The following is a 288,358-nucleotide window of genomic DNA, read 5'->3' as shown; positions in this document are numbered from 1 at the left end:
AAGCGTCCGACTTCAGCCAGGTCACGATCTCGCGGTCCGTGAGTTCGAGCCCCGCGTCGGGCTCTGGGCTGATGGCTCGGAGCCTGGAGCCCGTTTCCGATTCTGTGTCTCCCTCTCTCTCTGCCCCTCCCCCGTTCATGCTCTGTCTCTCTCTGTCCCAAAAATAAATAAACGTTGAAAAAAAAAATTTAAAAAAAAAAAAAGTCCTCATATGAGTGAAGTCATAGGGTATTTGTCTTTCTCTGACTAATTTCACTTAGCCTAATACCCTCCAGTTCCATCCACATAGTTGCAAATGGCAAGATTTCATTCTTTTTGATTGCCGAGTAACACTCCATTGTATATATATATACCATATTTTCTTTATCCATTCATCCATCGATGGACTTTTGGGCTCTTTCCATACTTTGGCCATTGTCGATAGTGCTGCTATAAACATGGGGGTGCATGCGTCCCTTCAAAACAGCACACCTGTATCCCGTGGATAAATGCCTAGTCGTGCAGTTGCTGGGTCGTAGGGTAGTTCTATTTTTAGTTTTTTGAGGGACCTCCATACTGTTTTCCAGAGTGGCTGCACCAGCTTGCATTCCCAACCCTGAAAAGGTATTGGTGTTCATCATAGCTGCAAAGGAAGATATAATTATGAATTAGTGATGTATTTTCAAGCATTGTAACCGGCAACTTTCTTGTAACACCTCGGTATATTATTCAGCTACTGATCCTTCTAGTAGTGTCCTACTCTTTTTTCCATTCGTGCGTTATATGCGAAAAGTAGGGGAGTTGATCAATTACTCAGTGCTTAACACACTCTGCAAGGCATGTCTCTGTTGAAGGAGGGTTGCAAGAGCTAGAACTGACTGTGTCACTCCTCGCTGTACTCAGAAACCCTGCCTTGGGTTTTGTATTGGTTTGTTTTTGCTCTACCCCTGACGGGCAGGATCTGATCAGGTTGAGCTTCCTGTAGAATAATTCACAGACAAGCTATTTATGCTTCGTAATCTTACTGATCTGAAATAGCAACTTAGGGTAAAGGAAGAGTGTGGAGGAAGTGGAGCATAGAGAAAAGAAAGAAAGAAAGAGAGAAAGAAATAAAGAGAGAAAGAAAGAAAGAAAGAAAGAGAAAGAAAGAAAGAGAAAGAAAGAAAGAAAGAAAAGAAAAGAATAAAAACCTAAGGTGATGGCCAGGCTAGATGTCCTTTATAGGAAGAAAGTGTTCAAAATCACAGGCTGAGTAGCATATTGTATTTGATGTCACATTTTATTTTTTAAATGTTTATTTATTTTGAGAGAGAGAGAGAGAGAGAGAGTGTGTGTGTGCGAGCAGGGGAGGGGCAGAAAGAGAGGGAAAGAGAGAATCCCAAGCAGGCTCCACACTGTCAGTGCAGAGCCCAAGGTGGGGCTCAGACTCACAAACCATGAGATCGTGACCCGAGCCGAAACCAAGAGTCAGACACTTAACCGACTGAGCCACCCAGCACCCCATGATGTCACACGTTTTAAAATCTAACAGAGGAAGTTAAAAAACAAAACAACACTTGGTTCTGAGATTGAAAACTTCCTCCCTCCCTTTTAAGTTTATTCGAGAAGTTTAGCAGAGCGGCCTGGAGTCTGATTGCCTAGGTCCAAATCCAACCTCTGCCCCTTCCCAGTTTACCCGTAAAGGGTTACCTGAATTAATACACGTAAAGGGCTTAGAAAAGTGCCTGGCTCTCAGTAAACACTCACAAATGTTATATAATATTATGATAAATAATAATTTGAGTGATCATTGTTTTACGGGGACACTTCTCTTCCTCACATTTCAATTCATCTAATATTGGCTTAGTTCTTTCTAGATGCCCAGCCTTGCTTTCCACTGGGTACAACTCAGTTGTGGATAACATCAGGCTACATATTGTGCTTGGGGTTGAATCTACTGGAGCCGCCATTTATTTATTTATTTATCTATTTATCTATTTACTTAATGTTTATTTTTGAGGGGGAGAGAGAGTGAGAGCTGGGGAGGGGCAGAGACAGAGGAACAGAGGATCTGAAGTGGGCTCTGTGATGACAGCAGTGAGCCCGATGTGGGGCTTGAACTCATGAACTGCGAGACCATGACCGGAGCCAAAGTCAGACGCTCAACCGACTGAGCCACTCAGGCACCCCGGAGTCGCCATTTTTATTTGAGTTGTATGTTGGGCTGCGAAAGCCAGTAGGTCTGGGGCATGAAGACTGAGCACTGAGATGAGCCTATGCTATCTAAATTTTTTTTTTTCAACGTTTTTTATTTATTTTTGGGACAGAGAGAGACAGAGCATGAACGGGGGAGGGGCAGAGAGAGAGGGAGACACAGAATCGGAAGCAGGCTCCAGGCTCCAAGCTGTCAGCCCAGAGCCCGACTCGGGGCTCGAACTCACAGACCGCAAGATCGTGACCTGGCTGAAGTCGGACGCTTAACCGACTGTGCCACCCAGGCGCCCCGAGCCTATGCTATCTAAATAGTGATGAGTCTGATCAACATGGTTCTCTTACAACGTGAGACGTGAACAGATACCAAATTTACTACTTTACTGGATTGAATAGCGTCCCTCAAAATTCATGTCTACCTGGAACCTAAGAATGTGACCTTCTCTAGAAATAGGGTGTTTGCAGACGTTAGCAAGTTAAAATGAGGTTGTACTGGATGGGGGTGGGCCCTAAGTACAACTTGTAAGAAGAGAGAAATTTGGACAGAGAGGCACAGACACACAGAGGCGAAGGTCACCCCAAGATGGAGATAGAGATTGGAGGGTTGCATCTACAAGTCAAGGAATAATAAGAACCACCAGCACCAACCAGAGGCTAGCGGTGGCCAGGAAGGATTCTTTCTTGGAGACTTCGAAGGGAGCACAGCCCCGCCGACACCGTGATTTCCGTCTTCTGGCTTCCGGAACTGTGAAAGAATACATTTCTGTTGTTTAAAACCACCAAGTTTGTGGTAACTTGTCATTGCAGTCCTACAAAACTCACATTCATAATGAGAGAAATGAAAGTTAACATTACACTGACAGGCCATTTTTAACCTGCTGCTTTGATAAGGATCAAAAAGTCTGATAGCAGGGATGGCTTGGGGAGATATATATATATATATATATATATATATATATATATATATATATATATAGTACTTTTTGAATTCTGAGCCCTGGTAAATTACCTATTTGGAAAACAAAATAAAAATTTTCATTTTTTGTATTAAATTTATTTTTTAACGTTTATCTATGTTTGAGAAAGAGACAGAGAGAGAGAGAGACAGAGTGCGAGCTGCAGAGGGGCACAGAGAGAGGGAGACACGGAATCCAAAGCAGGCTCCAGGCTCTGAGCTGTCAGCACAGAGCCCGAACCCATGAACCATGAGACCATGACCTGAGCCAAAGTCAGATGCTTAACTCACTGAGCCACCCAGGTGCCCCCCAAATTTAAATTTGAAAAGGTGAACAAGTTGAGGCACCCGGCTGGCTCAGTGGGTGGCGCCTAAGACTCTTGATCTCGGGGTTGTGAGTTCGAGCCCCACACAGGGCATAGAGTTTACTTAAAATACATAAATACAGAAGTAAGTAACTAGATAAATAAAATATTAAAAAAATTAAAAAGTGAGCAAATTGCCTTCACTAACGCATATATTCTTTGCACAACCGGTGAGCTAAGGAAAGGCTTTTATCTTTCAATGGTTGGAAAAGAAAATCAAAGAAATAATTTTTTGACACATGAAAATTCTATACAATTCATGTTTCAATGTCCACCAGCAAAGTGAATTGAAAGTCAGCCACACTCATTCCTTTGTGTTTTGGGTCTACAATGGCAGAGTTGAGACGCCGAGGAAGATCCATAGAGCCTAAAATATTCGTCTGGCCCTTTGCATAAACAGCTTTTGGATGCCTGTTCTAAAGAACCAAATAATCATTTGCATGCCGGTAGAAACAGAGGGGTTATTTAATAGCAAATGACCCTCCCATGAGGACTTTTTTTTTTTTTTTTAAGTAAACCCTACACCCAACGTGGGGCTTAAAGTCACCACCCAGAGATCAGAAGTCACATGCTCTACCAACTGAGCCAGCCAGGTGTCCCCCATAGAGGACTTTCAAAAATTAAGCAGCTCATGAAAAACTCAAAAGTAAACAGAATTTTCTTGCTTCATCTTAAAGAACATCAGAAAATCTGGGGCTTCTGTAAACTTTAGTAAGACATAACCCTTACTGGGGTCTGGGTCTCCCCCTTCTCTAAGCCAGTGAGGCCATGGGGATGGGAATGTATCCCGACCGCCTTTCCTTTATCTTACTGAAAATTCAAACTATTTGGCTAACAGACAACCAAAATGACCTGGAACTACATTTAACTTTTACTAAGTTTAAATCAAAGCTTTCTGGTTTTGTTATTTCGATAATGGGAAGAGGACTTTATCACCAATAAAACAGGTATAAAAAGATACCTGATTCCTTGAAAGTTCAGTTCTGGGTTTATGAGAGAAAAGAGACTCATGTAAAAAGTTAGGTCATAATAACACGGTCAGTAGCTGCATTTTTCAAACTTTTGGACAGCGATCCAGAGTAAAAAAGAAATGTTATATTATGACCCGGCATACATGTGTTTACACGCATACTGAAACAAAAGTATTGGTTTTAACATATGTCATTTAGTGCATTCTGGTACTTTCTATGTCATTCCATCGTTTTCTTTAAGAGGTTTTATTTATTGGGGCACCTGGGTGGCTCAGTCCATTAAGCATCGGACTTTAGCTCTGGTCATGATCTCGCGGTTCGTGAGTGTGAGCCCCGCGTAGGGCTCTCTGCTGTCAGCACGGAACCTGCTTCGGATCCTCTGTCCTGCTCTCTCTCTCTGCCCCTCCCCTGCTTGTGCTCTCTCTCTCTCAAAAATAAATACACATTAAAAAAATATTTTATCTATCTATCTACCTATTTAAAGTTTTATTTATTCAAGCAATCTCTACACCCAACATGCAGCTGCTCAGACTCACAACCCCCAGATCGGGAGTCACACGCCACAGACTGAGCCAGCCAGGCTCCCCCTACTATTTTCTATTCCATTTAGGTCTAGTCTAGTCTGCTTATAAATAAAATATTAGTCATGACCCAGAAAGTTAATTTTATAACCTACTAATGTATTGAAACCTGAGGTTTGAAAAACACTGGTCCATGTTCTTTAGAATCGTGGTCAAGGAGAATGGTCCCAGAAACTTGTTCAAATTAAATACAAGCAAACAGGATGGCTATATAATCATTAAAATAAATGTGGTAAAGGTCTATGTGCTGATGCAGAAAGTTGTCCCCAGAATATATTTGCAAGTTTATAAAACTGGGTTATAAATAGCACAGTATTAGGTGGGACCCTATAGTTGCAGGCGACCACACACACACACACACACACACACACACACACACACGCCCCTCCATCCCACCTTCCCATGGCTTCAGGAAAAAGGCGATAACTGACCATACTTGAATCACAGTTCCTTCTCCTACAGTTGGTCTGTAAGGATTGTAGGTGGGCGAAAAACACTTGACACAGGAAAATTAGGGCTAGTACTATCCAGAGAAGAGGGAAACCAATGCTACTAAAGTTCAGTAAAAAATAAGCACAATATGATCTAGCTGGTGTTTACGATGATTTTTTTTTCTTTTTAGAGACAGAGCACAAGTGGGGGAGAGGGGCAGAGGGAGAGAGAGAAAGAGAGAGAGAGAGAGAGAGAGAGAGGGAATCCCAAGCAGGCTCTGCACTGTCAGCACAGAGCCTGATGCAGGGCTCGAACCCGTGAACCATGGAATCATGACCTGAGCTGAAATCAAGAGTCAGACACTTGAAAGACTGAGCCACCCAGGTTCTTCTTGCCTTCTTTTCTTCGGATGGAAATATTGTTATTGCCTTTTAAAATATACTGGTTAAAATAAAATAAAATAAAATAAAATAAAATAAAATATTTTGGTTCTAAAAGCAAGACATTCGTGGTAAAAAGTGCAAATGATACAGAAGGGAATAAAATAAAAGGTGAGCATTCTCTTGTTAACCCCGCTCTTTCGAGGTCTACCGTTAACAAATCACTAGGTACTTATCCCTCCCAATATTTTTGCCTAAATCATCTTAAACATGGGGTGCCCGGTGGCTCAGTTGGTTGAGCATCCGACTCTTGATTTCGACTCAGGTCTGCTCCCAGGGCCGGGGGGTGGAGTCCAATGAGGGCTCCAAGCTGAGCACAGAGCCTGCTTGGGATTTCTCTCTCCCTCTTTCTCTCTGCTCCTCCCCCGCTTGAGCGCTCACTCTCTTCTTTCTCAAAAAATAAATAAATAAAAACGAAAACTATACATTTGCCCAACCCCAGTCTTCTCACCGTTCCCAATCTCCATGATTTCCCAAAGATTACTGTCAGCATTTTCTTGATCACATCTGCAAATTGTTTCAGTCCTTGGGAATGTAATTCATCAGGTTTTAAAACTTTTTGACAAGGTGAATAAGGTAACAAAGCCCCACAGTTGAATGTTTTCCCAGGGCCTTCTGAACCTCTCCCCTTCGTGTACGATTTTCCTCTGATTACTTCTCCTTTCGTCTGTGTTTACATTTTGTGATTTCTTAAAAATGAGTTCCTAGGCAACACAGAGACCGAGGGTGGTTGTGGTGTACCCTGAACCAGGACTTGGGGACCCAGGCTGCTGGGTGGCCCTGCCCAAATCTGCTCAACAGTAGTAGACGTTCATTTTTCAGTCTACCTGGCAACATTTTTCGCTCTCCGGAAACTGCACGCCAACTTTCCTGGGGGATTTCCCCTCCCCCACTTGGTCTCTCTGGTTCCAGGGGGGCTGACCCCCATCCTTGAGCTCCAAGAATAAGCAAGTGACTCAGATCTGCCCGAACATCAGCATGGCTCATCTCAGGCCCCGGTGATCAGCTCAGAGATGGGCATGTGACCCAAGGCAGTCCAGTGAGAGTCAGTTCTGGGATGTTTACTAGAAATACTGGAAAAGAAGTGCTCTTTTTTAACCAGGATGTGATGGGGAGTAGGGTTGTATCTGCTATGGGCCACTGGATGGGAAGGCCTATGAAAGAATGAAATCGTACAGTGTCGGTGGGACAGTGGTGAGCTTAGCTGCCTTCCAAGAATGAAGTCGACACATAGGAGATAAACCAGGAGATGAGGAGAGAGTTCTGACTTACTGTCCGGATCCATCCATACCTGAACCTGTTGCTACCTATGACCCTTGTAGTCAGGTGAGCCTGTGAATTCTCACAGTTTGATTTGGGTTTCTGTCACTTGCTGTCGAGAAACCTGATTAATATAATGTCCTTGGCTGAGCCATTTCATCCGTTGTCTCGGTTTCCTTATCTGTAAACAAAAGGAGGGGGGTAGCGATCAAAGGAAGAAAATTTTTTAAAATATTTGTTTATTTATTTTGAGAGAGAGAGAGAGAGAGAGAGAGAGAGAACTAGTGGGGGAGGGGCAGAGAAAGAGGGAGAGAGAATCCCAAGCAGGCTCTGTGATGTCAGCTCAGAGACTGACTTGGGGCTCGAACTCACAAATGGTGAGGTCACGACCTAAGCCGAAATCAAGAGTCGGACACTTACCCAACTGAGCCACCCAGGTGCCCCAAAGGAAGCAATTTTTTGGAAAGCAACAGGGATAGAAGGATAGAAAGGTTATACCAATTTATACTACTGCTAATAGGGTATGAGAATACCTACTCACTTCCTCACTTTTTTTTTTTGTCTTTTTTCATATTAAGAGAACTCCAGTGTCTTTAAAAATTTTTTTTGATGTTTATTTATTTTTGAGAGAGAGGCAGAGTGTGAGCAGGGAAGGGGCAGAAAGAGGGAGACACAGAATCTGAACGAGGCTCCAGGCTCTGAGCTGTGAGTAGAGTCCTACGTGGGGCTGGAACCCATGAACCATGAGATCATGACTTGAGCCGAATTCGGACTCTCAACCGACTGAGCCACCCAGGCACCCCAAGAGAACTCCAATTTCTAATCTAGTATATTGTCACTTGGAATAAAAGTTAAATTTCCCAGCTTCCCTTGCAGTTAGGTATAGTCACATGACTAGGCTCTAGCCAATGAGATATAAGTGGAAGTGAGTGGAGGAGGGGCTTCCAGAAAGGAGAGTGTGTGCTCTTCTCTTTCTCCCCCTGCATCCCACTGCCTGGGATGCAGATATGACAGATGGCGCTCCAGCCAACGTTGTGAGACGTGTGACTTTAAGAATGGAGTGCTGGATGGGGCGCCTGGGTGGCTCAGTCGGTTGAACGTCCGACTTCGGCTGAGGTCATGATCTCACGGTCCGTGAGTTCAAGCCCCGCGTCGGGCTCTGTGCTGACAGCTCAGAGCCTGGAGCCTGTTTGGATTCTGGGTCACCCTCTCTCTCTGCTCCTCCCCCGCTCATGCTCTGTCTCTCTCTGTCTCAGAAATAAATAAAAACATTAAAAAAATTTTTTTAAAAAGAATGGAGTGCTGGATAAGCAGGCACACGGACAGAAACCAGGTCCCTGAGGAAAATGGACCCACGGTACCAGCTCCGGCTGACCTACAGCCTTCTTTTACATCACAAAAGAAATACGCTTCTATCTCACTCAAGTCACCAATGTGTCACGTGTCTGTGGCTTATATTCCAAACCGGAGTCTCGCTGACAGTGCTGTTTTCCCTGCACCCTGGGCAACACACTTTTTCATTTTGAAAGTCGGATAGATAGATGCAAAAGCAATGCCACTTTATCGCTTTGAATTCATGCCTCCTGAACGTTGATCTTCTTTTCATACGTTTATGAGCCATTTGTCCCTTTTTTGCCCGTGTGCTGTCTCTTCTCATTTATTTCTTGACTCCAGGCTCAGGCTGCCCCTTCTCTGTGGTTGTAAAATGCTCGCCAGCAGCTCCTGCCTTCTATCTTGTCTTCTCGGCAGCTTCGGCAGGGTCACCACCACTTTCCAGGATGATCCCACCAAAGTGTGGGAAATGTCAAGGGAACAAGAAGACAAGCCACAGCCCGGGAGAAGACATTTGCCAAAGACATACACTAGCCTCCCCCCCCAGCCCGGCCCCCTTATCCACAAGGGATCCCTTGCAAGCCTGCCAGCGAGTGCCCAAAACCACAGATAGTACCGAACCCTACATATGCCATGTTTTTTCCCGTACGTACGTTCGTAGGAGAAATTTTCATGTATAAACTAGGCACAGCGAGGGATGAACGACAACAACTGGTAATAATACAGGGCAATTACAGCAACACACTGTACTAAAAGTCATGTGAATGTGGTCTCTCTCTCAAAATACCTTATTGTACGGGACTCACCTTTGTTCTTGCAGTGATGAGAGATGATTAAATGTCTACGTGCTGGGATGAAGCGAGGTGACTGTCATAGCTGTTGTATGTAGTGTTGCATGTATGTATGCAGTCGTATGTGCTCTTGACTTTCTGAGGCTCGATCGGGAGAGGACCATCTGCTTCCGGGCTGGGGTTGACCTGAGGTCGCTGAAGCCAGGGAAACTCAAACTGAAGATAAAGGGGGACCACTGTTCTCCCGTAAAAGACTAGTATCCAAAATATACAAAGAACTCTTACAAACCCCACAGTGAGAAAACCAACAACCGGATTTTTTTTTTTTTTAGGTTTGATTATTTTTGAGAGCGAAAGAGAGCATGAAAGAGAGAGAGGGGTACCGAGGGTCTGAAGCGGGCTTTGCACTGACAGCAGCAAGTCCGAGGTGGAACTGGAACTCACGGACTGTGAGATCATGACCTAAGTCAAGGTCGGACGCCTAACTGACTGAGTCACTCAGGCACCCCACAAACAGATTTTAAAAACATGCAAAAGGGGGCGCCTGGGTGGCTCAGTCGGTTACGCATCCAGCTTCAGCTCAGGTCATGATCTCACCGCTCATGAGTTCAAGCCCTGCATCCGGCTCTGTTCTGATAGCTCGGAGCCTGGAGCCTGCTTCCGATTCTGTCTCGTCTCTCTTTGGCCTCCCCCACTCGCACACACACTCTCTCTCTCTCTCAAATATACGTTAATAAAAAATTAATAAAAACATTAACACAAATTAAAATGTTTAATTAAAATAATAAACATTAAATAAAAAAAATTTTTAACGTTTATTTATTTTTGAGACAGAGAGAGACAGAGCATGAACGGGGGAGGGACAGAGAGAGAGGGAGACACAGAATCGGAAGCAGGCTCCAGGCTCTGAGCCATCAGCCCAGAGCCCGACGCGGGGCTCGAATTCACGGACCGCGAGATCGTGACCCGAGCTGAAGTCGGACGCTTAACCGACTGAGCCACCCAGGCGCCCCAATAAATTTTTAATTAAAATAATAAACATTAATAAAAATAAAAACAAAAACGAAAACATGCAAAAGACCTGAACACTCGCCTCTCCAAAGAAGATAAACAGATGGCAAATAAACATACGAAAAGATGCTTTTTACATCCCATGTCATCAGGGAAATACAAACTAAAACCATAAGTAAATATCACTACACAGCTCCTAGAATGGCTACAATCGAAAACACTGACAACACCAAATACTGGCAAGGGAGCAGGGCAAGAGGAACTCTCATTCACTCCTGGCAGGAATGCGAAAATGGTTTAACCACTTTGGAAGACAGATGGCAATTTCACGCAAAACTAAGCATACTTTTACCGTACGATCCGACCATTGTACTCCTTGGTTAAATCCAAATTAATTGACATTTACGTCTACGCAAAAACCTGTACACAAATGTGTAAAGCAGTTTTATTCATAACTGCCAAAACTTGGAAGCAACCAAGGTTTCCTTCAGTAGGTGAATGTGTTATATCCATACAGTGGACTAAAGTGAAATGACTCAGGGTGCCTGGGTGGCTCAGTCAGTTAAGCGTCCGACTGGCTCAGGTTCTCATGGTTTGTGAGTTCGAGCCCCACACGGAGCTCGCTGCTGTCAGCACAGAGCCTGCTTCGGATCCTCTGTCTCCCTCTCTCTGCCCTCCCTCACTTGCACTCTCCCAAAAAAACAAACAAACAAATGAAATGAAATGACTTATCAAGCCATGAAGAGACACAGAGGGATCTTAAGGGCATATTACTAAGTGAAAGAAGCCAATGAAAAGGCTACTTGCTGTCCCATTCCAACAATATGACATTCTGGAAAAGCTAAAACATTCCGGAGACAGTAAAAAGATCTGTGGTTGCCAGAGGTTGGGGGAAAGAAGGATAAATAGGTTGAGTACAGGGGATTTTTAGGGCAGTGAAACGACTGTGTATGATACTGTAATGGTAGATACGTGTCATGACATATGTGTCTAAACCTACAGAATCTACAACACCAAGAGTGAACTACTCTAGGGGCACTTAGGTGGCTCAGTTCGTTAAATGTCTGACTCTTGATTTCGGCTCAGATCATGATCTCACGGCTCGTGCACTTGAGCCCCGTGTCAGGCTCTGCCCTGACGTGGTGGAGCCTAGTTGGCATTCTCTCTCTCCTTCTCTCTCTGTCCCTCCCCTGCTCTCTCTCTCTCTCAAAAATAAATACATAAACATTTTTAAAAAACAAAAAAACTTAAATGTTAAAAAAAAAAGTGAACTCTAATGTTAACTACAGACTTTGGTTGATAAGGATGTATCAGTGTGGGTTCACTGATCATACAAATATACCATTCTGGTAAGGGATGTTGATAGCAAGGAAAATGTGTGTGTGGGAGGGGGAGGGTTAATATCGAACTCTGTACTTTCCACTCAATTTTACTGTGAATCTAAAACTGCTCTTGGGGCGCCTGGGTGGCGCAGTCGGTTAAGCGTCCGACTTCAGCCAGGTCACGATCTCGCGGTCCGTGAGTTCGAGCCCCGCGTCGGGCTCTGGGCTGATGGCTCAGAGCCTGGAGCCTGTTTCCGATTCTGTGTCTCCCTCTCTCTCTGCCCCTCCCGCGTTCATGCTCTGTCTCTCTCTGTCCCAAAAATAAATAAACGTTGAAAAAAAAAATTAAAAAAAATAAATAAATAAAACTGCTCTTAAAAAAAAAAAAGATCTATTTAAAAAAATAATAATAAAGGAATTGGCTCTGACTGGACCAGATTGGGTCACGTGTCTCTAGCTGATCAATGAGTGTAGTTGGGTCACGTGCCTCTCTCTGATCAATGGAGCATATTGATTGATTGGACCCAGGCGCCTGTCCCTCTCTGGAGCCAGTGGAATCAGCCCTCCCAAAGCGCGTGGAATGGGGGAGGGGAGGGATAGCACTTGAGAAAGAAAGTAAGAAATAAATGCTTGTTTCTCAACAAGAGGAAAATGGTTATCGAGAGGATAAATCAATAGACATTGACTATCCTAGGCAAAGAGCAGAATCAAATCTTATAATCAGGCAGAGTAGCAAGTCCAGAGGCCTGGAGGGCATAAACGATATGGAGCTTGTGGGCAGACCGAGTGACGCATTCTCTTTTAGGTGTCTAATTAACTCACATTCGAGTCAACAACTTCATTATTTACTGGGCACCAAACAGGGGCCAGATCCTATGTTCGGAGCTAAAGAGACTTTTGTGAATAATAACTCAGTGGACAAGTCCATTAATTTTCAAAGGCTTACTTAATGTTTATTCAATGAACATTTAGAAGACCATGTAAATTTCACCACTCCAAAATTAAATTATATATGGCCTAATTAGAATACCCATAATCCTTCCCAATCACTGCAATTTCAGAGAATTTAAGGATTCAGAGGAAGCCAGATCAGTCACATGACTCACCATGACCCTCCCCAGGCTCCCAGGACTCATGGCTAACTTTTGACCTTGACTAACTGTAGCCACCACTTAAAGGGAAGAAAGTGCCCACCAAGAGTTGTCCATGGTTACTCTTGAATAGCTGGACCCCAAACTATGTGCGTCAATCTGGAGATTTTGTAACTGTTCAAAAGAGTGGAACACGAACCGTAAATTGTTTTTACATAGCCTTCAGAAAAAAGTGCTTTTTACATAGCCTTTTAAAGTCAACAAAACCAACTCTTTAATATGATGCCTGAAATGAAATACAAACTTCTTTTAGTCTGAATTTTAGTCTCTGGACACTTTGAAGTGGTTTTGTTAGTTTTTTTAGATTTTTGTGCACCAATACTGAATTGCTCCACTGCTATCTGAGATAAAAAGAAGGCAACGTCAATTTGTCTGCTCCCCCCACCCCACATTGTCCCTGTTTCTATTTTAAAGAGATGCTTACCTGGGGCGCGTAGGTGGTTCAGTCAGTTAGGTGTCCGAGTTCGGCTCAGGTCATAATCTCACCGTTCGTGGGTTAGAGCCCCGCATTGGGCTCTATGCCGACCGTTCAGAGCCTGGAGCCTGCTTCGGATTCTCCGTCTCCCTCTCTCTCTGCCCCTCCCCTGCTCATGCTCTCTCTCTGTCTCTGTCTCTCCCTCAAAAATAAACATTAAAAAAAAAAAACCATTTAAAGAGATGCTTACCTGATTTAGATAAAGATGTGTCACATCATTAACTTTTTCAGTTAATTTACATTATTAAGCACTTAATATGTACTGGGCACTGTGGAAAACACGAAAGAAATGGACACTACAGGCTGTCCATTAAGGAATCAAGATTCAGTCTGTGTGATCCTTTTTTTTTTTTTTTTTTTGAAGTTTCTTTATTTTGAGAGAGAGAGCTTATGCACATGAGGGGGGGGGGGGGGGCGCACAGAGAGAGAATCCCAAACAGGTTCCACACTGTCAACACAGAACCCAGTGTGCGGCTTGAACTCACAAACCATGAGATGGTGACCTGAGCCAAAGTTGGATATTTAACCAAGTGAGGCACCAGGCGCCACCAGTCTATGTGATCTTAAGCCCATTACTTAACATCTCTCAGCCTCTGTTTCCTGAACCATCAAGTAAGGATGAAAGATCACTCTTGCAAGGGTCTTATTTACTCATTTATTCAACCAGTCCAGGGTGAGTTTCTGCTCTGTGCCCCACCCTCTTCCAGGAAGCAGGGACACAGAACAGCGCTAGGAACTGTGCAAGGTTTTCGGTGGGCAGGGAAGCTGGGCTGTAGGCAGGAAGTATTTGTATGTGAGCATTTCTGGTATATTACCTAAAGCCAGCACAGAAGAAAAGAACAGCCCATCTCCTAAGGCCAGTGTATTATTCGTTGCTTATTGCTAGGTAACAAATTGCTTCAAAAGTTAGCAGCTTGAAACAATGAATAAATCTAAGCTTTTATCTGCGGGTTCCAGTGGGTTCAGGATCCAGGAGGGTTTGGCTCGGTGGTTCTCATCAGGGTCTCTGAGCTGCTGGCAGGCAGGCTGTTGCTGGGGCTGTCTTCCCCTGAAGGCTCACTTAGGGCTGGAGGATTTTTCTGAGCTGACTCACGTGGTTGTGGGAGGAAGTTTCGACCTCTCGCTTTGTGGGCCTCCCTGGAGGGCTCTCTGAACATGGTGGCTGGCTTCCCCTCTAAGCAAGTGACTTAAAACAGAGAAAGAGAGAGAGAGCAGCTAAGACAGAAGTCTTTGATAACTTCAGAAGTGAGGGTGTATCATTCACTTCTGGGGAATTCTCCAATTCATTCAGCTCACCCTGGACAATGAGAGGGTGGGGGCCACACCAGGGTGTGATGGCCAGGAAGTAAAGACACGTTGGGTGCCATTTTCGACTCCGGCTGCCAAAACGCCCACAATTTTTTTGTGATTCCTTTTCTCATTTTATTTATTTATTTATTCATTCATTTACTTATTTATTTATAGACAATTTTTTTTAATGTTTACTTTTGAGAAACAGAGTGTGAGCAGGGGAGGAACAAAGAGAGAGGGAGACACAGAATCCCAAGCGGGTTCTGTGCTGTCAGCACAGAGCCCGACGTGGGGCTCAAACCCACCAACTGTGAGATCGAGACCTGAGCTGAAGTCACAGACACTTAACCGACTGAGCCACCCAGGCACTCCTCATTTTATTTACATATTTATTTTTAAAGTGAGCTCTACACCCAATGTGGGGCTTAAACTCACAACCCTGAGATCAAGGGTCACAGGCTCCACAGACTGAGCCAGCCAGGCGCCCCTCTTTTCTCATTTTAAATCACTACTCACCTCTATACTAATTTTGTATTTTTTTTTTAAGAAGCCTCCCCCTCCCCCCCGCCCCCCACCCGGATTGTATAAACTTCTGGTCCCGGCAAGCCTGGATGCATCTCTGGTCTGCTTTTCACGACACAGGGAGTGTTAGAGGTTTTCACACAGGGTCAGAAGTAGGACCGAGTCCAGGGACATTGTTTGCTGAGGACCAGCCCTGCCTGCTGGAAGGTGTAGATTTCAGCTCCTTCCCGCTGCCCTCCCTCAACATTCCTTTGGAAGCTTAGCTGCTGGAATTAAACCGGAGGTTTTGATGAGTGGCAAAGAGATAAAGTCTTGTTTGCACATGGTAATGGTGTATTTAAACATTTTGACAATGATCAGGTGAGCTCCTTGGCTGGTGTTGACTCCACTCTTGTGTAAAGTGATTGTACTGGGCAGGAAGGCCCCTTGGCCACAGGACCAGGGAACTCACAAGTTAAGTGATTTGCTTTTTTTTTTCCTTTCATTTTGCTTAAGCCACACAAGTGAAGAAATGCAATTTTGTTGTTGTGATTTTCGTTTTCTTAGTGCACCAAGAAAAACAAAGCCGGCTTTTTCAGTCCTATTGTATCTCTTAACTTTTTGAGGCTCTAGCTGTGAATTAGCAAAAATAAACAAACAAATCCCCCCCCCCCAAAAAAAAAAAACCCACATCAATTCTTTTGGTCCTTGCTTGAATCTCTGTGATATGAGATAAATCAAGTTCCTCCCACGCTCCAAGATAGACCCCTAATGGTGTGTTGAGATTTGCTTAATAAAAGAAATGGCCACCATTTATTGAATGTCTATTTTTGTGTCACAATGTCTGCGTGTTTTATTATCTCATTTGCCACTCATTTCACAGGGTAAGTATATAATGACCCTCATTTCGCGGGGTCTCAGAGAGGCTACATGATTTGCCTAAGATCACACCGCACATAAATGATGAAAGTGGGCTTACATGGAGGTCTGCCTGGCTTAGGAGCTCATGTTCTTTTAATGTTTTCATGTTGATGTATTTGAGAGAGAGAGAGTACACGCACGAGCACGGGGGGGGGGGGGGGGGGGGGCAGGGAGAGGGGGAGAAAGAGAGAGAATTCCAAGTAGGCTCCACACCAGAAGCAGGGAGCCTGACAAGGGGCTTGAACCGAACCCACAAACCACGAGATCATGACCTGAGCCAAAACCAAGAGTCGGATGCTTAACCGACTGAGCCCCCCCAGGCACCCCAGTACTCTTATGTGGCCTCCTCCATCGTCAGATTAAGTCAGATTTTTCCATCGTATGATTTTATAGCATCCAGTAGTTTTCTGCACAGTACTTACTAAATGTCATTATTACATTGCATCATATCATATATCCTATTGTATTATAATAGTCACCTATTTTTTTGAAACAAACTACCACAAAACAGAGTTGCTTAAAACAAGCATTTACTAGGGCACTTAGCTGGCTCAGCTGGGGGAACATGTGACCTTTGATCTTGGAGTTTTAAGTCTGAGCCCCACGTTGGGTGCAAAGATTATTTAAAAATAAAATCTTGGGGTACGTGGGTGGCTCAGTCGTTTAAGCATCTGACTTTTGATTTCGGCTCAGGTCATGATCTCACGGTTCATGGGTTGGAGCCACGTGCTGACGGCTCAGAGCCTGCTTGGGATTCTCTCTCTCCCTCTGCCTCTCTCTCTCTCTCTCTCTGCCCCTCCCCCGCTTGTGCTCTCTTGCTCTCTCTTAAAATAAATGCATAAACAAAAAAAATCTTAAACACACACAAAAACAAACAAACAAAAGCCCAATCGTTTCTTATGAGCCTTTTTTTTTTTTTTTTTTTTTCTTTAAGCAAGCTCTACCCCCAGTGTGGTTCTTGAACTTGCAAGTCTGAGATCAAACGTTGCATGTGCTCTACGGACTATACCAGTCGGGTCCCCCCATTTCCTATGATTCTTTGGGTTGGTGTGGGGGGTCCTTCCGAGAGTTACATCCGGGTTTGCTCGCGCAGCTGCGGTCAGCTGGAGGGTCAGCGAGTTTAGCCAGATGGCTGGGTCTCTTTCCTGATGTGGTCTTTCTTTCAGGGCTTTTACTGGCACGGTAGACTCAGGGCAGAGTCCCAAGGCAGCGAAAGTGAAAGCTGCAAGACCTTCCAAGGTCAGGCTCTAGAACTGGTGCCGAGTGCCTTCCACCCTGTGATATTAGTCAAACCTAGTTCCGCTAAGCTCCGTACACGTTTAAACCATGTTGGCCTTTTTACAGCTGCGTTATTGTGCCCAGAACACACCCCGGTACATAGAATATTTGCTGATATAAATGAGGTTATCACAGTGAATTTTGCTCCTAGCACAGTGTCTTATACATCAAAATTCCCTAAATGAGGGTTATTATTTTATAGCTTTCCCAGGGGAGAAAAAATAATATAAGTATTATTTTTTTAATGTTTGTTTGTTTATTTATTTATTTATTTATTTATTTATTGAGAGAGAGAGAGAGAGAGAGAGAGAGAGAGGGGCCTGATGTAGGGCCCGAGCTCTCAAACCATGAGATCATGACCTGAGCCAAAATCAAAAGTTGGATGCTTACCTGACTGAGCCACCCAGGCGCCCCTGTGGGGTTTTTTTAAGTTTATTTATTTATTATTACTATTTTTTGAACGTTTATTTATTTTTGAGAGAGAGAGAGACAGAGAGACAGAGTGTGAGTGCTGAAGGGGCAGAGAGAAGGAGACACAGAATCCAAAGCAGGCTCCAGGCTCTGAGCTGTCAGCACAGAGCCCAAAGTGGGGCTCGAACTCATGAACCATGAGATCATGACCTGAGCCGAAGTTGGATGCTTCACCAACAGAGCCACCCAGGCGCCCCTATTTATTTATTTTTTTAGGAATCTCTATACCCAATGTAGGGCTTGAACTCACAACCCCAAGATCAAGAGTCATACTCTCCACCAACCGAGCCAGCCAGGCACCCCTCGATGATCTGTTCTTTCTAGGGATACCTCAGGTTTCCACAGAATGAGCACAGAATGATCTTCATTGTTCTCTCCAACCTATCCCCATTTTTCTGGTACTCAGTAAATTGCAGGAGATGCATAAACTAATGGAGAGGCAGTAGAACATACGGACGAAACAGGTGGTCCCGGAGTTCAAGTCCTAGTGAGCCTCTCACTAGCTGTGAGAACTCAGACGAGTCATTTCAACCCTCTGCTTTTGTTTCCTCTTTCGTAAAACAAGTACAATAATAAAATAGTACACACTTTTTGAGACTGATGAATTAAATGGGTTAATACTTGTATAAAGTATTAACAAGAGGAGTTGGCATGTAGTTACTGTTACATAAAAGTGTATTATTATAAGTAACCTATGGGGCCTGACTTCAGTTTCCAGGAGCTACTTTTTTAAGATGTACAACACAGACTTTTGAGAGCTGTTCTCCGTCTCACCCAACAGCCTTCAGAGAATCAGGAAGCCATTGAGATGAACTCTGAGCAAGAGAGAAAGCAATCTTCCCCAGTGCATGGTTGGGTAGCTTTAATTCACCAATTTCTAATTTCATATATAACGTTTAGATTTTTAACGGTGGTTTTCTATTGGTATGAACCGAGGACGCCTTTGATGGGGAAGTCAACTTTATAGGCTTAAATAGAAAAATGATATTATAGCATGGAGCTTTCCTTTATTATGTTATTACTGTTTTATTATGGAAAATTTCTAACATACTCAAAAGGAGAGAAAACAGTATAATCAACCCTTGTATCCATCATCGGGTGGTTTGAGAAAACCTCGTCAAAAAATTGTGGTTGGCCTATAAAACGGCATACTGCAGACTTTAGAAAGAAAAAGGTGTATTGTTCTGGAAAAGACGTCCAAAAATATTAAGTGAAAAAAAGTAAGTTGCAAATCAGTCTACACGTTATGTTTCCATTTGGTACAAAAACAATGTAGTTCATCAGCATGGATCTGTAACATGACTGTTTATTCTTACAGAGGCTGGAAAAGCAGGAAGGGACGGCTTTTCCCAGAATGCCAAGCAAGCTTACCGCTACCCAAGTAAACACACACAGTCAGCCAAGGTGGCAAACGTGGTTTTCCTCCCCAATTCGTTCTGCAGTCCCTGCCGGGTCTGAAAGGCAGCTCCCTCCTCTCTGCTGTCTCTCCGACTCCAGCTCAGGCCTGGTGGGCCCTTGCAATCGTGGGGTTCCCCGTTCATGGTCTGAACTCACAATTCTATTGACTGCCTTTGGAACTGTCTTGGTGGGAGGCTCTAGTCTTCAGAAGTCCTCAGAGAGGAGCCTGTGCAGGACACATACCTCTTTCTCTTGCTGATGCTGAGTGCCTCCCTGGGCCCCGCGTTCAAGCTTCATCATTCGGGTGGGGAGGGAAAGAGGTGTGACTAGGTGAGTAAAATCCCTTCTTGCCTTGTGGGGGCTTGGAGATTTGGAGATCCTGGCAGTTAACATCTCCTGAGTGTTCACCTTGAGCCACTCTGCTGAGTGCTTTATGCTTAAACAACAACGGCAAACACACAGGGGTGCCTTTGTGGCTCAAGTGGTTAAGGTCCAACTCTTGGTTTCTGCTCAGGTCACGATCTCAGGGTTTGTGAGATCGACACCGCCTCCCCCCCACCCCATGTTGGGCTCTGCATTGACAACATGGAGCCTGCTTGGGATTCTCTCTCCCTCTCTCTGTGCCCCTCCCCTGTTCATGCTCTCCCTCTCTCTCTCTTTCTAAAAATAAACATTTTTTTTAAATTTTATTTTTTAACATTTATTTATTTTTGAGACAGAGAGAGACAGAGCATGAACAGGGGAGGGGCAGAGAGAGAGGGAGACACAGAATCTGAAACAGGCTCCAGGCTCTGAGCGGTCAGCACAGGGCCCGACGTGGGGCTGGAACTCACGGACTGTAAGATCATGACCTGAGCCGAAGTCGGACGCTTAACCGACCGAGCCACCCAGGCGCCCCTAAAAATAAATAAACATTTAAAAACAAAACAAAACAAAAAACAGGGGCACCTGAGTGGCTCAGTAGGTTGACCATCTGACTTTGGATCAGGTCATGTCTCACTGTTCCTCAGTTTGAGTCCCACATCTGGGCTCATTGCTGTCAGCACAGAGAGAGCCCGCTTCAAATCCTCTGTCTCCCTCTCTCTGCCCTCCTCCACGTGTGCTCTCTCTCTCAAAAACAAACATTTAAAATAAAACAAAACCAAAAACAAAACCCCAAACTCCTTTGGTGTTTACAACCACCCTGGGGGATGGTACTATGACTGTGCCCCTTTTAGGGATGTTCAGAGATGTTCAGAGATGTGCCCAAGGTCACACTGACTGTGGGATGCTTTGAACCTCAATGTCTTAACCATTAAAAACCAGCTGCCTCAACACGAAGAATGTTCTAGAAAAACAGCAGAAAAAGAGCTCATAATGGTTACCCCTGGGGACTGAGCCTGGGCTGGGTGGAAGGGGAAAGGAAAGGGCATGAGGACGCTTTTATTTCCCACCCAATACTTGGGTCAGGTAGATGATAGAAGTAGGCTGTGGCTAAGATCAGAGCCCAGACTCAAGAGCCAGACCGCACCACCCTCCAGTTCAGGGCTGTCCCTCCTCAAGTGCAGACAGTGACGGTCATAATGCCTACTTCACAGGGCTGCTGTGAGAATTAAGTGAGTTAATACATTCCTAAAACATTTCAAACAGTGCTTTGTCACATAGTAAATAGCATACACAACTTAACTATTCTTATTCTGGCCATGATTGGCATTTCCCCTAGAATGTGTATTAGTTCCAAAATAATGAAAAGAATAAATTAGTTATTTTAAAAGGCCAACTTCAGTGTCTACTAAAGTTAAACATATGCCTACTCTGTGACCCAGGAATTCCACTCTTGGGTTAAGAAAAACGAATGCACTTGGCCACAAAAAGACTTGGTCAAGAATATTCATAGCAGGGGTGCCTGGGTGGCTTGGTTGGTTGAGCGTCCAACTCTTGATTTTGGCTCAGGTCATGATCCCATGGTTGCTGGGTGTGGAGCCTGCTTGGGATTCCCTCTCTCTCTCCCTCTCCCTCTCCCTCTCCCTCTCCCTCTCCCTCTCCCTCCCTTTTTCCCTGCTTGCACACATGTGCTCTCTCTCTCTCTCTCACTCTCTCACTCTCTCTCGAAAAAAAATGTTCATAACAGCTTTTTTTCATAATAGTCCACATTGGAAACAAGCAAATGTTCATCAACAAGAGGACAGATAAATAATGGTGTCATAGTCGGAAAATGGAACACTCAACAATAAAAACAAATGAACTACCCATGCATCCAATAGCGAACATGACTGATTCTGGAAAACAGTATTTGAGTGAAAGAAAACCAGATCCAAAACAGTTCATTCTGTGTGGTTCCATTTGTACGAAGGCTGTGAGTAGGCAAAACTAATGGGGACAGAGGTCAGAATAGTGCTTAACTGGGTTTGGGAAGGGGCAGAGGGAACCTTCTGGGGAATGGAAATGTTTTGTGCCCCAGAGAGCAGGTGGCAATGTCTGGAGACATTTCTGGTGGCCACAACTGGTGGAAAGAGTGAGTACTACTGGCATCTGGTGGATAGAGACCAGAGATTCCACAGAACATTCTACAGTGCTCGGGACAACCCCCACAACAGAGAATTATCTGGCCCAAACTGCCCATAGTGCTGAAACTGAGAAATGTTGGTATATGGTTTAAATTGCTTACACATGATCAAGGAATTTCCCCCTCCTTGTGGATTCTTGCCATTATTAGAAGCCAAGTCAGAGTGCCAGCGATGGCTAGTTACCCTTAGGATAGAATTGTCACTGAAAAGCAAGCTGCCCAACCGGGGATATTTCCCACCCTCCTTTGCATCTGAGTGCAGCCATGTGATTCGTTCTTGCAAATAGAATGTGAGCAAAACCAATGTGTATTAGCTCAGGGCAAGGCAGCTGAGAAATGTGAGTGCCTTCTCCACCCTCGTGTCCCTGCCAGCCCTGGATGCAGACAACCATGGAGATCTGTCGGGCAACCGGCAACACAGCGTGGGAGAGCAGTGTGAACAGGAAATAAACTTCTGTTATGCAACCGTGAAATGCTGGGGTTTATTTGTTACGGTGGCTAGTGTTACTGTAATAGAGTATTCAATGAAAAATATAGTCTCTGAAGGGCAGGTCTTCCAAGCTGATCTACTAAGGAGTAGGTAACCTCACTTGTAAACTCTCCAAGAGCGGGGATCATATGGTACACATTTTCTTGATCCCCCAAAATACTAAGCACCATGTTCGTTCGTTCTCTTCCTTTCTTCCTTCCTCCCTCCCTCCCTCTTTCTTTCTTTCTTTCTTTCTTTTTCTTTCTTTCTTTCTTTCTTTCTTTCTTTCTTTCTTTCTTTCTTTCTTTCTTTCTTTTCTTCCTTCCTTCCTTTCCCCCAAAGTCGTATGGCTCCATGGATTGGAAGAGAACTTAAATGTCTTTTTGTAGTCTTTCTAGGCACTATGGACCACAAACATCAATTCCTACACTGTCATATCATGTGTTGGGGTAGGATATACCTTATCCAACGCTCCGGCGTTGGGTTCTGATTGGCGAAAGCCAACTGATACATTTTCTTTTCCCTAGCCTCAGTGTTTGGTTCACAGATGAGCACATAACCAAGTCAGAGCCAATGAGATCTAAAATATTAGCCGAGGTTCCTGAGGGGAAACAATTTCTTCTCTTTTAAGACAGAGCCCTAAATACAACTCTCTGTTCCCCAGATGGTGGTGTAGGTTTGTGAGGCTTCCAGTTACTATAGTCACTTAGCTACTGAGAGGACAGTGCTTGGAATTGTCAAGAAGCCACAGGTAGAGAGAGTTCCTAGGGGCTCAAGCAGTGGCAGGACCTAAGTTCTTTCTGCATTTCTTCTCTGCCTCTTTCAACATGTCAGTTTTTTTCACCTGTGGTGGCAAAATAATGCCCATGATTCCAGACATTCGGGTCACAACGTCATGTGTCTCTGTTATTGAGAAAAACCTTTCCCAGAAGCACTCAGCAGATTTTTCCTCTTACCTTGTTGCTCCAGAGGGTATCACATAACAGGGCTCAAACCAATCGCTGGAAAGTGTCTGGATCATCATGACTGGCCTGTTTCTATCTTGATTCTATTCCTCAGGCTGAGCCTGAGACTAGGACCATCCCCCTGGAAGAACATGGCCACCAGGAGAAAGGGGAAAACCTGGTCACAACCTGAATTCTGATCTAAAAAGGGAGAATTAAAAAAAATCATGATAAAATACAAAATAAAAGGAGTGAATTGTTCTGAGTTGGCCAACAACAAGGTATGCAATATATCCTTCCCTTTATTATAGATATTCCTATATATGTTTTATCAGTCAATTGCAAGAAATATAAAGCCGAGGAGAAGAAAAAAGTTAGGAAAAATTTTAATCAGCTTGCAAATCTCAGAAGTTCAGAGGCATTCAGCTTCAGGCGTGGCTGGATCCAGGCCACGATATCATTAATATTTGGTCTCTTTTTTCATCTCTTGTCTCTGCTTTCCTGAGTGCAGTCTTTATTCTCAGGCAGAGGCTTACCAAATGATGACGTCAGAAGTTAGGCAACTGTTCCAACAAAAGTTTTAAGAATTGAGCCTCAATGACCTGGCTTGGATCACAACCCCACCCTTGAACCAGTCACTATACCCAAGAGTAGTGGAAAATTCTCATTGACCAATCATAAATCTTGTTCCTGCCTCTGAACCAGAAAATGAAGTTATTACCATATCCACCTAGATTAAGAGCGGTGGTGGGGCGCCTGGGTGGCTCAGTCGGTTAAGCTTCCGACTTCGGCTCGGGTCATGATCTCGCAGTTTGTGAGTTCGAGCCCCACGTCGGGCTCTGTGCTGACAGCTTGGAGCCTGGAGCCTGCTTCAGATTCTGTGTCTCCATCTCTCTCTGCCCCTCCCCCACTTGTGCTCTGTCTCTCTCTGTCTACCAAAAATAAATAAAATGTAAAAAAAAAAAAAATAAAAAAAAAAAAAAGAGTAGTGGTGAGGGGGTACCTGGATGGCTCAGTCGGTTAAGTGCCTGACTTCAGCTCAGGTCATGATCTCACGGTTCATGAGTTCGAGCCCCACATTGGGCTCTGCACTGACAGCTCAGAGCCTGGAGCCTGCTTCTGATTCTGTGTCTCCTTCTCTCTCTCTCTGCCCTCCCTTGCTTGCACTCTCTTTCTCTCTCAAAAATAAATAAACATTAAAAAAAAAATTTTTTTTTTTTTTTATTGTGGGAAAAGAGGTGCCTGGCTGGCTCTGTTGGTAGAGCATGCAACTCTTAATCTCAGGGTCATGAGTTTGAGCCCCATGGTGCAGAGTTTCCTGAAAAAAAAAAAAAAAGAAAGAAAGTAAGAAAAGAAACCGTAATGCTACCAAATTACACTTAGAGTGACTGGATGACTCTGAGGGCACCTCCCAATCCCAGAATGCTTTGCACCAAGGCAGCAGAGTTGTAAAGTTCCTCAGTCTTTCTTTAGTTCCTTCATTGATTCCTACCTGTGGTTAAGACTTGTTCTCTGAACTTAGTCCCTGAGGCCAGGGCTTCTCAAAGACTCATGTGCCTTTGAGTTATCTGGCTGAGGGGGGGGGGGTGGATCTTTTTAAAATGCAGATTCTGGAAACCTGGGTGGCTCAGTTGATTAAGCAACCAACTCTTGATTTCAGCTCAGGTCATGATCTCGTGGTTTGGGGATCAAGCCCTGAGTTGGGCTTTGCGTCGACAGTGTGGTGCCTGCTTGGGATTCTCTGTCCCTCTCTCTCTGCCCCTCGTCTGGTCACGTGTGCTCTCTCCCTCTTTCAAAATAAACAAATAAACATTTAACATAAATACATAGGGGCGCCTGGGTAGCTCAGTTGGTTAAGCGTCTGACTTCGGCTCAGGCAACGATCTCATGGTTCATGGGTTCGAGCCCCACATCGGGCTCTGTGTTGGCAGCTTGGATCCTGGAGCCTGCTTTGGATTCTGTGTCTCCCTCTCTCTCTGTCCCTCCCCCGCTTCCACTCTGTCTCTCTCTGTCTCTGTCTCTGTCTCTCTCAAAAATTAAGTACATTTTGGGGCGCCTGGGTGGCGCAGTCGGTTAAGCGTCCGACTTCAGCCAGGTCACGATCTCACGGTCTTGAGTTCGAGCCCCGAGTCAGGCTCTGGGCTGATGGCTCAGAGCCTGGAGCCTGTTTCTGATTCTGTGTCTCCCTCTCTCTCTGCCCCTCCCCCGTTCATGCTCTGTCTCTCTCTGTCCCAAAAATAAATAAACGTTGAAAAAAAAAATTAAAAATAAAAATAAAATAAAATACATTTTTTAAATAAATAAAATTTTTAAAATTAAAATAAATGAATGAATGAATAAAATCAAATGCAGCTTCCGATTCGGCAGTTCTGAGTTAGAGCCTGAAGGTCTGCATTACTGCGGGCCACACGTTGAATAGCCTGTAGTCAAGTGCTCCCTGGATATTATCTCAGCTTTCCAGAGGAAACCACAATTGAGTTAAGGAAGAAAAGCAGATCATACACACTTTCCTTTTTAAAGAAATTTAAATTAAAAGGCGAGTCAATTTAAATAAAAAATATTAAGTAAATAATACCAAGGTGGTTTGTGGCTGTGGCAAAAATCCCAAAGGCCTTATGTGAGTGACTCAGCTTTGGGGAATTCTGGTCGAGCCAGAATCTCTTCTAGACCTTCTTTTGCCTGAACGAAGTTGAACCAAAACTCCTTGCATGAAAACTAGTGCTGAAGAAAGACATCTCTCCAAGGACGCCCGGTGGATCTTCAAAATCCAAACAGCCTTTATTCGGGGCCCCTTTAAACCTGGGGGGCTATTTGTTCAAAACGAGGCCTTCATTTTTTGGGAGAGGAGGCCTTGTATACACTAATTGCCAGTTACAAGAACCAAGGGGCCAGGGCGTCTGGCTTTTGAAGTCTTGCGAAAGGTACTCATAAAAGTTCGTAGTCCTGGTAAGACCCTTGAGTGGCATCCAGAGTCCAGGGCCTTGAAAGAGCCCGGTGTGTTTATTTACAGAAAGTTTGCCTTTACTGACCCGGCCGATCGAAACCCCGCTTAGCCCTGGAAAGACCGCGTGTGCGCGTCCCTGATCCTCCTTTCCCCCCTCACCCAGTTACAAACACCTAATCCCAAGGAACTGAGGCTCACGTCGCCTCGAACTGACTTTTCATTTACCCCTGGCACATCAGATATTCATCTCAGGGCGGTTGACAAGGCAGGGAGAGTGCCGACTGACTCTGGAGGGGAAGTTCAATCAGGTTTTTCACCACCCTTATTTGCACCAGCAGCTTCCCCCAAATCGTGTCTCATTTGCATTAATTCAGTAAAAATACTAATCAAAGATTGCGTATTTTGATTCATTAAAAACGTCTTTATCCCACAACATGGCTGCTGGATCTGGTTCACAGAGACAAGCTGCTAAATCTGAATAATGGGTGCTTTGGTTTTTTTGTTTGTTTTTAAATTTTTTTTTTCAACGTTTATTTATTTTTGGGACAGAGAGAGACAGAGCATGAACGGGGGAGGGGCAGAGAGAGAGGGAGACACAGAATCAGAAACAGGCTCCAGGCTCTGAGCCATCAGCCCAGAGCCCGACGCGGGGCTCGAACTCCCGGACCCCGAGATCGTGACCTGGCTGAAGTCGGACGCTTAACCGACTGCGCCACCCAGGCGCCCCCGTTTGTTTGTTTTAAGAAAATGGCCTTGCCGTATCTTCTGTGTTTGGAAATGAAGGATGGAGGAACCCATACTATTCTTTCTTTTTTTCTTTTTTTTTTAAGTAGGTTTCATGCCCAGCGTGGAGCCCAATGTGGGGCTTGAACTCAAGGACCTGAACTAACGTCAAGAGTGGGATGCTTAACTGACTGAGCTGCCCAGGCACCCCTAAAGGAACCCATACTAATTCTTTGGTTTGCTCTGACTGACTAAAAATCTTTGGTAGGCCGGTTTTTTTTTTCTCTCTCTCTCTCTCCGTTTCTCTCTCTCCCCTTCACCTTCTCTCCCTCCCTCCCTCCCTCCCTTTCTTTCTAAACGCTATTGAAACTCTAGGGTACTGCTATCTGTTTGGGATCAAGTCAGGCTCAGTCAGTAGAGAATGCTACTCTTAATCTCAAGATCATGAGTTCAAGTCCCACACTGGGCCTAGAGCTTACTTAAAACAAAGCAACACAACACAACAGAATAATCCCGGCTCAGACGGAGTTCAGTTTCTGGGCAGGAGTGACAAACTCAAATGCACACCAGGAGCCAGGGATACAAGGAATAGAGAGCTGGCTTGTGTAGGACAATAGGTTATAACTCACTCAGCCTCTTGGCAAGGACAGCGGTAAACTGGAGACCCCACCCCCACCCCTCATATTGGCCGTGCAGGAAGGGAGACCCTGTTTTTCCACACCCTCACCGTTTACGTTTCGGAAGAAGCCAGAAAGTGCCGGAAATTCAGATCCTTATTTAAAATCTACCAATATTCAAATACTGGCAACTAATTTAGACTTTGTAAAACATTGTATGAGTCAAATGGAACACATCTGTATTCTAGATTTGACTCGGGTAAAAAAAAGTAGCTTTCAAACATTTTTGATCTCGATTCACAGTGAGAAATACACTTTATATCATGGTGGTACGTGTGCAGACACGTATACACGCTCCTGAAATGCCAGTTTCCGGAATACTTTCCTTTGCTATGTGTGATGTAGTATTTTCTCCTCATTTCTCTTCTAGTGTATTCTATCCTAACCTACTTTGTAATAAAAAAGACTGAGGGGCGTGTGGGTGGCTCAGTCGGTCAAGCGTCCGACTTCAGCTCAGGTCATGATCTCACGGTTTGTCAGTTCGAGCCCCGCGTCGGGCTCTGGGCTGACAGCTCGGAGCCTGGAGCCTGCTTTGGATTCTATCTCTCTCTCTCTCTGCTCCTCCCCCGCTCAGTCTCTGTCTCTGTCTCTGTCTCTCTCTGTCCCTCTGTCTCTGTCTCTCTCTCAAAATAAGTAAACATTTAAAAAACTGGGGATAATAACTAATACTTAGCTTGTTGAGTTGGTCAAGGATTAAATGAGCTGTGTAAATAGCTTTGCCTACTGCACTATATCTGTGGCAGGTGCTCAATAAATAGGGGCTATTGTTATGTGTGGGAAAGAAAGATTTAAATAAATGAGTTATTCAGAGTCCCAGCCAGACCTTTTATTTAAAGACAGCAGCTTCTGTTTGCTGTTTCTACCTGCTGCCTCTGACGGCGCGGGATGTGGTGGGACCTTGCTGTTTCCACCAGGGTTAGTAAGAAAGATGCTGGCAGGGCTGAGTTCATTTACATGTTGCAGATGTGTGATTCTTGTTAAAATACTAACACTAGTAATAACAGTAACACTTAATATGTTGCGTGATCAACTATCCTCGTTTCCCAGGGACTGAAGGGTTTTCCAGAAAGTGAAGGTACATGTTCAGCTCATTCTGGTTTGCTCAAGACTTTGCAAATGTTTAGCACTGCAAGCCACAGGTCAAATCCAGCCCACTCTGTTGTTGTTGTTGTAGTCGTCGTTGTTGTTGTTTATAGAAATTTTTGTTAATTACAGATTCACATGCAGTTGTAAGAAATAATACCGAGCGGGGCACCTGGCTGGCTTGGTCAGAGGAGCACATGACTCTTGATCTCAGGGTGGTGAGTTGGAGCCCCATGTTGTGGATAAAGATTACTTAAAAACAAAAATCGTAAGGGGCGCCTGGGTGGCTCAGTCGGTGGAGCGTCTGACTCTGGCCCAGGTCATGATCTCACCGTTTGTGAGTTCGAGCCCCGCGTCAGGCTCTGTGCTGACAGCTCCGAGCCTGGAGCCTGCTTCTGATTCTGTGTGTGTGTATGTGTGTGTGTCTCTCTCTCTTGCTCTCTGCCCCTCCCCCACTCACACTCTGTCTCTCTCTCTCTCTCAAAAATAAACATTAAAAATAAACAAATAAATATCTTAAAAAAAGAGAGAGATCATACAGGGAGATGCCTTGTACACTTTGCCCATTCCGCCCCCCACCCCCACCCCCCAGTGATAACCTTCTACAACTCTGTAGTATAAATCACATTCAGGTTACTGACATTAATACAAGCCACCACCAAACAGTCTTGTTCAGATTTCCCCAGTTTGACTTGTACCCATTTGTGCCCGTGTGTCTGTCCTATACAGTGTTGTCTGTGTGTCTGTCCTATACAATGTTGTCATCTGAGGCTGTGCATCTACTGTCCTGGTCAAGATGTTGAACAGGGGTTTTTGTTTGTTTGCTTTTAAGTTTATTTGCTTTGAGAGAGAGAGGGAGAGAGCGCAAGCAGGTGAGGGGCAGAGAGAAGGAGAGAATCCCAAGCGGGCTCCACACCATCAACGCAGAGCCCGACGAGGGGCTCGAACTCACGAACTGTGAGATCATGACCTGAGCCAAAGTCGGACGCTCAATGGACTGAGACCCCCTTATTTTATTTTATTAAAAAAATTTTTTTTAACGTTTATTTTTGAGACAGAGAGAGACAGAGCATGAGCGGGGCAGGGGCAGAGAGAGAGAGAGACACAGAATCTGAAACAGGCTCCAGGCTCTGAGCTGTCAGCATAGAGCGTGATGCAGGGCGGGCTCAAACTCACGGACTGTGAGATCATGACCTGAGCCGAAGTCGGACGCTCAACCAACTGAGCCCCCCAGGCACCCCAAAGAATGATTTTTAAATTTCAGAAAAATGTTTTGAATGTTTATTTATTTTTGACAGACAGAGACAGAGCACCAGTGGGGGAGGGGCAGAGAGAGGGAGACACAGAATCCCAAGCAGGCTCCAGGCTCCGAGCTGTCATCACAGAGCCCCATGTGGGGCTCTAGCCTCCGAAACCTGAGATTGTGACCTGAGCCAAAGTCAGACACTTAATCGACTGAGCCACCCAGGTGCCCCAAGTTTTCAATTTTTAACAGGTGACAGTCCAACCTTTGGGAAGGGAAAATATTGAAATCACTGAAAGGAGAAGTACCTTGTTTTGGGTCATATCTGCTTCTTTGTTGGTGAACCCAGACTCTAATTTTGACCTCCATTTCCGTCCGCATCTAGGTAGTTCATCAGCCTTCTGTGTTTTTTTTTAATGTTTATTTATTTATTTTGAAAGAAAGTGAGAGAGAGAGAGAGAGAGAGAGAGAGAGAGAAAACACAAGTGGGAGAGGGGCAGAGAGAACCGGAGAGAGAGAGAATCCCGAGCAGGCTCTGTGCCGTCAGCACAGAGCCTGACTCTGGGCTCAATCCCACGAACCATGAGATCATGATCTGAGCCAAAATCAAGAGTGGGACACTGAACTCACTAAGTCTCCCAGGTGTCCTTAGCCTTCTGTGTTTCTAAAATGGACTCCACTCCCCCACCAATCCCATAGTATGGTTTTTTTCTTTTCCTTTTTTTTTTTTTTTTTGGTCAGAACTCTGCTTAAAAAAAGCAAAACAAAAAACAAAAGAAACCACCACTTTTTTCCTTATTATTTTTGCACACAACTCCGTTTTCTCCAACAAGGCCTGAACTGCTATTGTTTGTGACAAACTTCTTTGCATCCAATCCTTCCTCTTTTCAAGATAAGGCCTGTTTTTTCCCAGGGCTTGGGGAACCACACCTACAAGAGCTGTTCCAGGCACGTACAGCATTGTTTTCCTTTCTCTGATAAGCTTCTTTTGCTGAAAGCACTCCCTTTGTCTCCTACCTGTCTCCAGAGCACTCTGAGACTCGCTTTTATTTTCGTGTGATAGTGTGGCCATTTCTGTTAGGATGCCGGCTGATTATCCCTGTGTTGTACGTATCATTTCGCTGACCATCCCCAGAACCATGGCTTAAACCAAAGGTTCTAAAGCTTGAACATGCATGACTGCTGGGCCCTACCTGCAGAAGTTCTGATTTAGGGGCGCCTGGGTGGCTCAGTCAGTTAGGTGTCCGACTCTTGGTTTCGGCTCAGGACATGATCTCGTGATTAGTGAGTTCCAGCTCTGCATCAGGCTCCGGGCCGATAGCGTGGAGCCTGCTCGGGATTCTCTCTCTCCCTCTCTCTCTCTGTTTCTCCCCTGCTTGAGCTTTCTCTCTCTCTCTCTCTCTCCCTCTCAAAACAACTAAATAAACTTTCAAAATAAATAAATACATGGGTAAATAAAAAAACTGAAAAAAATTATTAAAAAAAAAAGAATTTCTGATTCAGTCGTTCTGGGGAGAGGTCAAGAATCTGCATTACTGGGGCGCCTGGGTGGCTCAGTCGGGTGAGCGTCTGGCTTCGGCTCAGGTCATGGTCTCACGGTTTGTGGGTTCGAGCCCCGTGTCGGGCTCTGTGCTAACAACTTGGAGCCTGGAGCCAGCATCAGATTCTGTATCTCCTCCTCTCATTCTCTCTCTCTCTCTTTCCCTTCCCCACTCATGCTCTGTCTCTGTCTCTCAAAAATAAACATTAAAAAAAAAAAAAAGGAATCTGCATTTCTAACCTGTTCTAGGTGATGCTTATGGTGCTCCTCTGTGGCCTACACTTTGAGAATCACTGGCATAAGCTGGCATTTATAGGACAGACTGATTATATTGAAGTATTTATTTAATTATTATTGTTATTATTTATTAATTTTTCAAAAAAATTTTTGACGTTTTATTGTTTGCTTTTGAGAGAGACAGAGAGATGGAGTGTGAGCAGGGGAGGGAGAGAGAGAAAGGGAGACACAGAATCTGAAGCAGGCTCCAGGCTCTAAGCTGTGAGTAGAGTCCTATGTGGGGCTGGAACCCATGAACCATGAGACCATGACCTGAGCCAAAGGACTCAGCCACCCAGGCACCCCAGTTATTATTTTTTTTTTTAATTTTTTTTTCAACGTTTATTTATTTGTGGGACAGAGAGAGACAGAGCATGAACGGGGGAGGGGCAGAGAGAGAGGGAGACACAGAATCGGAAACAGGCTCCAGGCTCTGAGCCGTCAGCCCAGAGCCCGACGCGGGGCTCGAACTCACGGACCGCGAGATCGTGACCTGGCTGAAGTCGGACACTTAACCGACTGCGCCACCCAGGCGCCCCAGTTATTATTATTTTTTAATGTTTGTTTTTATTTTTGAGAGAGAGAGAGAGAGAGAGAGAGTCAGTGGGGGAGGGGCAGAGAGAGAGAGGGAGACAAAGAATCCGAAGCAGGCTCCAGGCTCTGAGCTGTCAGCACAGATCCCAACACGGGGCTTGAACTCACGAACTACGAGATCATGACCTGAGCTGAAGTCAGATGCTCAACCAACTGAGCCACTCAGTGACTCCTATTCAACTGTTTTTTAGGTACACTCTGTGCCCAACATGGGACTCGAACATGACCCCAAGATCAAGAGTTGCTTACCCTGCTGTCTGAGCCAGCCAGGTGCCCCACATTGAAGTATTTTAAAGTCAATTACAGACATTATGACACCCACAAAACCTGACAGCCCCGTCTTCCCAGGGGCTCAAACCTCTGCTTTCCCTTGTTCCCCTCGTCTAATCCGTCTTGAAGGTTCCTCTGTTCTAGCTTCAGTCTGTACCCCCACCCGTCCTTTCCTCCTGCAACCGTCCTAGCCCACACACATGTCCCCTCTGACCTGCCACACTGCCTACCTGGTCCTCTCCCACTCCTGCCCCCGCATCACGCAAATGGTCTTTGACACACGAGTCAGATCATGTCATTCTGCCGAAAACACATCCAGTGGCTATTGCGATCACAATTAATTGCAAACTTCTCTTACGACTGGCAAGAGCCTGCATGCCCCTGCCTCCCTGCCTGCCATTAACGCTTACTTCTGCTTGACCCATCACACTCCAGCTGCACCAGAGGCTTCCAGGTTCTGCTTACACCAAGCCATTAGTGAAACAGGTAACCCTGGTTGCCTCTAGGGACAGAAACTTGGCATCTTGGGGAGCACAGGAGGAAGGAGATTTTCACCCTGTCCCTTGTAGCTTTGAATTTGGAACTTCATTAATGTATTATCTATTCAAAGTGAAAAGATAAACACAATGAAAACAAACTAAAGAGGCGTTTCTGTGGTTGCTCTCTGGCCTATCGTAATCAGCTATTTCTTTTATAGCACTGATCACGATCTGTAATTATCTTGCTTTTGTGTTTAACTTTAGTCCTCTGCCCCTTCCCCCCTCACTGGTTTACAAACTCCCCGATGGCAGAAAGTGCTGGTCTCTGAGGCTCACTGTTAACAGTCCCAGGGGTTAGCAGAGCTCCCGGTAAGTGGGAGTCACTTGATAAATATTGTTGGATGAGTGACTCTTGTACAGTGGGGACAGGAACGTGCAGTAGAATCACTCGGGGATTTGGGACTTGCATATCTGAACCCCAGACCCGCCGGAACGGAACCTCCAGGGGTTCGTGACTGTGTAACACACTTTGAAAGCCCAGGCATCCTCCGCGATCTCCTGGTGGTGGCCGCTTGAGCGAGTCAGAGCCAGCAAAATAACTCTGGAATCATTTTGGCTGTATCAGGTCTTAGCTTTCCTGCCTGTGAAATGGGCATAGTGGATTAACTTTCTCGGTCCATCTTTAGGATTTTTGCCATATTCTCGTACCACCTACATCATTTATTTAGTTAGTAGATTTCTTGAAATCAACTCACTTATTTTTGGTTGTATAAGCTTTATTTCAAAAGGAAACATTATATCAGTATGTAAGCAGAAGGGGCACCTGGGTGGCTCAGTCGGCTAAGCATCCGACTTAATCATCCAAGACTGCTGTGTCTCCCTCTCTCACTGCCCCTCCCCAATTCATGCTCTGTGTCTCTCTCTCTCAAAAATAAATAAATGTTAAAAAAAAAAAATTTACAGGCGCTCCTGGACGGCTCAGTCGGTTAAGTGTTCGACTTTGGCTTGGGTCCTGATTTCATAGTTCCTGAGTTGGAGCCCCGCGTCAGGTTCCGTGCTGTCAGCACGGAACCTGGAACCTGCTTCGGATTCTGTGTCTCCCTCTCTCTTTGCCCCTCCCCCACTCGCACTCTCTCTCTGCCTCCAAAAATGAATAAACGGTAAAACATTTTTTAAAATTTATAATAAAGTAAAATAAAATAAATTTGTAAGCAGAAAACCTGAGTCCCTTGACATTAATGGAAGGTAAGGGTCAAGACCGTGAAGTAACTTAACAAGATTACATTCTGGCTAGAAACTTTAGGATTTCTGATGGCTTGTCCTTTGTTCAAAAAGGAAATTGCACCATACTGAGACTTCCTACTAAAGGTAGAATTGGAAGATATCTGAAAAAGGGGCGATTTTCTCACAGTGCTATGTAGAGTCGTCTAAATATTTGACCAAAAATCATCTTACCCACCTGTGGGGAAAACACTGAATTCAGACAGCTCATTTTAGAAATGGGGAAATTGAGGCCCAGAATGGAGAAGATAATTTCCCCCAGGACACCAGGACAACTCATTTGGGAATTTATCAAGTCCTTTGGACCATGAGCTTTGATACTAGAAGCTACAGCCACAGGTATCTGGGGCAGGGTCTGGAACACAGTGAAACTCAAGATATGTGTCCTAACGTGATCATTGTCATTCCGCTTGTGTAGTTATCATCTGGGTGACTTGCCTGTATGGGGCAGTTAACATTTTTTTTTTCTTTATGTTTATTTATTTATTTTGAGAGAGAGAGAAAGAGAGTGTGTGAGCAGGAGAGGGGCAGAGAGAGGATACCAAGCACGCTCCACACTGTCGGTGAGGAGCCCAACACAGGGCTCAGGGTTCGCGATCTCACAAACTGTGAGGTCCTGACCTGAGCTGGGCACTTAACTAACTGAGCCACCGAGGTGTGCCAGGGCAATTGACATTTGATCATTTTTGTCCTTAACTAAACTTTCAGTTCCTTGAGGGCAGCAACTGTATCTCATGACATATGTCTTATTAATTTTATTTATGTATTTACCTTTTTTTTTTTTTTTTGGTAATCTCTATACCCAACGTGGGGCTCCAACTTATGACCCTGAGATCAAGAGGGTCACATGCTCTACAAACTAAGCCAGTCAGGTGCCCCATCAATAAAAGCTGATTTTTAAAACACATGTTAGGGGGCGCCTGGGTGGCGCAGTCGGTTAAGCGTCCGACTTCAGCCAGGTCACGATCTCGCGGTCCGTGAGTTCGAGCCCCGCGTCAGGCTCCGGGCTGATGGCTCGGAGCCTGGAGCCTGCTTCCGATTCTGTGTCTCCCTCTCACTCTGCCCCTCCCCCGTTCATGCTCTGTCTCTCTCTGTCCCAAAAATAAATAAACATTGAAAAAAAAATTAAAAAAAAACAAAAAACAAAAAAAACACATGTTAGGGGCACCTGGGTGGCTCAGTCAGTTAAGCATCTGACTCTTGATTTTGGCTTGTGGTTCATGATTTCGAGCCCCATTTGGGATCCTCTCTCCCCTGCTCTGCCTTCGGTCTTTCCCTCAAAATAAATAAATAAACTTGAAAGAAAGAAAGAAAGAAAGAAAGAAAGAAAGAAAAGGAAAGGAAGGAAGAAGGAAGGAAAGAAAGAAAGAAAGAAAGAAAGAAGGAAGGAAAGAAAGAAAAAAGAAAAAGAAAAGAAGAAAACATATGGTATAAAGGGTGCCTGGCTGGCTCAGTTGATGGAACATGTGAGTCTTGATCTCGGGGTTGTGAATTGGAGCCCCATGTTGGGTGTAGAGATTACTTAAAACTAAAATCGTAAAAAGAAAAAATCGGCTTTTATGAAGATATAGTTTCTATACCATAAATTCACCCATTTAAAGTGTACAATTCAGGGGCGCCTGGGTGGCTCAGTCGGTTGAACGTCCGACTTCGGCTCAGGTCATGATCTCACGGTCCATGGGTTCGAGCCCCGCGTCGGGCTCTGTGCTGACAGCTCAGAGCTTGGAGCCTGCTTCAGATTCTGTGTCTCCCTCTCTCTCTGACCCTCCCCCGTTCATGCTCTGTCTTTCTCTGTCTCAAAAATAAATAAACATTAAAAAAAATTAAAAAAAAAATAAAGTGTACAATTCATATAAAAATATATTAAGAAAATTAACAAGGGTACAATGGTTTTTAGTGGATTCATATCCACTACCATCACTATAATCAATGTTACAACATTTCATCACCCCCAAAGGAAACCCTATACCCATCAGCCATCAATCAGTCTTCCTGTCTTGCTCCCCCCCATCCCTCGGTAACCACGAAACTATCTTCTGTCTGTATGGTTTTGCCTGTCCGCACATTTCATGTAAATCGATTCCTACAATATGTGGCCTTTGGTGAGTCGCGTCTTTCACTCAGCCTAAAGTTTCAAGATTCACCCACGAAGCACGTATCAGTACTTGGTTCCTTCGTGGGACCAGACGATGTTCCACTAACGGATACACGACATTTTGTGTGCCCGTTCATCAGTCGACGGGCGTTTGGGGTTGTTTCTGCTTTGGGGCTCTCACGAAGGGTGCTGCTGTGGACAGTCACGTGCAAGTTTTTGTATAGACATACGTTTTCATTTCTTTTGGGGATCTACCTAGGAGTGGAGTTGCTGAGTCATGAGGTCGCTCTAGGTTTAACCTTTTTGGGAGCTAGATTGTGTTCTAAAGCACCTGCACCACATCACATCATGTCTTATAATATTTTGTGTCCTATATCAGCTTAGAGCTTTTGGTTGCAATAGATCAAGCTACTTCAGGCAAGGGTGGGCTTCCCTGGGGCATAATCTTTTTTTTTTTTCTCCATGATCCTTGCAGAAAGCCAGCAAGAGCAGATTGCTGGATCATCTCTTGTCACCCACTCGGCCATGCTGCCATCCTGCTCCTCCCGGGATGCACCCCTATGTGCCCTCTGCCAGCAATGCCCTTTCCTCAGATATTTTGAGGGCTCCTTTCTTGTCACCACGCCTGTGTCACCTCAAATGTCATCTCCTTTCAGGAGCCTGACCTGACATCCTAAGGTAGCCTCCTCAGCCCCCAATCTCTGTTCTATTACCTTGGAATTATTTCTTTCATAGCGTTGATCCCTTGATGTACCTATTTTCTTACTTTTGTGTTCACTTCGGGACTTCTTTGCTGTCTCCCCATCCCTTGGAACTCTAGCTTTGTGGGAGCAGGTCTCTGTGGCTCACCCTTCCATTTCCCATCCTGGAATAAGTGCCTGTGGGTGTGTTACCTTACATGGTCAAAGGGCACCTGGCTGGCTCAGTCGGAAGAGCATGTGACTCCCGATCTCAGGGTCCTGGGTTCGAGCCCCACGTGGGGTGTAGAGATTACGCAAACAGATAAAACTTAAAAAAAAAAAAAAAAAAAGGAAGAAAGGACTTTGCAAATGTGGTTAAGGATTTTGAAATGGAAAGATTATCTGGAGTTATCTGAGTGGGCCCAATGTAACCATAAGGGTCTTTATAAGAGGGAAGCAGGAGTGTCAGAGTCAAGAGAAGATGTGACAACAGAAGCAGAGGTGGGAGTGACGATAGAAGGGGGCCTTGAGCCAAGGAATGTGGGCAGTCTCTAGAAGTTGGAAAGGCAAGGAGACAGATTCCTCCCTAGAGCCTCCAGAAGGAATGCAGTCTCTGATTTTAGCCCTTTAAGACCCATTCCAGGTTTTTGACATCTGAAACTAGAAGATAATAAATTTGTGTTGCTTTAAGCCACTATGTGGCAATTTGCTATAGCGGCAACAGGAAATAAATACAGCACTTAATAACTATTTGGAAAGAAGAGTGAATGAAGGCCTCACAACACCCACAGAGTTCTGCTGGCCTTGGCCACATGGTCGCAGCACTCCACGATACCTCTAGCAAAGTTAGGGCTCTGTCCTTCACCGAGTTCAGTTACTTTCTCTGTGTTTGGGTCTCCACAGGCCATCTTGTTTTCCTTCCCGCCACCTACCAGCTTCTCCTTCTCTGCCCTGCTTGGTTCTTGGTCAAACTTGCTTGTCTTTACATTTATGAAATATCTTGTTCTTCTCTCCTATTTTGGTTCCTTTTTTGTGTGTCTTTATACGCCACTATGTTACATCCTATCTCTTCCATGGTTCTTATCCTCGTACCCTGTCTGCTTGGGGTCTAATCGCATCTTTGCTTGTCTGCTGATTGCTAGCTCAAGGAGGACTCTCTCTGTGTGCTGTAATTTTGGATCGTAGGAGCCCAGAGCCTCATTTCCTGTCCTTACTTTTGCATCTCAACCCAAGACCCACGACGCCTCCCTCTTCTGGCATTCACAGTGTCAGTTTGCACTTACTGGTCTAGTTTTCGGTTCCATTTTTGTTTTTTGGCACGAGGGGATTCCCCTGACTTTCTTGGGAACTCGGTTTTTCGTTTGAAAGAATATTTGTTATCTTTTACCCAGAATTGTCAGATGTCTTTGTCGGGGGCGGGCGGGGTGTTTCAACTTCTCTGAGTCTGCTGTACTGCTGGGGGTGACCTGCCTTCACTTTTCTTTTCTAGTATCTTCTCTCTGCCTCCCAGCTCTGGATATTCTGTTTCTGTTCTTTGTGTCCACTCTAGGACATGCTGTTTCTCTGTTCTTTATCCCTTCAGGCGCAAATCCTTTTATTAACTAGTTGATTCACTCCAGAGTTCCCCCCCCTTTTTTTTTAAGTGTATTTATTTAGTTATTTACTTATTTAAGCAATCTCTACACTCAACGTAGGGCTCGAACTCACGACCCCGAGATCAAGAGTCACTGAGCCAGCCAGGCGCCCCCACTCTGTAGTTGTCTGATTCAAAGTCATACAAATGGAAATCAGACAAGTCAACCTGTTTCCTGTTTGGCTCAATATATCTGTGCCCAGCCACCTCAGAAATCACTAGGCAGCCCATGTATGTGGCTGCTGTTGGGGCTGATGCCCAAATGTGATCTAGTCAGCTGTGTTGTGAGCAGAAGTGGCCAAATACAGGGTACCAAAGACAGTGACTTCTGCCCTTCCTTTAGACAGACCTGTGGGTGGGGCAGGCATCATAATTGATGTGTGTGGTGGCTTATCCTTAACAGACTCTGCAATCCAGTTGATTGATAATAGCCAGAGGGTGGTTTAAAAAAAAATTTTTTTTTTTTAACGCCAGGATCTTCACTTGGCTGACACATTTATTTACCCCTGGCATAGATACTGTTTTCATGCCTCAACACATCCATTCCTCCGATGTTTCTACTCTATAATTACTAAATAATTAGAAGAAGGTTTATCCATGAAATAAGCTCACTGTCATCACTTTAAAACCTAACTTCATTAAAAAAATAATAAAAAGAGAAGGAAACTGTAATTCCAGGGCTGGGGTCAGCCAACCTTTCAAAGCCCTAAGATTTGGGGCTCCCGGGGGGCTCGGTCGGTTGAGTGTCCGACTTTGGCTCAGGTCATGATCTCAGCGGTTCATGGGTTCGAGCCCCACATCGGGCTTGCTGCTGTCAGCATGGAGGCCGCTTGGGATCCTCTGTCTGCCTCCCCCCCTCTGCCCCTCCCCCACTTGTGGTCTCTCAAAAATAAATAAATATTAAAAAAAAAAACAAAAAAAAAACAAGCCCCGAGATTCTATGATGGATGCCATGCAGACAACAAAATAATGAAGATGCTCAACACGTCCCAATGTGAAAAGATGTTCCAGATACCTTCCGGAAGTGAAAAAAGTTACGGGCAAAGCAGGGCACATTAGTACACCATCATTCGTGTACAAAAATTTATCCGTACGTGTACGTGTGTTTCTTTGTAAACGCATCTCGTATACAACATCTAAGAGACCGGTAACGGTGGTTACCTCTGGAAGAGCACTTGGGTGGCCAAGGGCCTTGACCTGGCATCTTGTTTGTGGAATTTAGAGAGAAAGAAGGAAAGAAGGAAGGAAAAGAGGGAAGGAAACTGTAAGAAAAGCCCCACAGCCAAGGTGGGAAGAATCTGCTGGAGAGTCCTCAAATCTATCCTCCTCTGGAGGAGAGGGGTGGGGTTGAATCTGGCTCCTCAAGGCCACTGTCTCCACCACCTTCTCACGTCTCAGTTGAATTTATCCTGGGAAGGAGCGGGGGATTTGGTTCTCAGTTCTATATGCTAAGCCTGGCAAAAAGGCTGGAGGTTATGAAAGAGAATGTAGGGGCCAGAAAGTCACCCTCCCAGCTCAGTGCCTTTAAGCATTTGACGGTGAATCACAGTGACAAATATATTTCACACGGTGATTCAGCATTCACACTTCTATATATACTTGAGGTAAAAATTTTAAGAAACAATACATACTACGGGAGAGCCACTCTGATATTTCGTAAAATTCCATCACCAGTGTTTTAAAATCGTGGGCAAATCCTATGCTGTTGATTTTCAAACCCATGAATGGGTTTTGACTCACCATCTGGAAAACGTGATATTGTCTCATGAAGCCAACTCCACTATTGCCTTTTGGAGACACCGATGTGTCCATCTTCAAAGATGCCTTTTCCTATCTGAACCAAAAAGCTCCAACTTTGGTGATTCTTCCATTGCAGAACTTGGAGTTGCCTTGATTCAAAACATGACCATTGCTAGAAAACATCTCTGTCTCCTCTCATGGAGCCTTCTAGTTCCATTCCTCTGCTAGTCCTGGCAGGGTCTTAGGTTTCACATTGTCAAACTTTCTTTCTTTCTTTCTTTCTCTTTCTTTCTTTTTTAACGTTTGTTTATTTTTGAGAGACACAGGGTGTGAGTGAGGGAGGGGCAGAGAGAGAGGGAGACTCAGTTTTTTCTTTCTTTTCTTTTTCTTTCTTTCTTTCTTTCTCTTTCTTTCTTTCTTTTTTAACGTTTGTTTATTTTTGAGAGAGACAGGGTGTGAGTGAGGGAGGGGCAGAGAGAGAGGGAGACACAGAAACTGAGGCAGGCTCCAGGCTCTGAGCACATAGCATGATGCAGGGCTCGTGCTCGAGAACTACAAGATCATGACCTGAGCTGAAGTCGGAAGCTTAACCCACTGAGCCACCCAGGCGCCCCTGACATCATCAAACTTTCTAAATAGAAAGCCTTCATTAATAAGATCTCTCTTTCTTTATATTTTATGATTACTAGTACCTGTTAAAATGTTTCTTTTAAGAGAGAGGTACAAGGAAATTCATTGTAACGGTAACAGACAGGAAACAAACTGAGTGTCTACTAATAATATCCACATTCTTGGGAAAAACATGACAGCTCTCTATGTACTTTGTCATAAGGTCCTTGCAAAGACAAGGGCCAACACATTGTGGACATTATGCCCTTGTTTATATAAGAAGCAATACATATATAAGTTTGGGTACGCATAGACTATCTCTGGAAGGACAAGTAAGAAAATGGTGATGGTGGGGGTGCCTGGCTGGCTCAGTTGGAGGAGAGTGCAACTCTTTTTTTTTTTTTTTTTTTAAGTTTACTTAATTTATTTTGAGAGAGAGAGAGAGACAGAGAGAGAGAGAGAGTGCAAGGGGGAGGGGCAGAGAGACAGGGAGAGAGAGAATCCCAAGCAGGCTCCCCGTTGTCAGGGCAGAGCCCAGCTTGGGACTTGATTTCATGAATTGTGAGTTCATGACCTGAGATGAAATCAAGAGTCGGATGCTTAACTGACTGAACCACCCAGTGCCCTGTGGTGTGACTCTTGATCTCCGGGTTGTGAGTTCAAGTCCCACGTTGGGTATAGAGGTTACTTAAAAATGAAATATTAAAAAGAAAAAGAAAAAAGGAAAATGTGATGGTAGTATCCCTGGAAAGAAGAAGATCTGAGAGCACGGGTGGGTAGAGGGTTACTTTTTATTTCTTACAAACTCTTTTTACCTTCTGAATTTCTACCATTATTTAAAATTTTTTTCTTTTCAGAGGCGCCCGGGTGGCTCAGGTCATGATCTCGTGGTTTGCGAGTTCGAGCCCCACATTAGGCTTGCTGCTGTCAGTGCAAAGCCCCCGTCGGGTCCTCTGTCCCTCTCTGTGTCCCTCCCCTGCTTGTGTGCTTGCTCTCTCTCTCTCTCCTTCTCAAAAAGAAAATAAACAGTAAAAAATTTTTTTCTTTTCACATCTCTGAGCGTGATGTGAAAATTACCAATCTCACAAGTGCATTAACCACAATGGACACTTAAAAAAAAAAAACCAACAGCTTTATTGAGATGTGATTCACATGCCATAAAAGTCACCCTTCTAAAGTATATGCTTGAGTGTTTTTTAGCATATCCCTAGCGTCACACTATCATTGCCACTACCTAATTTCAAAATATTTTCATCCCTCCAGAAAGAAATGCTGCACCCCTCCTTTGCCACCATCTCCCACGCTCCCCTCCTCCTGTCCCTAGCAACCACCAACCTACTTTTTGTTTCTTTAGACTTGCTAATTCTGTACATTTCATATAAATGGAATTATGTGATATATGACTGGCCCCCTTCGCTCAGCATGATGTTTTCAAGGTGCACCCATGTTATAGCACGTATCAGTACTTCATTTCTTTTTATTGCCAAATAATATTCCATTGAGTGGGTACACATTTTGGTGGGGCCACTTATCAGTCGATGGTCATTGGGGTTCTTTCCATTCTCGATGATAATGAGTAGCCATCATTCACTTGAATAATTTGAATATAACGACTAGATCATTTGACTATAATGAATAGAGTTGCCATAAACGTTTCTGTACAGTTTTTGTTTTTGTTTTGTTAAGTAGGCTTCCTGCGCGGCACCGAGCCCAGAGCGGGGCTTGAACTCACCACCTGAGATCAAGACCTGAGCTAAGATCAAAGGACATCAAGAGTCAGATGCTTAGCCGACTGAGCCACCTGGGTGCCCCAGCTGTGTAAGTTTTTGAGCGGACTTAGGTTTTAAATTCTCTTGGGAATATACTTAGGGGTGGAATTGCTCTAGGTTTCACATTTTGATGAGCTGCCGAGCTGTTATCTAAAATGGCTGCACCTGGATGGGTCAGCCGGTTGAGTGCCCGACTTCGGCTCAGGGCATGATCTCAGGGTCCGTGAGTTCGAGCCCCGCGTCGGGCTCTGTGCTGACAGCTCAGAGCCTGGAGCCCGTTTCAAATTCTGCGTCTCCGTCTCTTTCTGCCCCTCCCCCGCTCATGCTCTGTCTCTCTCTCTCTCTCTCTCTCTGTCAAAAATAAACAAACATTAAATGGCTGCCGCATTTTACAGTCCCTACCAGCAGCATATGAAAGTTCCAGTTTTTCCTCATCCTTCCAACGCTTTTTTTTTTTTTTTTAATTTTAGCCCTCCAACGATGGGTACTTATAAAGCATTTGGTAGCAAACTAATTTTTTTTTTTCCCTAAAGCAAACACATTTAATAAGTAAGTTCCAGAGGGGGAAGAAAAAAAACAAAACAAAAAGCAAAAAGCAAAAAGTGAGCTGGGCTTGAGTCTTCCTACTGTGTGGAGTCATTTGCAGGTTACGGGGATGGGGGAAGTCTATTGCAGGCAGCCAGCTGCCAATTTCAGCTGGGTCCCGAGACAGCCCTGGAACGAAAATCACAGGTCACCCAACCCCTGTTCTAGGTTTAAAGCAAGAGGTGTGAACAAGGTTACTCTGGGTCAGAAGGCTCAGGCTGCTTTTTGCCAACGAAAGATGGGCTTTAAATGCGATTCTTCACCGAGGTGTTTTCCTCTTTTAAGCAAAACAACAAATAAAGCATGCACTGGCTGGAAATCTCTTTTGCCTGTGTGTGTGACTCCGGCTCAGCTGTGTGTCCTACCCAGGAGTGGACAGGTTCAGAGTGCACCCAGCCTAGGGGCGGAGCCTGGACCGGGGCCAACTCATTTTCAGGTTGGGTATTTCAAAACAGAGTGTCAGGCATGTGCAGGGTTTAGGTATCCACCCAAGCATTCTATTTTCACTTGCAGGGAAATTTCAGACTATAAGAAGTATGATGTGGCAAAATGGGGGGAAAGGAGGAAATTGTGACTAACCTTTGGGTATTAATTCCTGCACACCCCAAGTATAGAGCTACCGTATGTGATCGTTATTAACATTTATTGAAGGTGTGCTTTGTGCTTGATCCTGTTTTTAGGGCTTTCACTGTATTGTTTTATGTAATCCTCCCATGAAATAGGTGTTATTTTAGTTCCCATTTTAGGACATGGAGGCACAGAAAGTTCAAGCAACCAGTCATTATCACACAGGTTGATAAGTAGCAGAACCAGCTGAGCAAGTCAGGCAGTGGGTGCAAAGCCCACACTCTTAACCACTAGGCTATATTGTCACAGTAAAAGAAGGAAGAATGCAGGGGACTGTCAGGGGGACAGGGACGAGAGCTGAGCCTCTGGGTTGTCCCCAAACAACTGAGAAACATTTACTCATCCTCTCGAAGGGAATGGTTGAAATAGTAAATGCTTGGATTCCCAGATTCCCTTGCAGCCAGCGGTGACCATGTGGCTCCTCTGTCCACTATGATGAGATGTAAGGGGACATTTGCTGCAGGGGCATGGGGTCCATGAAGGGCAGTAGGGAAGTTTGGGGAAAGAGTTGTATGTCTGAAAAAAAAAAAACAAAAAACGGGGAGAGAGGCGGCATCTGTCTTGACACCTATTCACTTTTCTGCTTTCCTGCATTCTAACTGGAATTGGAATTGGTGTGATTCTTCAGCTGTGGCAGCCATCTTGTGCCCATGAGGTTATAAACTAAGGACAGAAAGCCAATATGCTGAAGATGACAGAGAAGGATTGTAACATTCTGGTTCTTGATGAGCATACTCTGGATCTGTCTACTTTTAGACATATGTGACAATTAAATGTCTTTATTGTTTGTGCATCTATGGAGAGACAATAAAGCATAACAGTTAAGATTATAGGCTTGTGAGCCTGGGTTTATACCCTGACTCTAGCATTTAGTACCTTATACCGTTGGGCAAGTTACTCACTTGTTCAACGCTCCCATTTATTCATGCATAAAATGGAGATAATGAAAGTCCCACCGCTTAGGGTTATCACAAGGGTTAAATGAATTAATATATATAATGGACTTGGAATTGTGTCTGGTAAATATGTTTTCTATGAGTGCTGTTTAGTATTATCTTTTTTTTTTTTCTGCCAGAAATTTTTATTTTGGAAAATTGCAAGTCTACAGGAAAATTTCAACAACACAATAAACACCTGCATACTCTGAATCTAGATTTACTAATCGGTAAAATTTTGCCACGTTTGCTCACATGCAGTCTCTCTCTCTGTGCATGCACGCGGGTTATATTTTTCTCCCCTTGAATTATTTGAGAGTAAGTTGAAGGCAGGCTAGTTAGCATGATTACCGGTCTAGCAGCCTGTTACTTGCATACACAGCATGTGACCCAAGCTAGACCAATTGAACAAATTTCTCTCTCTCTCTCTCTCTTTTTTTTTTTTTTATTTTAAGTAATCTCTACACCTAAGGGGGGCCTCGAACTCACAACCCTGAGATCAAGAGTTGCATGTTCTACCAACGGAGCCAGCCAGGCACTCCTTGAATTTGAATCTTGGAATAGGGTGATGAGAAGATAGAAAAAAATGATTGAGCTCTAGATTTACTGTTGGTTCTGGAGAAGATATTCGGGATCTTCTTTTTCCCTGGTTTCTGACATTTCTGGGCCTGATCTTCTAGTTTTCCCTTTGATTCTGTGAGTTCCTGTCTATCATTTTACTCCATCCCATAGTCTATTGTTGTTGCTTGCAACCCAAGAGCCCTGAAGGACACAGCTGTCCTTGAGGAAGGGAGCGCCTATCCGGAGTGTGGAGGTAGAGGCTTCGTGAAATCACAATTGTTGTAGGCAGAATCTCTTCATTTTTGGAGGGCTTTAGCTGGGTGACCTTATAACCTCATTCTCACAGCATTATGCTTCTGTGTACCCTAGGCCAAGGCAATTTGATTGGGGTAATTTCAGGATTTGAGACTACTCTTCCTACCTACTGAAAGTTTTCAGCCACAGGTCAGCAAAAGCACACACATGTAGAATGTTTCAGTTATCAATTGCTGTTAACAAACCACTGCAAAATTTAATGGTTTAAAGAACAACTATTTTATTATCCCTCATGATACTGTAGGATGATTTGGATCAGTGGGTGGTTCTTCTGTTCTCGATCTTATTGGTGGGGACTGCAGTCCCCTGAGCCTCCAGGGACTGGCATGTGAAAAAAGGCTGACTCATGGGGCTGGCAGTAACTACTGGCTGGGATCTTAGCTGGGACTGTCGACTGGAGTGCCTCCCTTTTTTTTCCATGTGGACTCTCACTCTCCATGTGGCTTGGGGTTCCCACAGCATGGAGGCTGGGTTCCAAGAGGAAAGAAATGGAAGCTGCCAATCATCTTAGGGCATGAGCTGAAAGTCTCACCATAAAACTGCCACCATTTTCATTCATCAAATAGTTCCAGAGCAGCCCCAATTCAAGAAAGAGGAAAGAAAGTTTACTCCTTGATGGAGGCGCAACTTGTGCAAACAGGACGGAATGATAGCAGACATCTTCACAGACTATTTACTAGAGCATTTCACTCATTTGGCTTAGATTTGAAGTCAAGAATAGTATATTCCAGGGGTGCCTGGTGACTCAGTCCGTTAAGCATTGGACTTTGGCTCAGGTCATGATCTCGGGGTTGGTGGGCTTGAGCCCCTCTTAGGGCTCTGTGCCAACAGCGTGGAGCCTGCTTGGGATCTTCTGTCTCCCTCTGTCTGCCCGCCCCCTGCAAATAAATAAACATTAAAGAAAAAAAAAAAAAAAGAATAGTGTTTCCCAAATGTCACATCAAAACCTTGCCAAATTCAGCACAGAAGTTGCTTCCTCCTAGAAGCTTTTTCCAATACCCCTTGAGTTAAAAGGTCTATTCTTGCGTTCCCAAACAACTTGTATATATTTTTTATTTTCATTTTTCGTATTTTTTTTACTTATTTTTTTAACATTTATTTATTTATTTTTAGAGAGAGAGAGAAAGTGTGTGCACAGGTGCAAGTGGGGTGGGGCAGAAAGAGAGAATCCCAAGTAGGCTCTGTGGCGTCAGAGCAGAGGGGCTTGATCCCTTGAACCGGGAGATCGTGACTTGGGCTGAAATTAAGAGTCAGACGGTCAACCGACTGGGCCATTCAGGAGCCCCCAGGCGCCCCCATATTTTTTAATTGTTAATATTAGTTACACCTGCTGTGAATCTATGTATTCTATATGTATATGTATCTATACATATCTATAACATATTTATATGCGTAGATATAGATATTTTGGCCACATAAAGTAACCCATTTATTATAGGCTAGCAATGTTTCAAATGGTGGAACTTCTCCCGGTCTTTCTACTCCTTTAGTCTTCTGATGGTACTGTAGAGCTGGTAGTGTAGGTCCGGGTACCACCGGCCACCGTTTTCATGCAGGAGCCACAGTGCCAGATCCCCACAGCTTTTCTTTTCATCTTGGTTTTGCCACAGAAGGAGCAAATGTACTTGGCGCGCTAGCTTATTTCAATCTTCACCATTTTCCTGTGGGAGGCACCTTAATGGGTCCCATATTTACTAATGATTCCCAACTTCTTGCTGTGTTTAGTCATGTTGCCACAAACTAGGTCTGAGACCAGAGAGCTGAATATATATGTGTATGTGTATACACACACACACACACACACACATATAAGTATGTATGTATATATATGTACATGTATATATATGCATATACATGTTTACGTATATGTATATATATAATTGATAGATTGATTTCTTTTTTACCTTCTTTCCTTTCTTCTTTTCCCCTCCCTTTCCTTCCTTCTTTCTTTCTTTCCATTTCCTTCGCAATTATTTAAGTGCCTACTCTAAGCCAGACACTAATCTGGGTGCTGGAGACGCTTGAGTGAACTGAACAAATTCCCTGCCCTCTTGGAGCGTTTGGTTTGGAAGATCTACTTGATCTTCTATGTTTTTTTCTTTTTTTTAACTTTTTTTTTAAGTTTATTTAAGTAATCTATACACCCAACTTGGGGCTCAAACTCACGACCCTGAGATTAAGAGCTGGAAGCTTCTTCACTCGCCCCTGATCTTCTTTGCTTTAGAAGATCTACCTGAATGACAATAGGTAGCAGAGACCTGAATGACAATGGGGAGCACGCCAGGAGGAATGAAAACTGCCTGAGAGCAAAGGGAACAAACAGCACGGTAAGCGACAGTCCCTGAGGCATGTTTGGGAAGTTCTCGAAACAAGAGGAATGTTAGTGTCTTGCACAGGATAAGAAATTAGAAAAGATCTATTACCTGAGATCGGAGAGGGAAGCAGAGACCAAGCCAGTTAGGGTCTGGGTTTTATCCCAAATGCAATAGGATGTCACTGGAACATGTTCAGGTTGGAAGTGACATGATTTAGTGCATGAGTTTTCAAAGATCCCTCTGGCTACTGTGTGGGGAGTGTTTTGGGGATTACTAAAGGGAAAAGCAAGGAGAGCTTCAGTCGTTCAGGTGAAAGTTCATGCAGGGTCTTAGCATTCATTTCGGGATCCTCAACATCCAACCACAGTGTTTGTTATCTGTTGTTTGATGAGGGATTGAATACAAGTAGCATATACCCTCTGAGTGAGTACTCTCGCTAAACTATGTAGTGGGTCCTGAGAATACTACGTCAGAGAATGAAAGAGACAAAAGCTCTACCTTCATGGAGTTTTCATCCTAGTGAGGAAAAGAGATAATAAGTACCGCAAGTAAACAAAAATATGTTGTTTCCAATGATAAAAAATGCTATGAAAAGAAATGAAGCAGGGAAGAGGGATAGAGAAAGCTGAGACCACAGTGGGTGGGAATTTAAAATAGAGCAATCAGGGAAAGCCTCACTGAAGAAGTGACATTTGGACAATGAGGGGTGGGGAGGGAGATGAGGGAGGGTGTTGTTTAAACTTTCCGGTGGTGGTGGTGGGGGTAGGGGTGGGGCGGGGAGCGAACCAGGCAGAAATAGCAGAGGCAGGGCCTCTGAGGTCAAGGTGTGGTAGGTATGTTGGAGGGACCCCAAGGAGTCCAAGTGGGCCTGGGATACAGCAGTGGGTTGGACAAGAAGCGGATGATGGTGACTGAAAGGGGATAGACAGGTTGTGTGGGCTCTGCAGGTTACTGTAAAGGTTTTGGAAGACAGACATAAAATGACTTGGTTTTTATCAGGACCTCTCTGGCTGCTACGTTGAGAGTAGGCTGGAATGGAAGCCGGGAGAACGGCGAGAAAGCTACTGCAGTAGTCCAGGTGGGAAAGGATGGGAGCAGAGCATAAGGTGGTTTTTTTATTCTACTCACACTCGAGACATTTAACACTGATTCAACAGTATTATCTAATATAGAGTCTATATTACACACACCCCCCTTCCTGCCGTCCGTTTTACTTTAAAGAAAAAAAAAATCTTGATCCAATCAAGGCTCACCTACTGCCATTTGGTTTTCACCTCTTCCGTGCTTTTTTAAGAGCCCAGGCAAGGTGTTTTGTAGCATGTCCCACATTCTGGATTTGCCTGGTTGTTTCTTCACAGTTAGGTTCAGGTCGGCTGTTTTTTTTTGGCAAGGATACTACTACAGAGGTGGCTTTGTGCCATCCCCATTGCATCATATCAGGAGACAAGTAATGTCAGTTTGATCCATTACTGGTGAAGCTAAGTGATAGTGTTTGGTGATTAGATCTCTCGGTTGAGATGGTGTCTGCCAGATCTGTCCACTGCAAAGCAAGCTATTCCGTGGGATACTTGGGGGCTGAATATATAGTGAATATACTATCACCCAACAACCTTTCGCCCGGTGACTTTAGCATCTAATGAAGAGCCCGGTGGCTTCGGACCGTGTGCCTCAGTTTGCTCCTCTGAACAATGAGGATAACAGTGGTCTCGAAGGGATGCTTGTTTTGAGGATCAGTACTTGGCATACAATAAACGCTAGGTAAAGGTTAGATATTACTGGACGAAGGCAAGTGTGACAAGATTGAGGGCAGGGCTGAGGCTGCACTCCAACGCTCCGGAACCCGCCGCGGCTTCCAGGCGGCGAGCCGGGGACACCGGCCTGGGGGTCCTCACCGCCACGCCCTCGCGCCGCGCGAGCGCGGCCGGGCGGGGGCACCCAGCGCCCAGGCCGCGCAAGGCCCCCTGGGACCGGTAGTGCTGGGCGTGGCCTCGGGACTACATATCCCGGAGGCCCCCGCGCCGCTGCTCCAGCCGCTGCCGCCTCAGCCTCCACACAGCGACGGCGGCGGCCGCGGCGGCTGAGTCGGTGGCGGCGGCGGTGGCGGCGGCTGCGGGCTGAGCGGCGAGTTTCCGATTTAAAGCTGAGCTGCGAGGAAAATGGCGGCGGGCGGTGAGTGGAGATAAAGGAGGAGCGGCGGCGGGCGAGGGGGTGGAGTGCGAGGCGAGGGTGAAGAGGGCGAGTCCCCGGGGTGCCGCGAGCCGGCGGCTTTGCGGCTCCGCGGCGGCGCTGAGGGGCGCGCCGAGCGGGGGGCGCGCTGAGATAGTTTTGGGGTGTCGGGGCCGCGCCGCTTCCCCGCAGCCCGGGGCGGCCCCGCGGCCGGAGGAGGGGAGCTGAGGTGGGGCGGCAGCCGGCTTGGGAGTCGGAGGGGGTCCCCGCGCGGAGGGGTCACCCCGAGGAGTTTCGGGGGGGGGGACCGCGGGGGGCCCACTTTTCCCCTCCTGTCCCTGAAGTTTTGTCTTTCCCCAGCCCTTGGGGCTGCTTTAGAAAGCTCCCCGCGTCCGCCTCCCGCTGCCTCGGCTCCTTCGCAGTTATTCGGAAGAATTAGGGGGCGGGGGCAGCGGCGCAGACCCCACGACCCCCACCCCAGCCTCCAAGTCGCACCCAGAATCGGGTTGCGTTTTGTTGCTGTGTTTCCTCCCGCACCGGGGCATTTTTAATCTTTGAACTCGAATGATCTGCGGAATTGCATTTTGGGCACGGGGAGGTTCTCCGCAGTTTTCTCGGTAAAAAGGCATTTTGCTACCTCCGGTGTGAAGGTTGGGAAATGGCAAGTGGGAAGTTGGTAGATCAAATTTGGGGTTTGGCTGTCTTCGTCAGGACTGTTTTTTCTCCCCCCCCCCCCCCCGGTCCCCATCTCGAATCTTACGTACGTTGATGGAGTTTGTAATGATTTAAATTGTCTTGCACATGCCTTAAAAAAAAAAAAATGGATGATCCATGAGTCGTTGGGAGGCTTAGTAGCTCCCAGTTTGAGGGCACTCGGGGTGGAAAAGTTAACCAAAAGGGCAGTGGTGAGAGCGAGAAAGCATCGTCTCAAAATCTCATAAAACAGGAGGAGTTTGGGATTCCAAAATGGAATGACACGAAAGGCATGAAATTGTCCCGAAGTCGAAACTCACCCCCCCCAGCCCCCCCGCCCCCCGCCCCGTCTCGAATGCGAAGACTTCCTTTTTTGCAGTTTTTGAGCAGCGCTTCAAAGCCAACCTGTTTTTGTTATTAAGCCTGTACCGTAAAGAAACCGGAAGGCGAGTACCAGCTGTCTCGCTGCAGTGGTTTTTTAAATGGAGTTGAATGAGATGAGCGAGTGGGAGCGGTGTTGAGTGAGATTGCTGGATCTCCTGATTTAAATGCCCAGCCTCGGACCCACCTAACTGGTCCCTGGCTGCAAGAAAGCTTCAGTATGTTTGTTGCAGCAGGTTGTAGAGAGGATGATGGAAAAAACAAAACAAACCAAACCAAACCCCAAACGTGGGTCTTGTGAATGCCGCATACACTGAAACGTGAAATGGAAATCTGGAAGTTCGTGAAATACTTGTTCTTGAGAAAAATTTGAATTACTGCTCTGTTTAGAATAGGTTATACCAGATACGATACCCAACTGGAAAAAGGTACACAAGCGTTGAAAAATGAGTCTCTCCTGTGAACCCTCCAATTCCGGCTCCTCGGAGGCAGTGGCTGTTGCCGGTTTCTGGAGTATCCTTGGTCTTTGGAATAATTATTTTAAGATTTTTATTTGAAACATAACCCTTGCTGGGTACCAAAGGCAGGAAGATAAGATGAACAGAAGAAAGGGAGAATGTGGCGGGAATATTGTTTTCTTTTCACTGTCTTGAACAAATGTTGATAGCTGTTAGAAAAAGCTTCTGAACTTACCTCTGATGTTGCCTTATGCACTGACACCCTTAAAGAAGTAACAATCTGTGGGGCTTGAGGATGAAGAACGGCTGCCAGGGTGCATTGTTTGTACGTAAGATGAAGCCTCTGTTTGTAACATGTAAAATGATATTGAACACTATAGCTCCTGTCACTGGAGGTTGCTTCAGGTTCTGCATTTAAATGAGCAGTAATCTAGGTTGCCTGTGATCCTAAATTACAGTGGTATTTTATATATTGATAGAAGTGACTTAATTGTCCAATCAGCGTTAAAAAAGAGGCATATGCCAGCTTCTAGTTTATAGATCTACATTTTGAACATGACTGTAGAATAAGTGGGTTGCTATGATGTTTCTAGAGCGGTTGCAGGAAATATTTCTACCATAAAATATTCCTTACCTACAGAGACTTCGAGAATGCAAACACAACCCCAGCATAATTAACAGGATTTCTATTTTTGTAAGTTCTAGAATGCTGGTTTTAAATTTACCAACACTACAGTTCATTAAAGAAATTCAGTAATACTAGAGTTTAGACGGTTAGGGATTGCATTAAATAATTTCACTATATTTTGACATTGAGTAAACTGTGCATCCCCTCCCCCCTCCCCCCCATAAGAGTTATTTTTTATATCAGGGATATATTCTTAATCCCTGTATAAGAATTGTTTCTCTAAATTGCCCCTCACTCCCTAGACAAACAAATTAGAATTCATTCAGTAAGGAGTGTACCGCAGGACCCTGGATCCTTTTTCTGGGAGATGTGAAATGAATAGTTTTTGAAATGGTTACTTACTAAAGCCTTCTTGACTGGTGTTTTGAAATAAACTTCAGGGACATATTAAAGATGAGGGTTTGTTTTTTTTTTAAATTCTTTTGTGTATTAACTGATTCTAGAATCTTTTAAAGACGAGTATGTTTTTTGAGAAGTCTTTAAACAAATAATTTAAAAATAATTCAGACAATAAGGTAAGATATAAACCCAAATTGGTGTTAAAATAAATGGCTTTAGGGTTTCTTTTTCAGTTTTTTAGAATATATAATTTCAAGCCATGGCCTGAGGATGTAGACTACTTTCAAAAACTTGATTTTTGTAAGTTTAGAATGAGTATAGCCTCCAGTGGCTGTTTGTCTACAATGGAAAGGGACCACAATTTAATGCAGTTGTTACTTTAATGTTACCTAGGACTAGAAGGAGTTGTTGATCATGTTGAAGAGTTTCTCATGTAGTTTCTCATAGGTTAAACCAGAGAGTACCTGTCCCAGTTTGGTTTGAACTTATTATATACCCTGTAGTGTAAAATATTCTGTTTTTGTTTTTTCATTATCGAGTGTTTAAAGCTCTGGGAGCAGAAAATTAGTATTGGAAATGTATCTTAACTTTTCTTCTTTCTCATAGTTCAACAGATTAAAGAAATGGGTAACTGCATGTTAGTTTAGATCCACAGGGATAGTATGGAGATTGAATGCTGCAGTAAAATGTAGGCATTTTCTTCCATTTTATTGAGTGCTTTTTGGGGGTGGGGGAGGGGATCACAAAATGAACATTTCTCAGTAAAAGTGGAGGAGGGGCTGTATTGTAATGAGGCTTATTCCTTCTTTTTGTTAGTGTTTGCTGCGTAAATTCATTTAGCCCATTGGTTTTCTGATAGAGTTTCTGGGAGATTATTTTGGGTTAAGGGTGCAGTTTATCCAGAGTCTAACCTTATTTCCACTCCTAACAAATGACGGAATTGACTTGAATTTAATCGCCGTTCCCTTTCCTACCTTCTGGTGGGGAGTTAAATGAACAGGAAAATGGCCAGAAGATACACAGCAGGAGTTGAAAGGAAGACCTGCACTGTCTAGGAGGCTGATTTATCCACAAACTGGATAATCTTCTTAGACTACATACTGCAGTTCCCAACTTTGTCAGCATTAACTCAGTTTGGTAGGTTCTGCTGGCCTAGGTCAATTTACAGGGGGGGCAGTAATAAAGGTTTATTTAACTGTAATAAATTTTGTGGCCTAGAGGCAAAGGAAAGAAGTCTGACCTATCTGGCAAATGGGCTTTACCTATTTCAAAGAATATTTTAAGAGCAAATGTACTAGTCTTTTCTGTTAGTATTTTTTCCTGTTTTTCATTATGAACGTCTGTGTCCTATTTTTTCTTTTCCATTGATATTTTTTACCGATATGTTCGTGGAAAGAATGACTTTTTTTTTTTTTTTTTTGAGTGTAAAAAAATTTTTTTTGTATGCTGTCCACCTATGAAGGTATTCTGAAATGTTTAATTTCTTTGATTAGAGGTTAAGAGGGTTCTGAAGTTTCAGTTTTTGGAAACTAGGCTGATTAGATTACTAAATTTAACTCTTTATCATCCATGTAAGGATGAAAAGGGAATATTGGCATGGGTACCACATAGTAATGGATAATCTACTGCTCCCTGGGGCTTTGCTTTTGGTAGCTATAGCAGCTGAGTGGGAGTAGTAGATGGATAGATGGGAAAAGACTGCAGAACTCAGCATAATCCTCAATTAGGATAAGCCTCATGGTTAATTGAATGTTGAGTGCACAGGTTAAATCCCATTATAACAAACTCCAGGGGACTAGCTAAATTATTTTGTTGTACTGGGATTGAACTTTTTTGAATATTGTTTGAAATAAATTAGTCTTTTTGTTTTTGTTAGAGGTGTTAGAAAAATTTTTATGTATTGTAACAATTTGAGAAGTTGTTACTCATGAACCAATGTGTCCAAGGTTTAATTTTAATGCTTTTGCCTTTAAAAAGGAAATAACTCATGTTGAACGGGGCATATACTTTATCCCCCCCGCCCCCCCATGCTCCCACATCTAGGTCTGTGTCTAGAGTAGCTCCATTGGTTTATTTCAACAACCAAATACATTTATAGGTACTGCTGCCACCATTAAAGTGTGGTCAGAGGAAATGGGAAATTCCCCATGTTTCCAGGTGACTGCTGCTGGTAATTTTTTCTTCCCTTGATAACTTTTTAAAATAAATGAATATACTTCACTCTTGTGAACTTTACTTTTTTGGTAATAATTAAGGTAGCCCTTTTCCACTGATCCCAGTGTAGTTGCTGACAGAGATCTATATGGTTTTAAAAAAAAGTGATGGTAGTATTGTAGTTATAAATGTGGAATTTTTCAGAAACAGGATTAGTATACATATGAGAAAAATTAGTATTATGCTTGGCCAGAAATACACTTTTTTTTTTTTTCCCCCGTCTTGTATTTTCAGATTGGTGTTTGAGGAACTTCAGGTGTTTATGTCCCACCTTCATATCTAAGGCTAGCGTTTTTAGTTTGCTTAGAGAGTGTTGATTGGGTGCAGCAAGACATTTTTGAAGTCATTCTTTTAAATAGATGTTCCATGAAGGAGGGAAAATCTGAAAGAGGGAATTTCAAAGCAACCCAAGCAGTGTTTTGAAAGTTCTCGAGTTAAGAATAATGACTGGCCAGTAGGCAGGAAGCCTGCAGTTGTATTGTGGTATTGTGCCTCCAGCTTACGCATTTGAGAACTTGAGTACAAAAGAGGAGAAAGCGTGGGGAGGGGAAGAAAGAGTTTTAACAACAACAAAAAGAGGGGGGTGGGGGAGGCTTTTAGAGTAAATACTCTTTGCTTTTCTGTTTAAGTGAAATCTAAAACCAAATTATTTTTACTTTGAGAGGAAATGTTTGTTTATCATAATCTAAATGGCCTAAACTGACATTTTTATACATGCGAGTTAATTGTTACTGGTGGAAAGAGCAGCATGATCATACACTCAGTTTTAAAACAACTTTAATAAAAAAAAAAAAAAATCTCAGGGACTCTGGCTGATTCAGTGGGAAGAGCATGCTTGATCTCCAGTTCATGAGTTCGAGGCCCACGTTGGGTGTGGAGATGACTAAAAAATAAATAAACCTGAAAAAAATCTACACACGAAAACTTTTGGATATTCCCCCCTTTTGTTACCTAATCAATATCATTTGTTGGCCTGTTACTTTGAAAATGATACTTGTGAAGAAGAGTTGAGAATAATTTGCAAGCTAGTATTGTAAGCTTCATGCAAATCAATCTCAAGACATTCCGTAAAATTTATAAAACAAAGGGGGTGGAATATGTGATCTCCAAAGTTCATTATATTGGAGAATTCTATAAACTTAAAGCATTGTATAGATATGTAGAATGGTCTTATATTTAAATTTTGTTGGGCAAACATTAAATGGGTTAAGCTCTTTATATCAGATAATGGTAACCTTTCAGTGCTGACTCATGAGTTGGGAGATAGGATGATTTTTGAGCTCCTGACTTCATAGTAGGGGCTACAAGCTGCAAAGTGTGTGCTGGCACATATGTGTCTGGGGAAGGGGGAGGGGGAGAGAATTTTCAACCCCCTCCTTCTCTTGTAAGAAAATGAAGTCATATTTTTCTTTACTCTCAGTAAAGCTGTCATCAGTGGAATGGATTATTGAATTTAAGTCACTCTGTAGAGTAGCTATATCAGCTTGATTTTGTTTCCAGATTGAAATTTGGCAACTTTATTTGAAAATGTTTTAAGGATTACCCAGTATTCTTTTCACCAAATTGTGTCTTTAGTCTAAACACCCTCTGCTCCATCCAAGCTCATCTCTTTTCCTCTTTTACCTGTCTGGTGGTGGTTGTGTTTTTATAAGACTTTCATCCCAGTGAACATAGTTGGCCCCATTGCTGTCAGAGCAAGCCCTTGGCTGCATCCAGGAAAATCTAACTTCGCCAGTGAGAAAAATAACTCCACACATACGTTGCATCCATTGGAGTGCCAGTTGTATATTCTTCATATAATAAGACAGGACTATCACTGTATTAAGATTTAAGAATAATCTCACCAGGCATCAATACAGTGAGTTCAGGAAGCTACTTTCAAAGCACACAGCCACATCTAGTCTCATTTAAGTAAATTTCCCAGACCACCACAACTGAAAATACAGTTCTAGAATGTGGTAGAAGCCTTAGGTGTAGGGAAACCAAGTTAGGTGAACCTGGAATTGTGAACTTGTCTAATAAACTCCACTTTTCTGTTTCTTTGTTTAAAGTATGAAATACCTCCCACATGTTAATTCTTTTTTTAAGTTTTATTAATTTTGAGGGAGAGTGTGAGTGCGTGCACGAGTGGGGGAGGGGCAGAGAGAGGAAGAGAGAATCCTCAGAGATTGGGGGGGGGGGGGATCGTGACCTGAGCCCTGAGCCAAAATCAAGAGATGCTTAACTGACTGAGCCACCCAGGCAAGCCTCCCACATGTTACTTTTTAAACTGACTTTTCATACCAGCATTCAGCATTCTCTTAGCTATGAGGCCCCAAGCTTTAATCATCTTTAATTTGCTACTGTTTGGCGGTTGCCCACTCCCCCATACACACATACTTAACCAGTGTTTATTAAGCTTGTAGTGTTGAAGGCGCTGTGAGAGTTAATAAGGTTTTGACCTCCAAGTGCACACAATCAATCAGGTATTCACATCACTTCAGTATGAGGCAATTTATTTTGCTTATAAAGATCAAGAAGAAGTTCAGAGGAGGAAAGGACTACTTCTGACCAGGTGATAAGAATGCAAGACTTTGAAGAATGAGTGAGATTTTAATATGGAGACAACAGTTTCTGTTGGTGAGAAATCATTAGTAAGAGCTCAGAGGTAAGGCATTTTAAGACTTGGTCATTTAAATACTCAAATGTTAGTGGATTTGAGTAAACTGGTTTTGTTTTTGCAGAATCCTATTGATACATTTCTCTTACATATATTTTCATTACAATTTCTAAAACTCTAGTTCAGGCTCTTTATTTCTAGATATTTGTAATAGTTTTCAAAGTAGTCCCTATTCTTTCCCTAAGTCCTCTCTCTACTTCTTAAACATCATTTTGATTACATTTTTTGCTTAAAAATTTGCAACGTACAATCGAAATTCCTTAACCTAATATTCAGTTTTTAATCATCGTCTTTTTAAAATCAATCTTTCCCATTTTTGTTGCCTCTTGAGTCATGCTGCTGCTTTCTGACTCTTCTCCCTTGCTATCTAACCTAGCCATTAAGGTCTAGTTCAGATCCTGTCTCATTTAAGTAAATTTCCCAGACCACCACAACTGAAAATACAGTTCTTATTTTCTGATATGAATCTTAATTATCTCTTCACATGCATAGGAGTCTGCATTTATTGATTGGTAGGGCAGATTCAATCAGATGGTCTATTTTTGAAGTGGGCACCATTTTTTTTTTTTTTTAATAAGCTTCTAAAGTCATCTATTATTTTTTCGATTATATTCATTTTAGGTGTCCCCTCCCCCAATGCTTGGCATTTGGATATGAAAGTTTCTAAAGTTCTAACTCTCAGGTCAGCTTTTCTATCTGGAAATTGAGATAAAATTAGAGTCTTAGTCCTAAGGACCTATGTCTTCCTTACAGAGTTGTCCCAGATTAATCCTGTCCGGGCCTTAGGATTCATACTTCCCAGATGTCCTAAGACTGGACCGTCCTTCTGTGAGTTGTTCAAATGTTTTTATTCAGTACCACGGTTCTTCAAAGAATTATGCTAAGCATTGTAGGCATTAAAATCCCTTTGTGATCTAGGAGCTTATAATCTAGTTGAGAAATAAGTATAACTGAAAAAACATAGTTGCAACAACATAAATAAGTGGTTCAGAAGTTCAGAGGAAGAAAAGGTCATTTTCAACTAGAATTGTTAGGGAAAACTTCTTGGAGGAGATGGAGTAGATCTAAACGGAATTAATTGCTGTTTCTGATCTCTCTTTCCCACATCTTTTAATATGTAGTGTTTAGTACAATAAAAAAATTGTGTGTATATATATATATATATACACATTATTTTAAACTAAAAGGGCATAAACATGGTAGAGTTTAAACATTACAAAAAGGTGTGTGTGTGTGTGTATACACATATCTTGAAAAAGTAAGGATCATGGTCCCCCATGTCTTTGGTTTTTGTAGCTACTCTCCTTCCCAAAGGCAACTGCTATTAGAGGATATTCTGTGCAGATAGTTATGGATGTCTCTCCATTTTGTGTGTGTGTGTGTGTGTGTGTGTGTGTGTGTGTGTGTGTGTATTTATTTATTTATTTATTTATTTTTGAGAGAGAGAGAGAGAGAGAGAGAGAGAGAGAGAGAGAAACAGTGTGAGCAGGGGAGGGGCAGAGAGAGAAAGATACAGAATCTGAAGCAGGCCCCAGGCTCTGAGCTGTCAGCACAGAGCCTGATGTGGGGCTCAAACCCAGGAACTGAGACACCACTATCTTTTTTTTTTTTTTTAAAGTAATCTCTACTCCCAGTGTGGGGTTCTAACTCATGACCCTGAGATCTAGAGTCACATGCTGCACTGACTGAGTCAGCCAGGTGCACTTCTTATTTATCTTTCTTTTTGGTATTTATCTGTCTGCCTGTGTGTGTATGTATGTATTTAATTAAAAGTAGGCTCCGCATACAACATGGGACTTGAACTCACGAGCCTGAGATCGAGTCGCATGCTCAACCAACTGAGCCAGCCAGGTTTCCCCTCTTATTTATCTTTTAAAACTTATCCCATCCCAAGTCGCTTGACTGCTTGAAGGCATGAAATCTGTTGTTCATTGTCTAAGATTATGAAACTAAACTCCTTCCCATGGAGTTCCCAAAGCCTTTCATAATCTGATTCTAATCTACATTTCCAGCATCATCTTATTTCTATGTGTCTTATACTTTAGCTGCTATTAAGTTTCTCTTGTTCTGCCTTCCCTGGTCTTACCCTACTAAAAATTATCTCTCCTGTGTTCTGATTCATATTCTTAGGTATTAAAGCTAAAAGCTAGCATTTATCCAAGCTAATATGCCTGGACAGTTTTGGGTGTTTAATGTCCATTATCTCATTTAACTGTCTTTTGTACTGCAGAGCTGTTTTTTTCCCTTCCACTGAAGTCTTATACAAAACCCTATTCGAAATAGAAAATGCGATTTTATTAAAACTTATTTTCTAAGTTGAAATTTAAACTGTTTGCTGGTTGTAAAGGCAGTGAAAATGAAATTGCTGTGATGAATATAAAATTTGAAATTGGGTTCTTAACAACTATTACGGATCTAAATCCACCTCTGCTTCTAGTTTATTTCTGTATTATGAAAATCCCAACTCATACAGAGATATAGTTGTAAATGGTGTCAGTTCAAAAATATTTTTTGATATATGTAACAGGTGCACATGGGACAAATTCAAAAGGGACAAGAGGGTATGTATACAGTGCAAAGTAAGGCATCCTTCCTCAAGTGTTTCCCAGCCACCTCCCTATCCCCTGCTCAGAGTTCTTGTTAACTGTAGGGTCATTGTTAACTCTAGATACATACATAAATGCATATGCTTAAAAGCTTTTAAGTTCAGTGAATTTCTCCTACATTTTTGGGTAAAGTATAATAAAGTGTAGCATACATTCAGGAAAATGCATAAGTACAGGCCTATAAATTTTCATAAAACAAACACACTTCTGTAATTGGCACTCAGGAGCCCTCTTCTGGATCGTGTATATTTTTTAAATGATCTTGGGGAGAGGTTTCAGGTCTGTATTTATAACTACTAAGTTCTTTCTAATGGTTACACAGCATTCCGCTGTGTAGTGGATATATCATAATTTATCCAGTTTTATATTATTACAAACAGCTGTAAGTGAATATCCTCATACGTATTTCTTTGTCCCATGTTTTGTTGTAAAGCCTATAAAAATTTCTGGCAGTAGAATGCTAGAGTATTAAAGGGTATGACTTTAAGTTTTACAGGTATTGCAAGTGGCTTCCTGTTGTAGAGGTTGTAGGAAGTGCTGTATGGAAGTGCTTGTTTTCCCTATCTCGTGTGTTTCTTTTAATGCTTTTATGCTTTCCTTTTCTTTTATAACAAAAATCAAATGTAAAAATTAAAAACATGTAAAATAGAAAAATGTCAGGATATCAAACTGTTAGCATAGTTTAATGAGGTGGTAAACTACAATATGTTGTAACTATATATTCTGTTTAATGTGTTTAAAGATGTTTGAAATGTAAATGTACCTATTTAACATTTGTGGGTGTGTGTTATAATTTTTTATAAATTAAAAAAAAATTTTTTAATGTTTATTTATTTTTGAGAGAGAGAGAGAAAGAGACAGAGAGTGTGAGCAGGGCAGAAGCAGAGAGAGAGGGAGACCCAGAATGGGAAGCAGGCTCTAGGCTCTGAGCTGTCAGCACAGAGCCTGATGCGGGGCTCAAACTTGTGAACTGTGAGATTGTGACCTGAGCCGAAGTCAGACGCTTAACTGACTGAGCCACTCAGGTAACTCTGTTTTTTTGTTAAAATTTTTTAGTGTTTAGGGGCGCCTGGGTGGCGCAGTCGGTTAAGCGTCCGACTTCAGCCAGGTCACGATCTCGCGGTCCGGGAGTTCGAGCCACGCGTCGGGCTCTGGGCTGATGGCTCGGAGCCTGGAGCCTGTTTCCGATTCTGTGTCTCCCTCTCTCTCTGCCCCTCCCCCGTTCATGCTCTGTCTCTCTCTGTCCCAAAAATAAATAAACGTTGAAAAAAAAAATTAAAAAAAAAATTTTTTTTAGTGTTTATTGTTGAGAAAGAGACAGAGAGAGAGAGAGACAGAGTGTGAGCGGGAGCAGGGGAGGAGCAGAGAGAGACAGACAGACACACACACACACAGAATCCGAAGCAGGCTCCAGGCTCTGAGCTGTCAGCACAGAGCCTGACATGGGGCTCGAATTCACAGGTTATGAATTCATGACCTGAGCCTAAATCTGACATTTAACCGACTGAGCTACCCAGGCGCCTCTGGGTATGCTTTTTTTTTCTTTAATTTGTAGAAATCTATTTTGAGGTATAATTTACTTACACTAAAATTGAACCATTTTAAGCGTGGTTTTTTTTTTTTTAATTTTTTTTTCAACGTTTTTTATTTATTTTTGGGACAGAGAGAGACAGAGCATGAACGGGGGAGGGGCAGAGAGAGAGGGAGACACAGAATCGGAAACAGGCTCCAGGCTCCGAGCCATCAGCCCAGAGCCCGACGCGGGGCACGAACCCACGGACCGCGAGATCGTGACCTGGCTGAAGTCGGACGCTTAACCAACTGCGCCACCCAGGCGCCCCGCGTGTTGTTTGTTTTGACACATGTAAACTGTTGTGTTACTACCAACCACAATCAAGGTACAGAACATTTCCATCACCCTAGAAAGTAGTATCTTGTCCATTTGTATTTAGTCCTTTTCTAGGTTTTGGAGTATTCAGTGAACCATTGTTTGGCCTTCTGTCACTATAGGTTACTTTTTTCTTTTTTTACCTTTATTGAGGTATAATTGACATTCAGATAATTACATATGTTTAAAGTGTATAATTTGAGTTTTGACCTAGAGGTCAACCTGTGAATCTGTCACCACAGTTACAGTAATGGAAATATCTGTTAACTCTAGTGGACATATCCCTGTATCTCTTTATAATCTATCCCTTCCCATCTTCAGGTGATTGCTGATCAGCCTTAAGTCACTGAAGATTAGTTTACCTTTTTGGGAATTTATATAAATGGAATTCTTTGCTGTGTACTTTTTTCCCCCTTTCGTTGTCAGATGATCCTTTACTGAAATATTTCCCTTTGTAGTTTTTTTTTTTAAGTTTATTTATTTATTTTGAGAGAGAGAGAAAGAGTGCATGCCTGTAAGTGGGTGAGGTGCAGAGAGGGACGGAGGGAGAGAATTCTAAGCAGGCTCTGTGCTGACGGCACTCGGGGCTCCATCCCAGGAACTATGAGATTGTGACCTGAGCCGAAATCAAGAGTCAGACGCCCAACTGACTGAGCCACCTGGACGCCTCTTCCTTTGTAGTTCTTAACGAGCTGGGCATTCCACTGCTCCACTATTGATGTCATCTATGATGCCATGAGGGTGGTGGCCATTAACATTGTAGCCCATAGACTGGCTTAGTCCCCAGGATCTCTTTAATGGTTCTAGGGAGTTTCTGTGGCTAAAGATCTGTGCCTCATCTGTCAGGCAGTGTTGATAGTCTCATCAAAAGTGATTCCTGCTGTGCTTAACAGGGAATAGGCCATTCACTGTTTTTCTACTTTTTTCTGTCTCTTGGCAATTCCTTGAGGGGTTTGATAGTCAGGGAAGAGGCGGAAGGTACCATTTCATTCTGGGCCTGAATGGTCAGTTTCACCTAATCCTCATACCTTTCCAGTCACCATTTGTTTTTGTGGTGTCATTACCAACCTTTTTTGGGAGATGGGTCCAGAGGACTGATCTTGATCTCCGTTCAGACGAGGCACTGACTTCCTCACTGGTACACCTCAGGTATATGAATTTGATCTCATTAGGGTTGAACTTAGGCGACATGATGGAGGTGGCTGATGAACCTGGGTTTGGGATGACAGAAAACAGTTGCACCTTTGCCGCATCTGAGCGGAAAGTCAAAAGTACCATGTACTTTTTTTCAAGGGGAACTGGTTTCTTTCACTTAGTACTGTATAGTTATTTTGAGATTTGTGCATGTTGTTACATATATCAGTATATTTTTTAAAGGTTTTAAGTGGTCTCTACACCCAACGTGGGGCTCAAATTTAGAGCCCTGAGATCAAGAGTTTTATGCTCTACCGACTGAGTCAGCCAGCTAGCCCTCATATTATCAGTCGTTCTATTTTTTATTGCTTAGTACTATTGCCTTGCATTAGGTGTATCTCAGTTTATTTATTCATCTGTTGATGAACATTTGGGTTATGTTCAGTTTTTGGTTATTAAAAGTAGAGCTTCTATGACATTTTGTTTGCAAGGATTTGTGAGGACATACATAGGCTTTTATTTCTCTTGTAAATATGTAGGAATGGAATGGCTGAGTTATATACTAAGTGTATTTTTAACCTTTAAACTTTTTTAAAAAATGTTTTTGTAAAATTTATTTTTGACAGAGTCAAAGAGAGAGGGGTGATAGGATCTGAAGCAGGCTCTGTGCTAACATCAGAGAGCCTGATTTGGGGCTCAAACTCACGAACCATGAGATCATGACCTGAACTGAAGTCGGACACTTAACTGACTGAGCCACCCATGCATCCCAATGCTTCAAAATTTTAAGAAACTGCCACTTGTTTCTCAAAGCAGTTGTACCATCTTACATTTCTTCTAGCAGGGTATGATAGTTTTGGTTATTCTACAGTCTCATCAACACTTGGTATGGTCAGTCTTTTTATTTTTTAAGCTTTAAAAAAATTTTAAATTTTATTAAAATTTTTTTCGTTGTATTTATTTTATTAAAAAAATTTTTTTTAAATGTTTATTTATTTTTGAGACACAGAGAGACACAGCATGAGCAGGGAAGGGGCAGAGAGAGAGGGAGACACAGAATCTGAAACAGGCTCCAGGCTCTGAGCTGTCAGCACAGATCCCGACGTGGGGCTCGAACTCACGAACTGAGATCATGACCTGAGCCGAAGTCGGACGCTTAACTGACTGAGCCACCCAGGCGCCCCTCGTTGTATTTATTTTAGAGAGACAGAGAGCACACATGAGTGGGGGAGAGGGGCAAAGGGAGAGAGAGAGAATCCCAGGCAGGCTCCACGCTCAGCACTGAGCCTGACCTCACAACCCTGGGATCATGACCCAAGCCAAAATCAAGAGCCGGGCACTCAGCTAACTGAACCACCCAAGCGCCCCTGATTTTTTAATTTTTATTTTTAAGTAATCTCTACACCCAACATGGGACTCCAAGTCACAACCCCGAGATCAGGAGTCTCCTGCTGTACCTACCGAGCCAGCCAGGTACCCCAATATGGTCAGTCTTTTTAATGTTAGCCATTCTAGTGGGTATATTAGTGGTATCTCATTGTGGCTTCAATGTGAGTTTCCTTAATGACTCATGATGTTGAGCATATTTTCATGTACTTATTTAGGTGAAGTATCTGTTGATATTTTTTGCCCATTTTTAAGTTGAGTTATCATATGGAGGTGTAAGAGTTCTTTAGATACAGATCTTTTTTGGATATATGTTTTAGAAATGTTTAACTTGAGACTGGTCTGCTGTTTCATTTTCATAACTGTTTTTGGAAGAGCAAAAGTTTTTAATGTTATTGAAATTCAACTTACTGATTTTTTTTTTTTTAATGTGTGTGTTTTCTTTTATAGTCAATACCTCTCTGTTGCATTTAAGACATCCTAGCCCAGCCGAAGGTCATTCATATTTTTTTCATACGCTTTCTAGAAGTTTTAAAGATTAAAAATTTTGTTTAAAATGTTTATTTTTGAGAGAGAGAGAAAGAGAGATGAGAGACACAGAGTGCGAGTGGGGGAGGGGGAGAGAGAGAGGGAGACACAGAATCTGAAGCAGGCTCCAGGGTCTCAGCTGTCAGCATAGAGCCCAGGGCTCGAACCGACAAACCATGAGATCATGACCTGAGCTGAAGTTGGATGCTTAACCGACTGAGCTACTCAGGCACCCCTTAAAGATTTTTTAAAATGTTTATTTGTTTATTTTATTTTTTAAAATATTTATTTATTTTTGAGAGACAAATACACAGTGGGGGAGGGGCAGAGAGACAGAATCCGAAGCAGGCTTCAGGCTGTGAGCTGTCAGCACACAGTCCAACGTGGGGCTCGAACCCATGAACTGTGAGATCATGACCTGAGCTGAAGTTGGAAGCTCACCCAACTGAGCCACCCAGGCTCCCCTAATTGTTTGTTTATTTTTGAAAGAGAGACAGAGAGAGTGTGAGTGGGGTAGAGGCAGAGAGAAAGGGAGACAGAATCCCAAGCAGGCTCCTGACTCGGGTTCCAACCTGCAAGTTGTGAGATCATGGCCTGAACCAAAACCAAGACTTGGATGTGGATGCTTAACCCACTGAGCCACCTAGGTGCACCCTAGAAGTTTTATGGTTTTAGCCCTTGAATTTGGGTCTATGACCATTTGAGTTAATTTTTTTATGTGGTGAGATAAGAGTTGAGGTTCATTTTTTTTTTAAATTTTTTTTAATGTTTATTTTTAAGAGAGAGAGAGAGAGAGAGACACCGAACACAAGCAGGGGAGGGGCAGAGAGAGAGGGAGACACAGAATCTGAATCGGGCTCTAGGCTCTGAGCTGTCAGCTGCGGGGGTTCAACCCATGAACTGTGAGATCATGACCCGAGTCAAAGTTGGATGCTCAACTGACTGAGCTGCCCAGGTGCCCCAATATATGGCTATTGAACTTTCCCAGCACCATTTGTTGAAAAGATTATACGTTTGCTATTGCATTGTCTTGGCACCTTTGTTGAAAATCAATCAAATATATGCAGGTCAGTTTATCTGTCTTAACCCTTGTCTTGAAATGAGATAGGATAAATCTTCCAACTTTGTCTTCCCCTTTCCCTTTGTTTTGGTTATTCTAGGCCCTTTGCATTTCCATATGGTTGTTAGAATCATCTGCAAAATTTCTGTTGTGTTTTGATTGTGATTGCACTGAATCAGTTGATCAATTTGGGAAGAATTGATTTCTTAAAAATGTTGTGTCTTCTGTTCCATGAAAATGTTCTAGATCTCTCCATTTATTTAGGTCTTTAATTTCTCTTAGTATTTTGTAGTTAGCAGCATATAGATCTTGTCAAATTTATCACTGAGTCCCGTATTTTAAAATGTGATTGTACATACAGTATTTAAAAAATTTCAATTTTCCAGTGATTTGTTAGCATATAGAAATATGACTAACTTTTGTATTTTGTATTTTTTGTAACCGTGCTAGACTTATATTTTAGTAGTTTTTATGTAGTTTGCTTAGGATTGTATACATAGTTAATCGTGTTGTTTGTGAATAATTAAATTTTTTTTAATGTTTGTTTATTTAGAGAGAGAGAGAGAGAGAGATAGTGAGTGGGGAGGGGTAGAGACAAAGAGGGAGACAGAGAATCCCAAGCAGGCTCTGTGCTGTCAGCACAGATCCCAAGGTGGGGCTCTATCTCACGAACTGTGAGATCATGATCTGAGTGAGCCGAGATCAAGAGTTGGATGCTTAACTGACTGAGCCAACCAGGTACCCCTCTTCTCTTTTTTTAATGTTTATCAATTTATATTGAGAGAGAGAGAGTGTGTCTGTACACGAGGGTGTAAGGGACAGGGAGAGAGAATCCTAAGCAGGCTCTGTGCTCTTAACATAGAGCCTGACTCTGGGCTCAAACTTACAAACCCTGAGACCGTGCATGACCTGAGCCAAAATGGAGTCAGAAGCTCAACTCAGCTGAGCCACCCAGGTACCCCATCTCCTCTTCTCTCCTCTGCTCTCCTCTCCTCTGCTCTCCTCTGCTCTGCTCTGCTCTCCTCTGCTCTCCTCTGCTCTCCTCTCCTCTCCTCTCCCCTCCCTTCCCCTCCCCTCCCCTCCCCTCCCCTCTTGCTTTACTGTAATAACTAAAACTAATGCTTCCAGGACAATCTTGGGATTTTGATTGTTATCAATTTGATCAATTTGGGGGAATAGGTATCTTTGTCTTTAGGGGTAAGCATTCAGTGTTTCACCGCTAAATAAGGTATTACTTCAAGTTCTGCTGATGTGCTTTGTGTCAGTGTATTTGCACTTTCTATTCCCCCTCTTTTTGTTACTCAGTTTTAAGGGTTTATCTTTTTTTTTTTTTTTGAGAGACCAGGCACAAGTGAGCAAGGGGCAGAGAGAGAGAGAGAGAGAGAGAGAGAGAGAGAGAGAGAGAGAATCCTATGAGGGGCGGGGGTGGGGGATGCAAGTGAGTGAGGGGCAGAGAGAGAGAGAGAGAGAGGGAGAGAGGGAGAGGGAGGGAAGCAGGGCTTGTGTTTTACCTGAAGTGGGGCTGGAGCTCACCTGAAGCAGGTCTCAAGCTTACCTGATGTGGTACTCAAACTTGTCAACTGTGAGATCATGACCTCAGCCGAAGTTGGATGCTTAACGACTGAGCCAACCTGATGCTCCAAAGGTTTCTTTTTTTAAAATGTATATTCTGGATATACATCTTTATTAGATACATTTTACAAGTATTTTCTCTCAGTCTTTGCTAGTACAGATCTTTATTGGTGATCAGCAGTGTCTTTGTACTAATGCTCAAGTTCTTGGTCACATGTGTATTTTGGAGGAATAACAGGTGCTTTAACGCTTGAATGATAGTTATGCAAAAATGTATTATAACCCCATTTCTTAACTCATGTAAATGGAAGGAAATAAGACTGTTAACCTAGAACATATCAGTTCTTAAACATAGTAAATTTTCTATAACATTTAACTACTAAAAGTTATTTTTCATTTTAAATAGCCTGGAGCCTGATGTGTCGTTTTACCTCTTTAATAAAACTGAAACAATAAGGCTTTGTCTATTTCCTGATTTATTATTGTAGATGAAGATTAAAAACACCGAATAGTGGTCTGGTATAATCCTAATGAAGAAGTTCTGAAGACCTGTGTAAAAACTGAATCTTAGCTGTGTGGGTTTGTCATTCTTCTTCCCTCCTTAACCCTTATTGAAAGACCCAGTGTTACCTGTATTAGTATAGAGTGTATTCCGTTCTTATCAAGCTGTATTATACTGTTTTCTCTTTCTATGGTTTTTATGTTTAACTGTTCCACTGATTAGATTAGCTTTTGAATGCCTCTACTACAAGCTAATGAAAAAAATACCAGCTTACAGTGTGCTATTTATCACATTTAGTTATTTATATTAAATTATTGGAACTTTAAATTGCCTTAGTATCTCCCTGGACACTTTCTTTTCCCTTTCTTGAAAAAAAAAAATGACCTCTCAGTTTGCTTACCAGTCCCCTCACCCAAATTTGAAGATCTATATTTTAATTCTTTTCTGTCTGAATTATTCTTTCTGTCACGCTAGAATTTTGGAATATTTTGCAATTTACATTTAAGAAGCCTAGTTTAAAAAAACAGTGGAAATTTCCAGCTTAAAAATATAAAACAGCCACTGCTCTAATAACTGCTTTGCAGGAAGAAATATGAAAAAGAACCGCAGACGTTCTGGATGTCAGCCTGTGAAATTTTCCACGGTTCTTCATAATAACACGCAGGCATGCTTATACTGCTGGATTCAGTGCAACAGCACTTGTGCTCTGAGTGGAATTTGCAGCTCCTCTATCAGTGATAAAATGGTACCTGGCCAGCTTTTAGTGACGAGTGCATAAATTCACACATCTGCGGTACTGTGTGTTTGTTTCATCTATGGTCATAACACTGAACTTGCAGAGTTATTTAAAAATCTTTAGATTCCTTTTGATTCCAAAATTCCTGTTTTAAGTGAATTTTGGGGGTGCCTGGGTGGCTTAGTCAGTTGAGCATCCAGCTCTTGAGGTCGCGAGCTCACAGATCATGAGGTCCAGTCCCAGTTGTGCTCTGTGCCAACAGTGCGGAGCCTGCTTGGGATTCTCTCTTTTCCTCTCTCCCTGCCCTTCACCCCCCTCTCAGAATAGATAAATAAAAACTTTAAAAAAATGAATTTTGATTTTTTTAAATGCGGTAGATTCATTATTCCTCTGAGAATATAGACCTATAAAGTCATTATTTTAGTTACAATGCTGTCTAAATATTTATTTAGTAGCATTTTTACTGTACTGAAGAGTGCTCAGAACATTAAAATAAAGATTTGCGGAAGCTCGGGAGTGCCTGGCTGACTCAGTAGAGCGTGCGATTCTTGATCTCAAGGTTATGAGTTTAATCCCCACGTTGGGCATGGAGCCTACTTAAAATAAGTAAATGAAATAAAAAAAAAACCAAAAGATTTGCATAAGCTCAATATTAATTTGGTGTGGATTCAAGACCTATTTTAACCTCTATTTCAGATTCCTGTTAATGTTTCAAAGGGTCAGTAGATTTTTATATTAAAGCTGATAATTGTGTTGCAGTTTGGCGATTTCAAATTCGAAGGCACCCTATTATACTGTTTTCCTAGTGAGGAAACTGTAAACTGGCAGAGCAGAACCATGAGGAGTAGATTACAAAAAGGTTCGGGGCGCCTAGGTGGCCCAGTCGGTTAACCATCTGACTCTTGATTTCCGCTCAGGTCATGATCTCAGGGTTTGTGAGATCGAGCCCTGTGTTGGGTTGTATGCTGATAGCTCGGAGCCTGCTTGGGATTCTCTTTCTCCCTCTCTACCTGTCCCTCCCTCCCTCCCTCCCTCTCTCTTGCTCGCACGCGCGCTCTCTCTCTCTCGCAAAATAAATAAACTTAAAAAAAAAGGGTTGGATCACCCACTTCTCCCTTGCTTCATCTCTTTTGTGGCAGTTGTCTACCAGTGGTTTTAAGGAATGAAATTAAAAAAATTCTGATTTCAGATGCCCCCAACCTTTTGAAGCCTTATGCATTTCTGCAGTGAGGAATTTGAATGTTCAAAGTGATACAGCAGATAATACATACGTATCTTTGTGCGTTTTAACACCCATAAGTCATTTTGGAAATAAAGGCATATAACGTGTATCTTTTTCAGGACTGTCTTCAGTTTGAACAACACCGTTGTGACATAACAACAGCCTCCACCCCTTCCCTGTGGTCTCTTGCTTCTCTCTGGTACAGTCTCTTCCTTCTTCTTGACTTCTGTACCTGTAACTCTTCTCCCGTCCCCTTTATGCCTTTGCTCATCTTAGCGCTTTTTGTCTCCAACTATTTTATCCCTTTCCTCTTGGCCTAAATTTTCTTCTGACTCATAGCCTTTTTTGTCTTTGTCAACCTTCTGTCCTTCAGGTCTCTCACTTCTTCTAGTTGATCACTGTTCACCAAATTTCTTTTTTACCTGTGGAAGGCTTCTTCGCTCCAGGTGTTCTCTGCTCCTATCAGTTGGATTTACTTTTGTCTTTGTCCCCTGAAACATGTATCCTCACACTGTCCCGGGTCCTTTAACTCTCATCTGTTTCCATGTTTTAATTTATTTTACGGAGAGTTACTGAGTGCTTGCCATGTGTCTGGCTCTTCTCTAGATATTAGGGATTTACCAGTGACCAGAAGGACTATGGAAAAAAAAGCCTCATAAGGAGACTGGAAAGCGGTATGTATGTGTGTTGGGAGATTAACGCTTTAGGTGGGTAGTCATGGTAACCTTCCTGAGAAAGTAGCATTTGAACAAAGTGTCCAGGAAATAAGCTTTGTGAATATTGGGGAGTGGGGAGGGTTCTGTGCCAAGGGAACAGCCAGTGCAAAGGCCCTTTGGTAGGAGCATTTTTAGTGTGTTTGAAGAACAGTAAGGGGACCAGCCTGCCTGAGCACGTGACTAGAGCAGTAAGTAGTAAGAGAAGGAATCTGTGAGGTGACAGTGGTGGCTGTAATGTTTTCAGCTTTTACTTTGAGCATGCTAGGGAACCACTGCAGGTTTTTTTTTTTTTTCGTTGTTTCAGAAATATCTTCTGACCATTTTTTCCCCTTCTAATTAAAGCATTTCATTTTTTTTTGTTAAAAAGTAATTCATGTTCATGTGGCAAACAGGAGTACAAAGGAGAAAATAAATCAAAGCGCAATTACTAGTAAACTTCATTCTGCACTATTGAAGATTTTGTGTGTCTGTCTTTCCACTCCTTTTTCTTTGTGCTTGTATATGTACACACATACCCCTTCTCCACTGGAGGGTTTTAGCAGAGAGCAAATAAACTGAATCAGGCTTTAAAGAGATCCCTCCAGCTGCTTTATGAAAAGTAGCCTTAAGAGGGCAGGAATCAGGGAGACTTAGAACGCTATTACTGTAATCCAGGAAGGAGATAATGTTGGTTTAGACCTATGTGGTGGCAGTGGAGGTGATAAGAAGTGGTTGGATTTGGTATGTATTTTGAAGGTAGAGCCAACAGAATTTTGTGATGGATTCAGTGGAGGGGGATGTCGAGTAAGGTGGGGTGGGGCGGGGCAAGAGAGAAGGAGGGTGACTCAGAAGCTTTTGGCTTGAACAACAAGAAACCTTCGGTTTCATTTTTCTTGTCAAACTATCCAAGGTTCATTTCTGGCTCTTTTATAATGTGTTTTTCCTGTTCATTTGAACCTGTGATTATTATTTTTTGTTTTACCAAGCTTCTAGTCTCTTTTGCCCAGCTTGGCCCTTGGTACCCACCACAAGCCATATATAACAAATTGTTTCACTGGTATTAGTCTCCCTAACTAAATAATGTGAGCATCTGTTTATTGTTAAAATCTATTTATTATTAAAATTTTTAAAATGTTTTATTTAAATAATCTCTATACCCCATGTAGGGCTTAAACTCACAACCTCCCAAAATTGAGAGTCACATTACTGAACATCCTTTTAGAGGATGATGCTGAGTTTATGCATTTGCTCAGGGACTAGTAACATTGTGGGCATTCAGTTAATGTTGATTAATGGTACACTTCTCAAGCCTGAGAACAAGGTATGAGACAACCTTAAAGTAAATGCCTAATTTAGCTTACTTTGATGTGTTGGCATCTTTTGAGGATGAATTGTTTTAATTTCCCTCAGTTATTTTAAGTCTAAAAAAAAACATTAAATACTTTTTGTTTCCATAGGATGCTATCTATTTTCTTGAATTTTACAGCCATATGAAGACTTTAAAAATTTTTATTATTTTTTATTCTCAAAATTATTAAATTTAATGTTTTTTTTTTTTTTTTGAGAGAGAGAGAGCGAGAGAGAGAGAGCGAGCATGAGTGGGGGAGGAGCAGAGAGAGGGAGATACAGAATTGAAAGCAGGCTCCAGGCTCTAAGCTGTCAGCACAGAGCCTGATGTGGGGCTCGGACCCACGAACCATGAGATCATGACCCGAGCTAAAGTCAGACACTTAACTGACTGAGCCACCCAGGTGCCCCAAAGACATTTTTTTTTTTTTCTCTTTTTTCTTTTTAAGTAAGCTTCATGCCCTATGTGGGGCTTGAACTCATGACCTCCAGATGAAGAGTTCCATGCTCTGTTGACTGAGCCAGCCAGATGCCCTGAGACCTTTTTTTTAAAGTTTATTTATTTTGAGAGAGAGCATGAGTGCACACATGTGCCTGGAGGGGGAAGAGGGAGAAGGGAGAGAGGGAGAGAGAGAATCTCAAGTAGACTCTGCACTGGCAGCACAGAGCCCCATGTGGGACTCCATCTCACAAATTATGAGATCATGACTTGAGCCGAAATCAGGAGTCCCCGATGCTCAACCAATTGAGCCACCCAGGTGCCCCAAGGCTTTTAATATTAATTTCTTACTCGATCTGTGTAAAGTATTTTTGGAGTTAAAAATATGAGAAAGAAAGGCCCCGGCCCAGAAAGGAGTTTTTATGCTTTGGGGGAGACAACATAACATACACACAAGTATGTGTCCTTTATGAATATAACATTGTATTGTAATTTAATGCAAAGTGTTATTATAGTGCCTTTTCATTCTAAAGATTGTAGGGATTCTTTGCCTCTTTATTAAATGGCAATAGACATCTGTGCTTTGAGTTCTTATTTTTTAAACTAGTTTTTCAGACTTAGTTTTAACTGTTGATGCTTGCTAATGTCAATGGTGCATATCCATCCCCTTTCCCTTTACTTTTATTTGTGTGAGATTTCCTGGGAGCCTTATTTTATATCAATATTCTTTCTGTTTTTATTTAAAAGAGTCTCATGTTCAGACCTTTAACTACAACTAACTGCACATCTTTAACTACAAGCTTGGGAAGAATGATTTGTTGACACATTTATTTATAAGATGATTTTTATAGACCTGATTTGCTGTCTCCTGGACTGTATTTCACAAATAACCCAAATTATTATTCCACTTTCAAATCTAATGTATGTTTTATTTTCGGAAACTAGAGATGATGTTATGTCTCCCTTTCTTGTCCTTTTTCCTCTTCTCTAATTTTTCTTTTTTCTTTTTTGTTTTTAATTCAGTATTTGTTCCTGGTTCTTCTTTTCCCCAAACCTTTATTTAGAGCAGAAATGCTTGGATGCCCTGTTTTGCTTCCAAGACTTTGAGTTTGGTTGCATTTTAGTATCTTTCTTGGATTGCTTAGCTTTTTCAATATTTGGGACAATCTGTTGACTTAGTTTTGATTTTTTACCTTTATTTTTGTGTGCCATAGAAAGTATATGTACTGATAGAACATAAACACTGTGAGGACTGGGAATTATTTTGTTTACTCTTATATTCTTAGCACCCAGAATGGTGGCAGGTACATAGTAGGCACTCAGATCTTTGTGGAATGAATTCAGAGAAGCAATAGCAGTGGTTCCTATTTATTGAGCATATACTATGTGCCTAAGAGCTGAGCACTTTGAGTAGATTTGTTGGTATATCCATTTTTACTGCCAAATGAGTTGTCTACTATTCATACGATAGGTGTGAATGGGTGTGAGGGAGGAAGGAGGTAAAGCTAGCCTTTGTTGAGGATGCTGCCAGCTGTCACCAAATTTAGTCAAGTTCAGGTTGTACAATGCATAATTTTATATAGTACTAGGTAAGGAAATGTAAAACTGCCAATTAAGCTATGGGATGCTGAAAATAGCATGACATATTCTGATTTCACAGATGAAAAAAAATTCAAGAATCTCTGAAGTAAGGAATCCTGTAGCTTTGTATAAACTCTTTTAATGATCATAAAGCTTTCTATAGGTGGCTGTTATTGTCCTTATTTTAGAGGTGAAGGAATTGAAATTTATAGGTTAAGTTCACAGGTTCTCAAGCTGTAGAGGATCCAAAAAGAGGTCTCCTTGATTTCAGAGACCGTGCCCTTTTTACCACTCCATATTGCTTCAGGAATCGGTAAAACAAAATAGTACGTTGGCCTATCAACTCTGGCTTGAAGCTTCTTAGTTGGCGTGGCTTTAAACGTTTTCTTAATGTAACTCTTCATTTTTTTAAATCAACAAATATCTTTGTATTTACTGTGCACCAGCTACTCCGTGTTCTTTGTGTATACAAAACAATATGAGGTCTTATCTCTTCCTCTCAAATTTATAGTCTGTTTGGGGATATGAGAAATAAACATGAAAGTTAGATAACTAGAGAAGATTTAAATAACATTTCAGAGAATAACGAAAGAGGTTTAACAAGGCAATGCAGGATTAATTGCCAAATAAATTGTACAAATAATTGCTTTTGGAGTTCAGAGGAAGAAGGAGAGATTGCTTGAGGCTGGAGTAATCCAGGGCAGGATTTAAATGAATTCCTGGGAGATCGGTTCACTTAGTGAGATTATTTACTTACTTTAAAATTGTATTAATGTTTGTTACAAATGGAACTGCAGACTGTTGAACATGAAGAACTTTGGTATGTACGCGTTTTCCTCTCTGCGTGAGAGCGGTGGAATCACCTCCGGTAGAAAAGTAGAAGAAATCATGTGCTATCAACTAGATGGGGAAAACACTCATTTCAGGAGGGTGAAAGGGGAAGAGGAGTTCCCCTGCCCTGTGTGCCGAGTGCTGTTCTTGCCTCATTTACAGTCACTTGTATACTTGAACCATTGCTCAGGCTATTTTGGGTGGCTCTTGGGAGTCTGTGATGGACTTCTGAAGGTTGGAAGCAAGCATTAACCCCTTTATGTTGCTATGTGTTCTGAAATACGGCCTTTTAGTTGAAGATGCACAGAAAACCGTGTCAGGTTGATACGACAGACTGGCAGTCTTTCAAGACTTCATTCCTGAATCAGATACTCAGAGCTCAACATAGGGTTGAAAAGTGTGTTACTTGTTTTACAGACCAGTCAAAAGCAAAACAGTAAAGTCTTACTAGAAAGCAAGGGAATTGCCTTTAGGAACTTGTTGGGTAATCTTGGGCATTGATTTAACCTTCTGGAAACATCTGAGCATACTTAATGCCCTGCCCTTTCCCTATTTTTTATTTTTATTTTTTTATTTCTTAGAAGTTTGTGTTTATTTTTGAGGTAGAGCGCGGGCCCATGTAGGGGAGGGACAGAGAGAGAGGGAGAGAATCCCAAGTAGCCTCCGTGCTTGGGGGTGGGGGGCTTGATCTCAGGAACCATGAGATCGTGACTTGAGCTGAAATCAAGTCGGACACTTACCCGATTAAGCCACTCAGGCATCCCTTTCCCTATATTTAAAAACATTTTTTCTTATTGTTAAAAAAAAATTGGTAATACGTGTACATGGCTAACAAAAATTCACACTCTTTAAGACTGTAATGAGGTGGGGTTTCCCTCCCATTTTCTTTTGTTTCCTAGTTTCTTCAGGCAGTCACTTGTTACCATTTGTTTTTGTGTATATTTACAAACATATATATGTCTTTGTAATCATCTTCATTATCTGTTTATCTACGCAACAAATTGTAGCATATGAAAAACATTGGGCTTTGTACCTTTGTTACATTTATGTATTTTGAAAATGGTTTTGTATTGGTACATACAGATTTGACTCCTTTTTTTTTTTTTTAGCATATTTTCATTTTATTAATTTATTTAACCAGTTTATTTTTGATGGACACAGTTTGTTTCCATTATGTTGCCGTGTATCAGCAGAGAGTGCTGTAGTGAATTTTCTTGTGTACATTTTATTATAGTTTCAATTTGCATCTCCAATATTAGGAAGGATTTTAAATATTCTTCTCCCCACCAAATGTTTGAAGGGCATTTGTGTTTCCTTATTTAATAAAATGCATTTTTTAGGGGGAGGTTATTGGTTTTTTACAGATTATTTCCATAGAATAAAATAAGTTTAATAAAATAAATTTCATATATTTAAAATTTTTTTTTAATGTTTATTTTTTGAGAGAGAGAGATTGAGAGCATGTGGGAGAGGGACAGAGAAAGAAGGAGACACAGAATCTGAAGCAGGCACCAGGTTCCAAGCTGTTAGCACAGAGTCTGAGTGGGGGTCGAACTCATGAACCACAAGATCCTGACCTGAGCCTAAGTCGGATGTAACCGAAAGAGCCACCTAGGGGCCCCTCCAGTATTCTTTTTTTTTTTTAAGCTTATTTATATAACTATTTAAGTAATCTCTACACCCAACGTGGGGCTCGAACTCATGACCCTGAGATCAAGAGTCGCATACTCCTCTGACTGAGCCACCTAGGCGCCCCTCCAGTATTCTTTATTACGTTCTTTGTAGCTCATCTTGTATATTTTTGTACAAGATGAAGTTACCCTTTTTTTTTTTTTTTTAATGTTTATTTATTTTTGAGAGGGACGCCTGGGCGGCTCAGTCGGTTAAGTGTCCTACTTCGGCTCAGGTCATGATCTCGCGGTCTGTGGGTTCGAGCCCTGTGTTGGGTTCTGTGCTGACAGCTCGGAGCCTGGAGCCTGTTTCAGATTCTGTGTCTCCTCTTTCTCTGACCCTCCCCTGTTCATGCTCTCTGTCTCTCTGTCTCAAAAATAAATAAACGTTAAAAAAAATTTATATTTATTTTTGAGAGAGAGAGACACACACACACAGAGTGTGAGCTGGGGAGGGGCAGAGAGAGAGGGAGACACAGAATCCAAAGCAGGCTCCAGGCTCCGAGCTGTCAGCACAGAGCTCGATGTGGGGCTTGAACCCATGAACTATGAGATTACGACCCGAGCCGAAGTTGGAGGCTTAACCAACTGAGCCACTCAGGTGCCCCTACACTTTTTAATATACATTGTGTATGTAATATACCTAATATGTTTAGGCATATCTTTATTTAAAAAATTTTTTTTAATCTTTACTTTTGAGAGAGAGAGAGAGAAAGAGCGATTGGGGGAGGAACAGAGAGAGAGAGGGAGACACAATCCGAAGCAGGATCCAGGCTCTGAGCTGTCAGCACAAAGCCCGATGCGGGGCTTGAACTCAGGAACTGCGAGATCATGACCTGATCTGCAGTCAGATGCTTAACCACTGCGCCACTCAGACGCCCCTAGACATATCTTTATTGTGGTAAAATATATATAAAATCTACCATTTTTAATGTACAATTCAGTGGTATTAAGTATATTGGTTATGGGGCGCCTGGGTGGCGCAGTCGGTTAAGCGTCCGACTTCAGCCAGGTCACGATCTCGCGGTCCGTGAGTTCGAGCCCCGCGTCGGGCTCTGGGCTGATGGCTCGGAGCCTGGAGCCTGTTTCCGATTCTGTGTCTCCCTCTCTGTCTGCCCCTCCCCCGTTCATGCTCTGTCTCTCTCTGTCCCAAAAATAAACAAACGTGGGAAAAAAAAAATTAAAAAAAAAAAAAGTATATTGGTTATGTGTACAACCATTGTCATCGGCATTTCCAGAACTTTTTCATGATCCCAAACAGACCTGGTGGTTTTAGGTAACAGTTTCAACTTAAAACTTTTAATAATAACTACGTTCAAATTTAAAAGAATACATATGAGTTCTTTTTTGACCCAAAGACCCAGAAATCTATTATCTTTGTTTGAGGGAGAGGTTTTGAGAGAGATACAGATATAATTGGGTAAAAGTCTCTTATAATATGAGCATTTTCTACTGATGCTTACCTCCAATTTAAGTTACTGTTTTTTTTTTTAATTAAAAAAAATTTTTTTTAATTTTAGCACATGTGAATGGGGGAGAGGGGCAGAAGGAGAGAGAATCTCAAGCAGGCTCCACACTGAGCGTGGGATCATGACCCAAGCCGAAATCAGGAGTAGGGTGCTCAATCGACTGAGCCTCCCGGGCTCCCCTAGATTATTGTTTTCTTGATCCTCTTGCAGCAGTACTACTTTTTTCTTCTATTTTGGGCAAATTTCAAACCTAAAGAGTAGAGTAGTATATTGGTCCCCATTACTCATCACTCAAGTTCACTAATTACCAGTTATTACCAATGTTTCATCTATATCTTCATTTACTCCCTTTGCCCATATTACTTTGGTATTTAAAAAAAAATTTTTTTTTAACATTTATTTATTTTTGAGAGAGAGAGTGAGAAAGAGTGTGAGCTAGGGAGGCGCAGAGAGAGAGGGAGACACAGAATCCAAAGCAGGCTCCAGGCTCTGAGCTGTCAGCACAGAGCCTGATGTGGGGCTCAAACCCAGGAACTGTGGATTACCACCTGAGCCAAATTTGGAGGCTTAACCAACTGAGCCAACCAGGTGCCCCTCCCCCATATTTTGAAGCAAATATCAGACATCATACGATTTCCCTAGGTATCTCTGAAAGATAAGGACTTTCAGAAAAAACAAAAACATAACGACAATACCATTATTAAAAACTTTTTTTTTAATGTTTATTTTTGAGAGACAGAATGCGAGTAGGGGAGGGGCAGAGAGAGAGGGAGACACAGAATCCAAAACAGGCTCCAGGCTCTGAGCTGTCAGCACAGAGCCTGATGCAGGGCTCGAACTCACAAACTGAGATCGTGACCTGAGCCGAAGTCGGACGCTTAACCACTGAACCACCCAGGTGCCCCACCACAATACCATTATTACATCCAGAAAAATTGTATTTCTTAGTAGCTCTAAATATACAGTCACTATGTAATTTTCTAGTTCTTTCCCTTCTTTATTTGTTTGAATCTAATCCAAATGAGACTCACACACTGCAGTTTGGTTGTTACTTAAGTTGCTTTAAATACAGGTTATCTCTCCATCTCTTTTTTCCTTTGAGTTTATTACACTTTTTCCCTGTAGCTTCCTATTGTCCACATTTTGAGTATATTCTTATGACATTGTTTAAATTGGTCCTCTGTATTTTTTAACAAGATTATTTAATTAAAAATTTTTTTTATTGTTTATTTTTGAGAGACAGAGACACACAGTATGAGTGGGGGAGGAACAGAGAGAGAGGGAGATGCAGTATGAAGCAGGCTCCAGGCTCTGAGCTGTCAGCACAGAGCCCGGCGAGGGGCTTGAACCCATGAACTCTGCAATCATGACCTGAGCTGAAATTGGACGCTTAACCAACTGAGCCACCTAGGTGCCCCAATTTATTTTAGGGAGAGTAATAAGCAAGTGCGTGTGGGGGAGTGGGGCGGAGGGAGAGAGCGTCTTAAGCAGACTCCACACTCAGTGCGGAGCCTGATGTGGGGCTGGATCCCATGACCCTGGGATCATGACCTAAGCTGAAATCAAGGGTCAGATAATAGGCTGAGCCACCCAGGCGCCTCTGTATTTTTTATTTTTAAAAAATAAATTGGTAGTTTACTGTAAGGCTTGATCAGATTAATAAGGTTCAGTTATTACTTTTGGTAAACACATTAGTTATCTATTAACTGTGTAACAAATTGTCCCCAAACGTAGCAGCTTAAAATAGCACTTATTACCTTCCATAGTTTCCGAAGGTCAGGCTTATCTGGGTAGTTGAGACTCAAGGTCTCTTGCAGCGAAGCTTTCTCCCAGGGTTGCAGTCATCTGGAGGTTTGACAGGGCCTGGAAGATCTGCTTTCCTTGTGGCTCACTCACATGAGACCTGTGGCAGGAGGTCTCAGTTTCTTGCCTGAGTATCCTCAAGGCAGTCTGTGAGACCAAGTGATCAGAGAGGGACGGAGATAGGGAGGGAGAAGGGTGTCATGCCTTTTGTAACTAGAGAGGTGACATACCGTGATTTCTGCTCTATTCTTCTGGTCATCTACATCGACCCTGATACTGTGTGGAAGGCGACTCTTCAAGGGTGTGAATTCTAGGGGATGGGATCCCTAGTAGCCATTTTGGAGGGAGGGTATCACAGTTAGACTGCTTTCCATGTGGTGTGGCTTACCAGGAGACACATGATGCTATTTTTCGTTCTCTTTGTGATATTAGCAGCTACTGATTATTAGTGTGCTTTAGCTGGTAATTTATTAGGGGTAGCAAATGTTGATGTGGACTTTCCAGTTATTTTGGTTGTCTGAAATTCATTCTCTAATAAATTTCTCAGGAAGAGCTTATTCTTTGAGTTCTATATTTAAAAGTTTGTCTACAGCTTTAATAGTTGAAAGCTGGTTTGGCAGGTTATAAAATTCTTTTGTAGAGTGTCTGTCATTCCATTGTTTTCTGGCATAGTGCATTGCTGTTACAGTGATGTCAATCTGGTTTTAAAAAAAATTTTTTTTAAATGTTTATTTTTGAGACACACACACACACACACACACACACACACACACACACACACACAAAGTGCAAGCGGGGGAGGGGCAGAGAGAGAGGGAGACACAGAATCCAAAGCAGGCTCCGGGCTCTGAGCTGTCAGCGAAGAGCCGATGCGGGGCTCCAACTCACGTACTGCAAGATCATGACCTGAGCCGAAGTCAGACACTTAACCGACTGAGCCACCCAGGCGCCCCTGTTTTTTGTTTTTTGTTTTTTTTTTAATAAATGGGCTTAGCTTTTTTTGTCTTTGCCTGAATGTCCAAAAGGTTTTTTTCATAGTGTTTTTATGTATTGGTGTTGATCATTCTGAGTCATTTTTCCTTAGGCATATGCAGTAAGTCCTTTCATTATGCAGTTTCATCACCTGCCTCTGTCTCTCTGCCTTTCAACATAAGGTTTTCTTGACTTGTAAGTTTCTTTTTTTTTTTTTTTTAATGTTTATTTTGAGAGGGAGAGGGTGAGCTGGGGAGGTGCAGAGGAAGAGGGGGATGAGGGATCTGAAGGGGCTCTGTGCCAACATCAGTGAGACCAATGTGGGGCTTGAACCCATGAACTGTGAGATCATGACCTGAGGTGAGTCGAAAGCTCAACTCACTGAGCCACCCAGGTGCCCTGATTTGTAGGTTTTTTGGGGGGGTTTGTTTTTTCCTTTTTGTTTTTGTTGTTCCATTGCTTTGGTTTTTTTTCTTTGGAACTATACATAGGATTGTACATTTTCTTCTTTGGGGTGTATATATATATATATATATATATATATATACACTCTGTATATATGTTGGATCCTTGTATATTATTCATGAGAGATAAACCTCTCTGCCATTTCCAGACTTGTATATCCACCTGTTTTCTCAACCTATCCATTTGGATTTTTTAAAAAATATTTTATTTTTTAAAGTAATTTCTACACCCAACATGGGGCTTGAACCTAGAACCCTGAGATCAGAAGTCGCATGTTCCATGGGCTGAGCCGGCCAGAAGCTCTGATCCATTTGGATTTCTAATAGACCTCTCAAAGTCATCACGTCTAAAACTGAGCTCCTGATCTTCCTTGCTGAATCTTCAAGAAGGCTTCCATGTCTTGTTGGTTTTTCCAGCTGTGCAGGCCACATACCTGGACTCTTCTTACTCTTTCTTCCATATTTCTATGTTTAAGTTGAATCTGGAATCTGGCCACATTTTCATACTTCCTCTGAGACAGCATCTTCTGTTGCTTGAGTTGCTGTGATAACATTCTAACATGTCTCCTTGCTTTTACCCTTGCCTCCTTACAGTTTGTTAATAATGTAAGATTTGGAGGGATCTTTTAAAATCCTATGCCAGTTTGTCATTCCTCTCAAGAATCTGCAGAGGTTTCCTCATTTCACTTAGAGTAAAAACAGAAGCCCTTACCGTGGTGTATGAGGCTGTGTGACTTCCCCTTATGTATCTCCGATTTCACTTTTCATTTCTCTTCCTTCCTCACTTGTAATCCAGTGCTGTTCTCATCTGTTATGGGCACACTTCTGCCTTTGGGTGTGCCCTCTATGTGGAACGCTTATTTCATCATATATCTGTTCAGCTGACTTTCTCCTCTCTCTTTTTTTTTTCTCTTATCTCTCTCTTTTTCCCTCATCTCTTTTAATACTTCAAGTCTTACCCTCTTACTGAGGCTCATTCTCACCACGCCATTTAACACCAAAACCTCTGCCTTCATAGCTCTGTTCTTTTTTTTTTTTTTTAATCTTTTTTTTTTTTTTTAACATTTATTTATTTTTGAGACAGAGAGACAGAGCATGAACAGGGGAGGGGCAGAGAGAGAGGGAGACACAGAATCTGAAACAGGCTCCAGGCTCTGAGCTGTCAGCACAGAGCCCGACGCGGGGCTTGAACTCACGGACCATGAGATCATGACCTGAGCTGAAGTCAGACGCATAGCTCTGTTCTTTGTAAGCTACTATATACTTTATTTATTTATTGTGTTTAATAGTTGTATGTTTTTCCTTGATAAAATAAAAGTTCCACAAGGACAGGGATTTTAGTCTCTCTTGCTCACCGACATATCTCAAACACTTATCTAAGTGCTTGGCATATGGTAGATGTTCATTATTCATTTGTTGAGTGAGTAAATATGCCCTGTATTTCCTTGAAAGGAGGATGTCCTTCTCAAACTGTTCTCCCACCCCTGTCTGTGGCATTAAGATGTTTTTCCGGGGCAGAGCATGTGTTTTATCTTTAAACTCCATGGGACTACATTAGGGAAGTCCCTGGTCTCTGTTGGTTTTATTTTAGTTCTGGTCTATTTAGGCTGGAATTGCATATAGAAGTCCACTCAAGATGGATATTGACTCTGAAATTGATTAAAGGTAGGGTGACCTGTGAAGAAACTCTGAATAGTAGTTAACCATTCATCATATATGCAAGGCTATTCATTTTTAATTTTCTTATTCTACCAGTCAGATAATAAAAGGTTTCTTTTACTGAATTTTCAGTGGCAGTTTGAGGAGAGAAGATAGTAGGTGTAGGAATTAATTAACATGCAATTGAAAATTGCTTTAAAGATAAGTATATGTGTATATTATGTCTTCCCATCCAGTGTTTCTGTAATTCTGTTTGAGCAAATTAAATGAGTTGTAGTAGTCCAGAAAAGATTCTATCATGGTAGTTTATTGAGTAGTCTCCCCAAGAAAGGCTACTACATTCTGCACACGGCTTTCAGCTATAAGATGTGAGATATAGTAGTGGGGTTTCCAGTTGGAGAACATGTTAAAATCAAATATTGTTATAAAGGGTGTCAAAGAAAACCATTTAGTGAGGCTTAAGAAAATTACTATCGAGAGAGCATTTGTTATATAAGTATTATTTTTCTGTTTGGATTCAATGTAATCTATAAAAAAAACTTCAAAGGTGTTGTAAAATCTTATTACAAAGTTAATACATGTTCTCTAAAGGTGATAGAAAATTAAAATGTTAAAATAAACCCAAGAAAGGGGTGCTTGGCTGGCTCAGTTGGTGGAGTGTACAACTCTTGATCTCGGGTTTGTGGGTTCGAGCCCCATGTTGGCTGTAGAGATTACTTTAAAAAATGGGGGTACCTGGGTGGCTCAGTCAGTTAAGCGTCCAACTTGATTTTGGCTCAGGTCATGATCTCACAGTTTGTGAGTTCAGGCCCCCATCAGGCTGGGTGCTGACAGTGTGGAGCCGGCTTGGGATTCTGTCTCTGTCTCTGTCTCTGTCTCTGTCTCTCTCTCTCTCCCCCCTTCCCCTGCTAGTTCTCTCTCTCTCAAAGTAAATAAACATTAAAAAAAAAAAAAAAAGCCTTACTGATTTTATATATTAAAAAAAAACAATCCAGGAAAGATCATTTTAGTGCATACCTTTTCAGTTTCTATTTATGCATAAGTCCACATACACAGTGCATAAGAAATGGAAATGGGATCATATTCTGTATTACAGTATGTGAACATTTAAAAAAATTTTAAAAATTTTAATCTTTACTATTTATTTTTGAGAGAGAGTATGAGCAGGGGAGGGGCAGAGAGAGAGGGAGACACAGAATCTGAAGCAGGCTCCAGGCTCCGAGCTGGTAGCACAGAGCCCGATGCAGGGCTCGAACCCATGAACCGTGAGATCATGACCTGAGCCGAAGTTGGACGCTTAACCGACTGAGCCACCCAGGTGCCCTAGTATGTGAACATTTTTAGAGGCCGGTATAGTGTTTTATTATGAATATATAATAATTCAGTTTTCTGATGTACATTTAGGTTATCTTTTTTTTTCTTTGCCAGAATAAAATATAGTGAAAGTTTGTCCTTACTTGATGTGTTATTGAAGTGAAACCTTTTTTTTTTTTTTTTAATATTTTTATTTATTTTTGAGACAGAGAGACACAGAGCATGAGCAGGGGAGGGGCACAGAGAGAGGGAGACACAGAATTTGAAGCAGGCTCCAGGCTCTGAGCTGTCAGCACAGAGCCCAACGTGGGGCTCGAACTCACGGACTGTGAGATCATGACCTGAGCTGAAGTCGGATGCTTAACCGACTGAGCCACCCAGGCGCCCCGTGAAACCTTTTTTTGTGAATGTTTAAGTAATTAGCCTGGGCGTGCCTGTCTGGTTCAGTTGGAGGAGTATGGGACTCTTGATCTCTGGGTTGTGAGTTCAAGCCCCACGTTGGGTATACAGATTACTTAAAGATAAAATCTTTAAAAAAAGTAACCAGCTTTAAGAAATTTATATTTCTTGGGGCGCCTGGGTGGCTCAGTTGGTTGAGCGACTGACTTTGGCTCAGGTCATGATCTCACAGCTTGTGAGTTTGAGTCCCGCATCGGTCTCTGTGCTGACAGCTCAGGGCCTGGAGCCTGCTTCGGATTCTGTGCCTCCCTCTCTCTCTGCCCCTAACCCACTCGCATTCTGTCTCTGTCTCTCTCAAAAATAAATAAGCATTAAAAAAAAAAATTAAGAGAAAAATTTATATTTCTTTTTCAGATTAGTTTAAAATTATACATAAAATTAAAAATTTTAATCGTTTTTTGAAATGTTTATTTATTTTTGAGAGACAGACGGAGTGTGAGCAAGGGAGGGGCACAGAGAGAGGGAGACACAGAATCCAAAGCAGGCTCCAGGCTCTGAGCTGTCAGCACAGAGCCTAATTCGAGGCTCAAGCTCATGAGCAGTGAGATCATGACCTGAGCTGATGTCAGATGCTTAACCGATGGAGCCACCCAGGCGCCCCAAATAGCTCCTTTTATTAAGTGTAATAAAAGAAGCCTATCATAACTTCCCCCAAATGCATTGTTAATTTAGGCAAGAATTAGTACTGTGTGTCCTTGCCTCCTATTCATACATATTTTATTATTTATTTATTTTTTAATTTTTTTTAATGTCTATTTATTTTTGAGACAGAGCATGAATGGGGGAGGGTCAGAGAGAGAGGGAGACACAGAATTGGAAGCAGGCTCCAGGCTCTGAGCTGTCAGCACAGAGCCCGACGCAGGGCTCGAACTCACGGACCGTGAGATCATGACCTGAGCCTAAGTTGGACGCTTAACTGACTGAGCCACCCAGGCGCCCCATTCATACATATTTTAAAGTTTTAGTGTGGTACCATAAGGAGCTTATTATTTTTGTTTTAAAATAGTTTTAATAATATATTTTATTTATTTAACAAATTTGTATGTTACAACCTTTTAAAGCAGAATGTGACTTCTCACAAAACTTGCTGAGTTACTTCTTGAACAGTTTAGGAGTTTATTTTTTGAAAGAAGGTCAAGTACTTTTTATCCAGTTTCATTTAATGTGTATTTTATATGTATTGTTTATTAAATACAATTAAGAAAAAATATGTTTTCTGATTTTATAAAAAGTATCATGTTTATTAAAATGATGCACATTTAAAAAATGTATACAGAAAAGTACCGAGAAAGCAACTGCTAATATTTATGTATCTTTCTGTGTTTCTCTATGGACTTTTGGGTATGTCAGAAAGAAGGGAGTTTTGCATGCTGTTCTGTAATCTTTTATTTTTCCATTTTATGTGATGGACAGTTTTTCCAGGTTAGTAAGTTGAAATCAATACAATTTTTATAGTTGCTACTACACATGCAACATCTTTCTCTTTTCTAATATCCACTGTCCTTTATTTCTTTTTTTTTTTTAATTTTTTTTTTCAACATTTTTTATTTATTTTTGGGACAGAGAGAGACAGAGCATGAACGGGGGAGGGGCAGAGAGAGAGGGAGACACAGAATCGGAAACAGGCTCCAGGCTCTGAGCCATCAGCCCAGAGCCCGACGCGGGGCTCGAACTCCCGGACCGCGAGATCGTGACCTGGCTGAAGTCGGAGGCTTAACCGACTGCGCCACCCAGGCGCCCCTGTCCTTTATTTCTTTATTATTTTTTTAAAGTTTGTTTATTTTATGAGAGAGAACACGCATGAACGCACACAAGTGGAGGAGGGGTAGAGAGAAGGAGAGAGAAAATCCGAAGCAGGTTCGGCACCATCTGTGCATAGGCCCGTGAGGGGCTTGAACTCAGAGTCCGATGACTAACCAACCGACTGCACCACCCAGGTGCCCCAGTATCTGCCATCCTTTAATTCTGTCCTCTGTTGATGAGATATGTTAGATTGTTCCCAGTTAGGTACATAAAGCATAGATTTCTCACTAATTTCTTAATAAATAAGACCAAGACTTTCATAATTGGCTTTGTGCTTTAAGGATTCCCATCTCCACCCCCTCCCCCTTTTTTTAATTGGAAAAAGCTTAGGGAGTTTATTTGTAGTAAAAATATCCAGGAGAGAAAGTCCTCTTATTTTATAAAAGTGTGTACTTCAGTGAAAAATAAATTGTCTTTGGCTATGAATGATTGAAATATTTTTGTAGTTTTATTTTTTTAATGTTTATTTTTTATTTTTGAGAGAGAGAGTATAAGTGGGAGAGGAGCAGAGAGAGGGAGACAGAGAATCTGAAGGGGGCTCTGTGTTGACAGCAGAAAACCTGATGTGGGGCTTGAACTCACGAATTTCGAGATTATGACGTGAGCCAAAGTTAGACGCTCAACCGACTGAGCCACCCAGGTGCCCCTACTTCTGTAATTTTAGTTACAATATTCAACAGTGTATTTAATGCTGATTGAAGAGCATGTCCACTAGATCCTTTTTTTAATTTGTTTCCCTTAAAATGTCAAATGTGTTTTTTTGAATGATTATTTCTTTTAATTGTTAAAAAAAGTTTATTTAAAGAGAGAGCATGAGCAGGGTAGCGGCAGAGGGTGGGGGGGGTGGGGGGGGGAGAGAATCCCAAGCAGGCTCTACGCTGTCAGCACAAAGCCCAGTGTGGGGCTCAAACTCACAAACCGTGAGAACATGACCTGAACCTGACTCTTAACTGACTGAGCTGCTCAGGTGCCCCCAAACGTGGTGGTTTTTTTTTTTCTTACCAATTTTTAAAGTTCATTTATTTTGAGAAAGAGAGAGAGAGAGAGAGCATGAGCGGGGGAAGGGTAGAGATAGAGAGGGAGAGACAGAAAATTCCAAGCAGGCTCCACACTCAGTGCTAGAACTCAGGAAACTGTGAAAGCATGACTTGAGCTGAAACCGAGAGTCAGATACTTAACGGACTGAGCCAGGTGTCCCCCCAAACGTGTTTTTAAAATGAGGTTGTATATAAATTTTAAACCACTTAACCTACAAGTTGATAAATGTGTTTTCATGTTAAAATACAGATAAGCAGGTAGTAGTTTTCTAGTCATGTAGTATAAGATAGCCTTTTTTTTTTTTTTTTTTTTAGTATTTGTTTTTGAGAGAGAAAGTGCATGCACTTGGGATGGGAGCACTAGTGGGGGAGGGGAGGAGTAGAGGGGGGGATAGGGTCTGAAGCAGGCTCTCCACTGACAGCAGAGAGCCTGACACAAGCCTTGAGATCATGACCTGAAGCTGAGGTCAGATGCTCAACCTCCTGAGCCTCGTAGGTGCCCCAGGATAGCTTTTCTGAGTTGTTCTGCATCTTGTCTCTAAATTCTTTGCTTGCGTATAGGAGAAACACATACCTTTTTCTTTTTTAAGCCAGAAACAACTTTTTATTTATTTATTTTTGAGAGAGAGAGAGAGAGAGCAGAGGAGGGGCAGAGAGAGAGGGAGACATGGAATCCAAAGCAGGCTCCAGGCTCTGAGCTGTTGGCACAGAGCCCGATGCGGATGTGGGGCTCGAACTCATGAACTGCGAGATCATGACCTCAGCCGAAGTCAGACACTTAACTAACTGAGGCACACAGGTGCACTCCTACCTTTTTCCTTTTTGAAAATGTTATCAAATTAGATCATTTAAAGGGAGCGGATGGTCTTTCTCCATGCTACGGTGGTAGTAGTTGGAAATATTGTATAAGTGTTGCAGTTTTTGGGGCTTTCAAATACTGCATTTTAATTTTAATAAATCTGGCTGATTATAAATAAAGTGTATTTTTCTGTTCTTGAAATTTGAGTTTAAGATTGCTTTGATGTGAACTAACAAAGCACAAATGTGTATGATACTTAGTTCTCTCTCTCCCTTTTACTTCTTAAAGATGTAGTAGGAAGTAGGCTTTTGCATGGATAGTCAGAGGTTTATAGTGTATTGATGTTGTGCTAGCCAGATATAACCGTGAGGCAGAAGTTTATTTGGTGAGGAATAAAGATAATTGGAATAAATAAAAGTCAAAGTCACACTCTCATAGATACATTTTTATGATGTCTTTAATCCTTTTGTCCTGTTATTTGCCTTATGTTGGGAGGGTATGCTATAAAATACTTATGTATATAACGTACATATATGTGTTTATATAAAGTGTTTATAAATTTTAGAACACTTAAATACCTGTGAGTTGATGAATGTGTTACCATGTTAAAATAGAAATAAGCAGGTAGTGGCTTTCTGGTGCCTGCCATTTATAGATGCTTTCTACACATTGATTCTCCAACTTGTACTTGCAGTCAGGGCTGTTAAAGTTCACTTGCACCTAGTGTCTTGAAACGATCTCACTTTGGGTCTGTGAAGGCTTGGTAAGGGCTTATGAGATAGTTTTAAAAATCTTTTCATTATGAAATTTCAGCCAAAACTAGAAAGAATACTATAATGAATTCTCATGAAAGTGTCTTTGAGCTTCAGAAATTACTAATTCATGGCCAATCTTACTTTTATTCAGATTTCCCCTTTTTCCATATTATTTAAAGCAAGTTCCAGATAACATAACTGTTCTAATTGTAAGCGTTTTAGTACCTATAAACTATAAGGACTATTCAAAACAAAACAAAACCCTCATCATTTACCTTAAATTCCTTCATGTCATATCCAGGCACCTTTGAATTTCCAGTTGCTTGATATGTAACTATGTTTTATAGTTTGTTTGAATCAGATGCCCATATTGCAGTTTGTTATATCTTCTAGGTCTCTTAATTTAGCTTCTTCCTGCTTCTCTTTTTTTTACCTTGCAGTTTATTTGTTTGAAAAATTGGATTTGTGTTCTGCAAAATTTTCTGTATTGTGGATTTTGCATCTGAGTGATGTCATTTAGCATCATTCTGTCCTCTGTATTTTCTATAAATTGGCGGTTGGATTTGGAAGCTTTAACACAAATCATTTAAAGAGAATTAGTCTTCAGATTTGTAAACTTTTAAAAAAAGATTTTATTTTATTAATATTTATTTTTGAGGAAGACAGAGAGAGCATGCAAGTGAGGGAGGGGTGGAGAGAGGAGACAGAGGATCCAAAGCAGGCTCTGCGCTAAGAGTGTGGAGTCTGATGTGAGGCTTAGAACCTATGAACCGTGAGATCGTGACCTGAGCTGCAGTCAGACGCTTGACTGACTGAACCACTCAGGTGCCCCTGTAAACTTAAAAAAGATTTTTTTTACCATCTTGTTTTTAAAAATTAAAAAAAAAAATGCTTTATTTGTTTATTTATTTAGAGAGAATCCCAAGCAGGCTCCATGCTGTCATTGCAGAGCCCGGTGTGGGGCTCAATCTCAGGAACTGTGAGATCATGACCTGAGCCAAAAACAACAGTCAGTGGCTTTACCAACTGAGCCACCCAGGAGCCCCTATGTTATGTTATGTATGTTATGTTTAAAGTAATCTCTACACCCAACGTGGGGCTTGGATTTACAACCCCGAGATCAAGAGTTGCAAGCTTCACTGACTGAGCTGTCTAGGCACCCCAACTTTTGTTCTTTCCTTCTTTTTAATGTTTATTTATTTTAGAGAGCATGCATGTGAGCACAGAGATGCAGAGAGGTGGGGGACAGAAGATCTGAAGCGGGAGCTGTGCTGACAGCAGAGACCCCAATGTGGGGCTCGCTCGAACCCAGAAACCGTGAGGTTGTGACCTGAGCTGAAATTGGACACTGAACTGACTGAGCCACTGAAGTGCTGCTACCTTTTGTTCTTTTAAATCCTTAAGTTGGTCTGCTTTGCAGAGTCTTCTTTTTTAGATGTCTCCTTTCACAGTTGCTCTTTTAACTGCAAAAAGAAAGGAAGAATTGTTTTTACTATGTTGCCTTGGTACTGGGGTGTTTAAAAAAAACTGGTGTTTGTAACAACACATGGAGAATTACAAATACTGGTCTCAGGGTTTAAAAAGTGAATGACTCAGGGCACCTGGGTGGCTCAGTCAGTTACGTGTCCGACTCTTGATTTCGGCTCAGGTCATGATCTTATGGTTTGTTGAGTTCAAGATCTGCATTGGGATTATCTCTCCCTCTTGCTCTCTGCCCCTCCCCCACTCATGCGTTTTCTTTCTCTCTCTCTCTCAAACATTAAAAAAAAGTGAATGATTCAGTAATAAATGGTTTGTTGGTCAGGTACTTCTGGTTGTGTTTTCATCAAAATTGAAGGGATAGTTGACCAAACTGCTAAGAGATAATGAAAAAATAATTTTTTAAAAGTTTATTTTGAGAGAGTAGGAGAGCATGAGCAAGGGAGGGGCAGAGAGAAAGGGAGAAAGAGAGAGAGAGAGAGAGAGAGAGAGAGAGAGAGAGAGAGAGAGAGAATCCTAAGCAGGCTCCATGCTGTTAGCACAGGGCCTGATGCAGAGCTTGATCCTACAAACTGTGAGATCATGACCTGAGCCAAAATCAAGAGTTGGATGATCAACTGACTGAGCCACCCAGGTGCCCCAAAAATAATTTTAAAGAGTTTTTATTTATTTATTTTGAGAGAGAGAGAGTGTGCATATGCAAGTGGGGAAGGGGCAGACAGACGGGAGAGAGAATCCCAGGCAGGCTCTTTGCTGTCAGTGCAGAGCCTGACGTGGGGCTTGATCTCATGGAACTGTGACACCATGACCTGTGCTGAAATCAAGAGTTGGACGTCTCACCAACTGAGCTACCCAGGTGCTTCCCCCCAAATAATTTTTGATCACAGTTCACTGAGATTTTTGTCATGAGACTAAGATTGCATTGAAAGAGGGGAGCCTGGGTGATTTATTTGGTTAAGCATCCAACTTCAGCTGAGGTCATAATCTCCTGGTTTCTGAGTTTGAGACCTGCGTTGGGTTCTGTGCTGACAGCTCAGAACCTGGAGCCTGCTTCGGATTCTGTGTATCCCTCTCTCTGCCCCTTCCCCTCTTGTACTCTGTCTCTCTCTCTGTCTCAAAAATATTAAAAAAAAAAAAAAATTGCATTTGAAGACTTGAGAGCTTTTGCTTTCACATAGCTCCTTACACTTAATTATCTATTTATATAAGCAAAGTTTTATTTATAATTTTACAAATAAAACTGTATAAATAAATGGGGGGCCTGGGTGGCTTAGTTGGTCTTGCGTCTGACTCTCCATTTCAGCTCAGGTCATGATCCCAGTGTTGTGGGACTGAGCCCTGCTTCGGGATCTGTGTTGAGTGTGGAGCCTGCTTAAGATTTAAGATTCTCTCTCTCTCTCTCTCTCTCTCTCTTTCTTTCTTCTTCTTCTTCTTCTTCTTCTTCTTCTTCTTCTTCTTCTTCTTCTTCCCTGCTTGTGCTCTTTCTCTGAAAAAAAAAAAAAAAACAAAACCCCAAACAAAAAGTATAAATTATTGAACACTGTGGCATTTTAGCAGTATTACTCATTGTGGATACCTGTAGGCAGGAGTTTGGGGTCGGGGAGAGGAAGCCCTGCCTGTGTATCTTAACAGATTCACTTATAATGCAAAATGTACTTTTAACATGTATTTTACCAAACTTGTAATACATTTATATTTTGAACAATTATATCCTAATAATGATTGTAGGAATAATTCAGAATAAATGTGTTTTCAATGCTTAGAGCCTGTGATGAGATGGACTTTAATTATTATTTCAGCTTACATACATCTTAGTTGTAGAGATGGGATGATCAGTAAAATATTTTCCAGCATAAAATAATACTCCATTATGATCAAGTACTGTGGACGACGAGGAATGGAAATTCATATTCCAGGAGAAAGGAACAGTTATAAAATTTCTTGCTGTTAGTAAGGGATGATAATAATCCAGTTTGCTTTGTATACGTGAGTGATGTAGCAGTTCACTAAAAATATCAATACTGGGGTTCCTGGGTGGCTTAGTCAATGAGCATCCAACTTCAGCTCAGGTCATGATCTCACAGTTCGAGCTCGAAATTTGCGCTGACAGTGCTGAGCCCACTTGGGATTCTCTGTCTCCCTCTCTCTGTGCCCTTCCCCCACTCACGCTTGCTCTCTCCCAAAAATAAACATTTAAAGACACAGGGGCACCTGAGTGGCTCAGTAGTTTAAGCGTCTGTCTGACTTTGGCTCAGGGCATGATATCACGGTGTTCGAGCCCCACGTTAGGGTCTGTGCTGACAGCTCAGAGCCTGGAGCCTGCTTCGGATTTTGTGTCTCCCTCTGTCTGTGCCCGTTCGCACTCTTTCTCTCAAAAATAAACACTAAAACACTTTAAAAAATATGTTAATACTGAAAATATCTTGCAAATGACTGCTGTGTAAGTAATTAAGTGGGTGAAAAGTTTAAATGTCGGCTTACAAATGTTCTGGGGTATACAGTTTTTCAAGATTCTCTTGGTAGGTGTGCAAAAACTTGAAATCCTTTGACACTTACTTGATGTTAGGCCCTGTGTTGACTGTATTGGTGATAAAATGACTAAAGAGTTACATTCCTGGCTTTCAAGGAATAGATTCCCTAGGAAAAAATACATCATCTGTGTCTGAAGCCAAAGCCGTAACTTTATAAAAAACACCAAATATAAAGAAGCTTGTGTACTTCTCCCACCCCCTCTTGGCAAACAACCAGCTGACTCTTTAGGGTAAATAAGTAAAATTACAAATCCATATTTTATATTTGGAACTGTAAGTCAACCTTTTTCTCGTGTTTTCTTTATCAAAGCATAGGCTGGAATAAAACAGTCTTACTAGAATGAATTCTTTGGAAAATGATTAAAAGATTAGAATAGTGGTGATTGTTAACAATTTTAAACATACATTTTTCAAAAATTAAAAATTACTATGCATATATTAATTGATTTTGCCCACATAGGAAACAAATAAAAGTAAAAAGAAAAGAATAATTTATGCCCGGCTTCATATTTCATCATTCAGATAAGTTAATGCATGTGTCCCTCCTTCAGAAAGAATAAATAGGAAGGTTAAAATAGGTTAATAAAACGTTTTTTAAAATTAATTTTTTTGGCTTGAAGGAAGCTCTGTTTCCTTAGGTTTTTAAATCCTCATGCACCAGGTTGGTCCTTTTGCTAAGGATGAGGCACTTTTGTGGTAGTGTTGCCATGGTGACTGCCTTCCAAGAGCTGCCTCAAGGTCACTCATCACTCATAGCCCTGAATACTTGGATTTTGTTAAAGAAGAATATCAACATTCAGTGGATAAAATGAAGTTAATTATCACATTGCGCGATTCAATCAGATCTATCGCAGTTACACTTATAAGCAGTATTTTGTGTTGACAGTGTCGGTAGATTATAATTTCTTTGAGTATTGAATTTTAATCTTCCGAAGGCTAATAGTATATCTAAGAAATAATCCATAGCCATATATTGTAATAACTTGATTTTATTCCATCTGTGATTTTGTTTTAGCACAACAACTTTATTTTATTGGATTTATGCTTGAGTATGTCTAAACATACCTGCCTCAGTATTTGTTGTGGTTTTGATATGAGACAAGCACATATTCCTTTAATATTCTTTTTCTTTTTGGTAAACTTCGCTTGGTATATTTAGTTGCTAGTTGCATCAGCCTTTGTTCATTTAGGATGTTCATCTTATTTTCCCTAAACTACATTTCAGAGATCTATTGTCTACCTGGCTTCTATTTCATGTATTTTTTGTCTCATACGGCTGTTAGTTTTCCTTGTCCTTTCCTTCTGGATTTTTATCTTTTAGTTTAACGTACATGTTCTGCCATCAAAGATTTTCATATATTGTTATCAAACTGGGTTTCAATAAAGGAAAATATTAAAAGAAATGCCTCCTTGCATTATTTATTTTCTTATGAATCTTGTTTTGAGGGAGAGGAGTCAGAGCTATGTGCCTCCATTAGGCTGCAAGGTGACTTTGAAATCAGAGATGAGAAACATTAGTTTGAAAAGGAAAGTGTCATTGAAACAAACAGAAATTACTGTTCCAACATATATGGCTAGAAAATTTTGTCTTTCAGCTAATTAGTATCTAACTAGTTGTCCTACCTCCAGGGGAATTGGATGAATTGGTTCTCATAAAGCATCTCATCTCTGCTTTTGCAGAGCAGACACCTTTGTGATGTCTGATCAAGATATTTTACATGCTTGAAATTTCAATGAATGCACAGCTCTATAGATAGTATTGCAAATATGCCAGGTAGTAAATGCCAGCAAACGTTTGTTTCATTTATGCATATTTATGAAACCAAGTATGTTATCTAATGCTATTTTTGCTAATTTATTTGGAAAAAGGAATTTATTTAAAACCGTAAGCTAAGATGTGAGGCAGTATGATCTAGAAAAAAGAATATTAGACTGGGAAGTCAGGGCCCTGCACTGTTCCTCTTTCTTACTGTGTGAACTTGGTCAAGTCACTTTTTGTGTTTCATTTTCCCTTATCTGTAAAACAAAGTGGTTCCATTTTCATTGTGACCTTCTGTGGTATTGTTCTGTGTATTCACATCGGTTTACCTTCAGAAACATGGGTATTGCAGTTCATACTAATCTAAAGTGCCCTATCTTTTCAACTAATTTGTCTGATTTTGGGTGCAGATTTATTTTTTCTTAGGTACCATTAAAGTGATTTTGTGTTCCAGGTGCATATTTAACTAGATTATTTTGAAGGGGGGGGGGAAGAGTTTGAGAGTGTGACTTGGTTATGTGGCAGATAATTAGCAGTTTTAAAATGTTTTGTGACTACATAAAGTGAGAATATAGAAATTGAAAAATACAAGCAGAAATTGATTTTTGACTATCTTGAACATGGGCTCAATATAGATTCTGGGCTTTTTCAATAATGAGGAAGGGTGAATGTGTAATATATTTTTACCTGAAGTTTTCCTTAACATATCCCATTCAGTAGTACAGGAAAGCATTAGTCTGAAAAGATGGTACATATTCCTGTTTCTTTTTTAGTAGGAAAAAAATTAATATTATGAGTTCTAAAGAAGTTTATGAATACATAGAACACGTGAGCAAAAAGTGAAAGCTATGGGGCGCCTGAGTGGCTCAGTCGGTTAAGTGTCTGACTTTGGCTCAGGTCATGATCTCACGGTTCATGGGTTCGAGCCCCGCGTCGGGCTCTGTGCTGGCAGCTTGGAGCCTGGAGCCTGCTTTGGATTCTGTGCCTCCCTCTCTCTCTGCCCCTCCCCAGTTCACACTCTGTCTCTGTCTCTCTCAAAAATAAAATAAAAAAAGTTAAAAAAAAATTAAAAAAAATGAATGAACATGAAAACAAATTAAAAAAAAGTTGCTAAGCCACCTGTGCACCCCAAAATGGGGTTTAAATTGCCATTTCTTTCAATCCAAAGTTTGTTTCTTCTGTCCAAAAACAGTGTCTCTAATATTGCTCAGGTCAAGAGGACTGTCTTTAATAGGTGCAAATAAAAGTTCAGAATATGCATATTTTTCTGCAAAAAAAGTGATCTATTAATATAATTATATATTAATAATACCATAGCCCAAATAGTGTAGATTATATACTTTATTAAAAAAAGTATGTGTGATACCTAATTCATGATTCTGGCTTTAGGTATTTGATTTTATGACTTTGGAAATGGGTCTACTTGTCCTTTTTTTTTTTTTTTTTAAGTTTTTAATTTTTTTTAAAGTAATCTTTACATGCAATGTGGGACTCGAGCTTACAACCCTGAGATCAAGAGTCACATGCTGTACCGACTGAGCCAACCAGGCCCCCTGGAAATGTGTCCAGTTCTAAGTGGTGTTGAGATTAGCTTGAGGAACCAGTGACTACAACTAGAAATAACACTGCCAGTCTATAAACCCAGTGTAGTTTTAGGAAGATTAGGCTGTATGAGTTTGCTAGGGCTGCCCTAACAAAGTACCACAGGTCAGGTGCTGTAAAGGAGAAACTTTCTTACAGTTCTGGAGGCTAGAAGTCTAGATCAAGGTATCTGCAGGATTGGTTTCATCTGAAGTGTTTCTCCTTGGCTTGTAGATGGTCATCATCTCCTTGTGTACATGTACTTGTCTGTGTCCAGTTCCCACCTCTTACAAGGACATTAGTCATCTAAGACACTAATGACCTCATTGTAACTTAATTGCCTCTTTAAAGACCCTATTTCCAGGGGTGCCTGGCTGGCTCAGTCAGTGCAGCATGCAACTCTTGATTTTTGGGGGTCATGAATTCAGTCCCCACATTGGGCATAGAGCTTACTTAAAAACAAACAAAAAGCGCCGTTTTCAAATACAGCCACATTCTGAGATACTGGAGATTGCAATTCATTCCAGAACATAGGTCATATTTTATTTTGTCTTATACATTTTAGGGATTTTGGAATTTTTATGCTTGTAATGTTGAAATGTGAGTTTTAGGTGCCCTTTATAGATTTGAAATGACTTTGATTTAGCATTATGAAAATACTAAGTACTCGTTAACAAATTTTTTTCCTATACAAAATGTAAACGTATTTAGTTAGTAATTATGATAACTCATTTTCGTAAGAATTTTTTTTGGAGGGGTTGCCTGGGTGGCTTAGTCATTTGAGCCTATTTTGGCTCAGGTCATGATCCTGGGGTCATGGGATTGAGTCTCATATGGGGCTCTTGCTGAGAGTGGGGCCTGTGTAGGTCTCTCTCTCTCTCTCTCTCTCTCTCTCACCCTCTCTCACCCTCTCTCACCCTCTCTCTGCCCCTCCCCTCTGATCATGCTCTCTCTCTAAAATGAAAAAAGAAAACAGAATTTTTTTTGGGAGGGGGCACAGTTTAGAAAAAATATTCATCATTAGAAAAGCTAAGGAAGTGAGGAACAGTAGCAGGAATGTAACTTTTGTTATATGGCTCTTGCTTTCCTAAGATTCCTTCTGTCCTGAAGCAGTAATATCAAGTTACCATTTATTGAGCACTTCATACGTGTATTAGGATTTGAGTATTTTAAATGCTTTATGTAATTCTCTGATAGTTCTCACAACAACCTCATAAGGTATTTTTTTTTATGTCCGTTTTAGGATGAGGCCCTCTGAGGCCCTTGTCTGTCAATATCCAAAGTTTGTAATCTTTACTGCCTTCTCATTTTCTACTTACTTGAAATTTGTCTTTTATGACCTGTTTCTCTGCTATATTGTATATGATTTCATCTTTCCTGGGCAGGCTGGTTTACTCACATACTGCAAAACATACAGGGGCCAGAGGTTTCCTTCTTTGGCAGAATTCCAAAAATCATTCCTGGAACAGAAAACTGGAGGCATTTGGTGTTTTACAGCATAACATTAAGTCATAAGTGTGTGTGTGTGTGTGTGTGTGTGTGTGTGTGTTTTAAATTCCAGACAACTGTAGTAGCTGTGTTGGCGTCTTTTAATTATAGTTTAACTTCTTGAGTCCGAGAGATTTATATCAGTGTCACAGACATTGGTCTCAGATTTATTCTTGTTTTTCAGTACTATTTCACTTTATTTTCATTTGTGCTTGCAACCAAGAAGATAGTTTTACTTATAGTAGAATATCTTCTTCAGAGAATTTTTCAAATGTTATGAGGTTTTCTGTAAAACCTTCTTGTATATTGGTAAGCAACTTCCAGGTATTTTGACTTCTTTATAGGGAATAATTCTGCAAGATCTCTGAGCATCCTGTACATATGCACCTGTATGTGTCTTTCCTCCCCTCATTTATTTAATCAAAATGTTGTGTGCCTGCTATGTGTTAGGCATATGCAGAGATTCAGACTCTGTCTTTAAGAGGGGAAAGAGCAAGGAGAGAGGCAGTTACCAGGTTGAAAGCACAGTAGAGATATTCAGAGGTGTTATTGGGCTCATTGGGGGAGTGTATAACCTAATTTGAGATTAGGAGAGTGGGCTGGAGGAGACCTAGTGGAAGCATCTGGAGGATGCTTTCAGGAGGAAGAGTGTTATAAGGTATAAATTGGAGATGGATGGGTCGGTAGGGTGGCATTCTGACCAGCAGTGACTTCTGCACAAAGACTTGGCACAGTTGGTGTATTTTGGGAAATGTTAAGTTATTTAGTGTGGCTGGACCATTAGGTATAAGGAGAGGTCTTTAGAAATGAAATGAAAAAGGAACTTGAGCTATATAGTCATGGAAAGATTGTCCTGATTCAGCTGAGGATTAAGTGAAGTATAAAGGTAGACTTTTGGAGTGATCCAGGGAAAATGTACTACCTACTACCACTAAAGGGTAGTAGTAATGGGGTTCAGATGAAATGGATAAATTTGAGAAATATGAAAAACTAATGATACCGTGGGCTGTTGGTAGTGCAGGACATGGATAAGAGCATCTTGTGTCTCTGAGTTCCAGGTTTGCTTATAGTAGGCATTCAGTAAATGTTTTTTGAATAAATGAATGAAATGGGTAATTTTGGTGATGATCAGAGTTTATAAACTAACATACTTCTTTTCTTACTACTGCATGTTTTTAGACATCTGAGTATTGTTATTATGAGCATGTAGTGGTGGAATTTTCACGTAAGCCTATTTAAAAAGTTGCTGGACAGACTGGCAAACTGTTTTCTTAAATTTCCCCTGAGGTCATGTATGTGCAGACCTCCTGAGAGAATTTAAGTCTTCTCAATTCTTAATTCAGGTGCTCTTTGTGGTATCTCATAGGATACTTTTTTCTTGTAGTCACATAACATATTGAACCATATTAAAACTTCATACAAGCCCTTTTGAAGATTTTATTTGGTCTTTTGTTCTGAAGATAGTAAACTGAATCTTTTTTGAGAGAGAGAGAGCGCGAGAGAGAGAGTGTGTGCATGCATGCGAGGGAGTGACAGAGGGAGAGATAATTTTTTTTAAGTTTATTTATTTTGAGAGAGCACACACTTGCACGCAAGCAGGGAAGGGGCAGAGGGAGAGGGAGAGAGAGAGAGAGAATCCCAAACTGATAGTGTGGAGCCCTACATGGGGCTCAAACCCATGAACTTTGAGATCTGAGATCGTTAACCTGAGCTGAAATCAAAAGTTGGACGCCTGATTAAGCCACCCAGGCACTCCAGGGAGGAGAGAGAATCTTAAGCAGGCTCCATGCCCAGCGTATAAGCCCGACTTGGGGCTCGATTTCATGACTGTGAGATCATGACCTGAGCTTGAAACTGACTCAACCACCCAGGTGCCCCTATAATAAATGGAATCTTAACTCTAACATGACCTCATCGGTATATTTTGAGAAATGGAATTTGTTGGGGAGGAAAATTTACCTCTAAAGGTTCTTTTAGGTTGGTCCAACAATTAAATTGATGTGAGACAGATTAATAGGAGAAAATCAACATAATTATGTGTATAAGGGGGCTCCATAAGAATATGAGGCCCATAGGTAGTCAGGCAATTGAGGCTTATATGCCATTCAGAGCTAAGGAGAAGGGGGGTGGTGGGATCAAGGACGTCAAAGGGAAGGAAGACAGTTTGCAGGAAAATGAGAAAGTAAATGTTTGCTGGCCCATACAGAAGGAATAGAACACAGAGCAGTGGAATTTAATAAGACTTTTCTGAGTTCATCCTTGTCTACCACACCTAGTTCATATTCTCCTGTAGCTGTCTCTGGTGCTAGCTCCCTTCCAAGCAGGTCTTCCATCTAAATTCTAGGCAGTTAGGGGGAAGGCCAAACGTTCTTCTTGAGCTTTTTTTTTCTTGAAAATAGCCTATGATCCACATGCTAAAGGGACACATTTTGGAGTGGCAAATTTTGCTCCTCTACAAATTGAATTGACAAAATTGCTTGTGACTTTCAAAAATCATCATGGGGAAGATTGAGAATCTCCGTGGGCAAGCAGGAAGGATGAGAGAGGAAGGATGGAAGTGTTCTTCAAGTTGGGTTATGTGAGATCTGTATGAGAGATTGCTTTAGTCCTCTGCAACTCAAAAATTTAGTCTGCTTTCCTGCAGTATTTCTATCATCTGGTCAACATTAGAAGTGCAAATTCAAGCCCTCTACTCCAGGGCCTGATGAATTGTAATCACTGGGGGTAGGGCCTGGGAATTTAGCCCCTCCCACCCAGGTGATTCTCCTCCCTAAAAGTTTGAGAAGAACTGCACTAGACTAGACAAATAGGAAGGGAGGATTAAGTCAATCTGTTTTCTCTTTTTAGGAGTATGATTAACTCCTGTGTTTAGGAGTATATGCCTTGGACAATCCTAAAAATCAGGTTTCTTCTAAAGCTGGTTGTTTTCAAACTTTAGAACACTCCAGAATCACCTGAATGCTTAAATTAGGGATTGCTGGGCCCACCTTCACAGTTTACTGTACTGGCATAGGGTTCAAGAATCTGTATTTCTAATTTCTCTGCTGCTTTGGGAACCACAGTTGGATAGCCACTGCTTTGACAAGTGTAGTGGTAAGGAAGGTACATCGAGCATGGAATGGGAAGATGGGGGTTCTGATTCTGGCAGGATCTTGTCACCAGCTAATGGTTTTCTAGACCCAAGATTCTGTATTATGGGAAGGAAGTAGGGGATGAGACTATACTTCTAATATTCCTTGATTGCATATTGGAAAAGGTTAGTGTTAGGTAGTTGTTGGGTACCTGTTTTCTACCTGTGTGCCCCTCCTCCTCCCAAAATTGCAAAATTGTTGCTATTGGGTAATTTTAGAATCAAAATTTATACAATCACAATTATTATTAAAATTTTTTTAAACGTTTACTTATTATTGAGAGACAGAGAGACACAGAGCATGAGCAGGGAAGGGGCAGAGAAAGGGGGAGACACAGAATCTGAAGCAGGCTCCAGGCTCTGAGCCGTCAGCACAGAGCCCGACGTGGGGCTCGAACTCACAAACTGCGAGATCATGACTTGAGCCGAAGTCAGATGCTTAACTGAGCCACCCAGGTGCCCTACAATCACAATTATTAATACAACTAAAATTTGGGGGAGAATGATAGTACAAAATGCATGAGCTTGGAATTCAGGCTATTCTGAGTCCTTTTTTTTTATGTTTATTTAAAAACAATTTTTTAAAATATTTATTATTGAGAGAGAGAGACACATGTGCATGAGCACGGGAGGGGCAGAGAGAAGGGAAGACATAGACTCTGAAGCAGGCTCCACGCTCTGAGCTGAAAGCACAGAGCCTGATGCGGGGTTCGAACTCACAAACTGTGAGATCATGACCTGAGCCGGAGTCGGATGTTTAACCAGCTGAGCCACCCAGGTGCCCCAATGTTTATTTTTGAGAGAGAGAGAGAGAGAGAGAGAGAGAGTGCGCGCGAGCAAAGGAGGGGCAGAGAGAAAGAGACACAGAATCTGAAGCAGGCTCCAGGTTCTGAGCTGTTATCACAGAGCCCCATGTGGAGCTCAAACCCATGAACTGTGAGATCATGACCTGAGCCAAGGTCGGGCCGTTAACCTCCTGAGCCACTCAGGTGCCTCCAGGCTGTTCTGAGTTCTGATTAATCTCTGTTCCATCAGTTGTGAGACATTGAGCAAGTTATTATTATTAGTACTATTTTATTATTAATTTTTAGTGAGCTCTACACCCAGTGTGGGGCTTGAACGCACAACCCTGACCGAGATCAAGAGTCACATGCTGTACTGACTGAGCCAGCCAGGCACCCCGAGCAAGATATTCTAACCTACCTAAACTTTTGATGTCTTATGCATGGACAATGAAATGCTGTGCACCCTAGGATTCTAGTAAATGTTTGTTCCTTTCCTTCTGTTTATGGAAGGATGTAGTTTAAAATAATTTAAACAATTTGTTTCCCCAGGTTCAAAATGGTGAATGAAAATAATTGGATTGACAAAGGGGTAAAAATTATTTGGGATTAATTGTATGCAAAACACAATCTTTCATAGTATAATTTGATCAGTTAATGAGTGGTGCTCACCAAATTTTCTTAATGTAGATTCCAATTTTTTTTAATGTTTGTTTATTTATTTTGAGAGAGAGAGTGAATGAGCAGGGGAGGGGCAGAGAGAGAGGGAGAAAGGATCCCAAGCAGGCTCAGCTCACCATAGAGCCTGATGCAGCGACTTGGTCCCACGACCCTGAGATCATGACCTGACCAAATCAAGACTTGGTTGCTTAACTGACTGAGCCACCCAGGCTCCCCTGATTGGTTATATTTTATAAGAAGGTTGTGATTAGAAAGTTGTTTATAAAAGTGGCTTGTAATGGCCATTTTTTTTTTCTATTTAAAATGTTGGTATAGGACTTACAGAATTTTTTGCTGGCCTTTTACCTGAATGAATTTAATTAATGGCCCTAATGCAGCTGAATGTAAGCAGATTGGTTTACACAGAGTGGTTTAAATCTGTTTAGAATATTTTTATTATGTTAGGATTTCCCATTTACCACAGATGGAATTTTAGCATATTTGAATGTGTGCTTCATCAGAGAGGACAAATTACAGCTCTGGAGTCCTTCCTTGTCTGTAAAATGGGATACTTTTCTGATAATTTAATGTATAGCATTACTGTAATTAACACTTTTATAGTACTGTAAAAATACGGTTATTGCTTTACTTTCTATTTGTGCTATACAAGTCTCTTGGTGATGGAAATTTTAAGTTCTAATAGATTTACTAGTGTCTTTCTTTTAAAAGCCTGAACGTATTTTCTCCCTGTAGTGCTTGAAAGAACTGCCTATGTGCAAACTTTTATATTCTTCAAGACCTGTGCCAGAAGTGGTGTTTGCTGTTTATGCATATGCCTGAAAGGGTGTCCGTGTAATAAACAGCAGTCCCTTAAGTGCTCAATTGGTACTTGAAGGCTTTGTCATTATTAGGAATTGTCAAGGTTGCATTGCTTGCCTTCTGTGTGAATCTACCCAGCCACTCTGGGTTATTGATTGAGGTAAGGAGCTGCCTGTGAAACTGATTTAAAATATTTCCTTTCCCTGATTTATTTAGTCACATGTTTGTGCTTTTTTGTATTTGATCCAAAAATACCAAAATACTTTGTAATTTTGCAGGTTAAATTTCTTCTTGGTAAGATAGCTCTGAGGTTTTTGTGTGAATCACTACAGTCTGTACTTCTGTGTTGGTAACATCTGAAAGTTTGTATTTTCTCGCTACTTAACAGTCCTGAGAACAAGTTTATTGGAAGAGATTTTCACTGGAATATTAGATTAATTTCCTCGATAAGTCAGAAACTGTTATTACAGTATATTTAGCTTGGTACATAGTAGACATTTGCTATATGTTTTTAAATTGGTAGGAAAAAATCTTAAATTTTTTTCCTTTTTAATGCAGACAATATTGCAAAGACTTAACGACAATTGTGTGAGAATTTTAAACTTCAGTGTTGAATTAAGTTTAAATTTATTGAAGCAGGTTTATCATTGAGGACCAACATGGCTGGATTAATGACCCAGAAGAGTGCATTGTTTGTGGTGAAGAATTGTCATGTTACTTTTCTTTTTGGAAGTGTTGGGTGGCATAAGTAAGCTATGTGGTATAAAAATTCGGCAGCCTTTTTTTGAAAGTTTTATACAACTCAATTATTAAAAAAAAAAACAAAAACAACCAAAACTTAGTTACTTAATTTGTGTTAGATGTCCACTTGAAAAAGCAGCATATTTCTTTGTAATTCTTTTTTTTAAAAAAATGTTTGAGAGAGCCTGTGGGAGCAGGGGGAGGGCAGAGAGAGAGAAAGAGAGTGGGGTGGGGCCTGACCCCACAAACCATGAAAGTAGGACATGAGCCGAAATCAAGAGTTGGGCGCTCAACCCTCTGAGCCGCCGAGCCACCCAGGCGCGCGCTCTTCTTTGTGATTCTTAACATTAAAAAATTAATAGACTTTATAGAATGTTTTAGATTTACAGAAAAATTGAGGAGTTAATAGAGTGTTCCCATATTCTGCTCCCTTTGCCCTCTTAACGTTTTGCATTAGAGTGGTACAAGGCACGCTTGTTATACTTAATTAACTAATATGAATGCAAGATGATTAACTAAAGTCCACAGTTTACATTCAGTTTTTTGTGTTTATAGTTCCGTAGGTTTTGACAGACTTGTAATGTGGTCTGTCCTTACAGTATCCTGTAGAATAGTTTCAGCTCTTTACAAGTTACCTGTGCTTCGCCTATTCCTCCTCCTCCCCTCCATCTGAACCCCTGGCAACCACTGACCTTTTTATTGTTTCCACAGTGTTGGCTTTTGCAGAATGTCGTATGGTTGGAATCATATCATATGTAGCTTTTTCAGATTGGCTTGTTTCTCTTAGCAATGTGCATTTAAGTTTCCTCCATGTCTTTTCTTGGCTTGACCATGCATTTTTTGTTGTTGTTGTTGCTGAATAATGTTCCACTGTGTGGATATACAACAGTTAATCCACTTTAACCCATTAGAGGACATCTTGGTTTCTTTCAGGTTTGGGAAATAATAAATAAAGCTGCTATTAAACATTTGTGTGTAGATTTTGTATGGACATGTTTTCAACTTACTTGGGTAAATACCTAGGAGTGTGACTGTTGGATCCTATGATAAAAGTATGTTCAACTTTGTAAGAAACTGCTAGTATCTGTCTTCATAAAGTGGTTGTACCGTTTGCATTTTCCCCAGCAGTGAATGAGAGTTCCTGTTGCTCTGTGTGCTCATAAGCATTTGTTATTGTTGTTTTTCAGATTTTAGCCATTCTACTAGATGTGTGGTGGTGTTTCATTTTAGTTTTAATTTGTCATTCCTTAAAGACATATGATATTGTGCATCTTTTCCATGTGCTTCTTTGCCATCTGTATATCTTTAGGGTGGTGTCTAGATTTTTTGCCATTTTTAAATTGAGTTGTGTTCTTATGTTGATAATTGTTACTGTTATTTAAGAGTTCTTTGTATATTTTGGATACAAATCCGATATCAGATCAGTTTTGCAAATAATTTCTCCCAGTCTGTGACTTGTCTTGATTTTTTGTTTTGTTTAAATTGGCAAATGATGGTCAGGAATTGGGCTTACGATCTAGTTTAGGTAAGGGGTTAGAATTTTGTATTTCAAATATAAGTTTAGGAATGTTTATAAACAAATCACATCCTTGTCACCTACCTTTTATTTTGTGATCATAAGAGCAAATCCAGCTAATTTTGGAAATATTGGGGCAATTTCAAAGTAGAAAAAGGATAGTAGTTATCTTGGGCATTAACATTTCAGTGCATTTCCTTAATTTTTCTTCTTTATCCTGTGTTACAGTTATATATATTTCTTCATCTTGCTTTTATGTCTAATGCTTTGTCACAAAACATAGGTCATTCACCTCACTTCATTTTTTTTATCATCTCACATCACATCATTACAAGAAGAAAGATAAGTACAATACTTAGAAACTATATTCACATAACTTTTATTACAGTATCTTTTTCTGTCTTATTGTTATTAATCTTTTATTGTGCCTAATTGATAAACTTCATCATAGGTAAATATATATAGGAAAAACCATAGTGTATATGGTTTAGCACGGTCCCTGGTTTTAGGCATCCACTGGAATTCTTGGAATGTTTTCCTTGCAGTTAAGGTGGGAGACTACTGTACTTCCTTTTTTTTTATTTTTATTTTATTTTTAAAAAAAAAAAATTTTTTTTTTTCAACATTTATTTATTTTTGGGACAGAGAGAGACAGAGCATGAACGGGGGAGGGGCAGAGAGAGAGGGAGACACAGAATCGGAAACAGGCTCCAGGCTCTGAGCCATCAGCCCAGAGCCCGACGCGGGGCTCGAACTCACGGACCGCGAGATCGTGACCTGGCTGAAGTCGGATGCTTAACCGACTGCGCCACCCAGGCGCCCCTGTACTTCCTTTTCATAGACTCCTGGAAGTAGAATCTGGATCAAAGATATTTTTAAAATGTATATTTATTTATTTTGAGAGAGAGTGAGAGAGTGCAGAGCCTGACATGGGAGTTGATCCCATGAACCATGAGGTCATGACCTGAGCCGAAATCAAGAGTTGGTTGCTTAACTGACTGAGCCGCCCACGCGCCCCTGGATCAAAGATTTAAGACTCTGGGTGCATGTTACCTGTTTTTTTCTAGTCTGTTAATTTGTATGTTACATTAAGGAGTTTAATGATGGGTGCAGCTTAACAATTTTTTTGTGGCATCTTCTTTAAATTTAATTTTTATTTTAAAATATTGATAAGAAACTTATTTGTAATCCCAGCTCCTGAAAAGGCATTCCTATACTTTAATCGTTTATCAAAATTGTTGACGCTTTCTTTACTTTTCCCCAAGTATAAACAGACATAGCTATGCAGACATGTCTCACTCTGAAACAGTCATGTTATATGTTACCTACAAGTTGTCTTTTCCATTTATTTCATGGACATCTTTTTAGGTGGTTATATATGTACACCTACTGCATTCTTTTTTTTTTAATTTTAGTGTTTATAAATTTATGCTGCGTTCCTTTCAGTTGCTGTATAATATACCATTTGGAATATCCTTTCTTTAACCATTTGTCCATTAGTTGAGCGAATATATGCTGAGTACCTGTCATGTACTAGTTATTAGAGATAAATATTAACAAATAGAACATACTGGAATCTGGGGCACCTGCATTGGTTAAGTGTCTGACTTCTGCTCAGGTCATGATCTCCCAGTTTGTGAATTTGAGCCCCGCATAAATTAGACTCTTTGCTGATAGCTCAGAGCCTGCTTGGGATATTCTCTCTCTCTCTCTCTCTCTCTCTCTCTCTCCCTCCCTCTCTCCCTCCCTCCCTCCCTCCCTCTCCCCCTCCCCTCCCTCACCCTCCCTCGCCCTCCCTTGCTCTCCCTCTCTCTCTCTCTCTCTCCCCCCTCCCCCCCTCTCTCTCCCCCCTCCCCCCCTCTCTCCCCCTCCCTCCCGCTCTCATTCTCTCTCCTTCTCTCTCCTTCTCTTTCCCTCCCTCTCCCTCCCTCTCTCTCCCTCTCTCTTCCTCTCTTTCCCTCTCTCTCCCCCCTCTCTCTCCCCCTTCTCTCCCCCTCCCTCCTGTTCTCCTTCTCTCTCCTTCTCTTTCCCTCCCTCTCCCTCCCTCTCTCTCCCTCTCTCTCCCTCTCTTTCCCTCCCTCTCCCTCCCTCTCCCTCCCCCCTTCTCTCCCCCTCTCTCCCCCTCCCCCCTCTCTCCCCCCTCTTCCCCCTCTCTCCCCCCTTTCTCCCCCCTCTCTCTCCTCTCTCTCTCCCCTCTCTCCTCCCTCTCTCCCCCTCCCTCCCGCTCTCCTTCTCTTTCCTTCTCTTTCCCTCCTTCTCCCTCCCTCTCTCTCCCTCTCTCTTCCTCTCTCTTCTTCTCTTTCCCTCTCTCTCCCCCCCTCCCCTGCTCTCCTTCTCTCTCCTCTTTCCCTCCCTCTCTCTCCCTCTCTTTCCCTCTCTCTCCCTCTTTCTTCCTGTCTTTCCCTCTCTCTCCCCCTTCTCTCTCCCCCCTCTCTCCCCCTCCCTCCCGCTCTCCTCTCTCCTTCTCTTTCTCCTCCCTCACTTGTGCACACTTTCTCTCAAAGTAAATAAATAAACTTAAAAACCTATTGGAATCTAACCTCAAGGAGCTTACATGAAGTTAGAGTTTATATTTGCCTATTTATGCTCACTATTTTTACTTTCCTCCCTTTTTTGTTCTTTTATAGGATATTATATTGGATATCCTTATACATATCTTTATATCTGTGTACTTCTGGTATATTCCTAGCCATGGAATAAAGGGTACATGCTTAAAATGACTAGTTTCTGCCAACTGATGCTGTTTTCTTTCATTGTTTTTATTTTGCATTTTCCAAGCCCTTAGAATTGTGCATGTTTTCAGTATTTATTGGCCATTTGTACTACTCTGAACTGCCTCTTCTGATTCTTTGACCATTTGCCTTGTTATGTTGTCTTTTCTTACTAATTTATAAGGGATCCTGTGTGCTCTGGGTTTTTATTCTTTGTCCCAGTTAGACACTGCACATGTTTTCTCCCAGTCTGTTATTACCTTTTATTTTTCATTTCTCTTTAATTTGGAATTTATAGAAAAGTTGTAGCATTTATATAAAGAAGTACTATGTGACCTTCAGTCATATTCTTCAAATGTTACCATTTTACTATATTTGCTTTTCTCCTTTTATCATTTAAAAAGTACATATTTTTTCCGAGCAGTTTGAGAGTAAGTTGTAATAGATATGATGCTCCTTTACACCTAAATAGTATATATTTCCTCAAAACAATTTTTTTCACATTAGCACACTGCAGTTAAAAAATCATGGAATTAAGGGCACCTGGGTGGCTCAGTCGGTTGAGCGTCCAACTTTGGCTCAGGTCACGGTCTCATGGCTTGTGAGTTTGAGCCCTGCGTCGGGCTCTGGGCTGATGGCTCAGAGACTGGAGCCTGTTTCGGATTCTTTGTCTCCCTCTCTCTGCCCCTCCCCTGTTCACACTGTCTCTGTCTCTCTCAAAAGTAAAACATTTAAAAAAAAATCATGGAATTAATGTTGATACAGTATCTATTCTGTAAGTCTTATTCACATCTCACCAGTTGTCCCTGTAATGTCCTCTAAAGGGAAGGAAAATCCAGGATTTTGCACATTGCATTCAGTTGTCATGTCTCTTCAGTCCTTTTTAGCCTGGGACAGTTTCTTATCTTTCTTTGTGTTTCATGGTATTGATACTTTTGAAGGCGAGAGGGGAGTTACTTTGTGGAAGTTCCCACATTTTGTGCTTGTGTGGTGTTTCCTCATGTTTAGATTCAGGTACTGCACTTTTGGGGGGAGGAGAGCCATAGAAGTTATTTCTTTTTTTTCAGTCTCTTGTAATCAAGAGCCCCATTATTGACGATGCTTAACCTTAACCATTTGGTTGAGATGGTGTCTGCTACTTTCTCCACTGTGAGGTTACTTGTGGGAGATACCTGGTAAGTTTCCTGTGGAGTTTAGAGGTTTTGAGTCTGTGATTATGGAAATAGCCTACTATTCCTTAAACTTAATGCCCACTAGTTTTAGCATCTGTTGGTGATTCTTGCCTCTTGAATGAATTATTTTTAAAAAATTAAAAAATTGTTTTAATGTTTATTTTTTGAGAGAGAGACAGAGCACGAGTGGGGTAGGGGCAGAGAGAGAGGGAGACACAGAATCTGAAGCAGGTTCCAGGCTCTGAGCTGTCAGTACAGAACTTGACACGGGGCTTTAACTCACATATTGCGAGATCATGACCTGAGCTGAAGAATTGAGCCAGCCAGGTGCCCCTTGAATGAATTATTAATATGATTTAGCAAATGGTGATTTTCTAGTTCCATCATTATCTTCTATATTAGTTGGCTTTGTTGTAAGGGAGAGCTTTTCCTTTGGGTGTATATTTTCATATTATGAATTCATGAATTTTTAGCTTATTCAAGAGATTATAATCCTTTATTTGCCATTATATCTTGGTGCTCAAATTGTATGAGATTTGTCCAGTTGATGATTAGCTTTGATTACATATACGAAAAAAAAAAAAACAACTACAAAAATATGCTAATTTTTAATGTGTTGATCTCTTTAGGCTTCTGGATTTTATAATGTATTTAGGGGAAACTCTCTTTTGCCTTAACTCTGCCTCCCTACTTTTGATCATCTCAGCCCCATGATTTTCTAACCTTTATGGCTTGCCTTCTGATCATTCCATTGCTTCTAAGCACCACACTTGGGGAGTGGCTGGGAATAGAGGGAAAAAGTTGCAGAGAAGAACAAGGAACAGTGTAATGTTTACTGTGCCTAGTCCAAAACACAACCATTAAGGCATGGACACTTTGTGGAAATTTAACCCTTGGAAATGTATATTCTTTTTTTTTGTTTTTAAATTTTTTTTTTAACGTTTATTTATTATTGAGAGAGAGACACACACACACACACAGAGCATGAGCAGGGGAGGGGCAGAGAGAGGGGGAGACACAGAATCCAGAGCAGGCCCCAGGCTGTGAGCTATCAGCACAGAGCCCAATGCGGGGCTCGAACCCATGAACCATGAGATCATGACCTGAGCTGAAGTGGGACGCTTAACGCGCTGAGCCACCCAGGCACCCCCCCCCCCCCTTTTATATCATACCACCTTACTTATTTTCTTTATGGATGGCACTTAGGTTTTCTGGAAATGTTTGCTTATTTGTTGTTCGTTAATACTCAGTAAAATGTACAAACTTTTTGATTTTTGGCCTTTGTCCACCTTTAGAGTTTATCCCGTCTCAAAGGCACATGTTAATGCTATTTAGACTCAGAGCCCCTTCCTTTGCCATGCCCAGGGGACTAGGCTGTATGAATTTAAGGACTTCTATGAGGGCCACATGTAGTGTTTAGCTTTGTATCCACAGAAGCTGGAATAGCAGTAGTGTATAATATGGCATCATTGCAGCAAACATTTGTGAAATGATGGGTGATTTACATTTATTGTGACTGTGGTAAGCACTGGAATGACAACCTGTTGGTTTTTCACTTGAGAGTTACAGTTGAGGCTCATAGTCCAATGTGTTTTTTGTTTGCTTATTTATTTTGGGAGAGAGAGAGAGAGAGAGAGAGAGAGAGAGAGAGAGAGAGAAAGAGAGAGGGGATCCCAAGCAGGTTCTGCACTGTCAGCACAGAGTCTGATGTGGGGCTTGAACTCACTAACTGTGAGATCATGACATGAGCCGAAATCATGTGTTGGTTGCTTAACTGACTGAGCCCCCCAAGCACCCCAGTCCAATATGGTTTTTAAAGAGCATATGGCATAGTTACATTATTACTGAGTAATGATACCATTCTATATGGTGTAGTACTTTGAATTTTTTGTAATGGAAGTTTTCAATTGTGGGATGGCCAGTCTATCTGGTTTGATGCTGTAGAAAATAACTGAAACAAAGTTTTTAAACAATCTGTGACTCTTAGCAATCCTCAAACTTGTGTCTGTGAACCACTCTGGCAGAGCAAAAGACACTCAGGCCAACATTTGTTTGTTTTTATTTTATAGCTGATGTTTCCTTTCAGGTTCTATTTTTGACATAGAAGCTGGGTTGGTACAGGAAGACCAGGCAGCTAGCTGCCCTGACCCTGATTGAGTTGGCCTCACTTGCCGAGGAAGGAACACGTTGGGTACTTGGATAAAACCAGGGGAGAGGAATGATGTGGCTGGAGATGTGAAGGAATGAGTGCACCTCCTTCACGCTGATGTACATGGCAAGAAGCTAACTACTGCTTAACTCTTTGCTTTGTTTTGAGTTATTTTTGGAATAATTCATGTGGTCGAGAAAAGAATTTGAGGAAAGTTTATCCCCTCCTGAGTGCCTCACAAGGTGTGCTGGTGAGAAGGCGTATGAATGATGAATTTTATTTACCCTTTGTCCATTTTTAGAATTTGTCCCATCTCAAAGGCACGCGATTAAGTCTTGTTGAACCCTTCTGAATGCTTTCCTCTGCTGCAACCAGCAACTAGATTCTCTGAATTCAGGGACTTCTCACATTGTTTTTTTTTTTTTTTTTTTTTTTTTTTAAACCTGGTTGCCTTCCTTTTCCTAAAATGATTTAAAAAGCCCTTTACATATATGGAAGGCTCTGTGCCTGTTAATAGTCCTTTTCTGCCAGTCATTGAAGGTAAAAGACTTAAAAAAAAATCAAACTGTATAAATTTGTTTGAACTTGAGCCTCTAACATCTATTAATTTTTTTGTTGAAGTTATTTCAATCAAGATACAATGATGGGGAGCATAAGGGAGGGACAAAATTATATGTACAAAATGGAAACATCATGCGTTTTAACATGCTGATGATTAAAAAAGAGACAGGTATTGTGTGTGTTTTTAAAAAAATTTATTTATTTATTTACAAAAATTCATTTATATATTTTGAGAGAGAGAGAGAGAGAGAGAGAGAGAGAGAGAGAGAGAGAGAGAGAGATGGAAAGAAAGGGAGAAAAGGGGGAGGGGCAGAGAGAGAATTCCAAGCAGGCGCCACACTGTCAGCAGCTCCGGGCTGGGCTTGAACTCATGAACTGTGAGGTCATGACCTGAGCCAAAATCAAGAGACATGAAACCGACTGAGCCACCCAGGCACCCCAGGTGTTGTTTATTATACAACCACTAATACAGAGGTGATTTTGCTGATTACATGTCTCTGTGGAATGTCATGGTAACTCCATTTGGCGGGTAGGGAAAACGCACACAAAAGCAATTTAATTTATCCAACGTTAAATAGAAAGTTAGAAAATTAGAAGAATCCTATAGATTTTCTTACTCTACCTAATATTTTATCCAGTTAGTTGAGATGTATATAGAACCTCAAAGAGGACTGACAAAGTACTTAGTATGGTTTCCTAACAGTACATAGTAACTGCTCAATTAAATCTTGGCATATAATTATTCAGGGAGAGGATTTGTTCTAGTTACTGGTAATGTTTATTTTGATGATACTTGTTTTTTGAGCATAGAAACTGTGATACTTGTATTAATGTTGGTGAGAGGAAAATTAATTGAATTTCAGCACAAAACTTTAGCAGGTATTTTGCAGTATAGACTTTTGTTTTGGATTTATACTTTCTTGACTTTAGGCTACCCTGGGTTTTAACAAAAAAAAATTTTTTTAACGTTTTATTTTTATTATTGAGAGAGAGATACAGAGCATGAGCAGGGGAGGGTAGAGAGAGGGGGAGACACAGAATCCGAAGCATGGTCCAGGCTCCGAGCTGTCAGCACAGAGCCTGACATGGGGCTCAAACTCACAAACTGAGATCATGACCTGAGCCAAAGTCGGTTGCCCAACCAAATGAGCCACCCAGGCACCCCGGCTACCCTTGGTTTTTAGATGGGAGAAATTGAATCTCTGAATCTATCTTCTTCAGGGGCCTGTCTCTTCCTTTGTAGGTTATTTTGCATAGAGGTCTTATTGTATTAATACTAAATTTACTTCAGTATTTGGTAGTAGATGATTTGTATAGTATTAGGAGTGAAATGTTTTAATATATTGTTGCAGTGAGGATATATTTTTCTTTTGAATTTTTATTTATGTATTTGTTTTTTGAAGATTTTATTTTTAAGTAATCTCTACACCCAACTTGAGGCTCAAACTGACAATCCTGAGAGCAAGAGTTCCATGATCCACTGACAGCACCAGCCAGGCACCCAGAGGATATTTTTGATATAATTTTGATGTGAACATTATATAATGATTAAATTTCTGCTTTTAAATATTAATGACTGGAAATATTTTAATCTTTATATGCCAGGAATTCTGGAATCTTCATGTTGCCCCCTTCTTATACAGCTGCTAGTGTAGATGGAAGTTTATCTCAGTGTTAATAAATGCCATCACCCATTCCCTTCCCCCAATCCTTACTCGGGAGCCTAGTTTGCCTGCAGCTGCAATGGTAGGCATCTTTCAGGAAGTGACCTTGGCTTGTATTAATCAAATTCAGAACACACAGAAAAGCTTCTTGCTAACATGCTGACTTGATGTAAAATTTTATCGCATCCATTTTCTTTCAAAATGAGGCCATCTTGTGAAAAGAAGATATACAGAAGACTCCTCTAATTTAATGTATAAAAGACGCTTCTGCAGGCCATGTTAAAAAAAAAAAAAACTACTAGATTTTAAATGTGTAGGTTTTTTTATTGGCAAATATACATAAACGTCATGAAGGCTTAGGAGTTGTTACTAGAAAATTACTTGTTTTAATGCTAAATTAAAAAACTTTATCTGTATCAAGTTTCTTTACTGATTTAACAACTGACATTAAATTGCTGTGGAAACTTTATACACTATGGATTTATTTTGAAGTTCTTTAGCAACAGTTATATATAAAGTAAGGCACTTTTGTATATTAGTTACCTTCGGATGTTCAGAAATGACTAGTTTCTTAATTTTGCTAGCTTGGGTAAGAAAATGAGTATGTTACGTGAAATCATTTTCTTAGGCAGTGGTAGTGGCTACAGGGGCTTCTAAATAGAAGTTTAAAATTTTAAAGCCAGTAAGACTGCTAAAATCTGACTCCATATATTAATGAAAAATATTGCTAACTACTGATTCACACATCTGCTTATTTAGGATTTAACAGATCATTCTGATAGAGTAGTTAACATAGCTGTTTCACTTTTATCATGTAATGCTTCAAAGAAATCTCATTCTTAAATGTAGGATAATTAAGGTGTGTATGGGTACAGATCTTCATTTTACCCTTGCTTAATGTTAAATATAGAATGTTGAAAATAGTATTTAATGGATTAGTTTAGTGATGTTTACTGCATTTGTAGATTTACATAAAATGAATGAATGAATGAATGAATGAATGAATGAATTAGGGAGCAGTTGTGTGTATTGCCAAAGAGATCACCCTTGAGTTTATTGTATGAAAGATCACTCCTTGGTACTAAAGTGTTAGGAGAGGTGAAATATGGGAAAAGAAAGCTTTAAACCTTAGGAGCTATACCTGCATTTTGCTGGATGCAGAGTATGAAAAGGACAGGCGTGTTGCATGTGTATATGAATGACTTGGAGAAGAGGTGGGGAATTTATGTAGATAAAAAATTGGGATGTAGATAAATACTTAAGTGTCTTAATTATCTGAGTTATTTTTAAGGCATTATTGGAAACACAACCAATGTCTTTCATCATATTATAAATTGTTCTTAGAATTGCAGCCTCTTGGAGATAAATCTTTCTCCTTAACCTGCCTAAGTTCACTCTTTGCCTTGATTTGATACTAGCATTAATGATTAGTTTGTTAGATATTACAGGATACAGAAACTGGTTTCAAGGAGAAAGATAATTGCTTGATCATTTCTTCCCTCACATACCTGCTTAAAATACATGGTCTTAAGTAAAATTGTCACCTTGAACTTAAAAAATGTTCTTTGCCTTCTCCCACTCCTTCCCCCCTCGAAAAAGAAGAAGAAAAAATGAAAAAGAAAAGCCTACCAGAAAAGGAATATATGCAATTCCGGTAGCCAATGAGTTAATGTTCATTTGCAGCCTGAGGGGTCAGCGTACAGTGTCTGTTTTCTGATTGGCTGCTAAGAGGTGAAATTGAAACCACTGTAAACTTTTGACCCTGTAGCAATTCTTGTGGAACGCCTTCCACTGGTGGAGCCCAGAGCTTTGCTCAGCTCTCCACCCAACCCTCCCACCCCCTTTCCTGTATTTATTTTGTGTGATCGTGCAGTACTGCATGCAGTTTTTCCAAGAGAGGGGAGAGGGAGGCAGAACAAGCACCGGCAGGCGACTTGCTTGCATGGCTGTGTTAGTAACCACGTTAGTACTAACTGCAGCTCGGCCAGAGATACCGGGGCTTGTTAATAAACTGGGCTGCCAACTGGATTTTTTAGTTTTCCCCTTCACCTCAAGGTAATTTTAAAAATGCAGAAGGGTTATATTTACTGCCAATGCTTATCTGTGGATAGCACCGTTGTGTAAGCAGAATTTCCTAGATATGTTGAGTTAAAAATACCTTTCATTTTTAGCAACCTGTATGTACACCCCATTAAAATTTCCTATGTCTCCTGTACTTTTTACACAAACGGCTAACATTTTACAATTTTTTTTCTTCTTTGCCTTTGTCTTCTATTATAAAGAAAAGGCATTTTGGTTATGATAACTGTGGAAAATAATTATAGAAGTTATCTGTACATTTGAATTTCATTAATTCTCTCTCTGCTGAAGTAAATGGTTTTGGGTTTGTCTTGTTTTGCATTAAAATAGTGCTTTACAGTTACCATAGCAGTCCTCTGAAAAAGGCAAGGTAGTTCATTCTCATATTCTCATTGGAGGGGCCTCTCGGTGGCTCAGTCATTTGTGGCCAACTCTTGACCTCGGCTCAGGTCATGATCTCATGGTTCGTGAGTTTGAGCCCCATATCGGGCTCTGTGCCGACAGCTCAGAGCCTGGAGCCTGCTTCAGATTCTGTGCCTCCCTCTCTTCCCCTCCCCTCCCCTGTTTGTCCCCCCGCCCCCCCCCCCCCCCCAATTAAACATACCACTAGTGGCATTCTACACCTGCTTCTCCTTTTCTGATTAGTTGCAGGTACCATATTTTGCTCATGCTTCTGCAGGCCAGTGTAACGCCTGGCCTCTCCTAGGTACACAGGAAACATTCGGTTGATTTAAATGTCTCACAGAAGGTCACCTCAAAAAGCTGGACTTCCAAAACAGGTTTTCTGAAAGCAAGGCTTCTGTTTTCACTGCATCATTTAAATTTTCATATTGACTCCATATAGAACTAAACATTTATTGCAACTTACTAAATGACGATGTAGAATAAATTATTATAAATCAGCTTAGTCCTTTCTAGTTTATAGCATGAGATTAGTAATACATGTTAACCCTGCCTTACTTTACTAGATGTGTAATTAGAAATTATCCCCCCTCTCTGTGTCAAAAAGACTTTGCTATTTAAAAAAGTTTGTCATCAATATATTACTAGTGTGCACTTGGGTAGCAAATACATTTTACTTATTATTTACTAGAACACATAATAATGGATAAGTAATGGTAAGGAAAAAATTTTTTTAAACTGAGTTAAGTTTATACAGCTGCAAAAAAAGTGGCACTTTCATAAATAATTTTAAATTTCCATTTGATTTTTAACTTACATTTGGTTTTTTCTTTTCAGTATAGCTACAAATTTGTTGCAATTGACTGCTGCAAGTAAAATCTGTTGTTACAGTTTTGAAAAATGATATATTATTTTTTTGAGACTATTATAAATAATCTCAACTTCAAGAGAATGTTTTATTTATACCAATATCATGTAAACTTTAACCTGAAATTGATGGGTAAATTTATTCCGTAGTGCTTTGGAGAGGAGTGGACAACAGCTGACTTGACCAAAGATGGTGATTCCCCATCTCTAGGATTTTTAGGGAAATGAGAGAATCCCTCAGAGCACTACCCACAGTAGCATGGCAGGAACAATGAGTTTAATATGATGAATAGCAGAATCCTTGCCCCCTTCCATTTTCAACAGCAAAAGAGTCATGTTCATGGTATTCAGTGGCCTCTTTTTGTACTACTGATGTTTCCAAGCATCAGCATTATATAGTTTGGGTTTTCTTCTGTCAACACCCCTCCCCCAGTTTGATTCTTTGTTCTGGCCTGGAGGCACGTCTTCTCAGACAAGCTATTAACAAAGCTCAGTTTAATTTTTTTTTCTTCCCCATTAGATTTCAAGTGATGCAGGCTTTGATAATGTGGATCGCATCAATCACATTTTTCGTTAATTCTAGTAGAAAAATTAACCTGCATCTCCCCATATTTAGTATTTTGGGGACACGTCATTTAGTTTTTGTCAGTGTGATTTGACTTGTGTTTGTGATAGACTGAAGTCCAAATTATGAAAAAATTATGCTTATTTTTGTTGAAGGTAAAAAATACAGTCCCAAGAAATCTGCTGGGACTGTTGCCTTTGCAGAACGGTTGTAGACAGGTTAACTGCAGCGTTCCCAGGTTCTGTACTTTATAGGATCTAGTGTATAGCACTTTTTATTTACTTACTTTTTAAAGTTTTATTTATTTACTTTTTTAGTAGTCTTTATACTCTATGTGGGGCTTGAACTCAGAGCCACGAGATCGAGTCACATGCGCTTCTGACTGAGCCAGCCCGGCACCCCTGTTGTATAGTACTTTTTAGCCTATCTACCCCTGCAGGGTCCTGGTAGGCAAGCCAGTCATTTGTCTGTGAGTTTCTGGGGACCACTCCAGCCCAACTGCACACTTCTTGGGAGGGGAAATTTTGTGGATAGTGTTTCTTTGGATCCCGGGGGTTATGGGTTAGAGTAGCGTGGGTCTGCACTCCTTTGGGTGTCCCCACCAGCAGTGGAACACTTGTGTTCATGTAGGCTCTCTTGCCAACTGTCGTACTAGGGAGCAGTACTCGTTTCCTGGGCCAGTCATTATGGTACCACGTACGTTCTGACTCCAATTCCTTTTCCTCCCCACTCATCCTGCTCTGTAGATGCTAACCCTACCCCACGACCTTCCTCCTTCCCCTGTAAAAAGGAGCAAAAACAAAAGAACCATTGCTGAAATGAAACTTGATTTAAAACCAGGCCAGAAAACCTTGGGCTTTCTTAATAGAAGCTCTGCCTTCCTTTCACCCTTCACCTTCTTCTAATTAAATTAGATATCATAAAAATTCAGGTACTAAAACATTGGATTCATTCAGACACTAAAACTAATGATTGTATTTTCTCCCATTTTTTTATTTGAATGTGCTTGGATTTTTTTGTCTTCTCTTTTTGAGAGAGAGAGGAGAGCAGGGAAAGGGAGGGGGACGCTTAACCAACCGAACCACCCAGGTGCCCCTGTGCTTTGATAGTCTTAAATCAGATGTCAGATAGTCTTTTGTTGGCTAATAATAGTTTTTATTTATTGAGCATTTATGCATCAGGTACTGATAAGTAATTTAAGCATTTCCCTTAATCTTCACAAGTGCCTTACTAGGTGTGATCCCCGTTTTATAATGAGAAATCTAAGGCTCAAAGAAGTCTTCAGGTTAAGGGGTGCCTGGGTATCTCCATCGGTTAAGTGTCTAATTCTTGGTTTTGGCTTGGGTCATGATCACGCAGTTTCGTGGGTCCGAGCCCCCACATTGGGCTCTGTGCTAGCAGCGTGGAACCTGCTTGGGACTCTCTCTCTGTCCCTCTCTGGCTGCCCCTCCCCTACTCCTGCTATCTCTGTCTCTTTCAAAAATAAACTTAAAAATTTTTTTAAAAAATCTTTAAAAAAAGCCTTCAAGTTGAATATCTAGGTCGTAAGTGAAAGCTGGGCATTAAGTCTAGATCTGGTGTACTCCAAACCTTCCACTCTTCAGACCATTATGCTAACAAGTAGTTATATTATCATGGATTGAAGATGTTTTCCAAGAACCAGCTCTCTTTTGACATCTCTGTTATAAGCCAGAGACTATACTGTAATGAGAAATAGGTATGTTAGTAGATATAATAGCTCTTTTTTAGACTTTAATTGCGTGGTATTGATACGCTTACCTATATTTTCCTCCTTTTCGTTTGTGAACATGTGATGTGCTTCCTTCTCACTCCTCAATTTTCTCACCTTTAAATTGGGTTTCAGAAGTGCAACAGACCCTTCGCATGATGCAGATAGGTTATGGTTGATTGTCCCCTCTCTTGTCCACGTGGATTGGCCAAGGCTGTGATATGGAACTTGTATATACATAATTTTTTCTTTACCCCTTTCCAACAGACCTGCAAATTCCAGCATGAATGCAATGAACTTTGGGGCATAATTAGGGCTATTGTCTTGATATATATACCTCTAGAGTTAGTGGTAATCAGATTGTTGCTGTATTGTTACATTTGGAAGTTTGTAAAGTGAAGGTGAATTTTTTTTTATTGGCTTACTTTTTTGTTGCATCATAGCCTGCTCTCTATTTCCTCAAGTATAGAGAAGCTGTTTATATGTTCACGTATTCTTTGTTTTTTTTTTTTTTTTTTTTTCCAACGTTTATTTATTTTTGGGACAGAGAGAGACAGAGCATGAACGGGGGAGGGGCAGAGAGAGAGGGAGACACAGAATCGGAAACAGGCTCCAGGCTCTGAGCCATCAGCCCAGAGCCCGACGCGGGGCTCGAACTCCCGGACCGCGAGATCGTGACCTGGCTGAAGTCGGAGGCTTAACCGACTGCGCCACCCAGGCGCCCCTATGTTCACGTATTCTATTGCAGATTATTTTGAAGAACTCCTCATTTTCCTTTCCCATTTAAAAATATGTCTTGTTGGTGGCCCAAATGCAGTCTTTACTAGAAGAGGGGGAAAACATCCATGGTTTTTCTCTCCTTTTTTTTCTTCATTGCTTGCTTGCTTGCTTGCTTTATTCATCCATCCACCCACCTATCTGGTAGGTATTTCTGTCTTTGGACTCGGGTATTTAAGCATTCGCTTCTGCCAAGATATCAGTATTGTTTTTAATTGTTAATTGTTGAGTATTTCTTTTGGACAGGAGTTGGTTTCCTCATCTCCTGTTTTGCATTATTCATGTTTACAAACTGTGGCACGGTATATTGTATATGCTACACCGGACTTTGTAAGCAGAAGTAGTATTGTGTGGCAAAATAAGGCATCACCTCAGATTCCTAGGAGGACTTGAACTTGATAGCATGTTTTGTTTTTGTTTATTTCATGTATGTCCAGAGAAGGGAATGATGGGAAAGGTTAATTTGTGTGTGACTAATAATACTACTTACATTAAGAAAGGGCAATAAAATTCAACATCCCCTCCCCTTTTTTTTGTTCTCAGGATCAAAATACTTGCTGAACAGTGGAGTCAGAGACCAATAAAAATAAGCTCCTACTTGAACGTCATTTGACTGGTTAGCCAGGTAATTCAGTTTTACTTTGACTCAATCCTTTGTAATTTTGTCTTTATCCTCTGAAGATACCCATTTCCTTTCATTTATTATTTAATCTTAAACTCGTGTTACAGTTTTTATCTTTAACGATAGTATGAGTTGACTGAATGGTCTTAAAATGAGCGAGTATATGTGTATATTCATATATATATATATGTGTATAAATACAAACGTAACTTTTTTAGGGAGGCAGGGAACTATGTGTTATGGTTCAACATGCCCACTTTCCCTTCTGTGTGTATATTTTAATGGTGTGTGTTCAAAATCTGAATAAATTCCACTTATTTTTAATATTTCACCTTGTGAGGACTAGTTTCCCCAGTTTGCATGTGCTGACGTATAATAACTCTTTTCCTAACTCCTGTTGCACTAGAATAGGAGAAATGAGAATAGAAAAAGTTGTCTGATAGCCAAGAAAGCAGTTATGCTTTGCTTAGCTCGTTAAATTTCTTTTTGTTAGTAATACCGTCATTCTTATGGTTAGCTCCGCTTGAAATCTGAGTCATCTTTGGCTCCTCCCTGCCCCCAACCTGATACATTTAGTAATTTAGTAAACGGGCGATGTCCGGTCTTCTATTTTCATGTCTTCCGTACTTGTACCACTTTCTGCTAGTATCTTAACTTCCCAGGCCAAGACCCCATAATTTCATGCTTGTATTTGTTCACATGTCTCTTTATTCCCTCTTACCTACTGTTTCTAGCACTTGAAATTTTGCTTACACAATTTCCTTACGTACGTCCCTTTTAATTAAGTCTCTGCTATGCTCTAAACTTTGTACTGCCATTCCCTGGCTTACGGAAAGAAAAGTACAAACTCCCTTTGCTGACATTTGAAACAGTTCTTTATCTGGGAATCTATCTAAGCCTCCATCCAGTCTCTGCTCTTGCTATTTCCCCACAAAATCCTTTCATCAATTATGATATATATACATTATATTCTTTTTTTAAAAAAAATTTTTTTTTTCAACGTTTATTTATTTTTGGGACAGAGAGAGACAGAGCATGAACGGGGGAGGGGCAGAGAGAGAGGGAGACACAGAATCGGAAACAGGCTCCAGGCTCTGAGCCATCAGCCCAGAGCCCGACGCGGGGCTCGAACTCACGGACCGCGAGATCGTGACCTGGTTGAAGTCGGACGCTTAACCGACTGCGCCACCCAGGCGCCCCTATTATATTCTGAATATAGTAGATAACTATCTCCGTAGTATTTATGTTAAAAAAAAAAACCCTTTTATTTGGAAGTTATTTTAGTAACTTCTGTAAGTTGGAAATTGAGTATAAAAGGACATCTAAATATCCTCTAGCCACATTTGCTCACTTGTTTATTATTTGCATCTGTATGTGCTGTCACTCCTTCCCACTCTCTCTACTCATGTAGAGTTCTTTTCTGAATTATTTGAGGGGAAGTTACATATATTGAGCTTCTTTCTGCTAACACTTTGGTATTTCCTAAGAATAGGGTCATTCTCTTATATAACTATTGTACACTTACCAACTTTGTAAATGGACGCTGACACAAATGTATGGTCTGTCTTCCAGTCTGATCAGTTGACCTTAATAAAGTCTGTTAACAGCATTTCCCTTGCTTCCTGTACAGAATCCAATCTGGGGTCAGGTGCTGTACTTAGTTATTATTTCTCTTTAGCCTCCTTTTTCCTGGAATCTTTCCATAGCCTTTCATGACATTCACATTCTTGAAGAACACAACCCTTCCCCCTTTTAATAGAATAGTCTTCATTTTATGTTTGTCTGCAGTTGCCTTGTGATTAGATTGAGGCTATGCATTCTTGGCTGGAATACTGTATAGGTGATGTGATATCCTGAGAAAGATGCACAACTTTTGGAGGCACATGGTGTCTTTTGCCCCTTATTCTGATGTTAATATTGATTACTTGGCCAAGATGTTGCCAGATTTCTCCACTATATAGTTTATTTTCCTTCTTTTGCAAGCAATAAGCATTTTATGGGGAGACAGTGCAAGTATGTTTCTCATCACAGTTTGCCCTAGATTTAGTAGCATTCATTGATGATTCTTATCTGATCGAATTTTTCACTGTGATGGTTCCAAAATGGTTATTTTCTGATTCCGGTATTCCCTTCCTACCACCAGTCAGCCCTTGACATTAATGTGTAATCACAAGCCCTGTATATCAGTTTGGACTCATGGATTCCTAGGTTTTGAATTGGTAAATTCATTACCTAATTATTTTGGTTCTCCAGTTGTCCTAGGTTTGGAAAGTGGAACTGTTTTAATCGATCTCTGTGTCCTTGTGGGGAATAGTATTAGATAGCTAGTAAAATACGCACGTTTATACACACATACCTGTATACATAAACATATTTGCACATAAACACATTCATTGTAACATGCATATACATGGGTTAGAAATCGTGACTTTATATCAGTATGTCCAGCTTCACTACCTATCTACAGGGCTCTTTCTTTGCACTTATCTTTTCACATTTTTATGTCCCTTTTTTATGCCATGAGAACCTTGGCTCCCAACATTGTCAGTGCATTTACTCATTCGCTCTGTCCTACGTACTACATCTAAAATACTTTCAGAATTACTTTGCCCATTTCACCACAATAAACAAACTTACTTCATGTGAGCGGGCAATTTATATGTAGTTCTTCACTTGCTCATAACCATCTTGCCCAAGACTGAGAATAAATAAATAAATACTGTATTCTTAAATTGCTTGAATCAGCCCTCCTTTCTCCCTCCCCTCCCCTCCCTACTTTTACTTCATGCTCTTTCTTTCTGCATAAGGTAGTTACGGTATTCGAAATAAAATCAGGTTCATTTATTTGTTTGAGTTTCAGGGTTTTGTTAATGCTCATTCTCATTCTGATTGTCTATTATTTTTATTTTTCCTTTACTTTTACTTATGCTTTTTAATATTTCACCTTGTAAGGACTAGTTATAATATACTAGCAGAAGTATATTTATACTTCTGTCTGTGTCTGTCTGTCTGTCTGTCTGTCTCTCTCTCTAATTAGGCCTCACACACAGTGCGGAGCCCAATGTGGACTTAACTCACAACCCTGAGATCAAGACCTGAGCTGAGATCAAGAGTCTGATGCTTAGTTGATGGAGCCACCCAGGCACTCCTGATGGGATTTATTTTTTGAATTTGTAGAAAACGAACATGGTTTCAAAAGTTAAAATTATACAGAAGATACACTTCCCTTCTGTATTTTTTCCATCCCATTTCCCTCATTTCTCATAGGTAACCAACCTCACTGTTTTGAGTTCAGCCTTCCCTGCATTTCTTTTGGTAATTGCCAGCAGATACATGTTATTTTCTTTTTACTTTTTGTTTACACAAAAATTGTAGCATGTTGCATGTACTGTTTTGTGCTTTGCTGTATTTTTTTTTTTAATTTAAACAGGATAAAATAAAATTTAATAGGCATACATACTGGGAATCCACACAGACGTAGAATTCTGTGTATTTTGCTGTTTTCATTTATTAATATCTCCTGGAAATAGGCCATATCACATCAAAGGGATCTTTCCCATTCATTTGTAAAAATTGTGGTAAAATTTAGGGATGCCTGCCTGGCTCAGTTGGTGGAGTGTGCAACTCTTTTTTTTTTTTTTTTTAAGTTCATTTATTTTGAGCAAGAGAGCATATACGCACATGCAGGGGAGGGGCAGAGAGAGAGAGGGTGAGAGAGAATGCCAAGCAGACTCCCCACTGTCAGAGCCCTTGACAGATTGACATGGGGCTCAATTTCACACCGTGAGATCGTGACCTGAGCTGAAATCAAAAGTTGGCTGCTTAACCAACTGAGTCACCCACGTGCCCCAGTGCACCTCTTGATCTTAGCGTTGTGAGTTCAAGCCCCATGTTAGGCCTAGAGCTTACTTAAAAAAGTGGTAAAATGTATATAAAACTTAAAATAGCCATTTAATGCATTAAATACATTCACATTCTTTTGTGACCATCACGCCATTCACTTCCAGAACATTTTTCATCTTTCTAGAATGAAACTCTATACTCCTTTAGAGTGATAATTCCTTCTCCCCTCCCCCAGCCCCTGTCTCATCTATTTTTTACATAGTTTTCATTACATGCATATTGCATAGTTTATTTAGCAGCATCCTATGTATAGGTATATAGGTTGTTTCCAGTATTTTGTGATGAAAATAATGCTGTAGTGGGTAACTTTGTGAATATACATTTTTGTGTTTTGGGAATGTACCTTCATGATTGATGAGTTCTTAGAGGTGAGACTACTGGGTTAAAGGGTAAATGTGTATGTTGTTTTTGTTAGATATCATTAAATCACAGTCCATAAGGATGATACCATTTTAAATTCCAACCAGCAGGGTGGGAGAGCCTGTTGTGTTTCTCCATAGTCACACTGTAAAAGTCCTTTCACTTCACAGAGTATATTTTTTAGATGCATCCACATCAATGCATGTATCAGTAGTTTTTTTAAATTTCTGAGTAGTATTCTATTGTGGGAATATACCACAACTTTTAATTTCTGGTTTTTGGCTATTATGATGAATAAAGTTGCTGTGAACATTCAAGTACAGGTCTCTGCATACATTCCCCCCTCCCCCTTGAGTAAATAGAATTGCAGGGTCTTAATGTCAAGTGTATGCTTATCCTATCTATTTGTTTTTGTTTAAGTTTTTTTGAGAGGACAAGTATAAGCAGGGGAGGAGGGGCAGAGGGAGAGAGAATCTCAGGCAGACTCCATGCCCAGCCCTGAACCAAATGAGGGGCTCGACTCCATCACCCTGAAATCATGACCTGAGCTGAAATCAAGAGTCAGATGCTCAACCCTCTGAGCCACCCAGGCACCCCTCAATTTTTCATTTCAATTCTAATTAGTCAGAAGACATAGCTTTTATTTATTTGTTTTTTTGTTCCAATTTTTAATTTAAATTCTAGTTAAGTGTATGCTTACCTTTATAAGAAATTGTGACACTCTTCTGAAGTGACTATACCCCTTTTATTGCACTTGCAAGGTAAAAGTTAAGTTTGTATCGTTCCTATTGGGTATTTTCACTTATTAAATTTCAACCATTTTAATGGGATTGGTAGTGTTATTGCATTGTGGCTTTAATTTGCATTTCCATGATGTGTAATGATAGAATACTTTCTCATTAACCACATTTATCTCTTCTTTTATAAGGTGTTTATTTAAATGTTTTGCCCATTTTTTAAAATTGGGCAGTTTGTTTTCTTATTGTAGAAGTTTAAAAAGAATATATATTCTGGCTACAAATTTTTACCAAATACCTTTTAAGGGTAATTTCATCTGTTTTTTGTCCTTCCTTTTTATTTTCTTAATTTTTTGGAAGTACAGGCATTTTGAATTTTCAAGTACAATTTATCAGATTTTTCTTTTGTGATTAGTGCTTTTTGATGTATTAAGAGATCTTTGCCTACCCATAGGTTATGAAGATCTTCTGTTTTCTTGTAGAAGTTTTTATACTTTTAGCTTTTATATATAGGTCTGTGATTCATTTTGATTTAATTTTTGTGTATGGTGTGAAGAAAGGATTGAAGGTCAATTTTTAAAATGTGGATATTCTGTTCCAGAGCTGTTTATTGGAAAGATTAACCTTTTTCCATTGTATTGTCTTGGTAACTTAATCAACTGCCCGTATACATGAGGATCTTGTTCTGGTCTTTTTTCCCTTCCACTGATCAATCCTTATGCCCACGTACATTGTCCTGATTACTATAGCTTTTATAGTAAGGTCTGAAAGTAAGTAATGTGAAATTTTCAACTTCTTTTTTGGTGGTGATTGCTTTGGCTAATCCACGGCTTTTGCATTTTGATACTAATTTCAGAATCAGTTTGTGAATCCCTACAATTTTTCAATCACTCTGAGAAACTGCCCTGCAGAATTTGGCTTGCTGGGACATCCTGAATTCTGGTCATTGTCTTGTCAATTCAAGATTGCTGGGCTCTTTTTGGGTCCCTCTTTCTGTGCTGTGATGTGGAAATTGCTTTCTGGCAGAAAAGACTGGGTACTAGCAGTTGCCCCTTTCTCCTCAAATGTTTTCCTAATCTCCGGGACAACAGTTTTTCACTGCCTGTTCTCTGATATCTGAATATAGTTTGTTCTTATGATTTGTCTTGTTCACGGTAGGATGAGAGTTTGTTACTCTCTCGAATTAAAGCAGAAGTCCCATAGCTGATTCTTGAGTTCATTAAAAAAAGGCTCTTCTCATGCTTTGGCTGAGTTACAGTGTTTCTTATTTTTTATTTTTTAACATAGGTGCAAAAATATGTATTTGGTAAAAGTGTCTTTGAGCCTTTTTTTTTTTTTTTTTTTAAAGTAAGCTCTGTGCCCAATGTGGGGCTTGAACTCATGACCCTGAGAGCAAGAGTTGCATGTTCTACCAACTGAACCAGCCGGGTGCCCCTGTGCATATTTTATGGAGCAACTTTTGAGGCTACAGGATTAATTTCTGTCTGAAAGTTTTCCTGAGGAATATAGGATTGATGTTTCAAAGTCTCTTTTATTTGTTCTTGTATCTTGAGACTAGGAAACCAATCCAAACAAACTCTCGGTACCAGATTTCACGTATAAACTTGAGCGAAATCATCTCTTTTCCAGGTTCCCTAAAGTTACTAAGTCTTGGGCCTCTCTGAATGTAACCTTCCTTCCACCTTGGTTCCTAAAAACTAAGAGTAGGTACCAGGCTCATAAGCATTGACTTATGTGAAGCACAGTCTTTGTTTGTTAATGGTGGGCTTTTCATGCCTGATTAAATGAGAATGATTCTCTCAGTTATGACCATTCAAGATAATGGTCTCAGTTGTCCAATTAATTACCCTGGTAAATCGATTGACAAATTTTTACTAAACCTTTGCAATTAACATTATTGGCATGGAAAGTAGAGAGGAGAGTCTTTACTTTTTTATTCAGGAGCATGCCTGCACGTGCACGCATACACTGCTGACATTTGAAGAGTTAGAATCAGGTGCCACTTTAAAGTGTTTTCAGTTTGGGGACGCCTGGGTGGCTCAGTCGGTTAAGCTTCTGATTTCGGCTCAGGTCATAATCTCTTGGTTCATGGGTTCAAGCCCTGTGTGGGGCTCTGTGCTGATAGCTCAGAGCCTGGAGCCTGTTTCGGATTCTGTGTCTCCCTCTTTCTCTGCCCCTCCCCCACATGTGCTCTGTGTCTGTCTCTCTATGTCTCTCTCTCAAAAATAAATATTAAAAAAATTGAAAGCAAAAGTGTTTTTTAGTTTGGGTAAGTGTAATTTGTTAAATTGAGGGCTAGAGGTAGATGAAAAAGAAAAAGGGGCTTTCTCATTTACCCATCAGAAAACATTAAATAATAATCCAAATCAAACAGCAGTTAAATTTCTTCACTAGTTCATTCAATCCTATGTAATTCTGTTTTGCTTATTCATCTTTTTCTGTAGTCTGCTCTAAAGAAGTCATCTCCTTTAGGTGTATAAAGAGATCTGCACATTTTAAATTGTCCTCTAGTACATTTGTAAAGTTGTGGAAGTTCCCTTAGCTCAGTAGTGCATTAGCCAGAGTCTGTTTCCCGAAATATCAGGATTTAAAACTACTTTGTACTGTCTTGTCCATGAGGATCTTAGACTTGAGAGCAAATCTCAGAAGGAAAGAGAACCACCTGTTTGGCAAAAGACACTTTTGATGCTCTTCATTCATTCTTATATATGAGTTTTCACCTGCTGTCCTTTCCCCTTAGTCCGAAGGATAGATATCCTTTTATTTACAGAAGTGTTTGTGGATAATTGTCTCAACTTTTATCTGGAAATGTTTTTATTTCACATTAACTTTGAAAGACTGTTCACTGGTTGTAAAATTGTGGCTTGACAGTTTCTTATTTCAACACTTTATCTATCTATCTATCTATCTATCTATCTATCTATCTGAAATGTTTATTGAATGATTTCCCATGCATCTTGATTCAGGGTGCTAAGTGCTGCTTCCGTCTGCACACGCCTCCTTCTGTAAGGCTGGCAAAAGACAGTGGTGTAGCCAGCACACAAGACTGTGGTTTATGCATGGCCGAGGACGGCGGTGGTTTTATAGCATCCTGGGCACTTCACTTCCATGAAGCAGGAGTTGGGGCCCTGCCCCAGGTGCTGCTTCTTGTGGTGCTGCCTCTCTTCTTCCCTGGAGGAACAGAGCAAGTCTTTTGTAAGGGGCATGTTCTCGTGGGAGGTAGTCCCCACCAGAAGGTAGTGCAGCGCTTTAAAGATGTTCCATTGTTTTATTGTTGTGTCTGAAAAGGTAACTTTTATCCTTGTTCCTCTGTATGTATGGTCTTTTTTCCCCTGTGGCTGCCTTTAAGATTTTCTGTTTTTAAATGGTTAGACTCTGGTCTAGGATTCTTTGGATTTGTTTTCCTTGGGATTCTTTGATCTCCTTCAGTGTTTAGATTGGTGTTTTGAAAAAGTTGGGTGAGGAAGTTTGGGCCATTATTACTTCAAGTATTTTTTTCTTCTCCTTCATTCTGACTTCTGTGACTCCGATTACATGTTTGTTAGACCATTTGTGAGATATATATATAATGTTTATTAATTTTTGAGAGCGAGTGAGAGAGAGAGAGAGAGAGAGAGAGAGAGAGAGAGAGAGAGAGAGGAAGGGAGAAAGGATGAGCCAGGGAGGGGCAGAGAGAGGAAGACACAGAATCCAAAGCAGACTCCAGGCTCTGGGCTGTCAGCATAGAGCCCGATGCGGGGCTCAAACTCACGAATGGCAAGATCATGACCTGAGCTGAAGTCGGCTGCTTAACCAACTGAGCCACCCAGGTGCCCCTTGATATATTACATATACTTAAGGCTCTGTCCATTTTTCTTCAAAAAATGTTTTTTCTTTCCTGGTCAGTTACTTTTTCTGTCATTTCCAATCTGAGTAACATTCAAAAATAAAATGCCTTTACATCTCATCTTGTTCTTATGACCCACTGTAGAAAGGGCCTTAAGAAAAGCTAACGGAGGAGCACCTGGTAGTTCAGTGGGTTAAGCATCCAGCTCTTGATTTTGGCTCAGGTCATGATCTCGCTGTTCATGAGTTTGAGCCTCCTGTTGGCTCTGCGCTAACAGCAGCCTGTGCCCTGACAGCGTGGAGCCTGCTTGAGATTCTCTCCCTCTCTCTTGTCCCTCCTTTGCTCACGTGCATGCATTCTCTCTCTCTCTCTCTCTCTCTCTCTCAGGATAAATAAATAAAAATTAAAAAAAAAAAAAACTAATCTTTGAGATGACATTCCCCAGCAGTGAAAAAATGTGGAGGGTTATTCAAAAGAAATTCATCTTTAACGACAGAGGTTTTAAAACCATGAGTTTTTGGACTCTCACGCTATGGTATCTCATGGTCTTGGAAATTAACTCTTTGAAGTATAGTCTCTTACCAGTGTCTTTTACTTCATGAAAATTTCTCAAACCAATTTTTGTGTCATCTTAATTAAAATGAGAGCACTGTGTAGTTGGATAAAAGAATGAAGACATTGCCAAGGTCAGGATAGTTAAGTGCCTTTATGTCTCATTTTACTAACATTCTAGTTTCTAAAGTTCTGTAATAACCTTCTAAAGAATTTTGATGTTAAAAATATTAGTAGCATATGAATGGCATTCTAAATTATAAGGACTGTATCTCTGTCCTTCAGTTTAGTTCAAAATTGAATTACTAAAGTTTAAAGATAACTTTTAATGATAAATTCTGCTTTTATTATGCCTTATAATTAAAATGAATCCAGCTCATGGATATCTTGTAAAGCAGCTAGTATTTAAAAACCAACAATTCAGGGGGTGCATGATGGCTCAGTTGGTACAGCATGCGACTCTTGATCTCAGGGGTGTGAGTTCAAGCCCCACATGGGCATGGGGCCTACTTAAAATAAAAATAAAAAAAAATTAAGAAAATTGCTTTTAGGCTTCTATTTTATATATGTAGAAAAATTGACATTTGTTAATTTCATCAATTGCCTGCTGAGATATAATATAACAACCTTTAAATTTAAAGCTTGAAAACTCAGTCTGTCAGAGTTGGTGTGTTTTTTTTTTTTTTTTTTTTTTTTTTTTTTTGCATGGAAGCTAGGAGCCTCAACTTGACATCATCAGTTTCCTTATATAAGGATCAATTTGCTTGTTTTATAGAACATCATAGGTTGTTTCCAGTTTAAGTTTCTATGATTGATGGATCTCGTTCCTCATTACAGAGCCTTTAGTTAACCCTCCTGTGTTTCCCCCACCGCATGCTGATTATACTTAAATAAAAACGTTGATAAGATGAAGATAGTTAAAACTCTTTTCAAAGACATGTACAGGGATGAGTCAAGAATCTATAGTTATTGGTGATCACCTGGTAAGAGCCATCCATCAGTCTTAACTGGTTTCTTTTTTTTAAAGACTGGTAGGAATTAAAAAAAATTTTTTTAACGTTTATTTATTATTTTTTTTTTTTTAATTTTTTTTCAACGTTTGTATTTATTTTTGGGACAGAGAGAGACAGAGCATGAACGGGGGAGGGGCAGAGAGAGAGGGAGACACAGAATCGGAAACAGGCTCCAGGCTCTGAGCCATCAGCCCAGAGCCTGACGCGGGGCTCGAACTCACGGACCGCGAGATCGTGACCTGGCTGAAGTCGGACGCTTAACCGACTGCGCCACCCAGGCGCCCCCGTTTATATATTATTGAGAGAGAAACAGAGCATGAGCATGGGAGGGGCGGAGAGAGGGGGAGACACAGAATCTGAAGCAGGCTCCAGGCTCTGAGCTGTCAGCACAGAGCCCGATGCGGGGCTCAAACCCACGAACTGCGAGATCATGACCTGAGCTGAAGTCCGACGCTCAACCGACTGAGTCACCCAGGCGCCCCGAGACTGGTAGGAATTTTTAATTAATGTGACCAGAAAACAGTAACTTTTTACTGAAACTTAATTAAGGCTGGGCCAGTTCTATTGAAAGGCAGTTGTTCGAACAGCTGTAGACAGTGCAGTTACACTCAGATTTCACTCAGAAAAAGTTACACTCAGGAAAAAGGAGTAAACTGTTTAGTTTTTAGTTGAAGTGGTTAAGAGCTTGGACTCTGGTATTAGAAAGACCTGGATTTAGTTTCTAGTTCCATCACTTACTAGATGTATGACCTTGAGAGAGTTATTTTGTTTCCTATAATCTGTTTTCTCATGTAAAAGACGATAAATTTGAACTCTACTCTTATCTGCTTTGCATATCAGAGGGCTGTGGTAGGGATGAAATGAGACTAATAAATGGGATGCTTTCCACACAATATCTAGCTCAAATATTAGCTGAAGTGTATATTCACCTAACATTAACTTAACAATTTGTATTTTATTTTAGTCTAGTTTAGTTTTAAATGTTTATTCATTTTGAGAAAAAGAGAAGGAATTTTAAGAAGGCTCCACACTCAGTTTAGAACCCATGTGGGGCTCAATCTCATGAGATCATGACCTGAGCCGATATCAAGAGTTGGACACAGGACGCTCAGTTGGTTAAGCGTCTGACTTTGCCTCAGGTCATGATCTCAGGGTTCATGAGTTCGAGCCCTACATCGGGCTCTGTGCTGACAGCTCAGAGCGTGAATGGAGCCTGCTTCAAGTTCTGTGTCCACCTCTCTCTGCCCCTCGCCCACTTGCACTCTCTCTCAAAAATAAATAAACATTAAAAAAAAAAAAGTCGGATGCTCAACCAACTGAGCCACCCAGGTGCCCTTAACTTAACATTCTTAATATATTAGTGTTTTTAAATTTAACATTAAAATTATACAATATTTTATATAAATAGCAGTATATGTTGTATGTGTTATGAAGTGTACTTTGAAAAACATCTATGAACCCACTACTTGAACTTAAGAACTGGCTTAAGGTTGTTAGGTGTACCTGCTCCCTGTGTGTGGGTTTCTCCGTTTTACTCATCTTTCTGCTTCTGTCCCAGAAGTAACAGCTGTCATAATTCACTTGCATTTTAAAAACTTGAAAACCACATGTGTGTGTTCATGAGCCATGTTTAGTTTTTGTTTTTAGCTTTACAAAAAAATTAATGTACTTGCTTTTATTTTTTTTTCCAACGTTTATTTATTTTTGGGACAGAGAGAGACAGAGCATGAACTGGGGAGGGGCAGAGAGAGAGGGAGTCACAGAGTTGGAAACAGGCTCCAGGCTCTGAGCCATCAGCCCAGAGCCTGACGCGGGGCTTGAACTCACGGACCGCGAGATCGTGACCTGGCCAAAGTCGGACGCTTAACCGACTGCGCCACCCAGGCGCCCCTGTACTTGCTTTTAAAAAACTTTCGATTCTGAAGTTGAGATTCAACCATATTGTGCATAATTTATTTGTGCCACTACTATATATATATATATATATATATATATATATTTTTTTTTTTTTTTTTTTTTTTTTTTTTTTTGGTATGACTTTATTTTTTAAAATTGGGATTCATGGTCATTAGAATGTCCTGGTTTTTGATGTATGAATGAAATTTCAGTGAACATTTTTGTGTATTTTGTTGCAAGAACATTTTTATTGCACTAAAGTTTTTAAACATAAACTTGATTTTAACTGCTGATGTAATACATTTGCTTTTTGTGTAGAACTCCTTTAGAAAAGGTAAGTTTTCTTACTGAAATAGCCCTCTCTAATCAGCTAATTTATTTTATCTTATGCCAGTCATTTATTACTTACCACACAATTAGCAATATGCACTGCTGTTTTCCTTACATGAGTTTAAGTATTTGATTTTAAAGGACAACTTTATTAAAGTATAGTTTACATACAGTAAATTTCACCAACCTTAAAATTACAATTTGCTGAGTTTTGATAAATATAACCTATTACCACAGTCATCATATAAAACACTCCCACCACCCCCTAAAAGGTCTTTTGTCGCTTTGTGCAATCAGTCCACTCCACTGATAGCTGGCAGCCACTGGTCTACTGTAGGTCACTAATCGTGCCTTTTCTTGCATTTCATGTAAATGGCATTCCCCTTCTGTATATAACGTACCTTCCAGAATTGTTCCACCATCCTTGGATATTCTTTCCTTTTTCTTTTTTTCTCTTGGCATTTCAGTTTTGGAGCTTGTATTAATCTTCAGATTCGTGGATTTTCTTTTTTTCTTTTTTAGTTACATCCAGTCAGCTGATGAGCCCATCAAAGGCATCCATTTCTGTTAGTTTTTATTTTTGATTTCTAATATTCCCATTTACTTCTTTCTCAGAGTTTCCATCTCTTTCCTTACATTACCCATCTCTTCTTGCTTGTTGTCTACTTTTTCCATTAGGGTGCTTACCATATTAATCATAATAAAAATCCCACAGTTGGTCTCCAGTTATTTTATCTTATTTTTATTTGAGAGAGAGAGAGAGAGAGAGAGAGAGAGAGAGAGAGAGAGAGAGAGTGAGAATGGGGGAGAGGGGCAGAGGGAGAGAGAGAATCTTAATCAGAATCCATGCCCTACGGAGCCTGATGCAGGGCTTGATCTCACAACCCTGGAATCCTGACCTGAGCTGAAATTAAGAGTCAGATGCTCAACCGACTGAACTGCCCCATTTTTAGTGTTTTTAAAGAACCTGGCTTCTTTCCTGTTTACTAGCAAATTTTGGAGGCTTCATTGCATATAGCATCAAAAATCTGTTTTCACTTACCAGCACTCATGGTTTCTCATTTAAGAATATAGGTGACCACATAAAAACTTGTATATAAATGTTCAAAGTAACATTATTCATAATAGCCAAAAAGTGGAAAGAATTTAAATGCCCATCAGCTGATGAATGGATAAATAAAATTGTATTTCTATACAAGTAAGTGTTCACACACACTCAAAATGAACTACTGATGTATGCTCTAACATGGATAAATTTGAAAGGATTATGCTAAGTGAAAGAAGCCAGTCATAAAGGAGTAGATATTTTATGATTCCATTTGTATGAATTGTCCAACATAGATGAATTTTTTAGAGCAGAAAGATTAGTGGTTGCCTAGGGTGGGGGGGTGGGGCAGAGGTGCTATGAGGTTAAACGGGGAAAAAACGGGAGGGGGGTAACAGCTGAGGGGTACTGGGCTTCTTTTTTGGGATAATGAAAATGTTCTAAAATAGATTGTAATGATGGTTGTACAACTCTGAATATATTTAAAAAAGGCATTGAAATGGACACTGAGTCTATGGTATGTGAATTATATCTCTATGAAGCTGTGAAAGAATATACCTGTTGTACTGAGGGTAAGATCTCTATGCTGCCATGAAAGAATTTTATGGAAAAATAATATTACTTTTCTCATGGCACTGACCTCAGAAGGTTTGTTCTCTATGCCAAACATTCCTGGGTTTCAAAAATAACATGTTAATTGAAGTTACCTCCAGGTTTTCTAAAACCTTATTCTGCCTTTGTTATAGGAGTCAACTGCTAATTCTAGGGCTAATGTTAATTCCAGCACCATATCATTTTCATGTCAGGAAGATTTGTGTTAAAGATTTTCTTAAAAATTAATTCCAAGTTCATACACAAACCCATCTGCACTTTTCTATTTGTCCATTAAATATGTTTGTGAGATGCTTGAGTACATTATAGCAGTACATCCAGAAATTTTGCGCTTAAGCTTATAACATCAAATAAAAAAAATTACCATGAAAGCCATAATTTTGGTGGATCTGCTGTTTTAGGGCTAATAAAGTGCTGTGGTTACAAGTGGCAAACCTGTTATTTTATTTTAGATAATCTGACCAAACTTAGTCCCTCATCCCCTTTTTAGTGTGTGTGTGTGTGTGTGTGTGTGTGTGTGTGTGTGTGTGTATTTTAAGGTCTTAATACTTTAAAGAGTCTCCTATGAAAGGAAGATTTTTACTAGTGGTATTATAGTTAAAGTGTAGAGATAATTATATGATGATATGTAAGAGAATACATTTATAATTTAAAAGCTTAAATATTTTAATGTCGATCAAACAGCAATTTACTTTAAAAATAACTTTTTTTGGGGCACCTAGGTGGCTCAGTTGGTTGAGCGTCTGACTTCGGCTCAGGTTATGGTCTCACAGCTTGTGAGTTCGAGTCCCACATCAGGCTCTGTGCTGACAGCTCAGGGCCTGGAGCCTGCTTCGGATTCTGTGCCTCCCTCTCTCTCTGCCCCTAACCCACTCGCATTCTGTCTCTGTCTCTCTCAAAAATAAATAAACATTTAAAAAAATTTTTTTTTAAATGTAACTTTTTAAAAAATGTTTCTTTATTTTTGAGAGATGGAGAGAGAGAGAGAGAGAGAGAGAGAGAGAGAGAGAGAGAGAGAATGCGCGCAAGCAGGGGAGGGGCAGAGAGAGAGAGAGGGAGAGAGAGAATCCCAAGCAGGCTCTGCACTGTCAGCATAGAGCCTGATGTGGGGCTTGAATTCATGAAATGTGGGATCATGATCTGAACTGAAATTGAAGGTCAGACACTTAACCAACTGACCCACCGAGGTGCCCTTAAAAAGTAACTTTTTTGAGCATAGGTCCTATACTACATAGGAATGCTCTTACATTTTTTTTTTTTTTAATGTTTATTTTTGAGAGAGAGAGAGAGTGAGTGTGCGTGAATCGGGGAGGGGCAGAGAGAGTGAGGGAGACACAGAATCCGAAGCAGGCTCCAGGCTCCAAGTAGTCATCACAGAGCCCAATGTGGGGCTCAAACCCGTGAACCATGAGATCATGACCTGAGCTGAAGTTGGATGCCTACCTGACTGAGCCACCCAGGTGCCATGATACAGGAATGCTTTTAAAAGAAAATTCCTAGTGGGGTGTCTGTGTGGCTCAGTTGGTTAAACATCCCACTCTTTATATTGGCTCAAGTCATGATCTCAAGGTTCGTGAGATCACCCCGAGCTCCATGTGGCTCCATGCCGATAGCAAGGAGCCTGCTTGTGATTCTCTTTCTCCCCTCCCCTGCTCTCTCTAGCGCGCGCTCTCTCTCTCTCTCTCTCTCTCTCTCTCTCTCTCTCTCTCTGTCTCTCAAAATAAATAAACATTAAAAAAAAAGAAAATTACTATTGATGGTTGTGTTTTTATTATTAAAGTCAAAAACTGAAAGTTAAGCTGGTTTGCTTTCGATGAGTCTTTCAAAATATGTAGAGAGAAGTGTTAAAGTTGTAAGATCATCTTTGACATGAGCAACAAACTAAACTGCACTAATTCCGTCACTGTAAAGCTCTTGGTGAAAATGGATGGAGATAACTTTTTAGTAATTGTTTACAGTCAAGGTTCATAAAGAGGGCAGTTTTATTGGATTTGGAAAATACAGACAGAAAACATTTGTCACATTGCTAATAACATAGCTCTTATAGTACTTAATTGTGTAACTAGATTAAGAATACAATTGGCCTGGGCACCTGGATGGCTCAGTCAGTTAAGTGTCCGACTCTTGATTTCCGCCCAGATTGTGATGTCCCAGTTTGAGAGTGTGAGCCCCGCATCGGGCTCTGTGCCGACAGCACCCAGCCTGCTTGGGATTCTCTGTCTCCCTTTCTCTGCCCCTCCCCTGCTTGCTCTCTATCTCTATCTCAAAAATAAACAAACATTAAAAAAAAGAACTATAATTGGCCCACTTATCAGCTCAATGATCTAAAAAGTGAACTGCTGTACAAATAGTCCAGTTTATACCACTGTTATGAATGGCCCTATCAGATGCCAGACTCTTAGAGTAATTACTTTCTTATGATTCTGTCTTTGTTTAATAAGAATATGTTTTTGAATCTGTGTAATATTTAACGTATAAAGCCTGCGTTATTTTGAAGTTGATATTGAAAACCTCTAAACTTCTGACCTTGAATAGAATTTGCTATGTATAACCATTACGTGCAGCTGGTGGATTCAAAATTGCCTGTTCTGGGACTCTGCTTTGTGAAAAATAGTGTGTTTTGGACATGAATGCATGGCAGCTGACATTTATCAAGGATAACAGGAGCCTTACTCATTTTCACATTTTAAAGTAACTTTGAAAGCTTTGCATGTGCACACATGCTCAGCATATGTTCCTAAGATTTAAATCTATTTTCCGTTATGTATTAATGAAACCAAATTTCAGTCTTTAATGAGCCTCAACATTAAACTTCTATGTGAGTACACAAACATCTAAAGACCAATAGTGTAGGGAATTTAATCCACTTCCATAGAATTTTATCTCTCATACTTTAAAATTATTACAAGTAAAAATGTACCTACTGTATTCTAGGTAGCACTCTTATTACATAATGTGTTATTTGGCATTTCTTTCATTCTCCTATAAAATTTGGGCCTAATGTAGAAGACTGGGTTGTAGAAATTATCTTTTTCTAATCAACTACTGGTATATTGCTCTGCTCTTTGAAAAGATTTTTATAGACGTAGTTATTTTACAGGAGGGTGACATAAATAGAATTGGAATTGCATGATTTTTATTCTTGGTTCTTACCCTTTTAAAATTTTCCTTAAAAATAGATTGCGATAATATTTTAAAAAGAATTTTAGAATAAAACTGTGAAATTCCTGCGTTGGCAAACTTGTTAATTAAAATAACACCTTTTAGTGGTTGATATGGGTTTCAGACACTGCTACCCTTCGATATATTGATATGCAGATTGCACTGACTGGCTGCAAGGTAACAGGAGACATGCCTTGACTTCTGAAGATAAATTGGCCGTGCACAGCTGTGATCCCACTGTCTTTTCCTTTCTAGATGTGGTTGAATAGCGTAAGGCCTTTGATACCTGGGTCCTGGGTAGTAAGTTGAAATTTGATTTTTTGTGTATGTGAGTTTTCACTCGGGCTTCTGATAAGCCTGTCTTGTGGTGTGAAGGTACCACGTAAATTGTGGATGTATTTTTACTTAAATAGCTCTCTCTGAATTTGAAGTATAAGAAGGTTGAGTTTCAGTTTTTCCCCCCATTTCCCTTTTGGCAGTTAAAAAGGAAGCCATTATTTCCTGATATTAAGAGTGATATTAAGTGTGATAATATTAAGAGTGATAAATAGTGAAAAGAATTTCAAATTTAAGCTAGTTAAGTTGCTAAGTGACTTTTTTTAAACATTTATTTTTGAGAGCAAGAGACACAAAGCACAAGCAGGGGAGGGGCAGAGAGAGGAAGACAGAATGGGAAGCAGGCTCCAGGCTCTGAGCTGTCAGCCCAGAGCCCGACGCGGGGCTCGAACTCGTGACCTGCGAGATCAAGACCTGAGCCAAAGTCGGATGCTTAACCGACTGAGCCACGCAGGTGCCCCCTAAAGTGAAATGTTTTTAACTTTATTTATTTATTTTGAGAGAGAGTGTGCACAAGCAGGGGAGGGACCGGGGTGGGGGGTAGGAGAATTCTAAGCAGGTTCCACGCTGCCAGGGCAGAGCCTGATGTGGGGCTCCATCCCATGAACCATGAAATCATGACCTGAGCCGAAAGCAAGAGTCATATGCTTAGCCGAATGAGCCACCCCTGTGCCCCCTTGGTCATCTTTCTCAGATCAGTTTTCAAATACATTTGGGAATTTTTCTTTACAATTTGCATCTATTTAAGAAATAGATTTGCATCTATTAAGAAATTTAGCTTTCCCTTTTCTTTTGGTGCCCTCCATGTGTCTGTCCCCTTCTCCCTGGCCTGGCACCCTAGCTCTTTTTTTGTCACCTCCCATTTCCACCCTGCCTTCAGTCTAGGTCCGGGTTTCCATTCTGAAGTATTACTGTGGTATCAGAGAGATGCGTGACTCTTTCTTCTGCTGCAGGTTATAGTTTGATATAATCAGTATTGTTACTGACAGTCATAGCTTTTCTTCACCTTCCTTTTAGGAATTTTTTGGTTTGGATTTTATCTATGAGCCTTGCGTTTGGTCCTGTTACCTTGTGCATGATTGGATTTCCCGACTGCTTTTGCTAGTGTCAGGTCCTGAATTCAGTAGGTTTAAGGAGTCATCAATTCATTGTGGTACATTTGCTCTTTGTCTTGGTCCACAGGCATATTTTTTATGTTTCAGCATGTTTGTGTCCTCCAAAATTAATAAAAAATAATATCCTTTGTCATTATTATTTTGGAGTCCTGTTCTTTAAAATATTTATTTTAATTAAGTTTTTAATTTAATTAATTTTTAAATTCTAATTGAGTTTTGAGAGAGAGAGAGAGAGAGAGAGAGAGAGAGAGAGAGAGAGAATGAGTGGGGGAGGGGCGAAAAGAGAGGGAGACACAGATTCTGAAGCAGGCCTCAGGCTCTGAGCTGACAGCACAGCTGTCAAGCCTACTGTGGGGCTTGAACTTGTGAACTGCGAGATCATGACCTGGGCTGAAGTTGGAGGCTTAACAGCTGAGCCACCCAGGTGCCCCTTAAGTTCTTTATTTTAACTCCAGTATAGTTAACATACAGTGTTATATTGGTTTTAGGTGTACAATATAGTGATTCAGTAGTTCTGTATGTTAGAGCTGATCATGATAAGTATATTCTTTAATTCCCATCACCTATTTCACCTACTGCACCCCCCCCCCTTCTCCCCTCTGGTAACCATCAGTTTGTTCTCTGTAGTTAAGAGTCTGTTTCTTGGTTTGTTTCTCTCTCTCTCTCTCTCTCTCTCTCTCTCTCTCTCTCTCTCATTTCCTTTGTTCATTGTTTTGTTTCTTAAATTCCACATATGAGTGAAATCATATGGTATATTTGTCTTTCTGATTGACTTCGTTTAGCATTTTTGTTGCAAATGGCAAGATTTCATTCTTTTTTTTATGGCTGAATAGTATTCCTTTGTGTGTGTGTGTGTGTGTGTGTGTGTGTGTGTGTGTGTGTGTACATGTGCGTATATACATACACAGCACATCTTTTTTTTTATATATAATTTGTCAAATTGGTTTCCATACAACACCCAGTGCTCATTCCAACAAGTGCCCTCTTCCCTCCCTGTCCATCACCAACTTTCCCCTCTCCCCACCCCCATCAACCCTCATTTTGTTCTTAGTATCCAAGAGTCTCTCATCATTTGCCTCCCTCCCTCTCTGTAGCTTTTTTTTTCCCATTCCCCTCCCCCATCGTCTTCTGTTAAGTTTCTCAAGATCTACATATGAGTGAAAACATACGGTATTTGTCTTTCTCTGACTGACTTACTTCACTTAGCATAATACCTTCTTTACCTTCTTTATCTGTTCTTCTATTGATGGACATTTGGGTTGCTTCCATAATTTGGCTGTTGTAAATAGTGCTGCAGTAAACATGGGGTGCTTGTAATTCTTTGAATTTAGTGTTCTGTATTTTTTGGGTAAATATTCAGTAGTACAATTACTGGATCATATGGTAGTTCTATTTTTAACTTTTTGAGGAACGTCCATACTGTCTTCCACAGTGGCTGTACCAGTTTGCCTTCTCATCAATAGTGCACAAGGGTTACTTTTTCTCCACATTCTCACCAACACTTGTTGTTTCTTGTGTTTTTTATTTTAGCCATTCTGACAGGTGTGAGGTGATATCTCATTGTGGTTTGAGGTGCATTTCCCTGATGATGAGTGATGTGGAGCATCTATTCATGTATCTGTGGGCCATGTGTATGTCTTCTTTAGTCATATGTCTGTTCATGTCTTCTGCCCATTTTTAATTGATTAGTATTATGTTTCATTTTAAGTTGTGTGTAAGTTCTTTATATAATTTGGATACTAACCTTTTATTGGATATGTCATTTGCAGATATCTTCTCCCATTCAGTAGGCTGTCTTTAGTTTTGTTGATTGTGTTCTTTGAAGGGCAGAAGCTTTTTATTTTGATGAAGTCAGGAAGTTCTTTTTGATTTCACAGCATGGCCTATTTATACAGACTTGCAGATAGTAGGTACTGAAATGTTTATTAAATGAACGTATGGAGGATCTTGAGAAGCTGTACCAGTTTCAAACCTTCAATCCCAATCTTAATCTAGTACAGTGGTTCTCAGAGTGTGGTTCATGTTCCTTTGGGGAGCGCCTGAGAACTTTTACAGGGTCCACACAGTTAAAACTATTTTCATAATAACCCATTATTTGCCATTTTCATTCTGTTGGTGTTTGCACCGATCGTGCAAAATCAGTGGTGCAGAAAACTGCTGACATCTTAGTTTGAACCAAGGGAGTGGCACTACCAGACTGTACTAGCAGTCTTTACATTCTTTACTGCCATGCACTTGACTTAAAGGGAAAAAACATTTCTCACTTAGGATTGCCCTGCGTGATGCAGCAAAATTTGCTCATTTCATTTAATCTTGACTCTTGGGTACCGTATTTTTAAAATTCTGTTTAGTGAGAATGGAAAACATATGGAAAGCACTTTGCCCACCGAAGTATAATGGTTATCTCGAGGAATAGCCCTTGTGTGGTAGGTTTGTTAACCGAACTGGCCACTTTTTTTCCATGGAATACCATTTTTACATGCAAGAATGGTCAACAAGCTATGGTTATTGAAACCTGGGTATTTGGCAGTGGTATTTGCCTGGGTATTTGCTCAGAAACTGAGCAAGATGAACCCATTACTTCAAGGAAAGCATGGTATTTGGTAACAAATACTAATGGTATTTGTTGACAGTGATAAAATTTGAGTTTTCAAGTGAAAATTGTAATGTTGGTAAATTTGAACATGCCACCATGAGTGTAACAGCTTCTCAGTACTAAAGACTTTCAAGATGAGACTGGTGGTGGTATTAATATGATGGAGATTTTGATATTGTATCATGAAATACCACTATTTGAAAATATCCTTGATCAGTGAACTGATATTGTTAAAATGACGATGTTTGATGTTATAAAATCATGCCTGGGTAAAAGATTTGTTCAGAGTGCAAGCTAGGGGAGTATATTTTAATGTAACAGCACAAAAGGTGGTCAGAATGGTTTCAGATTTCACTCTGCAACTAGCCTTTAAGAAAGTACTTGTCGAGTTTTAGCATAATACCAATTATTATCTACAATAATTTGCAAAAGGCTATTGAGATAGTCCTTTTTTTAACATGAGTACATGTCTCTGAGGCTGGATTTCCTTCATATGTTTTAGTCAGATGAACATTGCAGCATGTTGAATGGAGAAGTAGGTAAGTGAATCCAGTTATCTTCTTTGAGTCAGACATAAGAGTTGTAAACATGTAGAAACAGTACCACCTCTCTCACTGATGGTTTTGTTTCAGAAAATTTATTTTTCATAAAAATTATTTATAAATTTTTTTTAATATTTATTTATTTTTGAGAGAGAGCGAGTGAGCAAGTGGGGGGAAGTGCAGAGAGAGAGGGAGACAAAGAATCTGAATCGGACTTCAGGCTTTGAGCTGTCAGCACAAGGCCCGATGTGGGGGTTCAAACTCATGAAATGGGAGATCATGACCTGAGCCAAAGTCAGATGCTTAACCAACTGAGCCCACCCAGGTGCCCCTGAATTTTTGTTTTTTAAAGTTTACTTATTTATTTTAAATGAGGGCGGGGGGAGGGAGGGAGGGAGAGGGAGAATGGGGGAAGGGTTCTCTCTCTAGAGAGAAGTCCAAGCAGGCTGCACGCTGCCAGCACAGAGCCTGACGCGGGGCTCGAACTCACAGACTGAGAGATCACGACCTGAGCCAAAATCAAGAGCCGGATGCTCAGCTGACTCAGTCACCAGGCGCCCCATGTTTCTGAAATTGTTAACACGTAATGGGTTTGTTTTGAAATGAATTAATATTTCAAATGTTTGTAAGTTTTAATTTTGAATATGGTAGATATTAATAGATATAACCAACATAATAAAAAAGCTTTGGCATTCCCAGTTTTTAAGGTGTAAAGGAATCCTAATATCACAAAAGTTGAGAATCACTGATGTAGTATTTGGTTGGAGCTCTAGAGGCATTTGACTTAAACCTTTCACTCTGCTGTATATATTTGTTGCTTTGAAGCACGTCCAATTCCTGCTGTGGTTGTCTCTGTTCTGATGACCTACTTAAACAGGAAGGGGTCCTGAGCTAATGGTAAAATTTGGCCATTTTCAAGGACACACACAGGTCATTACCCTGAATCTTACTTTTAGTAGTAAGAACCAGATTGACTGCAAAGGTTAGGACTTTGAACAGTTGTATAACATTGAGTGCTATGTCTGATACACAGTGTTCCTGCTTTTGAATGAACAGGTCAGCCTTAATTCTCCAGCAGAGACCTTTCATAGCACATAATACATTTTGGGATACTCTACTTACTATTTTGTTAGTTTTGGACACTGGGTCATTAGCGTGTTAAAGGCAAAAAACTTGTCTTTATTTTATTGTTTTATTTTATTTTTATTTTTTTTAAATTTTTTTTTCAACGTTTATTTATTTTTGGGACAGAGAGAGAGCATGAACGGGGGAGGGGCAGAGAGAGAGGGAGACACAGAATCGGAAACAGCCTCCAGGCTCTGAGCCATCAGCCCAGAGCCCGACGTGGGGCTCGAACTCCCGGACCGCGAGATCGTGACCTGGCTGAAGTCGGATGCTTAACCGACTGTGCCACCCAAGCGCCCCTTATTGTTTTATTTTAGAGAGAAATGGAGCATGTGAGTAAGGGAGAGGGGCAGAGGGAAAGAGAGAGAATTTTTAGAATGCTCCACACTCAGCGTGGAGCCTGACGCAGGGCTCCATCCCACGGCCCTGGGGTCATGACCTGAGCCAAAGTCAACAGTCGGACGCTCAGCCAGCTGAGCCACCCAGGTGCCCCAAACCTTGTCTGTTTTGATCAACAGTTTATCCCAAGCACATGGCATAGGGAACGCAAACTCCTTTGTGTAAGTGGACAACATCCAATATGTTGGAGAGTGATCACTTAAAATTTTTGTCCTCTAGTTTTATTGAGAAATAATTGACATACATTACTGTGTAAATTTATGGTATACAGCTTGATGGTTTGATTTACGTGTACTGTGAAATCGTTAACGATAGGTTCAGCTAATAGCCATGTTCTATAGAAACAGTAAAAAGAAAAGAAGGAAAAATTCTCCTTGTGATGAGAATTCTTAGGAGCTAGTCTTCTTAACTTTCCTAGGGCACTGTTAGCCCCAGTCCTCTTGGTGTCTGTTACATCCCTAGTGCTTAGTGACCAGTTAAGATGCTTGCTGGGTGGTTGGTTTTAGCCAGTATAGAGGTATGCATGGTTTTACAAGAGTTCATAATTAAATTTTTGCCTCCAGTGTTCTTCAGCAGTAATGAGGCGCCCCCAGTCTTTATTTAATAGACACGTGTAGGCTGGTTTTGTGAAATACAGAAAGAAGCTCTTTAAAGTCATGAGTCATAAAACTGACCTTTGAACAGCAGTGAATAAAAAGCAAGCTATGTTTTATTTAAATTATTTGAGTGATGCTCTTTTTTTTCTGTTCCTCAGTATTTTATATTCTTTCTTGCTGCAAATTTCTTTTCTGGAACAATCATGACCTAGAGGCACAGATTTTAGCTTCACACAGTGTTACTATATATATTAGCTGTATTTTGAAGGGGGTTTATTTAAGAAGGCAGTTTGAGGGTATTGTTCAATTTAGACTTTGATACTTTTTAAACAATTGTACCAGTGTTACCCCACCTTGAACAGGTATAGTCCTTTAAAAAGGACTTTTTTGAATTTAAATTTAAAGTTATTTAGGCTAGGAGTGGAATTATAATTGCTGAAAGGTAGTATGCTGTGAGGTCAGAAAAAGAAAAAAGACAACAGAAGCAGCAAACAAGGACTGAGTCACAGACTAATCTGCAGTAAAGATGATGCCCCATTCAGGAAGTCTCATGAGTCAGACTTGCCATGTTGTGTCACTAGCATTCGAGAACATCTGCTCCCATATCTTGGCTTTATTAAAGATGTATTTTTTATTTTTAAGTGATCTCTGTACCCAGCGTGGGGCTCAAACTTAACAACCCTGAGATCAAGAGTTGTATGCTCCACAGACTGAGCCAGCCAGGCACCCCTCCAGTGTCTTTGCTTTTAAAGAAGGAAATCTAGTTAAGATGGGTTTTCGCCTTGATACATCTCTCTCTTTTCCACCATCAGTATTTTTCTTTGAAAAATTAATCCAAGCTCCATATTGTTAATTTTTATTATGCCAGTGTCACAGGTAAACCCTCTGTAGCTATTTTATGTTTTTGATATTGGCGACCAGGGCTAACTTCAGTACTGTAGGGGGAGGGTCTTGTTACTTTCAGTTTTTCATTCCGCAGGTACTGCAGTTTGGGAGTATCCGGATTGCCCACTGACCTACGGTTAGCATTGCCTGTTGCTTGCTTTCATTGCTTGCTTACTGCCATTTCCTGTAGCAGCTTTGGTTACTCGGTGGCTAATGTCTGCTCTTAAGTTTTAAAATTTCTCCTATATCTTTTTTTTTCTTCTCTGAAGCAGATATAATGGGTTAGGAGAAAACAGGGCACATGATCCTTTTTACATCTTTATTGCTTATTAATTGAATTTATATCAGATTTTATTTCTGCTTTCTGCAAATGCCCTTCTAACTCATCACTGCTTATCTTAATCCAGGTGCTTTTTACTAACATTTACCTCAAGGGGGCTAAAAACTTAGTTTCTCTCTTGTCCTCTCTTTCTTTGCAGCTTATATTTCATCATATGCCAAGAGAGAACCTTAGGTATAAATAGTTGTTGTTTTTTTTTTTTAAACATTTACTTATTTTTGAGAGACAGAGACAGAGTATGAGCAGGGGAGGGGCAGAGAGAGAGGGAGACACCAGAATTCGAAGCAGGCTCCAGGCTCCAAGCTGTCAGCACAGAGCCCGACGCGGGGCTCGAACTCACAAACCGCGATACCATGACCCGAACCGAAGTCAGACGCTTAACCAACTCAGCCACCCAGGTGTGCCCCTAGATAGTTTCGATGTAGAGATATTTACGTCTGTCAAGGAAAAATTAAACCACAGATCCAGAAGTAAAACAGGATCATAAAGAACCACCACTGTGTGTTTTACCTAATACCTTTGCAGGTGGATATCCTCTGCAGAATCTTCTAAAAGATGTCTGTGTATTCTTATGCTTTTGAATCTTAGGAACACAGAGATAGCTCTGACAGTAGCTCTGTTTTCCTGTTTCTTCCCACTCACACTAGTGGGAGAATGTTGTGAATCTGTAAGTTGAGGATAACCTGAATAGTTTTGGCTAATTTGTTATTTGTCTGAAACCTTTTAATTTGTTGTCATACGGGCTATTTGTAACTATTTGTTTTTCACTGGAGAACAGAATTCCTGTCGCTGAACATACATCTTTGTTTTTGGTATTGAAGGATCGCCTTATTCCCTTTGTCCCTTGCTTGCTTTGTATTGTTTTTCATGCTCACATCAAACATATGAATATGTGAGGTGTGATTCTCCTCAGAGTTAACAGGTGATAGACTCTTTTTTTTTTTTTTTTTTTTTTTTTTTTACAAATGGCTGCTGACTTCTTTCAACGTTTATTTATTTTTGGGACAGAGAGAGACAGAGCATGAACGGGGGAGGGGCAGAGAGAGAGGGAGACACAGAATCGGAAACAGGCTCCAGGCTCTGAGCCGTCAGCACAGAGCCCGACGCGGGGCTCGAACTCACGGACCGCGAGATCGTGACCTGGCTGAAGTCGGACGCTTAACCGACTGCGCCACCCAGGCGCCCCGGTGATAGACTCTTTAAAGGAGACGAAAGTTTATCTTTTAGTAAAATTGAGATTCAGCTCTCAAGTTTGATTCCAACAAAGCTCCGTTGTCTTTTCATTGTGTCATAGTAAATCAGCTGAAGGATTCATACCCTTGAGTTTTATTTCAATAGGCAGCTTGGAGCCACTATATTTGTTGGAGTGGGAATACCCAAGTGAAAAATGACATGTCAAAAAGAAGCAAAAATGTTCCACAGAGTTTTTCCTATCCCTCTAGCCCCCCTTACATATTCTCTGTATTTTAAGGAAGACTGTAGAGTTGGTCAAAAGTGCCACTGAGGGGATGGCAAAGAAAAGAGCAGGAGTTGGATGAAGAACCAGGGGAATGGTGGATAGGAGCAGTAAAAAAAGAAAGAGGAAGGAGTTTGTAATAAGAGTCTTATACAAGGTTTTCTCTCTCTCTCTCTCTCTCTTTTTATCTATTAAAAAAAAGTTTTAAGTAATCTCTACAATCATTGTGGGGCTCAGACTCATGACCCTGAGATCAGGAGTCACATGCTCTACAGACTGAACCAGCCAGGCGCCCCTCCTATAAGTTTTTGTAATGGTTTCAAGCTTGCCGTGTAGAAAGTGGAGACCAAAAAGTGAACAGGAATAGAATGCAGTGTGTAAAACAGTGTAGTAAAAGTATGAAAAGTGCATCAGGATAAGGAAGGGAAAAAACTTCGTCTAATTGGGAGAAATTGAATGGTTTCCCTAGAGGCGACAGTTGAACTTGATCTTGAAGGATGGATGAGTAGGAGTATTCTAGATAGAAAAGAGATGAAAGGGAAGATTTAAAAAGAAATGAATGACTTCAAAGCAAAACAGGAACTATTTCAGCGATCATCCTTTGTCAGAACCTCTCAGCATAGGTCATTTGGGAGCTGCTGCTGGGGGTGGGGGTGGGGGTGTGCTGAAGAAGTATGGCAGCATGTTTTTTATTTTTTTTTTATTTTTATTATTTTTTTTTTTTAAATTTTTTTTTCAACGTTTATTTATTTTTGGGACAGAGAGAGACAGAGCATGAACGGGGGAGGGGCAGAGAGAGAGGGAGACACAGAATCGGAAACAGGCTCCAGGCTCTGAGCCATCAGCCCAGAGCCTGACGTGGGGCTCGAACTCACGGACCGCGAGATCGTGACCTGGCTGAAGTCGGACGCTTAACCGACTGCGCCACCCAGGCGCCCCGGCAGCATGTTTTTTAGAGTGAAGCTGAAATCAGGTTTGTGCCGCTCAGGTTAGATCTGAGAGATTCAGTGCATTAAATTGTAGGGTCAGTGTTACCTTTAAAATAACTAAAGAATTATCCAGGTAGTTAGTACGCTGTCAGGAGAGAGTAATTTGATTTAGATGGAATTGGCGTGCTTAACTCCCTCTGCACAGTGTATATTGGTGAACTTCAACTCCTTTGCTTCTGTGGAGGTTGAGAAGTCTCTTGGCAACAAGCTTCCAGTTGCAACTAACACCTGCTTTGGCTAATTGGTATGCCCAGCTCTGGTAGCAGAGCCTCTGGAGAGTTTGTGTTTGAATTCAACTTCATCAGGTTTAAACTGGAACATAAATGTGAAGGGGCTTTGGGCTCAGCCTGTGGATTGAGAATGAAAAGGCAGGACGTACAAAGGGAGAAGAGAGAGTGAAACCTGTGGATAAAATAGCTGTCGACTTACACTTGGATGCTTTTCAGCTTAATTTGTATATTAAAAATAAGATGTTTTACTCTATGGTTCTCTGCCAGCCCCCTTTCAAGTTAGCTGGCAGGATGAACTAAAGACAGGAGAAGAATGACCAGAACCCGAGAGCATACCCTTTCTGTCATATGTCCTCACCAAGGTAGTTTACTGTGGACACTGTTTATATGCCTTTTCTTTTTAAAAAAACAACTGTAGGCTGGTAGGTTTCCTATCAGCTCTGTTCCCATGACACTGTGCAGTGCCTTCATTTTAATACTTACCAACCTGCGTTGTTACAATCATTTATGCTTTCCTCTTGTGCTAGCCTGAGAGTTGCCGCAACGTATGCTGTCATTCGTCTCTATTTCCTGGACCTGAAGTGGTTCTGGGCATGTAAGTGTTTGAGCTGAAACGGAATTAGATTGAAAAATGGATTGCATTAGGTAGTTTTTTCTTGATCCCACTAAATAAACATAACAGGTTATCAGCAACAAAACAAAAGGACATTGCCAGTTAAGTTTAATTGAAACTTTCCCTCTCTTTTCTCTCCTTGTCTCCTTTCAGCTCTTGTCCTCTTTGCCAGGGTTGAATTAAAATATAAAAGTAGGAGATACTCACTGGAAGAGGCATCCAGTTGATGAGGAAGCTTTCATAGTGGTTCCATGTTTATGACACTCCCACCCCCTCCCCCATGGTCTCTTAAACACACACAGGTTCTCTTTCCTTCAGTCCTTTCCTCTGTGGTGCTGGTTCTTTTGGAGCCACACCATAGATTGAAATAAAACCTTTAACTTGATATTTTAGAAAATACAATTTTGTAGGATTAAAGCTTTAACTAGTGGTGACTATGTACTAAATTGTCTCAAGTAAGAGGGTCAATTTGGAGCTTTTAGTTTTGGGTAGTGATTTATATATATATTTATATATATTTATATGTTTAGAATGTCTCATAATTTTTCCCAAGAGCAGTTTTTTCCCCCTAATTGGATTGAGCAGTCTCTGCTTTTACATACAGCTTCAAGTGGTTTTCAGTAAATCATTCCAAATCTATAGTTGTTGTTGGAAAATTTTCCTCAAGTTACTGTGATTCTCAGGAGACACCCAGAAACACTCCCTAATTACCAAGTGTATTTAATCATACCTTGTATAAGTCAGCCAAACAGGCCTGATGAATAAACTGAATTACTGGTGGGATAGTCAAAAGTTTTTGGCCCCAGCATTTAACCTGAGAAAACCCAAGAATAAAAATATTTGACAGGCTATTTTAGGGTATAGTTCATGCTTTTCTGATCTCAAGTTTTCTTCTTGCTGTTTAAGCCGAGACAGTTGATTTCAAGTGGAAGTAAGGGTTATGGTTAATATTAGACCACCCCCAGAGGGCCATTTATCTGGTGACTTGTAGACCAGTGGTTAGTTTTGGGGACTTGAGAGGAGTAACAGCATTAGTACCTGTTGAGTTGTAGTGGCTCCTTGCCTCTGCCCCTGATCCAGCATACCCACAAACCCTGAGTATACAACGTCTCAGTGTTCTTACTGATGAGCTAAGAAGTTTTCTGGGTAACCGGTTGGAGATGGTGTGATTCAAAAAAAAAGTTTATTTCAGTGAGGGATAAAATGCCCAAGGAACATATGATACAGATTTGTTGGTCTGAGTCCTAGTTATGCCATCCAGTATCTGTGTGTGATCTTTGGAAAGTTATTTAGTTGTGTACTTATCTATAAAATGGGAATAATAATACATATCTTCGAGAGTCATGGTGAGAGATTATGCAGAATATGCGATATGCTCAGCACTGTACTGCCACAGAAGTTATCCCCTTCCCTTTCCCTTATTAACTTAGGAAAACTGAAATATTTTCGTTGGTTTCTGTGCCATTTGAGATTTACTGAGTAATATGTCATCCCATTTTGGCGTGGCTTTTCTTAGACCCTCCTCCCCCGCACCATCCCACCCCCCCCCCCCCCAACTTGTGGCTTACCTAATGGGCGTTAGCACTGTTGATTGGTATCTTTTCCTTTTGGACAGGAATACTTCCTGTATCCTTGTGCATCTGGCTAGTTGTACACAATCAAGATTTTTCTCTCGTCTTAACTGTCAAATAACCAAAAGGAAAGCTAGTTGATGCTGCTCAGTCATACACCCAACATTATCGTGACTTTTGAGTGACAAGTAAAATTCTTTTTTTTTTTTTTTTTTAATTTAAAAAAATATTGTAAAAATGGCTCAAGGATCCAGATGGCTGTGTTCACATTGAAAGACTGAATACGTTTTGGGCCTTTGAATTCTGATTCAATGAAAAGTTCTCCACTGTAGTCCTTTTAGATACTATGGTGTCAGGGGCTTAGAAAAGCTTCTGTGATTGGATTGCATTCTGCCTGGAAGTGTGGTTGAGGTGGACCTCCAGCTTAATAATCAGTCGGAGGACATCTCTTCATTAGCAACTTCAAAGTATATCTATGCAAGTCATTATTGGATTTATGAGGGGATTTCAAGAGTTACTTGGGCAGGTATATATTGTGTGTTAATTTTCTACTCAGCTGTGTAGATGATCTTTAATTGTAGGGAGTCAGAATTTAGAAGGGGCTCAGTCTTCATAGACTGTTCTTATCAAAGATACTTTGGGGCTCTTGTGCTGTATTATTTCCTCTTTGAATGTTGATTTTACCAACTCTGCATATCCTCTAACCTAGATGGGTAATAATTTAAGATGTAAAAATGTAAGCTATACAGTTACTGATTTATGTTTCTTAACTTTTAGTTTCTTTGGAGGAAAAATTATTCATGGGCCTAGTATGTAATGTCTTCTCTCCTCCCACCTTGGTTCTTGACTACTGACTGAAAATGATCTAAATTTAGGATGTGTACACTAAACATTGACCTCTCGTACCTTAGAAAGAGTAATTTACCAAAATAGATAACATATCCCCTCAGACAGATAGTTTTGAGTCCATCTTTGCCAGCGAGAAGCGGGCAGCAGACTTGGCAAGTAAAACAATGCTATTGACAATTTTTATGTTTGTAAAGAAGATTAATACCAAATAAACAAAACTATACATAAAGTATTTGTCATAGTCATTTGTGCTCAGGAATAATTGTATTAGCTGTTGTATATGCTGAAAAGTATTATTTTTTAAGCAGAAATAGTTATAATTTTTCATATTGAGCATTTTCTTGGTCATAATGAAATTTAGGAGATATATTTGCTGATATATTTTTTTGTTATTTTAACATCTCATTCACTCTTGGAAATCATATGGTCTTTTTTTTTTTTTTAACATATTGTGCAATAAAAATCTCTCCCCCCCTTTTTTCAATATATTAAGTTTATTGTCAAATTGGTTTCCAATCCCCCCCCCCCCTTTTAAAGTTTTTATTTATTTTGAGAAAGCACGAGCATGCACAAGCGGTGGAGGGACAGAGAGAGAGAGAGGGAGGGAGGGAGGGAGAGAATCCCAAGCAGGTTCTGTGCTGTCAGTGTGGAGCCCACTGTGGGGCTCAAACTCATAAACTGTGAGATCGTGACCTGAGCCAAGATCAAGAGTCTAATGCTTAACTGACAGAGCCACCCAGACACTTCAAAGCCTTTTTTTTTTTTTTTAAGTTTATTTATTTATTTTGAGAGACAGAACGAGTGCATGGCCCATGCATGCATGGGGTGGGGTGGGGGGAGAGAATCCCAAGCAGGCTCCACACTGTCAGCCTAGAGCCCAGCTCGGAGCTCAAACTCACAAACTGGGAGATCATGACCTGGGCCCAAATCAAGAGTCAGTCGCTTAACTGACTGAGCTACCCAGACGCCCCTAGGTATCATACAGTAGAAATTGGCAAATCTTTTCTTTGAAAAAAAAAAAAAAAAGAGAGAAATATTTTATATCTTAAATAACGAAACCTTCATGGTTTTTACATTAGAATTTAGCGTTAGTACATTGCTGGATAATTGCCTTTGTTATTTAGAGGTCAGTGGATTCTGTGAAAGAGTAAATTTGGTGACACATAGACTAGACAGTCATGCACATTATAGCTTGTTGTTGTGCCACACGAAGAGAAAGAGCCACGTCTGTATACATGGACACATGTAGATATATTTGTGTTTCTCCCAGTGCACATAAAAATTGGCTTAATGTGAATGACTTGGGTGCATTTCCTGTTTAGACTGAATATAATTATTATTGATTTCTTCCATACTAAGAGATTGTCATGGTTTTGATTCTCTATTGATACAATCTATGCCTTTAAAACTTATTTTGGTGACATCCTATATCAAGTGTAGAAGTGAAAATTTTAAAAAGTTTTAACTTTGGGGCACCTGGTTGATTCATTCGGTTAAGCAACTGGCTCTTGATTTGGCTTAGGTCATGGTCTCAAGGTTTGTGGGCTCCAAACACAAGTTTCTCTTCTACCAGGTTTTATCCAGTGCCAGTATTTTGCTACCCTCCTTTCTCCCTCTCCTTTGCTTCTCCTGTTCCTTTTCTCACTCACCTAAAATGGCCTCTACCATTGGAGGGCCATTTACATACATAATGACCCATTTGCTGTAAATGTTAAGAATAAGGATAGCTTCTAGGGCATCTGGGTGGCTCAAGCAGTTAAGCCGTCGACTTTGACTCAGGTCACGATCTCACCGCTGGTGGGTTCAAGCCCCGCATGGAGCTCTCTGCTGACAGCTCAGAGCCTGGGGCCTGCTTCACATTCTGTGCCTTTCCCTCTCTAACGCCCACCACCACCCCCCGCATTCTGTGTGTGTGTGTCTGTCTCTCTCTCTCTCAGAATTAAATAAACGTTATAAAAAAAAAAAAAGAATAAGGATAGCTTCTTAAATATGTACAGAACTCAACTTCAGTAAATTTAACATTGATAAAATAATCCTGTCCTCCATATTTTAAATTTGTCAGTTGATCCCATAATGTGCTTTATAGCATCTCCCCTCTATAGGACAGAATCCAGTATGGGATCATACATCATATTTGTCATTTCTCTTTAGTTTTCTTTAATCTGGAATATTTATAGACTCTTATTACATTGTCATTTTTGAAGAATACATTTTTTCTGGCATTGTGAGATCTGGGTATGCTTTAAAACCATAATATTAAGCCACTATTAATCAAAGATATTTTAAGTTCTGGGGCACCTGGGTGGCTCAGTTGATTAAGCGTCGGACTTCGGGTCAGGTCATGATCTTGCAGTTCGTGAATTCGAGCCCCACGTCAGGCTCGGTGCTGACAGCTCAGAGCCTGGAGGCTGCTTCGGATTCTGTGTCTCCCCCTCTCTCTGTCCCTCCCCTGCTCACGCTCTGTTTCTCTGTCTTTCCCCAAAATAAGTAAACATTAAAAAATTGTTAAAAAAAAAAAAGGCATTTTAAGTACTTTACTCTCTCCTTTACTTTAGCTTAATGTTGTGAGGAGAAAAAGACTCTTGGAAACCTCTCTGCCTTTCAGCTTTGATTTTGCATTTTACTACCAAACTTCTAGGTAGAATGGATTTTATTGGTATTTAATTCATACCTACAGTATCTGTACAGGTGATGTCATAATCTAGAACTCTTGGTTAGTGATTATGTGGTTTTGATTTTTTAAAAGCTATGCTTTTTAACTTTCATTAGCATCCTGTATGAAATTTTGCATTTTTGTCTCCTCTCTCTCTGTAGTATTGTGCCACCTAGTGGAAATTTATGTCCTTCAGTATATGTCTAAAAATCTAGATGGAATGCAAGATGCATTTTAACATACTGAGAAAAAGTTTGGAAAATTCGAACTTCTTGATTGACTTGGAATTGTTTAGAACAAGGGTTGTCTTCCTAAATAAGAATTTAGGACAAATAAAATTCTTTGTATGTGAAGGTTTAGTAGAGGTCTTAAAATTATGAGCTGCTGACTGTTAAAACACTGTTACTGTTTCAACAAGAAACACCCTACGTGGGGTGGGGCTCCTGGGTGGCTCAGTCGGGTAAGCGTCTGACTTCGGCTCAGGTCATGATCTCGTGGTTCATGGGTTCGAGTCCCACATCGGGCTCTGTGTTGACAGCTCAGAGACTGAAACCTGCTTCAGATTCTGTGCCCCCCCCCCCACACCCTTCCCCCACTTGCGTGTGCGCGTTCTCTCTCTCTCAAAAATAAACATTAAAAAAAAAAAAAGAAAAGAAACACCCTTCGTTATTTTCATCATTGAAACCTTAACCAAAACATTGTATTTCCATCAGTCGTTACTAAAATGATTGTTGCTATTTAGATACCATGAAAATCCCCCCCTCCCCCTTTTCATTGTGCATCTACTCTCCAGGCCTCATGTAGTGGGGCTTACAGATTATTTACATGCTCTAAGATTAGTTTTGAAGTCATAGAAGAAAAACACAGTGGGTAATAAATATTAATGAAATAGTTTAAAGGAAAGCAATGTGCTACTTTGAAAATAGCCTGAAAAAAAATGTAGACATGTATCATTTGAAGACTCCTTACCAAGTGACAGGATAATCTCTAATTTGTCCTTAGTTGGGTATAAATAAAACTCACGATTTTTTTCTTATTTTCAATTTTTTTTTTATTTGAGAGAGAATGAATGAATGAATCTTGAGCAGGCTCCACGCTCAGAGCAGAGCACAAAATGGATGGGGCTCCATCCCACGACCCTGGCTGGGATCATGACCTGAGCCAAAATCAGGAGTCTGATTCTCAACCGAGTGAGCCACCCAGGCACCCCTAGGATTTTTTTTTTTTTTGAGATTTTATTTTTAAGTAATCTCCACACCTAAGGTGGAGCTTGAACTTGGGACCCCAAGATCAAGAGTTGCATGCTCTACCGACTGAGCCAGCCAGGCACCCCAGGATTTTATCACTTGGAAAAAGTTGATGGTCTCTTTTTCTTGTTATTAAATATGAAGAAGATGCCTTCCTCATCCTTTGAAGTATTCAGAGTATTCAACATACACATTTTTAGTGGGACTTGAGAAACATTTTAGTCTTGGGGTTTGACATTCTGCAGAATTAAACTAGAATATGAACTTTTGACGTTGTCTTCAGGGTACTCATTTATAATTAAGAATATTAAGACTTACCTAACCATTTAGGGAAAGTAGTTCTGAATTATAAGATTCAACCATTCAAGCATACAACATGGGTATTTTACAATGTTTTCATCTTATCATCATTCTTTCTTAGTTGCTGATGTATAGTCACAATGAGCGGATTAGGAGAAAACTCCTTGGATCCACTGGCCCCTGATTCACGAAAACGCAAATTGCCATGTGATACTCCAGGACAGGGGTAGGTCGTTTATTTCCTGATCCTTCACCAAGGTCTCCTCCCACTACCATTATTTTTTTGACTTAAAAACGAACATTTTAGCTTTCTGTTGTTTAACTTCTTAGGTAGATTTTTGTCTTCGCTTAAATAATATGATTTTGCTTTGAATTAAGTAGAATGGCACATAGATCAGATAGACATCCTTATGATATAATAGAAATCTTATTGGTGATTCAGATAAAAGTGAGTTAGTCCAATAACTAACACTTTTGAGGTAGTGTGAAGCATTTCTTAGTGAAAGAGGTAGGTAGGAGTCAGGAATAGAGCATCAAGATTGTTGCAGATCAGATTACTCTTTAAATTCCTGTAAGAAGATGTTGTAAGTTGGTATTTTGGCCTTTGTGAGGTTTCATCGTCCTTTTCCTGAATAAAGTTTGCAGTTTAAAAAATAGAAATCTAATATTTCATGCAATGTTACGCTAGCCTTTTTAGTATTTGCCAAGGTCACTATGACTTGAGTTTTAATGTGATTCTTACAAAGTAAAAAATGGCTTATAAGCCTTATGTAAAACCTTGTCATTAATAAGTAGCTAACACTCTTTTTGTTATTATTTGTTGTTTTACTGTCTCTTTGATGTAAAGACTGTGTATCCTTATTTTCTGCATGGTCAGAGGCTAAGTGTCCCCAAGGCCACCAGGCTAACCAAAAGGTGGACTTGAATTTAGGTTTGCCTGAATTTCTGCTGTATTGTACTTCTTCTCCAAGATGAGTTTTTGATGGTTTCTATTGGCTAAATTTTATTTGCTTATGTATGAAGGTGCTGGTGATTCTGCTCCCGGCGTTTTTTTGTGATAGGTACATTCATGGCCTTCTCTCCCCTCCCCCAATCTTCTCTCTCAGTCTTACCTGCAGTGGTGAAAAGTGGAGACGGGAGCAGGAGAGTAAATATATTGAAGAACTGGCTGAACTTATATCTGCTAATCTTAGTGATATTGACAATTTCAATGTCAAACCAGATAAATGTGCAATTTTAAAGGAAACAGTAAGACAGATCCGTCAAATAAAAGAGCAAGGTAATACAAAGTAAGAAAAACACTCAAATCTTTTCAGAAGGAACTTGTTAACTATGTTTACATTTGCCTTTTTGCTACCTTGTTGCTCACGTGTGGACTAGTGGGACCTGTCCTGTGTGGGATTGGACAAATGAGTTGGCCAACTTAGTACTCCTTGAGAAATAGTTAATAGAGCATTAGAAAGAGGCCAGTGTTCTCACCCTGTCCCATGTTAGTTGCCTTTCAGGAAGCCATGGGATAGTACATGTAGTAGTGAAAGAAAATTAAGGGTATCTTCTGCCCTCCTGAGTAACTCAAGTTTTAAGATTTAAAAATTGCAGAATTGGGGCGCCTGGGTGGCGCAGTCGGTTAAGCGTCCGACTTCAGCCAGGTCACGATCTCGCGGTCCGTGAGTTCAAGCCCCGCGTCGGGCTCTGGGCTGATGGCTCAGAGCCTGGAGCCTGTTTCCGATTCTGTATCTCCCTCTCTCTCTGCCCCTCCCCCATTCATGCTCTGTCTCTCTCTGTCCCAAAAATAAATAAACGTTGAAAAAAAAAATTTTAAAAATAAAAAAAAATAAAAATTGCAGAATTGGTTTCTTATCAGGAAATGTTGTATATGTGCATATGTATGCGCGTGCGTGCGTGCGTGCGTGTGTGCGTGTGTGTGTGTGTGTGTTCGTGTTCTGGGGACTGTTTGGAGGTGAATTTGATCTGTAACTGATATTTGTGATGTTTGTAGTATTGTCTTCTGTCTTTTCAGGAAAAGCCATTTCCAATGATGATGATGTTCAGAAAGCTGATGTATCTTCTACGGGGCAGGGAGTAATTGATAAAGATTCCTTAGGGCCACTTTTACTTCAGGCAAGTATATTATACTTGTGAGGAATTTTTAAGACTTAAGAATATGCTTTTTGTGACGTGCTTAAACATTGTTTTGTAAGTAGTTGTCCTCAATAGGTATGATTCGCCTATAGCATGTTTCTCTCGCTGTAAAGCAGGAGACGGGAACAGAGAGGAGGCTCTTCATAAAGTGCAACTGTTAACTTGTTTTTGTTTCAACTAGTTCACTTCAAGTACTTCTCAGTTGCTCGGTTCAGTTCTTCTTTGTAAATTCTCACTAGGGAGTGGGGTGGCTCCTGTAGCTTGATTTTGTATCAAATGGAAAACCAGGAAGTGCTAAGGATATTTCATTTTTAAGAACTCTTTTCAAGATGTAATTCTTCAAACATTAGATTAGACATTCATTCAGATTTTATGTTGGCTGTATCTATCTTTTTTCCCTCAAATTCTTTTTATTTTTAATTCTTTAAATACAATCCTATAGTAATTGTGCTGTGTGAATAGAAATGGCTAAGTGGTGGCTAATAGTTGTTCGCAGTGGTTGTTAAATCACTAGTAGTTGTAAAAAATTCTGTTTAGTGCTAAGGCTGGTGCCTTTAATTGGCCAAGACTGCCATGAAAAAATATCACAGACAGGACTTTAAAGTTCTGGAGGCTAGAAGTCCAAGGTCAAGGTATTGGCATGCTTGGTTTCTCCTGAACCCTCTTTGCTTAGCTTGTGGATGGTTGCCTTTTCCTTGTGTATTCACATGACCTTTTCTCTGTGTCTGTGCACCCCTCGTATCTGTCTTCTTCCATAGGAACATCAGTCCTATTGGATTGGAGCCCTAGTCTTATGACCTCATTTAACCTTAACCCCATAACCAGGGCCCTGTGTCCGAATATCCGCATATAGCCACATTGAGAGTTAGGGCTTCAACGTGTGAATTTGGGTGGGGGATACAGTTCAGTCCATAATAGCCCATATTAACCTATCCCACTTTAGGCATTGGATGGTTTCCTGTTTGTGGTGAATCGTGATGGAAACATTGTATTTGTGTCAGAAAATGTCACACAATACCTGCAATATAAGCAAGAAGACCTGGTTAACACAAGTGTCTACAGTATCTTGCATGAAGAAGACAGAAAGGATTTCCTTAAAAACTTACCGAAATCTACAGGTAGTCTTTTAATGTGTATTTCCTTTCTTAATTTTGTAAACACTAAAAAATAAGGTTTATTTTTGAAGGAAGGGGGCAAGTTGGGGAGGGGCAGAGAGAGAAGGAGACAGAGGATCCGAAGCAGAGCACAGATCTCCATGTGGGGCTCGAACTCATGAACTGTGAGATCATGACCTTGAGCTGAAGTTGGATGCTTAACTGACTGAGTCACCTAGGCACCCCTGAATTGCCAGCTTTTTAAAAAACTTTTTTCAATTTGTTTTCCAAAGTCAATGGAGTTGCCTGGACAAATGAGACCCAGAGACAAAAAAGCCATACTTTTAATTGCCGTATGCTGATGAAAACACCACATGATATTCTGGAAGACATCAACACTAATCCTGAAATGCGCCAGAGATATGAAACAATGCAGTGCTTTGCCCTGTCTCAGCCTCGAGCTATGATGGAGGAAGGGGAAGGTAAGATTGACCACATGTTTGAAATGTTTTTCAGACAGCAGCCAAATTTGTAGTTCTTTGATTTCCATTGTTGTATTCATTGACTGAATTCCATGTCCTTACTTGTCTATTTGAGAGATCTGTCCAAAAGTTAAATGTAATCCTTACCTGGTTGAATTTGTATTGTAGATTTGCAATCCTGTATGATCTGTGTAGCACGTCGCATTACTACAGGCGAAAGAGCGTTTCCCTCAAACCCCGAGAGCTTTATTACTAGACATGATCTTTCAGGTAAAAACTTTGTGTATGTGTGTATATACATTTTGTTCATTTGAGAGTTATTGAGAGTTAACTATTTTTGCAGCTGCACGCTCATGTAAAAGTACCTATACCCACTGTAGTGAATGCTTTGCATAGATTATTTCTTACGTTTCTTTTTTTTTTTTTTTTGAAATTTATTTATTTTGAGAGAGAGAAAGAGAGCATGCGGGCGCGGGCGAAGGGCAGAGAGAGGGAGAGACAGAATCCCAAGCAGCCTCTCCACGGTCAGCGCAGAGCCCAAGTGGGGCACAAACTCAAACCGTGAGCCGAGACCAGGAGTCAGATGCTCAACCGAATGAGCCACCCAGCACCCCCATTTCTTATGTTTCTTACGCAACTCTTAAGATTCAGTAAAACCCTTGGCATTTGAGTTGGGTATATTTGACAGTTAAACTCCCTCAAATAAACAAATAAAAAATAAATGTAGAGACACCTAGCTTTCTCTCCCAATAGCATTTGAAATCAGTATATTTCTTTTCTCTAACTTCAAACCCATTTTTCATAAACAAGTTTTCAAAAATACGATAATTTAAGAATTACTGGGAGTAATTTTTGATATCAACATGAGCTTCAGACTTGGTCTGTACTTTTTTGACTATGGGAATAAAGACTTAAAGCCAGTATAAGTGATCAAGCACATAATGAAATTAAATGTAGTTGCATTATTATCTGTATTCACCTTCAGGATTGCTCATGCGATCATCTAACCCTAAATGGTGATGTCAAGGCTTGTCTTGTAGGTGCCATCCCGGAGATGAGGAAGCAGGTCGGGCGGCAGAGATTGAGTTCCTTGCCCAACATTAGATCCTGGGTGGTAAAGAATTTGCAGTTGGGTCTGCCTGATGTCAAAGCCTGTACTGTTTGCTTTGTATGTACCTTGTGGACCTGCAATAAGTAATTTGATAAAATGGAATAGGTTTAAATATACATGGGGTGCCTGGGTGGTGGCCCAGTCAGTTCAGCATCCAACTTTGGCTCAAGTCACGATCTCATGGTTGGTGAGTTCGAGCCCCACATCAGATTCTGCCAGTGGAGCCTGCTTGGGATTCTCCCTCCCGCCCTCCGTGTCTCTCTCTCTCTCTCTCTCTCTCTCTCTCTCTCTCTCTCTCTCTCTCTCCCCACCCCCCTCTCTACCCCTGCCCTGTGCATACACTCTCTCTATCCCTCTCAAAAATAAACTTGAAAAAAATTTAAATATACATAACATACCTATAGCTATTACATGTGCATATATATTTATATGTTATGTACACATACATACATAACAGTATTCTACTCTTAAAAAAAAAAGCTATTTTTGTAGTTTTCAGTCATTTTATGCCAGGCTCAGTTACCTGTCTTGAAGCTGCTTGAGATTAATTTCCACAGATGAAAAAAGTAGCAAAAAAAGTTTTTTGTATACTTAATTGACAGTCTGTTTACACTGATAAATATTATCTTACATAGGAAAAATTTTTTCTTTATTAACTTACTTTGAGATAATCAAACCTGGTGACAGAAATTTTTATGTGAATTTTTACCTTCTAGAGTGGTTCTTACTCTGTACCTATTATGTTTTGGCAGGCTAAATTTTCTCCCTGAATAACAATATTTCACATTTTATAGCTGAAAATACTAAATAGAACATCTTTACTCAAGCAATTTAGTGAATAGAACCTTTAAAATTATCTCATTAATGTCTCCTCTTATTATAAAAGGTAGAAATTACCAGGCAGGCAAAGTGAAATCCTTTTATCTGGTTCACATCTGAGAGCCATCTCACCATAGCCGGCATTTTCTAGTTGCTGTCTCTCCTTTCATAGGAGGTTTCTTGCCCTCCACAGAATACTTATTTTGGACTCTGGAGAGATTTTATTCTCTGTCCCAGATGTGAACTTTTTCTGAGCATCTATTTTGTGTTTGTCATCTGGGTGTCAGAGCTGAGCTCAGAGGAGGGGTTGAGGACAGGCCATCTTTATTCTGGGCACAGCACGCAAATGTTTACTCTTCCCTGCAGTGCATTTGTCACTTCTCCCTAGGTGGGACTCTCCCCCGCCCCCCCGTTATTAAGATTTTTTTAATATGTCATGAAGGGTCTGGATTTTACACAGATTCTTAACTGGGGACTCTGTCCATGAGCTCATCCACCGTTAGTACCTTTCTCATCCCCAGCAGCTTTTTCAGAACCATCTTACGCCGTGTGTTTTCCCAATCCAAACCTGATTTTCTTCAGCATTTTTACTTTTCCGACAAACACATCATGGGCAGGGTAAATAGATTGGAAAGCCTTTTCTGTATCTTTCCCAGTCTGTCAGAGATCAAGTCATTAACCACTCCTGTTAAGTCATTTGTCTGCCCCTCTTGGGTCAGGATTTCCATCACCTTCCCAATTTGGTGGGCCTGTTAGTGCCAAGCATAAGAGGTTGTCTGGGTCTGCGTATTGCCTTTTCAGTAAGGCATATGTGGAACAGGCAGAAACAACCATTGATTTCTTGATATCAACATGAGCTTTCAGTCATAGTCTGGCACTTTTTGCCGTGGAGCATATTTTGTCTTGGGCATCCATGTCCCGAATGTTGATCTCACGGTTTTTGCCCAGGGCATCCTCAGTAATTATTTTGAGTTTTTGAAATGTGACTTCCAACATTCTGGGGACCAGTAAGGCTCACTTCAGAAGCACAGTCTTGAGGCCATCAGAGACCATTGTGGTCCGTCGACAGAGTTCTTGTGACTGATGTTTGCTGAACATTCCTTTCACTGAACGTAGCGGGTGCTTTCTCCTCATATTGCTCTTTCTTCGACAATGGATCGACTATTTTCTTCTTGGCTCCTTTTGCCACATTTTGTTAGGTGTTTATTCTTGCCAATGTTTATTCTTGTCCTAATACTGCTCAGAAAGTGTTGAGAGGCCTAGCCATTTTTTTAAAGGGCCATCTTCATAAAACCTTTAATTTTGTAGTGTTTTTGAGTTGTATAAATTTTGTCTCTCTAGTGTATTTGATGTTAAACAAAAGTTGTCAGAAACTTCCAGACTGGTAGCAATGAGTATTTGGTTAACCTTCCTGGTTTAGATTTTAAGTGTCCAAAGATGCAGTCAGTCACCTCTCAGATGAAAAGAATTGTCCCTGCTAGCTGTGTAGGTAGGTATTTTCATAGCTGCAGGGACAGACTATCTTCAGAAGAACAATTTTACTGGTAGGTGGTGTTTTTTTCCTTTAAGTGAAAATGAACCTGAGGTTATCTGGCCGTGTTCTATTCTGTACATTGAGAAAGTGAAAGGAGTTCTGTGATACTCTGTACAGGAGGACATTTAATGTAAGAATGTCCTGTAGGACTGTGTCCTTAAAAATAAAAGCCCTGGATCTAGCAGAGTAAGCAGAGCAAAGATTTGGTGTCTTTATTTGAATCTTCAGAGCTAAGCCATGCGGTCAGTGGTCAGCGTGCAACCAGTAAATACTTGTGGGTTGGATTTAACTCTTTGTTTTCTGTTAATAGGAAAAGTTGTCAACATAGATACAAATTCACTGAGATCTTCCATGAGGCCTGGCTTTGAAGATATTATCCGAAGGTGTATCCAGAGATTTTTTAGTCTTAATGATGGTCAGTCGTGGTCCCAGAAACGTCACTATCAAGAAGGTAAAGAATTCTGAGGTTGATTCTTGGTCTTGTTTGTTTTTGTGTTTGTATATAGCATAAAGTACGTACATGGCTGTAGTTGCTGTTCTGTGCATGTGGGGCAGGAATTCTTTTAGCCTGCTTGTAATTTTGGTGCAGGTCCAGTGTTTTCCCTGGATTTTGAAAATGTGGCACTTGAAGTAGATTTCCTTTCTCTCCTCTCTTACGTGTGTCTGTTTTGCCAACTGTAGTCGCTAGTAATGGTGTATTTTCCCCAACAGCTTATATCCATGGCCATGCCGAAACCCCGGTGTATAGATTCTCATTGGCCGACGGAACCATAGTGACTGCACAGACCAAAAGCAAACTCTTCCGAAACCCTGTCACAAATGATCGGCATGGCTTTGTCTCGACCCACTTTCTTCAGAGGTAATGATAGGTTCCTGCATCTCCTCACATTAAATGCAGCGGTGTTCTCAGGGTGCCTTATTATTAATGTGAAAAGCAAGATTTAATAGAAAAAGCAGAGCCTTTGGATTTGCTGAAGTGAGTTTAGATTCCTGGGTTATGATATATTTTTTAAGGTTATATTTTTATGTGAAAGTGAGGATTTGCTCATTAGTTACTTCCTGGGAAAGCTGGGGAATGGGAAGGCCTAATGGATAAAAGAACTATCTAATGTGACTACCGCTGTTCCCTTTCATTTCTGATGATGTGTTACATTGCTTCCAGGGATTGCATTTAAAATTTGAAAGTAGACTCTAAGCAAAACTGAGAGTTACTCTTGTTGCTAGTGGTAAGTGAGCAACACGTGGAAAAGCAGGATATTTACCCATTAAGGATCTTGTATAATTTGCAGGTACCTCGAGGTTAGCCCCTAGATGTGTGGCGACTCTAGTAAAGTCCCGCCGAGATTCCAGTTAGTGTAACTGTTGGTCCTCAGTGCTGTGGTGGTGGTCACTCCTAGATTTTGTGGCATATTAAAAAGTATTTCACTGGGCTCATCATAACTGATCAGTATTTAGGTTGGAATTGGTACTAAGTGTTGGAATGGTGCCTAGGAAGTGAAGTTCGTGGCACTTCATCATTTAAAAAAAAATCTTGAGTGTTTTAATGCATGCTTGTAATGTTTAAAAAAAATTTTTTTTTTAATGTTTATTTCTGAGACAGAGAGAGACCGAGCATGAGTGGGGGAGGGGCAGAGAGAGAGAGAGAGAGAGAGAGAGAGAGAGAGACACACAGAATCCGAAGCAGGCTCCAGGCTCTCAGCTGTCAGCACAGAGCCCGACGCGGGGCTCGAACTCACTGACCACAAGATCATGACCTGAGCTGCAGTTGGACATTTAACCAACTGAGCCACCCAGGCACCCCGCATGCTTGTAATATTTTAGTGAAGGTTTGTCTTCTTTCTTTGCAGGGAACAGAATGGGTATAGACCAAACGCGAATCCTGTCGGACAAGGCATTAGACCTCCAGCAGCTGGATGCAACAGTTCGGTAGGCGGCATGAGCATGTCGCCAAACCAAGGCTTACAGATGCTAAGCGGCAGGCCCTATGGCTTGGCCGACCCCAGCTCCACAGGGCAGATGAGTGGGCCTAGGTATGGGGCTTCCAGCACCATAGCTTCAATGAACGCTGGGCCAGGCATGCAGTCCCCATCTTCCTATCAGAATAGCACCTATGGTCTCAACATGAGTAGCCCCCCACACGGGAGCCCTGGCCTTGGCTCCAACCAGCAGAACATCATGATTTCTCCTCGTAATCGTGGGAGTCCAAAGATGGCCTCACACCAGTTTTCTCCTGTTGCAGGTATTTGTGTTGGCATTTCCGTTTCTTTATTTTTTACTCTTCAGTAATCCTTCTCTTTTTATTCTGCTGCAATTCTTGTAAAGTCAGTTCATTTTATAATAGAGTTAAGTGGCATTTTGTTACAGCATCTGATAGTCTTAATTCTTGCCTTAATTTTTCTCCACATCCAGGTGTGCACTCGCCCATGGGATCTTCTGGAAATACTGGGAGCCACAGCTTTTCTAGTAGCTCTCTGAGTGCTCTTCAAGCGATCAGTGAGGGTGTGGGGACTTCTCTTTTATCCACTCTGTCTTCACCAGGCCCCAAACTGGATAACTCTCCCAATATGAATATAAGCCAGCCAAGTAAAGTGAACAGTCAGGATTCCAAGAGTCCCCTGGGCTTGTATTGTGATCAGAATCCAGCGGAGAGTTCAATGTGTCCGTCAAATAGCAGGGATCACCTCAGTGACAAAGAAAGTAAGGAGAGCAGTATCGAAGGGGCAGAGAATCAGAGGGGTCCTCTGGAAAGCAAAGGTCATAAAAAATTACTGCAGTTACTTACCTGTTCTTCTGATGATCGGGGTCATTCCTCTTTGACCAACTCCCCCCTGGATTCAAGTTGTAAAGACTCTTCCGTTAGTGTCACCAGCCCCTCTGGGGTCTCTTCTTCGACCTCTGGAGGAGTGTCCTCCACATCCAATATGCACGGGTCACTGCTGCAGGAGAAGCACCGGATCCTGCACAAGTTGCTGCAGAATGGGAATTCACCCGCAGAAGTAGCCAAGATTACCGCAGAAGCCACGGGGAAAGACACCGGTAGTGCAGCGTCTGGTGTGGAAGGAAGCGTCAAGCAGGAGCAACTGAGTCCTAAGAAGAAGGAGAATAATGCACTTCTTAGATACCTGCTGGACAGGGATGATCCCAGTGATCCGCTCTCTAAAGAACTGCAGCCCAAAGTGGAAGGAGTGGACAGTAAGGGGAGTCAGTGCAGCAGCTCCGCCGTTCCTAGCTCGAGTCAAGAGAAAGACTCTAAAATTAAGACAGAAGCAAATGAAGAGGTAATTTGTTCTATTTTCCAGCTTAGTCGTTGTGGTTAATCCTTGCATTTCTGTGTTAGAAAGACAGTAATGGACGTGCAAAACCTTATCTTCTATTTTAGGTTTATGTGATGGAAGTTATTCTTGAGCTGTCGGTTCTTTGTCATTCTTTTGGGCATCGTGAAGTGTAATGTGACGCAATTTGGAAATAACCAGATGTGGGTGTTTTAAAATGTGACTATAACTTGAACCAGTTAGTAGAGAATTTGAAAATTTTCATGGACGTTTTGTTGTTGGAATGAGAAGGTTGGGTCATGTAATGGTATAGTAGAAAGAAATGGGGGGAAAAACTTAATGCGTTAAGTAACAGAATTTTGATTTTTACCTAAAATCATGTTTCCCTCTGTACAGGATCTCATTCCATGTAAGCATTTGTCAAACTGTGACTCCTCTGGGAGGTGTTAATATGCACCTGAGAAAATTAAAGTCTTGGGGAAGTCTTGCTGTTAGGATGTCTATTTAATTTTTGTTTAACCTGGTGCTCCAAATTTATGGACCAAGAGCTCTTTTTATTTTTATTTTATTAAAAAAATTTTTTTAGGGGCGCCTGGGTGGCGCAGTCGGTTAAGCGTCCGACTTCAGCCAGGTCACGATCTCAGGGTCCGTGAGTTCGAGCCCCGCGTCGGGCTCTGGGCTGATGGCTCGGAGCCTGGAGCCTGTTTCCGATTCTGTGTCTCCCTCTCTCTCTGCCCCTCCCCCGTTCATGCTCTGTCTCTCTCTGTCCCAAAAATAAATAAACGTTGAAAAAAAATTAAAAAAAAAAAATTTTTTTTTTAATGTTTATTTATATTTGAGACATAGAGACAGAGTGTGAACAGGGGAGGGATAGAGAGAGAAGGAGACAGAATGTGAAGCATGCTTCAGGCTGTGAACTGTCAGCACAGAGCCCGACGCGGGGCTTGAACCCATAAACCTCGAGATCATGACCTGAGCCGAAGTCAGATGCTTAACTGACTCACCCGACCCCTCCCCCCCCCCCAGCCCTTTTTAAATTTTTTTTTTTTTTCCAACGTTTATTTATTTTTGGGACAGAGAGAGACAGAGCATGAACGGGGGAGGGCCACAGAGAGAGGGAGACACAGAATCGGAAACAGGCTCCAGGCTCCGAGCCATCAGCCCAGAGCCTGACGCGGGGCTCGAACTCACGGACCGCGAGATCGTGACCTGGCTGAAGTCGGACGCTTAACCGACTGCGCCACCCAGGCGCCCCTGCCCCAGCCCTTTTTAAAGCATGCCTGTGAATCTTTTGTTGAATGTCACCTTGTTGCCTTTGTTACTAATCATACTGGTTTTGGAAGGTATGTATAGAGGCAGGCCTCTCCGTCAGCTGATGATCCTGAGTAACACTAGCTCGAAAATACCTACAGTTTGAGAATTAAAGTTCTAGTGCAGATTTAAAAATGCCCCTGTTGAAAGCACTTCCAAACCCAGAGATTTATTTCAGTAGTTAAAACTATTCTTCATTTCAAGGAAGAAGATTTAGGGTGGGGGTCTTAGCAAGCTAGCCTTTAAGTTGGGCGTTATCATTTCCGGTAACTTGTATTTTACTTGTTCCCGTTTCATTTGTGTTCTTCTGATGAATGTGTATGCGTATATATCTAGTAATGCACACAGGTTAATTAAAAAAAACTTTTTTTCCCCCCAGGGATCTGGAGATTTGGATAATCTAGATGCTATTCTTGGTGATCTGACTAGTTCTGACTTCTACAATAATTCCGTATCCACAAATGGTAGTAATCTTGGAACCAAGCAGCAGATGTTTCAGGGAACTAATTCTCTGGGTAAGAAAGAACTAGGTTTTATGCTTGCTGCCTTTTTAACGTTTCTTCACACTTGTATGTATAGTTAACCCTTGAACAACACAGGTTTGAATAGCACATGTTTATTTACACACGTGTGTTTTTTAAAAATAAATACAGTACAGTACTGTAAACATTTTCTCATGGTTTTCTTTTTTTTTTTTTTTTTTAATTTTTTTTTCAACGTTTATTTATTTTTGGGACAGAGAGAGACAGAGCATGAACGGGGGAGGGGCAGAGAGAGAGGGAGACACAGAATCGGAAACAGGCTCCAGGCTCTGAGACATCAGCCCAGAGCCTGACGCGGGGCTTGAACTCATGGACCGTGAGATCGTGACCTGGCTGAAGTCGGACGCTTAACCGACTGCGCCACCCAGGCGCCCCCTCATGGTTTTCTTAATGTTTTCTCCATTTTATTATGAGAGTGCAGTATATAATACATATGACATACAAAATATGTGTTAATTGACTTATCAAAGTCTTTTGGTCAAAGTAGATAATTAGTAGTAAGTTTTTGGGGAATCAGAAGTTGTATGGATTTTTTACTGTGTTGGGGGCTTGGTGCCCCTAAGCCCTGTGTTGTTCAAGAGTCAGCTGTGCTCTTACACTAAGATTGGAATCTAAGCATTTTTTTTAAGAGAAAGAGGGCAAGTATGTGTGTGTGCGAGCAGTGAGGAGGGGCAGAGAGAGAATCTTAAGCAGCTTGATGCCCAGTGTGATGCAGGGCTCAATGTCATGACTCTGAGGTCGTGGCCCGAGTTGGTGTCAAGACACTCAACGAACTGAGCCACCCAGGTGCCCCTAATTAGCATTTGTAAACTTCAAAATGCATACTCTACCTCTCAGTTTTGAATACTAATTCATAGTGCATATGTTTTAAAAAGCTTTCTGGACGTTTTTCTATTTTTTAAAATTTCCTGTTTCTAATTAATATACCAGTAATCCTGGAACTTTAGGAAAATGTTCATCATTGGTTGCTCCAGATGAGTACCAGGTACCTGAGCATCTATTTTTGTGAGGCATAGAGACTTAAATTAAAAAGCAACTAAAACTGTAGATAGAAGCCTGTCCTGTGACATTTATGGAACCTGGTTATCTAGCTGGGAGACTTCTTTAGTGTTTGCTGATTCTCCCTCAGCCTCTCTTCCACAGCTATGTGGTTTCCTCATTCATCAGTTTAACGAGGCTATATTACAGGTATCGATCAAAAAAGAATAATTCACAGTTATCAGGAATGGTGATTATTCATTTTCGATGGCACTGTTTCCTAAACTAAAATGGATAGATCAATCAAATGGATTGGAAACAGTAAAAAGTTAGGAAATTTTGTATTTCATTCCTTGTTTGACTAGAGGGCAACTTACCTGGTTATATTTAATTATAAAATTTTAAACAGAATCCACTTAAGAAGTTCCCTTAGGGAAGAACCTCTGGCAGTTTGAATGTTGCTAGCAGTTGTAATATTAAGCGAAGCAGAACACAAATGACCGTATCAGGCTGCAGAATGATGCCCTAGTACAGCAGCCAGTGCTGGGATTCTTGTTTTCTAATGGATTTGGAATACGGGGTTTTTGTCGTCGTCGTTGTCGTCTTCTTCTTCTTCTTCTTCTTCTTCTTCTTCTTCTTCTTCTTCTTCTTCTTCTTCTTTGTGTGTGGGTGTGTGTGTGTGTGTTTATAGTGTTTATTTTAGTAAGAGACAGTCTTGTGTGGGTGGTGTTGGTATTGATGTGTTGTCCTTGATTACTTATGTACTGAATTGTCAGAGGACATTTTGTATTGTGTATCTGTGTTTCAGCAGGTTTGAGGAGCCCACAGTCTGTGCAGTCCATTCGTCCTCCGTATAACCGAGCGGTGTCTCTAGATAGCCCTGTTTCTGTTGGCTCGAGTCCTCCAGTAAAGAATATCAGTGCTTTCCCCATGTTACCAAAGCAGCCCATGTTGGGGGGGAATCCAAGAATGATGGATAGTCAGGAAAATTATGGCTCAACTATGGGTATGTTATTTCTAATAAGTATTTATGATTAAACTTTTCTTTTGGGAAAAGCAAATTTAGAATACTTAAAGCCATTTAAATAATTGGGATTAAGTAATAGGTTTATGAGTAACAGTAGCACAGTAGTTCTTTCATAAGTCTCCTTAATTTATTCTGTGGCCTGGTTATTTAAGCTCTTTAGAAAATATTTATTTATTTTGAGAGAAAGCGAGAGAGAGAGAGATTATGAGAATGTGTGCATGCGAGACACAAGTGAGTGGGGGAGGGGCAGAGAGAGGGAGAGAGAGGATCCCAAGCAGGCTCTGTGCTGAGAGCACAGATCCCGATGTGGGGCTTGATCCCATGAACTATGAGATCATGACCTGAGCTGAAATTTGCCTAATGCTTAACCAAACGAGCTACCCGGGCGCCCCTGGCTATTTAAACTCTTAAGGAAGCTTTCGGTCTGAGACCTTTTCTAACTTGTAATGAATAAATGGCAACAGTTGCCTATCAAAATATGTCTTTATTTATTTATTTATCTATTTATCTATTTATTTATTTAAAGTTTAATTTTAATTTTATTTTTTTTAACGTTTATTAATTTTTGAGACAGAGAGAGACAGAGCATGAACGAGGGAGGGGCAGAGAGAGACAGGGAGACATAGAATCGGAAGCAGGCTCCAGGCTCTGAGCTATCAGCCCAGAGCCCGACCGTGAGATCGTGACCTCAGCTGAAGTCGGACGCTTAACCGACTGAGCCACCCAGGCGCCCCTCAAAAAATATCTTTAAAAAAGTAGTCTTCATAGTTGGCCAGTCCTATTTTTAGGATGACAAAGCTTTTATTTTATTTCTATTTTTGGTTAAGTTCATGTGTAATGACGGTACTTACACAGCAAGGATTTCATGATAATCTGGAAAAGACGTAATCATTTCTACCTGTTTTAGGTGGACCAAATAGAAATGTGACTGTGAATCAGACTGCTTCCTCGGGAGACTGGGGCTTGCCAAGCTCAAAGACGAGCAGAATGGAGCCTTTGAGTTCAAACTCCATGGGAAGACCAGGAGCGGATTACAGCGCTTCTTTGCCCAGACCTGCAGTGAGCGGCTCGATGCCCACGTTGCCCCTTCGGTCCGCTGGCATCCCAGGTGCGAGGCCGGCGTTGCTGCCACAGCAGCCGCCACAGCAGCAGATGCTTCAAATGCGTAAGCGTCCCCTTCGCCAAAGAGAAAGTGAGATGACACGGGGCGGTGTTTGCTCTTGCCTTCTTTGAAAACGCATCCCCTCTTTTTCCTCCACCAGGGCCTGGTGAAATTCCCATGGGAATGGGGGTCAGTCCGTATGGCCAGGCAGCACCGTCCAACCAGCCGGGTTCCTGGCCAGATGGCATGTTGTCCGTGGAACAAGGCTCTCATGGGACTCAAAATAGGTGAGGCTTTATTATGTGACTCTGTAGAAGATGTTAGCATTGGATTATCTAGAAAATGCTCAGAGCACAGGAGCAAACCTGAAAGAGAATGAGAAAAACTCACTGTGACCGAGGTGCCTGGTTGCCACCTGGGCATTTCAGGGATGATGGTGAAAGTGCACCACAGCACTCTGTTTCTGTGAAACATTGTGTGTCTTCTGTTTTTGTTTCGCTTGATCAGTTACTCATTTGCATGAAAGAAGCCACCTGCCAGTGTCAGTTCTGTCTTTAGTTCTGTAATAAAGAAAAAATGGCTTGATCTGTTGGGGAGACAGTGGTGTAGCTTTGTGCGTTTATTAGCTTCAGTGCTTCTCTACTCAGTGGAGAACAGATAGCCTCACCACAGAATTTTTCCTGAGGCAGAATGAGTATCTAGGTCCATGCCCTTCTGATGTGTTGGAGGGCTATGGCACCTTATTGTGGGTAAATGGAATTTGTATTGTACTTGTTAACACGTGAGCTCTGTGGCCACGGGGAACAAAAAGTTATTTTGGCAGGTCCCAGGCTCAGTTTGCTGATGGTTGAACATTTGTGTTTTTTTCTTTTTTTCCGGTCCTTTGTGGGTTACTTCAACTTAACAAATATCATAACCGTGACCACCTCTGTTCTTGTATGATCTTGAGAATAGCACCCTGTTCCACCCCCCTCAACCTCAGCTGTCCCCTAAATGTGTGTGTGTGTGTGTGTGTGTGTGTGTGTGTGTGTAAGAGGAAAAGCACCACTGGCATTGATTGCAAGTCTCTGTTTAGGCCACTTCTTAGGAATTCCCTGGATGATCTTCTTGGGCCACCTTCTAACCTGGAAGGGCAGAGTGATGAACGAGCGTTGTTGGACCAGCTACACACTCTCTTGAGCAACACAGATGCCACAGGCTTGGAAGAAATTGACAGAGCTCTGGGCATCCCTGAACTTGTGAATCAAGTAGGTAGCATTAACATGGAAATGGAAGTGTGTATGTGCACACGTGTGTGCATACATTCATGAAGCCATGCACAAGAATGCCTGTATGTGTATCTTTCCGATCACTTGTGTTACCTCACTGTGTTCACGGAGAGTGATGATTGGAGTTCCTAACCCTCACAAGCACTGTGCTGTGGCCCACGTGGATGAAGACACACATAGTGTGGACAAGCAAGTGGTGAAACAGATACAGAGCATGTTATTCTTTTAAATCTTTTTCAGTCTGTTGGGCAACAAAGGTGCTTGTTTTATTTATTTTTTTAAAGATTTGAGTAACCTGTACACCCACCGTGAATTTTGAACTCAAAACCCTAAGATCAGGAGTGTCATACTGAACCAACTAAGCCAGCCAGGTGCCCCAAAGATGTTTGTCTTAAATTGTATTTTGTTGATTGCAAGATAGAACGTATTTTATGTGTTTTTTTATATGTGTTTTAAAAATAGTTTTCTGATGGAGTTTTTCTTGATATGCAACAGTACGTTATTTATGTAGGTTTACTTATTGATTTATTGATTCTTTCATTTAACAAATATTTACCTTCTATATGCCAGTTAGTGTTAGAGGCTGAGGGGAAGGAAGCAGTGAACAAACGAATTCCTGCTCCCGAAGCTCACATCCCATTGGACAGGCAAGCATCAGACAAGGAGCCACCTGGATAGCAGCAGACACGGTAGGGTTGAGATTAGCAGGAAAGGCCTAGGACACTAGGAGACTATCGTTAAAGAACCTTTTCTTGGGGTGTGGACGGGGTGTCCAGATTTTACTCTAAAAATGCCCTCTATCTGAGCTACCATTTGAAGGCTGTTAACTTGTCTCCTACGTTTAAATCGTTTTCCCAGTTTCTTTTCAGTGGGGACTTGTTTGTAGTTTTGTTCTTTAGTTTAAAAGTGTTTGTGTTTTCAAGTCCAGGATGATGAGATGAAGAATTACTGGGGACTCGAGTGAACGGTCAGGAAAGCTTTTTCTGGGGAGATGGCATGTAAGTTGATGTTTGAAGGGTGAGTTGGAGCCAGCTCAGAACACAGCGAGGGGAAGAATGTTCCATAAGGGGTATGGCTAACTCAAAGGTCCTCAGGCAGAAAAGGGCTTGGGGGTTCAACAAAGTGACTAAAAGTCCACGAGAGAAGGGGAGGGATTGCTGTAGGATGATGTTGGAGAGGAGAGGTCAGTGGAGGTTAGGTTCCACAAAGCCATCTTAAGGAGTCTTCCATTTTTCTGCTATATTGGGAAGCCATAAAAGATTTTAAGCAGGGTAGTGAAGAGATTTGCTTTTCTTTTTTGTTACTTCTAATTTTAATTTTTTTTAAGTTCATTTATTTTGAGGGGGAGAGAGAGAGTTGGGGGGGGGAGGGGCAGAGAGAGGATGGGTACAGAAGATCCGAAGCAGGTTCTGTGTTGACAGCAGAGACCCCCATGTGGGGTCTTGAACTCATGAACCGTGAGAACATGACCCGAGCCAAAGCCGGACACTTAACCGACTAAGCGGTCCAGGCGCCCCTAATTGTTATTTTTGCCAAGTAATCTGTGTTTGTAACTTTGAAATGATACAGAAATATACTCTTTGAAGAATCATGCACATTTACCCTAGTCAGAGATAGTGAAACTCAGCTCTTTATTTTGGGAATATTCTAAGTAATATGCTTGTGCAACTGTCCTTCATCAACTTCAATCTGTATCTGTTGATTTCCTGATAGGATAGTTGACTGTGCATTCATAGTCTCTTATCTGAGAACTTGGGGCTCAGGAATTTTTGGATTTAGAAAGATCAAGTGGTTGTGTATGTGCCACATACTCTGTGATGCCCCTGGTGGAGTTTTGAGCAATATTGTAGTTTTAGGCAGTAGCCGGTCATCATACATGCTAATATTTTTTTTTTTTTAATTTTTTTTTTTCCAACGTTTATTTATTTTTGGGACAGAGAGAGACAGAGCATGAACGGGGGAGGGGCAGAGAGAGAGGGAGACACAGAATCGGAAGCAGGCTCCAGGCTCTGAGCCATCAGCCCAGAGCCTGACGCGGGGCCCGAACTCACGGACCGCGAGATCGTGACCTGGCTGAAGTCGGACGCTTAACCGACTGCGCCACCCAGGCGCCCCCATGCTAATATTTTTATAGCAAAATAGTCACACCAAATGAGACATCTAGAGATTATGTATTGCTTCATTAAGTTCAGATCAAGTTTTGCTATTAAATACATTTAGTGCAGATGAAAAATTGTGTTGCTTTTTTTAGAACTTTTTTTTTTTTGGATTTTTTTTGGAATTTCAGATAAATTGTGGATCTGTATTTAGCTCCCCTTTCTCCACATCCATACGCATTACATAGTACTCCCAGAATAATTATGTCTTTTGTTGCTAAATAGGTGGTCAATATTTATATTAATTTGACTCCTTGCTGAGCCAGGTATAGTTTGTATAGGATTTTGGTTTTGGTTTGTCTGATTTTGAGTTAATTGCCCTTTTTTTGTTTGTTTGTTTTTTGTTTTTGTTTATTTATTTTGAGAGAGACAGAGACAGCATGAGTGGAGGAGGGGCGGAGAGAGGGAGAGAGAGAATCTCAAGCAGGCTCTGCACTGATTCGGGGCTCAAGTTCGTGAAACTGAGAGATCATGACCTGAGCCAAAACCAAGAGTCAGATGCTTAACCGACTGAGCCAGCCAGGCGCCCCAGCTGCCTTCCTTTTTGATTTGCTTTGTTTTTACACATTTCTAATCCTTTCCAAATACTGCAGCGGAACTGTAAAATTTCTCTTAATTTTTTCTTCACGTATTCAGAACACATTTTAGGTAATTCTTCAGTTCCTTGTTTCCCTCTTGTGATTCTCCGTTGGTCTGCTTTACTCTGTCCTGAGAGGCAGGTCTAGACGCTTTTCTTTTTTTTTTTTTTTTTTTTTTTTTTTTTTTTTTTAATTTTTTTTTTTTTCAACGTTATTTATTTTTGGGACAGAGAGAGACAGAGCATGAACGGGGGAGGGGCAGAGAGAGAGGGAGACACAGACTCGGAAGCAGGCTCCAGGCTCTGAGCCATCAGCCCAGAGCCCGACGCGGGGCTCGAACTCACGGACCGCGAGATCGTGACCTGAGCTGAAGTCGGACGCTTAACCGACTGCGCCACCCAGGCGCCCCTAGACGCTTTTCTGTGTCAGATCTCCCAGCTCTGGTCCCAAGTGGTTTTCCCTCTTGCTTTATTCCTTTGTTTTGTTGAAACACAGTTTCTGTTAATTTCTCCACCCCCACTGCATGGGATAAAGTCTGAAAATATCTTTTATTCCACTCTCCTGCATTAAATTTTGGGTTGAAAATAATTTTTTCTTAGCATTCTGTAAGAATTGTTTGATAGCTTTCTGACATCCATTGTTGCCATTGACTCATAGTCAGTCTGATTCCTGTTTTTATGTGTGATTAGTTTTTTCTGTTTGGAATTATTCAGGAACTTTTTCTCTGAAATTGCAGGAAGCCTTATCTTGGTATGGGCCTTGTTTCATTCATTCTGCTGTATATCAAGTGCACAGATAATCTTTTTGGTTTGGGGGCATTTTCTGTGTCCTGTCTTTGTTTAACTAGTGAGTTTTGTTTTCAGTTCTTAATACACTAGTGTTTTCGTTTTTTTTAATATAATTTGTCAAATTGGCTAACGTACAGTGTGCCCTTGGTTTTGGGGGTAGATTTCCGTGGTTCATCAGTTACATACAACACCCAGTGCTCATCCCAACAAGCACCCTCCTCAGTGCTCATCACCCATTTTCCCCTCTCCAGCCCGCCCCTCCCCCCGCCATCCACCCTCAGTTTGTTCTCTATATTTAAGAGTCTCTTGTGGTTTGCCTCCCTCCCTCTCTGTTTGGTGACTCGTGAGTTTTAATTGCATTTATTAGTAATGAGGCTGAACATTAGTAAAGCTTACAGACATGTCATTTGTATCATTTCTTTAATAATTTTATCTCTTCTGTTTTTTTCTTCTTGGATGTTGATTGACATGTTGGGTATTACACTGAGTCTCTGTTTTTTTTTAATCTCTCTTTTTCTTGTCTCTGAGTAACGTTTATTTGAGTCACTTTCATGTTGAAAGTTGTCTTTGTCAGATATCTGGTTGATCCTTGGCTATCTTTTTATATTTAAGTATGATGTATTAAAAAGGATCAGTCGTCACTGAAAGTGGTTGGTCAGGGGCTGGCCCTTTTATTTCAGGACTCCCCAAAATTCAACATGTAGAGCCATTGATGCATCTCCCCTCGTACTCCCACTTTACAGTTTTTCTCACCTGGGAATTTATTACCTGATTGTATTTTGGGAACTAGGCTGGGGGTGCGAGTAGATGATACCATAGTATTAAGGTATAAAATTATAAAAATAAAAATTTTACTAGAAATCATAAATAAGACTTCCTGTTTTCAGGCTCTGCCTACCCTTGCCCTCTGCTGTGCCTGGTGTCCCAGAACTGAGGTTGCCGAGGGAGTAGGTGGAAAGTACGGCCATGCAGCTGTGCGGAGTCGGGGGACAGGTGGAGGGCAGGGAGGGGGCTGCCCCCTGCTCTCTGCCCAGATTCCTCACCAGTCCCGTTTGAGCACTTTGCCTGAGCCTCTGCCGTCCCAGTGGAGCCTGTCGTTGGCTCGGTGTCTTATGTGTGTTTTTCTCCACAGACACGTTAGTGCCTACTTTCTCTCTCTCTCTCTCCCTCCCTCTGTCTCTCTCTCTCTCTCTCTCTCCTCTCTCTCTATTTTCTAATGTTTTATTTATTTTTGAGAGAGAGAGAGTGTGAGACACAGAATCCGAAGCAGGCTCCAGGCTCTGAGCTGTCAGCACAGAGCCTGACTTGAGGCTCGAACCCACGAACCGCGAGATCATGACCTGAGCCAAAGTTGGACACTTACTGAGCCACCCAGGTGCCCCGGTGCCTACTCTCTTGAGTTGGTTACTCCTCTCTTTTCCTGTCTTGCAAATACCTGTTGAAATATTTTATCTTGTTGCCTTCCTTATTCTCACTGTTTTGTGGATAAATACTACCTTTTAAATTCTTCGCTGGTATTTTAGTAGAGTTAGCAAGAGAAAGGAGGTAAATATGCATGATCGATCCATGTTTCACTTACAGTGTGATTTACTTTATAGAAGGATATTTCAGATGGCTCTCTAGGGAGGGGAATTGGTATGAGGGGACAGAGTAGACACATAGATGTCAGTTACTACAAGAGTCCAAGAAAGTGTCTTAGAGAGGGTCACAGCTGTGGAATGGAAGAAGGGAAAGATGCATAATGTGTCCTGGAAGAAAACTGACAGGACTTGGTGGACCATGTATGCACACACATGCTTGGAAAGGGAGAGGGGGACACCTGGGTGGCTCAGTCAGCTGAGCGTCCGACTTTGGCTCAGGTCACGATCTCACAATTCGTGAGTTCAAACCCTTCATCGGGCTTGCTGCTGTCAGTGCAGAGCCTGCTTCAGATCCTCTGTACCCCTCTCTCTATGCTCCTACCCTGCTCACGCTCTTTCTCCCAAAAATAAAACATTAAAAACGGGGGGAGAATGTGAGGATTCCAGATTGCTGAGAATGTGAGGATTCCAGATTGCTGGCTTTAGTTCTGGGCAAATGGTGTTGTCATGTTGCCATGAGGGAAGATTGGAGGAGAATTGGGTCTTTTGGGCGAGGGACTCTTTGGAACCACTACCTATGTTTTCTACATGTGAAGTCTGAGATGCCTGAGACATCCAGGTAAAGATGTTAAGTAGCCATCTGCGTAAGCAGAATTAGAACTCAGAGACACTTGAGCCGGAGGCAAGTTCAGCAGTCGTCACTAGTAGATGAGACCAAAATAGAAAATGTAATGAGAGGAAAAAGGTCCGAGGACTGAACCCTGATGAACTCTTAACGTGCCTCCAAAGGGGAGATCAGGGGGGTAGGGAGATTGAGGGTGGTGTCACCGTCACAGTGGGGTGAAGTGTGTTTTGGGACGGGACTGTTGCCTGCATACTTGGCCTTCTGTGCCCGTGGATAGGACGGTAAAGGTGAATGCAGTATCTGACAGGCTCTTCTTGTCTTAGCGTGGCAGCTCTTCCCTCCTGCGGAATTCTTTTTTAGGACATTTTTTTGTTTATTTTATTTTTGAGAGAGGCAGAGACAGAGTGTGAGCTGGGGAGGGGCCGAGAGAGAGGGAGACACAGAATCCGAAGCAGGCTCCAGGCCCTCAGCTGTCAGCACAGAGCCCGACGCGGGGCTCAAGCTCATGACTCGAGATCATGACCTGAGCCGAAGTCGGATGCTTAACTGACTGAGCCACCAGGCGCCCCTGGAATGTTTGTGTCACTGCTTTTTCTGTCAGCTGCTGGACTTTATTTTGGAGACATTTTTAGCATGCAGAGAGGTGATGCCGGCACATAGCAGGCACTTACGAATCTTGTTGAATGAATGGGTTTCTTAACAGTCCCTCCGGCCTGTTAAGGCCAAATAGTAGCGAATGACCACCTTTAGGTTTTGTGTGTGCAGCTAGCAATAGCCTCGGGGGATATGAGCTTCTGTTGATTTGCCCTGTCTCTACCAAAATCACTTCTAACCACTGTCAAAAACATTTTTGTACGAAATTGTGTGGGAATTAATTGATCCCTGTGGTTTTAATTAGTTTATTTTGTACTTGGCTTGGTCTGTGTTGGTACAGAAATGTGGTCTGGAACAAATAGTCTTTCTCCAGATACTTGAGTGTCCATGTGAGGCTTTGAGCTAGGCACTAGGACACATCTGTGAAAAGATGGGTCATGATCTGGATCTTACAGAACTTCAACAAGAAACTTGATTTTGCCTTTGGAATTCTGTGACATCCTTGTTCGTATGCATTGACTTATGTTTTTAACTTCCTTGGAGCGTTTGATTCTGTCGCTTTCTCAGATGTACTTCATTGTTCATTTATGTGTTTAATGTTTTAGGGACAAGCTTTGGAGTCCAAACCGGATGCCTTCCAAGGCCAAGAAGCGGCAGTAATGATGGATCAGAAAGCGGCATTATATGGGCAGACGTATGCAGCACAGGGGCCTCCGATGCAGGGAGGCTTTAAATCTTCAGGGACAATCACCCATCTTTTAACTCCATGATGAATCAGATGAGGCCAACAAGGCAGTTTTCCTCTGCAAGGAATGCACCCCGGGCCAATATCATGAGACCTCGGACAAACACCCCCAAGCAACTCCGAATGCAGCTTCAGCAGAGGCTGCAGGGCCAGCAGGTAACCAGCTGTCCCTTGTCAACTAAAAGTCCTTTTGTTTCGACTTCTCTGTAATGTTTTGTTTGTATAGGTGTTCCTTGTTAGGGAGCGGTCCTGTGGGAGTTGGATAAGATTGTTCTGTTGTACAGGTTAAAAAGTAAAAAATGTCAGGATTGCCCTTGGGGGAGAAGAGTGTTTCTTGATGGCTTCATTAGTTTTAGAGATAGATGATTTTTTTTTAAGTTTATTCATTTTGAGAGAGAGTGAGTTGCGGGGGGGTGGTGGGGGGGTGGGAGAGCAGAGAGAAAGAGAGGGAATCCCAAGCAGGCTCTGTGTTGTCAGTGCAGAGAGCCTGATGCAAGGCTCAGACCCACAAATCACGAGATCGTGACCTGAGCTGAAATCAGGAGTCAGACGCTTGACTGACTGAGCCGACCAGGTGCCTTGAGGTAGATGATTTCTATTTTACTTATCATTTATTTGTTTAGTTTATTTATTTACTTCCTTACTTATTTTGAGAGTGTTCATGCGCACATGTGCTACCCACACACACGTGCATATGCACACACACAGTGAGGAAGGGGCAAAGAGAGGGAGAGAGAGAATCCCGAGCCGCCGTGCTGTCAGTGCGGAGTCCGACGTGGGGCTTGATCTCAGGAACTGCGGGATCATGACCTGAGCCGAAATCAAGACTTGGATGCTCAGCTGAGCCACCTACAAGCCCCATGATTTGCGTATTCTTTTTATGGAACCTCTGCTTTCTAGGTGTTTTGTGAAACTTGAGCTCTCTTAACATTCTAAGATAAGATTTCCCTTTTTTATTGTTTCCTTAATGCCCGACAAATCTTTTAAAATTTAATTACTTACATTGTTTGTGCTGAGTTAGTGAATGTGGCAGAACGGAACCATGTAAGCAGCTGAGTGAGTGAGTGTGGAGTCCAGCGAGCCACAGACTGTGCTAGTGCCTTCCCACTCCTAAAAGTCAGCGCGGGTACCCTGAGAAGCTGTGCTCATACATGCATGGTATCATTTGGCTTTTCACCCCTTCTTTCCTCTAAAAGTTACCTGGGAAAAGCTAATAGAAGAGGAAGTTCATTCAGTATTAGTTTGAGCAAGTTAAAGCTATTTCCCTAATGACCTAAATAATTCTAGGGAAAAAAATCTCACTTTATGAATCCTTCGAGTTTCTTTTGAAGATCGTCTTTTTTTTTTTTAATGTTTGTTTATTTTTGAGAAAGTGAGCGCCTGCGCAGAAGCGAGGGAGGCGCAGAGAGAGAGAGAGAGAGAGGAAGCACAGAATGTGAAGCAGACTTCAGGCTCTGATCTGTGGCTCGAACCCATGAACTGTGAGATCATGACCTCAGCCAAAGTCAGGGGCTTAACTGACTGAGCCACCCAGGTGCCCCAAAGATCGTCTTTAAGCTGCACAATTACACTTTTACTTTTCCTCCTGATGCCAAATAAAGCTTCAAATGCTTGCCAAGGACTTTTCAGCCTGAACTTTTTTGAACACAGGGCTTGAACTCACGACCCTGAGATCAAGACCTGAGCTGAGATCGAGTCAGACGCTTAGCCGACTGAGCCACCCAGGTGTTCCCCCCCCCCTTTTTTTTTTAAGATTTTACATCTTTATTTTTTTTTTATTTTTTTTAAATTTTTTTTTCAACGTTTATTTATTTTTGGGACAGAGAGAGACAGAGCATGAATGGGGGAGGGGCAGAGAGAGAGGGAGACACAGAATCGGAAACAGGCTCCAGGCTCTGAGCCATCAGCCCAGAGCCCGACGCGGGGCTCGAACTCCCGGACCGCGAGATTGTGACCTGGCTGAAGTCGGACGCTTAACCGACTGCGCCACCCAGGCGCCCCTTACATCTTTATTTTTAAGTAATCTCTACACCCAACATGGGGCTTGAATTTAGAACCCTGAGGTCAAGAGTTGCATGCTCCACTGACTGAGCCAGCCAGGCCGCCCTCAGCCTGAACTTGTTTTGAAGTGTGGAAGCGTGCAGGTTCCGTGTAGATGTGACGTGACCAGGTTAACGGGTTGGAGGTGGCATCGTGACCTCCCCGGGTGGTGCCGAGGATTTGGAAAGCTGTTTGGGGCTCATCGACATAGTCCACTTCCATCCTAACCAGCCTGTCTCTCCCCAGTTTTTGAATCAGAGCCGTCAGGCACTGGAAATGAAAATGGAAAACCCCACTGCTGGGGGTGCTGCGGTGATGAGGCCCATGATGCAGCCCCAGGTAAATCCCCAGGTGAGAACAGACCTCTCCAAGTGTATTGCTGTGGGGCCTGCTCCACGATTGGCCCTCAGAAAACGTGTGTTACAGCAAGTTTCTGGTGTAAGAAATCATTCCACGATCTCCTCACACTCCCATTCTTCTGTCTTGCTGGTGATGAGGAAGAGTCAGGAGGAGAGGTTCTTTTATTAAAACTGCTATTTTGTGTTTGCTAATTAATTCCCTTTGTGATCATTTGCTGTGTTGTGAAAACAGCTATCACTTACTTTTTAGGAATTCAGTAAATCTGGAAACTTCTCTCTGTTTCTGGGTTTTGAAACCACGTGCTCACCGGGTAAAATCTGAGGTTATAAGAAGAAAATAAATAATACATAATCCTACTCTCAAGGATCACCTCTGAGATGACCTGTTTCCCATAGTGGGAAGGATGATGTTCAAGTTCTCTGTACCTCCAGCCCAAGGTGGAGACTGTTCTACGGTATTAATGTGCACGAGGCAGATGACCACCCGGAAGTCCTCTACTGTGGTTAGAAATTCTGTTCATTAGTTACTGTAGAGAAACAACCCACTGTGAAATGCCCAGTATGTACTGTCTTAAGCCTACTCGGAAGTACTTTGATGATAACACAGTTTGAGTAAGCTGAGTTAGGGTGCCCTCCGAAAAGATGAGTTTGCTTTTTGGAGATGTTCTCTTCCAGCTGATGGGGCCCAAATCAGCTCTTGGGTTCTGGGCTTGGACCATGTACCTCCGGACCCTCCAGACCGCTGCTCCTAACTCTCCGTCTCTCCCTTCAGAAGCTTTAAGGAGACTATACAGGCCCTTTCTGGGGTAGATTCCTGCTTACCGGAGGGTAACCCCATTCTTTTGGGGAGTGCTCTGTTGTGCCTCCCCTCCTCCTGCACTCTTACTGCTGCCTTTTTCCTTCTTGTAGTTTTATTTCATATTTTCTGAAAAGTTGTCCTCACATTCTACCCTTCAGTGTTCTCTCACTTTGAGAAATGTTTTCTGTGTTAAAGCTTGACGACTCGCCTGAACAATTTCCAGGTCCCTGTTCTGCACCTCGTCGCCTCACCGGAACGCCTTTACCGTGATGAGAACCGTGCATTTTTCCTTTTTTGTGAAGAGAGGCATCGGGTGATTTTTCACACCTAATGTATTGTGGTGGTACTACATGTATGGAATTGGCTGGTTCTGGCTCTGTGTAATTACATTCTCTTTTGGGGTATCAGCAGGGTTTTCTTAATGCCCAGATGGTTGCCCAGCGCAGCAGAGAGCTGCTCAGTCATCACTTCCGACAGCAGAGGGTGGCCATGATGATGCAGCAGCAGCAGCAGCAGCAGCAGCAGCAGCAGCAGCAACAGCAGCAGCAGCAGCAAACCCAGGCCTTCAGCCCACCCCCCAACGTGACCGCTTCCCCCAGCATGGATGGGGTCTTGGCAGGGCCCGTGATGCCACAAGCCCCTCCCCAGCAGTTTCCATACCCGCCAAATTATGGTAAATTTGACAGTGAGAATGTCTTCCCCGGAGTGACATTACTAAGGTCATAAGATTCATAGGTCTGTTGCATGTTAAACACAAAATCCTATTTACTCCCTCTGTCAGTCACAAGGAAGACAGAATTAACTAAAAACAACAGAACAAAGGATATGGTGACCGATGAGGCAGACAAGGGACAAGCAGAGGCCGGATCAGATGAAGAGTTTTGGTGATATTCTGAAGGCAGTGGGGAGTCACTGAATGTTAATAGACATGTTTGCACTGGGGAAAGGTCATCGGGCCTGTGAGGCATGTCCGTTAGAAGGCGAGAAGAGAGAGTGGAAGAAGGGAGGACAATTAGAGCACCCCAAACAAGAGATGATGGTCATGCAGCATCACAGAGGGGGTAGTCCGAATGGAGAGAACCTGATTCGTTGAAAGAAACACACCAAAATGTTTCTGGTGGTGCACAGGTGATTGTAATTGAGGTAGATGTTCTATCAGGGTTAAGCATTTTTATTTTTTTTCAGCTCCCCACGTCTTGATTTGGAAGAAAGACAACACCTCCCCCCCCCCCAATATGTCCCATTGTGGTAGAAGTCTACAGTCTGAGCCCTTGGTCATCTTCCCCCCCCCCCCCCCCCTTATGTCCCAGTGTGGTAGAACCCTACAGTCTGAGCACTTGGCCACAAAGGAGTGATGGGTGGGCTTCTGGGTTCCTCTCCTTGGTGACTTGGGTGTATTAATTACAATAATACACATTACCTTTTCAGGTCAGTCTTTGAGAGAGACTAGGAACATGGTAGGAAGGGGTATAGAGGTATCTTTTGGGGAAATCGTATTTTCAGTGCACTCCTGCCAGCTTGGGACAGAGGGACAGTGATGTGAACAGCAGGAAGCGGCATCCCTTTCACACAGAAATGTCCATGAAGGAACAGCTCTTTAGGTGACCCAAATGCTTTCTGCAGTGAGCCCCTTCCTCCAGTCTTGGTGGGAAGCAAGAGGAACTGGCAGGCAGCATCCTGTGGCACTTTACATCTTGTCTGTCTTACGTTCCCCCACGTTTAGAAAAGAACATAAAGCTTCTATAGACAGTTGATACTCTAAGGAAGATACCATTTTAGCATTATAATTTCTGCTTTTTCTTCTTTTTTTTTTTTTCGAGGGATGGGACAACAGCCAGATCCGGCTTTTGGGCGAGTGTCTAGTCCTCCCAATGCAATGATGCCCTCAAGAATGGGGCCCTCCCAGAATCCCATGATGCAGCACCCTCAGACCGCGCCCATGTATCAGTCCTCGGAAATAAAAGGCTGGCCATCAGGAAACCTGGCCAGGAACAGGTGAAGAACAGAGACTTTAAAAGCCATTCACATTCTAGTGCCCAGAAATTCAGGAAATTAACCTCTGCATTTTTCTGTGTGGATGGAGAGATCAAAAGCCTGTGTGGATGGAGAGATCAAAAGGCCTGGGTTCATCTTAGAAAGTGTGGTATTTGGCTCATCCATTTTGAGGCTTCTTCCTCCCCTACGCATACCTAGGAAGCTTTGATTGCACACAGCTGTGAAACCTAGAAGGCAGGCAGTCAGGGAATCTTCTCTCCCTCCTGTTCTCTGCTTAAGTACAGCAACATTTGACAGTTGTGATGGTCTCTGCGTGCATGTCTGGTGTTACTAGAATGAGCCAGGAGGTAATTTCACACTTCTTTTTACAGCTCCTTTCCCCAGCAGCCGTTTGCCCACCAGGGGAACCCCGCAGCATACGGTATGGTGCACATGAATGGCAGCAGTGGTCCCATGGGACAGGTGAACGTGAACCCCATGCCCATGTCTGGCATGCCCATGGGTCCTGATCAGGTATGGGGCTCTAGCCTGAACTTTTCTCAAAAAATTTTTCCTTTTCTCTTGAGAGAACCCAAACTTCAACTGTAATCTAAAGGTCCTCGGCAGGTTTTTAACTTGGGCGTATAACTCAGAACTACAGTGGTTGAAAAAACTTGTGGTTTGAAGGCATTGGGCCATTAAATATGTTTTCGGTAATGTGAGATCTAAGGAATTGGAGTCAGCCAGAGTCACGTTGCAGGCCATCATTATAGACCTGTGGATTCTTCTGTGTTGTGCAGAGCATATGTTTTACTCACGTGTCTTCTGGTTGCTAACAGAAATATTGCTGACACTTCTACACCTCCAAGGAAGTCACTGTAGAAATGACACTGCACTAGAACTATTGGAAGTAAAGACTCGTCCCACGCACCTGCCAGCTCTGAAGAGGGAACCAGCTTTGATCTCTGTGAAGGGTATTCCAAGTGATGTCATTGGAGCAGGACTGGGTTTGAAATTGAAGTGCGATGTCTACCTGTATTTTTCCTTCTTCTGTGTATCATGGGATTCAAAACAAATATTTTTTTGACATTCTGCCTCTTAGGGATGTGATTCTGGAGGTACGGAGTGTTACTGATCACAAAACTCTGCTGTGTCCCTTCTTTCTGCCTGTCAGTGTTTCAGATAAATGTGGGTGGGCTAGAGAACACTGGAGAAGTACGGCGAGATTAGGATGTCTGGTCTCTCTAGTGGCAGTAGCAGGTAAAGAGCACAGCCCCAGCCCTCACGTGTTCTTGTCGCTACCAGATACTCCGTGTTCCCACCCTCTGTCCTGAGAAGTTGGCTTGTCCTATAATGATTGTGTTGAGTTGCTCCAATCCTGTTCTTGGTTGTCCTGGACTTTTTCCTAAATAGGAATTTCCTCTGTCCCTAACGTCCTAGAATACTTCACCTCCAGGAACTGTCCTTGATGTCCTATGGTTTTGCAGAAGGGGAAATGACAGTATTTAATTGTAGCAGTAGCGGTTTTTTTCACATGCTAATGTGCAGCTGAGTGCACTTTATTTAAAAAGTAATGGATACATGCAATATTCTGGAGGTCTTGAGGAATGGCGAACCACATTCCCGCCCGGTTTTTGTCTGAACGAATCAGTTGGACGAGAACTATGATTGTTTTGTCGTCGTCGAGAGTACCCGTGTCACCCTTTGCCTATATGGTAGAGCAATAATGCTTTTTGAAAATAAACTGCAGAAACCCAAGGCCAGGTACTGCATTCTGAATCAGAATTTTGCAGTGTTTCTGTGAATAGATTCTCTTTTGTAAATACGATCTTTAAGATATTGTATTATGTAAAATATGTATATACCTTTTTTGCAGGTCACGGCAACTCATTTTTACAGAGTTTGTGAAGCTAAATATTTAACATTGTTGACTTCAGTAAGCTCAGTGTGGTGAGGCTGCAAACAGAAGAGACAGCCCCTGAATTTTTTGGCCTGGGGGAGGGGGGGGCAGTGGTCTGCAGCTCCCCACCTCCCCCCCCCCCCCCCCCCCTAGTGTTAGATGGTTCCCTATCAGTCTCTTAATCTTAAATGCTTTCGAAAAACATCATTTGTTTAGATGTAGGCATTTTCAACTTGTCTTTTAAATTCCTCTACCAGAACTAAGCACTTTGTTAATTTTAGGGGAAAGGATAGATAGGGGGAAATAAACTTTAAAAAAAAAAAATCAAGAATTTTAAAAGATCAAGCGATTTAAAAAAGAATCTTGGATTTTAAGCGGTCCATAAATTAATAGCAATTCATAGTATTTTGTTTTTTAATCGAAATACGTTGCCTTTCATCGGTTGTAGGAGTTTCCGTAAGGTTTTGGTTGCTAGGACCCAAATCCCACATAGAGATCTCAGGGGTTGAACCCTTGATGTGTGGTTTCCGGTGTCTGCTTGGCTGTCTCATCACTGAGATGTGTTCTCGTCCCTGAGAACTAGAGGAGCGACACGGTGGTTCCTTAGGGAGCTCAGCCTCCAGGACAGCCAGGTCGTCAAGCTCCAGAGCTGGAGTCCAGCAGAGCGAGTCCCTTTGCACCCGCTGCCCCTGCCCCTTTTGTGCTGTTGTCAGGCTTTGACTCTTGTTTTAGTCCGTTGGGGATAGAGAAAAAGTCCATTTAATTCCTTCTATCTGGTTCACTTTATTAGCCTCAAATAGCTGAGTGAAATTGGGTTTTAAAAATGTCTTGTGAATTTCAAAGGTCTCTGCTAGCTTTGGTGTCAATTTCCTAGCAATAACTGAGAGCCAGTTCACTTTTATTTTATTTCATACGTGTTTAGGCAATTTTTCTAGGTGTCTCTGAAGGTAAGATCATTTCATTTCTTTGATTTCTGTGTAAGTAAAACCTGTATTTCCAGAACCACCAGTGGAATAGATTTGGGTTTTACACCGTCTCCCCCACCACCCGGTTAAAAATAAATCTAAGATTGTAAATCCATCAACTTCCATCATAGTGGCCTGTACTTTTTAGATGATAACATTCTCCTGTCTGGAGACAGAGGCGTAGCTGAGTAAGAGTCTGTCTTAATAGTTACAGCCGTGTCAGGTATCTGAACTTTTCTCGTTTAAGTCATGGGTGCGTGGGGAGAAACAGAATGGTGCTCTTACCTTTCTTGACTTTTAAAACGTAAAAAAAAAAAAAAAAAAAAAAAAAAGTTTTTTGATTCTTTTCCTCAGTCCCAGCTCCAGGCTAACTGGAAGGCAGCACCCCTTTTATATGGGAAAAAAAGAAAGTTTATTATAAGTTTTTATATTTTCTACTTGTTCATTTTATTGGTGCAAACTTAAGAATTTGATCTTTCTTTTAATAGATGCTGTCTTTTGAAATAATTTGTTTTTACCTTTATTGCCCTTTTATCTTTTTTGGATAATTCTCTTTGTACTCTGGCTGCCTACCTCTCTCACCCCCCACTTTTTTAACTCTTGGTATCCGTTTCATCTGCTTTTAGAATGTGTGATATTTCCAGTACCTACTTTTTTGCTGAATCCAAAGATATATAAATATAAATATATATATATATTTTATAAAGATCAAAATGATATAAAGGAGACACGTTTCTTCCTTTAAGAAAACAAATAGAAATTCATTGTGAATGTTCATATTATGCCACTTTTCTAAATTGTGCATCTTGATGGAAAGGTGTAAATATCAATCACCAGGACTGCTTAGTTAATTGGTATTTAATATCTAGGTGAGTTGGGGGTGTGTGGGGGGGTAGTACAGAACATACGTGCTTGCCGTCTGGATGGACTGCCCGTTGTCCATATGCCTGTCTGGTTCCAGGAGTTTGATTCACCAGTGGGGGTATCACAGGTATGAAGCCTGTAGGACAAAACCCTTGCTTCAGGAGGAACAGGAGTTGCTGTTCAGCTCGGAGGCCAACTGTTTAACAATAACGAGCAAGGTGGTTTTTTTTTTTTTTTTTTTTCTTCTCTCTCTCTCTTGCCAATGTGTGGAATTTCAATGATGGAAAGGTCTTTCTGAGAGCAATATTTAAAATTCTCAGGAATTGACGTATAGTATTGAGAATGAATTTAGTTTCAATCAAGTTTACATTAAGTGTTGGTTTTAAAAATCTAAATCATTCTTTACACTGCAAAGAATACAGACCACATGGGATAACTTATGAGATGGACTGCTTTGCTGATCATTTCGGATGTCACTGTAAATAAAGGTTTCTATTTAAAATTGAAGCCCAAGGGCTTGTCTCTTTGTTTCTTTTTAAAGTCTCTATTCGATTCAAGGGGAAAAGAGAAGGTTAAAGAATCCTGTTTCAAATAATCGTAGCAGTCTCTCTAAGGTTAACAGAACTCTTGAGAAGCATGGAGCTGCCCTTCTCAAAGGTGAGCACTTCGGGGTCATTTCCACTGTCTGGTGAGAAGTATGTCACATTGGGTGGTGGCTGAAGAGGGTCCTCCTGTTTCTCGCCCCTGGCCTCTGACCGCTACCTTCTCCAGGCTACACTAGCTGGTGCACAGAGAGGGGTTGGTTAGGGTGAATCGCTTTGCCGTCGATTAACATTTTTTTAAAGAATGAGGTCCTAAAGCCAGTGTAATGCGACACTTACCTGTGAGGTCCCTGAAGTAGGGTCAATTGTCATTAATTTACGCCCATCTATTCCCCCTCTAAAAAACCCAACCTTTGAAAAAGGTGTTGACCGGTAGTATCTTGAATGTTTTTAAAAAAACCAAACACACCAAAAAACTCCCAAGAACGGCCTTTTACAAAATGTCAAAGGTTACCTCATACCAACTGCTGGTCGTTGGCTGGGATTTTGAACATTGTATGACAATACTTAGACTACAAAATGTCTTTACAAACACAATTTTGTGAAAACCAGGGACATACATCGACTTCACTTCTTTTCAGTACTTTGAAAAACATCAGTTCTGGGACAGATAACAAAGAAATACTAGGAGAAACGGTATCTGGTCGGGAACAGAAATGTCCACAACGGCCGAGGGGTTTTCTTCACTGGCCGCAGAGCGTTTATTGACAGCACAACTCTGGAAAATTGCGTTTTCTTACTAGATTCCCCTAAGAGTTCCCACGCTGGTGGCATGTAAATAGTCACATATGTACAGCGAAGTCCGTTTCTTCAGAGGCGACCTGGGTTGTGGTGCTAAATAAAAGTCCCTTCTTTTGTGCTGTTGACTCGGCCGTCAGCTCTGCACCACTCCCAGCGTCTGCAGGTTGCTCCTGTCCTGCTTTGTCTTTGTCCTTCTTTGTGACAAACTAAAAGAGGAGGAGGGTTTAAAACAGGGTTTTTCTTCCCCCATGATTTAAAGAAACAAAAACAAGAAAAAAAAAACTCCAGTGACTTTCACCGTTGGGGGAAGTTTCCAAGAAAATCTCTTTTTCCCTCGTCAGCCTCTCAGAGAGGGTTAGTGGTGACCGTTTGATATGAAAATGCATTTTGTGCAGCTGGTGAGGTATAAACCAAAGCAAAAGCAGGGCAAAAATGGGCTTCCTGAAGTTAGCTACTCCCGACAGTTCTCTTCCAGAGTGTGCTGTGTTGACTGAAAGCAAGTCCTGTGAGTGCAGGCGGCCCGGCCAAGGGCGCAGGCCCGCCTGAGACTGTCCGCGGTTTTCATCGTCTGTACGATCAGGTGGTGCCTCTGGTTTGGAGGCCCTCGTGTGCTTCTTAACCTTCCCAGCCTTCCCACAGCTGTCCCCTGTGGAACAAAGCAAACTCCTCTTAGCGTCTGATTAAGAAGCCCAGAGACGGCATGACACAACGATCAGCCCTGAAGCCTAGAACCCTCCGCTTCAAGGATGCGGCTGTGGGGAGGACCCTTCGAGACCCTTCGAGACTCGTCAGAATGGGCTTGCTCCCACCCGGTCATCCAGACTTTTGGCTCTGGGCTCACACGCTGGTAAAGGCACTGAGGACGTTCAGATGTAGACCTGGCAAATGCTTAGCTGGCCCGTCGTCCTATTAAAGCTACAGAGGAGGGGTTTATATGCATATAAAGGAAGAAGGAAAAAACAGACCAGAAGTTGCAAATGGCAGTGCACCAAGGGGGTCTGTTTGCCTGCCTGGCAACTTAACATCAAATGAATTGCCAATGTTAACAAAAAATCCTGACCCATAACTGCGTTTTTGGATTTTCATGATGAATTAGAGGGTTCAAGCCGCCTCCCATCGGTGCCGCTCCCCTTAGACTAGAGGTGACCTTTCTAGGCTGCCAGTCTCGGCCTTCTACCAGCCTCTCTGGTGCCAGAGAGAGATGTCGTGGCCTGGATATTTCAGGTGCCCTCTAGTGAGGCCGCCCTGCTGCTGACATGGACCAGGGGACCCTTCTGCAGCCACAGCCCTGAAGACGTCGGGCAGGTTGGACATTTAAATGCTTCTCGACCTGTACGGACTCCCTGGAGTTTACCAAGCACAAGTTACTCTATGGAGAACAACAGTGTATGAAACACGGTACTAATCTGAAACACGGAAAGACTTCCTGCTCCCTTCTCATGACAGCAGCAGAGAGGGTTACGAAAGAAATGGCATGCACCCAGAACGTGGCCCGGCAGACCAGCTCTCCACCGGTAAACTGGTTCCTCAACTCACAGCGATTTGGAAGAAGGTCTCTTCATTTCTGGCCACTTTCGACGCTGAAACTGCCTGTGTTTTTGGGTGTCAAAAGGAGAATGGGTGTTAGCCTCACCTAGGAAGACCGAGTTCCCCCGCCCTGGTGGGCGAACCAGGCCCCTGGCAGACCAGAGAGAAGGCAGGGCCTCAGCCGCACACGAGCCACAGAGGTGAGACCAGAGACGGGCCAGGATCAGGGAGCCGTCCCAGGCGATAACAACAAAAACTGATACCTGTATTGTTCGTAGCTTCCACCATCTTTAAGTCCTGAATGAGACAGAAATGAGCGAAACAGAAACATTAGGGCAGAGGTGGCACAAGCAATGACAAACTTTGTAACTGCCTCTTTTTAAAAACATTTTAAGCTTTTTGACGGGTTTTTTTTTTTTTTTTTCTGATGTGGATAGCGACCCCCAGGCAGAGTGGCTGAATCCTGACGTGAGCTTGCCCTGAAATTGTCGATTGCCTGTACTCTAATGTCCTAGCAGCTTTAGGACCCTCATGTATCTATTCATGACCTGGGTCACGGTGGGGGAGGCAGGTATGGGCAGGGACACCTGTGTGACAGGGGACAGAAGGCCATGGGCCTGAGAGAGGGGATGGTGGGGAGAGCCAGGGTCTTGGCGCTCAGCGAGGTTCCTGGAGAATAAGCAGCGTGACCAGGTGTGTGGGTTTGGAATCAGTCGGCCTGGTCACTTTAATGATGATGAGATAACGACCATAGGACACCTAGCCCAGTGACTGGCACATGGCGATAAACGAGCGATCGGGCTTCTCGTAAATGCGGCCCTTGGTTGGTGGACCTTAGTGATACGTCAGCTGCTGGGGAGGATTCACCAGGTCCTGGTGATGCCAGGTTCACCCATCAGACTAGACGTGACCTCCTACCTCCCCACCCCGCGGCAGCCCCGCTCCCTATGGGCCCCGCTGCGGAGCGCCTGCTCACCCAGGTCCATGTTTCGAGTCCGGGGGTTACACTGCTTGTAACCCTTGCAGCTCCGCAGCTCCATGAGCTGCACGTGCAGCTGGTTGAGGACGTCCCTGTCCAGCGTGTTCACCGCGTTCATCAACTGGTCGGAACGAAAGGTCATCAACATGGTGAGTGCAGGGAGTGGTGAGTGCAGGGATCCCCTCGGCTTCCGCCAACCGGGGACTTCCCTCGGGCGGTGGGGGGAGCGGAGGTGTGCTGGGATGGTGACCTTTATCCTGCAAGGGCTGGAGTTGGGCACAGTCCAGACTGCCTTGTGCCTGCAGCCCCTCCAGGCGCTCTCCACCCACTGTGTGCTTCACTTTCCTGACCAGTGGCTCCAGGAGCTCACGGTTGCCTTGTGGCTCTAGACCTTCATTCACTGCCCCCCCCCCCCGCCCCGCCCCGCTCCTCTCCTCTTGACTGCAGAGTGGCCACTTGGTGATGGGAGGGGGAGGGGGCCTGGGTCCTTGCCTCATCTGGGAGCTACTGGTGAGGGACCTGCCGTGCTTTGACACCCCCTTTGTAAAACATGGGCACGACCCACCTAAGGAGAAAGACCGGGAGCCTGTATGGTAGTGACGACAAAGAACAAGAGCGCGGAGTCGCTGGCATTTAAAAATCAGGTTCCCTATAAAGCGACTGCAGGCTTTTCTTGAAACACAGATCGGACAGTACCGAGGCCACACTAGTGTGAAGGGCCCCGTGGGGACCGTGTGGTTCAGAAGGGACACGTGCAGTCCACTCGCCAGAGGGTTGTGGCTCCTTTTGTCTTACATGTTCTGGGCCACTTTGGTCACAGACGTGTTCCGATGATTAAATACACGGAAACACTTAAGACGGTGCCTGTGAGCGCTGGCTGTGTCCCGTTATCTGTGTGGTCCCTGCAGGCGCCCAAGTGTGCAGGGTTTGGTCTGATCCTAGGGGCCCCCAAAGCCCTCCAGTTCTAGGGGTCTTCGACATAAAGCCTGTGTCATCACCCCCAGGTGCCTAAGTTAGAGGGGGAGGCTGTATAGGACCCAGATTACAGGGGCAGCAAGATGGAGGGAGAGGGCCCCGGTGTGCATCCAGTCCCTTCAGAACTCACTTCTGCCTCAGGGACTCCGTGGGACTTGAAGATTCACCGTCACTTCCTCAGGGGGCCCAGCCCTGCAGCACCTGTGTGGCCCGCGCCCCCCCCCCCCCCCCATCATCTCCAGCCTGTGAGGTCTGTACCTGGTAGGGGTCTGTGTTGAGATCAAAGTACTCCAGGAAGCCGGTTGCGAATTCGCAGAAGAGGAAATTGTGGGTCTCGTTGATGGTCCGCATGCACCAGTAGGTGTTGTTGTTGGCGCTGGTGCAGGCACAGAAGGGCCCCACTGCCAAGGGAAGGGACAGCGGGCCCAGAGTGAGCAATTCCCGCCTGGGACGGGTTCCCTCCCCGGGCCTCTTTCTGTCTGCATCTGGAGCCGCTGCTGTCAGGGAACCCGCCCCGAGAGGCCCCGGGCTGGGGGCCAGCGGTCCCCATCCTGCCCCCGCCCGTCCACTGGCTCACGTGTCCAGAGCGGTGCCGTCTGCCAGTGCTGGTTGTCGTGCGTGAAGCACGTGAGGCCCGGCATGCTGCACGTGTCGTTGTTCTGCAGTCGTTTGAGCAGCTTGCGAAGTTTCTTCTTGCGCTTCTGCTCCGCAGCAGCCACACCTTGTCCTTCTCCTGCAGACCCTTCCTAGGGCACACAGGGCCACACCCCTCACACCTCCCTCGAACCCCCACCTCAGCCTCCTGGGGGGCCGTGACCTGAGCTCTTTTCTCCTGCCCAGAGCCGGATGCACAGCCAGCCGGGGAGTTGCCCCCAAGCGAAGACCCGAGACCGACCCACTGCTGATCTGAGGCCCCCTGCGGCCTGCTCGTGGGGCTGCAGCACCCCCTCCAGCCGCGAGGGGGCGCCGGAGAGCCACTCTGGGAGTCCCGCCTCTTCCAGGGCTGTGCTGACCTCCCAGGAAGGGCCAGGACCTTTTCTTCGCTTTATTAGCTCCCCTGAGCCTTAAACCGCCCTTACCTGAAAGGATGCAGACTGGAGCCTTTGTGCTTGAGGCGGCCTTTGTGCTGGGTGTGGTAACTGTAACAGACCAGGGCAACTCGTGTGTGTGTGTGTGTGTGTGTGCGCGCGCGCGCGCGCGCAAACCGCGGTGCCCTGGGATCCCCGTCCCACTTTCTGGGGGCAGTGCTGGGGTGGGAACCATCCGTAGCGCGGCAGCTCCCTGGCTGGCTGGCTCCTTTCCGCAGATGCCAGCTGGGGCCCTGGCTGAAGGCCGCAGGCCAGGCTTGGAAGGTCAGGGTGGGTGTCAGTCAGCGGGGACTGGAAGCTGCGCCTGGCTCCCCATGGCTTCAGCCTTATCATCTCCAGGTTGGGGGCCCCCCCCCCCAGGTCCGCGCCCACCTCTTGCTGGCTCAGGGCCAGCCCCAGGGGAACCCGTGTTTTGCAAGCCTCTTCCGGAAGGTGGCAGAGACTGCGGATGCGCCGTGTGGCGCCGGCGCCACCGGCTACCTGTGGCGATTTCAATTGAAATAAGACCCCAAGCTCAGTTCCTCGGTTATACTGGCCACGTTTCAAGAGCTCAACAGCCACGTGTGGTTGGTGGCTGCCCTAGGGGACAGCACAGATGCAGCCCAGCCCGTCATCACAGCAGTTCTGCTGGACGGTGACCCCCCCCCCCCCCAGCCCCCGGGCTGGGGTTCCCCGAGCTGGCACTGTGCACCTCGGGCCACGGGACTGTTCGGGAAGGGCAGTGGGCGGAGTCTCCTTCCCCTCCCGGAAGCCGGCCCCACACAGCGAGCGCGCTCCTCCGACCACAGCGCCTACGCCTGGCGTCTGGCTGAGGACGGTGGTCTCGGCCCAGAGGACGACGGGCACCTGAATTATTACTGATTTTTCCCCTTGCTCTGAGGGAGGAGATAGGGATCTAAAGATAATGCAAGGAGTCACAGAGGGGAGGCTGTGTGTCCCCAGGAGGGGTCCTGCAGGAGCACTAGGGGCCTTCCCGGGGTCTCTTTGCTACTCACCTGATTTTGTGACAGTCACATTCTTCTGGCCGCTTTTTCTTCAGGTGGCCTCGGACTTCCCTCAGGTTCTTAATTTTGTTCTGCAGGGTTTCGATCTGGGGCAGAGAGCAGGCAAGGGGGCCGTGAAACTCTGGGGGGCTGGGTGAGCAGGGACGGCCTGGTGGGGCCCCCCGGCCACCGCCTGCACTTGTGGCTGCCGAGGGGTCCTTGGTCCCTTCCACCTGCTGAAGTGACCAGGCTCCCGAGAGCTGGCTGAGCCGGGAGGACCTGTCTCCCCCCCCGGGCTGGCGGAAGGGCTGAGGGTCGTGTGAGCATCTTTAAAGCAAGAAGGGGGGTGAGGTGAGCACGCCGCCCCCTCCCCGAAGGTTCTGGGGAAGCGTCGCTCCCGGGCCGGCCTCGCTGCCTCCCGGATGTGGCTGGTGGCCCTGCCGAGCTCGTGGTGGTGAGAAGGTGCCCCCTGCCCAGATCCCCCTCACCTCGTGGTCAATGTGCAGCTTGTGGTCCTTCCAGGCCTGCAGGGACCGGTACAGGCCCAGGTCGCACTGGACCGTGTCATTCTCGAGGATGTAGCACCTGCCCGGGAGAAGGGGTCACGTGTGCCGCTGAGGGGGCCGAGCCAGGGGCCCGAGGCGGGGGCGTCCCTGCCAAGGCCCCCCCTGCTCCCTCCGCCCCCTGCCCTCCGCCTGGACTCTCACCGGTGTGTCACTTTAATGGGGTTGGGGGCCGAGTAGTCCGGGAGGCCCCCCGTGCCGCTGAAGTCTCCGGGGTCCTTGTCGTCCGGATCCTCAGGGGCCCCCGGCCAGTGCCGCTTGGTAAGGTTGCGGGACTGGGGTGCGTCGTCCAGGCCTCTGTGGTGCACCCCGCCATCCGCCTCGATGGCCACTGAGCGGACGGAGCGGTTCCGTGCGTAGCCGGTCTTGTACTCTGTGGGCGTCAGCGGGTGGCTGGGTGAGGGGGGCTGGGCAGGCTGGCTGGGCTCCTGGGCCGCGGACTATTGATCCGGAGGCTTGGAAGGACCCCCGTGGGTTCAGTTGGGGAAACGAGGCTCGGGCTAAGGAGGAAGAGGCTTGGGACAGTCCCCAGAAAGAGCTGAGCGTGGATACACACGGCCTATCCGTGTGATGGGATGTTTGGCGACAGAGGAACACAGCCGTGATGCAAGCTACCGCGTGGGTGGGCGTCATGCCCCGTGAACACGGCCACACTGCGGGGTCCCGTGTCATGTGGGCCTATTTGTTTGGAATGTCCAGAGTAGGTGAAGACATAGGCACCGAGAGCAAGTTAATGGCTGCCGTGGGATGGGGGGCAAGGCAGTAATGGGGTTCCCTTTCCGGGTGATGGAAGGTGTTGGAACTGGATCGAGGCAGTGATACACCACCCTGTAAACGCTTCTGAGTCGTAGACTTTAACTTTGTAGACTTTACCAATTTTACAAACTTTTAAAACAACGGTAGTCTTTAAGTTTGTAAAAATGGTAAATTTTCCGGTGTGTGAACTTTACCTCAATTAAAAAAAAAAAAAAAAGAAATGAAAAGACAGGATGTGGATATGAAATCATTCAATGAGGAGACTGAATCGGTTACTCAGAAACTTCCCAATGAAGAGAAGTCCAGGGCCAGATGGCTTCACTGGTGACTTCTACCAAACATTTCAAGAAGAATTAATACCAGCCTTTCTCAAACTCTTCTAAGAAACCGAGAAGGAGGGAACACGTCCAAACTCATTTCAAAGGCCACCATGACTCTGACACCAAAAACGGGCAAGGACGCCACAAGACAGGAGAATTACAGGCCAGTTTCCCTCACGGACACAGATGCAGAACCTCTCAGCAAAAATATTAGCAAGCCGAATTCAATACTACATGGAAAGGATCATACACCGTGATAAAGTGGCCTATTACTCCCAGGATGTGAGAATGTTTCACCATCTGCCAATCAAGCCATGTGATACACTGCATTTAACAGAATGAGGGAGGAAAATCGTGTGATCATCTCAGTGGGTGCAGGAAAAGCATTTGACAAAATTCACCAGCCATTTAGGATAAAAAACTGATAAGAAGGAGGTTACCGGCCAAAATGTATAAAAACTTATACAACTCCATAACAAAAAACCAAAAACAATCTGATTAGAAAACAGACAGAGGACCTCAACTGACGTTTTTCCCAAGAAGACGTCCCGATGGCCAACAGGTGCCTAAAAAGGTTCTCGCCATCAGGGAAACGCAAATCAAAACCACCAGGAGATATCGCTCTACACCTGTTTGAATGGCTATCATGAAAAAGACCAGAAATAACAAGTATGGCGAGGATGTGGAGAAAGGGAACTCTTATGCACTGTTGGGGGGGAATGTAAGTCGGTGCAGTCGCTGTGGAGCACAGTATGGGGAGTCCTCAAAAACTAAAAACAGAACTACCATACGATCCAGCAATTCTGAGAGTTTTCTCGGAAGAAAACGAAAACACTAACACAGGAGATCAGTGCCCTCCTCTTTGCTGCATACTGTTTACAACGGCCGAGACACAGAAACAGCCTGGGTCCGTTGATGGAAGAACGGTACAGAAAACGTGGAGTGTGTGTGTGTGTGTGTGTGTGTGTGTGCGCGCGCGCGCACGCGTGTGCATGACGGAATACTATTCAGCCATAAAAAAGGATCAAAATTTGCCATTTGCGACAACATGGACGGACCTCGTGAGGTATTATGCTAAGTGAAACAAGTCAGAGAAAGACAAATACCACCTGATCTCGCTTCTACGTGGAATCTAAAAATAAACCCCAAACAAGAAAAGCACGAGCTCAAAGATACACAGAACAGACTGGCGGCTGTGAGGGGGGCGTGGGGGTCAGGAGTGGGCAAAATGGGTTAAGGGGGTCAAAAGGTACAAACTTCCCGCTATAAAACAAGTAGGTCCTGGGGATGTACCCTACGGGAAAGTTGCTAAGAGAGCAGATCTTCAAAGTTTTCATCACAAGAAAAAAAGTTTTGGTAATTGTACGACGATGGCTATTAGCTACTTACAGTCATTTTGCAACGGAGGCAAATACCGAATCGTTATGCTTCATACCCCAAACTAACACGATGTTCTATGTCAACTCCACCTCAAGAAGAAACAGAGACGCTAAAGAAACCCCATTAATTTGAATCGGAAAAGAAAAAAGCTAGGTGGCGGTCTCCTGGACAGAAGAGAGCAGCGTAGGGAGGTTTCTCAGCTTTTCTTAGCTTCTCTGTTTGGCCAGCAGTGAGTTGGATGCTGTCTCCAGCCAGGCAGCGACATGGGGTTCCACGGCATCTTTCCATGTTCTAAGTCAACGCCTGAAAACTGAGGGTGTGTGGGCTAAAGCCAGAGCCTGGATTTCTCGCACCTTCTATATATTAAAAGACAAAATTATTTTTTGAGAGAGAGAGAGCGCACGCACGCGCGCATGTAGGGGAGAGGGGCAGAGGAAGAGAGAGAGAGAATCTTAAGCAGACTCCATGCTCAGTACTGAGCCCGATGTGGGGCTTGATCCCAGGACCTTGGGGTCATGACCTGAGCCAAAACCAAGAGTCAGACACTCAACCGATGGAGCCACCCAGGTGCCCCTAAAAGACAAAGTCGATCACGTTGCTAACACTTGAGAAAAACGGGGGTGGTGGTCATGCAGGAGTGCGGATTTCCAGCTTCTGAAGAGAAAACCACAAAGAAGTGCCTGCCCGCATGGCGCCCACAGACCTGCACGGTAGGCCCAGGCAGCAGCTGAGGCCGCCCCTTTAGACGGGCGGTCTCCTCTCCGTCCCTCAGGTCTGGCTCTGTCCACGCCTCACGACTGTGACCCCACTGGTCTAAACGCACATCTTTTTGGAGAAGGCCTGGAGCTCCGCACGGCCCGGGTCTCTGCTGGGTTCCCCAAATGGCCACCAGGTGGCGCCCAAGGCACAAGAACGGGGCTGGAGGCGGGCGGCGGTGGCCTCCAAGAACCCAGGATGGGACTTCCTCTCCAGGTGGCCCAGGGGCCCTGGGCTCCAGGATCTGCTCCTGCTGTCCCCACCCTTGGGCAGATGTTTCTATCTTTCAGTTCTCAGACTCCTTCTATCAGAATCACCTGGGCCAGGGGATCTGGGGGCCCAGATCCAGGAGAGGCATCTCTCAGCACAACCTTGGGCCTTTTCTGGCCCCAGGCAGCCCCCTCCGTGGCCTTTCCTCCCTGGGTTAAGTCTCCCTGCGGCCACGATACCTCGGCCCCTGATGCACAAAATCTGAACCGGTGTCCCTGTGGGAGGTCACGCCTGCCCACGACGGCCGTGAGACAGACACACACCGGGTCCTTTCTGCCCCTTTTGTCTTGCTTGTGCAGGAATCAAGTGCTTTGTATCTTCCCACCTCCAGCCCCAGCCAGAAACCCAAAGATCCCCACGCTGTGGCCTAAGGGCCGAGTCTGGCCCTCTGCCCGGGTCTGTAAATAAGCTACCGAGCCCAAGGCTCTTTCCTGGCTCCCGAGGCAGGACTGAGAGGTCGACAGGGACACTGTTCAGCCTGCAAAGCCTCAACTATTTGCTCTCTGGTTCTTTACGGACAAGGCTGCCGGCCCCTGTGTGAACCTTTGCCTGGACCTGAAGCCACGCCGCTCGCTCTCCTGGTCTCCCTAGCGGTCCTTGTTTCCATGCTCCCACAGGGGCCCCTCCCCCCAACCCCGTGTGCTGGGCACGGAGGGGCCTGGTAACCCCGTGGCCGAGGGCATCGGCTCTGGAATCTGACCGTCGGGTGCCGGTGCTGAGCAAATGCGTGCCCGCGGACAATGTGGCTAACTCCTGAGCAGCCGTGTTCCCGCGACCATCCCACGACGGTTCCCACGACAGGGCTGTGTCGCAGGGTGACGCGAACGGAACCGGTAACTTTCTCAGCACCGGGAAGCTGGCATCGAGCGGCCGCTCTGTGGTCCGGGGACCCCGCAGCTGTGCCATCCTCGTCCAAGGTCGCAAGCCGGGCCCATCCGCCTCCCCGGGGCTCTCCGGGGCTGGGACCCACAGGGCCTTCGTGCTCCCTCTTCCCGGACCTAGAGCCTCAACCTCTTACTTCTCCCCGCTGAGCTCTTACTTACACGCCCGCCAACCGCCCACCCTCTCCCTCCTGGTCACGTCACTCTTTTCACTTCCTCCACGAATCTTTCACCGACGGAAGTGGTCTTCCCGGACCTCGTCTCCTCCATGAGGCCCGATCAGCATCTCATCCGGCCGCTGGCACGTGATAGGGCTGCAGATTCGCCGGGAGCCTAAGCGAACGCCCGCCGGCCGCCTGGGCCCATGGCCAGCGGCCCGCCCTCCGCCCCGTTCTGGGCCGGCCGGCTCCGCCTGGCTTCCTCCCACCGCAGCTGGCATGTCCGTGGACCAAGGCGCGCTGGGGTCCGAGCTGCTCCAAACTGGGGCTTCTCAGCCTCACAACTGCTGACGTTTTGAGGCCAGATACTCCTCTGTTGGGAGAGACTGTCCTGTGTGTTGCAGGGGGCTTGGCAGCATCCCCGGGGTCTATCCCCAGGGGCATCCCCCCATCATCACACAGCTGCGACAGCCACAGCAATGTCTCCATATTGGGGGCCAAACTGCTGGGAGGCTGAGAAGCCTGCTCCGGGCCAGCTGCTCACAAGGGGTCAGGAGATGCCTTTGCTGGAGGCACCGGCAGGAGGAAGGACGTGGGGCCAGGGGATGAGGCTCGGGCCCCCAAACTGGCCGAGTGACCCGGGCTTTCCTGTCCGTCCTAAGGAGGGTCACCCGCCTCGGTCCCCGGGTTGCCGCGAGGTACACCTGAGACAGGACTTGGACGTTACGCCGAACTCGTGTGGGAACCTGGGCTGACTTGAGTCTCGGCTGTCTGGGTGCATTTTCTTTCCTCTGAGCATTAACGGGGGCGGGGGGGGGTGCGAGGGAAGCTTAACTGAGTCCCAGCTTCTCATATTGTTTAAAGATCATGGGGGCACCTGGGTGGCTCAGTCGGTTAGGCGACCGACTTCGGCTCAGGTCACGATCTCCCGGTCTGCGAGTTCGAGCCCCCGGGTCGGGCTCTGTGCCGACAGCTCGGAGCCTGTGTCTCCCTCTCTCTCTGCCCCTCCCCCACGCATGCTGTCTCCCTCTCTCATAAACAAATAAACTTAAAAATTAAAAAAAAAAAAAAAGATCGTGCCCCGGGCCGTGGGCCCAAGCGAGGAGACGTCGGCTGCGTAATTCAATCTGGAAGCCAGTCGTCTTGTTCGGCTACAAAAGATTAACTCGGCAGCTACGAAGCAGCCTGTGGGGCAACGTGATGGGGGGCCATCAGGGGAAGCGCTGTTGGAGGCAGGAGCACGGAGGCAGCCCCCTGCTTCGCTTCGAGGGCGTCCTCTGCCGAGGCTCGGCGTGGGGGAGGGGGCTGTGGGGACCACCGAACCCCCCGCCTCTAACTGGCAACACGGGAGCACCATTCAGCCTTGGAAAAGGAAGGGAGTTCTGACCCAGGCTACACCCTGGATGAGCCCTGAGGACGTCGTGCCGAGTGAAAAGAGCCAGTCTCGGGAGGACACGGCATGTTCCACGTACACGAGGTCCCTAGTGCAGTCGGACGCACAGAGATGGAAAGGCCAAGCGAGGTGGCCGGGGCAGGGGAGCGGGGAGGGACAGTTACAGTTTCATGGGGACAGAGTTTCGGTCGGGCAAGGTGAGGCAGAGCTCCGGGGCGTGGATGGGGGTGACGGTCGCACACCCACGTTGTGCACTTAGAAATGGTCAGAATGAAAAACTTTGTGTATTTTGCCCCAGAAAACAAACCGACACAAAACACCTCAGAACTACAACCTAAGTAGCTTGGCTGTCCTTGGGTCGGGGGGCCAGAGGAGTGGGTGGCGTGGGAAACTGCCCGGCTCTGGAGGGGACACTTCTGGCCAGAGACCCAGGCCTCTGAGCACGTTCAAGGCACAGGGGCGTTCTTTCAAGGGGGAGCTGAACCTCGGAATGGGGCCGTGACTGGCCCCCAGAGTGACGGGAGTTTTGCAGGAGGATCCAAGGGGATCCACTTTCCCTGCTCGTTGTCCTTCCTCGGCCCCTGCTGGGAGCGAGCCATGAAGTCTGGGACGGCTCTTTCCGTTGGGATGGGGGCTCTTCCCCACTCGTCCACACTACAGTCGACTCTCATTATTGGAGGCTGTTCTATGAGGTCACCTGAGCCCTGAATTGGCCGATACCGCAGCACTGCTCCCAAGGGGAAACACGGGGTTAGGTTCCCGCCAGCCTCCGGTCACGACATTTTGGCCCACTCTCGGCCCAGAGCCTTGTTTTACGCGTGTTCCCGTTTAATATACAGTGCGGTTTCTTTACCACCGAACTCAAGGCCAACAGCACGGAATCCTCGTGCCTGCAGGAAGCTCATCTAACCCCCGTGTCTTCTCCTAGGGGTGCTGCTCGGCCTTCCCGTACTTACGAACCACGTGGCACTTCGGCACCAGGCTTGGGGGCCGCGGCGACTCGTGAAGCCGCCAAGCAAAAGCACCAAGTCCAAGAACCGTGGCGCTAAATGCACGGGCGAAGGACTTGCCTGCAGCACGAGAGCTGAAGCCCGAGTCCTCCTCAGCTGGGAGCGTGCATGCCGGGGGGACTCGAAAAGTTCCGCCGCCCCACACGTGCCGTGAACGCCCGAGAAAGCACCCCGCGTACTGATTTGGGGGGCTACGAGTGAATCTGAGACATGGGATCCACAAGTAATGGGGACTGAGTGTATCAGGCGCTCTCCCTCCAAGTCCTGTCCGGAGCCCGACCTCTGCGTCCTTCCCCGCCGCCGTCCGGTCCCAGCACCACGGCCTCTCGCCACGCCTCCGCCCGGTCTCCTGACGGACCTCCTGCTCCAGCCCCCCCGTCCCCTCACGTGGCCCGAGCCCCCATCCCAACGGCTGCCGGAGGAACCCTTGAAAACACAAATCTGATCCCGGCTCTTCCGCTCAAAACCATCCCGTGGCTTCTCGTCTCAGAGGAAGGGCTCTGTGGGGCCCCTCTCCCGCCGCCCTCTCCCCTGCTTCAGCTCCTGCTCTCGGCACGCTACCAAATGGCCTTCCCCCTTTAGTCCCGTCCCGGAGGGCCGCCGGGCACTGGCACCCGTGTCTGTGGGGCCGGGTGAACGCACGGACGGGGCTCCCCAGGCACGATCGCGCCCCCCCCCCCTGCCCCGCTCCGCCCCCGGGGCCGCCACACTTACTCTTCTTGAAGAACTTCTTCCTGCGTCCGGCCAGGCTGAGCTTGTAGTCGCTGCCGGCACAGAGGCAGGCGTCGCCACCCTGCCCGTAGTACTTGGGCACCAGGTTGGAGAGGGCCCTGCCCCCCGGCCGCGCGGGGGCCTTGCACCGGTGCAGCTTCAGCCTCCCCGACGCGTCCTCCACGCACTGCCACTTCTGCGAGACACGGCGAGGGCCTCAGGCTCCGCGGCCGCGACCGCCCCGGAGACGTCCCGCTCCCCGCCGCCCTCGCTGGGGCCCCGGGACCGCCGCTGGCTGCTCGGTGCCCCACAGACACACGTCTGTCGTGGGGGGAGCCCAGAAGGGGCACCAGGGCCGACGCTTGGTGGCTGGGCACGAGCCCCAGTCACAGGGAGGCCCCCCAGGGGAGGCACCGGGCTGGCGAGAGGGGGTGGCTGCCGAGGCTGGGGTCCGGGAGGCCCCGGAGCGGTAGCTGGGGCTCCGGACTGATGCCTTCCCCAGCTGGTCCGGGGCCCAGCCCCCACCCCCAGCGCTCTCTTCCTTTGGGGTAAAGCAGCGCGCCCTGATCATCTGTTCTGAAGATGCTCACGCCTGCCGCTGCCCTGGGACCGCCCGACCTCCCGTCTGGGCGGGGGACAGATGTGCAGAGGGGGGGGAATGTGCCAACACTCCGGGGGGACAAGGGCCCTTGGCTCAGCAGCTCACTCCTTGTGGCTCGGAACTGAAACTGGAGCCCTTCTGGGATGTCCCCAGCACGCAGCTCCCGGAGGCCAGGGGTTTCAGCTGGGCGCATTCAGGGCCATGGCTCCAGGGCCTGAATCAGTGCTCGGCCATGAAGGGACCGGCATAACCCAGAGCTCTGGTCCCGAGGCACAGACTGGCTTCCGCAGCATGGGGAGGGGTCTGGGGCTTACGAGCAAACGGGGTGGGGACACGGCCACGGGGATGGGCCTCATTCTGAGTCTGGCGATAAGACGGAGCCGCCCCCGCTTGTGAGAAACGCACCCAGCCCGGCCTCGGCCTTGGAAGGCCACAGCCTACGGTGAGCAATGGGATCCAAAGGCCCTGGTTTTACTCGTACTTATGGGCGCACATCTCCAGGCCTGAGTTACTGTGGGGTGGGGGGGTGGGGGGCTCAAAGTACCAGCCGGCAGACTGAGGCAGGGACACACGCCCCACACCCCTCGAGCCGGGCCGCCCTGCCTGCTTCCCAGTTCCTCGGCCCTCCCCTCCCCTTCCCTCCCCTCCCCAGCTCCCCCGGCCGTCTAGGCCTCAGAAAAGCCAAGTTCAGACTCTTCCAACATCACTCACAGCCCCTGCTATCTCTAAATACTATTTGGTTGTAATTGTCTTAATCTTTCCCTTGCAATCAACTCACTCTTTAAAATCCTTTATTTATTAAAAAGGCAATTTCCTATTGCTCCTATAAATGAAAAGCCGGCCTCACTGGCTCTGTGGGCCCGAGGAGGAGGCCCCGGCCTGGGCTGCAGCGCGGAGGGCCGGCCCCTGGGAGGGACGACGCTGGGCAGGAGCCCCCAGGGCACCAGCCACACGGCCTCACCTGTCCCAGCTGCTCGCACGCGGTCTGGTACTCCGCCCGCTGACACAGGTCTTTCACGCGCTGGTATTTGGGCAGGAAGTTCTCCTCCTGAGCATCCACCTTGTCGTTGTCCCTCTTGTGAAGCAGTTTGCTGTGGGGCAGAGAGCGGGACACGCGGCTGGCCGCTGCGCTCGGAAGGAGCCTGCGCCCGCCCCGGGGGGGCGGACCCCACGCAGCCCGCGTGACGTCACCACGGAGGGTGCAGGGACTGTTACGAGGCTTAAGAAATGGGAATTCGCCAAGAAGCCTCCCAAGTTGCAGGAGAGTCGGCAACACGTGAGAAAACGTTCGGAGCGTCGCACGGGCAGGAGCACAGGTCTGAAGGGTCCATGTGGCCTCCAGACTCAAATTCCGTATGAGGCCCGGGGACAGCGAATGGGCTTCCTCCGTGTCTAGGGGGCCGTGGACACGTATCTGAGCAGGGATAGTAAGAGCTGTGGTCTCTCTCCTGCCCCGGCAGTGAGATCTTCGATGCCACGGGTACAGGGGGCAGGGACGCTGCCAGGAGCTTCCCGGGACGGGCAGGTGGGGGGGCCCTCAAATGCCCTGGGCGGGGGGCGGGGGGGGCCTCCGGGACCTGGCACTTACCCTCTCTCCACCAGGAAGGAGTCCCGCCAGACCCTCACCTTCTTCTTCAAGTGAAACCTGGAGGAAAAAAAGCCCACTTTCACCTTCCCATCGACGTGGGGGCCTCCCACGTCCCCCCATCTCCGAGAAGCAGGGATAGTTGGGGTGCGTGGGCCCAGCTGGGCGCAGGAGGGGCCTGGGTGCTCACACCCCACACTGAGCTGAGCTACATCTCCCCCGGAGCGGAGATATGGGTCTGAGCCCCCCCCCCCCCCCCCCCCGGGGCAGAAGTGGCCGGGGGGGGGGGGTGCTAAGCTTGTTAGGTCTTGGGAGGGATTTCTTCTTTGATAGTTGGGCGGTGAATTTGAGTGTGGGTTTCATGCAATCTCACTCTATTGCCACGTCCCAGGGAGAGGCTCAGGTTGCCGGAAGAAGGTTCCATCCTGCCCCCGACTCCCAGGGGTCCCGGCTCCCAAGCCAGTGCCCCAACTGCTGCCCCAAATGTGCCCATTTTACACCCGTACAGCTCAGCACACCTCACAAAGGGAGGAGGCTCAGTGGAGGTGGTCCCCCGAGAGAGCAGGGGACGGCACCCCGCACGGCTGGAGCTGCTGAGCTGCCTTTGGGCGCAAGCAGGGGGCTTCCGCCGCCGTCAGCACTCTGGGGCCGTCAACCCCGAGGGCGGTCACGGTGCCGGCCACCAGATGTCGCCATGACCACGCCGGTGGCCGCGTCCTCCTTTCCCGTCCCCACCAGACCCCGCTCACCTTCCCACCGGACTGGTTTTTGTTCTTGTTCACATCACTGTTCCCCCGTTCTGCCTCCGGGACACCTGGGGACGTGTTCCCAGCGTCCCACCGGGCACTGAAACCTTCGAGCTCGGGGAGGAGGCGTCAGAGCCTCTGACCGGGAGACCTCGACGCCCAGATTTGCAGAGAGACCTCTAGCCAGTCGCTTGCTGTCTCTGGGGTCCGGTTTCCAACCCGGCAGAACGGGATGTTAGTAACGCCTGCCTCACTGGGTTCTTGTGACGATCAAAAGGGCAAGTCCCCCTCCTCACCGATTCACCGGCCGCTCCGTGTCCAGCAGCTTGAGGATGGACTTTCCATCCATATCCGAGGGGATGTCCAGACCTGCAATGTCCAGGATGGTGGGGGCCAGGTCGATGTTGAGGACGATGTGGGGGTTCCTGAGGGAGGCGGGGAGAACAGGACTCGGCCACCCGGGCAGTGGTGCCCCAGCCTCGCTTGGGGGAAGGGCGGCTGGAGGGACGGAGGTCGCCCGTGGCTCACGCCCCGAGGGTGGGGAAGCGGTGATCTCCTCACTCGCCCGCACCCCAGCCCTCCGGGCCCCCTTCTGCGGCCCCAATTCAGCCGAGCCCCACCTTCTGCGCACTCCACACTTGCCGCCGGGTACCCGGATTAACGGGCCTCCACTTGGCTACTTCGGCTGGCAGTGCCCTCCCTGCCTCCCACCGCCTGAACAAAGGACACCCGCCTTTAGGAGCCGCTCTAGACCCTGGTCCTGCCCCCAGACCTGTCTCCGAACCTCCTCTGAGGCAAACACTGGCCCTTTGCTATTCTTGGCCAGGCAGGTGTCTGGCCTCAGGACCTTTGCTCTTGCTGTTCCCTCTGCTGGAATGTTCTTCCTCCAGATGCCAGGGTAGCACTTGCCCCCAACCCCTGAGTTCTTTGCTCAGCAATTACCAAGGCAGCCCGGGCCAGACCCCGTGATCCCTGCCCTCCGGTGTTCACACCTCTGCGCGATCCCCTCCCCTCAAGGGTGGGCCAAACCAGTGGCAAGGGCGATGACGCGTCCCAGCGTGGCTCTGTTACCCGACATACGGCTTCGTCCTGCCGGCTGTCCCTCCGCTGTCTACTTGTCTCCCCTGGCCGTCTCTGAAGGTCACCCACCCCCAGCGAGGACGCCTGGCAAACATTCTGGGAGGCGGGCTGTGTGACGTCAGGTCCGCGGCTTGCACCTGAACAACCTCGTCAAGTGGGGAAGCCGGTCCTTCCCTAGTCAGACTTCCAGCCCTGTCTTGCTTTCAGCCTCAGTTGACGACCAGGCTGGGCCCAGACTTGTGACCCGCAGACACGGCGAGACGGGACGCGTGCGTTCCTTTCACTCGCCGAGTTTGTAACGACTTGTTATTGCGTCGTAGATTAATACCAGGTCCTTCCTGAGGACCCCTCCCGGCGCTCCTGTCCCTTTCCTAAGGCCGTATCACCCCCATTTACTATATATTTTAGTCATTCATCTGGCTGACTGTCTAGTCCCCAATTAGAACCTAACTGGAAGACAGACCCTTTATCCGTCTTGCTCCCTTCTGTATCCCTAGCACTTCTGCACTTAGAATACACAGTAGGTGCTCAATAAGTGTTCGCTTAGTGACTTTTGTTATGTATCTCTGCCAGACATCTGTCACCTCTCCCGTCTCCTGTTTCTACCTGGTGGTGTGCCCGGCGTGGTGGTAAGTGATTTCAGGGATGTGCCCAACACAGGGGTTGGCCCCTGTCGCATGAATGACGACCATGTGGGAGCACTTTCCATCAAGGCGGCTGGGGGTCCCGACCCCATCCCCTGGGGCTGAGGGGCAGGGTCGGGGTCCTGGGGTTTCAGTTGCCTTTGACCCCTTCCTCCGGAGCGCAGCACCTTGTGAACCCCGGACAGGTAGCCAGGTGCAGGGTGCGGCTGCCTGGTGGGAGGGCTGGGAGGCCAGCGTAAAGCCTGACGACGTAACCTGTAGGCAGGGGGAGCTGGGGAAGACTGCTGGGCAAGCAGGCGCCACGTCGAATGTTGGCAACGAGCAGCTGAGTTGGCCTGAGGCGTGTCCAGCAGTCTTGCTCCCCGGGACTGGGGTGGGACGGGGACGACCGCTTTTCCTACGTCCCTCTTGGTGGTAACAGTGCCCCGCCCCATTCAGATTCCACTACCTGATGTCTTTGGCCTGGTCACTCGAGGTTTTCTATCACCCTGGCTACGGTGATTGGTTCAGGGATGGACAGGTGACCCATGTCAGGCTGGCGAGAGTCACCTTAAGGCTTCTGTTCAAATCACTGTTTGGTTTCCTACACTGGATGGCTGAAAGTCATGGTGAGTCTGCCACCATGAGGGAAAAGCCTGCCTGAGAATGAAGTCAATTCAAAGGAAGCTGGCTGAGGGATGGAAAATGAAAGCTTCCTGACATTATTGTGTGACTGCTGGATCCAGCCATGCCTGAAGCCAATAGAGCCTTGGACTTTCCTGTTACTTTAGTTCCTGCATTCTTTTTTTTTTTTTTAAGTTTATTTATATATTTGAGAGAGAGAGAGAGAGAGAATGAATGGGGAAGGGGCAGAGAGAGAGAGAGAGAGAGAGAGAGAATGAGTGGGGAAGGGGCAGAGAGAGAGAGAGAGAGAGAGAGAGAGAGAGAGAGAGAGAGTCCCAAGCAGGTTCCGCGCTGTCAGCACAGAGCCCGACACAGGGCTCAAACCCACGAACTGTGAGGTCATGACCTGAGCCACAATCAAGAGTTGGATGCTCAACTGAGCCACCCAGGCACCCCCAGTTCCTGTATTTCCTTTATCTTATTATTACCTTTTGGTCTTATCTGGTTTCTGCGTACAGCCAAAGGTGTCCCAGCCTCTGGCCCCAAGCCTGACATTAGCACTTTCTCTCGTCCACATGGGGTATGGTTTTGGGTCCTATCAACCAGATCGGAGACTCTGAAGCTGACCAAACCCATAATGTCAATGCCTGTAGAGTCTTCAGTGGGTCAAATTCTTTCTATTTACAGGGGTGGCTCAAGGTTTCAGAGACGCAGGAACAGAGAGGCTGCGGGGCTTGAAATCCCAGCTCCTTCTCTGATGTGTCACGTGACCTCGGGCAACCTCACCTCCCTGTGCCTCAGTGGACAGGGTGACAGTAACATCCACCCCACGGGGCTGTTGGGATGCTTCCACGAATTACACGGCTCAGACCCGGGCTGCAGAGTAAGGCCTGGACAGCACACCTGTTATCCTAACTCTCCTTCCAGGTGGGGACCCTGGGAGCCAAAGGCGGAGAGGAATGTGTTGAGGCAGGCAGGCAAAGAGCCAGGAGCCTTGCCTTGAACCCACACACCCACCTTCTAGAGCTGTCACCAAGCTTTCCTCCCAAGGGATGGAAGTCAGGCCAGATAAGCGCCTGAAGGGCAATTTATCCGCATTTCAAAGAAACCATCTGAGCTGGTCTCCAACAGCTGCTGCTGCGGTTACCTGCCTTTCTAGAGCTCCCTGCCCCAGATGCGGCAGTTTCCTGCCAGAATGTGTCACCTCCAAGGTCAGCCCAAGGGGAGCGCCGGCTGAGGGCCCACAGGGTCCTGGAGGAAGGACGGGAGGGAGACCGGTTCCCTCTGTGCTGTGGCCAACACCCCCCGACGGGGGCGGCAGGGTCCCTCCCTGAGAGCCACCCCAAGGGTCACCAGGCCCCACAGAAGTCAAGGTGGCCTTCCCGCACGCTGGCGCAGCACACGCAGCCCGGCCCCGATTCCCTGGCGCTCTGCCCGCCACAGACCATCTGTTTTCACAGGTGCTAACGGCCCCCGGTCTCTCCTTCCCCAGCAGAGGGGTATAAAATGTGCCGGAACCCACCCCGGGTGACATAATCACCGTTTCGCTTGGCACTGAGAGGCTCGCCTGCCCAAATAGAGTGCCGCCCGAGGGAGTGGCTTGGGGCTAAGCGGTTGGGCCACCTGCTGCTTGCCCACCTGGTGGGGGGGCGGGGGGGGGTGATGGAGGCCCCGGAGGTCTCCCTGGAAGAGGGGGGCCCTGGGGCGTGATGCACTCACAGCGAGCCGGCCTCCACGTTGGGGCCCCTCACGTAGAACGGGACCCTGATGTCAAACTCGTACGGCATGGACTTGCCCTTCACCAGGCCGAACTGGCCGATGTGGTAGCCGTGGTCCGCGGTATACATGATGTACGTGTTGTCCAGCTCGCCCGTCTCGACCAGCATGTTGTAAATCTGAAACGCGGGCGGGCCGGTGAGGGGCGCAGGGAAGGGGTGCGGACGCCCTGCCGCCCGGGCCCTCTCGGGGGGCGGGGAGGTGCCTGTGCTCTCGGGCCGTCCCTCCCGTTTCAGGCCCTCCCTGCGCCTCGCTGCTCAGCGGGGGTCCCCGGGAAGGACACGTTCATAACCGCAGCCTCCCCACCTCCTGTCACTTGCTGCCCCCCCCCCCCCCTTCTTCACAGTGCTTCTCCCATCTTGTCTGCATGGTTGTGGCTCGTCTGTCCCCCGAATTAGAACATGAGCTCCATCAGGACAGGGACTATGGTCACCTTGTTCTCTGCTGTATCCCACGGCACTGGCCATTTGGCCAATGCTGCTGAACGAACGAACGAACGAACGAACGAGTGACGCCGGGCCGTGGCCTGGGGCAGGTGCCGGTGATGCTCGGCAGGCCTGTCCCACGGAACCTTCCGCAGCGTCGGGACCTGTGCTGTCCAACATGGCGGCCACCAGTCACGCGTGTCTACTGAGCCCCTGCCCCGCGGCCGGTGCGACTAGGGAGCTGGACTTTAAACTGTCCTGAGTTCGATTACATTTAAATAGCCACGGACAAATTTAAAAAAAACATCTCTGCGCAGCGGAGTATTACTCAGCCGTGAAAAGAAAGGAAGTGCGGATACACGCACGGATCCACCTCAAAGACGTGATGCCGAGTGGAACAAGCCAGCCACCGGCGACCACGCAGCGTGGGATTCGACTCACGGGAAGCATTCGGAAGACGCAAATCCACCGTAAGTTAGCGGCGGCCTACGCGCCAAGGGTGAGGGGGTCCCGGGGGATGACGGCGAAGGGCCGCGGGGCTTCTGGCCGGGGTAACGGAAACCTTCTGGAATTGACCGTGGCGGGCACACGGCTCCGCCAACGTATCAGGACGGCTGAGCTGTATACTTGGAGTGAATTGTAGGGGACGTGCGTCGTATCTCAACTAAGCTGCTCAAGAACGTGAGCTGCCGTGTCACGTGGCTGCCGTAGCAAACAGGACAGATCCCGCGCCGGAGTTTCACGGAGGCAGGGGCGTGCGTCGGGGCGGCTCAGGCCATCTCCCCGGGCCTGCGGCCCTGCCTGCTCCTCCCGCCCCCGTTTCCGCTCCTGTCCAGCCAGGCCGGGAGCCGGGCGAGGACGGGGAGGCTCCGGGGCCTGCACGGTGGCGGCGGGCTCGGAGGGGGCGGGGCCTACCGTCTCCATGGAGTCGTCCACGGACATGAGGGTCTGTAGGCGCTTTCGCTGCAGCATGTTGGTGAACTCCATGTGGATGGGCTTCATGGGCCCCGTGTAGCGCATGATCCAGTGCTTGTCCGGGTTGGGCGCGTAGTTGTAGCTCGGTGTGCTGGGGTGGGGAGGGGGGGGGGTCAAACGTACAGCCAGGTCAGGCGGGCGTGGGGCCCACCCGCATCCCCCGGGGCCCCCAGACCCCCTGCCTCGGGTGAGCAGTCTCCTGTGCCACGTGTGCGCCCGTCGGGGGAAGCCGTGACGCGTCACGGGCTCCGCTAAACCTCCGTCGGTGTTTCTCCAGCGGGTGCTGTGCCCGTGGGGTCACCCAGTGTTAAGTGACCCAGGGCCACACGGTGAGAACGGCAGCGTCTCCCGGTCGGGCCCTGCCAGCCCTCCCGCTACATCAGGGCCAAAGTCACAGGCGAGCGCGAGTCCTCTCACAGCTCCCCGGAATCCCCGCGGCTCTTTTTTTCAGCAGGGGAGAGGCTCACGCCCAGAGCCTCCGGCAGGCCAGGCCCCCCACTCAAATTTCTCAGCCTTGCGTTGATTTTTCAATTACCCCGGGCAACTGCCGAGCTATGGCGATTAAGGCACGACTAGGGAATTTCCTCTTGCAATAGATTGGGGTTAAAAAAAAAAAAAAAAAAAAAAGAAAAGAAAAAGGAAGTTGGCTACAACGTTAGGTCGAGAATAGTCATGCGTGTACGGGGCCCCTGGACGTACATGTGTCACAATTATTCTTCCCGTTCGCTCTCTTCTCTCATTTACTGAAGAGGAAACAGAGGGTCAGAGGAGGCCAGGGGACTCCGTGATTTCTGCTGTGGGGTCCGCTGGGACTAACGATAACCGGACAAGGAACCACACTCTGTGACTTCTACGGGGCACTTACGCTTGCCACGCGCTGGGCCCGGCTCGGAGGGTTCACCGCCTCCTGCCGTCTAACACTCAGGGTCCTAGGGGCGCGTGCTGTGCTTATCGTCCTCGTGAGAAATGAGGAGACTGAGGCCCAGCGAGGGCCTAACTTGCCAAAGGCAGAAGAAGCGGGGCCTCAACTCCAGGACTGGATATGGTCACTTCCTGCCACAGTGACACGTGGGCCCGTCCAGAGACCCTCCTATCCACGAGTGCTCGGGCATGACTTTTGCCAAGACACTCCTGCTGGAGGACGTAGCAGAAAAGTCCCCTCCGGTCTGGTCTCACCCTCCCCAGTCAAAGCTGAAAATAAAGTTGGAGTTTCCACTGCCTGAAGACAAAAGGCTTTTCAAACCGGCTATTAAGGGGCCAAGGGGCTGCGCGCAGGGAAGAGGCTGTGTTTGCGGAGACGGCAGAAAGCTCGCTAGCGTCTCACCTGCCCCACCAGGACCTTCCCAGCGTCTCGAATATCAGATATCGTTCGGGGAGAGGAGTTATGGAGACCGTTGCTATGTAGAGCGGGGGGCGGGGGGTGAGTCATAAGTCTTGAGATTCCTTCTGGACTTTGCTTTGAGTCCCTGGCTGGTCTCCCGCCGCTAAATCCAGCCCAGCCCCCCAGCCTCCTTTGATTAAGAGCAAGGCCTCACCGTCCTGTGGGCCGGCTTAGGGCCTGACCCGCATGTAGAACATTCCCAGGAACAAGCCCCCCGCCCCGCCCATCCCCCACGCAGAACGAAGGGGGCTGCTGGGGGCCAGGGCTGCGCGGACACAGCCTCAGAGCCATTGGGCCGTGTGGGAAAACTGTTCTGGAAGGCCCAAGGGGCCAGATTCCAGGACGCAATTTTGAGCAATCATCCCTGAATCTATTAGGTTCTATTAGGCTGGGTGTCTGCCCTCGAGAACAGGAGGACAGGGAGGAGTGGGTCTGTCAGGAGTCTGGGAGGGGATGACTTCTGAAGGCCTCTCTCTGGAGACCTCTTTTGGAGGAGGATGTCAGAGCCAGGAGGCGGCAGGGCCTGGGGCCCCTGTCGGCCAGTGCCCGTTTGCGGGTCCCCTGCATAAGGCCAGGCTCCTCCGGGGAGAGAGCCACACTTTCTGAAGGGCCCAGCCGTTGGCCGAACAAAGAGGGGAAAGCCTCAGCTCAAGACTTCGAGCCCTGTCCACAAGAGCCTGGCTCCCACGGGTTATAAAAGAACTGTGAACCCACCATCAGATGCCACACCTCAAAGGAAGCTCTGGGGGCTGGTGGGGGTTGGGGTGTCTTTGTGTGTGTGTGTGTGTGTGTGTGTGTGTGTGTGTTTGTGCATCTGTGTGTCTTCACGTTTGCATGCACGCGTCTGGGTGTAGATCTGGGCTTATGTGCCTGTGTATATGTGTCTGTGTAATCTGTGTGTACGTATCTGTGTCTGTGTTTATGCATTTGTGTATCTGTATCTGTTTGTAGATCTGTGTCTTTGTGCTTCTGCTCATGTTTGCGTATCTATATCTTTGTATCTGTGTGTGTGTGGGTATCTGTGTCTATACGTGCCCGCCTTTGCACACGCATTCATGTACTTTTGTGTGTGTATGTGTGTGTATATGCGTGTGCACCTGCATACGTATCTATTTGCATCTTCGTGTATCTGTGCCCCTATTTGTAGCTTCGTGTCTGTTTGTGTACGTGTGTGCGTATGCGTTCGTGCCTGCTGCGTGTATCTGTTTGCATCTCTGTGTGTTTGCATAGGTGTGTGCAGCAGGGGGCAGGTGGAGGGGGCTGCGCCGCGTCAGGCAGCACTTGCGGGAGCCCACGGGGACCACTGCAAGAACACGACACCAAACTTGAGTGGGTGACAGTCTGACAGGAGCCTCCCGACAGAAAGATCTGCAGCTCTGACCCACCAGCAGGGCCCTGTCCCCTCCCCCCCTCCCCCAACTCCCCGAGACTGTCATAATTAAATACCCCAGCTGCAGAACTTTCTGGGTTTTGGTTCTAGTGAGGAAGTGATTATACCCCCGAGATAAGAGAGCCTTCCCAAACAGACCCCTCATAAGGCGAGGGGGGTGGTTCTGGGTAAGTAATAGCAGGCGTTACTCATGTTCAATTTCTGTAATTTCCATTTCAAAGGGGAAATAAGCGAGCAGGCAATGTCAAACCACCTCGTCCAGGGCTGCTGGGGGGGAGGGAAGCCAGAACCTCTCTTAAAGGAGAAGCTGCGGAAGCAGGGTGTGCCCACCCCCCCCCCCAAGGTGGGACTGAGCCGGCCACGCCCCCTCCCACAAAGGGGAGCCGCTGGAGGGGGTGGAGGTGGGGGGGGGAGGGCAGGCAAGTCAGGTGTGCAGACAGGCGGTGCTGCGGCCGGAGGGGTGAGCTGGGCGCCGCAGCCCCTGGAACGCGGTTCGCCATCTGTCCGACCGTCCTCCCCAAAGACCAGGGGGATCAGGAGGTTAACACACCGCCTCATCCTCTCGGAGCCACGTCAGGGCCCTGTCAGAAAGTAATTAGATGCGAAGGGCAACACATCCTGATCGTAATGAAAATTAAACGCCCGGAATATTCAGGCCGATTCCAAAGTGCCCTGTCCTTGTCGCCCCAATGTCGCAGCCAGGGCTGCGGCGTATCACTGCTAAGCGGGAGGTGGTTTGAGGCAGAGAAGGAGAGAACTTTCCAGAGCGATTTACTAAGCAGCTGGAGGGAGGAGGACTGGACAGGAGGGCAGAGAGAGAGGAGGTGCGACTGGGGGCGGGATTCCAAGCTGGCTCTGCCATTTACCAGCTGCGAGTCACCTTGCCTCTCCGTGCCTCAGTTTCCCCCTCTGTGAAATGGGAATGCCAGGTGCGGTAGGCAGCCCGTGTGACCAATGGAATATGACACAGCGATGGTGTGTCCCTTTTAGATTAGGTTCCAAAGGACCCCGGCTTCCATCTCAGCCTCAGTCTACCCCAGGCCCCCCAGTCCGTTCCTCTGTCTCTGATCATTTGCTCTGGGGGAAGCCAGTTAGAGTTGCCGTGTCGTGAGGACACTCAAGTCACCCTGGTCGAGGGGCCGCCGTGCGAGTGAGCCCCAGGCTAGCCTCAGGCGGCTGCAGCCCCCGCAGACACCTTGATTAGAACCTCAGGAAACCCTGCACTAGAACCTTCCGGAGGAGGAGGCTGCTCCCAGATTCCCGACTCACGGACGCTGTGAGGTCGTGCACGTTTGTGACTTTAGCTGCTCAGTTTCAGGGTAATTTCTTCGGCAGCAAGAGATCGCTAGCATTTCAAGGGTCGTTGTGAACATTCAGGGATTTGGGGTCACCTAAAGGACTGAGCACGGAGCCTGCCACACAGCCCACAGCTCAGTAAAGGCTGGAGAATATGCTCACAGCCTGACGAGGCTATGGATGCCTTCTCAAAAAACACGTTTAAAATGCACAGGGTAGGGGCGCCTGAGTGGCTCAGTCGGTTAAGCGTCCGACTTCGGTTCAGGTCGTGATCTCATGATTCATGGGTTCGAGCCCTGCGTCGGGCTCTGTGCTGACAGCTCACAGCCTGGAGCCTGCTTCCGATCCTCTGTCCCCCTATCTCTGCCCCTCCCCTGCTTATGCTCGCCTCCCCCCCCCAAAAAAAAATATAAAAAAATTGTATAGCATAAAGTACACAGGGTTATGAAGGAAGCCTATTATACTGCAATGCAGTTCTATGCACAGACCCCTCGGGGGAGGATGAGGGCCCCGAGGGAACAGCACTGCTACCTGCTTTGGTCTGTTAGCCAGGCTGGCTGGCTTTGCACCCGGTTTCCCCACAGAAGAGCAGCGGGTTCCCGGGTTCTTTGAACCAGGAGGATCAGAGCGAAGGCAGACCTCTGTCACTGCCATCACCGTCCCAGAGCCCGACCCTCCCAGCTTCACGTCACCCGGCGGCTCGGCAGGCAGGACGCCGAAGCTTACATGTGCTGGGACGCGTTGGGGAAGAGGCCTGAGTACTGGGGGGCGGAGTCCTCGGGGCCGTGGGGGGCCGCGTGGCTGATGACCATCAGGACGGGCCTGTGCGGGTACATCTTCTTGGACGTGCGGAAGAAGCTCACGCTGTCGTTGGTGATGAGGTCTGTCAGGTAATCCTGGGGGGCAGGGAGAGACAGGAGAGCCGGTGAGGAGCTGAGCACCCGTGGTGTTAGGTGCCCGGCGGACGCGCTCGGGGCACAGCGGGGACCCAGACAGACAATCCCTGCGTTCCTGGAGCCCATCCTAGGGGCAGACAGACGATAAACGAGCACGGAACGTCGAATGGTGCTGATGGAGACAAATGAGGAGAGAGGGGGTCAGGGAGGATAGGGGAGAAATGGCAGTCTGTCAGTCATTCACAATAGATGCTGAAATAATACCAGCTCGTACTTTTGAGTGCTTATGGTATGCGAGGTACGGTTCCACGTTCACTTCTCTTAGCTTGTTGAAACCCCCGTGTAACTGTGAGAAAGTAGGTGTGATGATAATTCCTGTTTTCCAGAACAGGGAAGTTACATGAATTGCCTGATGTCACACGGCTGGTAAGTGTTGCAGCCACGCCTCCTGAGTCTTGGTTCCTAAGCCTGAACTCTTTTCCAGGCTCCAGAAAGACCCACAGGGTGGGTACATCCCTGTGTTCCTGGCGTGCTACGCTGGGGGCAGGGGCAGCTGAACACGTAAACACAGAAGCAAGATAGTGACACAGTGTGACGGACGAAGGAAATAAGCTGTGACCGAGGAGCCAGAGTGGGGACGTCCTTTGGCAGGGGCAGTCAGGGAGGGCCTCTCGGAGGGGGTGACACTGGAGCTGAGACCTGAGTGATGAGGAGCTGGACGTGGGGAGATTTTTATCACCCTCGGTTGTCTGCCGGGATCCTCGAGGGCGAATTGCTGGGCCTACTCTCAGAGACGCTGGTTTTTTAAATATATATATATTTTTAACGTTTGTTTATTTTTGAGAGAGGGAGAGAGAGCATGCGTGGGGAAGGGCAGAGAGAGAAGGAGACAGCAGATCTGAAGCGGGCTCTGTGCTGAAAGCAGAGAGCCCGATGCGGGGCTCAAACCCACAAACCGTGAGATCACGACCTGAGCTGAAGTCAGACGCTCAACCGACTGAGCCAGCCGGGTGTCCCAGAGATGCTGGTTTAATTGGTCTGTGGCTTTCTTCGGGCACTGGACTTTTAATTTTCTTTGGTTTTATTTTTTAAAGTTTATTTGTTGAGAGAGAGGGAGGGAGGGAGGGAGGGAGGGAGAGAGGGAGGGAGGGAGAGGGAGGGAGAGAGAGGGAGAGAGAGGGAGAGAGAGAGAGAGTTCAGGGGAGGGGCAGCGAGAGAAAGAGAATCCCAAGCAGGCTCCATGCTGTCAGCACGGAGCCCGATGCAGGGCTCGAACTCACAAAACTGTTGGATCATGACCTGTGCCGAGATCAAGAGTCGGATGCTTAACCAATTGAACTACCCAGGTGCCCCACACACATTAGACTTCAAAAAAAATTTTTAACGTTTATTTATTTTTGAGACAGAGAGAGACAGAGCATGACGGGGAAGGGTCAGAGAGAGAGGGAGACACAGAGTCTGAAACAGGCTCCAGGCTCTGAGCTGTCAGCACAGAGCCCGACGCGGGGCTCGAACCCACGGACCGCGAGATCGTGACCTGAGCCGAAGGAGGACGCCCAGCCGACTGAGCCACCCAGGTGCCCCCACATTGGACTTTCAAAAAGCTCCCAGGGATCCTGATGTGCAGCCAGGAGTGAGAATCACCCATCTAGAGGAAGAGCTCCAGGCGGAGGGAACAGCAGGGACTCCGATGCAGGAACTGAACCTGTTTGAGGACTCTCAGCAGGAAGGAGCAGAAAAGCAGAGGCGTGCAGGGGGTCTCCTGAGAGTCAGACCTGCTTAGACGCCGGGCGGGATGAGAGGAGAGGGGGAAATGTAACGAGCAGGAACTGAGGGCTTTAAAAGCTCAGCTATTAAGGGCTCAGCCGAGAAGCTGAGATGTGCCTGAACTCTTCAGCAGGACGGCATACAGCGGGCGTGCCCGTGCGTCTAAGACAGGCCTTCGGGGACGCTTGTACTCTATACTAAATGCACAGGGAGAGTCACTGCAGTGGCGTTCATAAAGCAAAAACGTATCGCCGTGACCAGCAACAGGAAGGCGATTAATGAAGTAAATGTAGTGCTGTGCTGTGCAGATGTTACACAGAAGCGAACTCGTAGCTACTGAGGTGGAAACGTGTCCAAGATACGCCGTTAAGGGAAAGAACAAGCTACTTTCAAATCCAGGAAGATCCCACCTTTTTGTGGGAAGGGAGGGAGGTGGGGTGGGGAGGGCGGGGGGGTGGAGAGGAGAAGCCAAACCCTTAACTTCATATGAGCACCAAGGAAGAATCTAGAAGGACAGATATCAAAGTGCTAACTGGGGTCTGGGATAAAACAGAGGGGGAGAAAGCCACTTGGTACTTGGTGTACTTTTCCCGAAATACTTTTTATGAATAGTCCTGGGGAGTTATCTGTAGAACCTATTATATAAAAGTAACATTATAGATCACCCAAATCCAAGAGTTGCTGCTACAGTTATGGAGCATGACCCGAAGGCGCAGGGAAAGTTCTTAAAATGACAAAGGTAACTGCGGAACCAGCAGGTGGGTCCGCTGTCTCCGGCTGGTGGGGAACCATGGGCCGCAGCTGCTTGCTCTCCATAGTAACCCCGTCTTCACTGCTTGATTTTGGAACTGTGCGCCTACTTGGCTGTGATGAAACATGTTTTTAAAAAAGCTACTGTGGGCGCCTGGGTGGCTCAGTCGGTCGAACGTCTGACTTCGGCTCAGGTCACGATCAACCGGTTCGTGAGTTCGAGCCCCGCGTCGGGCTCTGTGCTGACAGCTCGGAGCCTGGATGGAGCCTGCTTCAGATTCTGTGTCTCCCCCCCCCCCCCCCGCCCCTCCCCGATAGCCCTCTGTCTCTCTCTCAAAAATAAATAAACGTTAAAAAAATAATGAAAAACTAAAAAGCTACTGTGGACATCCATTCCCAGGAGAGACATACGGCGCCATGATAGGGCGTCCAATAAACAAACTAGAGCTACCTGGGTCCACACGCACGAACCTGACAGACCTGACCCTGGGTGAAGAAAGCAGGCTGGAGGACACGCACGGTACGATACCATTTATATACGGGCTAAGAACACAGAAAACAATGCTATACAGTGTTTGAGACGCTTGCCTATGTAATAAGCGCATCCATAGCCATCAGCAGGAGACGGGTGACCTTCCTGGGAGGGGGCAGGCCAGGAAAGGGGCTCGGGAGGGTAATACGGGGCCCCTGTAGCCTGTGATATTCCACATTCAGAAGCGTATGTGGTGTCATTACCGTGTCTGACTCTCAAGGCTGGCATGAGGGTCTCGAGCGCTAAGAGGCGCAAAGCTCTTGGCACGGTGCCTTGCACGTAGCCGGCCAACGTCATGCCTGTCTTAGCGGTGCGGCAGCCTTTCCGCCTGCCTGACTGCCGCCCACCTTCCTGGGTCTCCTCAAAGCCACTCCTGCTCTAGCTAAGCCCTTGCTGATTCCTGATGGCTGCAGCAGGGCACCCGCGATGACGTATGACAAGCTGCACACCCACCTCCCAACCATCCGTGTGGACCGAAGGGGACGCCACCCGTACTCCAGGGGCGGGTGGTGAAGCCCCAGGCTGGCCAACGAGGACACGCCATCTCTCCGGCCACGGTACTTGAGCCGAGTCCAGGTGTCGGAGGGACGAGGGGACCTGGGCCAGGGTGGCGGTGGCATGGTCCAGTCCCGGCTGGGAGCAGATTCAACAGACAGGATGTGTCCGTTGGCTGGCTGGGGGGGGGGGGGCAGTGGGCTGGCAGTCATTCCCCCCCCCCCTACCGCCCCCTGCCCCACGGTTTCTGGCTGGGGTGAAGGGTATAGAGATGGGGGTCCAGGAGAAAGAGAGTGTCAGGGTGCGGGCGGGAGTGCTATATGTCCAGTTCTGGACAAGCTGAGCTGCCTGCCTGGGTCAGTCGTGAAGAAGACGTGAAGGAGGTGGGCTGTTAACAGGAAGGGTAAGACAGGTGCGAGGACGAAGCAGGCTGGAAGGTGAATTTTCTAGAACCTGGAGACGAGCCGACAGACGATGAGGAACTCCCCTCTCTGCCCCCCTTCAGTCGTGAGCCAGGCCCATTCCCGCTCTCCAGGGGGAGGTGCTAGACTTTCCCCTGGTGCACTCCTGGCCAGGTGCAGGGGGCTGGGGATGCCAGGTTCTGGGGACTTGGCTCCTACCCGTAGCTTAGCATCCAGAGCTGGGTCCTCCTGCCTCCCCTCCCCATCCTGACCTCCCACTGACTTTGATCAGTAAACCAAGAGGAACCCAGTACTTCGGTGGGATCGCTAGCCAGGGCTCTGGGCAAAAATGTCCATTGCCAATGGGGGTGTGGGGCGTGGGGCGTGCTCCCGGGCTCCGTGAAAGCCTGGCCCCTCTCGTTCCCGGCCTTGTTCCTCAGGCGCGGCCTCTGCCGCTCTCGTTTATGTGCTCACTCAGCAACTACTTGTTGGGCGCCTGTTCCCAGGGTTCCTGTTAAGGGCTGGGGCTGTGGTCACAGGTCCCTGTCCCCATGGTGACCACAGTCCTGTGCGGGGTGTGGGAAAGCATTCTCATCAGCGGTAAGAAGGCGGCAGGGGACCTGGGAGGGACAGGGAGGTTTTCGCTCACTTAGGATTACCCCTGGCTGCTGGGGATGGGGGGACTGCAAGGATGGGAATGGGGACCATGGCTGATGTGACGGGAAGCTCTGCCTGGACAAACGTGTCCCATGGGTGCCTCCTGGGAGATCTGCCCATGGAAGCCCGTGGTTCTACCTCTTTTTGAACTTGGGTGAGATAAGCCAGCTCACCGCAAAGCTCTCAGGGCCCCTCCCCAGATGGGAGTCTCCTGGCTTCCAGAACTAGTTAACTGTTCTGCTTGGGAAGCCCACTTGTGGGCTGCTTTCGGGCTGTGCCTTGAGACAGATGACTGTGCCCCTGAGACCTGGTTTGAGGGGCAGGGCGGGGTTGGGGGGGGGTTGCCCGCACACTGGGGCAGCTCTCGAGCCCACCTCTCGATGTTTTCTCCACTTGGCAAGTCAACCTTCTGTAACTCCGGGAGGGTCTCCTTTTCTGAGCCACTGGCTTCCTCCGTCTAAATTATATTCTACATCATAATGCGGACACTGCACCCTCTACAGCCCCTTGTGTTCAAAAGAGGTTCACGTCCCTTTAAGGAGCAATCATATTTCATGAAGCTGAGGGCTCTGGAGTCAGCAACACTGGGTTCACACCCCGGCTTTATCACCTGCTATCTGTGGGCCAGCGGCTCGCCTTTGTGCCCCTCAGAAAGCACCTTTCCGCCTCTAAAACATGGGCCCGATCACAGTCCCTTCTTCAGATGGTGGGAGCATTTCACACGGGAATGAAGCACTTGGCAATACACTCGGAGCCAGACCTCAGGCCTTTGTATTTTTCGTCTGCTCCATCGTTCCCGCCCCTCCCCGGCCCCCAAACAAAATTACTAAGGCGCATGGGGTGGTTTACACCAAGCATCAACAAACCTTTTCTGTAAAGGGTCAGATAGGAAACATTTGAGGCTTTGCAGGCCGGAGGTCTCATTTGCATTACTCACTGTCACTGTAGCAAGAGAGCAGCCGCTGGGTAAATGAACGGGCCTGTCTGCGCTCCAGTAAAACCTTGTGCGGCCAAACTGCAAATTTCATGTCAGTTTCACATGTCAGGAAAAGAGCGCTGGTCACATGTTGCTCTCTTTGTGATTTTTTTCCCCAGCTAGTTAAGAATGTAAAAAACCCTTCTAAGCTCAGAGGCTGGACAAAAACACTTGGGCAGGACTTGACCCATGGGCTGCAGTTCAGAGAATGGATTTGGAGGCCAGCTGGCCTAGGCTCGGATGATTCCGCTTTACCACTCACTAGCTGTGTGGCCTAGTTCCTTAGCCTCTCTGTGCCTCAGTTTCCTCGTGTGCTGGTTGTGAACAGTAACTATGGTGAGACATACATGGGCTAATTTAGGTGGAATGATTCCAACAGTATCTGGTGCACGTTAGGTCTAAGGGAGCGGGAGTCATTATTCCTCAAGAATTAGGCAGCTGTGGGGGCGCCTGGGTGGCTCAGTCGGTTGAGCGTCTGACTTCGGCTCAGGTCACGATCTCACGGTCCGTGAGTTCGAGCCCCGCGTCGGGCTCTGTGCTGACCGCTCAGAGCCTGGAGCCTGTTTCAGATTCTGTGTCTCCCTCTCTCTCTGACCCTCCCCCGTTCATGCTCTGTCTCTCTCTCTCTGTCTCAAAAATAAATGTTAAAAAAAAAAATAATAATAAAAAAAAGAATCACGTGGCTGTGTTTTCCACGCGAAAATGAAAACAGTACAAACAAATCTGGTTCCCTTTGATTACTCCTCACACCCCCCTGCTTCCAATCTTGGCCCCTTTGAGCCCTAACCAGGAAGTATTTTTTTCAGATGCCTTGTTACACGTGTTAGAGTATGGCTTATGCATCTTTTACATCGGTTGAGTACAATGTGTATATTTTTTCTGAATTCCTTTCCGGGGTCACGGAAGAAAGGGAAGGAAGGGAAGGGAAGGAAGGTAAGGGGAAGGAAGGAAGGAAGGGAAGAAAGAAAGGAAGGAAAAGGAAGAAGGAAGAAGGAAGGAAGGCAAGAAGGCACAAGGACGAACCTAACTAATGCCAGTCCTTCTCATTCCTTCCTTCCTTCCTTCCTTCCTTCCTTCCTTCCTTCCTTCCTTCCTTCCTTCCTTCCTTCCTTCCTTCCCTTTCCACATGGCAGGGAACAAAGCAAAGTCACATGCCTGCCTTCATGGCCTTGTACTCTAATGAGAGGAGACAGATGTTAACAAGTGACCCAGGGATACACACAGGTGTGGTGCTCACTGCGGGGGCAGGAGACTTGGGGTGCGATGCCCTGGGCTCGGGGTGCTCTAGGAGACATCTGAACAGGGGCTTACAGGAGCTCTCTCTGCAACCCGCTCTTTCCATCAGCCCCATGTCCAAAGCCCTTCTGATGGCGTTACATACAGATCCCCTCATCTTTTTCTAGAAATCCTCCAGGGTAGGGTTCCTTTGTGGTCTTTTAATCATTTCTTGCGTTGGTGGCCCTCATGGATTTCTTTCAATAACAAAGCTGCAACGAACAACTCAGCGGTCCCAACCTGCATAGAGGGAGGCTTCTCCACGACAGAAAAGCGCAAACGACAAAGGGCGGCTCAAAGGGTGGTCTCGTTCGAGTTTACAGAGACTGCTGTTCCTTAGGGCCTTTCCACCACCTGACCCTCATCATTCCCCTCTCCCACTGGTCCCGCCTTCTCTGGTCCTCTTTGGTGATCAGTGCGTGTGCCACATCATTCTTTTGTCATCATCGCTGCCTCTCTGTCCACCTGCTATCAGGACCCTTTTCACGGCATCTAGCCTTGGGATTAGTGACTCAGAACAGAGACCTCAGAGGGCCTTTGAGGGGACCTCCGGAAGGACTGTCACTTCCTCCCGAGCTGGGCCTCCTGCTGAAGCCACTGAGGGCAGCGACACACAGGCATCTCACTCCTCAGAGTGCTGGAGCAGGGAGCCCCAGGCAACTCCGAGCTCCCTCTTGCTCCCTCCCAGTGCGACGGCTCCCACTGCCTGCTGCCCGCCCCGGGTCCGAACCCTGGACCTGAGCCAGCTCTGACCCCAAAGGGGCCCCCATCCCTCTGTTCCCAGGCCTCTGGGAACAGGGAGCCCAGGAATCCTCCCACGGGGCTCATTCACAGGGGCGATGGGTCTGTGGCAGGAAACGGGGTAAGTAGCAGCCACTGCATGTTCCGTCCTCAGCCCCAGAGGGACTCTGAGTCTCCCTGGATAACTTGATTACAGGGCTGCTCTGAGACCAGGCGTGGACGTGGTGAGGAATTTTAACAAGGACGGAGTGGAGTTTTCTAGGTAGTGGGCGATGTGCTTGTGCTGCGTCTGGGAGGAGAGAAGCAGCGTGTTCAGCCCCAAGACACTATAATCTGTATTTCTAATGTACAAATCCCCCCATCAGGACTTTGGAATCAATTCTCTCAGAGGTAATGGAGGCCTGAGACCCAGGGTGAGGGGAGAGGGTGCTGTCCAGGCGATGTCACACGTGGTTGCTGCCACCAGGGCCTGAACGATCAGACTCAGTAAGGGGGACACACGAGTGGTGATCCTTGGTCAAAGGCAGGAGGGATCCCCAAGTGTGCAGTGTTTCCAGAAGGGGAGTGGGATAGGGCGCTTTTAGGCCACTGAGCATCCCGCCCATTTTCATTTGGACTCTATTCTCAGCCAATGTTCCAGGGTTTGGCTCCAGAGTGGGGCTCCCGCTGTCCCTGCCTCTGGCTAGGGAGTGGGGCGGGTGACTTACAGCCCATCAAAACACTGCATCCCCTGGCCACACCGATTGGTCCGGGGACAGACATGTGACTGAGCCAAGAGCCAACGAGATGCAGTGAGATTTGCTGGGAATCCTGGGAAGGAGACTCCCTTACTTGCAGCTGGGCAGGAAGGTGAAACGTGGAAGGTCGGCCATATTGCTACAAGGGGCAGGGAAAGCGAGGGGGGAGGGTGGGAGAGGGAGAAGGGGGAGGGGCAGGAGGGGGAGAAGGGGGAGGGGCGGGAGGGGGAGAGACCATAGATGGTGCCGCAGAGAAGAAAACAGAGCTTAGAGGAGAAAGAAACCACCGCCTAAAGATTTTGTGTGAGCCCCTGGATCCAGCCGTGCCTGATGCCGTTACTGCTGGACCAGTTAAATAAGCTGACGTTTCCTCTTCAGTTGAGCCATTTTGAGTTGAGTTTCTGTTCACAAGCAACTGAGAGAGGCCGGTGTGATTCAAGAAAGGATAAACCCTGTAGTTTGGGGCCCCTGGGGAAGGATTCACAGAAGAGAAGATGGGTAAAACTTGAAAAAATCCAGGGCAGGAGAGCACTAGCAAAGATTTGGGGGTGCTTGTAAGAACGGACAAGGCTGGTCCGGTTGAACTGGCTCGTATGGAGCTGATGAAGTGGGCAACAGGGCCGATGTGACGGTGTATGTGCGAGTGTGTGCACACACGTGGGCCCATCCCTTCACAGTTAATAACCCACCTCCACACCCCAGGCTGTGAATCTGTTTTTGTTCATCCCTGGGTACCCAGCACCTAACACGGTGCCTGGCATATAGCAGGCTCTCAAATACTTGTTGAGGGAATGAACGAATGACATGACCAAACTTGACTAGTCTGCTCACGCCTCTGATTGCTGGGGAAGATTAGAAATACTACACATAAAACACCCAGCACAGGGCGCCTGCGTGGCTCAGTCGGTGAAGCGTCCGACTTCGGCTTAGGTCACGATCTCACAGTTCGTGAGTTCGAGCCCCGCGTCGGGCTCTGGGCTGTGTCTCCCTCCGTCTGCCCCTCTGCTGCCTGCCCTCTGTCTCTCGCGTCGTCTCAAAAATAAATAAACGTTTTAAAAAAAACAAACAAAAGCTACCCAGCGCAGTTACTTGGACCCTAATAGGCACTCAATAAAAAGATGTGCACGTTATTAAGTATGTACCAGTGTGGCCACTTCCCAGATTTGGGAACTGAGGCTCTTAGGAGTAGGTAGCATATCCAAGGGCACATGATATGTGTCAAGGCGGGGCTCTGCACCCCAGTCCTCCAACTCTAAGACGGGAAGTCACTGCCCGGTCCCCAGAGGGCGGTGGGTAGAACAAGGCAGGGGGCCGCCAAGGCTGTACATCCACGGGTCAGGCACGCTTGATTCACGCAGGATTCTAGGAAATTAGCTGCCATTGTTTAAAAATCAGGAGATCTCACAGGAAAAAAAAAACAAAACATGCGTCAGTTTGTAGCTTCTGCTGAAAAATCAGAAAACCTGGCCCTCTTGGGCCCACGTTTCTATGCAAGACTGACAGGCCTGATGGACGTTGGCTGCCCCCTCTTGGATACATTCTTCCTAGTCCCCAACACCCACCTGCCGTCTCCCCTACCCCTGGCTTCCCATCCTGTGTGTGTGGCTCTGTCCCCTGCTGACTTCTGCCTGGGGGCCTTGTGCAGCGATTCAGAGAGAGACCAACTAGGGAGGGCGGTCATCACACTACCCCACAGAGCCCCGGTTATGACGCTCAGCCAGGCCCAGGGTCAGTGGCAGTGAGCGTGGGGAAGAGAGAGGGAAGGGAAGAATGTGTGGGGAAAGAATGGGTCAACTGTGTGTGTGTGGGGGGGCACACGAACTGGCTTAGAAGATTTAGTTGGGCCAGGAATATTTGCTAGTCTCCGGAGTTTTGTTTTTTTAATGGAAAGTTTGGAGGAGACATCACGGTCAGTCCCCCCTCCTCCTCCCCCTCACTTAGGCCAAGAATCAGCAAACTCTAGCCCGTGGACCAGCCGCTGCCTCTTTTTATAAATAAAGTTTTACTGGAACTAGCCAAGCTTACTTGTTTACACATTACCTGCGGTGGCTTTCATTCAACAACGGCAGGCTTGGGTCGTTGCCACAGCGCCCGTGTGGCTCGTAAAGCCTAAAATATTGGGTCTGTGGCGCCCTAGAGAGGAAGTTGGCTGTCCTGAACCGCTCCGCACGGAGTATCACTATGGAGAAAGGGCTTTTCTGATCACCTTCACTTATGTGATCTTCAAAAATCTTTCTGGTAAAACCATAATGAAATGCCACGATACCCCAGTAAAAAAAAAGACGACAATACCCGTGCTGATAAGCACCGTGGAACAAGGGGAGCCCTTGTAACATTTCTGGCCGTAAACTGGGAACCTACACCTGGTTCAGCCACGTAACCTACCCTGTATCCCAGCAATTCTAGGCCCCGGGGAGAAGAGTCCGTGTGCCTCCCCAAAGCCCCGTGAGAGGATGTTCCCAGCCTGACTCCTAAGAGACGCAAACTGGAGACCACAATGTCCCCCCGGGCGTGAACGGACACCTACCCCCCATCCCCGCAAGGGGACGCTTCGTAGCCGTTCCCGCTGATGACGTGTGGCCACACGGGTGACCGTCACAGGCGTGACGCCAGGTGGAAAAACCTCAACCCGGGAGGGCACACAGCACACGATTCCATTTACGCGAGGTTCTAGAACAGGCACAGCCAATCCATGGTGATGGAAGGGTCGCCTCGGGGGCGGGGTCACCCACACACGACAACGGGGCTGGATGTCAACGTGGTGCGGAGCCAAGGAAGCCGGATTCAGAATGAATGTGCCACACTGTGCGTCTGCGGGTGGCTGTCCCCGTGGGGGGACGGCTGGTGGGAGGGGTTACACGAGGGGGCGCTCGGGGCTGGCGGGGGCGCGCTGGTTGCCCACCTGCCTGGGCGCTGGGTGCACGCGCCTGCTCGGTTTGCGAAAATTCACGGATCGGTACCCTCTGTGCGTGCGCTTTCTGCCAGAATGTTCTGCCCCGGCAGATTGCGGACAACGCTCTCAGAGACTGTTACGCGAGAGATGAAAACGCCGAGATGATACGCGCTGGCTGCGCGAGATCCCTCGTCTAGGGCAGGGTCACCCTCCAAAGCCAGGCAGTGGAGCTCCCGGGTCACGCTCCGCGCTGCCCCCCCCCTTCCCCACCCCCGCCGAGGGGGCCACGCAGGACGTACCTTGGAGTAATCGAAGCCGTGTTTCTCCTTCACCCCGTTCCGACAGAGCGTGTAGTTATAAAAACGGGAGTTTTTCAGGAGGCCGACCCACTCCTTCCAGCCTGGTGGCACGTAGGAGCCATTGTATTCGTTAAGATACTTCCCGAAGAAAGCTGGAGGGGGAGAAGGGTCAGGAGGCCACGTGAGAACACGGTCAGCAAGAGCCTTCTCTGCCACCCGACCACCGTGTCCCCGAGGTGTGAAAGCAGCGCTACCCCCGAGCCACCGAGCCCTTCGAAAGCAGGCGAAGCCTAAAATAAAATAAATAGGATTAGAGAGCGAGTAAGTTATTCTGAAACGTAATTATCCGAACATTCAAAGAACGTGCCATCTAGTAACCCGCCCTCTCAAAAAAGCTGGTAAAGGGCCTTGGGAAGAATAATAATTTCACAGTGGTGATAAGTGAGAATATTTTCTGGCATCTGCAACCAGTGCCGTGGGGCATGACGAGATCGGGGACTCCTACGACGACCAAACGACGGATCCTCTCGGGTTACGGTGCGTGGTCTACCTTCCTCGCTGAAGGCGATGCTAAGCGACGGTGCAGGGTCATAAGAGTGCGATTCTTTCCCGTGCACGCTTATGGGCCCCTTGAACCCTGTCTACGACACGGGACCAGAACACAAGAGCTGACGTTAGAAAACGAACGGTGCCGATTGTTGCTGGTGATGTGGAACGCGGGCCCTTTATACACGGCCAGGGCCACGCGGCCGGGTCCTCCTCCTGCGGGACCCTGGCTGGCGGCGTCTGCTGAACTTGAGCGCGCTCGCACCTTGTGCCCCAGCGATTCGAACCCTGGGTGTTCGCTCGACGGTAAAGCATTCGTTGGTTCACGAGCGTGAGCAGGACGCGCTGAGGGTAGCGCTCTTCGCAACAGCAGCTAGCTAGCTAGGAGCCAGTCCGATGCCCGTCAACCACTCGCGGGATGTCGCGTTTAATAACACAGACGCGTCTCGGGGCGCCTGGGCGGCTCAGTCGGTCGTGCGCCTGACTCTCGATTTCGGCTCCGGTCAAGATCTCGTGGTCGTGAGATCGAGCCCCACGTCGGGCTCTGTGCTGAGCATGGAGACTGCTTGGGATCCTCTCTCTCTCTCCCCCTCTCTTCCTCTGCCCCCCACCCCCGACTTGCGCGTGCGCACGCTCGCTCTCACAAAGAAACAAGAACCCAGACGCGTCTCAACCACCTAATCACGTTAAGAGAAATAAACCAGATATGGAACAACGCACACCGCACGGTCTCATTCCGAAGATGCTCCAAAACGGGGAAAACGGACGTACGGGGGAGGAAAGCAAGCGGGCAGGGCACGCCTCCCGGGGCACAGCCTCGTTCTCTCTCTCGCTGCAACGCGGGTGCTTCGGCTGGTGAAACCCCACTGAGCTAGACGTTCAGGACCCACGCGCTTCCCCGCGTGCATGTTCGACACCGGCCACAGAGCTTAAAGAAAAATGACCGTGATTCACCTGGAAGGGGGATATACCAAAAAACCCTCGGTGGGGCAGGAGGGAACAGACGAGATCCTCTCGGTGGTACTTTCTTGTTCTTTTTTCTTCTCAGCGAGCGACTGGGAGTTTTAAAAATTACAACCGATAAAGCCAGTTCGAAGTGACCGTTTCTCCAGGGACAGAGGCCCTATGCCGGCTCTCTCCTTCAGATGAGGACACCGGGGCCTCGGAGACACCCGAGAACCAGCACTGAGGGCTCAAGAGTGGGAGAGCTGGGGCTGCTGAAACGGGTTGCAGGGTGCCTCGTGCCCGGCAAAGTGCGAGTGTTGGGCAGGTGCCTGTTCAGAGCCAAAGATGAGAGGAGACGGATGGGGAGGCGAACGTCCACAGGAGAAGGAGTGGCCTGGGGCTGGGCTTTGCTGGCAGCAGAGGATGAGATGACCCCCTGCCCCCCTACCCCCAACCTGGCTTGGGTCAGGAGAGCAGGGATAAGCTGGAGCCCTCCATGGGGACGTTTTCCTGGAGACCTGGCAGGTGGCCGGGACCGCCTCGGGGTGGGAAGCCCCCTTAAGGACCCGAGCAGCCAATTCCCGAGTCCCCGTGGCACAGGACAAAGGGACACACGTCCATTCAATCTTCCCCTGGCACCAGCTGGGCCAGGAGGCTGAGGAAGCACCCCCTGGAAGGATCTGGGCACCAGAGGAGGCGAAAACAGGAAGAGAGGGTCCCGAGCAGCTTCAGGGTAAGCCCAGGGTGGGGCCTCCCTTTGCGTGGCTGGGGGGCAAAGTGGACATAGAAAGAACCCGAGCTTTCCGAGGAGGAGGGGCAGGGAAACTGGCCACCGGGCTCGGAGTCCCGGGTAACATCCGATATTCAGAGAGTAAAAGCAGTTAGGTAGGGGCGCCTGGGCGGCTCAGTCGGCTGAGCGTCCGGCTTCGGCTCAGGTCACGATCTCACAGCTCGAGAGTTCGAGCCCCGTGTCGGGCTCTGTGCTGACAGCGAAGAGCCTGGATTCTGCGTCTCCCTCCCTCTCTGTCCCAACCCACTCTCATTCTGTCTCTGTGTCTCTCAAAAATAAACATTAAAGAAAAAAAAAAGCAGTCAGGTGGCGGGTGTCCACTTACACAGCGACTGTGCGTCCCCAGCGGGTGTCAGGGCACAGGGACTGAGATGTCATCCGGACTAAGGGGCCTCAGCGTCCAAGACCCGGGCGAGCGGAAGGCCTGGATTTCTCCCTCGGGAACACGGCACGTTCAGACACTCGCGGCCCTCCCCGAAAGCAGTGGCGCTCAGCCAGGGGCGGTTTGCCCCTCAGGGGACACTCGGCAATGTCCACAGACGTTTTCGGTTTTGTTACAGATGGGGCTGGGACGTGCAACCGGCATCCAGGGGGCCGAGGCCAGGGATGCGGCTGAACATCCCACGGCGCTCGGGAGGCCCCGCACCAACCATCCCGTGTAAAATGCCTACAGTCTGCGGGTGAGAAACGCGGAGCTAAACAATTCCACCTGCCACCCGCACCTGTCCCCCCTCCTCAGCAGCAGAACCACGTAGCGAGGGCTGAAAAGGCCCCTAGAGATCAAGTACCGTCCAGGAAACAAGGTCTGCTAAACCTCAGTGACCTTATTCCTCACATTTGATGTGAGGTCTTTCCATATATGGGGAGCTCTACTCTGATAAACCCTGCCAGCCCCTCTCCCCTCTCTCCTGTTCCTCCTCCTTGGGGAAGAATGACACACGGCAGGGGTCAGCAAACGTTTCCTGCGAAGGCCCAGACCTTAGGAAGAGGGTGAAATTTTTTTTTAAATTTTTTTTTTTAACGTTTATTTATTTTTGAGACAGAGAGAGACAGAGCATGAATGGGGGAGGGTCAGAGAGAGAGGGAGACACAGAATCGGAAACAGGCTCCAGGCTCTGAGCCATCAGCCCAGAGCCCGACGTGGGGCTCGAACTCACGGACTGCGAGATCGTGACCTGAGCCGAAGTCGGCCGCTTAACCGACTGAGCCACCCAGGCGCCCCAGGAAGAGGGTGAAATTTAAGGAGCTCCCCGCCCCCCCCCCCCCCCTTATGGAGCCCCGGCACTTTCCATTCGTGACAAACACTGGTGGTGATGGGGGAGTTTCCCTTCGTAGACACTGAAGTCAAAAGCGTAAAACATTTGAGAGGAAAATCTTCAGGAAATAGCACATCACTGTACCCAGGCCTGGTGGAAGCCCATGGAAACTGCTCGGTTTGGGGTGACACTGCCCTGAGCACATGTGGATTCACATAGCTACACCCGTTTATTAGGCCCCGATGGTATGCCAGGAGCCGTCCCAGGCGATGGCAACACAGCAGTGAATGAGGCCACCAGCATCCCTGCCCTCTTGGGGTGGACATTCTAGCGAGGGAACTGTGATCACAGAGGTGATGCTGTTGGTAAAAACAAAGTGATGAAGAAAATGAAGATGGTGTTCCAACAAAGTGGCTAGAGATGGACCCCGGCAGGTGCCAAGGGCTTGAGCAGTCAAGGAAGGCTGCTGAGGGCGAATCAGGGGGAATAGGAATACAAGGGAAACTGCTCTAGACAGAGGAAACGGCAAGTGCAAAGGTCCTGTGGCAGGAACAAGCTTGGAGGCATTTGAGGAACACGGGGAAGCCACTGAGGAAGGGAGAAGATGACGTCACAGGGTAGAGGGACCAGATCGTGAGCAGAAGCCACAGGAGGCATGATGGGGAAACTGAAAAGGGCCCACACGTCCCCTGAAATACTATACATCAGATTTTACACGTTGTGTGCGTTTTCCTGGAATCGGGACACGTTCTGAAAGCAACCCAAGACCTCAAGTAGCTTCAGAAACATACAACTTCCCTCAGGTTCACCCTGAAGGGTGAACAAAAGACCTGGGAAAAAGGCACCCTGAATCTCCCTGCTGGGAAAACTGGGTTCTCTCCTAGGTCCCCCAAACCCTGGCTTGGGATCCTATGGTTTGTCCCTGAAGATCTGGACCAAGGTCTTTCTGATGAAGGTGCAGCTTGGAATGTTAAAGAGCTTCAATCTTGGCCCGGCCGGTGGGATAACTTTCTTGGAGGGGGAGCCGCCTGGGGAAGCCCGCCCCTGCCCATTATCGCCCAATGCCACGGGTGTCAAAGCGGTCGAGGCCATTTCCTCCGCTGGAATGCCCTCTTTCACATCTCTCTCCTCTCTCCGACCCCCAACTCTTAAAAAATCCAGAAAGAGTTTACTATTCAGGCTCCACGAGACCCTAGAAAACAGGGCTTCAGTCAAAGGCTTTTAGTGCCAAATTAGATTTTGCTCTCATTTGATTAGATTTCCCCCAGGCGGTTTTTAAAATGGTTATTCTGGTACCAGTTGAGGTGGGAGAAGCAAATTAGCGTGGGCCCTGGGGCTCCGGGGCTGGGAGATACAGCCAGGAGAATGAGCTGGAATTAAAATCAAGATTAAAAATACAGCCCATGTCCTGGCTGGAGCCCCCAGCGTTTAGCTTTCGCGGCCGGGACGGCGCAAAAGAAAGAACAACCCGGGGGCTGGTGTGGGGGTGGAATAACTTGGCAGGCAGGTTAAGAGGAATGAAATGCCAGGCCAGGAAAGGCCACCGATAATGTGCTGGCTGACGCCGCCCCTCGGGAGCAGGCTGGCATCAGTTGAAAGGATGGAGCGCTCACTGCCTCCCGCGTACCAGGCACAGGGTGGAAATTTACCCCTGGAAGTGGAGACTTTTATTTTGCCTGCTTGATCCTGACTGTGGTCCTTTGGGTACCATTACTTCCTTACTTAAGTCACATGGGCTGATCTTAACTCCAGACGCCAGGGTGGCAGGCATAATCTCAGCCGGGCCAATCAGAGGACTACCTTCCCCTGGCTACCTGTCATTGGTTCAGGGCCAGGCATGTGACCCAAGCTGGGCCAGTGAGAGTGAGCCCTGGGACTTTGAGGGAGCTACCGGAAAAGGGACGTTCTTCGAGATGGCTTAAAGCTGATGGGGACATAAACTTGAAGCTGCTGGCAGCCATCTTGCCACCAAGAGGGGGTGGTTGTTCTGTTTGCTTAATTCAGTTTTTCAGTTGAGCTCTCGCACTTGCAATCAAAAGACCCGAGGAAAAGCAGATGAGACGCTTAGCGGAGAGCAGGGTTTGGCAAAGCAAATCCAGCTGCCACCTGTTTTTGTCAATACTTCTACTGGAACAGAGCCACACCCATGTGTTTATATAGTCGTTATGGCTGCGTGCACACCATGGCAGAGTTGAGTTGTTGCAACAGAGACCGTGTGGCTGCAAGTCCAACACATTTACCATCCGGCCCTTTGTAGGAAGGGATTTTCAACCCTTGGTGTTATGAGCAAAATTCCCCGTGCGGGGTGAGGAATCCCTCAGGGATGGAAACAGGGCTGTGTTTAATCCGGAGAAAGAGGTACCAGAAGTAGACTCTGAACTGGGCCAAGGCAGCGAGGGGGCTCCAGGGCGCAAAGGGACGACCCACCGACCCAACGGCAGTGACAACAAGAACAGAGCAGCCAGTCACAGGCGGTCTTCGCCTTGCGTGGTCCCGATACACGCAAATGTCACTTTCCCCAGTTCAGTCTCCCACAACACGGTTCCGACTTAGCCACCGAGGCACATTAACTGTAACTGCACAAAGTAACACACGTGGCTACTGGCCCTCCCGTCCACCAATCACTGTGTAAGGAACACGCACATCAGGACCAGGGGCCGGTCACGTCATTTCTCGCAAAGGCTGTCGGTGACCGGTCCCCGTGCATCCGATACTCGGTTCACGCGCAGACAACAGAGCGCGTGGCTGGGTTGCCTCCCTGTCTCCTGGTGATACGTCTACAAGACCCGTTACAAAAGTGGATTGTCGAAGGGGAGAAGTGGCCAACAGAGATGAGAGCGAGCAACCGAGAAACGAAAAGCTAGCTGAAGCAGAAACATGACGGGAAGGGAAAAGGAGCCCGAGAGGAAACGAAGCGGACCGTGGCGATGGGCGACGTGCACAGGGCGGGAAGCTCTCCGTTTGCAGCCAGACAGCTCAGTCACCGATACAATGTGATCGTGACAGAAAGGGTGCAGATGTCCCAGAGGAAGGACGCCAGCAAAAACTCTCCACGTTAAAGGGGCCCTCAGATGGGGCGCCTGGTGGCTCAGTCGGTTAAGCGTCCGACTTTGGCCCAGGTCATGATCTCACCGTCTGTGAGTCGGAGCCCCGCGTCGGGCTCTGTGCGGCAGCTCAGAGCCTGGAACCTGCTTCCGATTCTGCGTCTCCCTCTCTCTCTGCCCCTCCCCCACTCATGCTCTGTCTCTCTCAAAAATAAACATTAAAAAAAATTAAAAAAAGGAATAAACATTAAAAAAATTAAAAAAAGGGGGGGGCTTTCGGAGATATGTTGCAACACTGAAAGCTGTGTGTCCTTGGGCAACTAGTTTAATCTTCTGATGCCTCAGTTTCTCCACTTGTAAAATGGGGAAGATAACAGTATCCATGTCGTGGGTTTGCTGACCGAACTAACACACACATCTGGGCACACCACGTGGTCTCGTGCTTCGCTTTAAATTTTTTTAATGTTTATTTTTGAGAGAAAGAGAGAGACAGAGCGTGAGCAGGGGAGGGGCAGAGACAGGGAGACACAGAAGCAGGAGCAGGTTCCAGACTCTGAGCTGTCAGCAGAGACCTACACAGGACAGGGCTCGAACCCACGAACCGCCTGATCATGACCTGAGCCGAAGTCGGAGGCTTAACCGCCTGGGCCACCCAGGCGCCCCACGCACTTCATTTAATTGTGCTTCACAGGGGCGCCTGGGTGGCGCAGTCGGTTAAGCGTCCGACTTCAGCCAGGTCACGATCTCGCGGTCCGTGAGTTCAAGCCCCGCGTCAGGCTCTGGGCTGATGGCTCAGAGCCTGGAGCCTGTTTCCGATTCTGTGTCTCCCTCTCTCTCTGCCCCTCCCCCATTCATGCTCTGTCTCTCTCTGTCCCAAAAATAAATAAACATTGAAAAAAAAAATTAAAAAAAAAAATTGTGCTTCACAGACACTGCACGTTTTACAAATTGAAAGCGTGAGGAACCCCGAGTCCAGCAAGCCTACTGGCACCCTTTTTCCCCAACAGCATTTTGCTCATTTTGTGTCTCTGTGTTGCGTTTTGGCCATTCTTGGAACATTCCAAACTTTCTCACCACTGTTACATCTGTCATGGGATCTGCGATCAGTGACTATGACTCACTGAGGGCTCAGATGATGGCGAGCATTTTTTAGCAATATTTAAAAAAAATTTTTTTTTTAACGTTTTATTTATTTTTGAGACAGAGAGAGACAGAGCATGAACGGGGGAGGGGCAGAGAGAGAGGGAGACACAGAATCGGAAACAGGCTCCAGGCTCTGAGCCATCAGCCCAGAGCCTGACGCGGGGCTTGAACCCACGGACCGCGAGATCGTGACCTGAGCCGAAGTCGGACGTTTAACCGACTGAGCCACCCAGGCGCCCCTTTTAGCAATATTTTTAAATTAAGGTATGTGCGCTGCCTTTTTTTTTTTTTATTAAAACAAAATTTTTTAAACTCTATTCTTTGCGAGAGACAGAGACAGCGTGAGTGGGGGAGGGGCAGAGAGAGAGAGGGAGAGAGACCGCATCGCAAGCAGGCTCCCCGCCATCAGCACAGAGCCCGATGCGTGGCTCGAACTCCCGAAACCGTGAGATCACGACCTGAGCCGACACCAAGAGCCGGACGCCTAACGGCCTGAGCCACCCAGGCGCCCCCAGGCACTGCTTTTTTACGACACTATTGCACACTTAATGTAAACATCACTTTTATACACCCGGGGAAACCGAAAATTCCTTTGGCTTGCTTTAGTGCTCTGTTGGCTTTGTTGTGGCGGTCTGGGACTGAACACGCGACATCTCTGAGACATGCCTGTACTGCTCAGACCCGGCACACGACGTAGGCCCGCTAAGCATTAGTTTCGTCATGGCCAACGGGTCCCCCTCCCTGCTGCATTAATACCTTATTTAATAGAGCCCTTGCAGGGACCGATGTCAAAATCCACCCTCCCTCGCCGCCAACTTTAAGGGGATTGATTAACCCCCAAGTCCTTTTGAAACCCTCCCTCCCGGTCCTGCCGGCCGGGGCAGGCGGCTCTTCAGCGGAAAGCTGCTGTGCCCGTTCCCCTCCCGGCTGCTTCCTCCATTTGTCTGAGTTAAGTGCTGCTGGGGAGCCATTCAGAGTCTGATGGGAGAACCAGGCCCTTCTGTTATCTCTCCCAGCCCTGAATCTAACTGAAATTGCCTCGTCATAATCGCATTTGTGGTCTCTAAAAGCCGTGTGTTGCAGGGACTGGAGACTGAGATTAGCTGGCGGTAAACCTCGCTCAGGAGGGCAGATGAAGGCATCGTTTTGGATACGGGGGCGACGGAGGGTTTCTGCAACCGGAATCCTGGGGGCATCTCTCTGTGCTGGAGAGCGGGCTGGGCCCGGGGTGGGGGTCCCTTGAACCTCAGGACAGCCACGAGTTAGTCCTCTGTCTGGGTGACACGGGAGGCGACACAGGACAACGGCCGAGAGCGTGCCTCTGCAGCCAGAGTCTCCTGGTCTGTCACCTCCCGATTGTGGAACCCCAGGCAAGTGACCTCACCCCTCTGTGCCTTGGTGCACAGCAATGACAGCAAGCCACTGCCTACCATCATGCGGGGGGAAGGAACCAACAGGTGTAAGGAACGTGGAGAAGTGCCCAGCAAGAGGGACTGGTGGGACTTGGAGTACCCACTGCCGGGGGGGAGCTTTCTCCCGCCCCTCGTGGGCCATCTGGATGGAGCTGTCAGCCGGGCTGTTTTAAGGACACTGGCGTCTCCCAATGCACATTTGTCCCCACACCATCTCTCCCCACAGCCTACATTAGCAATAATGGATAAACAACTATGAGTCGAAATATTCCAGAGTTGACTGGTTGAATCATGCTACATTTCGTGATTTATATTCAGATCTAAATATTTCAATGAATGTTTATCCATTTTGACTTGGGAGTTTCCTCCGTATTTTGGAGCAAACATACCCACACATGCATGAATACACACGCACACGCCTTTCCTTCAGGTAACCCCTGAAAAGCCACAGCCACCGCATCCCTGGTTCTTCCCAAATACAAAGGTCCCAGCTGTCAATCAGGGTGCTCCTTCCCACCTAAGGGGTGGGTGTATGGCTGAGCTTGGCCAATCAGACTCTACTCTGGGACTTTGCATCTTGAGCTAGGAGACTCAGAGGCAGAGAAAGGGTTGGAGTTTTGGAAGGCCCCCCGAGGAGACAGTTGCTCAACAGCTGCAACCTGACTCCCCAGATCCCGTGTTTGGGACTCCGAATAAAAGAGGCAAAAGGCCCTCAGGTGGGAAGGTCTCAAAAGTGATGGAAACGTGTCTTGCTTCTTTATCCTCATTTCCTCGCTCACAGTGGAAACGGCCTCCCCTCATCTTGCCGTGTCCCTTTTTGCCTTCCCGTAACGCAGTCACCCCCAAACAGCCAGGAAGACCCTTCTGAACCCGAGACCGCTCTTGCCCTCCCCCTTCAGGGCCTGGCTGCCCGCGAGTGCTGCTACCTCTGCCCCCGTCTCCCACCGCTCGCCCCTCTGCTCCCTCTGTTCTAGCCACTCCCGGCCTCTCGTTCCCTAAAGTGCGCCCAACACACTGCCACCTCAGGGCATTGGCACCTGCTCTTCTCTCTACCTCAGACATGCGCCTGCACCCCCCTCACGTGGACTGGCTCCTACTCACTGGGATGTCTCAGATCAGATGGCACCTTGTCCGAGCAGCTGTCCCGGATCGCCCCACCTCAAGGTCCCCGTCCTCCTGTGCCGGGCTGTTTACCTTCTCTGTGGCCCTCTGTACTCTCTGAAATCACCCGTGGATGTTTGCTTCCTCGTTTATCACCATGTCCCTGGGCATGGGCCCCTTCCGGGCGCTGCGGTACCCTCCCGTACCTGGCCTGGAGCGGACACATAGTCACAGCTGCTGACGAGGTGACCGGGTCAACGGTTTTGGGCGTGAGACACAGGCCACACAGCTCAAAGCTGCCACTGACCAGGGTCTCAAGCCTCCCTCTCTCCTGTGTCGGAGTACTCTTAACAAGGATCGGGCCAGCTGGGGCGAGTGCTCCCCCGGGGACACCGGGCAATGTCTGGAGACACTGTGGGTTGTCCCAGCTGTCAGGTAGAGTGCTGCTGGCCCGACAAGAGACACGCTAACCACCCTACCGGGCACAGGGTGGCCCTCACCACAGACAAGGACCCGGAGCTCGGGCTGAGAAACCCTGGGCTGGGTGCGGGTCTCCAGTGATGCGGGGGTGGGGGGTGGTGCAGTGTGGCTCTCAAGGGCCTGGTTTCCGGAGTCGGAGGGCCTGGGTCTCCTGGGGCAAGTGAGTGCCTCTCTCTCAGCCTCGGTAATTCCATCTATAAAACGGGAACGGCAACCCATGAGATGATGTCTGGCCCAGAGTCCCTAAAACAGAAGCCGCTTCCTTTTTGGGGGTTGAGCCGGGGATGAAAACACGGGTCTCTGGAGAAATGAAAATAGACACCAGAGGTGACACCATCTCGGAAAAATAACCAGGCCCCTCCAAGACTCTGGAACGAGCCTGGGTGAGGATGTTTACGCCGCACAGAGCAACGGGCCGGGCACGACCCACATCTATTGGCAAAGATGGGCCGGAGCGCAGAGCCGGGCCAACGACGCTAAGCGACGTTTGCCAGAGCAGTTTGGAGAGGCCAGTGAAACATGAAGTAGAACCTTCTGGAAAGTCCATCTTGCCCAGAACAAACCACTCCACTTCACACGCCAGGGGTTTGGTCTCTGCTTCTCGTGACACCTTCCACGTTCCAGACGTCTGTGGGCCTCTTTCAGGCGTTTCCCCATTTTTGTGTGTCGTTTGGATGATTACAAACTTCATTATCTACCTTCAGATCAACTAGTTTGGTGCCCAACAGGCGGATCAGACTGGACTCTTGCTCGGTGCCCTGCACCTGCCTCTCTGCCGACATTCCAGCGAGTGCCAGACTCTCCAGGCCACACACCTGCCAGGGTCTTTGGCTCCTCTGTCCCCACTCACGTCCACTGACGGCCTTTCACGGAGGCTCTCCCTTCAGAACGGACCCAGGACGGAGCCCTTCCCGCATTTCCCGGTGACCGGCTTGGGGTCCCAGCCACACCTTCGCCCACCCGGACCCTGTCGGAGCCTCCTCCCTCGTCTTCTGCCACTGTAGCCACAAGGCATCTGATAAATCACAAATCCGATAAAGCCACCGCCCTGCGTGAAACCCTCCAGTGGCTCCGTATCACACTCTCACTAAAATCCAGACTCCTTGGCACGGCCTGCAAGGTTCCATGGGATCTGTCTTGCGTCCCCTCTCTGACCTCATCTCCCTCATTTTGCCTTGATCCGTTCTCCTCCAGCCATAGCGGCCTCCTCCTGTCTTCCCAGGCCCAAGTTCATTTCTGCCTCAGGGCCTTTGCCCTCGCTGTTCCCTCTGAAGGACCCCCTTCCTCAGAAGCCTGCCTGGATCGCTTCCTCACCTTTTCCGGGCACTCGCTCAAATATCACCTTCCTGGGTTACATCCCGAACCACCCTATTATAATGGTCTCTCCCTACCCCGGTGCTCCCTCTTCTCCTCACTTTGTTTCTCCGTGTTGTTTCTCCCCACCGGACAAATGCAACTGTCTTCTGGTTTTTATCACCTGCCTGCCCAACGAGAAGCATCAGCTCCCTGACGTCAGGGCTTCCTGCGTGCCTCGTTCCCGCCCGTGTCCCCGCATCTAGAACAGAGCTTGGGAAGCAGTGAGACCTCAACACACGTTTGTGGCACAAATGAGCAAATGACGGACCCACCAAACACCCAGGTTATAGGAGGCGGGGGGGGGGGGACCACACATCCCCTCCCCCCGGGGTAAGAGCAGATTCCCGTCGCCCATCACGCGGCTGCATCATCTCTGAGTGGAGAAGCAGGGAGAAATCTTACATCATTGTGTTTCTGTTCGATTGAATCTAGATCCATTTAATCCACGTGGGGCAGGACTCACTGTGGGGTGCCCTGCAAAACTGAGGAAGAGCCCAAGGCCAGGGCCAGTCAGCAGCCCCGGTCCTCGGTCGTTCGGTCACCAAGGTCCCTTTAGACTCTTAGTGACTCTGAACGATTCTTGAGGACCCCCATTAGCTACCTAGAGATCGCTACCACGTCAGAAAACTGACAAGTCTCAAACACATTATCTAAAAATGGTAACAATAAACCTACTTGTTAGTATGTGTTTTTTTAAAAATGGTAAGCATTTTAGCAAAACAAAATAAAATCAGTGAGGAGAGCTGCACTGTTTTACATTTTTGCCAGTCTCTCTGGAGTCCGGTTTAGCAGAAGACAGCTGCATCCTCAGGTCTACTCCTGCGTGCAGCCTGGTGAGATATGTTGTTTTGGTGATGTTTCAAGAAAAGTCCAGCCTTGCTGGATATGCACACAGAAAGGAGAGGGGTATTTTCGTGCCCTTTTTAGAGAACTGTGGGTATGTTATGCACCCTCAGAGAACACTGCAAACTTGAAGCAAATAAGGGTGAAGGGCAGATCCTGTCTCCGTATCATCAAGAAAATGGTTTTGGGTCCAGGGCTCCTGGGGGCACACTCTGAGAACCACTAGGTTAGAGGATGACGATGTTCCACGACAACCCAATGAGACAGACGCGGTTTTTGTCCCCAGTTTACAGCTGGAGGAACTGAGGCATAGAGAGGTGAAGTCCTTTTTGTGCCCAACGTCCCACAGCTGGTGAGTGGCAGAACTGAGACTCAAACCCCGGGGGGCTGTCTCCACACTACCTTCCCCCACATCCCTCAGGACTGTATCCCTGAGGGACCACGTCTCTGCAGAATGGCACGTCCCATCACTGTCCCCCGGGGTGGGTGGGGGGCAGGGACAAAGGCAACAGCAAGTGGACTGCTCGACAGCTGAAGTCAGGGACAAGGACAAACGGACCTTGTTATCCCAGAGACCCTGCTCCTTAACAGGCCCCCGACTACCCTCTCCAGAGCGCCTCCTGCTGGAATTCCAGGCGGGACAGAGATTCCCACACCGAGTTCATTCCCCATGCTCCACCCTCCCAAGCTTTATCTGCCCGTGGGCTGCTGAGGGAAGGCCATTCCCAGAGCCCGAGGGCCTGGCCTTTCTCAGAGCGTCAGCATGGGAACGCGGGGCGGGGCCGGACATCATCCCCGGGACTCTTGCCAGGTGTGTGGGGCGTGAGGGGTGTTTCTATCTTGGGGGGTAGTCAGGCGTGAGGTTGCGTATGGGGGGCTCTGGACCTGACGGCCTGGGTTTAAGTCCAGCTCAGTCTTCCCAACCATAAAATGGGGATAATAATATGCCTGCCTGACAAAGTCGTTGGGGAGCGTTCAATGAGGAAACACAGGGAAACTGCCCCCACAATGCTGCTCGCCGTTCGTAGTTTAACATTACTTATCAGGATGTTACATGTGCATGCATGCATTCATTCATTCATTCATTCAACATTCAGAAGAGCACCGCTTTTGCGCTAGGCTTGGTTCTAGGTACCAGGGACACCACTGAACAAAAGGAAGCGTGTGAACAACCAAAACCACACCTTCGTGACGCTTATGTTCTAGGACTGAGGACAGTACGAAGCGGGGAGGCAGGACCCCCGGAGGCTGTCACCGTGATTCAGGAGAGAGGCCAGGATGGTTGTAAGCGGGCGGGGGTGGAGGGCTCGGCTGGTTTCAGGCTATTCTTGGAGGTGGAACTGCCAAGGTCTGTGGATGGATTGGATGTGGTGTGGGAAAGGAGAGGAGTCAAGGACAGTTTGGAGGTTTCTGTCCTGAGCACCAAGGACACCCGTCATCATCTAGGAAGGGGGCGCCGCGGGAGGGGCAGGTCCTGTGGTGGAGGTGACGAAGAGCTTGAGGTCTGCCACGTTAACCTTGAGGTTCTCGTTAGTCGGTTAGCGGAGGTGGAGACAGAGGGCATCTGGAGATATGCGTGCGTTCAGGTTCAAGGGCAAGGTCTGGGCTGGGAGTAGAAACATGGGAGGGGTCAGCATGTCGACGGCATTTAATATCATGGAATTGAATGAGATCACCTAAGGAAGGGGTTCTTAATCTGCGGTTCCTGAATTCGGATGGAAAAACTACATGTGTGTTTGTTTTCATTATCCCCTAACTAGCATCTCCTTCGATAAGAAATGAAGGTGACAAGTCACAGTCACAGTAGTACCTGTGCCTGGGTCACCAGAAGTCAGATATTTTCACATCGCATTCCAATGAACAGACCTCTCAAACTATCATTGAAGCCAGCATTACTATGAAATCATGCGAGTTGTGAGACCTACCAGTTATCTGCTCAATAACCACCACGTCATGTCACTGAACGTGGGAAGAAGCACACATATCACAGTTCGACAGTATTGTGATGAATGTATTTTGATATAACTGGCTTCCTCTGCAATCCCGTGTATTTTCTTCTTCGCAGTTAACTTTGAACGTATTCTGAAAAGGGTCCGCACAGATGCCAAGGGGGGCATGTGGCTCTCCAAGGGGTAAAATCCCCAGTTAGGGAATGCGTATTGCAGGAGAAGAGGGCCCCGGGCTCCGGAATAAGGGGTCAGGATGGGAGGACAGCAGCCCCGCGTACGGGAGAGAAGCTGCAGGTGGGGTAGGAGGAGAACCAAGCGGGAGGCCGGATGTAGGAAGTACTTCCAGGAGTTTGGTGGGATCGACCCAGCTCATGCTCAAAGACGACGGTGTTTCTTTCCCCAAGACGAGCAAGAATCCTGACCACGGTCCCCGCCGGGCACTCCAGCTTCCAAAGTACAGTTCAGCCTCTCCCCGGCCCAGCACTTTGAACGGACCTAGGAATGTACTCAGCTCAGTGATTTCCCAATCGCTAATGTATGCGGGAAGGGGACGCACTTTTTAGGATCCCATGCCTGCAACCTTCCCTCTGCCCTTGGAATACATCACATCCCTTTCTTCCTCCTCCCCGGGGAGAGAGTGTACATCATTTACGAGCTGGCACAGAAACTCAAACGAGATTCAGTTGCTCCGGTAGAGGAACGAAACGGACCAAGGATAAGAGAAGGAGAGGTGTGTGGGGACCGGAGGTTCTCGCCTTGCCTGTGAACTCCCACAGAGTCGGCCGTGTCACCCCAGTGCCCATTTGCTTCTTCTCCGCAGAAACAGTATTACTAGCTGGGCACAAGGCTGCTGGGGTGGAGGTGACATTCTCAGCCTCCCTCCCAGCTGGCTGTGGCCATGATCAACTTTTGGTGGAGACATGGGTGGGAGTGGTGGGAGTTCCCACAGGAAGTGGGTGTGCCCCCCTGTATTTCCTACTTCCCGTTCGCTGGATGTGGGCGTGGTGAGCGGTTTTGGACAGGGGCAGTCCCCCGGGTTGGTGGGGCAACATCACACACTGTTATGATCCCTGAGCTGTTAAAGCCCAGACTGTGGAAGGAGAGAAAAATAAGCACCTACCACCTCCAAGCCACTGTTCTTTGGGGACCAAAGTACCCTCAGCTGTACCTGTATTCTAACAAATACTGGGGGGGGGCCGGGGGGAGCTGTGACCCAGATCTAGCTGGCTGCTGCCATTTAGTAGTGGACAGCAAACCTTTCCTGCAAAGGGTCGGACTGCAGTTCTCACTTTGCAGCCACATGGTCTCCGCTGCAATTATTCAACTCTGCCACGATAGAGTGAAAGCAGCCATAGACAATACGTAAATGAATGAGCTGTGTTCTAATAAAACTTTATTTATAAAAACAGCTACCAAACATCTGTGGGCTATAGTCTGCTGACCCCTACTGTCTAGGAATGTTGCTGATATTTGGCAAGATCAACTATCTATCATCTACCTACCTACCTACCTATTTTTAATTTTTTTTTTGAGAGAGAGAGAGGAAGGGGCAGAGGGAGGGAGGGAGAGAGAGAGAGAAAAAAAAAAAGAAAGAAAGAGAGAGAGAGAGAGAATGAATCTGAAGCAAGCTCCATGCTCAGGGCAAAGCCCAACTCGGGGCTCGATCCCATGACCCTGGGATCATGACCCGAGCCGAAATCGAGAGTCGGACACTCAACTGAACCACCCAGGCGCCCCCTCTGCCCCATTTAAAATTTTTTTTTCAATGTTTTTTATTTTTGGGACAGAGAGAGACAGAGCATGAACGGGGAAGGGGCAGAGAGAGAGGGAGACACAGAATCGGAACCAGGCTCCAGGCTCTGAGCCATCAGCCCAGAGCCTGACGCGGGGCTCGAACTCCCGGACCGCGAGATCGTGACCTGGCTGAAGTCGGACGCTTAACCGACTGCGCCACCCAGGCGCCCCATCTGCCCCATTTTAAAGCAAAGTATGGAGGCCGAATGTTTTGGTGAAATTTCCAGATTAAAAAAAAAAAAAAACACCTTGTAATTCAAACAGAACATCTTCAGGGTTGAAGTGTGAACTCAGGCTGCTGGCTGCCATCTTGCAAGACCCACATGTAGTCCCAAGGGGTGCAGAATAGAAGCTGAGCTGGTCCAGGCTAAGGTTCAATCCCACCCCTGTCGCCCACAAGACGGCTCTGAGTTGTGAGACCTTCACCATGCATCGTGTGGCTTTTAGGGGCTCCCGATCTGGGCAGAGGAAAACAATCCCTCTAACTTTCCGGAGGTGGAGCTGGGGTCTCCTGAGGAACAAGTGATAAATGAGAAGGAAACTCTTTTGCAAACTCTAGAACGCTATAAATATTAGATGCAAAATGCCACAGGACTGAAGTCTTTGTTTTTTTGGCAGACAAATTGGCTGAGGAAGCAGGGCTGGGAAGATACGCATTAAATAAACCCTGAGCCCCAAAGCTCTTAGGGCCGGGGCATTTCTGATATTCTGTAACCAGATCTTTTTAACTTTGGGCTGCTTGCAAGGTTATAACACGAGTCTCTTTCTTCCGCTTTTGAAAAGACACCAAACGCGGATTGCTGCACAAAGTAATAAATCAACGTTGTAAAAGTTCTGGATGCCAGAGATGGGATCTCGCTGAATGGAGAACTGTGGGAAAAGGAGGTGAGGAAGGTGGGGGCGTAACTACCCACGAAGGAGGCATCTTGTGCTGGAAGCAGAGAGCTGGGCAACATGCCCTCCTCCCACTTGCCCCTTGAGGGGGGAAGCCGGATTTGGGTTTCTGTACTAGATACTTGTTTTATTTTTCTGCCCAGCATCCATTCTCCTGCCTTTTGGTAACTGTGCCTTCTGAGGTGCATATTCTAGCTCCCAGCTCCTGGGCAAGGCGTAGGGTGTCCCACCTCCCCTGGCCACCGTGATTGGGTAGAGAAGAGACACGTGACCCTGGCTGAGCCAATGAAAGCCTCCCCTGAGACTTTCGCTGGAGCACTAGGAAGAGGCTCTCTCTGTTAGCCAGGGTCGCTGTGCTGGAGGGGTGGGGCCAGTGAGGGCCATCTTAAGGTCACAAAGGAGAACTTCCAAGGAATAAAGTTAAGCCAGATGAAAGAAAATTCGAGAAGCAGAAAGATGGGTTCTGATGACAATGTTTGAGTAAGGGGACTCAGCTAAGTTTTCCTGAACTAATTGCACTCATATTTCTGAATGCTGGGAAAGGGAGACAGTAATCCAAATTCCATTTTGCTCTCATTTTCTGCTTCAAGCCTAAGGCTGAAGCGTCATCCATTCATTCAAATCTTTATTGGGTACCCAGTACTTGACTGGCACTGTTCTTGGATATGAGGATACGGTATGAACAAAACAGGCAAGAACTAAATTCACAACAGCCGAGATAATTTCAACGGGATGATAAATCCTACAAAGGACATAAAGCAAGGTATCATGATAGAGACTGACAGGGGTTGGGGAGGGCTAATTCACGCAGGGAGGTCGGGGAAGCAGAAGGGATCTGAGTGCTGTTAGAAAGGAAGAGAGGTAGGAGATGTGGTCAGAGAGGGGCGCAGGACAAGGTTGTGCAAGGCCTTGGCAGCTTTGATGAGTGGTGAGTTTATTCTAAGAGCGGTGAGCCAGGGGAGGGTCTCGCGCAGGGAATGACATGATCAGAATTCCATTTTCCTTTTCTCTTCTTTCTTTTTCTTTCTTTCTTTCTTTCTTTCTTTCTTTCTTTCTTTCTTTCTTTCTTTCTTTCTTTAACAACTTTTTGTTTTTTAACGTTTATTTATTTTTGAGAGAGAGAGACACACACACAGAGCACGAGCGGGGTTGGGGCAGAGAGAGAGGGAGACACAGCATCCGAAGCAGGCTCCAGGCTCCGAGCTGTCAGCACAGAGCCTCACGTAGGGCTTGAACCCACGAACCGTGAGATGGTGACCTGAACCGAAGTTGGACGCCTAACTAACTGAGCCACCAGATGCCCCAGAATTCCATTTTTCAAAGCTTCCTTCCTCTTGATGCTGGGTGGGGAGGAGAAATAGCTAATGGCTGGGGAGAGGCAGGGGCAAGGAGTAAGCAGAGGCCGAAGGCTGCTGTCTGCCATGTCCCTTCACTCCTGCACGCCGCCTGCCTGTTTCTGGTGAGGTCGCTGCTATCGAGGAAGACTGAGCTGTCGTGGTTGGAGAGGTGGAGGGCGAGCTGCCTGGGCCTCGAATTAAATGCTGGCCTTGGCCGCACACTCCCTGGGAGGGCCGTGCATGTCCAGCAGGTGAAGCCGGGGGCCCATGCATGTCCTGGAAACTTGACGAGTTGGGCAGGGCAGGCTCCCCCAGCACTAGGGACAGGTTTTATCACCGGCCGAGTCAACATCAGCAAGGGCTGTATTTGAAAATCTTTCTGCCCCTTTTAAAGCATGGTTTTGTCCAGAAGGATGGAGCGGGTAGGGGGTGGGGAGGTGGGGAGAAAATCCAACAGACCCTCAGAACAAGGCCTGGGGAGACTGTCGATCATGGGATATTTAATTATCACCTCGGAGGACGCTGACACGAAGCTGATCCTTCAAAGAGCAGCGCTCGATGCCATTAGGCTGATGTCCATTTCTATGACAAGTATTTTGTAACAGTCCCTTATTCTCCTGGAAGAAATCTAAACATAACAAAAGCCACTTATGCACATCATTTCCAAAAACATCAATACGATGCTCTAACTACAGTCTATAAGCAGAGTAAGAGGAAGGCAATTTACAACAAAGAAAAATTTCAGCATGAGCTTCTGAGCACATCCGTCAAGGAGATGCGAGGGAATAGTCTGGGGCTTGGACGAGACGCAGATTTGGAGGAGCGTGAGGAACAGGTGTAGAGTGGGTGGGCCCGCGGCAGGGGCCATTCAAATATTTTTGGTGGCCCCACCCTCAGCGCCGAGATTTTCAGTAATACGGCATGACTCCTGGAAAAGTTCTGTATTGAGGTATGATAGTCCTTCCGTTTACTTCTCACTTAGCTTCCTGGACAATTCAGAGTGTTTACGTATAAAATGGATTTAGGGTTAAGGCTCAGATCACAATAAACGTAAAAGAATCCCCTCATACGATGATCTGGCGGAAGATTCAGAAGCCACGAGGAGCCCAAGGCAACATGGGAGCCCCGTGGGGCTCTCCTGCGCACAACAGGCCACCGAAAGTCCCTGGTTCCTGCCCCCCCCCCCCCAGGAGGCCAGCAGCATCCCCAACTTTTAGAGCCACCAGAAACGCTTTCATAGATTTGAGCCCCTAGGGGGCAGTGTGCTCCCTTGGGAACCACCAGGTTAGAAAAAAGTTTGCAAACCCGTGGCCTGTGGGCTGAATCCATCCCACAGGTGTGTTTGCTTTGGGTTTGCCTGGTGTCTTTATTTTTTTAATGTTTATTTATTTTTGAGAGACAGAGAGAGACAGCATGAGCGGGAGAGGGCAGAGAGAGAGGGAGACCCAGAATCTGAAGCAGCCTGCAGGCTCTGTGCTGACAGCTCAGAGGGGCTCGAACCCACGAACCGCAAGATCATGACCTGAGCCGAAGTCGGAGGCTCAACCAACTGAGCCACCCAGGCGCCCCTATTTTATTTCTTTAAAGTACAGCAAACGGTCCACATTTGAAATCTGGACAATTTCACATAAAAATCTGGGTACCACACTTGTGACGAATCAGAAGATCTGGCACCTCTGGGCCCACCCATCATCCAATGGGCACATCTGGCTGGGCTGTGGGGCGGTGCCCCCTTCCCCACCTGGCCCCTCGAGACGCTGGACTTTGGTTTCTCTGGGTAGAAAAGGGCTCACACAGGCCTGGCAGAGAGCAGACCCCTCTTCGGCCTTGGGCGGGCTGACGCGTAGGTGTGCCTAGTTTCCCCTCCTTTGCTGAAAGCCCTCCTACTCTGATCTCCCCCTGCAACAGCACAGAGGGTTCTGCCGGAAGTGATCTGTTGGCCAAGGGCTGGGATGTGCCAAGTGTTCAGAGAATGAGGACCTGTCCATGGACAGGAGGGCCCACAGGCCCCAGCTTGGAGCCCTCCTGCATAGCTGCCCTTGGTCCTGAAACCTGACCCATGACCCAGCCACAGGAATGCCTGGGAAGGCCTGGAGAGGAAGGGCAAAGGAACCAGATCGCCGTGCTCAGACTTGAGGGGGAACAGTACAGGAAGGAGGAGAGGCATCCGCCTCAAAGGCGTGTGTGAGCATTAAGATAAATCATGTAACGCACCAGGAGCAAGGTCTGGGCATGGCCAAGGCTCGATAAGAACAATTCGCATTTTTTTCTTAATTAAAAAAAACTTCTTCTTGAGAGCGAGAGAGAGTGCACACACACAAGTGGGGGAGGGGCAGGGAGAGCGTGAGAGAGAATCCCAAGCAGGCTCTCAACCACGCTCAGTTTGGAGCCAGATGTGGGGCTCGATCCCCCGACCGCGAGACCACGACCCGAGCCGAAACCAAGAGTCGGATGCTCAACCGACTGAGCCGCCCAGTTGCCCCAGAACAACTTGCCTTTTAAAAATCACTGTTGTCATTCTTTTTATATTCTGGAAGGTTTGTGTGCCCCCCTCCAAAAAGATTTTGCTTGAACGACACGCTACCCCGAGGCTGTCCTACAGAACTTTTTGCGATGATGGAAAACGTTCTGTATCTACAGCATCCGATCTGGCACCCATGCGCACGCACTGGGCACTTGAAACGCACCCCGTGTGACTAAGAAACAGAATTTTTAACGTGATTTGTTTTTAATTAACTTAAAATTAAATAGTTCCCAGTGGCCGGTGGCTACCATGTTGGGCCCAGCAGCTCTAGTGTTGGTCCTTCTAGAATGTTCAGGGGAGTTGCAGCTAGGACCAGGGAGAGGCTGTGCGAGGTCACACTTAGCCTGAAAACCCTCTCAAACTCTTGGAGGCTCAGTAGGTAGGCTTTAAACATCCACCGAGTGTAGTCACCCTGCCTGTCACTTTTATTCGACTTCCACGACTCTTTCAACTGCCCACCAAAGTCAGAGACTCCCTGAGTGAAATGGGAGTTAGAGACCCCGGTGAGCAGAACCAAGGCCACTCGCCGGCGGGCTGGGTGGCCGCAGCGCTCCACACTCAGGACCACAGCGGACCACGAAGGGGGAGGCAGCGGGTTTTCTGAGGGTCCCCACTTGCTTGCAAGGTTTCCGCGTTTAACTCAAGACTCTGCAGCTTTGCACGGAGGTCAACGCGTCGCTGTGGGGATTAAATAAGACGGCGTGCACGGAAGACCCCAGCTGATGGGGGTTGAATCGGGTCCCCCAAAATATACGTTCAAGTTCTAACCCCAGGTGTGTGTGAATGTGACTTTATTTGGATATAGGGTCTTCGTAGATGCTCATCAAGATGCGGTCATTAGGGTGGGCCCTCGCCCAGGGACTAAGTGTCCCGAGAAGAGGGGAATTTGGACACGGACACGCACAGGAGACAGGAGAAGGCCATGTGAAGAGAGGGACCCTCAGGGAGGCGGCCACGTGAACACAGAGGCAGGGACTGGAGCAGTGTGGCCACAAGCCAAGGAGCACCGGGGACTGCCAGGGCCACCAGGAGCTGGACGAGGCAAGGAAGGATCTTCTCCGAGAGCCTTCAGCAGGAGCGAGGCTCTGTTGACACTTGATTTCGGGTTTCTGGCCTCCAGAACCGTGAGAGAATATATTTCCGTTCTTTGAAGCCACCGGTTTGTGGGGCTTCGTTACAGAGGCCACTGGAAACCCATACGCCAGCTCCTGGGCAGGGACAGAGAGAGAGCTCCCGCGTCGGTCGGGGGCAAACAGAAATTCCACCCACCGGCCTCACTCCCAGCTTTTCAGAAGTTGGTAAGTGTGACCATCTGTGTCTTTCCTGTGGCCCCCTTTCTCTTCCGGCTCCAGGGAGCACCCCCCAAAAGTGTGGGCACTGGTCACCTGACCCTCAAGGGTGGAGTCCTGTTAAAGGCACCGCATAACTTACACGTATACGTTGTAACTCCACTGCACAGATGGGGAAACTGAGGCCTGGGGGGGGGCGGGTCTCAGCCCAAGGCTACAAAGGAGTTAGAAGCAGAGCCGAATTCTCTAGAGTCCTGCACCAATGTTTTACTTGTTTTGAAACCTAAAGGTCTTGGAGAAAGGGAGTGACCGCTGAATCGGGAGTTTAAAGACAAATGTGGGTGCTCTGGGCCAGCCTGGGCTCTGGGGGGCTGCCTGGGAGCCTCGTAAGATGGGTCTACTTCGAGGGGTGGTCACACCCCCAGGCCGGAGCTGGGGGCAGCTGGGTGAGGGAAGAAGGGACCAGTGTGTGCACGCGTGTGTGAGCCCACTTGAGGGGAGAGGAAGGGAGCGGGGGGCACAACCAGGAGAAAGGCCAAGTGCAGAGAAGGCCGCCATTGTGAAGGCAGGACAGCTGCACCAGGGGCCCAGAGGACGTTTCGCGGGAAGAATCCGAGGCCTTTCTTCTCTGTGTGTGTGCAGAAGGGCCAAGAAGAAAGGAGGAGGGGCCGAGATGGTGGGATGGGGGTGGGGTGGGGAGGAGAGAGACAGGAGAGAAAAGAGAGAGCATAGAAAGCTGGTGGAGGGTGGGGGTGGGGGGAGCTGCTGGCTCTGGATGGAATTTGCAGACTCATCCATGATGGTCCTGCCACGACTCCCCGAGCACCTATGACGGGGCAGGCCCTCTTCCAGGCACCGGGATGCGGGAGAGGACAGCCCAGGTAGTCCCTGCTCCCAGTGAGCTGACATTTCAGAAGGGAGGTAACCAGTGAGATCAATGGCGGAACGCATGTTAGTGGTAGAAAGGGCCAGAGAGATGGATGAAGCAGGGTTTGAACCAGGGTCCTGAAGGGGGGACGGTGACATGTTCCAACTTGGGAGGCTGAACAACAAATATACAGATATATGTTAAGTGCTGACAGGAGCCCTGAAGGACGATGAAGCAGGGTGAGGGGATGAAGAGGGGAAAGGAACCCTCTTGTGGATGTGCCCCCCTCCACAGCCGGCGAATTCTAGAACGCAATGAGGGAGGGGCTGAAGGCTCACCACCAGTGCCCACATCTCTACGAACGTCTGTACCAGATGGCAGAAGCTGGGCACGGATACAGCCTCAGAACGGCCAGACTCAGATGGCAACATGGAAGGAGAAGGCGTGACCCCCACGAGGAGACAATGGACACTTCTGTCTAATTTGCCAGAAAGCGCCGGAAAAGGCGTCCCCCCTCACCCGCAAAGCAGTGGAGTGGAAATCCGTGATTGCCACCTCCGTGCGTTTTTCCTCCTCTTCGTTCCCACAGCCCTCGATTTATTTCCGCTTTGCCAGAAATTGCCAAATCGCTTCTTGGCGTGGAGGTGCCAATGTGCATTCCCACTGCTGATGTATGGGAATCAGCTGATGTATGGGAATTCCTGTTTTCCCACATCCCCTCCCCCCCGCCCCCCGCCAGACTTTGCTGTGATGGGGCCTCTGAACATTGGTTATGGCCATTGTGGGCTTAATTGGCATTTTACTGATCACCAGACAGGTTGAGCGCGTGCTACCAATTTGGAGCCGTGTGTACAACTTGAATGGATCAGCTTATCCATTGTGACGTTCATGGGAACACTGGTCTGGGGGAGGTTGTGCGATGCTACGATGCTTGTGTAACTCATCACATCCTCAGAGCTAACACCGCTTAAGGGCTTACTCTGTATCACCGTTCTAACGTATTTGATCCTGACAAAACCCTATGAGCTGAGTAACATCCTTAGCCTTAGTTGCGGTAACCGAGACTAAGAAGTTAAATGACTCGTCCAAACTCACTCAGTTAGAAAGCGGAATCAGAAAGACTCTTAACGACAGAGAACAAACGGAGGGTTGATGGAGGAAGGTGGGTGGGGGATGGGCTAGCTAGATGGGTGATGGGCGTTAAGGAGGGCGCTTGTTGGGATGAGCACTGGGCGTTGTACATAAGGGATGAATCACTGGTTCTACTCCTGAAACCAATGTTGCACTGTGTGTTAACGAACTAAAATTTAAATTAAAAAATGCCTATTCAAAAAAAAAAAAAAAAAAAAGAAAGAAAGTAGTGGAATCAGGATTGGAACCCAGGCAGAGTCCTTGCTCTCAATGGCTTTGTGAAGAGCGGGGAGGCATCTCCTTCCAAGAACACGATAGAACTCTGACTCGTGGGTAGGTAAGAGAGCACGGTCGGGCAGCTCACATGGGCTGAAAGTTAGGACTGAGTGCATTTTGTAAAAACCGAGGAGGCAATTCATCCCTTTCAGGGTGTTTATAATTGAGCTCTAGGTTCCCGGAGAAGCCAACACACAGAAACAGCCGTGAACAAACTGCTGTTTATCCCGCTTTGCCTCTCTCACTTCCTGCAAAACACGGGCTAGCAGAAAGCACGGGGATTGCAAAATGAGCTTGCAAATCTTGTCAAAGAGGCAAGGTTTTGTGAAATTAATTAAAGGGATGCTGGAGGACGGCTCGAAGCACACACAAATCCACTGACAAAATTCTGGTCTATGAGGTAACTGAAGAAGAGACTGTTAGAAAGGATGGGGAGTAGTAAGTACTTCACAAGGGGGAGATTCAGGAGTCAAAGGATTAAGAGAGGCTCTTGCGAAAACCGATCCAATCCCGAATACTTCTGCAAAAATGACCTGTTATGATGTTGATCTCCTGTACTCAAAAGAGTATCATATACACAAGTGGCTGTGAACCGTTACTATACTTTGATTTTAATCTTCCCTCAGCACCCCTTTGCTTCTCCTTCTACGGAAAAGAATTTCTAGCTGGGAATATGGTCACCCAGCATGAAGACTGCCCTTCCCAGCCTCCTCTGCGGTCACGTGTGCTCATGTGACTTGTTTCTCATCAATGAGGTACAAGGAAAAATGGAGAGCAGCTGAAACTCTGATCAATCTAGGAACACCTAAATATATGAAGCAAATATCGACAGATCCAAAGGGAGAAATAGACAGCAATAAATTAATCGTAGGGGACTTGAATGCCCCACTTCTGTCAATGGATAGATCATCTAGACAGATAATCGTAGGCAACATTGGCCTTAAATGACACGTTGGACCAGATGGACTTAAGATTTCCAGAACATTCCATTCCAAAGCAACAGAACACACATTCTTCTCGAGTGCACATGGAACATTCTCCAGGATAGATCATATGTGGGACCACAAAACAAGTCTTAATACATTTAGGAAAACCGAAATCAGATCAAGCAACTTTTTTCCCACCACGATGGTATGAAATTAGAAATCAATCATGAGAAGAAAACTGGAACATTCACGAATGTGTGGAGGGTAAACAACATAAAACGGAACAACCACTGGGCCAAAGAAGAACTCAAGAGAAATTTAAAAAACACCCTGAGACAAATGAAAATGGAAATAAAACATCCCAGAAGTTACGGGATACAGCAAAAGCAGTTCTAAGAGGGAAGTTCATAGCGATAAATGCCAACATCAAGAAACCAGAAAAATCTCAAAGAAAGCACCTAACTTTACACCTCAAGGAACCAGGAAAACAGGAACAAACAAAGCTCAAAGTTAGCAGAAGGAAGAAAATAACGAAAATCACAACAGAAATAAGTAAAATAGGGACTAAAACAACAATAGAAAAGATCAATACAACTAAGAGCTTGTTCTTTGAAAAGATATACCAAATTGACAACTCTTTAGCCAGACTTACCAAGACAAAGAGAGAGGGCTCAAATAAATAAAACCAGAAACGAGAGATGTTACACAGAAATACAAAGGATCATTAAGAGACTATACTATGGGCAATTATACACTCACAAATTGGACAACCTAGAAGAAAGGGATAAATTCCTAGAAAGACACAACTTACCAAGACTGAATCGTGAAGAAATTGGAAATCTGAATAGATCACTTACTACTAAGGAGATTGAACCAGGGATCAAAAACTTCTCAACAAGCAAAAGTCCAGGACCAGACGGCTTTACTGGTGAGTTCTACCAAGCATTTAAAGAAGAATTAATATGAATCCTTTTCAAATGTCTCCAAAAAAACAGAAGAGGAGAAAACACTGCTAGACTCATTCTATGAGACCAGCATTACCCTGATACCAAAACCAAAGACACCACAAGAAAAGAAAATTACAGTCCAATATCCCTGATGAACATAGACACAAAAACTGTCAACAAAATATTAGCAAATGGAACCCAACAATACATTAAAAGGATCAAATGGGATTTATCCAGGGGGAGCAAGGACAGTTTACCATATGCAGATCAATAAATGTGATACACCACATTAACAAAGTGAAGGATAAAACCGTATGATCATCTCATTAGATGCAGAAAAAGCATTTGACGAAATTCAACATTCATTTATGATGAAAACTCTCAGCCAAGTGGGTATAGAGGAGAAGTACCTCAACACAATAAAGGCCGTATAGGATCAGCCCACAGCTAACTCACTCAACAGTGAAAAACTGAAATCCGTTCTTCTAAGATCAGGAGTAAGACAAGGATGCCTACTCTTGTCACTTTTTTTTTTAAATGTTTTAATTTATTTTTGAGATCGAGAGACAGAGTGTGAGTGGAGGAGGGGCAGAGAGAGGGAGACACAGAATCTGAAGCAGGCTCCAGGCTCTGAGCTGTCAGCAAAGAGCCCGATGCGGGGCTTGAACTCACAAACCGTGAGATCATGACCTGAGCCAAAGTCGGACGCCCAACCGACTGAGCCACCCAGGTGCCCCTACTCTTGTCACTTTCATTCAATGCAGTATCGGAAGTCCTAGCCAGAGCAATTAGGTATGAAAAAGAAAGAAAAGCCATCCAAATTGGGAAGGTAGAATTAAACTCTCACTATTTGCATGTGACATGATATCACACATAGAAACCCCAAAATAACTGTTAGAATAGACAAATTCAGTGAAGGTGCAGGATACGAAATCGATATGCAAAAATCCATTGTATCTCTATACACCAGCAATGAACTATCAGAAAGAAAAATGAAGAAACAATCCCCTTTACGATTGCATCAAAAAGAATCAGATACCTAGGAATAAATTTAACCAAGGAGGTGAAAGACCCATATGCTGAAAACTGTCAGATACTCGTGAAAGACACTGAAGAAGACCCAAATAAATGGAAAGATATTCTGTGCTCATGGATTGGAAGAATTGATACTGTAATATGCCCACAGTACCCAAAGCAATGGAGATTCAACCCAATCCCTATTCAAATTCCAGCGGCATTTTTCACAGAAATAGAACAAATAATCTTAAAACTTGTATGGAACCACAAAAGACCCCAACTAGCTTAAGCAATCTTGAGAAAGAAGAACGAAGCTGGAGGCATCATGCTTGCTGACTTCAAACTGTATTACGAAGCTATAGTAATCAAAACAGTATGGCGTTGGCGTTAAAACAGACACAGATCAGTGTAACAGAACAGAGCCTAGAAATAAACCCACACAGATATGGTCAACTAATTGACATCAAAGGAGCCTAGAATATACAATGGGGAAAGGACAGTCTCTTCAATAAGTGGTGCTGGGGAAACGAGCCAGCCACACAAACAAAATGAACCTGGACCCCTGACGTCATCCACAAAAACGAACTAGAAATGGATTAAAGACTTGAACACAAGACCTGAAACCATAATGTGACATTAGTCTTGGCGACGATTTTTTGGATTTGACACCAGAAGCAAAGGCAATTCATGACAAACATAAATAACCGGGACCACACCAAACTGAAAAGCTTCTGCACAGCAAAAGAAACCATCAGCACAATGAAAGGGCAACCTGCCGAACTGGAGAAAATGTTTGCAACTCTTTTATCTGAAAAGGGGTTAATATCCAAAAGATATAAAGAAGTCCTAAGGCTCAACAGCAAAAACACAAACAATTAGTAAAAGGCGAAAGATTTATACGATCTGAAGAGAAACCAGAGTATTAAAAACACAAACAATTAATCAAACAAGGAGCAAAGGATCTGAATGGACATTTTGCCAAAGAAGACATCCAGGTGGCCAACAGGCATGTGAAAAAGTGCCGAACGTCACTCATCATCAGGGAAATGCAAATCAAAACCACAATGAGATATCACTTCACACCTGTCAGGACAGCTGTTATCAGAAGGACAAGAGACAGCAAGTGTGGGTGAGGGTGTGGAGAAAAGGGAACCCCTCGCGCACCGCCGGCCGGAATGAAAATCGGTGCAGCCACAACGGAAACGCTACGGAGCTTCCTCACGAAATTAAAAACAGAACTCCCATACGATCCAGCAATTCCCCTTCTGGGGATTGATCTGCGGGAAATGAGAACATGAACTTGAAAAGATATCTGCACCCCTACGTCCGCTGCAGCATTATTTACAACGGCCAGGACATGGAAAGTAGCTACGTGTCCATAGATGGCTGAATGGATAAAGATGTGGTGTATGTAGATGAGCAACGATCATTCAGCCGCGTGAGTGAAACCTTGTCATTTGCAACAACAAGGATGGACCTTGAGGGCATTGTGCTAAGTGAAAGAAGCCAGAGAGAGACAAATACTGTTATGATCTCGCTCATATGTAAGAATCCAAGAAAACAACACTGAGCTCGTAGATACAGAGGACAGATTGGTGGTTGCCAGTGGCGGTGGGCAGGGCTAGGGGTGGTACCCCAAACTAATATAATGTTATACACCAATTATACTTCATTCTCAAAAAAGCAAATGGTTGAGTCTCTGGTCAGTTCGTGGAGCACCACCAAAGAAGCACGGGCTTTTATTTTTTAATTTTTCTATTTTTTCCCAATATATGAAGTTTATTGTCAAACTGGTTTCCACACAACACCCAGTGCTCATCCCAAAAGGTGCCCTCCTCCATACCCATCGCCCACCCTCCCCTCCCTCCCACCCGCCATCAACCTTCAGTTTGTTCTCAGTTTTTAAGAGTCTCTTATGCTTTGGTTCTGTCTTCCACTCTAACCTCTTTTTTTTTTCTTATTTTTCCTTCCCCTCCCCCATGGGTTTCTGTTAAGTTTCTCAGGATCCACATAAGAGTGAACACATACGGTATCTGTCTTTCTCTGTATGGCTTATTTCACTTAGCATCACACTCTCCAGTTCCATCCACGTTGCTACAAAGGGCCATATTTCGTTCTTTCTCATTGCCATGTAGTACTCCATTGTGTATATAAACCACAATTTCTTTTTCATTCATCAGTTGATGGACATTTAGGCTCCTTCCATAATTTGGCTATTGAGAGTGCCAGAAGCATGGGCTTTTAACTGCAAGCAATAAGTGATTGCTCTCTTGGGTCTCATACACAGCCAAACGTAAATCCAACTCAACCAACTTTGCTAAATACCCGTGAGAACGCAGAGTTGAATGTGCCTAAAGAAAGAGCAGCTGACCACTGGTCCTTGGGAGACTAAGGTTGTTATACGTTCTAATGTGAGTCATACCTATCAAATTCATCTAAGAGGAATTTTCAATTCATTAGTTTCCAGTCATTTTCCTCAATCAACCAACAATGACCAGCATAACTAACATTATTAGTGGTATCTTTAAAATGTTTTCACCTTAAACAGCAACTTAATATAAAACTCAAGTCAGAGCTTTCTAGCTGCCAGGGCAAAGAGGGAAAGTATACAGGGTACATAGCTCTTGCTGTTTAATGACCAGGAACACATCAGGCCATCAGAACAAACAGGCATTTTCAGGGTCCTGAGTTCTGAAAGTCACGCTGCAGCAGGGTCTCTTGTACAGAGAGGCATTCTAACTGTAACGAATAAAATCCTCAGGGACGGTTTTACAAAAAATGTAAATGCTCTGTGTATGGCTATTTACGCTTGGACATTATGATCCCAGTCTTCACTGAAGCGATACCGAGTAAGCATAGTTGGATGAAAGCAAGGCTTTGGGAAGACAGCTTCTCGGCGATGTGTGCAAATTCAAGAACGAAGTTTGGGAAATCAATTTTGAGGAACATTTATTATTGGAATAGTTCCTTTTCTTGCGCCAGCTGTATGATTCTAAGGCATTAGTCACCGGTTCCCACCAGGAGCGCCCACGATATCACAGGGTATGTGTTTCCTTTCAGTGTGAAGGATGCTCCAAACTTGCTTTGAATTCCCATGGTCTTCGGTTTCCATTTTGGTTGTGTCACAAGCACCCCAATTGAGGACTCTGGGCACATCTCTTTTCTGGGCTGCAGTTGTCCGGCTGTCAAATAAGGGGTGTTGATGAGAACACCTTAGGGTCCTTACTGTTCTTTTAGCATCCAAATCGGAAGTTTTCTACACAGACCTTTCAGTCAGATGTTCTACAGGGGGTCTGTGAGCTATACTCTGCCTTCAGACAAGCTTTTGTTTGGCCCACGGGGTACATTTTTTAAGAAACTGATGATGGCAACGTTTTTTTTCCCCTTATATCAGCATATTTCAGCTACACATTCAGGTTAGAAATATGCGAAGATTGGTACTCCTGGGCATGAATGGCTATAATTATCTGGACCGGCGTAGAAGATGCCCCTTTCCGTAGGTGCCCTCTGGTGTGCTGCGGGACCCCCGTGTCCTGCTTCTTTATTTACACGCAGGTCCCCACAACCAGCTGCGCGGTGGCCCGTGCTGACCTCTGACACGTGCGGCTTTCTGCAGAGATCCAGGAACCAACAGCTTATGCGTATGGGATGGAGGCCTTCTGAGTTCTCTCAGAAGGCCCCGCTTTCTGGGTGACCCTGGCAGGAGAATCAGTCCACAAGAAGATGCACCTTCCTCTTGTTCCTCACCCCGACGTGCCCCGCCAGCCACACGGGTATCCCAGGGAAAGCACCCCCAGCCTGGAAGGCTGCTTCATCTCTGAACTCAGCTGAGGGAGGCGTCGATCCCCCCCTCCTGTCACTCCCCCGGAAACAAGCCCCTGGTCACTCGGACGCGACTTCTCAGGGTGGCAGCATCCCAGCCGCCATGTCTGATTTCACGATCGCCTCGCTCGGCTCTCAGTGGGGAGTGTTCACTTTTTCAAAATTCAATTTAATGGAGTTTTGGAGGATTTCGCATGGTGCTAGAGGTAAGTGTTTGTAATTGTGTCTTTGCCCCAGGCCAGCAGCCTGACAGGTGAGCCTTGGGAACCGACCAAGGTACCTCCTGCAAGATAGACCGGAAGACCTAATTGCTCTGTATCCATCCACGATACAGCTCTGCAGCACTGACCACAGGAGAGGTGGGGCGTGCCAGGTAGTGTAGACGGCCAAGTGTAGACAAGCCGTCCATGTCAATTTCCCGGCCATTCTGCAGAGTGGCCACACAGTCCCACACGTGCTCCTGTCCATTTTCCACACCAGTTTTCATCCCTGCCTCCCACCCCAATGTTCTTCTGGAACCTTCTTCCATGCTGATGGTCTGAAGTCAATAAACCGGTCCCTAACATAACACATGGTGAATACAAACTCACACATAAATACTTCTAGCCTCTCTCTGTATTATATTTCATATTTTAAGTGGACTCATTAAAAAAATTCAAATTGCTTTGAAAAGGTCACGTTCTTTCGCTACTATAGGCAAATCATTTTGTATTTTTTTTAATATATTTTTTTCTTATTCTTTTTTTTTTTTCTTCTATTTTAGAGAACGAGGGAGAGAGCTTGTGTGAGCGGGACGGAGGGAGAGGGAGAGGGAGAGGGAGAGGGAGAGGGAGAGGGAGAGGGAGAGGGAGAGGGAGAGAGAGAGAGAGAGAGAATCTCAAGCAGGTGCCATGCTCAGCGTGGAGCCACAGGCGGGGCTCAGTCCCACGACCCTGGGATCACGACCTGAGCTGAAATCAAGAGTCCGACGCTCCACCTCCTGAGCCACCCAGGCGCCCCTCGTGTCGTGTTTTTCTAGGGCCCACGGGCATAAGCGAACGCTTTTAAGTTAAAATGAAGCGGTCCACGGGCTGCCTGACATCATCTCCAATCCCTGTAGTACAGGGTCAACATGCTGGTCTGAGGTCGGGGCGCCGGGCCCCACATCCAAAGCTGCGCGCCCGCCTGCCCGCCCGCGGCCTCCTGGCTCCCCTTACCTGTCCGGTAGCCCGTGCTGTTGAGGTACACGGCGAAGGTGCGGCTCTCGTGCTGTGCCTGCCAGGAGGGCGAGGAGCAGTTCTCGTTGTTGGTGTAGGTGTTGTGGTTGTGGACATACTTCCCGGTGAGGATAGAGGACCGCGAAGGGCAGCACATGGGCGTGGTCACGAAGGCGTTGACAAAGTGCGCCCCGCCCCGCTCCATGATGCGCCTTGTCTTGTTCATCACCTGCATGGAACCTGCAACCAGGAGCCAAGGTGAGTGCGGCCGTTCCCAGCTGGTGCCCGGTGGGCCACGCGACCACGGGGGACAGGCGCTGAGTGGTTCTTAACCCCATCCAACTGGTGCCCAGGGGGCCATGCGACCACTGGGGACAGGCGCTGAGTGGTTCCTAACCCCATCCCTGGGGAGGGGGCGCATTTTGGAAATCTCTGGGGACACACGAGGGGGGGGGGGCACAACGGTTAGTTGTGAGCATGGGCCAGCGAGGCACTGTGGGGTAGTCCTGTGCAAGAAATATCCTGGGTCCCCAGTCCCGCTGCGTGCTCATGGGGAGTAGATAAAAACCTGTTTGTCATACATATAAACCAAACATCTTTTTTTTTTTTTTTTTGCAGGATATTAACATGCAGTGTATTTATTTATTTATTTTTGGTAAGCAACCACTATGTAAACCAAGGGAAGATTATACTTTGTTTTGTTTGGAACTTGCCCAAGAATCGTTGGTTTTTACTGAAATCTGGTCATGCCAACCCACCTGGCTCACCTCCCTGAACACTCCTCTGCTCCTTTGTCCACATGGTCCTTCTAGTTTGGAATCCACTTCCCACCTCTCTCCGGACTCGAGCCATCGGCCAAGCCACACCTCTTCCAGTGATCACACTGGCTTCTGATTCCCTCGAGCACATAGTAGGCATGCTGCGGGCGTTATTAGGGCTTAATTATATACCACTGGGTATTGTGGCTTCGTTCGCGCCTTTTCTCGTTCGCGAATGAAGCTGTAAGCAGCGAAAGGCGCTCAGGACGGAAAGGAAACTAACGTGCAGGAGACCTACTGTGCACAGGTGCTTTCCTGGTCACTGCTCCGCTGAGGGCCCCACGAGGGCAGAGAGTGCGTGCCCTGCTCCGTGCTGAATTCTCAACGCCCTCATGGGGTGTGATACACAGTAGGCACTCAATAAACGTTTGCAGAGTGGATGCGCAAACCTATGGCTGGTATCAGGATATTTAGTAGGGTTAGGGAAACATTCAAGGGAAATCCTTTCTCTCTTCCTCCTCCCACCCTCAGTTTCCTTCCTTTTCCTTAGAGTTCTTAGAGTCTGCTGCGGATTGAGTGACGCAAACTCTCCCCCACCCTCCATACGTCCTCATCCTCACCCTCAACACCTGTGAATGTGACCTTATTTGGAAAAAAGCGTCTTTGCGGGTGTAGTTAAGGATCTTGGGGGGAGATCATTCTGGATTACCTGGGTGGGCCCCAAATCCAATGACAAGCGTCGTGTAAGAGCCAGAAGGGAGAAGACACACAGACACGGTGGGGACGGCCATGTGAGGACCGAGGCAGAGGCTGGAGGGACGCAGCCACAGGCTAAGGAACTCCCGGGGCCCCCAGGAGCTGGAAGAGGAAGGAAGGATTCTCCTCTAGAGCCTTCGGAGGAAGCATAACCCTGTCAACACGTGGATTCCGGACTTCTGGCTTCTAGAACTACTGAAGAGTAAGCCAATGCAGTCTACCAGGCATTTGGAGTTTTTACTGGAGAGGTGCCCAGCCCAATCACCAACAGCCCCTTAGAGGTTTTAACAAAAACTAATCACTCTCACCTCAGCACTCTGTCCCTACAGGCGAAGAATGAAAAGGAGATTTATATGGCTCTTTTATCCCATCTTTCTGCCAAATAGGGACGGAATAGAGTTAGAGCTTCCCTGAGGCAAACATAGATCATATCTCCTCACTATTTAAAACCATCAGATAGCTTCCTGTGGCGCTCGGCAGGACACCGGAATTCCTTACTGTGGCCTAAGACTCTTCCAGACTCTTCCAGACTCGTCCTTGCTGCCAAGCCACCTCCCATGTTCCTTTGACCTCATCTCTCCCCTCCCCCTTGCTCACTTGGTTACACTGGCCTCCTCATGGTTTCTCAAATGCTCCACTCCCATCCCTGCCCCAGGATCTTTGCACTGGCTACCGCTTCTGCTGGGACTCTTCCTGAGGCATCCCTTTGTTGGCTTATCCCATTAAGTCAGATCTCAACTCAACGTCACCTCCTCAGCAAGGCCTGGCCAGCCCCCCTGCACCACTTGAGCTGGTTTTTATCAGGGAGGCCCTTCTGACACCAGGTGTGTTTCCTGAGCCTCTTGGCCAAGGCTGGCAGCGGTGGGTGGAGGAAAGAGCCGGCTCTGTGTGATGAACTGAACAGGAATTATCAGGCCCGGAACCGTGTGAACATCTATCCTCAAGGTCACACGCCCTCCCAAGAAGCCCCAGGGGACGCAGTTGTAACTGAAGGCAACTACAGGTATGACCTCCCTCTGGAGGGGACAGATGAGATGGGCTTTCCGAGGTCCACCCTGCGAAGCGAGCAGGGCACAGTCTCAGGGTTCAGCCGAGCCCTGGGGCCTCACCAGCCTCGGGGCCGCTCCTGGGGAAGGCTTTCCGGGAAGGCCTCCCACAAGCCGGTGGGTTCTTTCCACCCTGAACTTCTACCACGAATCGAGACATCGGCGTCCCGACGCCCGAGGCCCAAGCCTGAACACTAGCCACGTTCCCGGCTCGCGGCCTTTGCCGGAGCTCTGCCCTCTGCCTGGAGCGCTCCCTTCTTCGGGTTACTGAGCAAACGTCAAGTATCTCAGGGGAGAACTTCCCTGGCCCAGAATCTGGCAGGGATTTAGGCCTGCTTTGTTCGCCGTTACATTCCCACGCCTAGAACAGTGCCTGGCACAGAGTAGGTTCTCCATAAACGTCTGGAAATTAACAGAAGATCTGATCTTACTGTTTGAGGTTTCTATAGAACTCAGGAGCCCCAGGTGGTTCGTATTCGTAGACATGTGTGTTTTGTGCAGCGGGTTCGAAAACTCTGCCTTTAAAGAGCGTGAAATTCATCCCGCGTTCTCTGGTTTGCTACCCTAGCCAGGGCTCCTTATGGTCCCACATCCCACATCTGCCCATTCACGTACCCGCCAGGCGCCTGAAGGCCTGGGTTTGGCAGCCTCCTAACATAACTTAGTGGATGAGACAGGTCCAGCTTCTCCGTGGGGTAGAGGGCAGTGTTATCCGTCAATAATAATCGTTATGCTCGCTAATAGTCGCAGTGGCCGAGTGCCGGCTGTATGCACGGCTGGGCACGTGTTATGCGCCGTTTTACTTAATCCTTTCAACAGCCCTTTTGAGGACAGAGAGCGAAATGCCCAGTCAAAGCCACACACCTTTGGAAGCGTGATGTGAGGGCTCAAACCCAGGCTTGTCCGGCGGGGACGGCGGGTGCTTGGAGTCAGGTTCAAGAAACGTACGGTTCACCACGCACGGGAGGTAGCATAAATACACCCAGGAAACGCACTGAGATCCCAATGCACTTGGTCAATTCTCGACCTCAAGGAGGCTCAGAAGAGTCCTGGACTGGATGGTGGGTCCCCCGGTCATCCCAGAGGTGACTTTAGCTGGCACACCAGCGGTGGGAGCAGCACGGGGGCACATCACCAAATATCAGGGACGCCAGCCGTGGGCAAGGGATTCCCTCCACTACTGATCAACACAAAAGGCCAACTGGTGTGGTCACGTCCTTGACACCTGCACAATTCCTGCCTCAACGGGGAGTGAACCAGTCGCCTGGCAGAACGCTCAGGGCGCAGCAATGTTGGCTTATATTTAGTCGACTGGCTTGGTTTTCCTTTCCTTAGAGCAGTTAATCCTGGCTTCTCTCATTTAGGGTAGCGGAATCTTGTTCTTTTCTTTTTTTTTTTAATATTCTTTAAAAAGAATTTCTTAATGTTTATTTATTTTTGAGAGACAGAGAGAGACAGAGAACGAGCAGAGGAGGAGCAGAGGGAGAGGGAGACACAGAATCCGAAACAGGCTCCAGGCTCCGAGCTGCCGGCACAGAGCCCGACGTGGGGCTCGAACCCACAAACGGTGACATCATGATCTGAGCTGAACTTAGACGCTTCACCGACTGAGCCACCCAGGCGCCCTGAATCTTTTTCTTAAACACACACACACACCAATTACAGCTGATTAACAGAAGTCCACAGAAGGGGCGCCCGGGTGGCTCAGGTTGAGAACGGACTCTCGATCTTGACTTAGGTCGTGATCCCAGGGTTCGTGAGTTCCAGCCGTGCATCCAGCTCTGTGCTGACAGTGCAGAGCCTGCCTGGGATTCTCTCAGACACCGTCAGTGCCTCATACCCTAACCCGAGCTCCTGCTGCCACCTGCCCCCTCGTGCCTCCTTCCCTTTCCTCCAGCTACGTGGGCAAAAATCTAGCTACTCCTCGGTCCCATCTCTCCGTTCCCACATCGAATCCATCAGCAAAGCCTGTCCACCACCCGGCCCTGTCGCCCTCCTCCCTGGGCATCCTCTCTCTTCCGAATTAGGTCAGCTGCAGAGCGCCTCCTCTCCTTGGCACCCTCTGGGGCTCCCACTCACCGGAGAACAAAGTCCTGAAGTCCTCCACAGGCCTACCTGGGTCCAGACCTCGTCCGGCAGGGGCCTCGTCTCCGCCCTCAGACCTGCCGGGCCTGCTCCTGCCTCAGAGCCTTCGCCTTGCTGCTCCTTTGCTTGGAAGGCCTTTCCCCCTGAACCCTGACGGCCTGTGCGATCACCCCCTTCTCGTCTGTACTCCCTGTCCCTGACAGTTGAGACCCCTCCCTTGTTTTTTAAGTTTCTGACTCCATAACTGTCATCTGTAACTAACCACAGACTTTTACACACTTACATATTTCTGTTGCTGTCTGCCTGCGCCCGGTCACTGAGGCCTCCCAGCCCCGAGGCCTGGAGCGGCCCTCGGCACAGGGTCGGTGCTCAGTTAAGTATTCCTCAAAGGAATGAGTCCAGGGCACTCCAGGCAGAATCAACTCTTCGCCCGCTCTTTACAAACTGTGGGGAGAAAGGACGGGGCGGCTGGTGGTGAGAACCCGGCCCATCTGGGTCTCCCAGGTCTGCAGAGAGGACAACGCTGGCCCCCCACCCGACCTGTCAGACCCTCCTCCAGGAGGCAGGAGGCCGCCACCTGGCGAACAATTCCCCTGCAGTCGGCAGCCCCGAATGCCGCACTGGCAAAAAGCAAAAGCCTGTAGAACCGTTTCTTTCTTTCTCTTTCTTTCTTTTTTTTTTTTTAAACATGGGCTCAGAACCAGGGTCTCAAAGCGCTTCCGTCTCCACCATACTATTTCCGAGGAGAGGAGCGATTGCCGCTCTCGTCCAGGAGTCCCCATGCGTGTCTGCTCGGTGCGCTCGCCCCTGCCCACATGAGCCGGCTGCAGGGGAGCTGTGTCCGTGCGCCGCTCAGGTACGAGGTGACGACGCCCCCAGAGGACAGCGGCTTCTGTGCCCGAGCAGCACTACCATGAAGCCTCCCCGTGGGGACAGTGACCTGCTTTAGCACAACTGCCACAGCGATGGGGCTCTGTACGTCCACATCCGGAACACAAAAACATGTGATCTAATCTCGCCCAGCCCGGCCCTCAGGCAGATGGACCAGTCTGATGGGGGGGAAGAACCTGGAAGACGCGGCCACACAGAAATAAAAAGGCCAGTTCACAGAAATAAAAAGGCCAGTTTTCAACACGTTAAATGAAGCCAGGCCGGCCAACCCAGACTCACTCTGTCCAACACAAACTTGGGACGTGCACGCAAAAACAGGCCCGGTTTCCTTCTGTGATCAAACCTTCCAACCCAGCTGGGCCAGGGGGTGAGGTCACCCGACACCTCTGTGCGACTCTAATGGTCCCATCCCACTGATGAGATGGTCCCACCGCCCCCGGCCTTGAAGCTTATCTGGCCGCCCCTTTCTGATCGCTTTCTGGGGCCTCCTTGGTAGACCACCTGTGCTATTATTTATCCTTATTTGATATTTTTCCTTAAAGCGACTTAAAATTAAAAAAAAAAATTTTTTTTTACGTTTATTTATTTTTGAGACAGAGAGAGACAGAGCATGAGCAGGGGAGGGGCAGAGAGAGACAGAGACACAGAATCTGAAACAGGTTCCAGGCTCTGAGCTGTCAGCACAGAGCCCGACGCGGGGCTCAAACTCACGGACCGCGAGATCATGACCTGAGCCGAAGTTGGATGCTTAACCGACTGAGGCACCCAGGCACCCCCCAAATTTTTTTTTTTTTAAATGTTTATTTTTGAAAGAGAGCGAGAGAGAGATGGGGAAGGGGCAGAGAGAGAGGGAGACACGGAATCTGGAAGCAGGCTCCAGGCTGTGAGCCGTCAGCACAGAGCCCGTCGCGGGGCTCGAACCCACAAACCGCGAGATCATGACCTGCGCCGAAGTCGGGCGCTGACCCAACAGAGCCACCCAGGCACCCCTTAACGTGACTTGAAACAGATAAACTTGAATCTCAACCCGAGTCACTACGTGAAATTCTGTGTCTGATATGCTAATCAAAACATTTTTTTTTGATGCACATGAAAATAAGTTTGTAAGTAGTAAAATCCATGCTTTTTGACTTGTCACATGAGATACCTCGTGCCTTACCTGTCGTAGAAAGGCATCTGGGAAACGCTGAATTCGTTTGCTCTTCTCAAAGTCTGGGTCGGAGCAACCACGACCTCTGGGGAACGAGCGGGTGCGGGGGGCTTGCAAGATTCAAAACTGACTCAATTTTTGCCCCTTCCAGGGCTTAGGTGGTTCCCACCCACTTTTTGCCCTAGAGGCCCGTGTCAGCTGGGGGCAGAAGCACCGCACGGCCCTTTAAGACAGACTCCTGTGGCCCCCAGCGTGGGTGGCAGGGGAGGCACTGGTTTTGACAGATGACTACTGAAACGATGCCTTCTGATGTCTGTTTTCTTAACGTTACAGGTCAACAGAGTCTGTGACGTGTTCTCGCCTCGAGAGAGCGGTGGCAGGGAGATGGGATGTGGGGAAAAATAAAGCCCCGGGGGAAACCCAGGGTCTTGACTGAAATCAGCATTTTCCTTTAACGGTTTTTGCAATTTGTTTATGTTTGAGAGAGAGGGTGCGTGCACAGGTGTGCGAGCGGGGGAGGGGCAGAGAGAGGGGGACAGAGGATCCGAAGCGGGTTCTATGCGGACGGCAGAGAGCCCGATGCAGGGCTTGATCTCACAAACCGCGAGATCATGACCTGAGTCGGAGTCTGATGCTTAACCGACTGAGCCACCCAGGTGCCCCTTAAACCACACTCTCTAACCACCCCTGACCCTCATCTGGACCTACTGAGGCAGTCACTCCAACTGGCTCCCGGCTCCCACCCTCGTCCCCTGCACTACGTTCTCCACCTGGTGGCCACAGGGCTCCTTTTAAAACGTTAAAGTCACACCATGACTTCCTTTGCTCAAACTCATCCAACGAGCGTCCATCTTGCTTAGAATAAAACCCAAAGTCCCCTCCCCCCCGCCCCCTTTGGCCCAGGAAACCCCATGTGAGCTGGACGCTGATTCTCCCTGAGTACAACTTGTACCTCCGTCCCCCACTTGCCCTCTGCTCCGGCCACGCTGACCTTCTCACCACTCCTTGAACACGCCAGGCACGCTCCTGCCTCAGGGCCTTTGCACTTGCAGCCCCGAGACACACCCCCTCCGCCCCTCCCTGCCCCGTGGCATCCAGGTCTTTACCAAAACTGCCTCCTCAGGGAGGCTTTCCCTGGACTGCGCTAAGCTCTCTCCTTCTTCCCCTTCTTGCTCTTTGAGAAAATGTTCTCAGCAGAGAGGATGGTCGCTTCCGGGTGAGCCCTGCGAATGGTGGCTGGGGAAGGCTACTTTGGCTTTGAGTCGTTTGAGTATTTGAAGGTAAGGCTGTATGGCTCGTCTAATTTGAAATACTTTGGAGGCTCAGCGGGGAGGCGAGCTGACTGCAAACAGGCTAATCCACGAACACTCCAGGATGTGTGTCGCCTTCCTATCTGTGCCTTTCGTTTGGGGAAAGACAATCTAATCGAGCAGAGGCCTTTCAGCGAGGACCTCCCCGTATCTGTGGCGACCACAGGTGACTCTGAACACAAAACCGGAGGCCACAGTCAGAAAGCCAGAGGCAGGGCCTGCCCACGAGAATGTCTGGTGATGCTTTTTCCAGTGTGTCAAGATTCTGGGACACCGGGAGGGGGTCCAAGAGTCCGACTCATTTCGGACACCGTCTACACAGAGTCAGCATCGGATGCCACAGGTTAAGGGCTCAAGTCCCGCAAGGGTGCCCCACTCTCCCCGACTCCCCCTGCACGGACGCTGGCCGCAAGCCCGGGCTGTCACCTGTGCTTTGACCGACAGGCCACAGAGTAGCAGTAGAAGGCTTACAGAACTCAGGGAAACACATTCACCTGTTTGTTAAAGGACAGGAAGCAGCGGCCAGGCGCCCTGGGCAAGGTCTGGGGGCGGGCGGTGCTTACAGAGGCGTCGTTACAGAGTCCCGATTGATCAAGTCATCGGCCCCGGGCTGATTCAGCCTCCAGCCCCCTCCGCCAACCCTCCAGTCACATGGTCCGGGGGTTCCCAAGCAGTGTTTTCTCCTCTCCTGGGGGTTGAAAAGCAGGAGCCGAAGGGCCAGCTGGCACGGGGCCAGGCGGCGGGTGAAGGGGCCACGACCCACGTCCTCTCCAGATGCCATCCTTCTCTGAGCGGTTCTTCTCTCAGCCACTTAGTTCTGTATGTTAAACGGGTTCCGCTGCTCCATACGTGTGCGGGTGTACACGTTCTGGACGGTACGCGGGGCACGGCCCCCCGGCCCCCGCATCTGTAGACTCTGGGTATCAAAGAGCCCACAGAATGAAGTGTGATCTGTCCTATTAAGTCACTGACTTTCTTGGGGCCTTCGTTTCCCTTCTGTCAAAGTACAGCGCGGCAACAGCTTTAGGTTAAGGTTTCCTTTGACCGTGACATTCAAGGACGATTCTCGAATACCCTCTGTCATCTTCTGCAGTGTGCTGGGAAGGGCCCTAGAGGCACATGGCCTGAGTTCAATTCCTGACCTCGCCGCTTCCTGTCAGCCACATACCCTGGTGCAAATGAGTTACCACCCCCCCCAACCCCCCCCAAGTACCTTGGTGTCCTCGTGGGCAAAGTAGGGAGAATAAGAGTGCCTCCTTCCCACGGGATGTTCCAAAATTTAATTGAGGAAAATACAGGCGAAGCCTCTAGTGCAGGACACGGCATATGAAAACGCTTAACACGCGGTAGCTGTCGAAAGTTTTAGTTGCTGTAGCTCCCAAGTACTGCGTCACACCGAGTTCACAGAGTGCCTCTGGACACATTCTGGTCTGTGCGCTCAAAAGCGTTTAAAACATTAACTAATTCTTTTTTTTTTTTTTAAATTGGGAGATTTCACATCAATCCAGTTTTCTGGCTTGGCTTGAAAAAATACAGAGATCTGGCCTTGCTGGGTTCACAGTGAGTGGACCTGAGTGGCAAAGGCCCGGTTTGGAAGGGCCGCGCTGGTTCTCTGGGCTCCCCACTTCCCACATTTACAGGACCTGCCTGGCCCTGGGGGCACTGGGTTTACAACTTGCAGCTGTTTCTATTCCAGGGGAAGGGACCAGCTGAGTAAACCTTCAGAGTAACACTTACTATGACCCAGAGCCCTACAGAGAGCAGGCTTTAAGAGGGGGAGGAGAGCTGTGGGTGTGGGTGCAGGCTAGGACAGAGCCTTGACCTGGACAGGCAGGTGGGGGCGGGGGAGGGGACGGGGGAGGGCCATCAGCTCGGGCCACAGGTGGCAAAGCATCTGTGTCCTGTGCTGCCCTGCAGCCACCAGGCTGGAGTACCCGAGGCAGCCCTCATCCGGGCCTCGAGTGTCCCTGGAATGCCCGCGATGTCACCGGATCAGACCGTGAGCCGCCTGCCCGTGACAGACTGTCTAACCACCACGGGAGGCTGGGTCCCATCAGCCCGACCGCCCAGAATAGCTCTGTCCCCAGCAGGCAGGGAGAGGGCGGCCAGGGGATGAGCAGCAGTGGAGGCCACATCTGGGCAGAGGGACCCCACTGTTTCCCGGACAACGACATCTGTGCCTGGATGTGCTCACCGCTGTGCCTGCGACTCGACCCAGAATAACCGCGCCGGCTGCCGGGGCCCTGCTGCTCGGGCGGCTTTTCCTCACGGCGGCAAAGGGGGCGCCGCTCCGGACTCCGCAATCTTACAAAACAGAAGAGGTTTTTTTGTCTTTAAGTTTTTATGTGCTTATTTTGAGAGAGAGGTAGAGAGAGAACGTGCAGGGGAGAGGCGGAGAGAGAGAGGAGGACAGAGGATCTGAATTGGGCTCTGTACCGTCAGCACAGAGCCCGACGCGGGGCTCGAACTCACAGACCGCGAGATCATGACCTGAGCCGACGTTGCGTGCTTAACCGACTGAGCCACCCAGGCGCCCCGTGTTTATTTTTATTTTTGACAGAGAGAGAGAGACAGAGCACGAGCAGGGGAGGGGCAGAGAGACAGGGAGACACAGAATCCCAAGCAGGCTCCAGGCTCTGAGCTGTCAGCACAGAGCCCGACGCGGGGCTCGAACTCACAGACCGCGAGATCATGACCTGAGCCGACGTTGCGTGCTTAACCGACTGAGCCACCCAGGCGCCCCGGGAACTTACAAAATAAAGTCAAATGCTGTTGCTGGTTTTAGCTACGAAAAGCCGAGGCTCGAAATCGGTTCCTAAACCCAGTATCATTAAGCAGATGTCGAAGACAGCCGTGCTGGAATTTCATTAATGAACATCGGACTGTCAGAGAGATCATGAAGTGAATTTTTCCTCCTCTGCCTTCTGCTCCTTCTGGCTGTGAAGCCTCGGGGAGGAAATTCTGATACATTCCTTCTCAATGGAGGGGAGGTGGCCCAGAGGCCCTGGAAAAGGGTCACTTTCCAACCAATCACCGGTCACTTCCTCCCTGAGGAGCTCCACCCACAGACCGTTCCTTGCCAGAGGCTATTTATGCAAAGTCCGGGGTGTTTTGCCCACTTTTCGTCCTGTGCCACACAGAGCCAGTCACCTGGCCACCAGCCTGGTGGTGATGTGTGCAAAGCAGCTTGATGTCTGTCCTGAGCCTGAAAACCTGTTCCTCCTCCCCCAGTGTCCCCATCTCTGTAAATGGCACTACCATCTGCCCAACGGCTCAGCCAAAACCTCTGAGTGATTCTCTGATTCTCGACGCTCCTTCCCTCCCCCTTGCAATCCGTCCACGAGCCCTGCCTGCTGACCCCCAAAACAGAACCCGTCCCACCTGCCACCGCCTCTCCAGAGCACCCACCGGCTCCCACCCGGACAACTGGTCTTCCTGACTCTGATCCGGTCCCCGGGCCACCGCCCCTCCACCCGCAGCCAGACCGAGCCACCGAGAACACGAATCACGCGTACTTGACCTGCTCAGAACAGCTCGGTGACTTTCCATCGGCCCTGGAAGAAAATCCAGACCCTCCCCCATCATTCTCCCCCTCATTCCCCACGTCCTGCTGCCCTCCTCTAAGTTCCTGGCCGGTCCATTCCTGCCACAGGGCTCTTACACTTGTCCTCTGGCCTGGGATGCTCCTCCCCCCAATTGCCATGTGACCACCTCCTTCTGGAGGTGCAGGTCTCACGAGTGCCCTTCATACAACTGCCTCCCCGTCCCCCACCACCCCCATGCTAGAGGTGCTACCCCTCGCTGGGACCCTTGCTCCTGATCTGGTGTGGGAGAGACCCCGGTGGCCTATTGATGTAGGTTTCCCTTTCTTAAGAGGCTCTGATTTTAACCTTGAACGCACTGAGCTGGGAAAGACATTTGCTAGACGCTCTTGTAGCTAAACGTGCAAACGGTCCTCGCTTTGGCCTTCTAGATCAGTTCCGTGCCCAGTCATCCAGACCAGCGAGCTGACCTGGATGGGTTGCACCCACAATTGTCCTTACCCTCTGGCTTTGGGCTGGATTTGGCCAATGGGGGGGGGGGCTGGTGGAAGATCAGCAGAAGCAGAAAGGGATGTTGGGGTATGGATGTCTCCAACACTCTCCCTGGGGTATCAACAGAGGGGGACGGCTCCTGTTGGGGAGGGGCGACTCTCTGTGTCCCAGTAACCATTTGCCCCCTCATCCCCTTGGCCTTGGGGTGGGAATGGCTGCAATGTTACTAAACAGATTTCCCCACACTTTAGCAAAATCTAGTTAAGCCCTGCTTGAATAATCCAAATTTGAGTGTGCCCCACATTTCTTGCTGAGATCATGTGGCTAATTAAATAAGTTCTGTCTGTGTTGTACGTGATGTCTGGAATGAGGTCCTTAAAGGGAGCCGACTTAACTCGAAGTCCATTCTTTTTACCCTTTTGCTTCCTCCTTCTCTGATGCCTGGAACGTGGCTCTGATAGATGGAGCTCCAGCAGCCTTTCGGAACCATGAGGTGACCTTAATAATGACAGAAAGCCACACAGCAAGCATGGCAGAACGGAAAGGTAGAGGAGCTTGGGTGCCTGATAACCTTGAAGCCACCATGCCAGCCCTGGAATGCCAACTTCCAGAGATTTCTATGTGAGTGAGAAGCAAAATTCTATCTTGTTTAAGCCCCTGTTATTTTATATTTTCTTTTATATGCAGCCAAACCTAATCCTAATATATTTAGCTTCCAGAATTTAAGTGTCTCCCAAGTATTGCTGAATTTAAAAAAAAAAAAAAAAAAAAGGTCTTGCAGGAATGTGCTTGGCAAGTTGAACACCAGGGTGGGTCTAGATGAGCCTTTCTTCCTCCCGAGATAACCTGCAGCCACATGTTTTTGTAACTCTGGTGAGAAATGCGAGAACGTCAGGGGTTGGTGTCTTAGAGAGGCCAGGCTGGGAGTTACGCTGATCTGCTGTCCGGAATCTGGGCACGCTGTCTCCTGGGCTTTCAGCCATTTGGCCCCTACAGAGTGCCCAAGCCTGAAATTTAGAATTGATTTCTGGAGATCAGTCTGCAGTACAGGGAGTGGTTTCCTCGTGTTCACAGATGGAAAGTGGAAAACAAGGGCCTGGCCAGAAACCCTCCCAAGCCTTTCTCTCAAAAGCCTGCCTCTCCCACAAGGCAGCCGTCGGGGCTGGGGGGCCCCCGCAACTTTCCAGATCACAGACCCCCCTGGGAATCCGGTGAGGGTCTTGGACCCAGTAGAGCACACACAGGCACGCAATCTACACACAATTCTGGCCCCCTCCCGGGTCGTCCCTCGCTCCCAGCCCTTCCGGACCTGGGCCTCTTCCCCGAGCTCCTGACTCTGAACGCTGACTGCCTTGGACAGTTCCTCTTGATTTTTCACAGCCTCTGCCACTTACTAGGTCCAGAAGCGGAATGAGCTCCTGACCATCACTCTCCGCAGCTCTGTAAACAGAGGCTCCCTCTTTGCAGTCACTCAGGCCAAAACCTTGGAGTTATTCACGACTCTTCTCTCCCACTCCACATCAGGCTCATCAGCACACCTTTTTATTTTTTTTTAGTAATTTTTAAAATTTTATTTATTTTGAGAAACAGAGCGGAGGAGGGGCAGAGAGAGAGGGAGAGAGAGACTCTCAGGCAGGCTCCGTGCTGTCAGTGCACAGCCTGACGCAGGACTTGAACTCACGAACCGTGAGATCATGACCTGAGCCGAAACCAAGAGTCGGATGCTTAACCAACGGAGCCACCGGGCGCCCCCTGTTAGAAACGTTTCTTTAAGTGTTTATTTTTGAGAGAGAGACAAAAAGACAGAGCGTGCGTGGGGGAGGGGCAGAGAGAGAGGAAGACACAGACTCGGAAGCAGGCTCCGGGCTCTGAGCTGTCAGCAAAGAGCCCAAAGCAGGGCTTGAACTCACAAACCAAGAGATCGTGACCTGAGCCGAAGTCGGACGCTTAACCGACTGAGCCACGCTTATCAGAGCACATCTTACCAGCACCACCTGATAACTAGGTACAGCATCGACCCCCCTCCCCCCCACCTCTGGTCTGAGTGGCCATCGCCTCGTGCTTGGACTCCTGCAGTAGACTCCGCACTGGGCTCCCTGCCCTCACGACACCCCTTCGGCTTATTCTCCGTATCATAGACAGAGGGGTGATATTAACACGTAAGTCAGATAATGTCCCTCTTCTGCTCAGCGTCCTCCATTGGCGTATCACTGACAAAGTCAAAATCACCCCATCACCTCTCAGAAATCACCGCTTCCTGGACGTTTGCTCACATTGCGCTGTTGTCCTGACCTCTTTGCGGCTCTGAGCCCGGCGGGACCCCTTTCTCCCTCAGGGCCTCTGTGCCCCCTGTTCCCTCTGCCTGGAATGCTCCTCCTGGGGGAACCCCCTTCACTGGCGTCCTCACCTTCTTTGCCCCAGTGTCCCCTTCTCAGTACAGAAAATCATAGCTCTCTTTCCTTCTCCTTGCTGCCTTCCGTTCCTTCCTTTATCCCTCCCACCGCTTTTCACTATCATGGGCACTACAGACTTTATAAATCTTTTTTATTAACGCTTGCGCTAATATGTAAGCTCCATAAGAGGAGAGATTTTGCTGATTTTGTTTGCTGTTGGATCCCCTTCAGCACATGGTAGGTGCTCAGCGAGTACCTGTTGAATGAATGAGTCTGGCCTGCCCTTTGAGCCAGCACCCTGCTTCGGAGAGAGCCCTGTGAGCGTGCCCTGGGCATTTCCTGAGCATTGGCTGTAGGGTTGGCACCTGCCTTCTTCTGGCACCAGCTCTTGGATTTTTCTCTAGGGAAGAATCACACCTAACTCCCTCTCCCAATCCTCATGGCTCATGTGGGGTTGGCCCCAGGCCTGACGCCAGGGATGTGCATGCGACCCAGGCCAGCCAGTCACTGCACTCCATGCACCCCTCCGATGGTTCGGGGTCGACCAGCTGTCCCGGAGAGCACCAGCCCCAAGATACTTCGTTTGGGGATGTTTACTGGTACCTGTGGGAGAAAGACCCTCTCTTTCTACAAGGACGGCTTGCTGTAACATTAATGCGGGTCTGGTGATGCCAGGTGGAAAGCTGGGTGGAGGGTGAAGCCAATTTGGAGGCGAGCTGAGTTTGCAGAGATGGATCGAGAGATGAGAGATCCAGCCATACCTGAAGCTCAAAATACGCTTGGATTTTTTATTTACACGAGTCAAATAAACTCTTTTTTTTTTTTTTTTTTTTGTATGGTCAGTCTAGTTGGAATTGGGTTTCTGTCACTCATCACTGAGAGAACCCAGACTGACAGAAAGGGGTTGTGATACGTGTGTTTTTATATCCACTGGAACACCTGTTCCCATGGTATTTTACAGCCCTCCAACAGTATCACCTGGTTGCCTTTGTCACCCCAAAGGGCACAATTCTGTTCACACGGTCTGAAAACCAGTAATCTGAGGGGGCACCTTGTTGCTACCCTGCGTGGACCCTCGGGAGATCAACAGTGGAAAATCAGTGCCAGACTTTCTGGGGTGTGGGGGTCTGTCTCCGCAACCCTCGGGCACAAGAGCTCCCATATTAGTGGGGCTCCAACATGAAAAGCTTGTGACTCCCACCTGGCAAGTCCTTCCCTCTCCCAGCTTCCATCCGACTGGGTCAAGGAGAACGTCTCGGGGACGTGTCACTGCCCTCGCTCTTTGTAACAAAGACACGCCAGCCTTGTGGGAGGCCGACTCTTGCTGAAATGCAAAAACACTGCTGTTCTCACCATGCCTGCTTTTGCAGTGACCTTTTACAAAAGACAACGGATCCTGGCTTTTCACTTACACTCATAATCGAAGGCTTCCTTTAAAAATAATATTTTTTTTTTTCAACGTTTATTTATTTTTGGGACAGAGAGAGACAGAGCATGAACGGGGGAGGGGCAGAGAGAGAGGGAGACACAGAATCGGAAACAGGCTCCAGGCTCCGAGCCATCAGCCCAGAGCCTGACGCGGGGCTCGAACTCACGGACCGCGAGATCGTGACCTGGCTGAAGTCGGACGCTTAACCGACTGCGCCACCCAGGCGCCCCTAAAAATAATATTTAAGCTTCAGAAAGCAAGTCCAGTTAAGTAAAATCTCACATGACAGGACAGACGGGCCGGGGACGCTGCAAGTTTTCTCTTGCTCCGTGAGGACCGCGTCTCACTCATCGAGCCTGCCTGAGCCAGGAAGGCTCACCAACGGTTTGGCTGGATCGAATTAGACCAATAAGCCTCGGTAGGGTCTGTCAGTGCCACAGCCTATCTGACCGAACGACACGTGCAAACAAGACTGGCTTCTGTGTGCTTCTCCTTCTCTTATCCTTCTGGTAAAGAAGGCAACCCAAGACCCCGCCGGTCTCCAAGGACCACCCGAACACAGGGATTTTACCCGCTTTGAAAGTGGATTGAGAACTGAGGCTACTTACTGACCACTGTGCCCGGGAACCAGTTCCCCTGGGCAGCCGGCACTTCTGAGCGACAGCTCGGGGAAGGGTGTCAGATGCACGTGAGAAAAGAGAAAATGAACGTACAGCCTCCCCTCCCCCTGCCCCAACCTCGCAATCAGGACACGGGACGAGCCCCTCTTCTGTCTGGGTCCCGTAACGGTTCTCTCAACCAGCCCCTAATTAGGATGGACGGCTGTTCTCCACCCGGGACTGGAAGGAAGCCTGGAATTAGCTCAGTCGAGAAGTCTTCAGCCCTGAGAACCATCAGAACTGCCGCACGGATGAGCAGAAAATAGCAGATGATAAATTTTTTAGGACCACCCTCTGTGTGCCAGTTGTAGTAGACTGTGAGATAATGTGCTGGCCTTTTTGGGAACATGCATTATTGATCTGGGTCTGTCTAGTGGTTTATAAAAAGCCCACCATCCCTCTCCCCCCCCCCCAACCTTCCCATCCCTCACCTCCTGAGAGCCGCACAGCCTCCTTCAGAAGCCGGTTCTGCTGTGGGAGGGGTGGGGGCTCGAGCGTGGAGGGAAGGTTTGCACCGATCTCTGCAGGGTGGTGCTGCTGGGTGGGAGCTGACAGACGCCAGCTCTAAATGCCCCGAATCCGCTTCCTGGAATTTATCTTTCAAGAAACGCTTGCTTGCGTGCGCGAAGATGCATGTAGAAAGACATTCCCAGCAATGATATTTGTGACAGTGAAAACCAACTAACACACACGCTAACAATCTAGAAGCCACTCAACAGCCATTCCAGGAGACTGGTTAAGTAGAGCAGTGGTTAAGACCAGGGGCTCTGGGCTGAGATCTTGTTTGGCCATGACCTTGGATAAGTAACTCCATTTCCCTGTGCCCTAATCGCTCCCTCTGTAACCCCTGCTCTCCTCCTTCCTGTGTCCTTATCATAGATCCTTTTTTTTCTTTTTTTTAAATAGGCTTCACGCCCAGTGCAGAGCTCAACGTGAGTCTTTTTTTTTTTTTTTTTAAATTTTTTTTTTTTCAACGTTTATTTATTTTTGGGACAGAGAGAGACAGAGCATGAACGGGGGAGGGGCAGAGAGAGAGGGAGACACAGAATTGGAAACAGGCTCCAGGCTCTGAGCCATCAGCCCAGAGCCCGACGCGGGGCTCGAACTCCCGGACCGCAAGATCGTGACCTGGCTGAAGTCGGTCGCTTAACCGACTGCGCCACCCAGGCGCCCTCAACGTGAGTCTTGAACTCACGACTCTGAGATCAAGACCTGAGCTGAGATCAAGAGTCACCCAGGCAGCCCTGATCCTTTTTTTTATATTTGCATATCCTCTTGGTTTCATTCAGGAGTCACAGATGTAAACTTGTAATCACTTGGTGACACGTAGCTTAGTTGGATCCTGCAGCTACGGCAAAAACGTGTTGCTCCTAAAAGTGGCTGTTCAATCGCTCACCTTGGTTCAGGCCCCAAATCTAGGAGGTGCCCTTGATCTTCCTCTTTTCCGTAGCCCCCACCTTCAACCATCCACTGGTGCCTCATTGGTGCCACTGCTCCCACCCTGGTCCATGCTCCCGTCATCACCTGCCCAATTCGTTCATGCCTCCGACTGGGGCTACCTGTCTCTGCTTTTGCTCTCGGCAAGCCAGTTTCAACGTAACAGCCAGAGGGATCCTGCTGGAATCTAAGTCCGCTCACGGCCCCCTGCTAAAGGCTCCCTAATGCATATCCATTTCACTGAGAAGAAAACTCTAAACCCTCGTCATGGCCACAAGGCCCCTCATGACCTGTTCTCAGTCGACTCCTGGCCTCCTCTCTTTCCACTTCTAGCCCGGCTCCCTCCAGCCCACAGGCTTTCTCCATCTGTCCGAACCCGCCAAGTTCATTGCTAACTAACATAGTGTCTTTGCCTCTGCTGTTCTCTTGACCTGGAATGCCCCTTTCCCTCTAGCTCCCAGCACGGTGCACTGCACAGAGTGGATGCTTAATAAATTATCTGCTGAATGCATGAGTGGACGTTCCCGGAGTCTTATACTCCCGGGCACGACTACCGTCAAGGGGCCCCATGAAGCAAGACCATTGTGCCCTGAGATCCAGGTGCCGTCTGCAAAATTCCCCCAGAAACAAAACTTGCGTCCTTATGGCCATGACCTATGGACTCCCCGTGGTTATCCAACACGTTTCCAGCTAAATGCTGCTGGAGAGATAGGGATTATACGTGTGAAATTGTCAATAAAAGTTCTGGGCTTTGATTGCTTCCTGGCTGCAAGTTCTTTTTGCCCTTGATAACCTCCCTGAGAAAAATCTATACTTGTAATCATTAATACAAATCATTATAAGGAGCAGCTTGGATGGATATAAATCACCGCTTCTTAGCAGTTAAAAAGACTCGTGTGTGCTTTTAATAATGGATCCAGTCACGCTCGAGACTTCACCACATTCTTAGGTTTGGTTGCAGAGGCTTTAAATTTGTTGCCGCCAGTAACACTCAAACGTCCTTTGACAGTGGATAGAGGCTAAAAGCCCACCCCTCACCTGGCCAACCACTGGCACTCTTGACCGCAACCCGTGACAGCCTCCGAGATATGGCTCCAGCCTCTCTCTCCGGTCTCCGATTCCATCCCCCTGCCCCAAGCTCCAGCCCCATCTGGCTCCTCGCTCCTGCCTCAGGGCCTTTGCACATGCTGACTCCCTTGCTTAGAAGTCTTGTCCCAGATCTTCACAATACACAGCGCTGACGGTTCGAAGGGAAATTACAGAAGCAAAATGCACAAGGATGTGTGCCGTCCAATACGGTAGCCACAAGCCACAGGTGGCTACCGAGCGCCCGAAAGGCGGCTGGTCCTAAATGAGACGCGCTCTTGCCGAGAAGTACACGCCAGATTTCAGAAACAATATAAAAACTGTAAACGATCTCATTGACGACTTTCTGTATTGACTACACGTTGAGATGATTATCATTCGGACAGACGAGGTTAAACAAAAGATGTGATTAATTTCACCTGTTTTTAAAACTTCAAAAAAAGTGTAGCCGCTAGAAAACTTTAAAATTATTTGTCATTTGCATTCGTGGCTCGCATTATATTTCTCTAGGGCAGTTCTGTATAGGGTTTACTGGTGGAGAAACGGAACCCCCCAAATCAGTGAATTCGGGGGAGGGGGGCGGGTGGAGACGACACAAGCTAGGGAGAAAGAAGGTTCACCCTGGGAAAGCCCCCCAGAGGTGAGCTGGAAATATAGGTGGAGGTCCCCCCCCACCCCCCGTCCCCCAGGAGAGCAGAAGGTCCAGCTAGGCTGAATCGTGGGTGGCTCACTCTTGGTGGCCTCACTTGTGAGGCTTCTCCTCGTGCAAGGAAACACGTGGTGGGCGAGAAAGGCCTCGTGCAAACGCAGCGCCCGCAGCTCAGGTGGACCAGACGGGAGGGTTTACGCAGTGGGGCAAGGAGCGGCCGGGGGTGCTCGTGTGGGGGATAAAGGCGCTGAGGTTGTGAGCTCAAGGGGCCCTGGTCACACCTGGCCGTCGGTACAAGTGAACTAAACCCCGGCGAGGGTCCCCGTCCTCACCCGCTTTACCCGGAGCCAAAGCACTGCCAGGGGAGGGAGTCCCGACCAGAGTCGGCCAAGCTCATCCTCCGGAGGCACCATCTTTGCGAACAGGGTCGGGTCACTAGGAATAGCGTCCACCCTCCCTGTCCCTGGATGCCACCAAGGGACGCCGAGCCCACCCAAAGCTCGGGTTAAGATTAGAGGGGCAGGGCCCACATGTGCACGTGTGGGCACCCACACGTACACACACACACACGCACACTCCGGCTGGCTCCTTCTTCGTGTCAGTGTCAGCTCAAACATCACCCCCTCCGGGAGCCCCTCCAGGATTAATTACCGATCCGCAGCAGCTCCCGCCGCCCCATCCGGCACAGCGCTCTCATTCCCCTCCCCTGCGCATTTCTCCCTTCTCGAGATTCCTTTATGTGCGGTCTTCAGCGGTGATTATCCGTGCCCCTCGCTCCACGAGAGTGGACACAATGTGCCTGTCTTACCCATCACTGAAGTGCCAGGCCCTGCGAGACTGCCTGGCACACAGCAGGTTCTCAATAGCAGCTGGGGGAAAATCACGAAGTGGTCTATGCATCTCTTCTCCTTAAGACTTTTGGAGAAATCCAGCTGCCTTACGGGTAAGTTGGAGACCCCGAACCCTGAGGCCCAAGCTGCAAATGCACACGTGTGGGTCAACCCCCTCCCCCCGTGACTTGGTCTTAATCCACTAGAAGTGAGCTCCACAGGTCTGCACAGCCGACCTGCGTCAGGAGCCTCAGACCCAGGACAGGGACCCTGGGTAGGTGGTGCCTGCTGGCCAGCTGCTTACCGAGCTCCACGTCCTGGTCGTCCGTCAGCACCAAGATGATGTTGGGGCGGATGTTCCTGCGGTCCCTCTGGAACCTGCCTTTGAGGCGGTGGTGTGACAGGAAGGCCGAGCTTCCGCCCAGGAGAGAGAAGACGGCGGCGGAGAGCAAGCAAAGCAGGAGGCCGGGGGATGCCATCTTCCGCCTCGCTGGCCCGTCGCCTCCGGCGGGACGCAGGGGCCTGAAGTCGCGTCTTGCGGATTTGCTTCTTCTCCCTTCTTCCCGCTCTACTCACAGATCTAGAGTAGGAGGAGAAGAATCAGGTCAGTCTTTACGTAAAGGCCGCCTGACGGCTGGACTTGCATAATGATTTCTGGCACGGACAGCGAGGGCGTCTCTGATCAGGGGTAGCCACAGCCGAGAAAACCTAACTCGGAGAAAGTTACAAGCAGAGGATTCGCAATCCGCTCGGGCCACAGAGTGGCCGGAGAGCCTTCTCTGACCGCTTCTGCAGACAGACCCCCGCCCCCCTCCCTGGACCAGCGATCCTCCGAATGTGCTGGTGGCGGCCCACGTCCAAGGTCGGATGACCAGCCGGCCCCAGAACCATCCGACCCGCTCGACAGACAGATCAGCCCCAGAGAAAGGAAAGGAAGGAGCCCAGTCTGGGGGAGCTGATATTTCTGGACGTCCCCTCTCCGCCGGCACCGGGGGGTCGAGGTGGGGAGAGGTGAGCCGGATGGAACCCCAGCTCTTGGGTAGCGTGTGGCCCAGGGAGGGATGTACAGGTGTGGCACTGAACAACTCCGTGCGTCGCTCACCCTCCGGGTGTCCCCGCCCGGCCAGCAAGGAACCTTGGTTTTCCCACGGATAAAATGGGGACGCGAGGGCGTTACGGGAGCCCCAGCCAGTGGGGGTGGGTGTGAAGGCCCCCCGCAGACAGACCCCACAGCTGGGCAACTCATTCGCACTGGCTTTAAGTGGCAGAATAAACATGACAGAGGAGGATGTTGAGGGCTAAAAAGCCGTGGGGGAAGAGCCGTCAGTCGGCTGCGACCTCGGTCACCCCTGAACCCCGGGTCGGACGGGCTCCCCGGTGAACTGGGGGGAGAGAAGGCAGGATGGCGAATCTTGGCTCGGGCAGGTCTGATCTGGTTCTGCTCCTTGCTCTCTGTGGTCATTTTTCTACTTCTTGAGGAAATGAGCCTTCAAGTCCTTCCACATATAGACTTCTGGTCTCATTTATTTAAAATGAGAGAGCGAGAGCGAGAGAGCGAGCAGACCCGTCAGGAGGAAACCAAGCTCGTTGGAGGTGGGCTGCATGACCTTGAAGGACTGTTTGCCAGCCTCCCCTCCCCCGCCACTGCCGGCCCCAAGTCACAGCTCGGGGAACTCATCGAGGGCTCCGGTCCGCAGAAGGGGATGTGCCGCTACAACGCCCCTCGAAGAGGTCCCCCCACTTTCCCTCACGGTGCCCCCACCCTCCATTCTCTCCAGGACGGCCAGCAGGATCTTCCTAGGATGGAAATCCCATCTTATCCCTCCGCAGGCCTGGCCCAGGCCGAGACCAGCAAGGGGCTCAGGGCGCAACACAGAGGGGACACTCACTCCACGTGGTGCCGGTGTAGGGCATTCACCTTCGTCCCAGTTCTGTCCCTCACCTGCTCGGACTGTCCCTCAGCTTCTCTGCTCAAGGAATACAAGGCACACTCCATGCCAGGGCCCACAGGGGATCCAAGTGATCCAGCCCCAGCCTGCCTCTCCTTAGTCCTCCCAATTGCTCCCCAGCCCCACCGGCTTCTTTCTGTTGCTTGGACAACGCGAGCTTGCTCCTGCCCCAGGGCCTTTGCACTCACTCTTCCTCAAGCCTGGAAGAGCCCTCTCCCAGATTTTCTATGCTGGGCTCACTCTCCTCTGCTAAGTCTCAGCACAAACATCACCTCCTCAGAAAGGCCTGCCCTGATTGCCCTTATCTAACGTGGTGCCCCCACCTGAGACACCCTCTGTGTTTTATAACCTGTTTTATTCTCATAGTCCCTACTGCGACCTGCAATTATCTCATTTGCCCAGTTCTCCCCACTAAAGGGTCAGCTCCACGAGGGTAGCAAAGAGGCCTGTGTTATGCACAGCTCGGTCCCCAGCACCTAGGCTAAGCCTGGTACATAGTAGGTGCCAAATAAATATTCAGATGGCTAAAGGAAAGGAGATCTTGTCAAGGTCTTCTGAGTTCTGCAGAGGGAGGGACGTGGGGCTTGGCAGGGCCACGCGGTAACCCCGGTCTGGAGGCTCGGAAGCATCACCGACCCCCCCCCTCCCCCCCGTCCCCCAGAAGGGTCCCAGGGTGGGCTGCTCCCTCCCTTTGATCCATTTTCCACCCTGCTCTGGGCCCCAGGAAGCCACTCTGACCTCTGCAGGCTGCACCTGCCTCGTCTCCTGCTTCCTGCTGGTTCTCGCCTCTGCTGGGAGGCTGCCGGGCAGGGGGAGGTAGGAAATCAGGGTCCTATTCCCCTCTGCCCCCTCCCTGGCACCAGCGGTGTCCCAGGGCCTCTGTCTCTCTCGTCTGGCCACTGTTCCACTCGCCTCCAGTCCTGGGGGCACCTCTCCCTGGTAGCGCGGCTCCCCTCCCTTGCTGGCTCCTTCTGGGTGTTGCAAGATTCCTCGTTTGCTCTCTTAACCCAAACTGCCTCTTGAAGTGGCGCCTCCGACGGTCACTGCCCAGGGCAGGCTGAGAGCAGGAGCAGGTTCCACGGGGTGCTCCCCACCCCCCCGCCCCAGGGGCCTCCGACAGGCCATCTGTGCAGATCGGGGAGATGCGGATCACGTTCTCAGGGGAGCTGACCTGGGAACCGGGACTTTCACAGGACCCGAGGGCAAGAATCGGCTCCCGTCTCGAGACCTCTCGACAGCCGGAGCCGCCGCATCAACTGTGTATTGAGTACCTGCCGTGTGCCACACGGCGGGATGGTTACGACACGGATTCTGGAGCCACTTGCTGAGGGACCCCGGGCAGATAGCACCTCTGTGCCTCGGCTTCCTCATCTATAAAATGGGTGTGAAGGACGAAACGGGTTAATACAGGGTGCTGAGCCTGCAGCCTGGCGCACGGAATTAACCAGAACACGTCACACAAAGTACACCTTCGCCGGACGATGATCCCTGTGGCCGTGGCTGGGCTGTGACGGGCACATTCTGCCTGCAGAACCTCCCCCGCTCCCAACAACCCCTAGTGCTGCCCCCACGTTCCAGTTGAGAACTGAGCTTAATCACCGTCCTAAGGTTCCCCAGAGAGAAAACGGCAGAGACGGCCTCACCCCTGCTCCCCTGCCGGCTCAGCGCGCCCCCGCCCCCCTGCACATTTCCCAACCTCCTCTGTTCCAGTGCCAGAGCCCCCGTTCCTGCTACACCTGCACAACCCTTCCCCTGTGAAATGGCCTCATTTAAAAATAAAAACACCAATACGTGTTTTTGAAAAAGCGGACTGTCTATCCCAGGGTCAACGGAAAATCGGCAGCCCTTTTCCATCAAACTAACTCACACAAAATGAAAGAAAGCAGACGCTTAACGCAGCCTCACGGCTTCTAGTTCCTTCCTAAGGCTCTGAGCCGAGCCCTGGGCCTGTCTGCTCTCCCCGCCCCTGCACACGCTCTCTTTTTTAAGGGAGACCAGCAGGTGTTGGAAGGGGTCAAAGGGCATCAGCACCGTGCCAGACGTTCTGCTGGGGGGCGGGGGGTGAGGAGCGTGAGGCACTCCGTCATCTCATCGGTCCCTGGGTTACCCCAAATCGTGGGGTGGTGCCCAAATCATGTTGTGTATCAGCCTGTGTCCCACCCGCCCCTGGAAATACACCAGGATGCTTTGCGCTTTAACTGATGTGCCAACCAGCCCCACGGCTTTGTCTGTGAAACGCACACTCCTGTTCCTTCAGACAGACATCAGGCCCTAAGATGACAGCGAGCGAATGTCCAAGGGAGGCCCCACAGGTGTCACCTGTCAGAGACAACAACAGCAAATGCTTGCTGAGAGCCTGCGATGCTCCGGCCCCCGCGACACGTTCTACGTTTCCTCCGCATCGCCGCCCATCGATATTATACCCGTTTGATGGATGAGGAAGGTGAGGCACCGAGAGTTAAAAGTACTTTTCCATGGTCACGTGGTCAAAGCAGCGGCGGACACGGGCTCAAACGCAGCCCGGCTTGGCCGGGCTGCTCAACCAGAACCTCCCGGAAGCAGAGTGCTGGGCCAGGTCGGGAGTCTCCCAGCCTCAGTTTCCTCACTTGCAAAACGCAGCAGGCGGTGGCCAGGTGTCCTCCGAGGGTCTTTTGGGCTCTGGGCCTGTGCCGTGGAGGGAGGTATGGAGCTGGGAGCTGCAGCCCGGATGGGGAGCCCCGGGTCGGAGGGTGGGCGGAGCTGGGAGACGCGGGTCAGCTGGACTCTGTTCCTGGCACCCAGGTTGGCTCTCTCATGCCCTCCCCCCCCCCATTCCCAGGCAACTACAACCCACCGGCCAGGATGCTCCCCCTCTGGATGGGAGGCAAAGCTCTGCACCCAGAGACTTGAGAGTAACAGGAGCTAATTATTTCATCAGAAGGTCAATTTTCGATGAATTCCCCCAGCGCTGACTTCCCCTGGCTTTGTGCCAGCCTCTCTCTGGATGCTGAAGAAATCAATTAAAAATGACACAAGGGAACCTGCCTCCATTTTTTTCCTTCTTGGTAAAGAATTCAACGTGGCTGAACAGGAATCCGTATAGCACCAGCGGACTGACGTTCTGGCCGTCCCTCGGAGACTTCCTCTCGCACCCACCAGCGTCCATCTGGCTCCTTCTCTTCGTCCTGTGTCTTCTCGCCGACCTTGGCAAAGGCTTCCCAGCCCAGAAGGGCAGAAACGACTAACGTCCCAAGTGTTCAGCAACATCACTCCTGCTTCTAGATTTATCTGTTAATCTGCAGAGAGGAACAAGTCCCCGGGGGGGACCGATGACCCCCCCCCTCCCCCCGGCCCCATGCACCATAGCTTCGGGGAGGCTCCCTGGATCTCACCCAGGCCCTGCCAGAAAGACCCGCATGGTGCTCTTCCTGTGCGGATCCCCAAATTCAACGAGAGCAGCCTGGGAATGACCGGGCAGCGGTGGGGGTGGGAGAGGAGGAGGCGGCCAGAGGCAGAACAAGGCACTGACCGGATGGAAGAACCGGGAGAAGCGGCGAAAGGGGACCGCGGGGTGTGGAGAGATGCCCTGTGTGCTGGGGCCAGGTGGTCCAGACAGCCCGACCGCTCAGCCTCCCCTCATTTACCTTACAAATACGGATTTAGGGCCCTACTGTGTGCGAGGCACAGTGTCAGATGGCAGGACAATCCTGCCTGGATTATGACAGCCTCCCACTGGTCTCCCTGTTTCTATCCTCTCCTCCTTCTATCAAGTAGCCAGAGGGTCCCGTTAAAACGAAACACGACGTCTCCCTCCACTGAAAAGCCTTCAAGGGCTCCCATCTCATGCAGAATAAAACCCCAAGCTACCCAAAAGGCCAACGAGCCCCTACAGTCTGTCCATCCCCTCTCTGACCTCATCTCCCAGTCTCCC

General features: G+C 46.0%; 2 protein-coding genes, 1 non-coding gene and 2 pseudogenes across 3 annotated transcripts; 2 read left to right on the top strand and 3 right to left on the bottom strand.

Moving 5' to 3' along the window:
• The first annotated feature begins 37,188 nt into the window (after positions 1–37,188).
• TRNAG-CCC lies at positions 37,189–37,261 on the top strand. The gene has a single exon. It is a non-coding gene; the product is annotated as a tRNA-Gly (tRNA).
• A 9,909-nt stretch (positions 37,262–47,170) lies between these two features.
• LOC115509833 lies at positions 47,171–47,460 on the bottom strand (annotated as a pseudogene).
• A 2,625-nt stretch (positions 47,461–50,085) lies between these two features.
• Positions 50,086–189,593, top strand: NCOA3 (nuclear receptor coactivator 3). The gene is given in 26 exon segments (XM_030309452.1): positions 50,086–50,215; positions 121,081–121,162; positions 156,559–156,663; positions 157,544–157,716; positions 158,458–158,558; positions 159,523–159,697; positions 159,967–160,155; positions 160,324–160,425; positions 163,930–164,070; positions 164,331–164,478; positions 165,467–165,858; positions 166,029–166,897; positions 168,582–168,717; positions 170,534–170,728; positions 171,657–171,914; positions 172,012–172,138; positions 172,927–173,098; positions 180,046–180,183; positions 180,186–180,221; positions 180,223–180,259; positions 180,262–180,341; positions 182,472–182,576; positions 183,792–184,056; positions 185,204–185,378; positions 185,750–185,891; positions 186,197–189,593. Coding segments are annotated over 24 exon segments (4,254 nt in total). The 5' UTR covers positions 50,086–50,215; positions 121,081–121,162; positions 156,559–156,577; the 3' UTR covers positions 186,209–189,593.
• LOC115509601 lies at positions 163,128–163,858 on the bottom strand (annotated as a pseudogene).
• A 471-nt stretch (positions 189,594–190,064) lies between the features above and the next one.
• SULF2 (sulfatase 2) lies at positions 190,065–283,075 on the bottom strand. Its single transcript, XM_032592555.1, is given in 21 exon segments — positions 190,065–191,075; positions 191,966–192,019; positions 192,220–192,253; positions 192,933–193,056; positions 194,169–194,311; positions 194,488–194,619; positions 194,622–194,656; positions 194,990–195,049; positions 195,994–196,088; positions 196,470–196,566; positions 196,689–196,917; positions 204,183–204,375; positions 205,742–205,871; positions 206,369–206,425; positions 207,408–207,536; positions 211,158–211,333; positions 212,555–212,705; positions 217,408–217,577; positions 229,101–229,252; positions 261,987–262,226; positions 282,804–283,075. Coding segments are annotated over 21 exon segments (2,607 nt in total). The 5' UTR covers positions 282,979–283,075; the 3' UTR covers positions 190,065–191,044.
• Positions 283,076–288,358: the final 5,283 nt, after the last annotated feature.

The sequence above is a fragment of the Lynx canadensis genome, chromosome A3 (genome assembly GCF_007474595.2).
Source record: "Lynx canadensis isolate LIC74 chromosome A3, mLynCan4.pri.v2, whole genome shotgun sequence".
NCBI classification, from domain to species: Eukaryota; Metazoa; Chordata; class Mammalia; order Carnivora; family Felidae; genus Lynx; species Lynx canadensis.
Note: the sequence above shows the minus strand (reverse complement) of the source record. Positions and strands in the feature narration are given on the sequence as shown.